Source organism: Rhopalosiphum maidis, chromosome 3 (genome assembly GCF_003676215.2).
Source record: "Rhopalosiphum maidis isolate BTI-1 chromosome 3, ASM367621v3, whole genome shotgun sequence".
Taxonomy (NCBI): domain Eukaryota; kingdom Metazoa; phylum Arthropoda; class Insecta; order Hemiptera; family Aphididae; genus Rhopalosiphum; species Rhopalosiphum maidis.
In genome coordinates, this window is record NC_040879.1 from 13,448,106 (window position 1) to 13,701,226 (window position 253,121).

The 253,121-nt window shown below is 24.8% G+C and overlaps 17 protein-coding genes and 1 long non-coding RNA gene across 26 annotated transcripts in view; 10 read left to right on the plus strand and 8 right to left on the minus strand.

Moving 5' to 3' along the window:
* The window catches only part of LOC113559644 (calcium load-activated calcium channel), a 22,513-nt gene extending 331 nt beyond the window's left edge, over positions 1-22,182 (plus strand). The window contains exons 2-5 of one of the 2 annotated variants that reach the window (XM_026965398.1): positions 2,813-2,890; positions 2,965-3,139; positions 3,203-3,347; positions 21,892-22,182. In XM_026965398.1, the coding sequence (XP_026821199.1) occupies positions 2,813-2,890; positions 2,965-3,139; positions 3,203-3,347; positions 21,892-21,945 (452 nt within the window). In that variant the 3' untranslated portion in view covers positions 21,946-22,182. Of the gene's footprint in view, positions 1-2,812; positions 2,891-2,964; positions 3,140-3,202; positions 3,348-3,845; positions 4,481-21,891 lie in introns of those variants that run through there. The other variant, XM_026965397.1, reaches the window with a different exon arrangement.
* Positions 7,647-22,636, minus strand: LOC113559643 (dihydropyrimidinase). Of its 2 annotated transcripts, XM_026965394.1 has the most exons (14): positions 22,366-22,636; positions 19,433-19,488; positions 16,960-17,054; positions 14,552-14,625; positions 11,483-11,593; positions 11,293-11,420; positions 10,929-11,108; positions 10,755-10,868; positions 9,851-10,101; positions 9,527-9,752; positions 8,792-8,902; positions 8,545-8,688; positions 7,929-8,112; positions 7,657-7,850 (listed from the first exon to the last, which is right to left on the minus strand). In XM_026965394.1, exons 2-14 carry the CDS (start codon positions 19,478-19,480, stop codon positions 7,771-7,773), a joined length of 1,746 nt encoding a protein of 581 aa, XP_026821195.1. In that variant the 5' UTR covers positions 19,481-19,488; positions 22,366-22,636; the 3' UTR covers positions 7,657-7,770. The 2 variants fall into 2 exon arrangements, with proteins under 2 accessions (XP_026821196.1, XP_026821195.1); XM_026965395.1 differs by lacking the exons at positions 14,552-14,625; positions 16,960-17,054; positions 19,433-19,488; positions 22,366-22,636 and adding an exon at positions 12,595-12,726 and having other exon boundaries at positions 7,647-7,850.
* A 12,483-nt stretch (positions 22,637-35,119) lies between these two features.
* LOC113559786 (probable lysine-specific demethylase 4B) lies at positions 35,120-38,987 on the minus strand. The gene is made up of 8 exons (XM_026965540.1): positions 38,743-38,987; positions 37,431-37,484; positions 37,235-37,374; positions 37,058-37,147; positions 36,049-36,267; positions 35,791-35,975; positions 35,579-35,732; positions 35,120-35,514 (listed from the first exon to the last, which is right to left on the minus strand). The coding sequence occupies exons 3-8, from the start codon at positions 37,370-37,372 to the stop codon at positions 35,227-35,229; spliced, it is 1,074 nt and encodes a 357-aa protein (XP_026821341.1). The 5' UTR covers positions 37,373-37,374; positions 37,431-37,484; positions 38,743-38,987; the 3' UTR covers positions 35,120-35,226.
* Positions 38,988-39,816: 829 nt separating this feature from the next.
* Positions 39,817-46,857, plus strand: LOC113559641 (protein phosphatase 1L). The gene is made up of 5 exons (XM_026965392.1): positions 39,817-39,876; positions 43,564-44,075; positions 45,258-45,678; positions 46,029-46,159; positions 46,236-46,857. The coding sequence occupies exons 2-5, from the start codon at positions 43,620-43,622 to the stop codon at positions 46,638-46,640; spliced, it is 1,413 nt and encodes a 470-aa protein (XP_026821193.1). The 5' UTR covers positions 39,817-39,876; positions 43,564-43,619; the 3' UTR covers positions 46,641-46,857.
* A 6,202-nt stretch (positions 46,858-53,059) lies between these two features.
* LOC113559865 (zinc finger protein 37) lies at positions 53,060-56,988 on the minus strand. The gene is made up of 4 exons (XM_026965646.1): positions 56,808-56,988; positions 55,053-55,748; positions 54,743-54,983; positions 53,060-53,824 (listed from the first exon to the last, which is right to left on the minus strand). The coding sequence occupies exons 2-4, from the start codon at positions 55,664-55,666 to the stop codon at positions 53,222-53,224; spliced, it is 1,458 nt and encodes a 485-aa protein (XP_026821447.1). The 5' UTR covers positions 55,667-55,748; positions 56,808-56,988; the 3' UTR covers positions 53,060-53,221.
* Positions 56,989-61,327: 4,339 nt separating this feature from the next.
* Positions 61,328-67,697, minus strand: LOC113559866 (protein tumorous imaginal discs, mitochondrial-like). 2 transcript variants are annotated; one of them, XM_026965648.1, is made up of 9 exons: positions 67,413-67,695; positions 67,120-67,340; positions 65,255-65,500; positions 65,019-65,187; positions 64,827-64,958; positions 64,119-64,312; positions 63,815-64,028; positions 61,687-61,811; positions 61,362-61,516 (listed from the first exon to the last, which is right to left on the minus strand). In XM_026965648.1, the coding sequence occupies exons 1-8, from the start codon at positions 67,555-67,557 to the stop codon at positions 61,729-61,731; spliced, it is 1,404 nt and encodes a 467-aa protein (XP_026821449.1). In that variant the 5' UTR covers positions 67,558-67,695; the 3' UTR covers positions 61,362-61,516; positions 61,687-61,728. The 2 variants fall into 2 exon arrangements, with proteins under 2 accessions (XP_026821448.1, XP_026821449.1); XM_026965647.1 differs by lacking the exon at positions 61,687-61,811 and having other exon boundaries at positions 61,328-61,516; positions 67,413-67,697.
* A 1,989-nt stretch (positions 67,698-69,686) lies between these two features.
* Positions 69,687-77,477, minus strand: LOC113559734. 2 transcript variants are annotated; one of them, XM_026965476.1, is made up of 17 exons: positions 77,152-77,477; positions 75,830-75,999; positions 75,027-75,075; positions 74,577-74,653; positions 74,384-74,460; positions 73,707-73,775; positions 73,287-73,388; positions 72,978-73,223; positions 72,815-72,898; positions 72,334-72,411; positions 72,133-72,270; positions 71,792-71,883; positions 71,451-71,515; positions 70,944-70,987; positions 70,395-70,834; positions 69,915-70,087; positions 69,687-69,851 (listed from the first exon to the last, which is right to left on the minus strand). In XM_026965476.1, exons 1-17 carry the CDS (start codon positions 77,307-77,309, stop codon positions 69,754-69,756), a joined length of 2,160 nt encoding a protein of 719 aa, XP_026821277.1. In that variant the 5' UTR covers positions 77,310-77,477; the 3' UTR covers positions 69,687-69,753. The 2 variants fall into 2 exon arrangements, with proteins under 2 accessions (XP_026821277.1, XP_026821278.1); XM_026965477.1 differs by lacking the exon at positions 73,287-73,388.
* Positions 77,478-84,824: 7,347 nt separating this feature from the next.
* On the plus strand, positions 84,825-92,053 carry LOC113559662 (ras-related protein Rab-5C). Of its 2 annotated transcripts, XM_026965415.1 has the most exons (6): positions 84,825-84,843; positions 85,772-85,830; positions 91,035-91,210; positions 91,299-91,450; positions 91,524-91,740; positions 91,803-92,053. In XM_026965415.1, exons 3-6 carry the CDS (start codon positions 91,048-91,050, stop codon positions 91,904-91,906), a joined length of 636 nt encoding a protein of 211 aa, XP_026821216.1. In that variant the 5' UTR covers positions 84,825-84,843; positions 85,772-85,830; positions 91,035-91,047; the 3' UTR covers positions 91,907-92,053. The 2 variants fall into 2 exon arrangements, with proteins under 2 accessions (XP_026821216.1, XP_026821215.1); XM_026965414.1 differs by lacking the exons at positions 84,825-84,843; positions 85,772-85,830 and adding an exon at positions 86,216-86,361.
* Positions 92,054-103,723: 11,670 nt separating this feature from the next.
* LOC113559781 (adapter molecule Crk) lies at positions 103,724-111,336 on the minus strand. Its single transcript, XM_026965533.1, has 7 exons — positions 110,857-111,336; positions 107,712-107,867; positions 107,521-107,643; positions 106,640-106,844; positions 106,439-106,567; positions 104,683-104,772; positions 103,724-104,050 (listed from the first exon to the last, which is right to left on the minus strand). The coding sequence occupies exons 2-7, from the start codon at positions 107,747-107,749 to the stop codon at positions 103,832-103,834; spliced, it is 804 nt and encodes a 267-aa protein (XP_026821334.1). The 5' UTR covers positions 107,750-107,867; positions 110,857-111,336; the 3' UTR covers positions 103,724-103,831.
* A 6,247-nt stretch (positions 111,337-117,583) lies between these two features.
* LOC113559861 (DEP domain-containing protein 1B-like) lies at positions 117,584-124,235 on the minus strand. The gene is made up of 9 exons (XM_026965637.1): positions 123,966-124,235; positions 123,624-123,892; positions 121,879-122,100; positions 121,310-121,467; positions 119,730-120,530; positions 119,234-119,367; positions 118,359-118,544; positions 117,817-117,966; positions 117,584-117,736 (listed from the first exon to the last, which is right to left on the minus strand). The coding sequence occupies exons 1-9, from the start codon at positions 124,026-124,028 to the stop codon at positions 117,626-117,628; spliced, it is 2,094 nt and encodes a 697-aa protein (XP_026821438.1). The 5' UTR covers positions 124,029-124,235; the 3' UTR covers positions 117,584-117,625.
* Positions 124,236-129,178: 4,943 nt separating this feature from the next.
* On the plus strand, positions 129,179-172,314 carry LOC113560189 (acetyl-CoA carboxylase). Of its 4 annotated transcripts, none has more exons than XM_026965947.1 (37): positions 129,179-129,528; positions 145,917-146,196; positions 159,696-159,810; positions 159,951-160,080; positions 160,258-160,376; positions 160,450-160,630; positions 161,166-161,368; positions 161,450-161,659; positions 161,729-162,062; positions 162,292-162,454; positions 162,523-162,619; positions 162,690-162,847; positions 163,241-163,407; positions 163,486-163,697; positions 163,777-164,130; positions 164,196-164,335; positions 164,418-164,587; positions 164,707-164,945; positions 165,085-165,288; positions 165,380-165,498; positions 165,569-165,875; positions 166,451-166,605; positions 167,119-167,299; positions 167,358-167,594; positions 167,660-167,863; positions 168,123-168,324; positions 168,401-168,498; positions 168,562-168,831; positions 168,939-169,059; positions 169,130-169,338; positions 169,424-169,688; positions 169,752-169,939; positions 170,012-170,145; positions 170,273-170,452; positions 171,206-171,635; positions 171,791-171,946; positions 172,041-172,314. In XM_026965947.1, the coding sequence occupies exons 2-37, from the start codon at positions 145,967-145,969 to the stop codon at positions 172,167-172,169; spliced, it is 7,011 nt and encodes a 2,336-aa protein (XP_026821748.1). In that variant the 5' UTR covers positions 129,179-129,528; positions 145,917-145,966; the 3' UTR covers positions 172,170-172,314. The 4 variants fall into 4 exon arrangements, with proteins under 4 accessions (XP_026821748.1, XP_026821747.1, XP_026821749.1 ...); XM_026965946.1 differs by lacking the exon at positions 129,179-129,528 and adding an exon at positions 135,632-135,771; XM_026965948.1 differs by lacking the exon at positions 129,179-129,528 and adding an exon at positions 143,389-143,407.
* A 10,220-nt stretch (positions 172,315-182,534) lies between these two features.
* On the plus strand, positions 182,535-183,125 carry LOC113559757 (leucine-rich repeat-containing protein 51-like). The gene has a single exon (XM_026965503.1). It carries the CDS (start codon positions 182,535-182,537, stop codon positions 183,123-183,125), a length of 591 nt encoding a protein of 196 aa, XP_026821304.1.
* Positions 183,126-188,931: 5,806 nt separating this feature from the next.
* LOC113559760 lies at positions 188,932-194,506 on the plus strand (the record flags this gene model as incomplete). The annotated part of the gene is made up of 4 exons (XM_026965510.1): positions 188,932-189,300; positions 193,174-193,299; positions 193,383-193,556; positions 194,427-194,506. Coding segments are annotated over exons 3-4 (216 nt in total), but the record flags the coding sequence as incomplete, so codon positions are not given.
* Positions 194,507-194,519: 13 nt separating this feature from the next.
* Positions 194,520-200,021, plus strand: LOC113559775. Its single transcript, XR_003406027.1, has 3 exons — positions 194,520-194,545; positions 194,756-194,865; positions 199,598-200,021. It is a non-coding gene; the product is annotated as an uncharacterized LOC113559775 (long non-coding RNA).
* A 5,390-nt stretch (positions 200,022-205,411) lies between these two features.
* On the plus strand, positions 205,412-208,985 carry LOC113559877 (histone deacetylase 8-like). Its single transcript, XM_026965659.1, is given in 10 exon segments — positions 205,412-205,793; positions 206,789-206,849; positions 206,852-206,971; positions 207,272-207,413; positions 207,516-207,622; positions 207,718-207,910; positions 207,997-208,169; positions 208,467-208,567; positions 208,682-208,787; positions 208,856-208,985. Coding segments are annotated over 10 exon segments (1,128 nt in total). The 5' UTR covers positions 205,412-205,715; the 3' UTR covers positions 208,903-208,985.
* A 3,154-nt stretch (positions 208,986-212,139) lies between these two features.
* LOC113559894 (receptor expression-enhancing protein 1-like) lies at positions 212,140-216,216 on the plus strand. Its single transcript, XM_026965677.1, has 6 exons — positions 212,140-212,593; positions 212,693-212,765; positions 214,136-214,215; positions 214,286-214,406; positions 214,464-214,574; positions 215,584-216,216. Exons 1-6 carry the CDS (start codon positions 212,562-212,564, stop codon positions 215,851-215,853), a joined length of 687 nt encoding a protein of 228 aa, XP_026821478.1. The 5' UTR covers positions 212,140-212,561; the 3' UTR covers positions 215,854-216,216.
* Positions 216,217-218,641: 2,425 nt separating this feature from the next.
* Positions 218,642-228,353, plus strand: LOC113559678 (carnitine O-palmitoyltransferase 2, mitochondrial). Its single transcript, XM_026965426.1, has 12 exons — positions 218,642-218,960; positions 220,452-220,501; positions 221,162-221,563; positions 223,665-223,806; positions 224,486-224,642; positions 224,731-225,001; positions 225,082-225,284; positions 226,654-226,823; positions 226,937-227,050; positions 227,130-227,241; positions 227,302-227,494; positions 227,800-228,353. The coding sequence occupies exons 1-12, from the start codon at positions 218,913-218,915 to the stop codon at positions 227,924-227,926; spliced, it is 1,989 nt and encodes a 662-aa protein (XP_026821227.1). The 5' UTR covers positions 218,642-218,912; the 3' UTR covers positions 227,927-228,353.
* A 3,348-nt stretch (positions 228,354-231,701) lies between these two features.
* On the minus strand, positions 231,702-243,384 carry LOC113559630 (cullin-3-like). The gene is made up of 14 exons (XM_026965379.1): positions 243,331-243,384; positions 238,829-239,026; positions 238,536-238,721; positions 237,998-238,201; positions 237,755-237,934; positions 237,117-237,311; positions 236,767-236,943; positions 235,447-235,617; positions 235,267-235,377; positions 233,868-233,989; positions 232,700-232,937; positions 232,457-232,626; positions 232,263-232,401; positions 231,702-232,192 (listed from the first exon to the last, which is right to left on the minus strand). Exons 1-14 carry the CDS (start codon positions 243,382-243,384, stop codon positions 232,040-232,042), a joined length of 2,298 nt encoding a protein of 765 aa, XP_026821180.1. The 3' UTR covers positions 231,702-232,039.
* Positions 243,385-253,121: the final 9,737 nt, after the last annotated feature.

Sequence of the window (253,121 nt, forward strand, 5' to 3'; positions counted from 1 at the left end):
TTTGTGTTTTGTTTTAAACTTGAACTAGATGCAAATGTGAGGCAGATAAATATGATTTTATACAATGACATTTTTGTACTCTTTTTATATTATGTTTGACATAGGGTAGGTGTGATTTAGTTTGTGACAAATTTCCTAATTAAAGTTTGCTGTGTATGTGTTAATGAAATTAAATATACAGTACATATAGCTAAACAATCAGTGTTAAGGATATCATTAGTCTTGTTATTAAAAATGCTTAAATGGTTTTGTAAAATAATGCATAGATATGTGCAATGCATGATAAAATACATTCTAATCATTTACAGTTTTAAAATATTATGTAAAGGTACATACATTATATTTTAGTATGAAATATTTATTTAATTACACCAACTATAGCTACCACCTGTACTGATATTAATATTTCAAATTATTAAATAGTAAGGTATTCAAATATATTTTCCTCGGCTCTAAGGAGTTAAACCATATTATTTGTAAATAATATAATTATTAGTTGGAATGATAAGGTCTTTTTAGATAATGTAGATTTCAGACCATCATTTTATCAAAATCCAACAGTTTATTTTACATTAAAACATTACATGCCACACCCGCATGTGTTGTCTCTGTCTTACTAACGTACATCATAACAAGTTTTCGTTCAGCAGAATACATTTTGTGATGTTAGCTTTAATATTATAGATTAAACTTACATATTCTTACCTTTAAATTTGATGATAGGTAAATTTACTCTAATATTAAAGCTAACATCACAAAATGTATTCTGCTGAACGAAAACTTGTATGATGTACGTTAGTAAGACAGAGACAACACAATTGAGTACTTATAAAAATAGCAGTGAAATAGTTTTTTTATTTTAAGTTGTTCATAACTGATTAATAATCTTCACTATGCAATAGATAATTATTTTGTATTTATAATATTTGTTAATGTATAATTTAGTATAATATTCGTACTAATGTACATATTTTAATATACTGCATTACTTTATTAATTGCATTATTTTCTAAATTTTTGAATTTTATGCAAAATTAATCATATATTTTAATATTAAAAATTAAATTAAAAAACTAAAGTAATTTAATTATACTTGAATTAAGTGTATTGCTTTTTAATATCTAAAACTGTAAATAATACACTTGCCATTTCTATAACTTTTTATTTATTTATTTAATCTTCAAAAAAATAATGGGCCCTATTTAAAATATTTGTGAAAACCCATTTGTTCACATTTAAAAAAAATGTATAGATAAATAGTGCAACTAATCAAAAAAAAATTACAATAAATTTTTCTAGTATAACTAAAACATTAAAATGATTAAATACATGTATTGTATTATTAATTTTTAATGTAATATTACATATACAATTGTATAGTAAAAGAATACAATATAAAACTATACTACTATTAATAATAATTAATTACTCAAATGATCATCTGCTATCAGTTGTAATGAGTAGGTGGATAATTAAGCTAGCATTAACATAAAATATTAATGAGAGAGATCCAAAAAATTAATCGATGTTTAATTTCTAATGGCAGTTTGTTGTAATAAGTTTGTGGATTGTGTTAATTGTTTGTACATTGTACATGGTTGTTATTTTGATGTTAGGTATTTCAATATTTCTCTAGTATTATGTCTGTGTTTAAAATTTAAAAGTAAAATTATTTTTAGTTATTTTAAGAACTGAAACTTTGTAAAATAATTTTCTTATTGATTGTCTATTAATATCATTGTATGTTATCTCGTAGTCTTTTTTTTAATGGATCTAGAATCACTTCGTACGTACCTCTTCACAGAGAAATATTATAATTAATTATTAATTTTTGTTAGATTTTAAAAAGCGTACATTTTTTTTCTTAATTTGTTGTGACAAGTTTTGTACGCAGTACAGTCATTCCATCAAAGATTAAATTAAAAATGTAGAACTATGGTTTTATTAATTAATGTGTATTTATTTTGAGCATTTTTATTGCTTTTATTATTTCTTCATTATTAATTTAATTAGATATATTAAATAAAATATACGTAATATTAATGATTGTTTGTTTACTATCTATATTGGCTTGCATATATTGATCGTTTTGTATGTTGTATTTGGTTATACATATTAAGTACTGCGTTTGTGAAGTATATATTACATTAGTAATTAAAATATCAAATTATATTTATATACAATAATAAAATTATTGTATATGTAATTTAAAATTGTAATTATAACGAACAAATTTGTAGTTTATTGTAAATGAAAATTATAAAACTCAAATTTTCGTGATAAAATGCATTAAATATATTCATGCAAAAGTGTATGCTGTAATTTTAAAGTTGTAATTTATGTAAAATATTACAACTTTAAAATGCTCATAATTCACTCAAAAATGTTTATATAAATAAAATCATTTTAAATGCCCTAGATAATACCTTTAAGTTTGATATTAGGTAAATTGACTCATATATTAAAGCTAACAGCATAAGATGTGTTTTTCTGAGTACAAATTTGCTATGATGTACATTGTACATTAGAAAGATAGAGACAACACATGCGGGTGTAACATGCTCTTATTGTGAATTATCCTATTCATACATGAACAAATTTAATTTTCAAGTAATATTAATTATTCATTAGGATTTTTGCTTTTATAAACTTTGATTAAATTGTCGTGTCTTAAATGTTTACACAAAGTTTGATAATTTTAAATTTGAATTCATTATATAAGAACTTTTAATTTCCTTTAATTATAGTTTAAATTGTTTAGTATTTTTATACTCTGAACTATTAAAGTGTTAATGAAATAAATGTTTTGCAGGCTTAACATGGTTATTAGTATATCGAACAGAAAAATATCAAAAGCTGAAAGTAGAAATTGAAAAATCTAGTAAAAAACGTAAGTTTTCAAACTTTAACAAAACATATTATATATCTTTATAATTTATTGGAAAACTATTAATTTTATTTTAGTTGAAAAACGTAAAGAAGCTCATGGAGATTCTGTCGACAAACAACAAAAGAAAAAGATTGAACGTGTTGAGGAAAAACTTAAAATTAACAATCGTGATTTATCAATGGTAAAAATGAAGTCTATGTTTGCCATTGGTTTTGCATTCACAGCATTATTGAGCATGTTCAATAGCATGTGAGTTTTGTTTGTTTATTTCTTAGACACACAAAAGATATTTAAAATATTTCATTTACATAGATTTGACGGACGTGTTGTAGCAAGATTACCTTTTACACCCATTTCCTGGGTTCAGGGATTATCACACAGAAATTTACCAGGTGATAATTACACAGAATGTTCATTTATTTTCCTGTATATATTGTGTACCATGTCAATTCGTCAAGTAAGTTTAAAAACATTGTTAAAATCATGTAATATTAATTTATTCACTGACAATTAAAACTAGATAGACAATTCGGTAATAAACAGTATATCAAAGTCATAGTGATAACAAAATTAGTGTAGTTCATACTAAACATGTATATCAAACATATTTTGTTATCAAAATAAAAGTAATGGTATTTTTCATCAAAGTTGCTCTATTATAATATAGTCAACTATATTTTTATTTAACTTTTATGAGCCATTTAGGCTCTGCTTCTAAAACCAACCAATTCATCTCATACTTCTTGTGCTTAAGCTAGCCTCTATTCCAAACGGGTTTTAACACATCAGGTCTTTTCTGATTTATTTGATTTACAATAGCCATTTAAATAATAAAACCATCTGTTCATCATATTAATGCTCAGATACTTAAAATAATTAACTTGTTGAAAGAAAGAGAGTCAGGTATCTAGTTCTATGACATAAAAATAATTTAACATGGTTTTTTTTACTATAGAATATTCAAAAACTATTAGGATTTGCTCCATCAAGAATGGCTAATAAACAAAGCGGCGGCTTATTTGGACCTCAACCTCAACAATTTAAATAAATTTATTTGAACATAAAAAATTAGTATTAATATAAAAGACTAATTTATGTTTTTTTTTTTGTAATACAAAAAAAAAATAATGAAATTATATTTGTACTTTTATAAGTTTTTGTAAGATGTTATAAAATATTATTAGTTAAATGCAACTAAATAATGTATAATTTCATATTTGATATTAAATATCAATAATTAAAATATGAATATGCAATATTTACCATACTTTATTCATTATCAAATTGCATGTAAATGTTATGATTCTATTGACTATTAAATGTCTGAAATGCCTTGTTCATGATGATAAATAGTGAAGTGTATGATAACAAAATATGATATTTGTATAACTACTTAATATTCCGTTTAAAGTTAATTGAGAATTTTTAAATATGCGAGAAGAAAAAAGTACAATCAGTGATTGAATACCTATTACATTAATTAACTATTACAGTGAATTTGTGATACATAAACATAATTACTAGTCAAGTTTACTATGGTTACTTCTCGATTGAAAATTGATTAGGAAATAAACAAAAATTGTGAATGTATTCTTTCTTCCTGCCTATATTAAGCATTATAAACTTATATAGTTATGAATTTTATAACCTTAATTTATAAAATAACATATTTTTTGTACTTTGTAAGTAATATGTTAATCATAACTTATATTTATACTGCAATATAATTAATTATGGTATTTCTTTATGTGGAGTTACTTATGAAATAATTATAGACCCATTAAAAATAAAACTATTGACCATGTATAGGAACAAACAAAATTCACATATTTATACATAGGTCCAAAAAAATTTTATTTATGTATGAACTATAAAAATTTTTAACACAAATATTATAGCAAGAACAAAATAAAGATATTGTATTACAAATTAATATCAGTAATTTGTTACTTAACCAATTAAAGGTTTTAATAATTTTAAAATACATAAAAATGATATTTTTTGTTACATAAAATACACGTTTGTATTTAATTAATAAACTTATAAAATATATTTTTTTTTTATTGAAATTATACTTACTTAAATTGTGAACACATAAGGCTCCACACATGTTCAGTGGAGTCTATTATCTTTTCAATAAAAATTTTAAAAAATATTACCAAAATCCAAGATGATGAAATATTTAAAAACCACATAGAAATAATCTGAAGTCAAAATTGACAACAACCTATGTGGTGATATCATAATAGATGCAGTTAATATTGATTATAATTAATCCATGTATCTCTTATACACAATGCACTAATATAATAAATAACTAGATAATATTATGTATGCATATTTATGGTATATGAATATACATATTCATCAATTAACCAGAACTACTAAGACCAAGCATAATAGTCAATTTATTTTATAATATTTTTTAAAATATTTATTATTTAAATCCAAATATTAAAAATCATATGTTGCATTTATAATCATAAATAATCAATAAGAAAATTTAGCAAGGACATTCTAAATGTCAACATTTGGATATATATTATTATATATGACATGAGAAATGTAATTACTATATAGTAGTTAACTTAATAATGTAATGTAATAAATAGGACTAAGGACTTCATGCCCTAAAAAACCTTTAAATATGCATGCATTTTTAACCTAAAGAACCACTAAATATACATTTAAAAAAAACTTAAATAGATAAATTTGATTAATTATTTGAGATAATTATTTTCTTTTTTTCAAATTTTTTTTCATCTTATACTGAGTTTTAGTCTAAAACAAAAAATTTTAAATTTAAAAGTAAAATAACTTAATTTGAATAAATTTGTAAAATTTTAATATAGTTCTAATTACCTTAAGCATTACATTGAACTATTAGATATTATAGTTGGGAATTAAAAACTTACTCATTTATATAAAATATGCACTATATGCAACTATAAATTTTAAATAAAAACTCGTATTGCTATGAAACAAATTTTTATATTACTTAGCTATGTTTTTAATGATTATTTAAAAACATGCAAACACCTAGAAGTCTCAAGCCCTAATAATAAATATAATATGATTAATATAAAAAATGTACTCAAGTAGATTATAACGAGGCTTAACTTTAATGCTATATTTATACACAGATATTTGTTTTTTTATATTCTCCCATTTTTTTGGTAGAAACAAATGTGTTATATCAATTTTTTTTTTTTTGTATACCTAGAAAAATTAGCAAAATGTTTGACACGTAATAGATATTTGATTTATTTTTACATTTATAAAATATTTTTTCCATATGATCCGTATCCCCAACAGCTCTAACCAATTAACTAAGGTAGCAATTAATATGTTTGTAATCTGCATTAAACCAGTTGCATACAATTTTGTTTTGTTTAAATTATATAAATAAACCAATTAATATCAAGAGGGGGATGGTAATTAACAATATTTACAATTAGTATACAGTTTAAAGTAACATTGATTAAATTATTCTTAGATAGTATAAAATCTAATGTACTTTTATTTGAATTTAAAATATTGTTAAATTGATATAAATTTGGAAATGATGCGTAACTATTTTTTATAACCATTTATATCAGGAGAAAGGGCAGAAGGTACATTAAATTCACCTAACAATATGATATCAAAATCAGGACACCCAAATTAAATATTAATTCATTGTACAAAACTAAAAAGACAGTAAATAGCCAGAACTTAAAATAATACTTTTCTTATTAAAATTAGAAACATTTCTATTAAAATTGATAATAGTTGAGCCTAATATTGAATATTAGCTTTCATACTTATTTTTTTTCAATATTCAGTCGATACCTAAAGTATTTATTGAAACCATGATTAAAACACGATGAATAAATTAAATTTGTTTTCTTATCAGAGTAACTTTTGTACCATAGAATTAATGAAATTTATATTATATTATTAATTTAATTTATTCTGTAGGTGTACCATAAAATTTGTATTTAATTATAATGTTGATGATAAGTTTTCCAATATCTAAAATATCTTTTATAGATTTTCAAGTGGCTTACCAATATTTTGGCGTTTCAGAATGTATAACAGTGTCGCTCAAAAATAATTACTCCCTATACTTGTTTTATTACTTACCAAATTTTATTCCATAACCAGCAATTATTTTACTATTTATTATTGAGTAGTGCGTTAATATTTGGACATCATATTTTTATTATTATTTTTTTTTTTTTTGGCCAATGTCGTACCTATACTCATTGAGTCTTACATAACGTATAATAACTAAACCTTAACCTTAAAATAATTCTTATAAGGTAAATATTATCGACAATTTTAAACAAAAAATATCCAACAATGTGTTATGAAATGTCTTTTAAATATGCTTAATTTTGTTATACATGATGCTTCAGTTGTAATTTGAAGATAATATATTAAAAAGTAAAAACAAATGTAAATCTTATATTAATTGAATATAATTAATAATAAATGTATGTAAGTCATATAAAATGCATATACTGATAACAAGCAAAACACAACATAATATTATTAATAATTTAAAAGTCATAGCTAAAGTAACAATCAATTTTAAACTTATATAGATTGTTATAAATTATTATTAATTGCATATCAATGGTTAAAAAAAAGTTTCTATGCAGTTTATTAATAAGTCATTATAAATAAAAATGTACAATTAAACTAAAAATTGTGATACAATAAACATGACTTTTTTTTTTCAAATAATGTACAGAATAATGTAGGTATTATTCATGAGTTATAATTTAAGCAGTTTCAATAAAATTGAGTGATTAATCTTAGAAATATTATAATGTTTAAAACAATTTTCTAAATGTTGGACTAGTAGTAGAATATTATTTAATATTATAAGTATATTACCAAAAACCCAAAGACTGTCCACCAGGAGGATTTCTTACACGAATACTAGACTTCTTAACGGGATCATTAAACTCAGCTGAAATCATCATTTTTCTCATTACCCACTTACTACATATGAAAAATAAATATATTTTTTATTGATAATTTTACTTACAACTGATTGAAAATGTGGAGCTCTGAAGATCTCGCTGTCCTTCCATACGCATTCCTTTTCCTGTATGAATCATAGGAGATTTAGTACATGTAGATACGTCACTTATGACACTTGATGGTGGAGATATTTGCAATTTCAATTCCTTGATTTCTTTGCTTTCGTCAATAACTTCTATTTCAGATATCTTAATATTGAATAAAAAAATAGTTGATATGAAACATTGTATATTGTAAATTAAAATATTTTTATAAATAAGTACAGTCTCCAGCAAAGTTAAATAATGATAAAATAATTTATTCTTATATAATTTAGCAATCTGTTAATGCAATTTGTTAATTGTGGTGAAATATTAAAATAACTGAATTCCAATTTTCAAAAAAAAAATCATATAATTAACAATTTTATAAAGTTTTGTTCTAAGATTTATATATGTAATTTAAAGATATATCAAGGTGAAAATACCAAAAAACTATATTTTTAAATATAAATTCATAACTAAAAATATTGTTACACCAACAAATAAATTATATAATATGCTAAGTTATAAATTATAGATTAATACATTAATCAAAATGATTAGGATTGATAAAATATCAATTTTAATAAAAGAACATACTTTTTCATTGTTGTACACAAATTCTGAATGTGTAGGCGTCGGAACATATTTTCCATGACCTTGAACAACTTTTAATTGTCCTTCATCAACACAAACACGTCCACCAACTAATACATACTCAGGAATACCATGACATTCCATTCCCTAAATTAAAAAATATTGGTAAAAATAAAAATATACATGACCGTCTATTTTTAATTGTATTTTTAAACTGGTATAAGTTTATATTTGTCACAAATATATGTACTTCAAAAATATTATAATCAACAGCTTGATGGTGAGTTTTTGCAGAAATAATGCGTTTTCCTTTTGGATTCCATATGACTATGTCAGCATCTGACCCAACATCTATACAACCCTAAAAATTAATATATACTTTAGAAAAAAATAATTTCAGTGATTAAAAATATAGTTATATAATTTGACCATAATATATATTCTATTCATATTTAAGTAAAGTATAATAAAAAAAATTCTACAGTCAAATATTATTTTATGACATTTTGTATAATAAACTCAGCCCAATTAACTTGTACTATTTTTACTGAATTAATAAAATTAAAAAATTTGAATCACTTTTTCTGAATTTTTAATTTTTATTTTAAACAGATATATATTTTTTTTTTTTTTAGGAGGAGGGTTTGTTTATCATAAATAATTTAAAATAGCTTCATCAGATGGTGGTTTTGGAAAACTAATACTAATGATAAAATTAATTGCTTTAATGACTTTCAAAAAACATACCATATTGTACTTAGTATTATTTTAATCCAAATTTAACATATCCATAATAATCACCCATTCGACACCCACTTACCTACCATTTTACAGTTAAATCTAATACATACAATGCTGTATAGAAGAGCTGATATTCATAAAGTATAAAATTAAAAATATAATAAGTTAATACTAATAATAATAATTTATTTTATCAACAGAACCTAATAAATAAATATATCATATAATAATATATAAAACTTACTTTTCTGGGAAAAATATTGAAAATTTTGGCTGCATTTGTACTGGTAATTGCAACAAAACGACATGGGTCAAAAAGTTCTGACACCACACCTTTTTCCCAAATAACAGACATACGATCCTCAACTCCATTAACGCCATTAGGTATTTTTGTAAAATCACCTTTACCCAAAGACTTTTGATCTTTATTAAATGTTGCATTATCACTTCCAGTTGTTTGTAATTTATCGCTAGAATATTAAAATACTTAAAATTTTAACATCAAGTAAGGTAAAAAACAAAAATAAAGATATGTTTCTACAATTTAATTTTAATAAGGTAAAATTACCTGGCTAACATATTTAGTAAAAAATTTGGAGTATTAGGATCAGCTCTTAATGGTGGACTTAGGACATGTGCTGCAGCATCATGCCAACATGTTAATTTATTTTCATCCCAATGAGTTCCAACTGCAGCTGCTAATGTCTCACCAAAAATTTTAGTATTTCCATTTTGTTTAATTTGTTCAGTACGGTGTTTTGCTAAAACTTCAGCAGCTGCCTTACTCATAACATGAACAACATACAACGGTGACCCTACCTAAAAATACATATATATTTTATTTAAAAAAGTTAAAGCTTATACATACTAATGCAAAAACATATATTTGAATTTATTCATATGCCGGTGATTGGTGAATCTTTACAATTAATACTAAATAGTTAAATTGAGAAATCATTAATTTTCTACAAAAAAAAAAAAATGATAAATAGGTATATGTGGATTATTAGATCAAATCAAGATTTTAATAAAAGGTAATTTAAAATGAAGCAGTTATTTGAACTTGATATTATTATCAGAAAATGTTCACATGACATAATAGTATTTTACTATTTGAAATATTAAAAATAATACCGACATATTTTTAGTTAGTATAAACAGTGGAAAGATTACTATAGTTTATAAGGGTGGCTTTCTGGTGCTATACAATTGATAAGGCTATCATATGATAATCTACATGCAATTATAAAGAATTTTAATTATAAAATTACCTAATATATAAATAAATAAATAATAATTCTTAATTTTGATCAATTTTTTTCATTTCTAGACTACTAGAATGCTAAATACTAAATATTTGAATATTTTATTGTGATTTTGATCATGGCTACTTTTTATCTCCATAGTCACCTAGGCATCTGCTATTTAGACACAGCAAAATTAATTATTTTTTTATCTAAGAATAATTATACCTGATTTGCTAAAGTACAAGCTCTATTAACGGCTTCTGCTTCGACTTCTTCGGGTCGCGATAATGCATGTCCGTCAGGTCCATTAATACCAGACTTTAACAATCGTTTTGTATTCTTAAACAGAAATGAGTTAAGAACTTTTTTTATAAATTAATAGCTGTAAATGCTGCTTACTTCAAATACTATATCTCCATTTTCAGCATGTACCATTGGAATTGCACCAAGCTCTTTGCATGCTTCAAAACTGTTATATAATTCGGAATCAGTTACCATAAAAACTCCTTTATATGCCATAAACATCTTAAAAGAATTTATTCCGTGCAATTTACAAAGCTCTTCCATTTCTTTTTTCACCTGAATATCATAATTAATGTTTAATAATAACAAATAAAATTAACTATAAGTTAAAACATTTTGGGTTGTATCATCGAATAGCAAATGCGTAACAATTGTATAACAATAAATAGTAGTAAAAATAAACAAAAGAAAATTGTAACATGAAATTTTATTTTATTTTAAAATTCTGGGTAAAATTTACCTCATCTGACCAAGAAGTAACACCTATATGTAGAGCATAGTCACAACAAACTTTATTTGTTGCCCGTGTTCTCCACTTATGATAAGCATCTAATAAAGACTCGCCCTTACTCGGTAGCACAAAATCAACTATAATAAACACAATGGTTATTTAAATTATTTTATTTTTTATAAATTAAAACATTCCATACTTATCATTGTGGTTCCACCAGCTATTGCAGCTTTAGTTCCTTGATAAAAATCATCCACTGACACTGCTCCCATAAATTCTAATTCCAAATGTGTGTGAGGATCTATACCACCTGTAATTTTACACTTGATATAAAAAATACTTTTTACAAATACAAATTATAAAAATACTGTCTTAAAAAAGAAAAATAACCAAAATATATTATATCGCTTACTTAAAATGTATTATAAATGTATAATGTACAATTAGAATTTTTGGTAAAAAATATAGTATTTTCCCTGTATAATCTATCATTTGAATACAAAAGATGATTATTAGACTACTTACAACTTCTAATACATTAGTATATAGTGATATATGACAAAATAAGACTATATCATAAATAATAAATTTAAATAAGAATATAAAATTGCATTAAAATTAAAACGCTGCAAATCAAAATAATTAAATTTTAATAAATATGTTTGGCAAAATATTTTGAAAACTGATAATAATATCAACAAAAATTGTTAATTATATAGTTGTCTATTGTTTTAAAATTATAATATTGCCTATCACTATTTTATTTTATTTACTCCAATTAAAAGATCCTACATGTTTTGTAAATAAATTAATAATGTAACTTATTTTTATTAAATTATTTTTAAAGATACACTTTCCAAAGTATGAAATGTTTGTGGCGTTTGTACCTAAAAATCATTTTAAGATTAAATTATAAGCTGAGTAACAAAACTTCACCAATTTTTAAAAATATAAAAGATTATTTTTAAATATTTTAGTAAATGTTTAATATGGGTAAAATGTTTTAAAATTTAAAAAAAATACATAGTGAGATTGTATTATTAATGATTCAACACTTTGGTAATAAGTACTATAATAACTGACTTAAAACTTATAAGATAAGTTTTTTTAATTATATAAAATGGATTTTTAATAACTATTTAGATTATGTTCTATAAATAACAAATATTATGTATTTATTATAACCGCTGAATACTTTCATACAATTATTTAAAATATGGTAAAATTAAGATTTTAGTATAATAAATGTTTCATTCTGCCATCTAATAGGTCTGTTAACTTATTCATGTTCATTTTAAACTAATCTTATACCTCAACTTGTCTGGATATCATTTCAAACAATTAACGCACGTCTCGATATTGTATTTTACTCAGTAGAGGAGTTGTGCTTGGCGCTCCGAGAGATGGTGATGACGTCAAAATAATTTACACAGTATATAAACATTGCTGTAATAAGATAATTCTTTGTCATTGGTAATATAAAACATTTAATTTGAAGCTAAAAGCAGAATTAATATATAAATATTATCTTTAAACGTGCAAAGCATGTTCCACCAGTATTATTGAAAAACTAGATAGATAATTGGTACTGTAATTATGTTTTGTTTAAAATTAAAAACTAATGATTAGTAATTACACTAATAAAAACAAATGGGTCATTGGAGTCATAATGCTGTATAATAGCAGTATTTGAATGCACTTTGCACTTTGTATACTTCATTACTGAGTTAGTCACTAATAAATGTATTAAAATTGAATTTAAAATTGAATGATTGCGTACAAAAAGCAATTCTGAATGTAGCTGGATTCCAAATCAGCCTTCAATTTTATGGGTATCTTAGAAATGTATTAATCATAGCCATAAACATCATATTTATCATATAATAATAATTATTATATTATTCTTCTTAACTTGTTTTGAATAGGTATATGGAATAAATATCTTAAAATTAATTAAAATTAAAATAGTTTCAACTAAGAAAGTTGGTTAAACTACCAAAATTCATTTAAAAAAATAAGCAAAATATAATAAGTGGTTGCCATAAAAAAAAAAAAGTTGTACTGCGCATGTGCATGCCTAATTAGGTTTAAAAAATTCATAGGCCATATAAACGTATATTTTGTCATAACAACCAACTAATAAACAGTATTCAAATTGCAGGGCTCTACGCAGAGATATTGAGTGTTTTTAAGTAGCATTTACACTCTATATTTAGTATTGAAAGATTTAAATTATTTGTACGATTGCCCAATAAATAGGGTTATTAAAATGTATTTACATTTTTATTTTTATTAAAATTTGACCTATAACTATTAATAATATTGATTAATTAATTTTACATATATTTAAATTATTTTTTTTCTATATAATAATAGTATTTTTAGCTTTACTGGTTAATTGATAATATAATAACTAAAAATTATTCATTATATTATGAACTTCAATAATCATATTATATATCTTATATCAGTGGTTTTCAAGCTGTGTGTAGCGGCTACCAGGGGCATTGTTGGTTATTATCTGCGGTTGAAACTAAAAATAAAATTGTTAAAAATTGTTTTTATTACTATCATTATTTGTATGAGAGCTGTATATTTAATTTTAAAATCAAAAGGAACCATGGACATGAATAAGTTGAAAACCACTATCTTATATTATATCTTTGCAAAAAATGTTAAAAATTATTTATTAAATTTAGTCAATAAAATCATAACAAAACTTAGATCTAAATAACAAAGTAACCAGAATACTAGATTTAAATTTAAAATTATTATCTGTCAATTAAAATTAGATTTCTTAATATCTTACCATAGAATAAGACTATGTATCTTACCATCGAGCAGTCTATCAATAACAATGAGATAAAAATATTCTATGAGACCTAATTAGTAATTCTAATACATTATCTATTATAAGAGTACTACTAACAATATTTATAAATAATTTTAACAGTTAATACATAATATGCTTGTTACATTATCTTCACTTAAGTATACAAAATTAATAGTATTATTAACCTTTTATAGACGTTAATAATTATATACTTAATAATATCTACTCGTATATTCAGTTGATAAATATATTCCCAAATAGTAAATTTAGTTTGAAGCTTTTAATATTTTTTTGATATTTATAAATCTGCGATTTAAAACTTTACCACCATGTCCAAAAGCGATGGTAAATTATGTACTAAGGTTATATACATATAGAGGCTATTAACAGCAAAGTGATAAGAATTAAATTTAAATAATTTCTTTAAAATTTTACCTGGCATAACCAACATTGATGTTGCATCAATAACTCGTGTACCTCCTGGTATAATGAGATTGCAACCAACCATTCTAATATAATAATAAAAAAATTAATTAATTAGTGCATTCATAATTAAATATGATTATTGTAGGATTTAAAGTATAAATTTAAATATGATATAAAAATTTTTCACAAGTAGTAAGACTAAGAAAAAAAATAGTACACATATTTTTTTAATTTATTGTTTATTTGAATTTTTTTTAATTTTAAGGACGTATATATTTTGGCAGTATTTTATAGTATTCTAAGACTTTATACATTCCATACATATAGTTTATCTTTAATCATCCCAATCGTAAACATTTACACAGCAGTGTTTTGCAACCGTACTATTTTTATTTTGTGTTCACTGATGCGATTTTTGTGTCAGTAAAACCTATCTACATATTCGCTTGTACAAGATGACCGCGATATGCAATAGGTACACGCTTTCTTTAAAACATAAAATAATTTTTTTCGATTTGTCAATTAGATTTGACACATCTATATTGGTCTATCTAGGTATATATTTTTTTAAATTTTACTCAAAATCATTACAATATTATGATTATTTTATTAATCATTTTACACGTTGTTTTTTTTTTGTATAAATAAATCATTAAATGTTAAATAATAGTTATAAATTATAATTAATAATAAGCTAGCGATTGTCATTTATTAAACCGCCATAATATATTCAATCAAATAAATAATTATTTCAGACATTTAGTAGGTCATCTTTTAATGAATCCAATACAAAAGCATAAAGGGAAAAATCGTTATTATTTTTTACTCCAGTAATAGCAATATAAGAATAATTTTTTTTAATACAAGATATAAAAATTAAATATGATATGCATTTTTAACTACAAAATTATTTAAAAATATTCGTGATTTTGATGAATGTCATCAATTATTTCATACATAAATAAAAAAAATATTATGACCGTATAATTTTGATATCTATATTTAAATTGTTATAAGAACAGCTATATATAAGAAATATAATACTAAATATTCTTGATTTTATTTACAAATAATAAATCAAAAATAAATAAAATATTTAAAAAAAATAATTTTTTTATTTTTAAACTACAATGAATAAACAGTCGTCAGTTTATTTAATCGAAAACTGGTTTTACGTAAATATTCTCGTTTTTCTTTTATTATTTTGGAAAGTATTTTTTACCTTCATTGTCTCTTAGACCTAGAGTTCTAAATATATAAAATTTTTTATCAGAAACTAATCTAAAAATAAAGATTTAATCATTTTTACTGATCCAAAAGGTGAGTGAAATACTAAAATAAAATATAATGTTATTTTACAGTAATTACATACGTATGCTATTATTTGGGTTAATAGTCAAATTATATCCAATTTAAAAAATAACGGATATCCTTTGAATATATTAGATAGGTCAATGCAGCTATTGCTACAGACTTATAACAGGGAAAGGGTTCTATCAAATTAAAGTATAATTATTATTACTAAAATAGTAGGGCTTGGATGTATATACGTGATATAAAATAGCAAAATATGCATTTAATTTTGTTAGAATATGCTAAAATATGTAATAAAAATATAATAAATTATACAACGAATTTACCAATCATAACTATATTATTAGGTATGTGAAATAAAATAGGAGTAAATAAAGTGAATAAAGTTACTTTTCAATTACTTAAGTTAAATAATTCATGTTGCATATTAGTCTTACTTAAAAATAAATTTATATTTTATATATTTTTCATTATTTCGTCAATGACAAAATCGCTGATTTTATGAAATTAAAAATATCCTATATTAGCGTAATATAACGCGGCATCTATAGCCTTGTATTGTAGATACACTAATTTTTATAAAATATACCATAAATCCACAAAACATACTTTTTTCGTGTTTATAGTTTTAGTATGCAAAATTATGCAATAATATGGATTACACTTAAGATATAAAAAAATATGCAAAAAAAAAATAGACCATTTATATGAGTCGATACATGAACAATAACATCGTAACCAAAACTGTAAAAATACGGTGCAAACAAATATGACATAAATCTTCGTCCAAATCCTTTGCATGCAAAACATCTTCCGAGCGTACATTTTAAACAGATAAACTAAGAAAAGGGATGCAATTTTAAAATAATTAAAAGTCTTAATAATCTTATTTTAGAACAGGATCCACGTAATACTGAGAAAAAAACTATGGGTCAACGAAACTCCCTATAACCCTTACTCTAATGGAAGAAAAATATTTTAAGTAAAGACCAGACATAAAATATGGCATTTCAGATTTCCCATTATTTTTTTTATAAAGTTAAACTTTAATTGGTAGTATTTTATACACTACCTTATAATATAATATAATAAATTATACATACTTAATAACGCCATCTTCAATATAAACATCGCTATCAACCATTTTGTCTGCATTAACAATCTTGCCATTTTTGATCAAAATACGATTTTGCGAGCTCTATAACAAAATTTAATGTTACTAAAATTTTATAGATTCAAATGAATCTTTCATTTCAATATCATCTGCTAGTTTTTCATATTGTAATTATATTTATTATAATAAACGTAAACCAATTTATTTTCATAAGATAATATTTTTAGTTTTTAACATAATTTGGAATGATAATTGAAGTCTTAACTTTCTTAATCTTATATACACACTTATAGATATAATTAGTTAATTGTTTGACATAATATAAAAATAAATATAAATTAGTATTTTTGTTTTAATTTTACCATCATTTTTAAGTAGGATACAAATCAAACAATGTGAGTATAACAAATATAACCGTAACTAAACTAACCAAAAAATATCAAAGATATCTTCCAAAATTATTTTCTTTTAACCGGGGATAATTCGCTCTGCTATAAGTATAATACCTTGTAATTGAGTAGGTAACTGCAATGAATGTGTCATATACGAATTCAATAATAAATCAATACATCATTGTTCACGAAAAAAGATTCAGAGGCCACAATTTCTTAGAATATTTTATAACTATTTAGTATTAAGTAATAAAAATAGTTTATTTTTCTTTAACATCAATATTATTACCTATTATGTAATAACTAAGGGACTAATTTATTTATATTTATTTAACCAAATTTCACCTTATAAAGTTATTAATAATAATTGGTTTTAGTTTGTATTATAAATATGTTTAATTATTTTCTGAGTAAAATGGCAATAATAAAATATTGCCTGTACATTATTAATGAATGTTTGTGAATAAACACATATTTTTAAAATATTTATAAAAATTATTGATTTTTTTGATGTTTATAAATTTATAGTAAATAAAATCAATACGATCCACTCAAAATCTAAAATGCTAATAATAAATTACCAATATAATTAAAATGTACTATTATTAAAAAAATCATTACTATTTTATATTCTGACCGGGCGATGAATATATTGATTTTATAACGATGTGTACTTGAAATTGAATTTAGTTTGTACTTTAGAGATTAAAATTAAAAATTATTTATTTTTATGATTGGAACAAAAAAATAAATAAATAAGAAAAACAGGAATTGTTATATACATCAAATTTTTGACAAAATAGATTGTTTACTTTTTGTGTAACTCGAGAACAAATAACCATAGGTATTTAAAATCAAATATTTAAATTATTATTTTCTATTTACGATCAAATTTTCGAAATATTTCGACTATTTTGATCTATTTTTAAGCATAAGATTTTCCATTTTTACAATAACTGTCATTAAAAAAGTTATTTGCTAGGTCAAAATTATTGAAAATTTAACACAAGATTTCTATAATTTTTTTTTGTATCTGTATTTAAATATTAAAAATGCATAGGCACAATTTTTTGTACCCTTTTAAAATAAGAACTTTAACAAAACTTGTTAAAATCACAAAAAATCACAAACTTTTTTGTATTCAGAAATTCATAAAAACTTTTCTTTTAATATCTAAGTTTGAAAATGATTCCTCATAAGTACTAAAACCATAAAATATATAAAAGAAATATAATAAATAATTTTTTATAGACATTTTAAGTTAAGATTTGGACGGAATTAACTACCTATTTAAAGATTAAACAACAATTACTTTTTAAAAACTTTCGTGAAAACTTAAAATTTACTATAAATTTTACTATACACAATGACATATTTGATTTGTTTTAAGATATTATCTAATTATACTATGAATTTATTAATACTGTTTACAGTCTTACAGAAATATGTTATTACATTTTGAGTTACATAAGTTAATATAATGTGGTATAAATTACAATAACTATTACAATAACTAAATACTAATTATATAATAAATTAATTAAATTACTATATCAAAAAACATATTGTGAAATATACTTAGTGATATAGGCTGACAGTGTCAGCCTGACACTCTGACAGACCATTTCATTATCATGTACAATAATATAACATCGAATTCAAATTTTATAAATGCATAATAATGACCCCCTCAACAGTTAATGTACTGTAGAGTAGTACTGACTTGCCTATTCTTTAAAAATTCAAATTGAAATTTTTAAGTACATAATTTTATTATAGATTATATTATTGTGAAGAATGAAGTCTGTATAAAATAATAATGTATTAATTATAATATTATAGTTGCTTGCAATGATGTATTTTTATTATCTCACACACAATATTGTGTTAGATTATTTAACATAATACGATATGGTCCAGTGAATAATTACTATGTAGTTATTACAAATACACATTTCTTCTCATAAAATTAATTAATTAATTTCATAACAATTATGTGTAACTAAATATTAAAATATTAAATACCACATAGACAATTCATACTTTGTACTAAAAATAACATATAATTACCTGTAAATGAATAGGAACTTTTTTCACAGGATTTGACTGGTTGGCCATATTTTAATCTGAAAATAATTTAAACAATATATGAATAATAACACTCTCAGTTTCACACACACAGGAAGTGCTGAAGTTAAATTTTATACATTTCAGAGGAATTATTTATACTTGTTATTAGAACAGAAGACATAGCAACATAGCACATACATATTATTAAATGCCTTTATGTTAATGTTAATTCGTTACAATTTTATTTTATTTTTACCAAAATGGAAAAAAATAACGTTTGATTATACCTATCAATTCTATCATGAAAATCAAAATATAAACAATACTGATTAAAAAAAAAAAGTATAAACAATACCAAATTTTGATATAAACTAAATAAAACAGAGTATATTCTCTGATTTTTTTATTAAATATTTATATCTTTAATTATAAATTATAATCAAAAAATTATTCTCACCACAATACCACTGTGTTTTGTGTTAATATTTTACACACATAAATTATTATTTTATTTTTATCAACACTGTATGGTTATATACTTATTTTTTAGTGTTTTTAAAGCACTAAATATTTATTTTATGAATAAATAAGTATTTTAAAAGCAATAAAAATCAATAAACTAATAAAATTTATTATGTTTACACAGCCAAGGCCAGATAAGGCATTAGGTACATTGAATAGCTACACTGTCAAAAATAACTAATATTCAAGCTTTTGACTAGATGCCTATTGTTGTATTACATAGGTTGGGTTATAGGTACAAGTGGAACTACCTATTGTACAAAGCTAATAATTTGAATACTACCTTTAAAATTCATTAACATATTATTATATTAATAAAAGAAACACAATAAATTGTATTTTGATCATTAAAAAAAAAAAAAAATAATGGTATAAAACTATTTCACTGACAAACTTTTTTCTACAAATATATTTTTGTATATTAAAAAACATAGCAATATCAAGATTACATGCAAATTTAAGTTTTAAAACTATAACTATTTGTTGTTTTTATGGTTTTACAAATTTACTAAGATAATTTTACATAATAAATATTGAAGGGTGCTTTAAATTTAAATTGTCTAAGCAAATACAGCGAAAGAGTAACTTAGTTGTATGTGCTGTTAAAAATATTGAATGGATGAGTACCAATACTATTTAATTCTGAGCTGAAAAGGCACTTTTATATTGATGGAACTTAAGAGTTAGGCACTCTAAACCAACTAGCTATTTCTCTTCATTTATTAAAATACTTAAGACACTACTCAATTATTTATATTTTGCAGTAACTAAACACCATTATTTAAGTTTCGAATACTGTCTATAATGCTATAATTAATGTAGACAGATAGATTCTTATGTATTATCCAGGCTATTGATGGATAATTTACTGGACAACTATAAATACAACTGCTATTTTTGCATATTTTTATTTATTACATAGTTAATACATAATATAAAACATCACAGTATATTATTGTTATGTTTTTTTGCATAACACGAATCAACTATGTATAAAATAAAATAAAATAAAATGATACACAATTAACATTATATAAAAACATTCTATGTCTTTAAAAATTTAATAAAATTGATTCATATTGTTGGGATTTTTTCACCAAATAAATTCTGTCATATATCAACCAATATAGTATCTCTTTTGGTCTCTACATGGACTGATCCTCATAAGTCATAGGTCATAATAAACAGATAATCTTTCTAAATTTTGCATGTGGTTTACAATATGGCTTCATGATTAATTAAACATACTCTAACAAGTGGCAAAACTTCTCTCTCTCAAAGTATTTGCACTGATTCTTGTTCATTATTTGGTAATAACCTCAAATTCATATTAAAAAGGAAATATCTAAAAGTTGCAGTTTGGAAAACAGACATTATGAAAATGATAATCAAACTATGTGTATTGCATACACAAAGTTCTTTTATTGACATATCAACAATTTATTAATATTATTCAATTAATTATATATTAATAAATTTATTTATTGCCTAATTTCAGATGGTAACCTTGTATACTTAATATCAAAATTATTTTATTAGTAAATATTATAGGTACACAAATATGTACAAATAGTAATAGTTAATGTAATAATACATAATATACATACATGAGTACATTTTAAATCGATCTAGGTAGTCTAATATGTAACTATGTAAGTACCTACTTACACAACTATTATAAAATAAATACATAATTATTAATTTGTTTAAACTATGTTACTATGTACGAATATATTATTTACAAATTATTTACAATCATTTACTGAAACTTATGATAGGAAATAATAATTATTGCTAATTAAGTTAGTTATATGTACTTATTGGCTATTATTACTATTCATTAAATTTATAATATGAAAAACTATTAAAACTAAAACATTATAAATTATAAAAAAAAGATTATATTTTATAATTATACTTTTCTATTTTTTTTTCAGAAACCTGAAATTACAGTAATAGAATATAACATCAATAATCAAGAATCAATATAACATGGGTTATCTCAAATGGTACACTGCACATCCACTTCATAGGCGTGTTCACGTTAAATTATTGGCAAGAAAACAAAAAATAAAAAAGTATAATTTATAGTGGGCATAAAATGATACAACCCTGACAAAATGTATTTTAAATTTGGTTTTAGGTTTTATTTATAGTCGATATTGTATTAATAATTCGCATGAAATCGAAATTCAGTTAAATACAATAATAAATGTCGATCTACTTGATCTTGAGAATTTATAGGGGGTAGGATGTCGATAGTCTACCCTGCCGCCCACAAAAACAATAGCAGACACGCCTACGTCGGACAACAGATTTGATCGACCCTTTTATTATTATTTATTAATTATGTATAGATTTAAGACAACTATAGTAAAATAATGATGATGGGTAATTTAAAAATAACTCACCGGAGACAAAACTCTACTCGCACGTAAGATTGATATGTAAATTGATTAAAATACTAAACAGTCGAACCGAAAAAATCAAGCCGAGGACGCAGAATGTGTTCTGAGAACGACCGATCGGTGGATACCTAATATAATTTTATAATATTATCAGTCAACAACAATAACAGCAATAGACACTATGAGACAAAATATTATCAAATGTTATTAATACTATATTATTAGTATTAACGTCGTCGTTTGTGCGGACTGCGGAGTGAACGAAACACGACTGGTCGGAAACGTACGCGATCAATTACTACTCGGGTAATTCGGTGTACGGTGTTAGTTGTAGTACACAACCGTATACGCCGCCGTTGATAAGCCACGGCGGATATCAGCGGAACATGCGCTACGCGAGTGCGCTTGCGCGCGTGTGTACGGGTAAGTGTGAACGTGTACGAGTGCGCGTGTGGTGTACATGCGTGTGTGCGAATAGTGTGGCGTGTGCGTGTCGCGCCGGCGCGTGAATGTTCGTGTGTGTGTGTGGCGGCGGCCTACTTGTTACAAATTAAAATCATCGATTTAAACGCGACGGCTACGCGTCCGAGCGGTGAGCCGCGAACGGCAGATGCAGCTCATAACGCGGCTGTTGCTCCGGTTGGAAATAATCTAATCGTCCATTCGTCCCCCTTTTGCGTATAGCACTACACAGTGTAAAGGTATACAATACGAAAAATAATGTTCCCCGCAAGTGTAAATATTGAGTTACGCCATTGTACTATTACCGGTGTATCGTATTATAATATATATTGTTATGTGTATTATACTGTGTGTGTGTGTGTGCCGCACAGGTATCATACAACAGTCAATAACCTGTTATAATATTATAATATATGACATAAATAAATAGGTCACTACAGTGACCTACTTATTATCGACGAGTGTACGGTACGGTACCTGCCCGCGGTGTTGCATACGCCGGACGTATAAAAAAAAATATATTTAATGCCGCAATAAATGTTGATAGGTACGGTAATTAATTCGAATAGACGTTCATCGCGCCGAACGTCGAATCTGGTGTGATTTAACCGATTGACCTCCGGAGTAAAATAATAAAGATTTTTTTCTCGGAGCTTGCAGGAAGGGCTTAATCGCTTGCGGAGAATTCACCCTCCAATGTTATATTTACGCGCCACCGCCCTAAAACATCTGCACTTTTGCGGTCGTGCATAATGATCTGCAGAGTAATACTAATACTTGAAATCAATAAATTAATTTTTACTATGATAATCAATCGTTGTTCATAGTTCAAATATGTAATTTTATGTAACTTAAAAATTTAAATGCATATATTATATATAATATTAAATTGTGACTATGTCGTATTTTAAATATTTTTATAAAACTATAAAAACAACATATTATATATTTATATGGGATCTTGTATTACATTTTTAAGCTTTTTGATCGAGCGTAAATATTTTTATCGTCAATAATTAAAAAAAAATTTCAAATATCAAATATCTACGAATTATTCAAAAAGTCGTAAAAACATTTTGTAAAAATCTATACCTATATAAAATATTAATTTGAACATTTTGTGATAATTTCAAGTATTAAAGACTGAAGTATCTATGGTTATTCGTTTTTGAATCGCAACAAAATATTGAAAATCGTTTAAAGAGAAATAGTTATTTTACGGGTGAATATCCGTGTTATAAAAAATTGAACTTCACTCATAAAAAATTAATGTAATTACCTATATTTATTAGAATTAGAAAAACTTATAATCAATCTTATAGAATACATAAAAAGAAAATTTTTAATGGATTTCTAACTACAAAATAATTTAAATGTTTTTGAAGTTTCAAAATTTTTATTAAAATTCTATATCTAATAAATTATTATAAAAATATTGTGACAATGTATATTTTAAACATTTGTTAATTGGTAAATTAACAAATTATGAAAAACACTTCGTATTAAAAGTATTTCTTCCTAGATGTTCATAACATTATATCAACATTTATAAAAAAAAACGAAATTTAATAGTTTAATATCATGTCTAGAAAACGCTAACATAAATATTTGGTGAAAATTTCAAGTACCTATAAGGACTGAGGTTATTCGTATTTATATTACTCCATATAAAAATCAAATACATTTTGTTTGATTTTGTCTTCTCCAAAGTTTAAATTAGATCTAGTTTGGAAGTTTGTTACCATAAATACAAGATACCATAGTCTATCATACTTTTTAAGTTGATGATTCAAGTTATTTTATCAACTTTTTAAGTTCATATTGTGTATACAAACACAAAAAATACACACACATCATTGTAAAATCAATACATTCATCACTCAGCTTAGAATTTAAAACGTTGTCTAAAACCTTAGTTTTTTGAGCATAATAATATCTTCGGCTAGATAGCTCGCATAATATGGGTCTACACTCCACACTACATCAACGTATATCCGGTCATTGTTTTCCCGTACACGAACCGTTAACTTATGACAATCAAGTATTCAAGCATTTATTTTAATGTTTCAGAAGTTGATGGCTTCCTGCAGAATACAAATATAATAGCCTTAATAGGTAAACGTGTCAAAACTCAAAAGACAAAAGTTAAGTTTATCACAATGGCATTCCGTTGCAGCTGACTTCTATGCGAGGTCTATGTCTATTATTTATGTAATAATTAATCTAAGTAAATACATACATTTATACTATAGATATTTCAATATTTGAATACCTTTTTTAAATATAATATATTACACACATATACATATGCACGATGTACGAATTAAGTCATTTAGACGAGCATTTCTTAACCTATTTGTCTCGCGAGTCGCGACCCCCCAAAAAAGATATAAAATATGCCATATGGTCAATCACTTCTTGACCCTCCCTCCTATCTATATTAAATTTGAAAAATAAAAGTATTATATCGTTGGGAAAGCCAAATTTTGAATGAAAAGGTTCATTTTGTAAATCGGTGTTTTATAATTTTTGACCTACACGGAAAAAAAAATTAGTTGGTATAGTAAATAGTTGGATATAGTTTCTAGTTGGTATAATAAATATTGTAGTTGTGTCAAACAATATGTTTAGTTAAAAATACTAAAATGAATTAGTTGAACAATTATAGTCAAACCAACTTACTTTATAGTTATTGCAACTATATAAACTAGTAATTCAAATATAACCATATGAAATGATCGATGTACAAATACTAAACAGTTATACTATATATTAGTTATACCAACCATAACCATAGCACAACTTTACCGCCTAATTCAAAAGTTAGAATTTTTTACTAAGTAAGTAAGTTATATGAATTATGAAATGTCAAATGATTAAAATTTGATTTAAATACAATTAAAAACGTATGAACACATCGAATAACTTTTGTCACATTACACGCGCGATAGCTAGTTCAAGGAGGATAGCCTGCAGCCTGCAGTAAGTACCACGATGTGTAGATACCTCGTAATTATACATTATATAGTATCTAAATGGCATATTTATCAACTTGCACTTATGACTTATATCAGTGGTGCCCAACCGCCGCCCGCGAAAGTATTCTGTGTGGCCCGTCACAAATTTAAAAATCAATTTTTTTTTCATATTATGTTGAATACCGATCATTGTACTTTTTTATTTGATGGCTCGTTCAAAGATGATTGTTTACCAAAGTGGTACGCTGAACAAAAAAGGTTGGGCATCACTGACTTATATAATACTTATATAGTTCCAATTAAACGATATTCGCGAAAAAGGGTAAATATTGTTTACACTTGTGAATTACGTGATCTCAATATATATATATAATATAATATTATAATGAATTTATTCCGTCATACATCTAAATATTTAATATTAAATCAACTACATAATACAGTAATACATAGAATTTATATTTTTATTATTTGTTAAATCTTAAACACAAAGAAAAATAGACAATCGTATGATATATATACGACCCCCAATCAAAGCAATCGCGACCGTTCCAGATAAAAACGCTGGCTTAGACTGGTTTAGAGGTCTGGAGATATTAAACATGAATATTTTTGAATATTACCTGTTGTTATACGTAATATTAGAACATTTTAAATATTTAAACTTTAGTAAAAATATAATTTTAAAAATTTTAAATATAATAAATAGTAAATAATATAAGAGCAATATAGCCAATATACAAGTACATTTAAATTGTTAATAAATTAAATAAAAATAAACATATAAAAAATAAATTAGAATTTTCAATTTTTAAATGGATAACGTAGGCACGCAGCAATATAATAAGAATGTAATAAGAAGTATATATTTTATTGAGTTTATTACTTTACTTAGGTTTCAAATTTTCAGTTATTATTTAAAATGATTTGAATAACGAATAACAATCAAAGTATTTTCATCATAAAGACAACACACTAAATGAGTTGACATTATAATTTCAAATAATTTGTTTTTTATAATTGATAATAAATAATAATAATAAAATAAATAGAGTAATCAGATGAAAAAAAAAACAATTTTTATAGAAGGAGATGATTTATGGAAATATGGGTTACGCATTGGGCAATTACGACAGAGAAGGAGCTAAGTTTTAAAATGTACTTTTTTTAAATTTTTATATTTGGTCGTCATATAAATAGGTAACTATATCTACACAGTGGATTTCCAATTCTTCCATATTCTATTGTATTATTTTTTCGGACTTAACATTTTATCTATTTATATTTTTTTAATGTTTGTATATCAAGCAATAATATTTATAAGTATAAAATAGTAATTATTATTGATTTTTAAGATAAAATTATATATTTTGTTCAGTGTAACGATTAGACACTCGAAGACATAGGTACGCACCAGTATTCACTAGTAGTTATTTTTAGTTGTATTCGTTCGTCAATAATAATTGTGAGACATTGACTCTCGGTTAGGCTATTTATATATACGTTTTAATGCTTAGGCCGGTTAGGGCGATTGATGCCACTATACTATGCTAGTTTTGTGTACGATCGCTTTGATCTTATGGAACCGTAGTAGGTACGTTAGGTTAGGACTTTGAGAATATAGGACCTCGTAACGAACACTGTCCACGTCTCGAGAAAAAACGTACTGATAAACTCGTTCGTCGCAGCACCATCACGGTATCGTGGCAAACAATAATATCGACAATATCGTTATTGATTAGCGATTACCTTCGGCGTTTATCCGACGAGCGGTCCTGTTTGGAAAACATTACGTATTTATGTTCACGGATTTTAATTTTAAATCGTTCTGCGTTCAACACCCGTCGGTACCGACCGTATACAAAACGAACGGGTTGTAGTTCGCGAAAAGTGTTGGGTGGTATTTACTATTTCCACGAAACGTTTTACCGACATCTTGTTTTGGCACCTGTCACAAACTTACGTCGTAACAGACAAATGTGAACGCATACCGGACGATCAAAGTCATATCGCAATGGATATATTTTCCTCTTTTTAGGAAGTGACTAGGATAGATAATTGTCTAGGACGCTTATTAGTTATTACTAAATAATATATATATATTTTTTTTTATGTTACGTACTTATATGTCTGATAATTTAGAAAATATTGTATAATATAATAAAAAGTACATACTGTACTTTATCACGTTGTATTTATTATTATACATTATTTTACAATATTCTATATATTATAAATAAAACACAATAAAAAATATGGATAACGATGTCCGTGGTTAGTCCCGGGAATATATTATATTGACAGTGGTTGCGATGTTGTTATTATTTATAATTAATAGGTACGTCGCTTATTTTCGGTGAAATAAAATTAAATTTATAAACATATAGGAAAATATTCTCTTGGTTACAAAAGCGATCGAGTTATTATTATCGAATATCAATAATGAATAATCGTTCACCATGTCCATGTGGCTAGTTAAATTTGACTTTTTAGCTATTCATTTATTTGGTACTCAACAAGCAAGAAAAAGATGTGTGATTTTGTTTTTAACATTTAAATAAACTTTATTAAATTTTTATAATAATACTATAATACATATTTGATATATAAATATTAATGTATTTTATACGTTTGTCATTATGTGAATATACAAGATATATTAAGCACTTTTTAAAGTAGGAAGTGAAATAAAAAGAAAAATATAGGTTTTTTAGATGTATTGTGATAAAATTATTTTTCGAAAAGTTTTAGTGTAGAATGTGTAGATAGTGATGAAAAATAGTAGTACCTAATTAAAAGGACCTTAAGAGGACGCCATATCCGCAGTGTTGTCTCTGTATTACTAACGTAACAATAATAACTCGTACATCATAAATTCATAAAAAATTAACAAATTTGCGTTTAGAAAAACACATTTTGTGATGTTAGCTTCAATATTAGAATAAATTTACTTATTGTCAAATTTATAGGTAAAAATATTATCTAGAAAATGACATATTATACTTTTATTGATATAATGATATTATCATTGTGAATTATGAAAATTTTAAAGTTTTTATATTTATAATACATGTTGGTAGGGAGATGTTCAAAAAACCACCGGCACCGAGCACATATCTTGGTACCTACCTACTTAGAATAATAGAATAATTACATAATATCATTAGTTCAGGTGTCATTAAGGTAGTATCTTTTTGTACATTCATATTTTAGGCTTAATATCAATAATTCAATATAACTACATAATTTGATGTTATTTATTATCAATTTAAGTTATGATTGTGAGCACAACTCGTATCTTGTTTGGTACATTCCTTAGGGGTACTGCACACGCTAATATGAATCATTAAATAATAAATTATTATTACTTATTATCCTCTTATATTTGACTAATGTTAGGATTAAGGTGCCTTTTGATATTAAACAGTATTTTATAACTATTACATTTTTTTACTACAGTTAGTTTTAATATTCTAATTATCTATCAATGTCGAATTCCTTTACCTACATTTTGTATTATTTTTATTTGATTAATAGTTCTATTAGTTCTTAACTTGTTTTTTTCTTTGGGACATCCATTCTAATGTATACTGTACTATATTAGGGTATTACTTGTTGTGCGGTTAATTAATTATTATTAATTATCAATCTGTATTGTAATCAGTTTATATTTTGTTTATCGATATTATATTGTTTTGTCTTTGGACAGTTTTATTAATTTATTCTATTATCATACTATTAGGTGATTAGTTGGTGATACATTAATTAATTATTATTATCTAATTTGACAATTTATTATCAGCTCAATAGTCAATTAATTTAATTGTTATGTTATGTTGGTTAATTATTTCTTAATGTTTATTGCACTTTATTTGGTTTGTTCTTTATTTTATTTTTTTTCAGTTAACTTTTAATTATTATTTTATATTAGCTTAATTATTTTTTAACCGCTCATTAAACTTTGTTTGGTTAGTCAGTATTTTATGTTTCAATAGCTTAGAATGCTTAGATTATAAGTAAACTATTTTATATTTGGTCAATTATTTATAAATTCTCATTGAACCTTATTCAATTAATTATTTGTTGTTGTTTTAAATTAGATAAACCCCTTGACTGCTTATGTTGGGACTCAGTTCGATACTTCCTGCCTATAGTTCGACTAAGTTCCTATTAGTTTACGTAGTAGGAAACCTGTAGGTGTTATCCTTGGAAGAATTTTCCGCTGTTTTATGTAGGATAAAATCAATTCAAAATTCTAGACCTCTTACCTCTTCTTTAAATGATCTGAATGATTTAAAGTGTATTACTCTTTGTTATTTTCTCGTCGGTAGACCGCTATGCGCAGTACTCGAGGCGGAAATCCTTAATAATTCGTTAGGCCATAGGAATTACTAGAAGTTCCTCCATAAAATATTTCAAACCTTTTGGCATAGTTGATCCTACTGTTCGTATGATATTCGGCTTATTTCACGCAATATTGTTATTTATTACCTATTATACTTATACATCAAGTTTATTGATGTGTTACATTCACCTTGTTCTATAGTATAGAACTATAGACTCTATACGGCACCTCATTAAGCGATCAAACCCGCTCGGCCTCGAAACCTCCATGGTTCACTCTTCAGCTGAACATTTCCAGTATCTTCCTTTTTTATTTACGCAATGAGCAGTTTACTCGTATTATATTATCCTGTATTTACTTTGATTATTTATGTATTACTCACATGGTAGGCTGATGTGAGTAATTATTATATTCTAGTAGCTAGTTCTAGTTCTAACTCTCTTTAGTAGATAAAGGAGAAGTCTCTATAATCACATGGTTGAGAACTGAGAAGTAGATTTAAATAACGTCTAGAAAAATTAATAATTTTACACTAAAATTACATTTAAATAATCTTATTTTAATTTTTAATAGTACCTATTATAATATCTGTGTATCAACTCCTATTGAATGAAAAAATTCACCCCTCGAATTTTAATTTCCTTCAAAATTGGATTGATTAATACAGTTATATTTGATATTTAATGAGTACTATTTTTTGTAAATAAAAAATTATTTCAATTTCAAAAATAAAACAAATGGAAAATTAGTTATGTCCTTAATATTTCTTAGCTGCGGAAATTGTTATTAAAATTGAATGTAAATGGCGTACAATTTTTGCTTCAGCAGTACAATCAAGACTACGTTAGTGTTTATATTCAAATATTACTCCAAGTTTTAATGGCATACAATACACTTAATTTCAAATTTGGAGCGAAATAGTTTTCTGATACAGAAGAGAAGTTGCCATAAGATACGTTAATAGTACCTAATAAAGTAATAAACTAAAATAATTAAGTTTACCATTTTGCACAGCAAACTGTATATCATAATTTAATAGGAGTTAATGTCTTAATATAATAATCTGTGATCACTGATCAAAATCACTCTTATAAAAACAGTAAAATCTTAGTAGTACCACTTGCTTAATATTATTATTTAATACAACTTTATGAATCAGCAAAAGTGACAAATGACCTTATTGTAGAACCCTCAAAGATATTATGTTAGCGATATTGGATTGAATATTTCTAATTCGTAATAAATTGTTTTCTATTAGTCAGGTAAAAAAAAAATGTATATACAATTAAAATAGTATTAAAATATTTATTGAGATTTAATATAGTAGCAAAAGAAAGTTAAGTGTATATATAACTTAAATATTATATCATTTATATCAAATATAATAAAAAAATATAAATAATTATAATTTTTTTAATAATAATATTGCTTAATTGTTATAAAACAAATTTAAAGTTTTCTAGATTTATATATTTTTGCTTAAATTATTTCAAGGTAATAACATTTATCGTTCATAAACTTATTTGTTTACTAAAGTATATAAAACATTTATTGTAGGTAGTTAATTGTAAATTTTCAAAAGATCAACATATAACTATCACTATTAATATTAATGTAAAAAGAAGTCAAACCATAGTCATGATAACTTGATAATCAACATTGCCCAATTAAATATAAAATATTATAGTTTATAATGCTTTAACCGTGAAAGGTATAGTTCAGTGGTTTTTAACCTTTTTTGGTTCAATGCCCCTTTATTGTAATAAAACTAATAACTAACTGCTAACACCTCCCCTCCTTCATGCAAAATCAAATTCTCTTCGTATATATTTATTTATTCATCAGTTATTCATTTACTATAATAAACAAGACGTTTCCCATTGACACATAAAATTCGATTAGATAACATGCCGTAGACGTTGTATGGCGTATTCAATTACAACTATTCTGATTTCACGTTCAATTACTCGTAGTGTTAGTAGGTATATGATATTGAAAATTTATATTATTTTTAATCTCCGAGTTTGAAAAAGCTCACCGCCCCCAGCGCCCCCTTCAAAATTATCGCCTCCCTCCCGGATAGACCGAAATGCCCCCAAGGGCGTGATAGCACCCTCGTTTAGAACTACTGGTGTGGTTGATAAATTAAATGCATAAATATAAGATTAATACTCCTATGGTTTACATGTAACATAATTAAATCATTTTTTAACAACTAACTTTTCTTAAAAAAAAAAAATGAACGAAACTATATCTGTAGTAGAGTAGTACAAATTAAGAGTTATATCTGTTAAAATATTTATATAAATATTTTGTGCATTGTTCATGTATTCTAAGGCTTAATATATTTTTGTTATAAAAAGTTTTTTAAGTAAAAAATTTATAATTTATTTGTTTAACTAAAAAATAAGATTTCATTGGATATACTTAGTATCTTACAAGAATAATGAATAACAGAACATTTAAATTCAGCAGAACCAATTCTGTATCGTTATTCATCTAAGGAACCTCAAGATTTTATTAATATTCATACATGTAACCATAACCAGTTATGATCATTTTAAGATTACGTGTTCTTGATAATATTCTTTCATTTAAGTTTGATAATAGGTTAACTAATTTTAATATTTAAACTAACATAAGATTGGTTCCACGATCACAAATTTGCCATGATGTACAAACTACATAGGTCAAAGAGAAAATAAATAGTATACTAACATTCTCTTTTTATATAGGTAATAAAATTTCAATCCATCAATGCTTTTAACATTATTGTCTAAAATTATGCAAAAAGTTATATAGCCCCCCACAAAGGATAGTTTTTTAAATTTTTAAACACTTATGTCTCAGAATAATTATTTGAATTTTTAAAACTAACTAAATAAAATAACAAAAATATAAGTATTAAATTTGAATCTGTCTGTAAGTTAATTTAAATGCACATATCAAATTGGCTTATTGTTATCATGTCATAAATAATGCATGTAACGAATTTAATAAATGATAAATCCTTTTAAAATTACAAATCATTCTAATATAATATATATTAATATCACATATGAACAAATTTTGTGCTAAAAATCTTAGATATGTTGATGTTAATACATACATAAACATCAATTACAAATTAAAATTACATACAAATAAATTATATGCATTAATAGTCTTTTGTGTCTACACCTCCAACACTGTTAAATATTAAAAAGAAAACATGTTGAATAAAAATAAATACATTTACATCAATACAACTAGTTGAAAAAAAAAAATAATAAATATTAAATCATGTTCATAAAAATTAAAACAAATAACAAGTCATATTAAGAACATATTAAATCATTAATTGCCTCCAATATTTAACAATGATATTAATTTCTTATATTTAGTGTAGTTAAATTTAATTAAAAACATAATCTTAAGTGAGCTATACTAATAGACAGAACGTCTTGGTGAGTAGAGTGGTTTGCTATAACTATGCTTTTTGTACACTTGGTTTGTCTTATACATTAATATAAATGTGGCATAACGTTTGTTAAAAACCGTGTGAACTACTGTAATGCTCTGTTATTAGTATAAAGCCTATTACAAAAAATATTGATATAAAACTCTAAAAATTAAGACAGTCTTGTTTTTTTATCAGAGATCAAAATTTTAATATTATAATTATAAAAACGCTAATTATGAGAATTTAAAAATAATTATAATAAAATGGTAGTTAGAATCACAGCCCATGACATGAAATAAAACATTTTATTTTTTATATTTATCCGTTTGAGGACACATAAAATAATTCCGAAAGTAAAGAAGTATAAATTTTTTCTAGTGTAAGTTATGGTAAAAATAAGTTTGATAAAAATACATGATATTTAAAATGAACAAACATTTAAAACTATTAATTACTTAAATTAATACTTTAAATGTTACACTTTTAGATTAAAAAGTATATTAAAACCTGTGGTACATGGTTTGAATAATAAACTTTTACTTTTTTGACATTTTCAATTGTATTTAAAAGGACCATTAATTGGAAAGTTAATATAAAATATTAAGAGTACTGCAGTTTGCTTTATTTTAAGCATATTTGATACCTTGTGAGAAACAGTATTAATTTTTTTTTTTTAATGTTCATTTAAATATCAATCAATATAAAGATTTTATGTCTAAGTATGAGTTTATTAATAAACTACTATGTACATATTCAAATGTGTAAGTTATATGACAATTTTGTTATAAAAATAAAAGTTATTGTAATTTTAAGAGCTTGACTATATTATTTCATTTTTATTCTTCGATTAGCTGTTAAGGGCAACAGAAAGTCAGAGACAACAACTAGTGAAATTAGGAAATGCCAATAACTGCATGCTTAGCGTGGAGGCTGTGTAGTATTTATTATAAAGTATAATGACTAAAAAAGATTCATAATTAAATACATTTGAGCATTCTAGCTAAGTTAATCAACTAAAATCTACTTGTTAATGAATAAAAATCTGTCTTCAACATTATATTCTGTCTAACCAAATGTATAACAAGTTATTAGATCTAAATACAGTATTATATGATTTGTAAGTGATATTAACTATAGAAAACAGAAGGAATTATTCTACATATATAAGAATAAAATATCCTATAATTGGTACATAAAAATAATTATCTGTATTACCTACTATTTTCTATAAGTATAATTTTATAAAATATAAAAAAAAAATTACATATTATATCACATAACTTAACTAATAATTAAAAATACCTTATACTAAAAATATAAAATCAAAGCTTGTAGCCATTCTTAAGATAATAAAAATAATAATAAATTAATAATTTTACAAAGGTTTTTTTTCAATTCACTTATTGAAGATATTGAATAAATATACATGTACATGATACTAATTTATTTAATGAAAAATAGAATTTAGTAACAATAAAAATCTGATTTTGATTAATATTGATAATTTGTACTATCATAAATATATATATAAAGCTTTTTGAGCAGAGAGCTCTCAATAACAATTATTTAATTATTTACATTTTAATACTGAAGTCCAAAATTAATTTTCTCTCAAAAAAATTAAGCTATAAAATAAGTTAATGCACACGTACTGCGAACTTACGAGAAGGGTCTTCTGGATGGCAACCAATATCTTTACCATTGAGCCAGTCTTCATATTTTTCAGGTTGTAATCTCCTTACAAATGTGTCCATATCAATTTTCACTGTGTCCTTACAACAATGACACAGTGTAGCCCTTTTTCCATACTCTACCCAACGGGGCGATGCAAAATTAGTGGATTCAGCCATATTAAACCCATGGTTAAATCCGGCATGATACCCATATGGAAATGTTATAATAAATTCTCCTTTCTCTTGTGTTATCTAAAAAAATTATAAAGAAACAATTAGAATATTTTAACAACATTTTGTATTTACAATCTTTTACCTTGTCAAATGGAACATTGTGAGTATTTAATAACTGTGGCGATATAATAGACATTTTATGTCTAAGATATGCAGGACATATGGAAAAGTCTGCGGAAAAAAACCCATTAGCAACTCTTTCAAATCGCCGTCCATATTCAGGTGGTATTGCATACCTTAAAAAATTTAATGCATATAATAAAAATCACTTAGGATAAAGCATATAAAAGTTACCATGACTTTGGGCTTCCTTCGTGAATATAATTTATACTGTATAAATCCATATCTTCAGTGTGCCATGAAAATGACGTTTTCCACATTCCGAAATATAGATAGGCTGTATTGACCCCATCAATTTTAATTCCGTAATCCTGATTGACATAATCTAATACTGTGCCCAGTTTATTAATATTCCATACCTTAAATTAAGAATACATGAATTTTTTTAATTAAATATAAATTTAGAAATATTCCTATATATTGAACACTCACTTCAACATCTTTATCAGTAATACTTCCTGACACATCTGCACCATATATTGGACATTTATAAACTATATTTTTCCAATATTTTCTTTCAAGATCTGCATAGTCAAAATAGTATGGTGCTTTATATTCATCTGACTCGGCCATTCGTTTATACTGTGCTACTGTCATAGCTTTCTTTTGAATGTTAAGTTGTTGAAATACCCCTGTTTTACCTCGGACATCCTAAAATAACATGATTAGTATAAATAAATAGATAAGCAGTTTGTCACTACCTTACTACCACTCTAAGTTTACAACACTATATAAATAAAAATTGTTTTTCTTTTTTAATTAACACATTTATTGCCACATGACCGCTGGCAGTCATTTTTATAACCACCGGGCTACCAAAATAATGTACATTTCTTATATAAATAGTGGAATTTGGCACTTGGTTTATTATCATGTGTGTGTAAGCATGGTGTAAAAGAAAAAAATATGTTTTAAATGATCTATTACCTTTATATGACATTTGTTCATATGTAAAACAAACTGTTAAATCCCCATAAAAATTTATAAAAATATCATATAACACATTTTCGGAATGATAATAAAAATTATGGATGGCTTATACGTTAACAGTTGTATAACCACCGGCAGTCAACGTGTTAAGGTTTATGTATGATTGGACTCAGAAATGATGTAAATTACATTTTTTGAAAAACAATTGACTGACTATGAATCAATTATGATACATTAGTAAATTTATATAATTATATTAGAGGTAGTTATATCAAAAAAAGATAGTAATTTATTGGACTATGTTTTGAAAAAGAAAATATAATGGAGGAAAAGTATGACCATTACGGGGAATATTTATAAACATTTGTTGCGAAACTAATGAGAAATTTACACCATACATAAATAGTCTGGTGGTAGTTGAACTAATGGAATTTTTAAGAGTTGGTCATCAAGCAAGTTAAGTTAACAAAAAGTAACACAAAATTTAAATTTAAAATCATAAATTAATTACTTGACAGATTGGTGCAGGGATAAGCATACTCATTATATCATCACTATAATAGCTCTCTTTCCTAGGGATCCATTCTGGTGGTGGAATAACCTATATAAAAACGTTTTTAAATATAAGTAATTTTGAAAATTTGAAAAAATAATAAGCTTTATAATAAATATTGGTAAAATAACATACTTTGGCGATACCAGCTCTATGAGCTCCCTGACTTTCCATGTAATCCACATATTGACTGAAATTTTGAAATTCAGACCAGTTTGGTCTGAATATCATAATTTTTCTTAATTCATTTTTATGAATACCTCTACTAGACATACCTAAAATATACAAATTACATAAATATTATTATAAAAAATTATAGAAGTTCACTTACTGAAAAAATTGAATACCAACTGGCTACTAGTTATTTTTTAAAATGGATATTGCTCTAAAAACATAGAAAATACATTTTATAATTGGTTAAAAAAAAACACTGGAGTTGGCATTTGAGAGTGATAAATAGCTGCAAGCATAGGCGTTTGGGGGGAGGGGGTGGCATAACGGGGCATTTCATTAATACTTTGATTTTGGTAAACATAATTTATACATTCAAGGTACTTTCCTGTAATACGAGACTACCTTGTTTTTTGACATCACAATCCTGTTATCTAAGACTACCAAAATGGTTCTTTCCTGTTATACGAGACTACGGTTTTATCGTGACTACCAAAATTTGCACACTCCTATTATCATAGACTAGCTATTTATTATTTTTACTTATTTTTATTTATAGGAAAGTTCAGCTTTTATTTAATATACTTTTTAGTGTTTGATTTCATTTTGCTTCTCCCAAATAAATTTCTTGCGGGCGCCCATGACTGCTAGCATAACAAATACTCAAGTAGAAATCATGACTTCAACATTGACAATATATACCTATGGTGTATTGGTACGGATACGTGGATATACTTATGTGGATACCTTATACTTGTCAGCAGATTTTAGATTTTTGACTTATACCTAATGTAAAATATAATTTTACGGGGATACCCTCCTCCTAAATTAACTCGATTATTATTGGCTAATACGAGTAACAGCACATACAATACATTAAATTGTATAGTAAGACATTACAGGTTAATAGTTATGAACATAATACAAGAGAAAAAGTTAATTTTTTCTAGTATTATGTCCAGCGAGAACTATTTATATTGAGTATACTTATTTCGTTAGTGCGTAAACCCATAAATATATTAATAAATATTTACCAATACACCACTGTATATACCTATCTATAAAAATAACAGACTTGAATACCTACTAACCTAATTATATCGTACAAAATACAAATATTAATAATAAAAGTGCAAAACACACATTCTTGGAAAAATCAAATACCTTACCTATTTTTTTGGCACAAGTAAAAAATTCAAAAATTGATCGAACAAAAAAACACGCGACTTGTGGTGAGGAAATGCAAAAAAAAAATGGCCGATAGCGTTACAAATTAATTCCAGGAGTCTAGTCCAATAAGTTACAAGTAGTGAAACGGTGTTAATAAAACCATACAACAATCCAAAAAGAAACGTTACACAACGTACTGTCGTTATTGTCCAATACGTTAAGATCATAAATGGCGGCCGACTACACGGATAGTGGGATGTACAGTAGTTCACGCTAATGGCGTACTGTGTTCGCATAGTTACCTTAGAGCTGCGATGGTAGTTGATAATTATAAAAACTGCGATGGATGGAGGCAGCCGCGATTTCAGTAGCTTATTCTCCGCCGATTAGGTAAGAAATTAAAAATGGTGGGCGAGTTACAAAAAATATGTATAACACAAAGTATGGTGTAAATGAAATAATAAAGGAGAACCGGCGGAGAACAACCGTCAATTGTTAAAACACAACTACACCGGACTGACCGATAGCACACCAAGTGCGTGACTGTTCAAAATCAGAACGCCGAGTCCCGCAGTGCGCGCTAACCTAACCGGTGACCGGTGTTATCAGTGTTCACACGCACGCGGCTGTCGAATCGTACGCCATTAAGAGAATTCTGTTTGGCGCGTACGCCATACAATATTGCCGCTAAACATGGTTATCACATAGAACGTGTTCTATCCGAACCGTTCACGACGCCTCGCACAATTATTGTTTATTCCATGATTTTATCTTGACCAAAGAAAAGTGCATGGCTAAATATTTAGCCATGGAATAGTGATATTCTGAGGCACTATTGCCACTATAATTCTGTAAAAGTATCACAGAGGATAGAAACATGGCTAACGAAACGTTTCATTTCGTCACAGTTCATCCGATCTGCAACGAGCTGAATACGGTAAACGGATAAAAATGTGATTAACAGTCAGTGGGACCGCGGTCCGATCATCTAGTTCCCCCGCTCCGAGAGCCTAATTTAGCGTAATTTATACATTTTTTAGTTAAATTAAATTTGTCCTTTACTCTCTAAACTCCACCTGGAGCCATTTATAAACGTTCACGTTATTTCGTTCCACGGACAGAGTATCTGAAGGCCGGTTTGGCAATTACGTTGCATAAAACCTAAGATAGTCCGATTATGATCCCGACAATATTGTGGGGAACAACGGGTACTGAGATCTACTGTCATCCAGTATCCACGATAACATCAGTATCGACTGCTATCATTACAGTATCATTATTATTGTGATCATAATATTATTAATTTAACTATTTATTATTGAAATGTATTAATATGTTATGTTTATATATTAAATACCCGTATTATTAAATATTCATGTTAAACAACGGCAAATTAAATAAAGTAATATAAACATAAAAACATTGTTCGTACTCGTGTAAGTATTTAATTTTATTTTGCGTACTTAAATAGGTTTTTATCATTTCTGAATTACAAAATTATAATGTAAAAATATATCAAAGAAACAGTCTACAATAAAATATCTTAATTCATTCTTGCCTTTGTAGTATTGTCAATACTTAATTGTAATTACATCAAACTATGTACATTAAATGACAATTATTCATACTTGGAATTGTGTTTATCTTATCGTGTGCCAATTGGCTACTGTATGATGAACAAAAACAAAGGACATTAAAATAATGACTATTAAAAATATATATAGGAAGAATGTAATGTTTATCTTCTCAAACCACTATAGCCAATGAAATTAATTTACTGAGTATATAAACAATGTATGTTCGTCTTTGATGAAATATTCTGGTTATCCAAATTCACTTATCAAATATCAAAATCGCTTCTCCTTTATTCTTTACTGTCATCAAAAACCTTCTTTTTTTCTGATTAAAACCATATTTATGAAATATTCAAGAATTGCAATTCATTTAAATACAGTGAATTAAAAAAAAATTGATAATTTATAATTGTGTATCTAGTGTATTTAGCTACTTACTATAAATATTTTTATGTCATTCTTCATTATTTACTTGATCACCTATTTAAACTAAAAAAAAAAAAAATAGAAAAATATCCTATTTATTAAGAAAGAAAATGTTGAAAAATTTAGATAGAAGTATTCTTTAGGATTATAATTCTTTCATGTATTTACATTATTGCTACTTTTATATAAACAGTTTATTTTTATATCACAAAACAAATATATCCAAATTGTCATAAAATTTCATTAAAAATATTAATCTATCTAAATTTTTCACAAAATAAATTACGCTGTGTCTAGATACCCGTATGCCCGTGTAAATAAAGTGTACACGGACTCATCCGTGTATATATTCGATACCCTAATTGTAAATGTGCATGCGCCTTAGACACCATAATATTATTTCATATTTATATGCTCATACATACTATATCAGTAACCATACATAAACTTAAAATTCTCTATAAATTTGTGTACCTTACAACCAATTCTGATTATAGTACCTACCGGGCTACCTAACTAAAAATTAAGGTACATATTATCATGAAATAATTAAAGATCCATAGGCTAGACAAACTAATTATCAATTATATTATTTGCGAAATTTATTTTTTATAAATGAACAAATTATATTACATACTTTCTCAAAGTATCTCAGAATATCTTATGAATTTAAATATTTTCCATTTAATTTATTTTTTAATTTTGAAGTTTGCATACTCAAGATTAAGTTAGGTGACAAATTTGTTGATTTCCAAGATTTTGAAAGAGTGCTTAAACTATTAAAGATTCAAACTTTGTAGATTTTTCAGTAACGTTAGAATCTCTAAAGGCAAAGCATCCAGCTAGAAAAGACACTAATGCCCCAGAATAATTAAAGTACTGCTATATATTGTATATGTATGTACACGGTGTATTTAAAAAAAAGAAAAACATGCCCTGACAAAAGGTTAACCTCATGATTTTAATTTTTATTACGTAAAAAAAAAATTTTAATCAAAAATATAATGTATAATAATTCATTTTTTTACTGTGAATCATAATTGACCAAAAATTCAAATTTTTCTTTGACAAAGAAAACATATAGAATATTTCTAAGTTCCACAAAATGATATGGTGTAAAATGATAAATAAAACATGAAAATAGGTTCTGTCAATACTTAATTTATAAGGTAAAAAAAATTATTTATAATAAATTTTAAATTCTTTGGAAGTATCTATACTTTTTTCTAAAGTATTTGTATTTATAGTCCAAATTCATTTTTTACTGAGTATTTAAATACTTTTTAAAATAAGTATAATATCTATCTGTACTTGTAACTTTTAAAAATAATCTTTTACAGTTTTATAAGACTGAAAATTTATGATATTGATTTCTATATTCTGAACACAATTGTTCAGATATTAGTGGAATTAAGTCAATATATTACAAAGTTGAAACATGTCAAATTTTGTCACCTACCTAAACTTACTTATATTTTTAGTTATTTATGACAAATTGTGCCCATCATCAATTGTTTATTCTGAATTGAGAGTGAAGTTCATCTTAGGGCCTTAGGCAGTGTGCGTAAAAAAAAGAAAACATTGCATACAATTCTTTATGATAAATATAATTATATTGAAATTTATGTGGTCAGTTAGTTTTTGATTTCAAATTAAATTATAATAACTTAAGCAGACCACGAATTCGATTTTTTCTTTTTGGGTGTTACATTAACACTTGTTTATGGTATAGCGTTAAACAGGAATTGTTAGGTATACAAATATATAGAGAATTTTAAGTTTGTGTATAGATAAGGTATTAATTAATATTATGGTGTCTAAGGTACATGCGCATTAATAATTCGGGTATCAAATATATACACGGATGGGTCCGTATACGCTTTATCTACACGGGCACCCAGGTATCTAGAAACAGCGAATAAGTTATAACTAGGAATACAAAGTAATAAAAGTTATAGTTGATAAAATGTGAATAAAAACAAATATAAATAATATAATAGCCAATAGGTGTATGAGAAAAGTTATTAAAAATAAATTAACTAATTTTCACTAAGTTGATATTAAAATATATAATTATTTTTTAAAATAACTATAATATAAATGAATTTTAGAAGAAAACTAATTGGAAAAAAAATAAAATTTGTTGTGGTACCTGCGATATGTCTATCTATAACAAAAACATGGCATTATCAAACAATGTTGCGGTAGACTAACTTATAGTGAATTGGCATTTTGCTTCTTTAAACACATTTTTAGGAAAAAAAATACATATGTTAATAATTTAAAATATATCTATATACATAAACAATTAAAGAGAAAACTCCTACTACTTTCAAAACTTAGTATAATTTATAAGTAGAGTTCAGATTTGAAAGTAAAAGCCTTTTTTAAATAATAATAATAATATAAAAATGATTTTTATACAAAAATGTGTTTCATTTATTATTTAAGTTAATGGGTGTGTTTTTATTGCCTTTTTTACTTATAAATGCCTTTTTTTCAATTGATCTGATACTTTTATAAAGAAAATATGTCTGCCATAGAACAGCAGTGGTTCCCAACCTCTTTAGTTGTGTGGACTACCTATTTTGTAAAAAAATCTTTGAGGCCCACTAATGAGTAATAGCATACCTATATATGTTTATAATATATGTAATATAATTTTAAATATATACGTTAGTAATATTAATATATGATCCATGACTCAGTTCTACGCTGCCCGCGGTTTGGGAACTGTTGCCCTAGAAATTTGAACCTTCTTCACTCTTGACTATTTACATAAGGTAATATGTAGTATAATTACACAACTATTTGAAAAAGTAATCTATATCTTATGGCCAAATAATAAAAAATACGACAATATTATGCTATAAACTGTCAATGTTTTACTGAAAACAGTTTATCTAAATACATGGTAGTTATTTTTTTTTAATATTTAAATATTTAATATAAACTAATTAAATCAACTGAGATCTATTTAAATTTTTAGTAAATTTTGAAATTGTCTTTTTATAAAATTATAAATGTTTTTTTGTATTAATTATATTACATTCAAACCTGAACTCTACTTATCAATAATATTGTTTTACACATCTTTTAAAGTTTTTTTACATTTTTTTACAGACTACTTTGAAATAAATTTAATTAATTCATGGTCAACAATTATTTTGTCGATTGTAATGGATGATAGTGTTGAAGACAAAATAATATACCAAATTTATTTGACACACATGAAGTTACTATCATCAAAACTAACATCAGCTAAGAATAAAGTTAATTCTTATAACAACATGTGGAAATATATGCAATTTTATTTTACTAAACCAGAAGTAATATTTTTTTTGGCATTAATACTCTGTTTACTGTTTTTCTCTGGAAATTTATTTCGAAGCACAAATGGATTTTTAAAAAAAATTAATCGAAGCCTGTCATTTATTGGTTTTAATGATTTTCAACAATTGATGGTTGATGAAAAAGATGCACTTAGTAAGAATTGGAAATTTAATGGTAAAAATATTGCTTTATATGCTATCAAAGGTAGACGATCACAAATGGAAGATAGATATGTTATTAAAACTAATATTATGAACACTGGTATATCATTATTTGCTATTTTTGATGGACATGGTGGTGAAGTAAGTAATAATATTATTTATATTACCTTTTTGAAATTAAAATAATTATATATTGAAATACATACACTAATTTAAAGTAATATTTTGATGTGTTTATTATTATATTATACTTAGTATAATATCTTAAGAGTATTCTCATTTATATAAAACAAAAATTAACTTTATTATTACTTACAGAAATATAATGCCATTTATCTTATTTAGATTATTTATTAAATACAGTAAATATTCTAGAATTCTTACCAACATATTATAATATGTAAAACACTTATAAATAATTTATACTAAATTATCATTATGTTACAATTTTGGACTCCATTTTAAGTTATTTTTCTTACCTAAAACAATTTTTATTTTGTAATTTATATAATTTAAATTTGGAAATAAGATACATTAGTATTTTAACTTATTACTTATTTGGTTTCAAAGTTTTAAAATTATTCATTATATACTTATATTTTATGCAATACTTTTATAAGAAACCATCCAATATGTTATTGTATACTTTAATTTATTAAAAGTAAAATAATTGTGTACTTTCTATTGGTTGAGCAGTATTTTTCACTTATGATCACGTGGGGTAAAAATGTTCCAAAACGTATGTATTCTTTTATTTATTTATAATTCGATACATATCTTTTGAAGTGTTTTTAGCATTTCCATGCAAAATTGTATTTTTTTGTTTTTTTTTTTTATATACAAAAATTACATTTATATGTATTATATATATATTAAGTTAGTACAATACAAGTTCTATTGGTCGTAAGGAGTAAATAATCTCCCAACTGAAATATAGACATCATTAAACATTTTCCAAAATAATGTACCTACCAAATATTTTGTATTGTTATTCATTTTACATAATAATCTAAATTTATTAGTCAATTAGAACTTGTTTTGTTAAACAAATAAACTTGAGCTGTTGGTTAAAGTTCATTGTATCAATAAAAGTAATAATAACAATATTTAATTGCACATGGTAAATATTTTCCACATTATTTACTCAGTATTAAAGTTTTGACTAAGTCATAAATTTAGATTAATGTGTAGTTATTAATTTAGTAAATACATAATCTTGAGAATGTTTTTATGATATTTATATTTTAAGTATGGAATTATTAAACTTTGCGACCAATATAAGGTTAATTAATATGCCTTGTAAAATAACCATAACATTTTCAGTTTGCCGCAGATTATGCTACGACACATTTAATGAAAAATCTTACAAATAAAATTATTGAAGTAAAAAAACTGCTTGATGAAAAAACTAATACAACTGAAGAACTAAAAACATTTAATTCAAATATACCTGATAATTTAACTCCAAAAATGAAAACTAAAATTACTAAAATTGAAGAACATAAAACGAAACCTTCAAGTTCTGCAGATGATAGCGTTATTAATCATAATAAACTTAAACAAGATTCTCTAAGTTTGATAAAGGATATAACTACATTAAAAAATGTTGATGACGAAATTATAAATCCTTCTTCATATTTACAAAGAGATGGAAATATCAATTTTTCAAAAATATTAATTGATGAAGTTCTAGCTGCTGACAAACTATTAATTGAAGCAGCAAAATTAACTTATGATATTGCCGGTAATGATTAATTTTATTAACATTTATATTATCTCGAATTTTCTATAAATAGATAACTGTGCAAGTATTAAAAAAATATTGAACCTACATAAAACTAAGTTATATTTTTGCTTAATATAATAGAATAATTCATATATTTGGGTGCATATTACACTTAAAAAAAAATTTATGTTAGCTGCCTCTTTTTTTTTTAACAATTAAATCTACTGGAAAAATTAAAGTAAAACTTAATAATTTTTGTTTATATGAATTACAATATAAAAATATAGTTTTCATTAAAATATATATATATATATTGTTATGAAATCTATAGTAAAATTAATTTTAAACTTAAAAACAAATGATTTTAGGTAGCACAGCACTTATTGTTTTAGTGGAGGGCACTACATTATTTGTTGCAAATGTTGGAGATTCAAGAGGTGTTATGTGTGATAAAAAAGGAAATGCTATACCATTGTCATTTGATCATAAACCTCAACAGGTAATTATTTTTATAACTAATACATTCGTTTAAATAAATAGATTGTGAATATAATTATTCATTTTTTATTATTTAGATGCGTGAAAAGAAACGTATTGCTGAAGCTGGTGGTTTTATATCATTTAATGGTGTTTGGAGAGTTGCCGGAGTATTAGCTACTTCTAGAGCACTTGGAGACTACCCATTAAAAGAGAAACAATTTGTTATTGCCAATCCAGATGTTTTAACATTTGATTTATCACATCATGATCCACAATTTATAATTCTAGCATCAGACGGTTTATGGGATACATTTACAAATGAAGAAGCTATCGAATGTATTAAAAAACATATAGATGATTCATTTCACGGAGCCCAATACTTAACAATACAATCATATAATAGAGGATCTCTAGACAACATTACTGTACTAGTCATTAAATTTCCACCTATATGGAGTAAAGAATCTCAAGTAGTTGATCATGGTGGTAGTAAATATTAATTGTTAAACATAGTAGGTAATTTAACATAATAGGAACCATTTTGTAAATTTTTACCTCTAAAGCTAATATAACCTTGTATTTAATTAATTACCCACCTATTTTAGTGACTTATATTAAGAAGTTAATTTTTGGTTTTATTTCGATATAACTGTTATGTTTGTGGTTATGTTAACTGTTTTGTATAATTTAAATTAATATATGATGTATTTCAATGAATAACAATAAAAAATTATTAGTTCTAATTGTGTCCTAAGGTTGCAGAGCTTAGGATATATGTTTGAATAAAAAATGAAATTTATATATCATTGCCAAACATTTGAAAATAAAACAAATTTAATTAAATAGTCTATAAGGTTAAATCGCACATCTGTAACATAATGTTTATTATACATAGAAAAAAAATATGAGTTGCAGAATTGTGAGAATTGGTACAATAATGATAGAAAATATTGCAATGAAATTCTTGTTTATATTTGTTATCTATTGTAAAAGAAGAATTAGACTATTTTTCTTTTAAAAAATTAAGAAAGCACCTAATCTAAAATAAATAATACTGTGAGTTCTGCTTAATGTGATCACTGGTTTATAGAATCAACCGTTTATTGGAATCAAAATTGAAAATCCCAAACCACATCTTATGTTACTAATGTTTACTCCTTTTATTAGAATCGCCAAGTACCGGATAATTGAATCATTGGTACTTGTCTAATATGCAACCTACCGTAGTTATTTTTTATTTTATTTCATTTTATTGCGGGAAAGTACATTTGAGTTGATGGGGTTTTAGAACAAAGATTTTTTAAAGTAGACAAAAGAGATAAGGAAACTTTTTTTTACCAATAATACAAAATGAAATAGAATTATTAGGATCAATAAATTATTTATTTAGTTCAGTGGCAAGCATATAACACCTTAAAAGATGTAGGTTATTATCATGAAACTGTCAATTATTACGAGTTTTTTTGTTGATCCTACAACGGGCGCACAAACACAAACAATCAAGTGTATGTGAAGACATGTCAAAACTAAACACGGAATTAAAACCAGAAGAGCAACAAATTTGTTAGACCAAAATAAACCCTAGAGCACACGCTTCACGGTCAAAAAGACCGGGCTTTTAGAATTTTGTTCATTGCTTCAAAAATATGAAGTATTAATCTAATCCAACCTAGGTATCATCAAATTAGATACACTCCCAATTGTCTACAATTTGATTCCTGTACTATAGAATGGTTCAAAGTTCATTATCTATTAAAAAAAAACTGTCTAAAAGACTGTGTGCGTGATATACTGTGATATAAACTTATATTTAATAAACTAATAACATTTATATGAAAGTTAAATTTGTTTATATGTATCAATTTATTAATAAGTATTTGACAATTTTATTTATTTAACAGCAATAAAATAATAATTATTTCAATTTGTGTGCATAGAATCTTGTAAATATTTTTAATGCATGTAATCTAGGGTTAAAAACATTCCTATCACTTTCATGGTATTTCAAACTTTCACTAAAAAGAAACCAGAACTGTTTTGAAAAAGTTAAAAGGAGCTATTCAAAAATATGTCGAAAATAATACTTTTCAGTTGTTCCAAAAGTTGTAGGTACAATGTACGAGTACATACATTTTTTGTATTTTAATTTTAAATAATTAAAAATCATGTATAATAGACTATTTTAACTGAACATGAATTTTAATTTCAGCTAATATGAAAATGAAATTAGTAGATTCTCAAGTACAATCAAAGATAGATAGTTTCTTTACATTATTTTTAATTTATTATATTTTTATTTAAATTTTAACATGCATATAAATATAAACTCATCAATAAAAAAAAAAAAATATTTTATGGAATCAACCGGTTAATAGAATCAAAATAATCTGAACCAAACTGATCACATTAAGCGGAACTCACTAGTTTACAAAAATATCAATTGGCTTTCTTAATCTAAATTAGTACCTAAACAATTTACCCATATACTGTACAGGAATATTTAAATGATATATTTTAAATTGTTTTATTTATGTTTGTATAATCTATAAACAAAATACTATTGATTTATATATAAATCATTAAAATTATTCTTTTCAATACATACCAAATGAAAGTTTTCAAAAGATAAGTATTATGTCAAAGAATAAAGATACATAGATATATTACAAATACATAAAGATATAAATCATGATAAATGGATTGCATACTTCTAGTTACTTGATTTGTGATGTTATCAAGACCGTGGTATTTAGTGCTCATTACTATTTGGTATCAAAAATTAACCAGTCATGACTGTATATATGATTTAAACAATATCACCACTGAATAAATTAATATTTATATTACTTATACATAATATGATACACTCAACATTAAGAAGTGGTTCCCAAACTTTTTTCCACAGTGCCCTCTTGTAAATATCATGGGAGACAGAATAAAAAAATACTCATTAATTTATTATGAGCCGTACAGGTGCCAGCAGTACTGGTGCTCTTAAAAAGTGTCCGAGATGTCTCTAATGCACAGTTTGGGAACCACTGTCGTAGAGTAAAATATTTCAATATTACAGTAAAAATAATTATTCAGAGATGAACAAATTTAGTATGATTTAGAACAAGTAAAATGTTCAATTATACTGTTATGCTGTTACTAGTGTGTAGACGTACAAGGATTTGCTTTCAAAACTTGAATTAGCTGACTTCGCAGCAAAATATGTCAAAACAAACAAACAATAAAGTGTTAATATAATATATTAAAAACACTTGCCATTTATTAATTATTAACTAACAATATTTAACATTATAACAGTTAAGAATGTATAAATAATTATAAATAGTCAAATTTAACATTTCATACTGATTGGACGGAATATGAATTTACAGTCACAATTTGAAAATCACATAATACAGGTTTAGTATTTCATAAAAACATAATTAATAATTTAAAAAAAAAACAGAATAAATAAAAGTATTTAATATTAATAAACATTAAAATAATACCATATTATGTTACATTTTTATTATCATAAAAATAATTGTTACATTTGAGATTTTATTTATCATTACAAGATGTAATACTCAACAGTTATTTATTTATCTTAAAAAATCCAATTAGGTTATATGCTTAATGATAAATAATTCTTGTAAATTTGTGTACATAATTTAAAACGTTTTGTCCAAGCATGAAAATGAAAATTTTTGTAAATATTTTTACAAAAACTGTACTAGCAATCAGAATTGTTTACAATAATTACAATATTAAATTATAGACTAATTTAGATATCAAAAACCCTGTATTCCGTTATTTTAGACTAAAAATAATGGCATTTAATACAATTAAATTAACATATGATTTAGGATGAAAATAAAACTGTGCAACAATAAAGAACAATAAATTAATATAAAAATAACTAAAACGTCTAGTCTAGACTAAATATGAAAATGAAAATTTTCGTAAAAATTATTTACAAAAATTGTACTAGCAATCAGAATTGTTCACAATAACTCAATATTAATACAAGGTGGGTGTCTAATTCTAAATTTATTGATACTTGCAAGTAACAAAATACTACAGTTTATATTTCTAATAAATCACTAAATAAAGTAAAATTTACAAAGATTAGGTAGGGGTATAAATAATTGTGTACATAGGAAATATTATGTTAAATAATATTATAGATAAAATAAAGGTATTATTATAATATTAAATGTAAAAATATGTATTTACAATGCGACTTATGAAACATAGTATCGCGGAGTTTAATCACAACTGCAATTGTGCTCTAAAAATTAATTTGTGGTTAGGCCCAGTATAAGGCGTAAACATTATAGTTTACAACTTACATAACTGAAACGGACCACAGATTTAGGGATATTAAATCAGCAACAATACATTTGTTTTGATAAAAATACAAATTACTTTTTATTAATTAATTTATTTTTTTGATTAAGTATGAGTTTATAGTAAATTTTTAACTAATAGATTAGTTAGTGAACATATTTAAAACCCTATAGTAGTCCTATTGTTGTTTAATTAAAATTGTTTATGTTATTTAGACAACACTGTGGTTTTAAATTTTTATAAAATATTTAGGTTTATTTTATGTTATGTTTATTGTTTTACTTTTAGTTCAAATTATAAATCTAATAAGTTATAAATATTATTTTATGACTAATTCAAATTTTAATAATGATGAGATTTTGTATATTGAAAAATGTAAAAGATTTTACAATTAACTATTAAACACAAATTAAATATTAAAATAAAATTTTCAAGTTGTAAATAGAGGCACAACATTTTTCAATTTTCCTGCGGGCTTTGGTCTTAATCCAGGTCTGTTAGTGGTAAAAAATGTATTACTTTAGTACTTATATTAAACATTATAGGATCATGAATTGATATATTTTGTGTTAAAAAATACCAACAATTTTTGTTCGTTCAATCGTAGTACTATACTAAATTTCACATAATAATGATAATAATAACGGTGTGAATATATACCAAGGATGAGTATCGTACACTATAGTAAGTAGCAGGTTAATATCTTTAATAGGACCAACCGCCTAAGAAAATATTGGTAAACTAAAAAGGTATAGCTCTGTCACTATTATAGTCACAAAAAAATTAATTTCCTCAATTCTGTATAATACAATATCATATGTAAAGTACCAAATAACAATAAGTATATCACAAGTGACAGGTAATTAGCCCAAAAAAACACAAACTAATTGTATCGTTGTACAGTACATTTTTCAATTGTTAGTATTTTGAACACAAAATGAGTGCTTACACTTTGCAAATAATTTGAATAGAAAAATTTACAATATAATATAATATCACAGAAAAATAGATAACTAAAAATAGGTAAATTATTTTATAATAAAATATACCTAATTTCATATTTCTTGTTTTTTTTTATGGAAGTTTAAGTTTATTTTAGTTAATAACATGTTGTCAGGTAAGTGATATATTTTACTGGTATAACTTCATACTAACCATACTAGTCAATTTATTCATTAATAGTCAATGGATATCTAACTAAAAATGAGTTACTTAATTAAATAGATGTTTGGAATGTATACTTATAAATAAAAATTCACTATTTTAATACAACTGAATTTGGAAGTAAAGTAAATAATTAGTAATCAAAATGTATAACACAACAAAAGTTTTGGTCAGTAAAAATATGTTTGATTACCTGCAAGCAATATTTGAATTAAGTGAATTAGCATTTTAATGCAGCCAAATGTTTTCTTATTTTTTCTTTCATACAAGTTATGATATTACTAATACAAAAGTTAATAACAAAACATTATGAGTACTTAATATTTTAAATAATAAATTAGTACAAACACTTTAAAACTATAAATTGTAATTATAATTTATAAAGAATATAATAATTTATTCCAGAGATGAAGAATGATTATTTACTCAAATCTGTTTTCAAATTCATGCAGACAAATCCTAAGTAAAAAAATTAGTACACAATTATTGTATATTTGTGTCACAAATAATGGGTAAATAATATGATTCACCTATTTTTAACAGTTTTTTACAATATATTTTTTAATTATTTTCTCAGAAATATATTATATAAATACAGTTTTAATTATTTTAATTTAAAATATAATCAACATACTGACAAGGCACTTGGACGGAAAATTTTAAAACTCAACAAAATAAAATAACTTTGTTTTGTACTTACAATTACTTACTTAGATAACACAAATAATTTATATTACATTATCTATACCAATCAATACAATGAATATTTCAAATAAAATATATACTTGTGCTCCTTTACAGTAACAGCATTTCAACAAAATAATTGAATAATGTAGACATTATTAAAAAAGGATAAATACCAAATATTTTTTTTAAACTTTTATGTACCTATAAATAAAACTTTTAAGTACAAAATCATTAAAACAAAATATTTTTAGCTCTGTTACTAATCCATTACATGATGAATATTTAAAATACTTAATTTAGTTATATAAAATAAAATATATTTTAAATATTTGTGCTTAGGAGAAAATTAAATAAATACATTTGTTTTAAAATAATTAACTCCCTAAAATTAATATAGTCGACCACTAACACGTTTTTTCATTATGATAACATGCCAATACATAATTTTATTTTATTTGGTTATTTTGATAGGTATATAATTAATACTGTAGTAAATTGTTGTTAAACAAATACAAGAAGTCACCATACAATTTTAAGTTGAATAAAGACTATCAGTCATACATTTATAATAAACAATCATAATTTATGTTATATTTAATTTAATTTAATATTATTAATTTGTATAACAAGTAGGTAGATAAATTTAAAAAAATGAATTTATAAATTTGTATTTTTTACTTTTATAACAAAAAATTATTATTTCCAATACTAAGTTGGCAAAATCAATCAATTAAAACATTTTAAGTGTTATAGCTAATATTGCAGCATATTTTAAGATATATTTTATTTTGGTTATCACTGATTAAATACATTATTAATTAAAGTACTAAGACATTACAATATAGATGATATGAATAAATTGTGTTTGGAAATAAATAATGTATGAAGATTATTGATGCGTTTTACTTAGTAAATGAGAATTAAACTCATATACATTACTACATTGTTCTCCACAAATATTGCATTTCCATGGGTTTGTTTCAGAATGACACCCCTTGTGAAGAAAGTAAAGTGTTTGGTCTGGAAATGTAATACCGCAAAAGGAACATTGTAATGTTTTTTGAAATGCTATATACCTCCAAATACCAGGATCTGTGTTATGAGGCTGAGATAATTCAGGGGTATTCATATTTATGTTACGTTTAAATTCATCACGCAACAATGATTTTAGAGGTGATACTTTGATTAATGATGATAAACTTGATGCTGGTTGAAAACGTCCAGACTCAGTTTCTCCATTTTGGACATTATTTATACTATTTTTTCTTAAATGCTCATCTCCTTGTTCTTGTTTTATAGGAATGAGAGAAACAGATGGTGTGATTGTACTTACTTCACCTTCTTGTCGACTATTTCCTGCTAATATTGGTAATGTAGACATATTGGAGTTTGAATCTGTTGATTGTGGAGAGTTTGGACATTCATTATCTTGTGAAACATCATCATTATTTAAATTTTGAATAGTTTCAGTTTTCATGGTATTATCATTAACCTAAACATAACAAAATAATAGTAAAATATAATACAGTCAAAAAGATATAAAGTCTTACAGCAATTAAAATATTTAAAAACTAAGAAAAAAAAAATTAATAGTTGTATCTTATAATTCAGTGTTACAATATTAATTTGAGTTTTACAAATTATTTACAAAAAACAAAATAATTTTTAGTAAAAATAAATATCAGAAATGATAAATGTGTACAATTTATTGTTTATTCTCAATAATTAATTAATAGTTCTTACAAAAAAAAAAAAAATATGTTTTTATAAAATAATAAAAATAATACAACTTTACAATCAACAAAATTATTGTTAATGATAAAAAGCAATGATTGGCATGAAAATAATATTTTTTGTTGTTGGTGATTTTTCATTTACATATTTAAGTTTGTGAAGTTTTATCCTTTACTAAATAATTAAACAGCAAACAAACACGTAGAATTTTCATACTAGTATACTATAAGTTTTATTTTTAGTTGATTAAATTAATTATTAGGTTAATGATTAATTATGACTGTACAGCACAAGTATTTTAAGACTTATAAAAATGATTAAACCATGCTTTAAAAAAATATATATATAAATTACTTATGTATAACAAATCATTAATACATTTTAAATTTGAGGACATTTTTTATATACTTAATTCCTTAAACTTTGCATTAAATATAGTTTTATAATTCAACTTATCTGATATTTTTAATTGGTTTATTTATAAATTTTTCCTATACATTGTGTTTGAAAGCATATGTTTTAGGTCAATTTAAGAAACTAAGATAAATTTCAAGTAGAATAATAAAATAAATATCCTAATGGAAATAAAGTAATATTTTATTCAATTATATTTCATGTTTACATTTAATAACCAGAATAAAATTTAATTTGTAACATAATTAACAGTTATACTTACTTGAGAAGAGGAAAAAGATGAGCATTCTGTAGGATTGGGTTCTGTCATTGATATTTCAACATGGGGTGTAAGAAAATGCATAGGTGGTGTTGCATTACTTTCTGAACGACTTCCTCCAATTGAATCTCCGCTATCACTACAAGCTCCACTAGTACTTACATTTCCGCTATTATATTCAATATGATTTGTTAAAGTAGAATTTATTACATTAACACCTGGGTTATCTAGGTCAATTCCATGTCTATAAATATAAAAATATTAGAAATGTAAAACAAATATTTCTATGATCAAATTTAGTAAATATTTTTACCGGTTAAAAAAATGGACTCTTAAACTTTTCATTGAACTAGCTCTAAAATTACATAATGGGCATGATTTAACCATATCGTGTTGACCAACATGTTCATTTTGAAAATGTGCTCTCATTGCAATTTGACGTTGAAATCCTCTATTACAAATTGGACAATGAAATGGTAATGATTTTGTATGTGTTGTAAAATGTTCAGCTAAATGATCTTTTCTAAAAAAACGCTTTTGACAAATTTTACATTCATAAGGTTTAACTCCTGTGTGTCTCATTTTATGTCTTCTCATATTAGCACCATTTGAAAATTTCATGTTGCATATATCACATTCAAATAATTTACGATTTGTTTGTAAATCATTCTCATTATTACTTTCCGTTCCTTGACATGTAGTTAAGTGTGATATTAGACTTGTTTCATTTAAAGTTTCATAGTTATCACATCTATCACATCTATGAACAGAAGTTCCACAGTCTGAGACTGTGTCATAATTAGAATTTGATTGATCATTTTCAATGTCCCCATTTTCTTCAAAATTATTGTTTGAATTATCATTATTATTTCCAGATGATACATCAAATTCCTTTTTTACAGGTGAATATGAAACTACTTCAGACATGGTATAATAAGATCTCTTTGTTTTAATAATTCAATTATAAATAGACCAATTAAGTATACCATAAGAATAAATAAGTTTGATTCTAAAACAAAATAAATTATAATTACATGCTGATATTTGACTATATTTGAGTGATATATTTACATTAAGGCATACAACATTAAATTCAATATTTTGATAACTTTTAATGTATAAAATCATTGAAGTGAAACTTTATTTAAGTACTAATTTTTAAAATTCATGATTATTATTGTATAAAAAATAGTTGATATACTATATTATCTAATTGAATAGTCAATAAAATACTGTATTATTTATATTTACATTCTACCTAAAGAAATTGAAGATTGTACATTAAAATATCATTAAAACATAAAACATAAAATCTATCAAATACACAGTGTATTTTCCATACACTGAATGAAATAATATTATATTTTTAATTAAAAAAAAAAAAACATCTATTGTTTATAAATATTAATTTGTAGGGAAGCTTACTAAGGACAAAACATTTTACAAAAACAATTAATTTGATAAAATATATAGAATAAGTAGACATATTCTATATGCAAGTTTTTAAAACAAGATATCATTTTTATTTAAAGGCACTATTATAAAATTAATTTTTTTTTTTTTTTTATTTGTATTAAAAACTTGTATAAGTCAAATGTATTATACACCTTAAAATAATCTGTATACCTATAAATAGTACATAGTCATAACAGATTTAAAAATTAAAATTTTAAACTATAAAATATCTAACATAAAAAATGTCTTTTATAATGAAATATTTAAATGCAAAAATTGTAAGAATGTTATTTAATAAAAATATAAAATAATTGATAGATTTTAAATAAAATATTAAATGTATTATTTGATTAATAAAAATATTTGATAATATTATATACCTACATATGAAAATTAATTTCACAACACTCATTAGAAAACTCAAATTTAAAAATAAAATAAAATAAAATTTGAATATAGAAAAGGATTTACATTGAGGTCATGTTAACTATGTAAGTTAGGTAAGAGTTATGTAGGTTAGTGCACTGATTATATTGGGCAAGAATGCAATATCAGAATACTTGTGAATACCTAGAAACTAGGTCAATTTTATGTAAAATAAAACAGAACATACCACATAATCACATAGAGTTTGAAGATCACAATAAAACGGAGTATATGAAAACTGTAACATTTGTATTATGTATAAGAGAAGAAATTATTGTACAAAAAATATCAAAATAAATGTTTAAATTAATCAAAAACATAAAAGAATGGAATGAGAACAAACATTCTAATGTGTTCAACAATGGTTAAATACAAAGGGAATACTAACTATTGACTTATAATGCATAATTAATTTAATATAAACAGATTATGAACACTAGTGATTTTCTAAATTTATTTTAAAACAGTAAAATTGCAAAAAAAAAAATTGTAAAAAAATAATTTTATTCACTTATGTATACCTAAAAACTACTAATTACTGATAAATGATAATCAAAATACTAGCAAGGTTCATCTATCAGGTGTTTTTTTTTTGTAGGCCAATGCCAGGTTTACTACTAGATAGCAGTATATATTCCTTGTAATTTCAACAACAAGCGAACTGATGATAAGAATAAAAGTAAATAATACCTATCAAAATTTCATGACAATTTTAATCTTACATTTTTAGTTCTTAGTTCTTACTCACTACTTTAACGTTACTACTTGGTACTTTATTAGTTACGCTTACGATGTATGAAAGAACAAATAAGGATTACAAGAATTGTACCTTCTTCTTTTACTGTTGTTAATTATTATTTATTGTTATTTCTTACTAATAATTATATGTGTCTAATATCTATATAATTATACAATTACTAAATATTAGAAATTTGTATTCTTTATTGTAAAAATGTACGTCTTACATAAAATTGATTTAATTTTAAATTTCATAGTCTACCCATTGACTTATTAACAAAAAATATATAAGTTAATGGTTATTCCATATAACAATTTTTTTTCTGATAATTCTTGAACAAATGATGAATAAAAAAATTACAAATTAATTATTAATATTTATAATGCCATTGATTAATATATAACACTTATAAAATAGTAATATGAACTAAAAAGGATTAGTTTTCTTTGTTCATGATTAATAGTCTTTTTTATAAAACCGGGATTTAGATGAGTTTTTATTTTTATTTTTATTTTTAAAAATTCAAGTAATTATATATATATATAATAATTATATAATATATATATATATATATTATTATATACAGAAGAAATAAATACTTTGAACTTTTTTTGCCCAAGTGAACTTTGTTCCAAAAAATTTAATATTATCCAAATAATACTTTTTGTATATTTACAAAAATTTCATCATCGGTTTGAGTAATTGTATTTGATCAGTCCAATGGGCCTAAAAACGCAAATTATTTTAATATTAAAAAACAAATTTTAATAAATTAAAATGTTTTTATTTGAAATTTAATGAAAATATATATTTCATCTTTTAGTTAGCAGTTAGAAGCAGCTATTACTTTATTCGTTAAGTATAAATGTTTTTATTATTAGTTATAACTACAATTTTAGATAAAATTTATACTTTTTAAATATTTATAAAATATAACAAAATATAACATTTTTTATTTTGTTTCTGCCACGTTATAAAGCTAGAAATAAAAACTATATGGTCAATCACTTTGTAACCCCCTCCCTATATATATATTAAGAATAATTTTGTATCATATCGTTGGGAAAGCCAAATTTTTAATGAAAAGGTTCATTTTGTAAATCAGTGTTTTATTATTTTTACCTACGCGACCCCCCCAGTTAAGAAACGCTCGTATAGACTACATCTTTACATCACTTTGTAGTCTGTATATTCAAACATGGTCCTATTATTAAATTTAAAAAATATAATGAATTAACAATATTAAGGTAGTAATGTAGTATCAACCCACTTATCAATATAATTTTACTAAAAAAAAAATCCTTTTAAAATACCTTTATTTCAATAGAAGTTATGAAAAGTTATAACCACTTATCTAATAAATTCTTCAGCCAAAAATAATCAAACATTCAAAACTTTAATACTATTTTTAATATTACCATAAAATGCATCAACTTTTCTAAACACATATTTTTTTTATAACAACACAGTTTTTAAATGTTTAATATTGTAAAATGGTTAAATGTAGATATTAAACCACTGTATTAAAGACAAGGAACACGTAAGCGATTTTCCTACCTTTTGTCAAAACTATATAATACATAATATAGCACATCTATGTTACACATATGATACATTTTGCTTTTATTTATTGCTTCATGAAGATAAAATAATGTATTTAAGCATTTCAGAACACTATAGTTCAGATTATCCATGAATTGTGATACCTACTAATATTTAAAAGAATTAAGTGTTTAAAAATGCACCAAGTGTTATTCTTTTTTTTGTTGGTCTGATGTCACAACACAATTTGTTAGTAAATTAATACTATAGGCATATGTTAATATAAAATATATTTTAAAACAATATTGTATTAAGTATTTTTATAAAATTATATTATTTTTAAGTAGTTTTATTTTTATATTTACATACTTACTCTTGTAAAATATATTCTACAAACCAACAAAGTCTTATTGCCAATTTGTTACTGTCAATAAGTTTAATCTAAATTAGATTATCTATCATAACCAATTAATAATTAATATTAATTTAATAACTAGTAATTACTAATAATAAATAAAATAATTTAGTTATAGTGAAAAATATGTTAGAAATAAAACCAATAAAGTATAAAAAGTATTTAGATACAAGATAAAAGTATCTGGTTATAAATATAAGATACAATAAATACTAATACTTCTATCAATGATACTGCAAATATACCACCAATAGCTTTTCCAGAGAGGTGCAATGTCCCCTTTTCATCAGCATATTTTTTTGCCATTAACATTATAACAGTATTTATGATAATATAATATGAAATTAATATATTAAGCTGTATTAAATACGTGGTCACAAATATACAGGGCTGGATAGGGCTATTTTATATTACCGGGAATTGAATTCAAGGGCCCAGAAAGAAAGAGCCCAAAAATCTTTTGCTTGCCTTGCTCGCAATACATTTACAAAACAAGTCTATATTCTTATTCTAATATTATTTTATTTTTCAGCCACATTATTAATAATATCATTAAGGTTAATTTTAGTTAATATTTCTTTTTAAATACTTATTAACATTAAACTTTTCTAAATGCTCTAGTGATATTGAATTTCTTAAATAATTTTTACAAACAGAAAAAAAAATCCAGTTATTTTATTGCACTTAAAAGCGCTTGTCATTAATAGATCATTCGTTCTTTTTTCTTTTCTGAACACCATTCAAAAAAATTTTACAGCCACTCATACATACAATACATTATAATAGGTAATAGTAATATATTTATTATTCATAATATATATAGAGAACGGGCATGGACCAATTGCGCCTAACACAAAATGTTCGTTTAGAGTCAGTAGTATACCAATTGTGCTTGTATAACACATATTAAAATACTTGTAAATTATAACTTATTTATTGATCAATTGATTACTGGTTAAAGTGACTGGGTATTTTATAACAATATCAGGAATTTTATGAAACAAATTATAATGTAATATAACTGATATTTAATTTTGAATAATAAACCATCAAAAAATAACTTGTAAAATGCGAAAAAAAAATTGTTTAATTATTTAAATTACATTATGTATTAATACTCACAAAAAATTGCAGTTTAGTGTTTTCATTTATTACATAATAATTATAACTAATACATTTTCCTTAGACCTTAGGTATTATAAAACATTTTGAGCGAAATTGGTCTATCGACTCTAAAGTGTATAGAGCGCAATTGATAAACTGCCTAGAAAACGTACTATATGTCTATACACAATGTCATGTATTATTAACGTAAACGCAAAAGTATTTATTTCATTTTTAATTATAAATATCAAATACCTACCAATAAAAAACACTGTTTCCAAATTTTATATAGTTTGATATTATTATTATATTATTAATAACATTTAAAGCATAAAATACCGTAGTGAGACTGGGGGCCCCATAATTTGGTATGGATAGGGGCCCACCAGGAAAATCCTGATTTCCAGAAAGGCCTACCCGCCCTGCAAATATATATTTATGTCCAAAATATGTTCTAGTACAAATTATTTGTGACAAATGACAAAAGAAATTGTATAGATTTTATTAGGTTTTTTTAATCCACTCTTCCTCTTAAAAATCCTAGCTATGCCACTGTATACCACTAATATAATACAAATACTAAAAAAAATTAAGATAAACTAATAAATGTATAGAATTATATTTTAAACTATACAGTTTGATCATATACTAATTTTAATATTACAGTATAGTATTTAATTAGATGTTTAATATAACAGTAGACATAATTTACAGACAGAATAAAGCAACAAACAAGAATTACTTAATGTTTAAAATATTTTACTAGTTTCATAATTTGATGAAAAAAATAAACAATCATTTTTAAAATGTTTTTGTATATTAACAAATAAAACTACTTATAAGTTTTACAAATAGTCAATAATGTAAACATTATAATGTACAAAAACTATGTGAACTATTTGAATTATAGAAGAACAAATAATGTATTTTATAATGGGTATAAGATAATTACACAATGACATTATAATATCTTATACAACACAAATAATAAATAAGTTTTAATGATAGCTTTATTTATCATTTTGATTTCTTAGTATAGAACGTAAATTATCTAACATTTCTTTTTCTGATGATTCTTGATCAAATGATTTACTACCTGTAAAAAAAAAAAATCACAAATTAATTATTAATATTTAAAATATATAATATACTTATTTATAAGTTAAAAAGATTAATCTCTCCTTTATCATAGACTGGGATTTCAGATAAGTTTTTATATTATTTATTTTTCAAAATACAAGTAGTTATATACAAAAAAGTAATTACTTTGAACCTTGATTAAGTGACTTTTGTTCCAATAAATGTAAATTATCCCAATAGTGCTTTTTTTATTTTTGTGAAAATCCCATCATCAGCTGTTTGGGTTGATTGTGTTTGTTCAGCTGATGGGCCTAAAAAAAGCGACTATTTTTGAATTATATTCATAATTTAAAAAAAAACTAAATTTAATTATTTACTTAATATTTAATGAAAATAAAGATTGATATATTATAATTAAGGTCCGGATTTATAATCTATCTCCAAAAATATGATGCTTATATTCTCTAAAGAAGTGCAACATTTTACTATGTATATTTATATTATTCATTAAATATTTAATTTATGACTAGTTTTTTATTTTGTTAATTTTAAAACCTCAAATGCAACATAATATCAAAGCAAAGTATTTGGATTTTAAACATTTGATAGGCAAATATTTTGTTTTTATCAGTATGGATCGAAATAAAAGTCGAAAATTGGTTAAATGTATCAGCGGTATCAGTGTAAAAAATTTATGTTTTACTACTTAAAGATTGTTAATAAATATTGCATAAATACTAGTAGTATTTTGTGGTAGTATTTATAATCAATGATATTATTAAACAATAAAATTATGTATAATATTTATTCTGACAATAAGTTGTAATTTTGTATTGATATTTGGGGCCATAGACATAATATTATAATATTATATCTATGGTTAGGGCATCGGAGAACATAAAAACATAAGAAACGATGTAATACTAGAAAAGTGAGCCTTCTGGTTTTTCTATGGTACTATTATTGTGTGTTTTTGTTTTTAATCAAAATGATACAAAAATAAATTATAGCAATTATTATTTCCATTTTAAATAATCCAAAAAATTTTTTCCCGGTATTTTTTTATTGAAATTATAAGAAATCAGCATTTTTTTACTCAAAATGGACCAAATATTCCAAAATTTCTATGACCAATGAAATATTGTCAAAGAAACAAAAAAAAAACTTTTTCCTGTGAATTCATTATACAATGAATCCACAATCCATAATTTTTATTCTCGCAAGACTGTATATATTCAGAGACATTATGTAAAAACATAAATTCGGACCCTACTTATAATATCATAAGCAGTAAAGTAGCAGTTATTAGTTTAAGTTCAAAAATTTTTTTATTATAAGTTGTAACTAAATTTATATTTTGTAAATATTCACAAAACTCAGCAAAATGTATTTAAATTAATAATCTGTTTCTGTCATGTTATAAAACTAAATAAGTGACAACTAGAAATCATTTTTTTAACATTTCTAAAATGAATATAATAATTTTAACAAATAAAAGTTAATTAAAAATAAACAAAAACTGTATATAGGTAGGAAATTAATTAAAAATAATGTTATTTATTTTTGTTGACGAATCAGAAGTATACTTGTTTAGTTTAATATTAAAAGATAGTTAGAAACCAACTGTTATATTATTAAATAAATTCCCAGACTATGAAAACTAAGAGAATAACATAATTATATTGAAAATATATTGATATGTCACAGTGACGCATACAAAAGTATTAATTTTATTCAAAGTATTCTTTTTAGTAATTTTAAGACATAAGTAAATCTTAAATTATTTATATCTTTGATATTTTCATAATTTTTTATATACATTAAACTTGTATCAATTTTTGATTTTTATACAACTTATAATTAATTAATCAGAAATTTAAAAAATTATTTTATTTTTGCAAATTAACATTACACATATTTTTTTTATTAATCCATTAAAAAATTAGATTTCTTCAAAAATATATATTTTTTGGAGGTCGTGTAAAAGTTTCTTAAAATTAAAAGCTAGTAGTCAAAACAAAATTTTATCTCGAGTTAATGGTAACCATAAACTATAATATTATGTACAATTGTTTACAGTTACCTCATTTATCAAACATTAACTACTGTGTTAAGTGTGAATTTAAACAGTAGTTTTACAGCATCTTAGATTAAATACAAATTTTAAAATTAGTTTAAAAAAAATGGTTGTATAAATTTTTAGTATTGGAAACAAGAGTAATTTAATCAATAGTAGTAAGTATCAAGTTTATGTATGCTATTTGTTAGTAAACTAGAAATATTTATATAAATAACATTTAAATAATTTATCTACCATCTTTTTTATAATGTAAGTCTTTTATTGTTCCAGGTGTAGATTCTTCAAGCTCTGCATAAGCTTTGACCAATGCTTCTTGCTTCTTTGTTAAATACTTAGGAACATCTATTTTAATATTAACATAATGGTCACCGAGAAGATTGGAATTCACTCTTTTCATTCCTTGTTTGATTAATCTAATTTTGGTGTGTGAACTAGTACCAGGAGAAATCTTTTAAGAAATTAAAACAGAGATACATTAAATATAATGAATATTTACTGTCATATTTTATATAATTAATAAAAACTTTACAAATATTACCTGTACTGTGTGGTCATCGTAAATGCCTTTAACTCTAATAGATCCTCCTAATAATGCTTGGGATATAGAAATTTTAGCATCTGTATGAATATCAGAACCATCTCTTCTAAAATAATCAGATTTTTCAACTTTGAAAGTAACAAAAACTTCATTTCTATTGACCAGGATTCTAATAGTTTGTCCATCTTCAATTCCTATTCAAAATAATGATAATACATTAAACTTAATCCATTCATACATTTTATTATACAATACAAAAATATGAACAGCTTTATTAAAAATATTTTTATGAAATTACATATCTCCTTTATGATATTTTAAAGGATATGATATATATACACCTAAATCACATTAATTGTTTGAATACATTTTATTTATCTTATACATTATTTACAAGTATTTAGAATTTATTTGTTAAATAAATAAACTTAAATAATAAGTATGTATACTATAAAATGTATAGCCTTTATAATAGTATTAAAAGGTTAATAGTTACATAGGTATTACAATTTGTATAATTTTAAAAGATTAGTTATAAAAAGTATTTAAATTAAAATAAATAATGATTTAATTGTTTATGATTTAATATCATAAAGCATACCACATTTTCAATTTAATATTCATGATGATTTATGAGTATTAAAATACAGCCTTGAATTTAATATCAATGCAGTAACATTATTGAATAAATTTAAATCAAACATGTACCTGCTGGAACTGGTACTGTTACTTTTTTGTGTTGTACAGTGCTTCCTTTCCCGTGACATTCTATACAGGGATTTTTTATTACAACTCTACTTCCTTGACACTGTCTACATGTTGACTTCATTAAAAAGGGACCTAAAATGATTTATACAATTAATTTAAAAAAAAAAAAATTATTACAAATTCTGTACCCACCTCGTGATACTGTTTCCATTCCAGTTCCATTACAATGTGTACATGTTGTTGCTTTATACCCTATTTCACAGCGAGAACCACGGCATTTTGGACAAATATCAACCACATTTAAATTTAAATCTTTATTCACACCTCGAGCAGCTTGCTCAAATGAAATTTTAACAACAATCTAATTTAAATTAATTTAAAAAAATAATTAATTCAAAACTTTTTTTCAACTTAAAAGCAATAATTACTTCTTCAGCAGCTCCAAATCCAAATTTTGAATCGGCAAAATCTTCTTCAAATGAACTATTTTGCCCAAACCCACTTTGATTGAATATTTTTCTGAATAATTCTTCAGCATCTACATTAGACTGGTAACTCCATGCATTTTGAAAATTATCATTTCCTGTACCTCCACCAGGTCCACCCATATGGTTTGGATTACCAGTAGATCCCCACGTATCATATGTGCTTCTTTTTTTTTCATCTCCCAACACCTGTAAATAATATAAAATAATTAAGGTGTGAAAATAAATTAGATAATAGAGCTAACAGTTGAACTTGTATCATTTGTATAATCATACTATTTTAACTCTCCCTTTCTTTAATAGGTGGGAGAAGAGTTGAGTGAATCATTAACTGTTTACTCTAATCCCTAGTAAATACTATAATTTACAAAGCATACTACATGGATAACAACACGGGCACAGAAATCTTAGCTTGAAATAATTTCCAACTTTATCATTCATTTTGTGGAAAACCTATTTTTCTTAACAAATCGAAAATATATAATTTTTTAATTAAGTTGATTTAATTTAGTTGATTTTTTTATCCATTAATTTTTAACTTAACAAAGTTATAAAAAATATATTGGTTAATACAGATTAACTTAATTTAATTTTTTTAAGTTTAAAAAAATCGCTGACTTTCCTAACTTTGGTATTATGTATCATTTATAAATATTTAAAATAATACCTATTATTTAATAATTGAACAAAAACTACAATAATTAAAAAAATATTAAATTAAAACAAATTATTTTAATAAATAATAAAAACAATTATAGTAAATTAAAAATGGAGGTGCTTTTCAATAAAACATTGAAACTTTATAAAATATTTGATAAATAACTGATACTTAGAAGTTAACACGTTATCTCAGTGTTTCTCAACCGGTGTGTCGCTGGGTAAGTCCAAACGTGTCACGGGAAGTACTAATATTAAATGCACTAACCTTGTTGACACTATATTTACAAAAATTAATAGGTATTATTCTTATTTTTTTTTTTTATTGTGTGTCACAAAGTATGAACATTTTTAATAATGTGTTACCATAATACAAAGGTTGAAAAATACTGCGTTAACTATACATCATATTTAAGTATACTTACCGTAACCATAAAAATAAGGGTTTAAAATAAAATCTTAAAAATGTATACATTAAAATATCAATGTACAACTTGCATGAACGCATGAAATAATAATTGTGTAATACATAAACAATAAATCAATCGATTTATCATAATTCTAACTAAATTGTAGTGTATTTAATGATGAGCTATGTAATTCAAATTAGCGTCATTTAGAATATGCGAATGATATTTATTGAAATAATTTGGAATCATTCACAAAAAAATGTATCGACATTTCTAGTGTAGCTATTTGAAATTTGACAAATTTGCATTTTTTAGATGTTTTTTATATGTACTTGTATCTTTTATGAATGCTATAAAGTATATTTTATAAATTAATACTATTTAGAGCCTGCCTTGTATTATTAGTTCTCTTGTGTAGTATTTGAATTAATACAACAAGTCTTTTCATCATTATAAAAACTATTATATAGATAAGAAATACTTTTCATGCTTCTATAAAAAGTTTGATTTTTATTTAAAGAGAAAAACAACTATACCAATGAAAGTATCAGATAATTTATTTAGATGAGTCAAAATAAGCAGGTACCTAAGTAAATAAAAAAAAATTGCTGACAATTATTATAGCTCAACTAACCAAACCAAGAATGATGCTAACAGGTAGAGGTATACTGTTTAAAATGTCAAAATCAGCCAATTATAAGATCTATATAAAATAATTAATAATAAATATACTATGCTTACTTCATAGGCTTCAGAAACTTCTTGAAATTTTTTACTTGCACTAGGATCTCCCTTGTTAGTATCTGGATGAAACTTCTTAGCAAGTTGGTAATAAGCTTTCTTTATTTCTTTTTGAGAAGCGTTTTTTGGAACTCCTAATATGTTATAAAAATCCTTTTTATTATTTAAATAGCTTGTGGTGTGTATACTTTTATAACTATAAGAATTCAGTGGTTTGACAACTGTAACACAAAACAATGATAATTATAATATTGTCATTATAATATAAAATACAATTGTAAATTAATACTTACAGTGTTGAAACAAATGTTTATTACATAATGTGGAATAACTGAGAGAAGATGAAAATATGTGATGGTTTAATTTTTGGAAATTACACAACAGAGATGGAGAGTAATATTTATAAGAAATCAATAGTTTTATTTTCATACTGTTCATTGTGATGAAATTTTAATTGTCTTGTTTCAGTATTTTAAAAATATAATCAAGATGCATTAATAACGTTGATTGCTTAAATATATGAAATAATGAAAAACTTAAGGTATTGAAAATGTACAAACCACGAAAAATGAACGCGTGATAGTAAATAGTGTGATACTGATGCCGGGCAGGAAATATGGATGGCAGTAATCTATCGATTTAATAAAAATATCGATATTTTAATATAATCACTTACATTGAAATATCGAATGTTCGAATTACTCCAATATGACATTTAAAAACGTATAATTTTTTTGGCTGTTGCTAAAAACAATCCATTTAGACTTCGAAATTTATGATATATGATTTACGAATTAAAGATAATATGTTTATGAAAATTAATCATAATCAAACCATTTTTAGTTACCGATATAATGTATACGATATATCGCTAATCATCTAATCTTTGCCATATCGAAGTTTCTATTATAGGTAATGGAATGAAGTTAGGAATATAATAAAATATAATATATAAATGTATACCTATCATAGAGTAATATTCTTAATAAGCGATAAGACAAACTTATCATTGTTACTTCATGTATCGGTATCACTAATAGTCTAGACTCTAGACCAGTTGTATAACCAAAGTCAATATATTGTTTTAGACATTAGATATAAAAAAAACTAGAATAATATCTCGGTCTTATAGGTACCTATACTATAATTACGTAGAGAGTATATTATAATTATAGAATATTAGAATCTTTGACGTTTAGAAAATATTTTGAGAAACAAATAGCAAATCAACTACATAATATGTAACGTAACAATAGTATAGTTATCTAAATTTGATGCGTAAGCAGTGTTGGATTAGTTATTAATACAGGTATATTTTTTTATTGCTAGTTGATATGAATTAACTAAAGTGTTAAAGAAACTTTCATTTTGTTCTTAGTCTAAAAAAAGATGGGTATGAAAACTATAATATATGGTATCTCAAATAAAAAGTTTTTATTTAGACTTACAACTATCATTAATTATAATTACTTACTTACGTACAAATAATGCATTGTAATATGATGAACTGATGAATAATACATTATTATTATAAATATAAATCTAATTGAAATCCAGATGTAATTTATACGTAATAAACATATGAAATTATATTTTAATATAAACAAATTTTATTTTTGTACTGAAATTCACTCTTTATGGCGTATATAATTATTAGAGTTAACTATAAACTAGAATCTAGTTACTAGATAGACATTTAAAATATACCACATCTTATAGATCACTAAAAATTTAACATTCAACCAACTATCTTCATTTTTAGTCATAATATTCATTATTCTGGTTAGCACTTTGACAGGGAAATAATAAATTAATCAGTTTTGTAAATTATGTTTAGGAATTGTAAAAAAAAAAAAAAAAAAAAGTACTGACAACATTTCTAATTCTGATGTTATTTGTAATCTAATCATTAAAACATTACTCTAATAGTTATATTATTTTATGTTTTCTCAAGTTTTAATTTTTTGTTAACTCTGTTATAGTTTAGCCAACTAATAACAGCCAATTTAAAGGTGCTTAACTAAAGTTGTTAAATAGTTTTAATAGTAGAACACTAGTAGTAGTAGTAGTTGTAGTAGGCAAAAACCTAGCCTTTTACAACAACTGCAGAAAAAACCATTTAAGTTATTTAAGATTAATATTAACATTAATCATTATCACAAAATTTAAATTATTGATTAAATGTTGCATTATCATTTGTCTGAATCTGATTAAATATTTATATGAAAAAAAAATATATGTACTGTTAAGCATGTACTTCTAACACATCTATTCTAACAGAAGACTTTTTATAGTGCATTTAATACATTTAAACTAATAAGAATCAGTTAAACTTCTTAGCAAGTTTGGAAATTATATTACTATTAAAAATATAATAGCCCAATGGTATAAAGAAAAATATATTTAAAAACAAACAAAAAATATATTAATAGTTATATTAAGAACAGTCAAATATATATAATATAGATAAAAGAGATCAAAATTAGAACTGGAACTAATATTTTACATTTTAACATATAAAAAAGTTAACTTTTGATTTTCATCAAAAAATAATTATTAAATTGTACAGTATAGAAAAATCATTGTATAAACATCAGTAAAAACAATATAAAACTAAAATTACAAAAAGGACATTCAAAAAAAATTGTAATTAATTATTTCAATTGAAATAGATGAGGGGTTTGTTGCTTTAGAAGGTTGATTTAATTTGAGGATTCCGTCTTTATGTAATCCTTGTAAATAAACGCACAAAATAATTATAAAAATTATTAATTTTAATTTGTACAAATACTAACCTAGAATCTCTACCAAAACTGAAATAGCATATCGTCTATTAGTTATGTGAATAGGACAAATATCAGTAAACATCAAACGTGAACAATTTTTTGGAAATTGTTTTAAAATATTAGATATTATTTTTTTTATGTCAATAGATTGTCGATGACATTCTTCAATTTGTTCAGCAATACTGTAAATAAAATAACATGATTTTGTTTTAGTATATATATTTATATTAAGGGGTTTTCACCCCTTAAATGCAAACATTTGTTTTTTCTCTTTTTTTCTATCTCCCATATAATATAGGAAAAAAGATAATCCTAATTTTCACGATTACAACTCTCTAATTTAGTTTGAGGCAAAGACACCTATTGTATATTTCATAAAGAAGTATATTTCTTGTGTATTGACCAGAAATACAGAATATTTTTTTTCTATATTATGTGGGAGTTAGAAAACAAATGTTAGTGTGACGACCCCTTAACCAAAATACTTACTTTTGAATATTCTGCAGTTTTTTCTGTTCAAATTGATTTATCGCATTATTTTCTTGGTCAATATTAATGTTTAATTCAACATGATTAATCAAAGACTTTTCGGGTGGTAACAATTGAGGTGATCCAGATTTTGTTATTAAAGACAAAGAAGGCATGGGACAAATATTTTCTGTATTAAATGGAGGTATCTCAGTTGAATTATGTGGTTCAATCATTGTTTTACCATTTAGAAGTTTATCAACTTCACTAAGAGATGGAAATGTCATAATAGGTTGTGGTATATCTATATGAGATAGTTCAGGGCCAACTAGTGTTTTATGGGCTACTAAACTTTGATTCACTTTATAATTTAATTTGTCTTTAAATTTCTTCCACTTGGTCTGATCAATTTTAGAGATGGGTGAAATTTCTCTTAAACTATCTTCCAACTTATTATTTATCTAAAATAGGAATAATCAATTTTTGAACCGAAAATTTTACAAATATTTAAAGACAATTTTTCAACTATATTTTAATTTTTTTTATGTCAATAGAAAAAATAATGTTTACCTCATTAATTGTATCTCGCCATACTAAACTATTATTGGTTAAACCTAGAATACATTAAAAATATATATATTAAGTTATTTTATTATCCTACAATTACTATATTAAACAATTATTATATTTATTATTTGTTCAATTAAATAGTTCTAAAAGAAAAAAATGAAAAATGAAAAATGATACACTTTTCAATAAGAGAACATACAGTGTCCAGAGAAAAATCAATTCTTCTGCACACCCTCAAGTAACATTCAGCCATAGTGGAACCAGCTCAATGGCAGTTTATTGAATGAGGATGCACAGAATTGATATATGTATGTGTTCACTCACTGGACAGAATAGATATAACAATTTGTTCTTAATATAAATTGTATGATATAAAAGAAGGTTCTTATTGTTATGTTAACCATACAAAAAAAGTATAATTTTAGTTAGTTTTTTATATTATAATAAACATTTTTAATGATAAACTGCACATTGTATGCCAAATATATATTAATAGTGATTACTTACATTCTTCAACTAAAGGAAGTAGAGTTAAATGAGGTAATGAATTGTTTTTGCAATGTTTATAAATACTGTAAAAATAAAATTATTAAATATTTTTATTATAAGAATAAATATTACTGTTATTCTTTAATTATTAAATATTTTTTGATAATTAGATTAAGATGATCATAACTTACAACTGTTATATTTACACCTAATTGGTGTAATTAAATAGATTAAAATAACAAAAATAAATATGTTGAGATATTGATTTTTTTTCATTGATTTTCAGAAATAAATATCATCTTAATTATATAACATATTTAATTTTAATATTAAATAAAATAAATAAATGTATTATATACCAAATGTTTGAAGTATTATAGTCGTTTAATTTTTCTTCATTGGTTTTGTAATTATCCATGGTAATTTCACTATTAAAAACATCATCTAAATTCTGATAAAAATATTTATAAAAATAATTTTAGAATTAATTATAACGATTAATAACTTTACTAAGAGACTAAGTATAAAGAACAATATAATTAAACTTGTTTTTTATTTACAATAATTTTTAAGAATGATAATAATAAAATTAATTACAGACTATTAAGAATGATTGAAAAATAGTTTGTTAATTCTAGATATAAGATGAGATTTAAAAACAGAAATTAGAATTTTTTTAATACATTAAAATATACAATACTTTGTTTTCTTCTAATTCCATATTTAATGTTAGAGCAGCAAATGGTATAACAAGTTTATAACGGTACATAGCATATCTTATTGGTAAATGATCTATAGATTGATTAGTACACTTCAACATCAAACATTCAAGTGGTCTCTAATGAAATAAACAATAGTTAAATGATGATGACTAATTGTATATAGCAGTTAAAAGTATTACATCAAACATTTCTCCTTGAAGTTTCTTCAACCTGTTTCTAAGTACTTTACTGTTTTGTTCAATCTGTTTTTTCTTAAACTATATAAAATTATAATAAATAAAAATGATAATATCTTAAGGGTATTTTGAATTTTGTGTTACAATTTTTAAAAAAATAGTTGCTAATTTTGTTATTTTTACACTGTTGAAAACATTTTTAGCAATTTTAGTGGTACATTTTTAACCTCCATAGAATATCCTCCATTATTGTATAGTCATTTTTGATTATTATACTATTATGAATTAATAATTAGTTATATTTGCAGTAGCTTAAATAAACTTAATCGAGTGTATTAATATACATGTAATTTACCAATGGGATAAATAAATAATATAATAATTCAAAATATTTTTGAATATACCAGTATCCACATTAAATAAGTAAAAATTTAATAAGTAATAATCATACATATTAGTTTACATTTACTAAAAAGAAACTTACTTTTTTTTTTAGAAGTAAATTAGATCTTTTTCTTTTTAGTGATTGATTTGTTAAATTTTCAGGAGTACAATTTTCATTAGTTTCCTAAAAACATTATTTTTATTTTATTATTTATTTTGATACAATTTTAAGATAACCTTTTTTCCTAATCATACAATTGTACCTTAACTTGTAATTGTTGTTCTTGTTGATATGTTGAATGCTGAGGTAGTTCTGTTCTAATTTGTTGATCTAGTAAATTTATTGCATATTGTGATTGTTCTATAAATTGTTGTGGTGCATTATTTTTAGGCTGTACATCAAAGTCCATTAATTGTAGTCTAAAATCATTTTTGGATAAAAGAGGATTCTCATCGGTGAGAACATCTTGATTAATAACTGGAAATTCTTCAGTTGTTTGAATGAATAACTAAAAAAAATAATATACTTATATAATAATAAATCAACAGTACCAAAATGTTGAATGAACAACTTGTAGTGGGTCTAAATCTGATATTTTATAAACATCACCAATATTTTCTTCAATGTTCACATTAAGCATATTTTGATTATGCAGTATTGGCATATTAAGAGCCTATATAAAATAAGCATTTAATAATTAAAAATTGTATACAATATCTAGAAACACAATAAAAGTTAAGCACTAGGCTTGCTCTGAAACTTGTATTAGTACATAACAGCAATAGTTATTTATTAATATTTTTAATTTAAAATAGATCTTAGTTTATTAATAAATATTAGCATAAAACAGTTTTTGTAAAAATATTTTCAAAATATATAAAATATAATTTAAATTGTACGAAATAATTTATTGATTTTGTAACATTTTAACTACAATTATTTTCTGAGAAACTAAAATATTATATTTTGTAAATTATTTAAATATACTAACTATTTGGTGTGGAACATTTGTCTCGAGTTGTTTCATTTCTATAGTATTTAAAGTGTGTCTTGGACGATTCTATACAAATTAATAACAAAACATAAAATTAATTTAGTAAATAATATACAAAATTAGTTAATTAACAATGTATTGTTTTATTATAATAACCTAGTATTTGTTCAATATACTTTTAACAAACTAAAATAAAACTACACAGTCTTAATATTTATTTTAACACTCATACAAATAAAATAATGCAGATAACTTTAATTTATATTTTTTTATTAATAATTTATTCTATGGATATATTACAATATATTATTTATTAAAATAAAAATAAATAACCTATTAACTATAAATCTATTAGTCACGCACATCATAGAAAATAAATCACTAACACAAGTAGTTTTCTTTGTATAATTACATATTACTTAGTAATTGATTGTTAAATTGTTACCTAAAACCTAAAAATTGTTATTGTAAAATATTTAACTATATAAAATGCCTGTAAATTGTTGTTATTGATATGTAAACAACTTGTTGTATCCTACTGCCTATCCTAATTGTTTAACATTCAAAATTCAAATACCAATGTTTTATTATAGACCAATTACCAATAATTTCATTATTAGAAACTATAATAGACAACAAAACTAAAATCCTATGTATATAATAACATGACTTACTATAAGAATATCTATCTCATTGCGGTTTGTTTCTAAACTAGATACTTGATGTTGATTTAATGATTGAACTTCCTGGCCTAAATGTGTTAATTAGATCAATTAACAACACAGCTTAACTTAATTTAAAAATATTAGTCTTCTAATAACTTAATTTTTATCTTTATTTGAAAAAATAATAAATAAATAAATTTACTTTGCATAGATTCTATGTTATGTGATTCATTAGTAGCTTCGGATTCCTTTTTTTGTTTCTTTTTAGGTATTTTGACTCTGAGTTAAAATCAATTTATACAAACATAAGTACATAAGTCAAAGACAAAGTATACAATTAGGCGTTTATAAAATTTATAATCATTCTGAAGTTACAGCTTATTGATTGCATCATTATTTTTATTGCATTAGGTACATAACTTTAAGTGGTAAATTTGAGAAATACCTGGACATTTTATAGAATATTAAAATGATCATAGTGAAAATCATTATCTTTAAATATATATAAATTCTATTTAATGTACTTTATATACATAATAATTGTAATAAACATTCTATAAAATAAATAAAAAATGTAATAAACACCAGATTAAATACTTTGAATAATAATGTAAATAATTCTTATAATAAAATAAATATATTTTATACTTACACTGCTATTTTGTTCTTATACAAGGTCTTTGTTGAATTAGTACAATAACCTAAACATTTTTTTTTAATCATAGGAAACTTAAATATTTACATGAAGTTATATATATATACATATATACATGAATAAAGAGAGGGATTCTCATTGGCTATAAATATTAATTGCCTAATAGGCTTTTGTTTTTTAAACAATTATTCAAATAAATAATTACGAAAAAATAATAGAATGATTTTGGTGAAGAGAGACCTTGAAGTTGAGTAAGGATAATAAATAAGATGAATCAACTTAATCATACAACAATCTGTTTAGAAACTTTTGTAGAGTATACACCTACATTTAGCTAAAGACTAGACCTAATTTAACTGAAACAAAGAAGTAAGTGTAAGAAGGATGTTCAACGCCTAACAATAAATCAGTAAACCAATATCAAAATAACCAGAGCTGAACTTTATCAAATTGCAGAGACTCACTAGCACTGTAGAGAGGCCATACAAGATACAACCACACCATTTTCTAATATTGATCAAACATAAATACAAAATAGTAATTTAAATTCTCAAGTAAGTTTATTGATAAATCTAAGAATTTTCTTTGTTATATTTATGACTAGCTGTGGGTATGCCTCGATTCCAGGCTTGTAGAAGTCGCCTTCGAGGTAATATGACAATGTAAATTGTTAAGTATGTTTATAACCTTTATTGAGACCATGTAATTGAATATAGCAAAAATACATTTTATACTACCTAGTTAAATTATCATAACTTGCTTCAAAGAACCACTCTCTATTATTATAAAAATAAACTTACTGTAATACACTTTTGTAGCATTTGTATGTATTAAAATTAAGCCAATATAAGCTTGACTTATCAAAACAAATGGATATTTAATACGTTGAAAGTCATTTTGTAAAAATGTTAAGGTTGAAGAAATAGCAACTACATTCTCAAAGTTGTGCAAAAGTATAATTAATTGATCACTGAAATAGAAAAATATATGAACATTATCAACAAAAACAACATTTATCAAAAAGTAAATTGTATTTATATTTAATTATTTAAATAGGGCATTTTATGAAGTTACTTTTGTTTTTTATCTAATTTCCAGTAAATTTACGACAGTTTGATTTTATATTATTTTTATTATTATAAACACATGTTGATCATATTAAATAAGAAGCCAAAGGAAAAAAATTTAAACTGTTTATACTTAACAATGCGCTAAAAAAAATATACTTACTATATAAATGTATATATTTTAATAAATATAGAAAATAGGAATAAAATTGATATAACTAGAAAACTAAAAATACAATAGACAACTGATAATAAGTGCAATGGAATTTTGAAATCATAACTATTATTTTATAACTGTATTATTATTATATAACTGTCAAACTAAAATAAGATAATTTATACAAATTAAACTTTATATGGCAGATTTTTTTAAACTTATAGTTAGGTATCTATTTATTACATAGTTAGGTTAGGTAAAGTTCATAACTTATAGTTTTATTAATATTTTAGTAATTTTAAATTTTTCAAGCAACTCATCAACAGTAGCGTGTCTAACACAAAATAACTGGGTAGGTCTGTTTCGTTCTGTAGAGTGTAGTGTGTTCATAATTATAACTATTAGGGAAGATTAATTATCACATGAAACATAGGTATGATAATAATATTAAATAATAAATATTAATAACATTTTTATTTGTGATAAAAAAAAAATAGTCACATTAAAATTGGGTAGGCCCAGGCCTAGTCAGCCTACCCTGTAACCATCCCATTGCTCATCAATCACATACTTCATTTATGTAGCTACAAATACTTTATTTTATTATTTCTAAAAAGTTCAAATTGCCAATGTTGATGTATAAGCATTATATAATCATTAGCGTTAAAAAAAGAATAAAATCTTTTGGGCTGGTATAGAATATTTATGAGAATAATAACTTGAGTTAATGTTAAAAGATACCTACAATAATCTTATAATTAAAAAATACATTTATGTTAATATACAGTTAATATAAACACTATTCTTGGGTATAAAGAAAACAGTAAGAGTAATTTAAAAGTTTGATACTAATGTACAATCATAATGATACACATTATAGTATATTCGTATTTTTTACCACATCCAGGGCACATCCAATTTCCGAAAATCGTTATTCGTCCTAAAATATCTATCGAGACATTTTCCATCAGTGAACACGTTAAGTGGCACATTCAACATGCCGTTTGGATCCACACTACTGATCAGCCGGTGGAAGTGTTTATTATAAAAATCCATGATTTATTGAAACGACGAACAGTGCACAATTACGAACCAGATTTGTAAATATCGACAATAATTGGCAAATTGGCAAACCGACGGGCGAGGGCGACTACCGAGTACCAGGTGTTTCAAACAACCGCGACTAATATAGCCACATATTATGCACATAGCAATAGAGAAATCAGAGAATGACCACAATAACACTCACAACTCAGTACTCGCAAATGAAAAGACGGAAATCCCGATTGTGGCGATTGCCAGTAGTGTGCCTCCGCCGCCACCACTTGCCACCCGACAGTCACGACGATGAGCTTGTCAATTATTATTGTGGACCGGGAACAAAAGAATCGCAAACTATGCAAACGTGCATTACTGCAGTGTAGACTTGTGTAGTAGTAAATAATTTTAATTATTTGGAAATATTGAATGCAAACAATAAGCTATGAACTTGGATCTTAACTCGAAATAAGTTATATTTTACTCTACGTATTATTTTGGCAATGTCACAATTTTGAATTTAATAATAAGTAATATTACTAATAGTTAAATAGTTAATGGTATAATATTCTAAATATTATTTTCTATGATATAGATATATGTTAATTACGTTTTAGCTTGTGAAGTTATTTCTTGTGTATTAAGTTCTTAAAGTTTTAAAAATGCGATGATGGGTTCCCAGATAAATTAGGTAGGTAGATACCTATAATAACGTTGGAGGACTCTAAAAGAGGGTGCCGGGTAGTGCCCATATTTATTATTGGTCTTCTAATGTCTGATCAACCATTTTATAACCCCCTTTTCTTACATAGTTTAATATAATTTTAAGTTTATTAATATATTATTTTAAATACTTTTATACGAAACAGGTAATAGTAAATTAAAATAAAGTATAATTATCTAACAAATATAATAATTATGAACAGTGCCGGCCCGGTGCAGAATTTTGCGGGGCCCCATACGGCCATATAATATATTAATTTATTAATTATTTATATATACATTATGCAATATACACATCTATATTTATTTTATTTTATAGGGAATTACATTAATTTTTTATAATTTTGTAAACTTTAAACCCTTTAAGGTATGTTAGAAACCTAAATTTTTATGTATAAACTATAATAAAATCCAATTTGCATTTTATTATATAAGACACAAAATGAATAGGTTTAGTATAATTAGGTATAATGTACAAACAATATTTTATTAATAAATATTTTTATTATATTGAATATAAATTATAACCATGATGCAATGAGTATACGTTTACTTAGAATAAAAAAAAATTAACATACCTAATATAATATTATTCAAATATTTTTTTCCGTGCTTTTTGTGATGCAAATAGATCAATTGTCTCATCGTAGATCAAAGAATCGGCAATACTATGTTTGATGCTGATAAGGGCCAGGCCCGATAACTTATGTTGTGATAGATTGTTACTTACTGTTTTGACTATTCTTTGTCGGAGAATTTTGAAACGACTGGGTAGAATTTAAAGATAATGTAACAAATTTTTTGAAAGATTCACGCAGTTTATTTAAACTTTTTTCCCTTATGTTTTTTATTGTCTTTTTTAATTTCCTGACGGATAACTACTAAACTTATCCCGATTTCTAGATGACATGATACAGAAGTATACGAACTACAAAATATTGTTTTTGTAAATGAATGCATGTGAAAAAATACTACCTATCAGTCTTGTTTTTAAAATTTAGATAGAATTATTTTAATAACTCTACATAGACTAAAAACAACACGGGTCGCAATTTCTGTATTACTGTCTATGGGGACAATATTATTATGTTAATTTATAAAGTGATATTCCTAATAGTATAATTTCTGGCCTGTGGGGCCCCGCACAAGCGCGAGGCCCAGTGCGGTCGCACCGTTTGCCCTCCCTAAGGGCCGGCACTAATTATGAATTACATAGCTAGAAAATAGAAATCATAAATGTATTTTATGTACTTATAGAAATGAGACATTTGTCTATTACCCATATTATTGAATTCATATACCGATATACCTATTACTGCATTTAAATCTACGTTCGATACCATTTCTTGTTCTGAGAAAAGCAGTAACAATGACTCCAAACGTTCATGACCCATTGTACTGCATAATTTGTTTTTTACTATGATTAATTTTGAAAAACCGCGTTCACGCGTACAGCTATAGTTACAGGTATGAATGTATGATAGTAAACATTTTTAAAGTTATAAAAACAAGTATAAACTGCGGAATTTACAATTTTGTTTCAACCTGCAATGAATCCATTCATAAATAAATTCATTAGTAGCACCATTAAATTGCATAACATTTTGATATTTTTTTTTAAAGTTTAAGTTCAGTAAATAAATCTTCCTCTGAAACCTTGGAAAATGTTAACAACATTTTTGTAATATTTTGAATTATATTCATATTCAGCATGCATGAATATGCCATAGCAACAACCAAGACAAATTTATTCTGCTTAAATTTGAAATTAATCATAATGAATTATTCAATTTTTTTTTAAATTCGCTTTAAAAAAATTAGCTAAAATTGAATGAATTTAATTACTTAGGTAAATTGAAGCATAGGGCGCTTCAGACCATGAAAAATAACAGAACGTGCCTGGGCACACTCGGCACGCCCCGTGCGCACGTCTTTGTACTAGTAATACTAGTTAAAAATAAATAAATTACAAATAACACAAAAAGATCAATAATATTTGGTAAATTATTTCATGTTTAATAAAATATGTTAGTTTATAAATATTCGATTAAAAATGCCAAGTCTCAAGTCATTAATTTTTGAGTTACAACAAGAAAAATCAAATCAACTATATCAAAAACTGGTTTTAAATTGTTGTTTTGAATATTGTTAACCCTCCTCCCAAGTACCAACTAGATTCTATTGTCTACCGAAACCATCCTCAAAGTTAAATTTTAATTATTTTTATTGATCCAAATAAGTCACAACAGTCACAGAAACAAAACAGTCATCGCATTATTATAAAATTAATACAAAAATGTATTCAATTAAGACCTAAAATTTATAAAATAATTAATTTTTATATGAATTTAAAAATAAATGTTCAGCTGCTTAACGTAAACATTAAGAGGACGTTATACCCACATTTGTTGTCTGTTGTATTACGTACCTACATCATAGCAAATGTGCGTTCAGCAGAACACATTTTGTGATATTAGCTTTAACATTAGAGTAACTTTACCTGTTATCAAATTTAAAGGTAAGAATATTATCCAGGAAATGCATATTCTTTTATTGATATTATGATTTTAAAGTAAGTTATAGCTATGTAAAATACTACAACTTTAAAATGTTCATAACTTACTTTATAACGATAATATCAATAAAAACATACCTATGACATTTCCTATGGATAATATTCTTATCTTTGAATTTGAAAAATCACAAATAAATCGTATTTTTTAAGTCATTTTTCTTGTGTTTTAGACTATTTAAATCCGTTAGTTATAAATAATCTAATACAATTCCCCGCGAGTAATGATGATAAAGAGTAAATTTGGAAAATTAAAAATAATAGACATGTGTTATGTTACCTATTGGCTTTTAGTTGATTATGAATATTGAATAATTATAACTTATGATAAGTAATCGAACATTTTTTGAAAAAAACCGAGTAAGTTATCAATGACCAATGTAAGACTAGTAAATTGCTTAACCATTTTAACGAGTATATAATTGAATAATTGATGGCACTTGCCGCATTTACAGAGATCATCAATACTTACCTTTCAATTTCCAAGTATTTATCTATTATCGTTATATAGGTAGGTACTGACGATACTGTAACATATCGATGAACACTAAATCAAAATTTGAACGAATACCTACCGAATTTTACATAGTTTCTAATTTTTTAAGAATGTTAAGATGTTTACAGTACCTATAGTTATAGTACAACTCGATAGATAATAAAATATGTAATATTTTCAGGTTCTGGCGGAGCCATTGCTGAACTTAAGGGTCACTGAGCCCCAAGGCAGCTACTAAAAAAGGGTTCTTTTAAAAAAATATTAATAAAAAATGCTTTAAATTTGTTTTTTAAAATGTATAAAATACAGTTTTAAATTTCTTATACACATTATCACTATATATACATTATATTCACAGTTATACTACCCTGTAGATACTTCATAATAATATTCTTATAAAGTTATAACCCTATTTCTATCGAAGGCTTAAAAAAATAATAATAATAAATAAATAATATTCTTTACACGAAATATTTCTCCATGTTGATCTATTTTGTGTGACTTTTTTTTTTTTGATACTTGCAATTTACATGGCCGGTATATAGGTATAGTGCCAGTAGTGAATATTAAGATTATTCAAAATTAATAAGTATATTTTTTATGTACATTGATTTACGAATTTATATTTACAAATATTATCATTTATTACTAAATATCCTCTAAAAAAATTGTAAAATGTAAAAATATATCCTTAAACCTAAAAAAATCACTAAATATGCACTACAAACTTATTTTTTATTTCTCGAGATCTTGAAACTAGCTTATACTTGGCAATAAATTTAAATCTAATAGCTTGCAACAAAAATCATGCTTGTGCAATAAATTTCAAGCACTATACTAATAAATAATAATATCATAAAAAATATAAATTATAATTGTATAGCATAGTACTATAGTCTCAAACTCTCAATTGTATTCTTTAATCCTTACACTGTGTCACTGTAGCCTGTAGGTGTAATTATATAGGTAGGTATTTGATAATAAGTGTTAATGCCATATTAATTTAAAATATTAATTGTAATATCATTATATAAATATAATTTAATGATTTCTAATATTAATATTTAGTACATTGTACATTATATACTTAACGTCTTAATACAGTAATACTTATTAGGTATATATACAATATTGTGAAAGTTATATAATCATTCCTGCTGGCTGCTTGAAATCTATTTGTTTTTATTTCTGATTAGAATAAATTGCGCAATAATTTTAAATACCTATATATAGATACTATTTGTTTTTACAATTATAATAACAATAACAATTAGGTCAACCTTTAGATTATAATTTATGAAATGTTATCGCAATAAAAACTTGGATATTAAAAATATACCTATTAATTATTATAATATAGGTCATTTCCATAAATAAATTAATAGTAATAAAATAAAATAATAGATAGGTGTACTAATAATGTTTCATATAGAATTATAGTTTGTGTTTTTTTTTTTTGTATACATATAATATACAGAATCGTCGGAATCTCGAATTAATTTTTTAAAGTTCAAATGAGTGGGTTACACACCAAGGTTGTTTTTCATTACTTCCACGTTCTAATCTTTATAAAGACTGTATATCGGTATTAACTCTGCTTGTGGTTAATTTAAATTAATCAAAAAACCATCGATTTAAATCAATTTCCAATTTTAAAACATCCACATTTAAAATAATTAATACATTAAAAAAAATTCAACTATACTATACCTATATAGAATACATTACTTTGTATACATATATAATATTGTATGGATTTTAAAATTTCTCTGTATTTTTTTCTACTTCATTGATATAGACATATAGTAATATGTTGTAGTTATTAGTCATTATTCTATTATTTACCTAGATAATTATTATATTATGTCTATAGTCTATACAGCTATACTCGTAGAGTATTATATAGCCATATAGGTATTTTCTAAGAACTATGGAACCAAGGGGAAACTCTTGCAGTCTTGCACTTCAATATTATAATTACCATTACTGCACTCCTCGACCCCATTTCTTTTTATTAAAAATCAGTTTTTACTAATTTTTCTCTGTTGACAATGCTTTGTCCTTGTATGAATACGAGCAAGGGGAAATTACATAATATATTTCTACGTTATACCGGCTTTATAAATGCGCAAGTGTGTTATTCTCTACGTTCCAGATACAATACACGACTGTCAGAATATCTGCATCTGGCATTCGTCAGAATAGTTTTTAATATTTAAAAAATTATTAGTTCGTAATAAATAGGTATATTTAAAATTGTAAAATAAAATTACTTATCAATTATTAATATTACAAAAACTAATTTTAAAGTTTTTAATTGATAATTTATGACCAAGAACAATATTACAAAATTAAATATTACGTATTTTTTTTATTAAGGGTGAACCAGTCTATTAAGGGGGAGTGCTATTTAAATTATGTTCTTATGAAAATAATTGATATACTGAGTTGTACTATTTAATATTTATGTTTCCTGTGATCGCTGAGTGAGAGAAATCCCCCTTGGACCCGCCACTGGATAAATAGGAGTACTATCTAAATAGTGATAACTGATTACTACTATCTAATGGTTATTTAATTTTGCATGGCATTACAGTACACCAGTTAATAATTAATATATATAATAAAATTCACCACTCGCTTTAATATATGTCTAAATGTCTAACTACTGAGTTCCAACGACCAATGTCCGATATATATGATATAATTATAATAATATAATATTTACGTATATAGTAATATTCTAAAACGACTAAAACACTGCCACACTGGTTAGCATTTTATACAATGTTTAGCTAATTTATGTTATACGCATGAATGCCCTCAATACCTTATAGTTTGTTAATATTTTTATAATATTAAATATTAATATAATTAAAATAAAACTATGAAGTATGAACTAAGGCTATAAATAAATATTGAAAATAATATTTCAATAAATTTAGAAGCAATATTAAAAACATTTTCAGAAACCGAAAGGATAAAATTATTATTTATAACAATTGTTTGAGTACCTTCCTGGCTACCTATTAAGTACCTAGGTTAGTTATATAAATATAATCTAGTATATTTTCTAGATAAACTAGTATAATATAATCGTACTGCGTGTTTCATATAGTTTCAATGTTTCAAGGATAAACATGGTATAATTGTACAATATAAAAAATAAATATGATTATAATATGAACGATCTATAATAGTATAACATATAGGTATAATTAAAATTTCTTGCTAAAAGAAAAATTGTAAATTTAGCATTACGGTGACACTAATCGGAGAGATCAGAATTTTTGTAGTTTTTTTAGACTTCAGACAGACGACTAACCGAGAGAATGCAATGGACTTAAAAAGTAAAACCCCCTCTTAACTCTTTCACGTCAAAATTGAAACGTCATTCATGCATTTTATGATATCGGAGTCATTCGTGCAAAACGCGTAGGTACAAAATACGTACCTACTGTGCACAAAGCACAACGTTAACGTACGCTGTTCGGCGGGCCGTTTTCATTATTATTTATTATCAATCACGGCGGCGTCGGCGCCTTATCATGAACGCGCGACGCCGACGCGCCGACGACACCATGAACTCGCGACTGCGCGAAACGACCTCCACGTCCGCGGCTGGACGGGCCAGCCACTAAGCCCACCGCCAAGCGAAAACGCCCCGTTCCGCCGCCGCGATTGAATGCAACGAAACTACGAAACGTTCTACGCTACAGTTCGCAGTGCGGAATTGGACGCCCATTACGGCGTGTTATCGAGTACGGCAATGTTTCGTTTTTTATTGAAACCATTATTATATTATATTATCCGATAATATATACATATATATATATATATGACACACGACGACGACGACGTGTGTATGTTCAACATAATATATTTTTATTTCGTTGTCCGCACAGCGCTACGGCTACCGTCAAGGCTGTCCCTTTCTCCCGCTCGTCATCCGCCACCACTGCGCGCCGCCCGGACTATAGTATCACAGTAATACGCGACGCCGCGCCGTATCATCGACATCGATGACACGCGACTTTTAAAAGTTTTATTTTTCTTCTTTATCATTACCGACGCGAGCGACAAGGAAAAAAAAATAAATAATAATAATAATACGTTTCTCCGCGGTAGGCACAAAACTACGGAACCGTCCGGTGGCCGGTGGGGAGACAACACTACAGTCGGTGCAAAACTACCAACTATACAGTGATATTATATATCATTGTTACGATTTACCGTTTAGGCGTTTACGACATTCACTCCGTCTCCCGTCCGAATCAGTTGTGGTGCGTCACCGCCGCCGCCGCCGCCGCCGCCGTTAATTATGTGATAATCAATCGACGACGTAAAACATTCGAAGAATTTCCCAAAGTTAAACACTGTATACCAGTGTTCCGCTTTTTGCGTATCACATACACACACACACACACACGTTCGCGATAAAATATAATAATATATAATATTCGGACTGTGATTAGAAAGGAAGTAGTCAGTGAGAGTTTAATAAACGACACATATATATATATATATACATACACATAAATATAATTTATTAATTTTTTTAGCAATTATTTCATTACAATTTTCGTTTATTTAAATATATATATTTTTTAATTTATTTTTTTTTAAACTTTATCGTTCCTATATTAATTCCGTAACTCACATAATAATTATTATATAATATTAATACAGTATTACGTTTTCAACGGACCCCGGGAGGAGAAACAGCTTGTAGAAAAATCCAAAATCACGTAAGTAAAACATTGTCTACTTAAATATTACAAAAAATACCTATGTGTGTTATAATTTTACTACCTACTGACCCACTTCTTACCACTATCTCCCAAATGATTTGGTTGATCGGCCGATTCATATGATGATCTCATTCGCAAATTTGATAAAGTATTTATTGGGTAGCTATGGGGGGCAAAGCGCATTTTGGCATATGTTAACATCGTGATTTTATAGTGCGTACTAGATTTACGCCTTTGTTAGGATTTTTCAGTATAGAATCGACTTTTTTCTAGTCTAAACTCAAATAGTTATTTTTTTTTGCAACTATCTTATCAGTTAAAATTGCGATGTTTTAACATAACATTTTTCTACTCTCACAGCATCTCTCTAGGGAGATATTTATATAATAATAAAAAATATAATTTTTACAATAGTGAAATTAACATAAAACAAGGTCAGTTCAACCATCTACACGGAGGTGTTTCAATCAGTTGATCGATAAAATATATTATACTCTATTAGTATTGCAGTATCTGAGAGTCATGCAAGCAAGTTTATTTAATTACATTACTTATTTATATAATACAAATATATTATTTCAAATATTTGTCCTGTTTAGTAAACAAACTAGGTACCTAATATTATTTCATATCAAAGTATTTGAGCAATTATGTGGATGATCATTGTTAATTGTTTAATATATAATATACTTATCAAAAGTAAATTAAAACAAAACTAAATATCTTAAAGAATTTAGTTAAGATAGTTATTATAATAAATTAACCACTCATCAGTAGTATAGCTAAGATTTTGCTTGTGGTATGGAAGGGGGGGCACAGAACATATTTTTAAATTTCTCCAAAATTTAGCCGAAGAAACTGGGTCAGTCAAAAAAATATATGTTGATTAGCGCTTTTAAGGATTGGTATAAATAACCTAATTGTATTTCAGGTATACTGAAGTGCTTAATAGTAGATTTTATAATGTTTGTTATATTTAGTATTTAAGTTTTAAATGTAGATAAATAGGTATGATTCTAAAAATATGTATTTATCGAGTTAAAATATGTATTGTTTTCAAAACTGTGGACTGAAAGACTTAAATAATATTTTAACATATAAGTGGATATATTATTACTTATTATAATTTAAGAATATAAAACATTTTGACTTTAGTTCAAACAATATATAAATATTTTGTGAAATAACATTAATTAATTATTTTGCATCTTAATTTCTTTTTTATATTTTTTTTTATCATTAGATTAGATATTAGTCTTAAGTACCTACATACCTACCAATAATTATTTTTATTATTAATTAATTGATTTTAAGTTAAATTTTTTTTTGCTCCACGTATATTTTGTTGCATCTAAGATATTCAAATGATAAAAAATAATAGGTGTTTATTTATAGATAATATTTATTTAATCATATTAAATGCTGATTTATTTTTATAGTTGGGAATCAATTGTACAAAAAAATATATATATTTATCATTCAGTTAATATAATTGATTACCTAAAATAATATAGGATAATAAGTACTTAATAACACATAGTTGTTTATTGAAAATAATTATCTTGGCAAATTGATAATCAGCTCTAATTAGTTTGGATAATTAATATTCAAATATACTTAGATTAAACTATTTGTATTAAAATACTATTATAATTATGATAAAAAAAAAATCAATAAAATAATCATTTTTTAGTGCCTCATAGTTACCTAAATATAAATTTAGTCAGGTTTAAAATCTTAAAATTAACATAGATAGATACATTGAATTAATATTTATTAAAATATTAAAGTTTTAATACTTAATATATATTTTTTGTACTTATATTGTAAATTTTTTTTAGCTATCCTAATCTATTATATCAATTCATAAATGATTTATTTTATTTAAATCAAAATTGAAGTTTATGAAATAAATAGATAATTTCTTAGATGTGGCCTATGTATATTATGTTTTTACTTAATAACATCTTCAAAAATATTACCTTTAAACATTTTTGTTTTTCATCGATTAAAATTGTATTTTAATCATTAAGATAACACTTTATTTGAAAATTTTACGAATTTTCTGTAATGTGAGATCTTTTGAGTCTTACACTAAAATAAATTTGAAAATTGTATAAGTATATTATTTTTATATTTTCTTTATAAAATGTTGAACAAAATACATATTGTCTTAATTATGTTAAACAATTTCTCGATTTATCCTGTATAATTATCAAATATATATGAGATTTTAAAAAAATTCATAGAGTTTTTTTGTATTAAAAATACTTTTTAACTATTAGGCACATGATGTTCTTACAAAATAAATTCTAAAATATTAATACATTTTTAAAATTTCAAACTGCATACAACTAAACAATTTCTTTTGTACATTTGTATAGGCTAATAAATACACATAATTTCATATTATTTTACTAGTTATTTTTAACTCATAAAAGTTAATACCACTGTCTTGAAGAGGTTTTTCTTATTAATACCATTAATCTATATATTTTGAAAATAGTATTGCGTAAAATAAATAACAATATAAGTAGTGGTAAAATGTTATAAAATAAATATATATTATGTATTTATAATGTTCTATTTATGTTATATTATAATTTTGAGATTTTAAGGTCATTAGAAAAATTATGTGGAGTTTTGAATTAAATTTTCAACCATAAGCTATTAAAACTTATACATTTTTAATTACCAAGTAATTTGAAAATTTTTATGATTTTGTCAAATTATGAATACCAAATAACAATTGTAACAATGTATTTTTTGATATTTTTAAATAAATAGAATTTATGGAATATCTCGTTTTTAAATGTTAAAGCCTTAGGTTTTAAAATAAAAATGTTTTTATATTTTTGACCATAAAATAAGTTACATATATTTGTATTTTTATAAATTTCATAAATATTTGAGCTTGAAATGCTGATAAAAAGCATTAGTGACTATACATTTTGATGTTTGAATTTCTATAATAAAATCTCCTAATGAACCATGTATAACATTTTAAACTTTTTATTTAAAAACAAAGTGTTTAACATAAATTGAAAAAAATAACTAAATAAAGTAGAACATTACAAATATCACAATATAACTCAAACAAAGCCAGATTTTTTTTTAAAATCAAATCACGTCAAGAATCAAGATAATGCTAATATAAATATTTGATGATATTTTTAGTCTATGTTTAGTTTTTTTTTATAAGTTATGAAATGTGCTACCTTTTAAAAACCTACCTACTATTTTGGTGTTACAATATTTTTTTTGCATCTAAGTATAATAAAAATACATATTACAATTTAAGAGAACTATTACGGTCCTTGATCCGCCCAGAACCTAAAATCTCAAAATATTATGCCTTCAACCTATGCATTATGATTTATGAAATATTTTTTAGTTATAAGTATACCAATTTTTAATTTCTATTAAACAATCCAAAATGCATTAAATTCTAAATTTAGTTTGTTATCAAAAAGTATTTTTTTTTTACTATACATTTAAAATGTAATATTTACATATTTAAATGTACATAAAATGTCAAATATAATATGTAAAACTAATGTTTTTCTTCAAAATGACGTAGTTGTTTGAAATTAGAATTATTGTTGAGTGATTTTTGAAACAGATATTAAATTATTATGTATTTGGTAAATAAAGTAAAGTAAATTTATATTATATATATATTTTTTATTTTTTATATTAATATTATTTTATTGGTGAAGTATAAATTAATATTAATTACATTAATACCTATTATTCATTTATTAATTAGTTAACTAAAATTAGTATTGTCCTTTTAGACACAAATAGCATTGTTATAATTATTCTATAAATTATTCTTACCTCTAAGTCCATATTTTTTTTTATTTAATAATGTTTATATTCATACTGTTAGAAGTTTGCTTATTATGTCTGACTATAAATTATTAGTAACAAAATTATTTTTTTGTATATTATACCTATTACCTATGTTTATTTTAATATTTATAAAGTAAAAACAACAAAATTTGGGATTCAATGAAAATTTATTTATTGTTTATCTTTCTACCACTCATTGGTATGAAACTTTTGGGTTTATTGTAAAAACTCTGTATTTGAATCAATTGAAAATGTTATTAAACTGACGAGTGGCTAATAGATAATCATTAAGTACCAATGCTAATTATAAATGTTCAGCAAAAATATAAATTGATAATCACTGATAATATATTCAGACTATTTAATTCAACTCAAGATAATTAATTTAATACGCTTAAGAAATTGTCCCTCATTATTTTTAGTTAAATTATTTAATGTGTATTATAATCTTGAATTTCAATTTTTATAATGAAGAACTTAACCAAGTGTAGAACTATCAGCTTTAAAAAATAACTAAAAAAATAATAATGCGCAGAGTATAGGTAATTAATTAAAATATAACTATATACCTATATTGTAATTTTTTATTTACGACTTTTTATTAAAAAGAAACCTGTTACATCCACATAGAGGTGTATCAATAAATACTGCATATATTTAATATAATAATCTATAATTTATTATAAGAATTTAAAACATCAAATTACATGTATGGGTAAGCTGTAATTTGTAATGCAATTGTAGTCTTGCATAGTATTGTACAATATTGTACTGCTATCTGTTAGAATTATACAATATTTTGTACATTTATTTTAACATGTGTATATGTAAAACTACGGTAGTACATAATGCATATTACATACACATGTATTCCAAGTTGTTTGTTAGGTTATAAAATGTTGTAACTAATCTTGCTGATTTGTGACATTAATATAGTAGTTTAGTAAATGATTTGATAACTTTTCACGATTTTATACAAAAATAATTTTGTTAGGCTTAGTTAAAACTACCAATTCTTTAAATTTTCATTATTTGTTATAGTTGTATTATGCTTATTTTAATTATTAAAAAAATCTAAACATATCCTACCTAGTTACTTCAACTACCAATTATGAGTAGACTTAATTGTCCATTAAATAACTACAGTCACTTGAAACTACTTAAAGCAATCCTCTTAATAAATATTACTTTTTATTTGGACCCGGTATTTTTATAATTATTTATTTATATAAATAAATAGGAAATTATTAATATCTCTTTGTTATATAAATTATTTGTCATTATTATTATAAAATAGAATTTAATTATTACCTGTAATAATTTTAAATATATTTTTCTCTTTGCAGTAATAAATATATAATGGCCAACAGAGCTGTACCACAGAGGCCTAATGGTCAAACACCAGGAAAAATATGTCAGTTCAAGTTAGTTCTTTTAGGTGAATCATCAGTTGGAAAATCTAGTTTAGTGCTTAGATTTGTAAAAGGCCAGTTTCATGAATATCAAGAGAGTACCATTGGTGGTATGTATTTTCAATCACTTCTATTTTAAATCTCTTTGTTATAATAAAAATAATTTAATGATTTTTATACTATGATATATTTATTCAGCTGCTTTCCTTACCCAAACAATTCATTTAAATGATGTAGCTGTTAAATTTGAAATTTGGGATACAGCTGGTCAAGAACGTTACCATAGTTTAGCACCAATGTATTATAGAGGGGCTCAAGCAGCTATTGTAGTTTATGATATTACTAATCAAGTAATAATTTATTTGTTCTTTTTAAAACTGTAGATATATTAAGGTATTAATGAATAAGAATTTTCTTTAAAAGGATACCTTTGAAAGAGCTAAAAATTGGGTGAAAGAACTTCAAAGACAAGCAACACCTGGCATTGTAATAGCCTTAGCTGGAAACAAGTTAGATTTAAATACTATGAGAAGTGTTCAGACTGATGAATCACAAACGTATGCCTATGAAAATGGACTGCTGTTTATGGAAACATCAGCAAAAACAAGTGCTAATGTGACAGAAATTTTTAAAGCAATTGGTTCGTAATTAAAAACTAAAATGTATTAGTCTTATTCTATTTTTACAATTAAATTGATTTAGCTGAAAAACTTCCTAAGAACGAAACAACTAATACAGCAGGGCAAGGCCGACGTCTAGTTGAATCTGAAGGAGCTAATAAGAGCCTTAGCAGCTGTTGTAAGTGATACAGTAAATCAAGTCAGTTTTCATATGGATTATTGACATTTAATCATCTAATAAACTTTATAGCTTTGTAAAATTATTAAGCGTCAGAATTATATTTATCAATTTGCATTTAATATATGTATCAATATATTATCTAATAATATATACAAAATGTTTTGTTTATTTCCATTATGCTTCTGTATGCATAATGTGAGTATATTGAGCCATCATTATGTCAAAACTGGCTGATGTTGGTCATGTTCAATAATAGTTAATACTTATTTTCATTCATTCGATATTTTTTTTAGCAGTAAAATTGTTTATATTTAAGGATTTTTTTTTACTCAATCAAGTTTTTACTATCAATTTTAAAATAAATAAAATATTTTACCATAGCAAGTCAGGTAGATTTTAATCTAATTAGTTATTACTTATAATAAACTTAAAACTGTGCATTTTAATTAAATATTATCCTAATTATTTATTGAAAATAAATTAGTTTAATACAAAAATTATTGTACCTACACTATCATAGATCACTGTCAAGGTGATGAGAAATTTAACTGTTTTTATTTTGTGATGTTTTTATCTGAACCGCGATTTGAATGGTGAAGTTCATATGTTGTTACATTGTATGGTTATTTCTAAACGTTTGCGATAATATTGTGATTAGAAAGTTTTTGATGAAATCGGCACTCAATACAATTTTATTTATAGAATATTATAACTGTGAACTCTGTGTTACTAAAATTTAATCACAAATTATATTATATTTTATTTTGAAACCATTAAAATATATACTATTGGATCTATTTACATATATACATATATATATATATGTGTGTGTGTGTGTGTGTGTATGTATGTATTATGTATGTAAAATATATATGTGTATATATATATATATATATATATATGTATGTATATGTGTATATGTGTATACATTTACCAGGTATTTGTTTAATGGTATAGAATTTTATTGTTATATATTTTATCCAGAAATAAATTAGAGTTATGTAATTTACTATGTATATTTCTTAATTTTAGTGGCAGTTTAGTAATTAGGTTTGTGTAAATGGTGGAAGAATATAAAACAAATATTGTATTTTATCATTACAAAATCATATTTATTTCATTTCAATTTATTGTTTTGTTCATTATTATTATTATTATTATTATTACTACAATTACTTTTTTTTTAAATTATTTTGTTGCTTTGATAAATTATTTTATTTAGAAAAATTGATGTATAAGAAAAATTCCATTAAATATATGATTGCAATATATAAATTTATATTAAAGTTAAAATGTTTGTGTATAAAGTATTAAAGTATAATAATAATAATAATAATAATAATAATAATACAAATAACAGATACAATTGAAACATATTGACCAATGAAATTAATGTATATTTTTTTAATCAAATCTACTACCCAATGAGTAGTTATATTTTATTTTATTTATCAAATGCACGAAATATTATTATTATTATTATTATTATTTCTATAATATATATATATATATGTATTATATAACTTAAATTAACAATCCGTGTTATCATCATAATCACATTAATTTCATTTTAGTTAATTTTTGTGCTGGACAAATAAAACTATAATAACTGTATTTATTTTAATAACTATGTTGATGTTCATCAATAATTATAATTATATTATAAATAAACAGTAGTATATAATATAACTAAAATGTAAATATGATACAAAATAATTAGTTATGTATTTTTAAATATTATATATATTTATCATATATTATAAATATAATATTATACATGAACATAGTAAAATAAATAAAGTTGAGTTACGCGTTTAAAATTAGTAGACAATAGTTTTGCATGTGAATTTTGTATTATAGGTGTGAACAGCAACGCAGAAGTCCAAAATTATATATATATATTAGTAACTATGGTTATGAACAATCAAGATCTATAAAAAAGTTATAACTTCTCACTTAGTCATAGGCGGACATTTGATTGACTTTTTAAGGGGCTATAATAATCCAATGTTAAGTAACCCCGCATCCCCTTTGTATACACAAATATAATATTACCTACAATTTTTGGAAGTCTATTGAAATACTTAGGTGGCTAAGCCCTTTTGAGTCCCCCCGATGTCCGCCTATGCATTTAGTATGGCATTGTCATTCACCTTTCAGACAAATATAATATATTTAATATGAACTTATGCGATACTGATTATAAACCTATTATAAGGACCACATTGATTTATATGAAATATGGTTATGGTTGTTGACATTTTTGGTAGATGTAATGAAACCAAAAACTATTCTCTATTTTATTCATGTATACAGTAATTGCACAATATAAACCATAGTGAAGTGCTTAGATTTTCAAAAGTATAAAGTAGGAAAGTAGTTAATTTTTTAGATCAAGTACTAATAATGATTCAAGTAAAAAATATAATGTTTTTTCTTAAACTTTAAACCATATAAATAAATACATGTAAGAAAATTTAAAATAATAATAATAATAATAATAATAATAACAATTAACATGTACCCCAATGTATTCTATTAAAATATTTTAATTTATTTATTTTGTATAAAACTAATTTAAAATTGTTAAAAATGTACAATAAAAATATTAGCAAAAAATATAATTTCAATTTGTTCATTTAATACTCCTTATGATATCCTTACTACTTATTACTTATCAATAATAATAATAGTAGTTTTATGTATAAAAATTATAATTATTGGTGTAAGTTTTGAAACCTTTACTTGAAATAAAATTTTACTGCAAGTTGTGTTTACAAAGTAAAAAATGAACATAAATTATATTTGGTCTGTGTTATTTATATTCTAAGACACTTTTTACAATGTTGAGTAATTTAAAAAAAAAAAAAACCAAATTTTAGACTTAAATAAAAAATATTTAAGTTTGTACATTTTTTTTTCATTTATGAATGAAATATTATATTTCATTACCTATACACTTCAGTAAACGGGTACATGTATTTAGATTCATTACACTACAGCGTATGGGACTAAATTTTAAAACTATTGCTAAAACAGTCTAAGTTAGTACATCTGTTGAGTGTTAAAATTAGTCAAATAATTGTTTTTTTAAACATAATATAAAGTTTAGGATTTTAAATATAATATGTCAACTATTATAATTAGAGCTTGGAAGTTAATGTACTAAAAACTATAAAAATATGCATGCAAAAAAGCACCTAAAATCATTAAAATATACGCTGAATATGCATATTATTTTATTTTTTATGGCAATTATATGCCCTACCAAGCATTAAGCAATGATTTTTAATTTTAATCAGGTTTTTATTTTATATTGGCAATGTTTTTATAAGGACATATTTTTCAACAAATAAATTTTGAAATATACTCAAAGTCCGACATTATCATAAAATATTAATAAAAAAAAACAATATATGATTAGGTACACAAATGCAGTAAAATATAATTTTATCTTAAAATATGCATATCTTTTTAAAACATCTCAAAATACGCACACTAAAATTTCATTTTTGAACTCGTTAGATTGTGATTCAAATTGTTATCTCATCCAACAACTTTTTGATGCACTCAGTAAAAACATATAAATGCATGAACATCCGGCCCTAGTTATAATTGTTCCTGTATGCATCCTGAAATTACCTTTTTTAATATTCCTACTTCCGATTGCGTCCAAGATATGGTATCACCGGAGTGCGTTCCAAGAAAAAAAGGTCATATTTTTGACATAGCCAAATTATTATCGAAGTTAAAATGAAATGCAATGAAAACCATTTCCAGTGTTTCTCAATCATAGCTGTAAAAATTAGGCACCTACAAATTATTATAGTTGTAAATTTGAATAGGCATGGACCAATTGCGCCTAAGAAAACAAATTGTTTCAACATAAACACTAAAATGTTTAAAAGGTAAAAACTTTTTTGTTGATATTACTGGTCTCAGTGATTGGTTATTAGTGATGAATGTGTTGATTTTACAATGATCTGTTATATTTTTATTTTTGTGTCTGTCATCACGTTTTGGATTAGTAATAGTGCTTTGATTTATGACTTCAGCCCTTCTTCGAAAAGCAAATTGAACCTAGTTGGTAAATTGGGGTCAAAAGTAAAAAATGTCCAGTAGTTTTCAAAAGCGTCAGGAAAACCATGAAAAAGTAACGGAAAAACGGGAATTTTCACGCATAACCACTTTTTTGGTTTTGCTTTAACTCAAAAACGAATCATTGTAAATACTTGACATATTCATCAAATGTTTATATTAGCGTTATATTTTTAAATTAAATTTTCAAAATATTTAGAATTTAAAGACCATTGAAATTTTTAATTTTTCTAAATTTTTTTTCTTGAAATTTTGATAAAAATAATTTGGCTTTCCAAAAAATCTTTAAAATTCAATACAAGGTAAGTTGTTCTTGTAGTAAAAAAAAAAAAAACAAAAACCGTCAGTCACAATTTTTGTTTATAAGCAATAAAAGTTCAAATGTTTACAAAATATGTCAAAACCGCGAAAATTTGCAAAGAATTTTGAAGTTGAAAATTCATAAAATGTTTGTGATTTATATCTCATGTTAAAAAACCAACACAAGGTTCTTCATTTCTTTTTCTTCAAATAACCGTAAAAAAAATTCCAGCGTCAATATAGAAAAAAATTTGTGAGTGTGAAATATTTTTTTTACGAAATTGAGTAAAATAAAATTTAATATTGGTAATAATATAATATATTATCCTAGATTGACAAATTATCTCTGTTTAGAATCGTTTTTCGTATACAATGATACCTGTCATTGCATTCAAATTTAACATATCCATTATAGTAATCTACTCATCTCCATCTTTACTATACAGCAGAGCGATATCCACTTTTCCACCTTTTTATTTTATTATGTTTTTTAACATTAAAATGTGTTGTTTTTATTGTTTACTTTATTACTCTCCGGCACGCTAGATTTTAAAATTCAAAAAATTTGTCTTTTAGTAACTATTTGAATTGCCGATCTCTGGATTTTATGATTTTAAAATAACATTACCATAGTAATAGGCTAATGAAATAACTAATAAGTATCTTGTAAGAGAGAAGGTATAACTATACATATTTATTTAGAGGTTTTTGGTAGTTATGCAATTTTATAGGTAATGCTCGTTAAATATTTTTTTGTTGTACTTGATGTATGAGACACTTAAATAACACATTTACAAAAAGAGTTTTTGTCTCAAGACCTAAAGTATATTTACCTTAGGCAGCTCTAGTCCTTAGTTTAGCTCTGATAAGAATGATGAAATAGTATTATGGTGAAATCAATTAGGTAGCTATAAAATATATCAATATTAAATTTAATTACCTAGAGTCAGTGAAACCAGTTCAATTAAAAAAAGGCAATTCAATTCTCTAACTAAAACCGGTGAGTATGCTTCAAAAACTGAACAACGCTAAAATTAATTAGTTTTTCTATAATGTTGCACTTGTTACTCTCGAAGCTGTATGCTATTCAAAAAATCATAATTGGATACTGGCATGGCATTTTATTATTATCGATTTAATAATGTAGACATGATAAAAACTCCGTCAAAAATGAAATGCAAAATTTTACATAAAATATATTTTCTCAAGAAAGTGATTACGTGACAAAAAAAAAGTTTAATGTAATAATTAAATAATACTAATTTCATACCTCGAATAACGAAATAGAAATATCTTCGGTTTTACAGCTATTTTAATTTTGTTGTCAAATTTTTAATACATTGTATGATTCATATGGTTGAATATTTATGTACAATTTAATATTTTAAATGACAGATATAAAAAACAATATTTTCTTGAAAATTTTCATTATTAATCTTGATCTGTTTTAAGCACAATATGCCCATTAAGTAGAAATGGATGCATTAATTGTGAATTAAATAATAATAAAAAAATCATTGTATAATTATTTGTATTACAAACTTTATAATATCCTATTTTTTTTTTAAGTGAGATTTTTGAGAATTTTTAAATTGTAATAATTAACATACCTACTTGTAACTTTTACCAATTTAAATATCTTAAAAACTCCAACGTACTGACTACAAACAGACAAAATGTTACGATATGCATAATAATTGATAAATTTCCAAAATACAATTCATAGAGTACATCAAATTGTACACATTTACTCATATACCGAATTCATAAGGTTTAATGTTTAAATTCAAATAATTTAATATATATTTTACATAACAGTTTTTTAAACGAGTTATTATGATTGTATTATATATATATATATTTATCTATTAATAGGACGTTATACCTGCATGACGTGTTGTCTCTGTCTTACATACAACATGGGAACATTTTCGTTCAGCAGAATTCATTTTGTTATGTTACCTTTAGGTAATAAACAGTGCCGCAACTAGCGGGGGGACCGGGGGTGCCTATCACCACCAAGAGGCCTCAGTTTATAATAAATTGGGGCCCCGAAATTTAAAGAAGATTTAAGTGTAAATTTGAGAGTAGGCAGTAAAGAATAACAGTTATAAGGAAAATAAAAATAATAAAAATTCTCATTTCCTGTACATATTATAGTATAATAATTAATAGTATGACACTATAACGATCTTACATTTATAGTGATTTAGTCACATTAGGTAATAATAATAATAATAATTTTCAGTATTTGTGTGTGTATAATTTATATTGTATGTTGTAATTTTAATTTTATATTTATAAAGGTTGTTTGGTAACCTTATTGCCTGCTGCAGTTAACAGTAGACGTGATGGTTGGTGGGAAGGAACTCGAATGATTTGATATTAATTTTGATTTATTTTTAGTAAACCCCATATAATTTCTATCGATAACAAAAATAACACTCATACACACAAAGTATATATTACATATACTATGCAGTATTATATTATATTAATATAATATTATTGATTATAATGTTTTATATTACATGATGACAAATGGGAATTTCCATTATTATTATGTGTTTACAGTCTCGACTTTTGAGTGTTAAATCTTGAAACCATTAGTATTTACTGATCAGTGATTTAGTTGTGCGGTTGTTCCTGTGGCCTGTCGCGCGTGTTAGTTGTAATTTATAATTTTATATAATATTAGTATAATATTACCTACTTGCTATTTACCAAAATCGTGAAGTATTTTTAAGTAGTCAGTATATTTTTTTTATAATTATTATGTCGACACGAAGCTAACATCACAAAATGAATTCTGCTAAACGCAAATTTGCTATGATGTACCTACGTTAGTAAAACAGAGACAATAAATGCGGGTTATATTGTATATGTTTATTGTATATCTAATATCTATTGAATTTTGTTTATTTTTTCTCAGTTATTTTGAAAAGTATGGGAAATTTTATACTCCAAATTTTTGAAATTTTAAGAAATAATTTATTATTCTCCGAGTTTTAACTCGAATTGGACCAAATTGTGTTTGAACTGTTTTCCCGTCATTCTTGATTTGATATTTTTCCTAACGCGTTATCACAAATGTCCGAAAATGTCTAGGCGGTACTCAAAATTACCAATTAGGTAGATAATTTAATTAGCTAGATACTGGAAAATGAGCAAGTACGCAAAAGTTGTTTCATGTTTCGTTTTAATGGGAACAAATTATCAATTGATACAGGCAAGTCACTGACATAACAAAATTGTGTGTTACATAATATAATGCGCGCAATATATTATCATTTATCTGGATGAATGGTACCTATGTCGCAAGAACAGAATACTAATATCAACATTAGAAATTGATTACCTATTAATGCTTTTTTATTTAATGGCTTATACCTATTATTCACCAATAAATGTTCTCGATTTGTCAATTTGGACTACTTATAATGAGTTACCTGCTAATGACTTGTTATTACTTTAACACCAAAAGCTAACATTTGTCAATTCCGGAATACATAATATACTAAGTGTAACAGAAAGACCCAAGTCTAAGTACGTACCTTTACTTTACTTTTGTTCTAATTAGTATTTTTTAATTTTAATTAATAGCTCCCCAAATTTAAAATTTAATTGCGCCTATGGGTGTATTGTAATCAGCAATGAAGACAAATAAATGTAAGTGTAGGGCTGCAGGTAAACTATATACATCTAAATGTCATGATAATTAGATATAGATGTATTATAAGTTGTAAAAATAAATAAAAAAATTTGTTAATATTCATAAAATAAATTATTGTAAATTATTAAGATAACAAAAATTGTTTTATACATTTTTAATTAATTAGTTATAATTGCCCACTGTGCTCTGGTCATTCTGTACAATGCCCGGGCAAAGTGTATAATAGTCCACATTGTACTACAACGCCCGATTAAACACTGACCGTAACACACACACATTTATATATATATATATATTATTGTAATGCCTATACTACTAAGTATATTGTATATGTTTTATAATAAAGCTATTAAAGTTATTTATTTTACTTTTAGTATTTTGGTTTTTGTTAAGTTGAAATAATTTTTTTTGAATTTCTGAACATTGACAAAATATTGCATTGACCAATAACCCTTATTGCACCAAGCAACAATATTGTATTATTAGTGTTTATAATTATTATAATATATATTTATTATTTATACCATATTATATCTATTATATCAACATAACTAAAATTTAAAATCAGTCTCTAAGTATATTAATTAAATACTATTATTATTACACTGTCAATAGATTTAATGACAACTACCAATCATATAATATTACTAGTTATAGTAATTTTTAGAAATATACTAGTTCAATCTATAAATTTTAGGTGGTTTCTTGTAGCTAATTGAATATAACTGATAGTACCAACAACAAAAATTCACAATACTTTTCAAATCAAAACAAAATTCCAATAAAGCAGTTTTAGCAACATTTATTTTTATTTTTGTTGTTATTAAAAGTTAATAAGTATAAAGACTTTAAATATCTACCAGTTGTATAAATAAGTTTTTTCTAGTTAATATTGTATAATTTTTAATATATTCCTATATCCTTGAATTAAGTTTCTCACTAGAAATTAGTGGAGAATGCAAAGCATTCAAGTGCTGTAAAACATAATTAGAACTTAAGATGATACATTATAAATTTGACAATTAGGATCAAATAAAAATATTAGTAATACTATTTATTAATATTTTCTTCAAGTTGATGAGGTGGGCCCTGTGTTTAATTTCTACATCATTATATCTAAAAAATTAGCACAAATTATTGCTTAGGGAACAAAATCAAATGACCGAATATAGATTAAATTTGAAAGTAAAACAAAGACAATAATTATTTATTTATTAAATTTGTTTTTATGATATTATGCGATAGGTATTATAAAGATTACAAACAGTAGAAGCTGTTTATGACGACATTAGTTATAGTGACATTAAAATACCTGATTAACTATCTAAAATATAAAGTCTCTGCAACACTCTGTTCTTAATTACTATAAAGACGTACAATATTAAGTTTTGGTAAATTTAGACAGCATAAGTTATATTATCAACAGCGTATGACAAGAATACATTTTAAGATAAAGCAGAATAGTAAACAAAATTATTCATACTATTTTATAGCTGCTAATCATATGAGATTAAAAGCAAAATTTGAAAAACAACACATTTTGTATTAAAAAAAAATAAGTCAATAAGTTACCAACAAAAATAACAGATTTTTTTTTATTATGTATATTACCTTCATGATACATTTTTTTTTAAACTTTGATTGTTGTTATAACTTATTTTCGCTTGTTCTTAGAAAGTTACTATAAATAAATTCCACTGCAATTATATAAATACTTATAGAACTATAGTTTATTTATTGGTTACTACTTAAATGTTATTATTCTTATTCTTACTACTGATGATAAATGTTCAGAAAAGTATACATTATAATACTAAAATATAATACATACTTAATATTTAGTATTATCTTTCTTTTTATCATTATTTGAGCTGATGAGAAAGTATAGATATTTAATTTATTCTTTAGTTGAATTCAGATAAGAAATAATAATATTTATTTTTATTTTTCTCATCAGTCAATCAACTATTACTGATTTATAAAAAAAATGACAGAATCTAGGTCATACAATACTTGACCTATCTAATATAGTCACATTATAGGATTAAACATTATTTTAAGTCAGACAAACCAAGTGATAGGTTATTAAATTTAAATACAATTTCTCTTTTAAACATGTCTTGAAAAAATTTAACAAAAACCTTAGGAATAAAGGAGAAACATAAGAATAAATATATTATTCTTATATAAAAAAAAATCTGGGTTACTTGTTTTCTATTTTTATTTACAACCATTAAAATAAAAGGTAAATTATTATTTATTCTATAATAATTACAATCATAGACAAAGAGAAAGGTTTTCAGTATTCTGTTGGAAGCCCACAGCCCAGACAACACACAACAGCTGATTATATTCTATAACAACTTGAAACTAGATAAATTATTGTAAACCATGTATATGTATATTGTATACATATAAAAATGTAATCTAATGTAAGTTAAAGTATATTTAATAAAAAAGCTAATAGCCAATTAAACCAAGGCTAATATATATATATATATATATATGAAAAAATATAATAATTACAATTGCCAAACATATAAATTCTAATATAATAGTAAATATTTAAAATATTGGTAGTCAATTGGTATAAAAACGTCGAGGCATATATTTATAAATATTTGTCAAAAAGAAAATCAAATTAGTAAGCTTAAATTCAGTTCTACTAATATGCATAAATTATACTAAAAACCTTTCTTGAATTGTGTAATTAAACATCATGTTATAAATAAAATAAAAACTTAATAAAGTGGACACTTATTACCAAATTTTGGAGTATAATTAAATTTTTAAATATATTGTTTTTAAATTGCATAAATCCTTCACAAACTGATCTAACAGAATCAGTAAATGAGAATTTTTGGTAATTTTTATAGCATTTGTATAATTCAAGAACACTTTTCCACAACACAGATTATTCTCACAAGCATGGGTAAAAAAAAAAAACTATAGGCATAAATATTTATTGCGGGAGATAGCAATAATTGGTAATTTCTCAAATCATAATGCTTAACAAACAACACTAATATAAACATTAAGAATTTGCAACAAATATTTAAGCAATATTTTATGTTTATGTTATTTTAAATTACCTGCAAAAATATTAGATGTTAAAAAAATAAACTTTTTAACAAATTAAAAAAAATAAAGCTTTTATATTAACAATTTATACTAAAATAATTAATATGTCATATTAGTTTCAGTATTATTGGTCAGAGGTTATGTTATCATATATGTCATATGATTAATATATAGTTGGTTTTATTTAATAATTTAACATTTGAAATTTATGGCATATAGACAAATGACTAATAAACAATAATGGTACTATTTTTGTACAAATGTTAAATAATTTTAATAATTAATATGGTCAACTGGTTTGAATAAATATAAAATATATTCACATTAGTAAATATCATAATAAATATAATTAAATTTATTTGTTGGTCATATAAATGTATATTGTCTATCAAATTATTTATTAATTATTTTTTTAAAGTCAATATTGTAAATTAGTCTGTTCTACCGAACCTAATTTATGTATAAATATATTTTTAATTTACATTAATAAAATTTGATTTTGATATGTTTCACTTACTATTGCTTTATTAAACAATCGATGCAATAAGGTATATTCTACATATTCGTTCAATATACTTTACATTATAAAGTTGTCTGATACATATTTACTTGTTTTCTTTCAATTAAGTAGATAAAACTCTATCTTAATGAATTAACATACAATGATTCGTTATAATAAAATATGTCTGTATTAACCTATCTAGTTAGTTGCCATTAGGGAAAATTATTTTAAAAATAACTAAGAAAACTGAGAAGCTATAAAAAAAAAATATTAAAATTAACTGTCACTTATACAATCATTCATTTCAGAGTCTACAAACTCCACATGAGTAAATGGAAAATGTCCGGTTTTACCATTGAGTTCTCCTTCCCATTGACCATTAATATTAGTTTTTGTTACTTTGATAATGTCTCCAATTTCAAGTTTTAATGCTGTCTTGTCGTAGGCATTTGGTACACGAACTTGTTTAACTCTAGCTAGAGCTGGTAATTTTTTCTATAAAAAAAATAAACAATTAATAAATATATAATTTACTTTTGTACAGCAACTTAATCAAAATAATAATCATCAATAGAGATTAGTAATTAAAATATATATATATAATTATTTATAATACTATAGTAGTATAGTCAGGGTCGGCGTGGGTACCTGAGGGCTCAGGCAGGAATTATTTTCTGGAGCCCAATAATAATTTTATACTGTATTTTGGGATAACACAGTACAAGGGCCCAGGCAGGAATCCCAGCCATCTTGCCCAGGCCAGGTCGACCTTGAGTATAGTACTATCTATATTATTTACAAACAACACTATTGTCAATGGAACTGAATAATAAAATATGTTAATTACATAACGTTATAAATGTTACAAAACATCAGTTAAATTTATATTAAAAGTGAATCTAACACCAAATTTTGCATGAATTTAAACTTTGTTAAATTTAATTAATCTACTAAATTCACAGTATTTGTGTTAAGGAGATCTATCCATAGAATTAAATTTGTTAACACGATAAACAATTGAATTTAAATATAAACAAGAATTGTACATAAATACTATTAGTTTAATTTTAAAGTAAATTAAAACAGAGTTGACAAATAATATTTTTCAAACAATTCAATTAACTTACTTGAAGACTAGACCGCCTTAATGTCGACTCATTATTAGATCCAGGAATTTGATTATTGTCTTTCATTGGTAATGGTGGATTTCCATCATACTAAAATAAAATTTAAAGTTAACACATAATTAAGAAACATTTTATTTACTTTTTGCATCACAAATGCTTATATATTATACAAATTTATATTTTATACATAATGCTTTAGTTAAATTATGTCATTAATATTAATAAATAATACTTTTAATATAATTTAACAATCAATTAATTGTTTTGAATCATGTTAGGGTAAAAAAAAATCCATTTTATTTATTTAATAGTTTCCATTAAAATTTTTTAAATGTATGCCAGTTTTTAATTTAAATATTGTTAATATCTGAAAACATATAAAAACAAATTAAATTTTAAAATTATAAAAGTTTTCAAGCTGAATAATTTGACTACATAGTAAAAAATTAATAAATATAAAATATGGCCGTAGATATCAGATTATCTCAATTCACAAAATCGAGTGCAATCGAGATGGACAATTTGCCTATAACAGTTACGATACAGCACTTGACATACTTTTATACATAGTTCAAGCTGTAATTTAAAGTATCTATTAACTACAAAAATAACTTTTCATATTTTTGTCAAAATTAGTTGAATAGTTTTTTTTCTATAAATTATATATATTAGAATAAGTAATAACTAGGGCCGGAAGTTCATGCATTTGCATGACTTTACTGAGTGTATCAAAAAGCTGCTTGATAAGAAAAAAATTTGAATCACAATCTAACATGTTCAAAAATGAAATTTTAATAAACATATTTTCACATATTTTGAGGTTTTTTTTTAAAAAATATATTCATACTTTAAAATAAAATTGCATTTTACTGCATTTTAGTGTTATTTTTTTTTTTCTATTAATATTTCATGATAATGTTGGACTGAGTATATTTTAAAATGTATTTGTTGAAAAATATGTGCTTATACGTTGTCAATATAAAATAAAAACCAGATTAACAATAAAGGTCATGCTGATAATTGCCGTTCATTTGTATTTGAAAACCTATCAAAATTAAAAATCCCAAGTTGTAAATTTTAATTCTTGAAGTAAATATAGCATATTATGTCATTAAAATTTTGCACATTTTTCCACATCTTTTAATTATTATTTTTAAAAACGAAAAAACAAAATAAATATTTAGAGCATATTTTGATAGTTTTTAGTGCATGAACTTACAGGCCTTAGTAATAACCAATGATAATAATATATTGTATAAACATAAAAATGCTTGCTTCTCATGAGTTATCCTATAGAACCTTTAGATGTTGAAAGACAAAGCTATAATCAGAGTCTGAAGAATCAAATGTGCAAAACTTAGTGCTGACTAGTTCATTAGCTTTCAAAATTACTGAGTAAATAGAGATAGGTTAGGTAAAATAGATTAGTGCACAAAAAATATAATATATATGCATATTCTATTTAGTAATTATACCCATAGCTATACATTAATCTTATTCATAAACTTGATACGACTTGTGTATTAGATAAATCTAAAACTATCTTGCATTTAAGTAATCAATTGGCAACTAACAATCATTAGATGTTTATATTCTGTGTACCAAATATCTATGACAGTAAAAATACTTTCTAGAGTACTATGCCACTAGAGACGTTTGAAATTGCACTTTGAAATAAATTTATTATAATTTATAATAATGTACTATTTAAAAATCTATTATTTAATAAAATAATTCAAAATCTAAAATAGCTAACTTTTTGTACATATGGAACTGGAATAGAACCCATTTGACCCATTATATTCTTAGCTGTCCACCATTGTTCTTCGTCTTTTACAAGAATTGTCAAAATATCTCCTTTTCTAAATGGTAGATCATCTTGATCCTAAAGAAAATTAAAAATATATTTTAATATTATATATTTAATGTACATTAAATAATTGAAATAAAATCTTACATTTCCAACAAAGTCATATTTGGCAACAACTTTTTCTATTGGTTTAACAGCAGGTTTCAAAAGAGGAGTTGTGTCGAGGTAATGTAATTTATAAAATGCTAATAAACTAGGTAAATCAGCAAACATCTGATCACCAATTCGATATTTTGTTTCATTATTTTCTTGTATTTTATTGATAATATAATGACTAACTTTGCTATCTTCCCTGTAACACCGATAAATAATGTATTTAATAAAATCATTGTATAGAAACAGTTGTCATCTTAATTTAATAAAAGAATAATTTTTTTATTTATATTAACTACATCTGATCATCACCTATATTATATAAATAAAATAAATAATTAGGTGATGCATATCATATAAAATTTAATTCATCTAAAAAAAACCAATTGATTATATAAAATAGTTTTAATATGTTGTATTAATCTATAATTTATATACCTTGATAACTAACTATTTATAAATGAAAAGAATAATAAATATTTTATTCTCGTGTTTATAATATTTGGTGGTGTTTAACAGCTTAGATATTTATAATAATAATAAAATTATTTTCACTTCACCAAAAAAATATAGCGTATATCAAAATTAGAAAAGTTAGATTATTTTTGTTTAAATTTAGTTTAAATTATGAATGTTGCCAAATTATATTTTTACATTAAATACATTTTTGTTAGGTTATAATTTAGATTATATTTTTCAGAAGGATACTGTAAAAAAATGATACCGGTTTTATACAAAACAATGAAAATTATAATTTTATAAATCTAAAATTCTAGGTTAGGTTAGGACTACATTGTTTCACTTTAAATTATATTTAAATTAAAAAATATTTTTATCAACTTAAAGCACATTTGAATAATTTATAAATTTCATACCTCACACATAACACATAGTCTCCTTGAATACTGAGACTATCTCTAATTAAAAATGTTCCACATTCTCGTTCACCCATTAATAGATCAGAAGCTTCAATTCGTGACATTTGTCCAAAATACCAACTATAAACAAAAATAAAATATAAATTGTGAGTAGAGTAAAAAAAAAATGTTCAAATTTTAAAACATACCTGGCTTTATTGTTAGGATCAAAACAATGTGCAGCCATTTTTAAATTATTTTTTATTGACTACTAAACAAATAAAGTTTGAAATAAAATAAAAAGTAAAATCATAGTATTATTTTCAGTCATTTATTTATATTTGCATGGCTGTTGAAATCCAAATCTGAAAAATAAATGCAATTAATTAAATTATTTTAAAAATCATTGTTTTGTGTGATAAGCGTAGTTATTTTGTTGTCATTATTACTTTTTTAAATTAATTATTTATTAACTTCAGTATTCAGTCATAAATACAATTAATTTATAATATATTTTTTAACATTTCAAATAAATACCCATATTCTTTATCTTATGGAACAAAACTAATTTAAAACATATTTAAATATCCAGGTCAACAACATATAAAACTTTATTATAGGTTAAATTATGTATGAAATGTCCTATAATAAATTTAAAATAATGTGTCATTTGTAATTTCTTATACAAAATCATAACATTTATTATAGATGTAGAATAATGTAAATATTCATTTATTAGAATTTAAAATTCTGTTTAATTTTATTTTGATAACAAATGTATTTAATTATTTAATTAGCTATTATCAATCTTATTATATAGTAAATATAAATGGCCAAATATTATTAAATGTCATTCATAAAATTTTTATTTATACTAAACATGTTGGTGTGAGAGCCTCCAATGAGTTCACCTTTGAATATAAATTCATGTTTAATATAAATTGATAAAATACCTATCTAATACAATTAAATAATTAAAATTTTCTGTTTTTTCAATATTTTTAAATAATTTAGTATAATGGGTACATAGAATTGTACAGTAACTAATACAATATAAAACTAAAATTATGAATAGTCAGTGACATCATTATCTAATTAATGTAACAAACAATTTCATACAGAAATTATAAATCATAAATTTGTTATATATTTAAATTTTGATCTTGTAGTAGCCTAAGTTTATTTTTGAGAATCTCGATAAAGTTAATATGTATTAATGTCTAATGATAATATATAGTACATATCTAGACCAATTTTCAGTACATGGATTGTATTAAGTTATAAAAGTAGGAGGTATTAATATGAATGCATAATAATAAAAACATTTTATTATAAGTGTAAAAAAATCACCAATTAATTTATTTACAATACTAGTATGTGATATGGATATTGTTTTGTTATTCAATATTGTAATATGATGTGATAAATTATATGAAACAATGTTGATACTAAAAATTATTATTTTAAACCAAAATTAAACCACATCACTTGTATCTATTAAAGTGAGTAAATTAAAAGTAATCTATTGGTACTTAATATTTATGCATAAAAAAATAAATGTTCATTTTGATGTATTTCAAAACAATACACAAAAATAAAAAGAAATTAAACCTTCTATATAAAAAGTTTTTATAAAATATTTAAAAAAAAAATTATTAATCACATTTACTTTTTATCCTTTTCAAAAAGAAATATGTTTATTTGTGTTCTTAATAAACATGAACATTTATCAGGTAAATCATTGTAATCAATATTTTATAAATCTTTTTAAGATAAAATATATTAATCTAAATATATATAAATTCAATATAATATAAAATAAACCTGATGAGTATAGATTAGTTCAAAATTTAATTTGTTAAGTTAAAATTTTCTTTTTTTTTTAATTGGTATTTACTACTTAGCTATACAGTAGATGTAAAATATACTTTATAATAGATTAAGTCAATGTAATAAATATGTGTAAATCACTGCATATAAAAAAATAATTCTAAGAAGAGGCAGTGTACTAGAATTACCAAGTATATTTTATGTTATATTTAAATTGCTTTAATATAATTATTGATTTTACTATTATTAAAACAGTATGATATATTTATTAATATTAATTTTTGAGTCAATACGGCCTTATTGTAGAATGGTATGAATAATGTTCTGGATATAAATAGACAATAGCTAAAAATTATTTTAAATATTTTAAAAATGTAATTGTGTTTAAAAAATATTATAATAAACTTACATTAAGGTCTAAAGTTTCAACGAATAAAATTTTTAGATTAGCTACTACAAAATATTACATAATATATAATTATGTCAAAAATTGCATCAAATGTCTAAAAAAAAAATTGTGGTTATACATTTTTAGATATTTTAATATTAGTATAAATTACTCATGAGAAACCTAGTATTCAATTTTTATTGCTAAAGCTTAAAAACTGAACATTTTAAAAATATATAACTACAAAATAATTTTTTTGGATATTAACAAACTTTGTAAAAATATAAAATTGGTACTTAAAAAAAATTATTTTTTTATATTTTTAATATTTTTAAATAGTAATAAAAAACTTTTTCAAATGTTTATTAATAACCTAAAATTAATATTAATATTTTAAAATTTCTATTGACTATCGAAAATTATAATTTAAGTTAAAGTGGAATGTTTTAAGTTCTTATAGTTAAAACTTTTAGTTACACCAAAAAAAAAAATTGTGTTGTGTAAAATGTTTCAGTTTTCCTTAAATTTGTTTTTTGATTTGGAATTGTTTACTTTTTATTCTTTAAAATGTTTACACCAATTATCAGAAACCACCCTCAAAATTGAAAATATTTTTGCTCAAAAACATAATATCAAACAAAAAAAAAAATATAAAACAGAAAACAATCTACTTTGATCAAAATCTAAAATATAATTAGTTTTCGCAACATAAAAAATCTTTTTAAATGCATAAAATAAATACAAAATAATTATTTCATTATGATTTATTAAAACATATTTTAATTTCTTTTGTTTTTATTGCACCTTATAATTTTTTTATTACCTGTCTACTTATATCAAATTATTTATTTATTTATTAAATTAAAAAATTTAATGAACAAATGTTATTTTTCGTAATGGATAATAAAATTGTTGTCTCTACTATTACCTAACCTAACCTATGTTAACACTAATTACTAACAAGACTAGAAAGAAATGTATTAGTTAACAAACAGTTAAGTCTTTAGTTATACGATATTAACATTTTAATTGATCACCAACTCGATTTGTATTGTTTGATACCTAATATCCCGTTCTAGTGACTTACTGAGTTAGGTTAGGTCTATGACTTATTGGTATTATAATGTTACGCTTACCGGTCAACGTGAATTTTTCCTAATCAACAGTATAATGTGCAGTCAGTCATGCCATTACAGGAAACTCTGGTATAGAAAGAGACTCTAGACCATGGTAGTCAAAAATCTTATTTCGTTCAGGGTATTGTAGCAGAGAAAAATCAAAAACCTCGAGTACCTATTTCCCGAAAACACACCTAACCAAACGGAGTAGTGGCGTGCGATCAGGATGAAGGGATTAAACAATGCCGATTTTTGGTTCAATATGATGATGATGATGATTCCAGAGACGACGAAGAGGTTTCGTCGATATAAATCGAAAAGTAATAATAAAAATAACTAATACGATATATGATATGCACGTATACCGTTTTTGTACACCATCGACGCTTGTCCTACGCGGTTTGAAAATTAAATAAAAGTAATAATACAATCACGAAAACGAAACGCACCAACACCGCGTTAGTTGTAGGTACCTACGATTCCAAAGTCCGCTGTACTATCATCGCGCAATGTAATAATAACAATCATCTGTCGGTGTTGTAGGAGGTACACAAGGTCCACTTCCTCCTCCACCAACACCAGGTCATCATCACGCTACTACTTCTCCACCGCCGTTGAATCTCGTTAAGATTATTTTATCGCGAAGATAACAGAGTGCGTGTTATCGTTGAACGTGCCGACGAGACCGGGAAAAAACCTAATAAAAAATAATGGCGTAACAGTAACATAGATACAAATACTGTAAATTTACAGAATTTTATAGATGTTAGATGTATACAATGTTTTTCACATCGTTTTTGTTTTGTTTTGTTTTTTTTTTTTTTCGTTTTTGTACGTTTTTAATAAATATAATGGCGTTCAGCACTGTTCAGTGACGCAGTCAGGAAATATTTTCGGGAGAGAAGATAAATTGTAACTTACAGTCGACTACTAATCGAGGCTTAATGACCGAATTATTTATTTGAATTTTTGGTTTCTGGTGCTGAATGCATAGATATATTAACCAGTTAATTTGTCTATGGATGAATGTATTAGGATTATCAAACATTGAAACATATCAAAATAAAATATATATACAAACGTTTGGGACGTTTGTGCGTTTGGCCCGTTTGGGTAATGGACTAATGGTAAAAAGATATTCATAACAGTTAATATGCGGGCGTTAGATAGCTTAAGAAAACTTTATAATGTAACTAATTTGTAGATTATAGCATTGATTATAATAAATACTATACAGTGGACACCACTTATAAGACTCACTTTGGGACCAGCATAAAGTGAGTCTTATAAAGTTATAACCGTAGAATCTTATTGGTGAAATGGGGAAAAAAATGTAATAATATTTATATGTATAATATAACATATTACATACTTATTATTGAATACATTTAAAAATTCTGATAAAAAAAATAAAATTATAATATATATTATAAAAATTTCTACGTATTTGATTTTTTCTTTGATTAAAATTATAAGTTAAAAACATTGTTATTTGTTCATTAGTTAAATACTGCATACCCCTCCATACATACCTCCTACTTCTGTTATATGTATATTTTGTACTCGTTTGCTCTAGTGGACGTTATTATTATAAATAAATAAATAAAAATTAAAAACATTGTATGAAGTATTTATAATTTATGAAAAAAAAATTGTAATTTTGGTTTGTTAGGTATGAGTTATAAACTTATATTCCGAAAATATATATCTCGTACTCTATTACAATAATGATAATTGCGAGAAATGTGAAATTGTGATAAAATTATTTGTTGTATATACACATATTATAAAGCATGAATCGAAACCAAAAATAACCCAAATTATATGTAATTATTTTAAAACCTGCAATTTATTTCTAAATTTTAACCATTGATGTTTATTTTTTACCATTTTTTTTTTCGAAATTTGAGTCTTATTAAGTTATAGCTGAATTTTAGATTCTGAGTGATCAATGATTAATGTATTGATTTTACAATGTGTGTGTGTTTTTTTTTTAATTATTTTTTTTTGTGTCTGTCATCAAGTTTTGGAGTAGTAAGACAATATAGTGCTTTGATTTTTGACTTCAGCTTCTCTTTGAAAATTAAATTGAATCTATTTGGTATTTTTTTTTTTGGGGGGGAGGAACAAAAGTCTTTCCAGCAGTTTTCAAAAACGTCAGGAAAAATCCTAAAAAAGTAAACGAAAAACGGGAATTTTTACGCATAACCACTTTTAGACAAAATCGATTTTTTAATTTTGTTACAACTCAAAAACAAATCATTGTAAATACTTAAAATTTTCACAAAATGTTTATATTAGCGTTATACATTTAAAATTAAATTTTCAAAATATTTAGAATTTTTTAAAACTATTTAGAAAATAAAACTATTATAGTCTTATTCATTTAGAGTAATAAACCAATGAAATTTTCGATTTTTCTAAATTTTTTTTCTTGAAATACCGATAAAAATAATTTGGGTTTCTAAAAAATCTTAAAATTTTAATGTAAGGTTTATTAAAAGTTGTTCTCATTGTAGCAAAAAACAAAAATTGTTAGTCACAATTTTTATTTATAAGCATTGAAAGTTCAAATTTTTATGAAATATGTCAAAATCGCGAAAATTTGCAAGGAATTTTGAAGTTGGAAATTCATAAAATTTTTGTTATTTAAATCTAAGGTTAAAAAACCCAACACAAGGTTCTCCATAACTTTTTCTTCAAATAACTGTAAAAAAACTCCAGCGTCAATATAAAAAAATTTTTATGAGCGTATGAAGTTTAATTTTTTTAAGAAATTGAGTAAAATAACTATATATATCAATTTAAATATAGGTAATCATTTAATACATCCTACTATAATTATCCTAGAGTGACAAATCATCTCCATTTAGAATCGTTTTTCGTTTACAACGATACCTGTTGGCTGTCATTGCATTCAAATTTAACACATTCATTATAAGTCACTACTCTCCATCTTTACTAGATATACAGGAAAGCGATACCCACTTGCCGACCTTTTTTATAATGTATTTTGATACGTCCAGACGATTTTAAGTCTAATATTAGCGACTGAACCTTATGTCTGTTAGTCTTATAAGCAGCGTCCACTGTAATTAAAGATTATATAGCCATTGTACAGGATATTTCGACTCGTAAAATATTACTGATATTCTAGCTCTAAAGTCTAGACGATATACTAAATACAGATTACAATATGGGTAAAATATACAAATCAGAAAATATTAAACTTGGTTGATAACAAGAAATATTTAATAATTATTATTTAACAATTAATTAACTAACTCCACAAACAGTATAAACAAATAACAATAATACACACAAACTGTATAATATCATTAATACCTATGTCGTACTTATTACATAAAATTCGTAAAATATCATTTTTTTTGGATGTAGAATTAACCAGAATATTTATTTGAGTTTAATTCAGATTAATAAAATCGTTTGAGTTTTTGGCCGAACCTTCGGGCATTGGATTCTTTTTTTTTTTAAATTTCTAGAAGTTATGGTTAATATGGATGTAATGCCATGCCTTATGTTTACAAGTTACAATAAATTTATAGTATTATTGTAATATATATTTTGTTATATAAATATTACAATATTACATCATGTTTATTCTGTGAAAATTAAATTATTTCTTTTAATAATAGGTAATTATAAGATAATAATCAATTTCATATCAAATATACATATTATATAGGTACATTATACACAAACAAAATAGCTTATCTACTGGCTTTTACCAAGGTCACACTTGAGCAGCATTCGCAGATCGCGGATCCATAAAAACGTTATAACGATATTATAAAAACGTATAAAAATATTACGATGTTACTACATTATTATTTTTAATTATTTTTATTATAGTACCTACCAATTACCTATAGTAACAATTCGACGACGAATGACGTGCAAATTGAATTATAATTTACCAAATTATATAGGTCCTGATTTTTCACTGAAGTAGTTGAAAAATTTAAATGAGTAATGTCAAAATTGATTATTGCTGTTGTTTAATTCTTATAAATAGAGAAACCAGCAAGTTTAATAAAAACTAAAACTAGTATGATAGATTAATAAAAACGTACCTACTGTTTATATAATTATGTTAATATTGTGTAACTTATAATAGACGTAACATTTTTGTATACTGTTGTCCGTTATTTTAGTTGCTTTGCCCATTGCCTATAATTAATAATTGTTATGTTGCAATCGGCAACTGGCAAGTCCATTTTAAGTAGATCAATATTGCCATATTGGTAACATACAGAAAGATCTATGAGAACGATTGTTTTATTTTGTATCTTAGTTAATATGGATTGGTTTGTTTATCGGACAAATTAAAAAAACAGATTTAAATTAGGTAATTAACAACTGTATTTTACATCGAATTTTTTCTTTTTTTTTATAATCATGTACCTACTTAGATTGCTGAAAATATATTTAATACTTTGTAGTTTTAAATAGGGAAATTTAAAAAACTTAAAAACTCGATATTTAGCTTTATATTGACTTATTAAAATTTGTTTTTAAAATTATCAAACAGACGCACTATAGAATAAAAAAAATATCAATCCTCATATACTCTGATAGTCAGATATAAAAAATTAATTTATATTATAATTTTAAATTTTTTGTTATTAATTGCAGTTCATAATATGTTATTGAAAAAGCTATAATGTTAAAGGTACCTGTCTAAAGTAGTAAGTACCTAAGGTAATCAAATTTAAAAAGTGAAGAAATTATAGGTAACTAGGTACTCTGATTTACAGACGTACTGTATGTGTCGTACGTGTATATTGTCATCGAGCAAGTCAGTGCAATATATTATATTAAATATTTTATTTTACAATTAGCAATATTGTAATTTATAATACTTACGGACGCATAAGAAAATGTGACTATAGATTTTAGATGGTATTAATACTTACATATTATTATATTAATATAATAATTAAATACTAATAAATGCAATATTTCGGAAAAAATGATATAACAACCTATCGCAATACTACTACTAATAAATAAATTACTTAAATAGATATATCAACAAAACATATCACAAAATATAGGCTAACAGACCGTTTCCGCTCCAAATCGATTTTCATGTACAATCATTTATCATTGAATTCAAATTTAACAAATCCATAATAGTGACTCACACAGGCGACACAAGTACTTGAATAATACACAGCAAAATAATACAATCTTGTAACGTAAAAAAATATTATTTGAAAATAGGGAATTTTTACGCTATACCGGTTGTTGGAAAAATTGATTTCTTTATTTTGTTAATTCGAAAACAAATAACCTTAGAAAATTGATATTTTAAACAAAATGCTTACATTATTATTTTCTATGTATGGTAAAATTTTCAAAATATTTTTACTTTTTTTATACTAATACATATTGTCAGGGTTCGGGACTTAAAGCATTTGCTTATTTTTATGGATTGACTTAAAATGTAGCAGAGTGCTATAGAAGTGTATGTCGTGTTAAAACACGTTCAATTATGAAATTTCAAAGTGCTTTTTTTTGGTTTTTTCAACGATCTTTTAAAAATATGTTTATTTCCAGTTTTTCTGATTATTTTTGTTTTTTTGGTCAGTTTTTTTACTTTTTATGATTTTTTTAGAAAATCTATAAACAATAAAGCAAAATGTCCCGAAAATTAAGTTTGATTTTTTTATAATATAAAAATGTATTTTTTTTTTTGATTTTTTTAGTTTTCCTAATCATTTTGTTTCAATATTTTTTGTAGTCTTTAATTATATTATTTTTAGCACAGTTACAACTTATGTCTATAATACTTACTTAATCATGTAAAAAGAAAGTTTTTTTTTTTTTTTGATTAAATATTTTTACTCAAATTTGAGATTTTAAGTGCTATAAGTCCCAAGCACTGCATATTATATGCCTTGCTTTATTCAGAATCTAAAATTGGTCATTGCCAATGTGTACAATGAATTGTCTATACTTTACCCCTAATTTATATTTTACCCAAGTATAGAAATTCAGTTTATACTAAATATTATTTGTACGGTTAAGTCTAGTTCCGTCCATGAATATGATGGAGGATGCGTACGTATCAGATTTTTTTTTATTTTACTAAACTTTTCTTTTTTTTAACCTATGTTACATGGCTGTCGTCAAAGATTCAAAGTTTTTGATATTCAAACATCAAATATACATGAAAAAAATGTAAGTATCTCAGTAATAAGTCCTAACTGTTAGATGATATGTATCTTAGGAGCTATATAAACTGTATAAGCAGTATCATATTCAACCTCTCTTCAAATTAATAATTGTGTTATGCCTAAATTTGATGAATGAATGATCATTAGGTTTTTTTTTTAATTAACACCAACCATGTGCAAAATGTATCTGTTATTGAACAAAACAAAATTATTAAAAACTAATGGATGATTTTAATGAAGCAGCAAAGGTTGTAGTTATAGAAAAAATAATCATATCATTTAATAAAAGAAAATAATACTTTATAATTAAATAATGTACACACTAATTAATAACCAGGATATGGTTAAAAACTTAAAATTATTTTACAAATATATAAGCACCGCTTTATTATAAAAGACACAAAAAAGTATATTAAGTAGGTCTACATCAAGCTTACATTTTTTCATAAAATAAAGTTTGAATTTTACTTTGGTATTATGTAACATCCATACTTAAAATACTATCAACAAAATAAAAATTAATTTTTAAGTATTAAAATAATTTTAATAATAATAAGTAATATTTAATTGATTTAATTTCTTAATTAAATTCGAAGATTTTTAATTTTAATTTCATTTAATACTGGATTCCGTTTTTTATGTTGCTGTAGGAGTATAGATCTTTTCTCATAAACATCAGGATACATTTTTTGAAACTAAAAAGTAATAACAATAAATAAGTACCATTTAAAATATAAACTAGCACAACATTTTAAAGATTTATATCATAACTTACTAATTTTATACGTTTGCTCTTTTCTTTATTAGACATTGTTGTACTATTTATAATTTGATCCAACAATTCAATAAGGGCATCTTTAGATTCAGTACTTCTTTGTTTTTCAAATTCTTTGTCTGATATTCTAAGACAATAGTGCATACTATCCTAAAATATTGTATAAGATTATTTTATAAATTATAGTATATTTAATATTATATTATTGTTATTGTGAATAATAAAGCTTTATTTAGTGATAAATTTGTATGTGCGTAAATTGAAACTTTATATAATTATATTTTTTGTTAGAAAAGTGTTAATAAAAATGATAATTTTTCCTAAAAGACATCATTATTACATGATTTTTATTTCATAATAAATGCAACTCAATAGTAAAATGTCTGATGTCGGTTTTTTTTTTAGATCACAAAGTCTTCAATTTAAGCTAGGAAATAAAGACCGTCAATTTTTTCAAATATGTAGATAACCAGGTTTGTTAAAATCAATTACCAAGTCAAATTTCTTGTGAAACAAACTATATATTGTTAATATATACTAACTTTGTACAATTTATCATCATTACTGAAAGAATTGAACTTTTCTGATAAAATTGAATCAGTTTTAATAGGTAAAAATATTAATTTTTGACTGTGAATTAAAAATTTGACAACATCAGTAGCTAAACAATCATATTCAAATTGATTAATATTTTGTCTCAATACTGCACAACATAATTGATCGGTAATCTGAAAATAACATAGGTAAAAATAATATTATTAACAGTTAACAAACATATACATATACATGTATATGTATATGTGTAATATTGTATAAAATATAGACATTTCTAAAAAAAAAAGTAAATTCACAGTGTATATTGGTATTAAAAATATAAACAGCATCAAGAGTAAAAATTAATCTTATATTAATTTAGATAAAACAATTTGAAATTTTAAACATGACAAATACAATTTGTTATAAAGATAATAAAAAAACTTCTAATATTAATTAACATGTTATTAAATTAAAAATTGAATAACATTTTGCTTATACTTCTACTAATTTGTTAAAAAAAAAAATATATTATTATACATTTAAATATTATTAAGATGATTTTAATGTATTAGTATTTTTTTTAGGTATTTAAAAATTATTATTATTATTAGATGGGTATTTGTATCAAATATTTTTAATTAACAACTTACTTTAATCACATTTATAAATATTAAAATTTTATACAGGGCTAAAATTAGGGTTTTTAGGCTCCAGGATATTGTAGATTAATATTATCAAATAAAAATAGCAAGCTTTAATAGTTACGCTTTTGAATAGTCATACAAAGCCTACTTTAAATACATTAAGCATTGTAAATAGTATACTGAAGTTTCATAATTAATTGTTATGTATAATATAAATAAAAACATAAATACAATACCTTGATGTAAGTTGAAGATAGATGAGAAACAAATTTTAAAAACACTTGTAATTTTGCTCTGTTCAGTGGTGGAAGACATAGACTTAATAATTGATACAAAAGAATTCCAAGATGTAACGATTTTTCATCTAAACCTATAAATAATTAATTAATATTAATTTATAACATACTCATATTTTCAAGATAAATCAAATTTGTATGTTACAAAACATTTTAATTTATTTTTTTAACTGAATATTGAATAAACATTTTTTAAGTAGACTAAGTGTTATAAGTTATAACTTAGTAACTTTAAAAGTGAATTATCAAATAATATTACTATAGTATAATAAATTAGGACAGACATTTTTTTTAAAATAAGCACAATATAAGTGATACCGTATATTGTTAGTTGGATTTTGAAATTACTCTCAAAACTGTTAAAAATTATGTCACCTTAGCATTAAAAGTTTTCTATGAATATAAATTAATATGCAATTTCAATATTTAATCATACCATTGAATGATTGGTGTTTAAGGGTTTGTGTATGGTCCATTTGTGTTATATCAATTAGTTTATGAAGAGTAGAAATTGCCATATCTAAATCAAAACCATTTGTATCATTGTTATTAATTTTTTCAGATTGAAAAAGTCCAAAATTGATATATCCAGAAGTAGATGGACAAACAAATTTATCATTTTCTAATGGTTTATTTTTAAAACCATACTCATCCGAATAAAAGCTCTCATTAAGATCATCTAAATTTTTTGGATTAATTGAGTTATTAGATGTGGTACGGCCCATTTTTCTTTTCCTTATTTTGTCCATATTTCTTTGATAATATGATTGTGATTTTACAGATATTTCTGGTGAACTGATTGTTCTAGTTAACTTCGGCTTTGAATATTTATGTGAAATATTTAATGGTTTATGTTCCATTTTACTTTGTTCTACTTCACATGATTCAAAAAATGATGTACTGCTACAACTACTGACAGAAGATCTGGAAAGTGATGATAGTTGATGTCCAGAAATATCAAAACACTTATTAACAATACATGTTTTTGAATGATCGGTGGAAAATTCAGATTCCCAGCACATGTTTGATGATAATTGAGTTGAATTATTATTTTCGGTTTGTTTTACAGTCTTATTACACATATGATCATATCTTTCAACTACAACTAAAATAGAAATAAATATTTCATAAAAAGATATTGGAATAAGTGGTTCCTCTGAATTTAAAAAATAATCCTTGATTACAGAATATACATCTGCTTTAAATCCAGGATAAGTGCATTCATTCATTTCCATATCTAAACAATAATAATCAAAAAATAAATTATAAGCCATAAAACAATTATGAATTTTTAGATAATAATTACTTTAAAAAAGTACTACAAATTCAAAATATATGTTTTTTATTGCTTGAATGTATAGAATATATTTTTTTAAATTTATACAATTTGTACACATAGGTAAATAAAATAAAATTTTAGAAAGCAAAATGAGCTTCAATCAATTTCTATATATTTATTTTTACAGTCATATTTAGACTTAGCAATAATTATAAAAATTATTGATTTTCAATTGAATATTATTATTAATAACTTACTTATACTATAACTTAAATTTTTACTAACTATTTACATACAGTACTATATTTTAGGATTGCAATTATTTGGCTAAAATTATATATACAATGTTAAAAGTAGTAATATTATATATTATACCTATAAAATAATTAATAATTCTAGTATTTATTAGAATATTTAATAAAATAGTACAGATAGCCACTAAAATAGCATATTCATTATTTTAGTCTTGGTAAAGTAATAAAAATATAAATAGGTATTATATCAATATTATTATATGTAGAACTTGCATTAAAAATTGTATATTACTTCCAGATTTGTAAAATATCTTATTTAAGTAAAGTACGTAAATATTATAATAAATTAATTATGATTTGTAAATAAATGTCAATTTTAAATTTACAAACGTTTTGATTAAATGAAAACAAAATATCAATTATTTTTATGTTAAAACATTATTGTAAGTAAAGAACTAATATTTAAGCACAAATTATAGTTACCAGATGTTAAGCTATCCATTGCAGACTTTACCCAATGTGGAAATAAGCCATCAACATTATAATCTTGATTATAAATATTCATGATTATCCACTGCTTATTTAAATTTTCAGTATTTAAAAAATCGTCCATATTAAAACTCTTTAGTATATTCCGTAAACTATAAATCAACAAACAATATATTAATTTTACGAATTAAATATAAAAATGTTTTTCAGAATTCTTATTTTTTTTCTCAAGACCTACATTATTCACAACACTTTTAAAATCTTATGAGATCCCATGCATTAATTATTTGCCTATCAATGATATAAATATATGGTCAATTACTTACATTATTAATAAAAACAAAATTTAATTTTTAAACTTTTATATTAATAGAAGATTTGGTTAAATAAGTGTAAGCTTTTTATTTATTGGTATAAGTTTGTATAGATCAATTGATAATTTAAATTATTAACCATCAATATGATAACCAATTTTTAACATGACTATATAAAAGAATGATTTATAGTATCCAATGGTATACCTAAACCTAAATATATTATAAGCATAACTAATAAATATTTACTTTTGTATGATGAAATTAGCAATTTTATGGTTTTCGTTTAAATATGTGTTCATTGCAACATTTTCCATTGAATAGGACTTCATTCTATGACTACTAATAACTTTTTCACTTTTTTTAGGTTGAGGAGATAACGATTGTGGTTTATTCGTGAGGAATACATTTAATGATGATAATACAGATCCTTTGCTAATTGTTTTATTCATATTCTTTGGTAATGCAAATCTGAAACAAAAGTATTTAATGTTATAAGTTTATAACCAATAGAAACCACAAAGTATAAGTATAATCAAGTACAATAGTTTTTATAACTAAGACAGTTTATGTTCAAAAGAAATTTAAGAACAAAACATTTAACTTTTGATTATTTTACATTCAAGAGGAAGCTTTTATTGTCTACGTCTTACAAACCTAAAATATTGCAAATTTGCTTACAGCAGTGGCATATTATTATCTAATATGGTCATTGCTTAGGTAGTATTTTTCCCATTTGTACCAGTATTTATATTTAAGATTAGTAGTCAATGTTTTATATTTGCAAGTTTAGGGCATAAATTTATTCATATTTTAAGGTTTTGAAGTCATAAAAAAAACTTTGCATAAAGTCTCTAGCTCTACTGATCACTGATTAGTGCAATTATTTGAAAATTTGTCCTAACACAAACATGAAGGTTGATAATTGACGAATATTTATAGAACTGTGAATGATCAAATTTATGCCTATATGGCTATCACTATATCAATACTTTTAAATCTTTTTCAAGTATAGCAATAGTAATATTAGTTGTGAATTAGCAGTACGTGGGGCGTATTCATTATCTTTCATTAACTTATATTTATTATATATTATATATTTATTTAAATTAAATATTGCTCTGTAACAAAAATAAATCTTTGTAAAGTAACAATATTTTAACGCATTGATATATATATATATATATATATATGTGTGTGTGTGTGTGTGTGTATAATTTTTTAATGTAAACCCCTTCCTCCATTGGAAATAGCGAAGTATGCCACTGACGTATAGCAGAATACATTTTATCTCGATAGCATAATTATATTAATCTAACTTAAAGGTAATATTATATAGATTCTAGGACATTTTATAGGATTTTATTGATATATTAATTTTTAAGTGAATTATAGTTATGTAATATATTAAAACTTTAAAATGCTGATAACTCACTTTAAAATTAAAATATCAATAAATGCCTATATTATGCCCTAAATAGGTACTATTTTTATTAAAAAAAGAGTTATAGTTTTTTTTAAATTTATAGTTAAATAGACTTTAATATTAAAATGAACAGCATAAAATTGATTCCACTGAACACAAATTTGCTATGTTTTACATTCATAAGTCAGAGACAAAACATGCAGGTATGACGTTCTCTTCAATAAAAAAATTGAATGATACAAAAATTTAAGAACAATGTAAAATTGTAACATATAACATTTAAAAACAAGTTGTCTCAAATCTCAAATTGTTTTCTTTTCATTGAAGTTGCATATAAAGTTAACTCGAGTCATACAACTCAAATACACATAAGCTGAATTTATTTTTATCCCTCTTTAGATTCAAATTATCGAAGAAGTGATAGCTATTCTAGTGTACGTAATATAATTTATTATAAATACTATAGTATTCATAATTATTAGTAATATTAAAAACTAAAAAAAAAATCTTTATAAATTTGATCTTTGCTTAGCTTAAAGTAAGACGATTTAGAAATTATAGTACTCACTCATATAATTCTGACTTATCCTTAAACTTTGTTGATGTTGTACTAACAGCTTTAAAAATTTCAGCTTCATAAAACTTATTCATTAATGCTACAATTTGTTGACGTGTAACTCCTTTATTAAATAAATATTGTAATTTCCCAGAAGACGCTTCATTATACATCCAATCAACTGCTTCAAATCCTGTGAAACAGTTGTCTCTAAACCAAAGCTGGTACCGATGCGATTTTAACGGCATACCACTTCTAAAATGGTCAACTAATATTTGCCACTTAACAAAAAAATTAAATTATTAGCAGTTAATTATTAAGTAATAATAAAAATTGTCAACATGTCAAACTTACAGTTTCCGTGGCTCGGAATTGAGAATACGTAGGCAAGTTTGGAATATTTGAATAATTTGACATTTTAAAATGTAAATCTCGGTATTTTAATTATTTTATATCATTTAAACTATACGCTTACACAATGTGTATTATTATCCTTAACGCAGCGTAATACCGAAACGACCGATAATAATGTCGCAAATCAAACGTATTAAAAAATCATATTTCAGTAAGATAACTATTATTATGAGAAAAAACTACAAACATTTAAAAAAAAAAACGTTACACTTGTCGTACACTCATACACCCGTTGTCTTGGTGTTGACAACAATAACAATGATAATGATAAGCGGGCGTATTGCGCATGTCCAAACTGAGCCCAAACAGGTGGGGACGTACTGACGACGAGTCAAATATTTTGAACCGCAGAAGAAAACCAATTGAACGTTCGTTTTGAAGAAATACAAAATTCTATAATATTTGTATTTAATTTAATAGACAGATAGCGCTCGAGATACCATATTAGCACCTTTGATTTTAAAACTAATGTGACGCAACTGTTATGCATTGATATTTTACTATTTGGTTCTCTGACCATTAAATATATGATATTTCCATCATCAATATTCATTATGTAAACGGTATTTTGTGTACTTAACAGTTGTAACAGTTTATTATCATTACCATAAAATGTATATTAATGTAACTTGTGAGTTGTGACAACTAGATAGGTATCTATCTAAACAACCTTCTTGTTAGTTGTTACTTGTAAAAATACATACCATGTGAAATAATTATAAACTTGCCTTTACAAAGTTAATATTTTATATGCATTGCATACATCATACATATTTGATAATTGATTCAGATTATCAGACATCAGTGGTATATTTACGAAACGGTCGATCGGATTCGGATATAATTTTCACTCCACAGAAAAAAAACTTTTGTCTTATTATACATTTTAAACCATGCTAATAAATAAACTATAATAATTAATAAGTATGTCATAAATGTATAATATATTGGTTTTTAAATTATGTAGGTTCATAATATATAATGACACTTTTATAGTAAAAAAAGAAGTACTTTAGGTAATAGGTTGTCAAAAGTAAAAATGCTCCATACTTTTCAAAATAATTTGGAAAACAACAATAAATAGATAACGGTAATATATTTTACGAAACACTAATTATCTATGGATAAAATTTATTTTGTTCTTTAATCTTTATTTTAATTAAAAAATGAATAACTTGAAACTTTCATAAAGTATTTTTATTAATATTTTCTAGAATTACCTAATAAACAAAATGTAATTTTAAAAATGTATCGAAATACACTTAAAATTTGAAATCTTAGTTTTTTTTATAAAAAAATATGCGCTTAGTTAAAAAGCTTAAACATATAAAATAATATTTCTCATATAAGTAAAAACTTTTTACATCTAAAATATTGAAAATACATAGGCAAAATATATAAGTTATTTTTTAGTTAAAAATGCATATATAGCTAAAGCTTGTAAATTGAATATAAAGGTGCTCATAAGTGTTTTTTTACTATAACTTAAAAATCTTAAAAATGTATATCGACAATGTTCAAGTTAATATGTTTACAAAATTGGATATTTAAACAAAAATAATAATTTTAGTTCTTATTTTGTAGTGATTCAAAGAATATTGTTCGTAAAGACTTGAAACTGTAGTAGTGTAGTATCATTAATACTCAATATAGGTACGTATATTATTATTTAAGATACTACATGTCTATATACACAATGTTTTAGTTAAATGTAATGATTATCTATAGTAATTTACGTTTAACAAACCTTAACATTTTTAACCGAAAACGAAACAATTATTATAGGTAGCCGGTAGGTAGTATAAACTAGATTAGCATACATTTGTAAAATATAAAATTAGGTAATATTTAAAAACCCATTTATATTATTATTTTTTAATTTAATTTGATGAAAAAATTGTCGAGATCTATTATCTATTATCCCAGTGAACTACTGTTTAAGATTATGTTCTAGAGGTCGATTGTATTGCTATTGTGACCTTATAATCTTATCCTATTTATAATAAAATACAAATTTTAAAAATCAACATTTTTAATTAATAACGCTAGCTAAAATAATTAATCATTACTGCAGTTGATATCAATTTATTAATACATTTATCATTCATAAATACTATTACAGAAACTAGAAAGTAATAATTAATAACAGTAAAAGTTGAACTTGGAAGTTGAAGAATAGGAGTGTAAATAATAAATATATTACTAATTCGTATGACCGTTTGTCCGTTTACTTACGTCAATGGTCAATGTATAAATTAAAAACGTAGTACACGCTTTTAATTGAACTTATTCGAACTATTACAAGTTACAACTATTAAATAACTATAGGTACTAAAACTAATTAGGTAATATTTTAATGTTAACTGTTGTTATTCTAAAGGTAGATTTCGCCTAAAATAGAACAAGTATCTACCTAAGTATGTTTATTATTATACCTAATTAGAATTTATGATTGATTTTAGATATTTCAGACTGTCAGTAGATACACTAAATGTCAAAAATTACAATTAGAGTAGTAAATGCTAAAAATGTGCATAATTATTAATAATTAATTAGCAACTAAATAGGTGGCATTACAGCTATATCATATATATTTTATTGTAATTTAATTTTTCTTATTCATTAATTCATTATATCTAGGTAGTATTATTATTATTGTTAAATACCGCCGCTACTGAACATCTACTGACAGTCGACTATTCAACTCTAATATTCTATAAGACATACCTATAAAATATAAATGTATGATGTATCTCTATTTGTATGAAAATTAGCCATCTCATCTTACGCTTTATCTATATAAAATGTTTCATATCGCTAATAATAGATGACGAAAGTATGATAACAATAGGAAAATCAATTATAAATTAGTTGTTTTATTGAACAAATTTATGCGTATTATCGAAAAAAAACAGCTATGAATATAATTTCTAATCTGGGACTAAACTGTGTAACTCTAATTGTTATAACTATTATAAGTCATAAGTGTACGGTGTTTGGTTGTATTATAAAAAGGCCTAAATCGATCTTCTGCGTCCACTCTATACCAAAATAGGTAGGTATTTATATTTACACGTACGATCATAATATAATCAGAATAATACGAATAAGTTCGACTAGATAGGATAGAATAGAGTAATACGACGGTAAGTTCATATTTGATGTAGTTGTACATTATTTGAATAATAATTATAATATGGTTATTAAATAAAAATTATAATTGTATTATACCTAGAAAAATAATTCTACATTATACTGCGATAATATGTATAATATACTCGTATTTATGTATTATTGTCATGGTGCAATGATCTGCCATCAATGAACGGTATCGGTAAATATAATCTATGGAGCGATACATCCATAATAGTATAATATTCTGTATTCTTGTTATAGTATTATTACTTTGAATTTAAATTTTAAAATTTTTTTTTATTTTTAATTAAATCGGTAGCATTGTTCTTAACTTTTATGTAAATATCAGATACAACTGTAAAATTTCACATTTTAACTGTTCATAAAAATTAAAAATTAAAATAAAATAATTATAATAGTTATTAATAGTTATTAAATAATTATAATAAATAAATATAACAGTATACATAAGTTAGTAAAAATGAATAAATGACCTGTTTTTGTATACCTTTGGGGATACGAAAAAAGAATTAAAGCTTTATGAGCTTTATACTTTATAGGTATTATACGATTATGTGCAAATATAAAATATAAGTTCAGCTAGGTTTCTGGGCTTAAACTTTTAAGAATTTAGAAGCCACATAAAAAAATGAAAATAAATAAACAAATTAAAGTAGTTATACAAATTATTACGAGTATAAAGTAATAAGAAAAACAATCAGATATTATAATTTAATATATAATACGTATATTATTATAAATGTAAATTATTTTTGTGATGACGAATGAATATTTTGCCTACCAATAAATAGTACGATTTATTATGTTTATCGTAAGATGTAGACACCGGTCAGCATACTAATTTTTACAATTTTAACTAGTTGACGTGGTCGTGAAGTACCAATTTTAAAGGATAGATATCGAATGTGTAAATACTAATAGATAATAAACAAACATTTTTTTTTCAGGTACCTACCGAAAAAAAGAATACGGTTATATTATGATATTTCTTTATTGGTTAAAAGTAAAACACTATAATTTTCATTGTAGTTTCCAATAATAATATTATTTTGTTAGATTAATTATTTTTAGTTATAAATAATTTAGTTGTCTAATATATTACCTATACAATATGAACATTTTTTTAAATACTTTTATATTATATGCCATTATTATATAGCAAAAAATAACTACAAATAAAATTTAGTTATGTGATAGAGGACAGAACAGATCAGACTGCAACCAGAGCGGAGTGAGACATTTTTATAAGTCCTTGTCATTTGTAAATGACAACCATTATCAAAATCGATCTGAACTCGAGCTCTCGTCTGCGCTAAGAACTTTGAAATTTCATTTGTGAATTGTGACTGAGTAAAGGAATAAATACATCAGTTTATAATAATATTATTATTTATAATGTGGCCATGTAGGTAGGTATATAGGTATTAACTATCAGCTTCTTACAGGCTTTTATCTATATCAACGCTATATAGAATATCGGGCATAACACAATCCAATTATAATGAAAACATTAATTATTACATTTAGTATAATGAAATGTTTCGAATCTGCGGCGTAGTTTGCTATATTATTATTGCACATTGCACACTTGAAGCAGTAATACGACTCGGCGTTAATAATAATAAAACGTAATCGTCGCAACTCGCAGTTGTCGAAAGACGTCATGATTCCAAGTAATTTTGCCCGTTTTGTGGGCCATTTATCGTGTCGACGTCCTTGCACGGCAGTTGCGCGCGCATTCCACCAGCCATCTTCGCCATCGCGGCGATCAGGATCGTCCGGCGACGATGAATTCCAGCCGCCGCCGCCGCCGCTTATTGGCGACCGTTGGACCCGGCCAACCACCGTTCGGCGGGCAGCTGACGGTCTCGCGTCTTATCATTCTTATTACTTATCACAATTGCTGCGTTGTAGCGGAGAGCCGCCGCCGCCGCCGCCGCCGCCACCGCCACTGATTGATTAGAGGTTATGAACTTTTCGTGTGTAGAGAATTATTATTCGACTTTTGTTGTATTATTATTACTGTATTTTAAACACATTATTATATTATTTTGTTGTTTAAATGTTTGACCGTTCGTATCTCCCGTAGGAATGTTGTCTAGTTAGTGTTATGGTTTTTTTTTTAATTTTCTTTTTTTTATTATGATTAAATCGTTGATTTTATTCCGTACCGTCGGTTAAGTAGACGCGTATTCTCACATCATCGTCGTTCGTTCATCAAATGTAGTTTGTTATCATCGCAGTAAACGACATGTAAAACGTTAGATTTTCCGTTTTCGTAGTACCCGCAAATATTGTAAACCGTCCAGCGTTTACACGAGTCAAGAGCAAGAACACGATCATACAGGTTGGTACCTATATAATACAGTTTCTACTTTCATTATAATTATTTACGTAATTTTACAATCAATTTTGTTTCGTGTTTTTACTTGGACTGGGTTTTTGAGTTTCTCAAAAAGTTTCTCTTCGAATCAGTTGCTATAAACATAATGTTAGCTTCAGTTTAATACTGTCCAAGATTATAAATTAAAGGTTTGTGCATATTTGTGTTGTTGGAATCGTGATGCATTAATTACCTAAGTTTAGTTTTGCATTTACAGTTAAAAATACGCCAATACCTATTATAAATAATGTACTTTTAAATTGGTTACTATCTGTATTTCAATATAATCTAATTATACTCTTTTTACCTATCAATATAATAATTTAGTATATGAATTTAATAGATTGATAACATAATAAGTGGCATTACAACAAAAACTTTAAATTTAATAAATAAATACAATTTTTATCTTTAATAATGAATCGACAAATATCAAAATATATAATTTTATTAATTGAAAAGAAGAAAGAACTTTAACTGATAGTTTTAAGTTAAATTATTTTTGGTGGAACTTTAAAGGGGTTATTAGAATATGTGATTATATTAGGAACTCTTAGTTGTATCATTCTGAATAATTCGAGGTGATTTATTGTACCATTCGTTAATTTGGAATTAAACAATTGTTTGATTTTAAACATGCTTAATTAGGTTTTTTTTACCAAGTTATTTTGAGTCTACACAGAGAAAATAATGAATAAAAAAAATCAGCATTAAAGTACCCAAAATATTTTTGGTTGTCCATTTATTTCCACTCCAGGGTTTGAATATTGATAACTGGCAAACTAGTAATCGGTCTTTGTTATAAGCTTAATTTTCTGAGACATCTATGATTGAATGGTTTTTCATTCATAATTAATTTAAATACCACAAAGGTTTTTCCTTTGTAATTTATCTAGTTGCTTTACAAGCTTCATTGATTATGGTTACAAATTATCAATCTAAACTCTAGTATATTACAGTACTTTAAGGTAAAAAATTTCAATTTGCTACAAACTTTAACTATCGTTATTAATATTTTTTTTAACAATTTCCATAAATATTATAAAAATGAGAATTAAATCAGAGATTTGAGGGAAAAACAACACTTTAATTATAAACTCAAGAAATACGTTTTATAAGTATGTTATTATATGATATCAACCGGATAATCAAAGGTTAATGGTTTTATTTTAGAGTTAAATATTAGGTATACAGGAGCGTTTAGATATAATTAAAATATGGTCATTTATTGTATACCATTTTACAAATTTCATAAAGTCAGTTTGTAATAAATTAGTATTGTTCAAATCTCACACTTTTATAAATAGTTTTAGATTATTGACAAACAGAAGAAATTTAGAAGATTTAAATACATTATTTAGGATTTTGATAAACATAAGGAATAGTAAAAGGGGCAATGGTTTGCCTTTCTGTACTTCTGAAGTTATTTTGAATTCTTGATATATAGAGCTACCATTTTGATATATTGGGATTATTTTGAGATATATGTAGATAACTAGGGTTAATTTATTCCAATTTTGTATAATTTGAATTTAAGAATACCATGGGTTACTGTATCAAAAGCTTTTTTTTTAAATTAATGTAGATCGGATTAACTTGGTACTCATTTGATATGGAATCTGTTATCTATGTGTAATATATTATAAGGCTAATGTTAATAAACATAGATAGTCTGAATCCTTGCTATGCTATTTTTGCATAATAACTCACTTAAAGCAACTAACTAGAGTTCAATAACAGTTAAAATTTAATAAGTTACTCCATTTTAAAAGTTTGTCATTTTTTTTTCATAGTAATTATTAATTGGTAATTATCAATAGAAAAAAAATATTTAACTATTTTCTTTTTTAATGTGTGTATTATATTGTATAATCACGGTTTATAGTTTTTATTATAGATACCTATAGTTAAAGTTGATAGCTGTAACTATAACTTATGTTTAATAAAATATACTAATACTGAACATAAAGCAAATATTTATATTGTATTTATATTTATTTTTCTAAGTTCCATTTGTTGCCATAAATTGTAAATTAGAATAAAAATTCCTTTATGAATAAGTCTGTTGGCAAATAAGTAAATAAAATAATTAAAAAAATCTATTACTGGTACATGTCTCCCAATAATCTTATATTTTAAATACACATAGGCCTATTACTCAATAATTTAGATGTGATTGACTTAAATGAGTTATCTTATCTATAATAATTTGATATCATCCCACTAATCATAAATGAAAAGGAATCATTGAACTCCTTTTGATTATTACTAATTATCCTAATAAATTAAACACTTATTTTAAACAATTTTGTAGAATTCTAAATTGTATTATGATATGAAAATATTTACTTATTTTATTATACCTAGATATAGATACACAGAATAGAAAAAAAACAACATTTACTTTCTATTGATAGAAAATCCAAAAATAAATAATTTAAATTAACTTAAATTAAATTTTAGTCTTAAATATTTCATTGCAAAAACCATGTGTTAATAAGTATAATTTTTTAGTCGCATTATTTTTATAAAACAACATAATGTGGATTTGTTTTATATGTATAATAATTTATTCTAGTATAAATAAATAAAATAATAGTTTTTTTTATTTTTAATGAATTAAAATTCGATATTACTGTATACTTAATATATGTTTTTATTCTATTAATATTATAGTTAAAGTAGAAAATCTGGGAATTTTAAAAAATGCGGCATCATTTTTTCACTATGAAATATTGATAATTTAAAACTGATAATTTTATATTTTATTCTTAGTTCTTACATAATGCTTGTCTTAACCCTAATCATGTATGATTGTGTCGTGTATTAATTATGTAATATGTTTTTGTTTTATATAAAATTACTTAGTTATGAAAATTTAATTTAACGTACAATAAATATATAGAGGTTTCAAGGTATGTATACTTATGACTTATGGTACTACCAAAACAAATTTTTTTGAATGATTTCCTTGGTTTTTAATTTTAAGTGCTAATATAAAAAAAAAACCCTTGACTAATGAATTATCTTAACCAATCTTGCCAATTAATTTATATTATTTATTATTTAGATATTTAGTAATCTAGTTAATAGATCTTAACAAAACATAAGAAAATGGGTTTTATTTAGAAAGATTAACACTAATTGAAATGTTAGAAAGAATCTGTTATCTTATTTTATAATAATAAATAGATACTTTTGATGCATTGAATTATATTCTATTTTTTAATCACAGATTAAACTTTCAGCAGCATATCTTTATCTTTAAAATAATCATGTAAATTATTATTATTTAAATATTAATAGATGCATTTTAATTCTCAACAATTAGGAGTTATGACTATTTATGACTTATATTAGTTATTATAAATATTATATTTTACAGTACATTGATATTGTTTTTATTTAAGTATAAAGTTTATTAAAGTTTATTTTAAGTATAAATAAAATTTTAATATTATTTTATAATAATACTTATTCCATTTGATTGCGTTAAATATGCATTGAGTCATAAAAACCATAAAAGTTTGGTTAGACAATGTTTATTTTTTTTAAAATTTATCTTTATTATTATTATTTAAATATTTATATTAATTTACAGGGATGTTATAAAATTAAATAATGAGTTCAGAATTTATATAATATTACAAGTTATACAATTATATTTATAGATTGTGTTTTTTGTTTGATTATCATTACCATCACATCACAGTTATATCTAAAGTTAAATTGAAATCTGTATCTTTTGTATCAGGTAATAGGAAACTAATTATGTTTTGGTTCCAAAATAAAGAAGTTATGAACTTTCAATTTATATACTCAACTTAATTGTTTAAATTTTAATATATATAAATTATAAATTAATTTAGATGACAAACTTGGAATAAGATGTGATGCAGCTATTTGTACCACATGTCTATTTACATAATTTTATGGTATATCGGTATCGAGTTATAATCTTTTAACAGCTAGTAATATTATAACAATTATTGTATAATAAATAAGAATTGTTTTTAGAAATAAATAGTTATACCTATTATATTACTAATAGAAATTTAATGTATTATAATAAAAAAAACTTCAGATATATAATATACAATATATAGGTTTCCAGACTTAAAATTATATATCTTATGCATTGATTTATTATTAAATTCAAATTTAACACATTTTTTACAGTGACCTATTTAATAATAAATGAAATTCTAACATAAAATATATGTGGTTTTCAGTTTTCAGTTTGTTTATTTTAGAAATATTCTGAAAAGATAACTGCAAATATTTTTTGTAAAATTAATTTTTATTTTACTTTATGACTTACATTAAAAATACTAATAAATGGTGTTCTTATTGATATGGTTTCAATATTGCAAATTTAAAATATACACATTAAAAATTGAAAATTCTAATACTAATTATAAATTATTTATAACAGGCATAAATTTCAAATCAAATCTTGTGTGTAGGTAGTATAATTTATTTTAGTATAGGTAGTAGGTATTATAACGTGTTTAAAAAATAATATTATTATATAATATAATATAATGTACAAACATAAAAATGTAATCTACAATTTTATGTATAGAATATTTTAAAAATGTGGTTTTATTTTCATAATCCATTCAAAGCTAAAAAAACACACTGCATTTGTATAAGTAATCTGGTGCAGTAATATTTGTTCCTAAATTAATAATTTTATTTATTTATCAATCTATTTTCATATTTAATATTTCGAAAATAAATAATAAATTACTATGTTAATAGTTATTTTTTAATTATCTAATAGTGTGGAGAAGACGCTAAACCGCATTTGTTGCTCCATCTAATAAGTGCGGAATACACCAAATTTACACCCAGGAGTTCATGTTTAGCGTCATTGGCTTTAATATTGGAATAAATTAACTTATTATAAAACTTGACGGTAAAAAGATGTTTTGTGTTCGTATGTCGGTTTTTTAAAATAATTCCGTTTTTAAGTAAATTATGAGTATTTTTAAACTGCATTACTTTATTTATACAAAACTCATTAAAAGTTGAATTATCATAAAAAAAACCTACGTATTAACATAGATAATGTTCTTACTATTAAGTTTCATATTTGGTTAATTCACTCTAATATAAAAACTTACAGAGTTAAACATGAAATTCTGAGTGTAATTTTTTTGTACTACGCACTCAAAAGATAGAAAGGAATGCGGGTGCGTCTTTTTAATTAAAAATAGTTTTAAATAAATAAAAAAAATTTCGTATTTTTTACCACGTTGGCTTATAATTTGGTTACTGGTAACTTGAAATATCAAGTCTCGATATTATGATACAAGTTTTCTCATGCATTCATATTCAATAAATTGTTTTGGAAATCTTTAACTAATTAATTTTATGAATAATGCAATGTTTTTAAATAGTTATTATTAATAGTATATTATACATTATAGCAAATATAGTAATACTACTAATACTGAATAATAATAATAATATAGTTATACTCAACATTATTATTTTCATTGAATTGAAATATTTATGTTTTTTTAATAATATAATTATACTGGATCAAATGATTCAAATGTTGGAAAATAATACGAGTTTCAGTCGAGTGTTGAACTCGGATTCTGTATAATACTTGACTTTTTTTACAAGTTTGAAAGTTATCATTATAAAACTTTTTATAAGAATATGTACCCAATTATGTATTTTAAAATAATAACTTATTCACAATATTCAATATCATACAAAATTTGTTAAAATGTTTAATTTTTTTCAAAATATCTACTATAATAAATTATGTTAGGCTTTATATATATTATGTGACAATTTTTTTTTAAACTGATGTATATTATACAAACAATAATTCGTATTATATCGTTTATTTTATATTTAAAAATAGATATAAAATAATGAATATTGTTATTGGTTATTAAACGCAACCAAAGGTTTTTATTTTAAGGTCATAAAAAACTAAAAACTTCATCCATTTGCTGTTCATAACTGATAAATCGGGTGACTTTGATCCCCTTCTTTACGACCTCTACGAGTTTCATGATAAAGCCAATGATTTATCATTTATTATTCTTCTGACCTTTCGTGTATAGAAACATAAGTTTGCTCCGAAGCTCGAAGGTATTTTTACCGATTTTTTTGTTATAAGTGATACTAGTTCAGAAATACAATAGTTAGTATATCGACAAGATTTTATTTCCATTAAAATGGGTAAGATACAAATTTACTATATACTAAATTATATTTTATTCATTTAATTTACATTTTCTGGTTGGTATTTTAAAATTTTAAAGTTTTTTGATATGTGATGAGTACCGTTAATTTTTTTAAACTAAAAAACAGCGTTGTAATTTATATTATATTAAAGTATACATATTACATAAAATATTAAAATAAAATTTATTATATAACTTAAATTATATCCGATATAATATGATATATTTTATTATAATTTTAAATTTTTGGTATTAGTATCAAATGCAAACAGATTGATTGAATTATAAGTTGTATAGTATTACTATATTTAAATATAAATTTAAGTATTTATTTAAAAGAAATACTTTACTTGTTTAAATATAAATTTAAAAAAATTGATTTTAATTTCATCTGTAAAAATTACGTTTTTGCTATTAATAATTCTCTTAGTCTAAATACAAATAACAATAACTTAATAATGTTTTCATTCTGATTTCGATGAAATTATTATTTTCCATTTATTCAACATAAACATTATAATATATAGTTATTATTAATTATACGTAATTAATTAAATTATTAAGTATTATAGTTACTATGAATAATAAATAAATTGATAATAAATTAATAACTTACCCAGTAAGTACCTATGTACTGAAGTATTATTATTATTGGCTTCTTTTTACTTTATTTTGTATAGTATATACTGTTTTAAATTAAACTACGTTTCTTTATAAAGTATAATTTTATATGTAAAGATTTCTTAAATAAAACATTGTGCTTGTTGCATTGTACTGTACATTTAATTATTCGTTTAAACTTTTAATTAATTGGAATTAAGCAAATTACATTATTTAATAACACGTAAATAATTTATAATATACGTGAAACAATAAATTTTGTTGTTAAAATCCATTAACTTAAATGACAAATTAATTTTTGTAAGATGTACTTAGTGATAAATTTTGAACTTTGCTCTAGCTAAGGTAAACTTGATAGTACATTGTTGATATTTTCGGAAATATAGATTATATTTAAATCAATATCTAAAATTTTAAATTACTTCAAATAGTATTGAAGAAAGATAAACATATTATATGTATTTAAATAAATCAACGTGTATTTGTGTATGACTCGTATGTTTTATGCATAATATATTTTGTATTAATTTAGAAGCATAATTTTACATGTATATATGTTATTTTAATAAGTAACTAAATATATAAATATGTTTTAAAATAAAACCATTTTTCATATTGATGTTCATTTGATAATATAAACTATTTCAATATTAAAATAGGGGGAAAGTAGATAACCGCTCTGCTATACCTCTTTATAGAGTAAGTCACTGTAATGTATGTGTTAAATTTTAATTAAATATTAAATCATTAAATACGAAAAACAATTCTAAGCGAAGACGGCCTGGCAGTTTATATTACCTAGTATTTCAGGATATGTTTTTTGATATTGTTTAAAGTAATTTATTTTAATTTTAATATTATATGGTAGGTCGATTTAATTTTTGTCATATAACATTTGTTATATTAGTAGGTATATATATAATATATACTTATTAATTATAAGTTATTATTCTAATTTAAATATGAAAATAGTTTATGGTCATTCGTTTTTGGATTTTAACAAAATAAAAAATTCGATTTTGTCTAAAACTGATTTTTTGTTAAAATTTCAGTTTTCCCTAATTTTTTTTTGTTTTTCTCCATTATTTAGAAAACTACTAAATTTGTTACTTTTAATACCCCCTCTTAATCATCAATTAAATTCACAATCCTACCAGAGCTACTGATGAAGTTGAAATTGTAAGTATTCTTACTACTCCTAAAGCTGACATTATACGAGTTGTCTCAAAAATTAAAAACAGAAATTACATTCGTTATTATTATAAAATCAATTATTTATCTCTCTACCCAAAAAGTCAGAATCTAGAATTTATTAAAGTATATATTAAAGTACTTGCATCGTCTTTACATAATTCTAAATACAATATAAATGCAGTTTCAATCTTAAAAATATGTTACTCATTATATATTTTTCGTGTATTAAAATATTTCCGTATTATTTTGTTTTATTTTGTTACATCTTTGACGTATTATAATAATGGTATTAAATAGATGTACATTTTTACTCAAAAATTTTTATAACTATTTTAAATTTGTGAAAAGGAATAATTTTGTTTTAGTTATAGACCAGTGGTGGGCAAACTTTTTTAATGGGAGGCCACAAAGTTTAAGAAATTCTAGAGGAGGGCCAGAATTATAGAAAAAATGTATTTTGTGTTAATGTTTTGAATCATATAATATTATAAAAACATGACACTTTAATACTATACAGGCCATATACTATCCATGTCGATGGACCTTCGGCGGGCCGGATTAAATACTATCGCGGGCCGTACTTTGCCCATCACTGTTGTAGACTGTCGAATCAAGTTTTCAAATTGTCTTTTATTTATACAAACAAATTTGAGATAAATTAATAAATTAATTTTGATAATATAATATAGGATAAAGAGAAACAACAGACTACTACGTCAATATATTGTTTTAGGTTTTGAATGAAATGATAAAGTTATTGTTACATTTTTAGCCATTCTTTCAGTATATTTACATTTGATTTATTAGAGCAAAACAATTCTCTAAATTATTTGTAGTTTCTACTAAATTGTGCGGTGTCGTCTTTGAAATTTAAAGATTATTAAAAAATAGATAAAATACTTAATTAATTAATAATAATTTTATATTTGCATAGTTTAATCATATGGATACTATTTATTTTTTTGAGTTAGTATATTTAAATTAATTTGTTACTTTAACAAATATTAATGTGAATAAATTAATTAAAATAAATTAAATATTAATATTTGTGTTGTAATGAATAATTATATCGACATTCTTGTAATGTAGTGATTAATGAGTAATGAGTAATATACCAATAACCAATAAAATTCTCTGCTACTTAAAAAGTACTTAAGAAATCTTAAATTGATTAAAATGTCATTAATTATTGATAAATGTATTTGTTAAGGGCTTATTTTTCACATAGTAATTATAAATTTAGTTTTAATTTAATTAGTACGAGTATATTATTTGGGATTATTACATTTTAGATAAAAATCTTTTCGAATTTTCTAATGAATAATTTATTAATCCGTATCAATTTTTTTGTAATTGATTTATACGTGGGTATTGATAAATTTAAAGAAAATTTCAATAAAAAATATCTTAACTATAATGTTAAATATGATTGAATAAAAATGTATGTTATTACTAGCGCTTATACTATACTGAATTATTATATACATAACATGTTTTTAGGTAGTAGGTTATAGTTTATCGTGATTAAAAAGAAAAAAAGTGTATGTAACTTTAACATATAAAATCTATTTTGTACCTTAAATTTACGTAATAGTTGTAGTTAATCAAACGTTTATCGATACCTCATATTGTTGATTAGTGAATACATGACGTAGAATGTTTTGATATTTGTGTAAAACTAAAATACATTATGAATACATAAATAAGTTAAGATATTTTATGTAAATTACATTCATTCTGATTTAAATTATTTTATATTCGTTTTTTTGACATTGTTTTCTAAATGTTATTCACTGAAGAAATGTATTGATATAAAGAAAGCAATGTATAACGAAAATATTTATATTTATTTTATCGATTTCAAAAGTTTATAGTTGTATTATATTATTGGTTTGGTATGTTTGGATATAACTTATTATTTCTTAATATGTAAGGTTGAAATATAGTGATATAGTATACTAAATTAGTTCAAAAAATGAATTTGATTCTAAGAATCAAAATTTTATTTTATATTTAAAAATACATTTGAAAATAAACGTATATTTTTTAAATTTTCTTCATTATTGATGACATCATAACTAATTTTTCAGGAAAACCTTAACTTAACCATATATCTGTGTAAATATACTGCTTTTTTATGCAAATACCTTCTTACGATATAATATATAGTTATATAAGTTTTTATTTATTTATTGTTACAACTGCTGTCATGTTTTTACCTTTATATTTATTTCAATTATACCATTGATTTGGTTATATTTTCAATATTTGTCATAGAGACAAATTTATTCATTGAGTTAAATTTTGAGTTATAGATTTCGGTTGGCGGAGATATGCATGAATACATTTTTCTTTCGTCGTTTTTAAAAACACTAATTAATTCCAATAGGTTAACTATAATCTTTATGCTTTAATTTTTACAATAAAACCTTATATTTTGTTTATTTTTATAAGATTGTCATTTACTTATCATAAGTATAATCATACCGGCTTTTAATTTATAAATAAAATAAAATATAATATTTTTAATTTTTTGAATAACAGCGCGTAACCTATATCTTGTTATTACAACATACATTTTTTTTTTATAAAACCTTTAATATACATATAATTATAGAGATTTTGCACAAAAATGAAGAAATACGTGCTTTTTTCTAAACTGAACAAAATATTTAAAGTATATAATATATGCATATTACATTTTTGATTTTTAAACAGTTCTAAGCTTTTTAGCTTGGTCTGTTATAAATCGAGAATATATTGAACAATATATATAATTAATACATAATTCTCACAACTAATAATTAATTTGTTTGAAATTTGATTTTTATTTATAAAAATATATTTATTCTTCGAAATATTAAATCTAAAATGTACTTATGCTGCCATAAAAAAAAATATATATAGTGATATTAATAAAAATTAAAAAAAATCATTTTTTAATGCTAAATTTGGTAAAAAATAATTTCAAAGATGTTAATTGTTTTCAAAATTATTAGCATTTTACATTAAAGATTCTACCTATACATATTGTTTTTTCTATTTACGACTATCCACAAAACCAAAGCGAGCATAACTATACAATTTGAATAAAAATAGATAATAATTCAAATAATTTTTATTAAAAATGTTGTTAAAAACTTAAAAACAATTTTTAATATTTTGTAAGTATATTAGTGTATTAAATCGTATTTTACTAAGACATTTTTCTTTTTTCTTTCGTAGCATTACTCATTGGCTTATTTATATTTTTGTATCTATTAAAAGTAAAAAATAACCAAAAGGACATTATAGACTCTATGAAATGTTTAAAATATTCAATTACATACGAGTCATACGACATTAGTGGTTTCACTCCTTGGTTCAGTTATATAGTGGCATAATAATTGTGCGTAAGTGCAAAAGGTCAAATAAACGTTTATTGTGTCTACCAACTTAAACCTACTAGAGTTTAGTTTTACATGTGTTTCTTATAACTAAAGAGCTCTCCAATGAATTCGTCGGACCGTAAATTTAACATTGAGCTATAGGTAACGTATGGAACATTGAATTATTGTTAACACGTGAAATATTTGTGAATTACTTTAACATTCAAAAATATAATTAATTTATTAAAACTGTAACATATTTATGTTGAAGTATTTATCTAGGAAATTAAAATAATAGCTTATACTTATTAATTTACAAATTATCGTAGGTTTATGAGTTTTGTAAATTAAAGTAGTACAATTTAATTAAAAAAAAAATAGTTTTGAAATGTTAACTGTTGAAAAATATTCCAAGTAAAAATATTAACTATGTGTGACTTTTATCATCATAATAAGACTTGCGAGTAATTTAATAATATTAAATAATAACTAGCGTGATCGTGTTTGTACACCACAAATTCATCTTCCTGTTGCCTCATACCTCTCATATTAAGCATACTAGATATGTTGATAATAATATTATATTATAATATTATGTTTGCTGTGCATGTTTAAAGAAAGCATTATAATGTTCGAAATTTCAATCACAGGATGTATCATATTACTATACAACGGTTTATCGGTAGTGATTATTATAATTTGTAGTTCTTACTTCTAACAAGACATTAATACTTAATAGTTATATTCAATATTATGCATAGGTTTGATAATTTCTCTACTTTATTTGCTCTTTCGCTGTCAACCGTATAATATGATCATCTAAAGTCAATTTTAGTTTTGAAATTCTTAGTATAATATAAATATATAAGTCTTTTTATAATATTACCATTTTTTTAACAAGTCTGAAATCATATTTCTTAGAACCATTATCAACCATTCATAATTAATTCTTTTATCATTTATTTATTGGTTCTACATTTGTTACCGAATTCTCAAGTTAACAGCATTATTATAATACTATTGATTTTTGATAAATATTTTATGAAAGTGTTTACATAGTAACTATATCGGTTTTATTGTTCCTAATATATTATTTACTGTGACGTGTTTGTATTCGTTTGTGAATTATTTTTTCAAGTCCCAGGTGCTGAATGTATTTGGCCATTTGGGTGTTCAAACTTCTGAATAATAAAAAATATAAACAAATATTTAGATTAATATGGTCATACGGGTGTTAAGAGAATGTCACGCTCGTATGTGTTCTTCTTGTCCGAGTGCGTACTTTGTGGCAAATTTGCGTTCAGTAGGGTCAGTTTTTTGTTGTTAAATATTAGAATGATTAATGAAATTTTTCGAATTTAAAAAAACAGAACATAATCTGTTTTTATATTATGATGATCTTTTACAATATTTTTATTTTTAAGCGAATATTAGTGTAAAATATTATAGTTAAAAAATGCTCATAATTCACATAAAAATTAAAATATTGAAAAAAAAAAAACAACGTACAAACATTTGTTATGTAGTTGTACATTATAACGTGTTAGACAGAGACAACACGCGTGGACGTCCTTAAATAATCGATAAAAAATGTAATTTGTAAATCGTAAAAGATTAATTTATTATTATTTTATAGGTATATATTTGTAAAAAGTCTTATAAAATAAGTAGAAATGTAAAAGGTTTAAACCGAACTATACAAATTTAGTTTATATTTATTTATTGTTATTTTACTGTGATAAAAAACACAAGTTAATTTATATTACAATCAACGAAATTACGATAATTAATTTAAATATTTTAAAATACTTCTATAATTAATATATAGGTACATTTAGGAATAATATAATATTTAGTTTTAAAGACAATGACGTAATAATATTTTGTATTTTAAAACAATATAATATTTAAAGTTATCTAAAATTATCTAAATTTTGTTTTTTAAAGTCAATGATGTTAAACTTATGTATTTTAATTTTATTCATCTTTTCTTTAGATTAATTTTAGGCCTGTTTTACTATTTTCCGATATCGTAAGTATCAAAAGTTTGCATTAACTAGTTTGATAAACTGGAAATCCTTTAGTTTAAAGTTAACCACCTCGAGTAGAACGAGTTGAACCTTTCCGTAGTGGACACCCATCAAGGTCAAATTGTACAGCAGGTTTTTCCCCTTGATAAGAATTAACTTGAAATTGTATGGTTAAACTATATCGAGTCCTAGTAGTAGAGTACTAAATGTAATAAGAGATCTAACCTCTTTATGTCTCAGTAGTTTACTTAAATTCACTAAACACTCATATGTAATTTACTTCTTATATGTTTAATAATAATAATTATTATTGAGAAAATAATTTTTTTTGTTTTGACCGTTGAACTTTTTGTTTTGTATTGTGCTTACTCATGTGAAAACGGTCGAACGCTCTCGATTGTACATCAGTGTGCCAAGGGTGAATATATTTGATTAAATCATTAGCTTAATTTTCAAAAACAAAATATTTTATTTATGTTACAAATATTCACGAACATATATTAAATATATTTGGTTCAATGAATTAAAAATGTTTCATTTTTTTTTCTTTATTACGCGTGAGTATTTACTAAAAATATATTACACTTTAAAAGTGTTGTTTACGGGTATTAATGTGCCAGAAGAACTTGTACTAGAAATTTCAGGTTAGTTTAGAATTAAAGTTTCGTATTCAATTAAAATGTTATCGAATAAAGTTCTGTCCAAATATTATATAATATATTATATCATACAATGAGGAATTATATTTTTATTTCTCTAAGAATAGAAATATTAGTATGTTATTAAAAGAAGTACCTACTTACAGACATGATGTAACGATTAGGTTTTGGACCTATAGGTTTTGAATGTTTGGTGTGGTAAGACACTACTTAAGCTGCTCGTTTTCATAATGATATTTATTATTTGTTATAGACCTTTATTTAATAAAACATTGCATCTTGAATTAAAGAAATTATTAAGCGGGCCCCGATTAACAATAATAAAATATTGAATGAACAGTAGGGTCACCAGCTGATCAAATATAATTAAACAGTTTTATGTAACATTATTATATTTATTATGTAATATATTGTAGAATATATTCTGTATATTATATTCCGAATACTATAAAAACCCTTAGTTATATTTTAAAAAATAAAATTATAATATACTCAATGTTTATGTAGGTATATGAGGGTACATTTTTGAAATTAATTGAATAATATTTAATCAATAAGAAATAAGTTAGTTTTTATTACAATTAACAGTCTTAATACCAAAACTACTTAATTTAAGAGTCTAAAAATAGTATATATTTGGAATTTTTAAATCTTCACAGTAATTATAACAAATTTTAAAAATAAGCCATTAAATATTATTAAATTTGTAAATATTTCTAAAATTAAAATAAACAAACTCAAAATGTTTATAATATAACATTATATTTATTTAATACTTAAATAACTTATTTCAAGTTTTTGAAACGGGGTTTTATCTTCCGATTAAATTTTTTGTATTAATTAATTTAACTTGCAGTTTTTTAGTTATAAAATCATTATAATATAAAAACACTGTTAACAAGGGTGCAATAAACTTGAACGAAGTACGCTTAATCGTGTATTTTATAATTAAATAAAAATCTTAAATCCTTATCAGCTAGTCAAAACTAATTAAATAATAAAAATATTATAGTTCACTAAATTTAAAGTTATAGTGTTTTATATAGAATATGTTAATGATACATTGGTATTAACTGTTATGTAAACTGTAAGTATTACATATAAGCTGTCTTAATACAATATTAAATGTGTTTAATATTATTATATAATATTAATATCAGTATTGTTACTAACTTTTTAAGTATAATGTAGTACCTACCTCGAAATCTTGATAAAATTTTCAAATAAAATTTTTTTTACTTCTGTAAAGTTGTATGACATTGACATAACTTTCTTTTTACGCACATCCGCGATTAACTATTAAGTTGTTTGATTTAAATCTCTCCTTCCAAGATACTAATTAATTTCATAGTATTTTTTGACCCTGACATGATTAGTTTAAAAAACCGACACGATGAATAAGGTGCTTATTTAAACATAAGAATGGGTAATGTCATATTACTTCTATTTTATAATCTAGATTTTACAATTCCTAATAGTTAAAAGCAATTAATTATTATTAATGATATCAGTAAAATATACAAATAAATAGTTATATTTAGTTTATAAACTAATGATTTAAATTCTGGATTTGTAGGTGATATACGATCATATATCTTAAGTGAATTTTTTGATTCTTATTAGAATACTTAAAATATTTTATGATAAAAAATGAAAATTACGACAATTGTAACTAATTATTTGTCATAATTTAAACCAACTGAACTTTAAATAGTTCTAATCCTAAATACAAGTATCTATTTTATAAAGTAATTATAATATTATTACGTATGAATTAATATAAATATATAAATGTTAATACATAACAAAAGTATTACTTTATTTATTAGTTATTAATTATTCAAATTATCATGTTGAAGTACATTTTAATTTTTTATGTAATAATATATATTATATAATATTATATTTTGTATGGAGTAAAGATGGTTATTTATTATATTAATACACAATTATATTTTAAATTGTATCATTGTATTGAAATATTTATTTTAATTGTTTTTTTACTTAATTTATTATGCATAATTTAGTAAATGAATACATAATTTTAAATTGTGTAATATGTATATTATTGTATATATAATATTTTTTCAATCATATTTCTATAAAATGTATGAACAATATTTTTAATTACTTTTTGTTTGATAAGAATGGTTAGGTATTAATTTTTTTCAGTAAAATTACTTTTTTAAATAGATAAATTGAAATAACTACTACTATTACTCTATGATGGTTGTAAATGACAATTCTATTCGTTTTTTTTTTTTGTAGAGAGCACAGATTGCAATAACTCTGAAGAAGCTGTTTTAATTGATGATAAGATGAGTTCCGAAACAAGTGGTGGTGTAAACTTTATTGTCGGCGACGAGGATGGCGTTGATCAAGCGCCTACCGAACTTGTCAATGGAGATTTAATGAGAGCTTTAGAAGAAGAGAAACACGAAAATACTGATTCTTTCCCTTTAGGCAAAGAAACACGTATGGGCGTAACATCAAATAGCAGCTCTTATAACAACATGTTTGGCTTAACAGAAAAGAGGAAACGATTAAGGTATCTAGTTTATTATGTTCTTTATAATATATTTATAATAGTTTGTTGTTAACATAAAAGAACTTTTAAGAATTATTTAAGAATGTGACTTATGTTTGTCATTCAATTTTTAAATAATTTTAACACTGGCGTGGTTAATTTATGGGCACATTTTGCATTATAATTTTAAAACTAACTTATTCGGTAAATAAAAATACAACATTTTATATTTATTATTGTTATAGATGTGAATAGCATTTTTAAGGATTTTGAACATTAAAATTAAATGTTTCTAAAATATTAAAGCGTGTATTTAAATCACTGGAGTGCTTTATGATTAGATTTTATAATAATATACCTAATTTGCAAATTTATGTAAAAAAATACATTCAATATCGATTTGAATTAAAAAATAATGTTGAATAACCTTATTATTATCTTTTTGAAACTGTTTGAATTAGTACATAAATTGTATTACGAAGTTTTAATCGAAAACAATGACGATCTGAGAATTAACGAGTAACTTATAATATATTATATATCTACATGTTAGATTATTATAAGACGCAAAGTCTCTATACATTTAATTAAATAATTGGTTAATTTAAATCAACTATGAACTTTCAAAATTCTCGAACTTATATTGTTGGTGGTTTTTAAAACTCATAGCAAATTAAAATGAATAAATTGTATACATATTATATTGTATATCATTGTTTTTAAAATTAATATTACATTTCTTATAGTTATCGTTTTTATAATGTGAAAAGATACAATTTTGTACACCTATTAATATTATAGTGGTTAAATTTTACATTAAATTTGATTAGAAAATTGGTTGTAAGATGTAAATTATACTATATGATATACAAAAGTAAAAATTATGTAATAATTAAAATTAGCTATGATAAAGTACCTATAATAAATATTATCATTATGAATTTACCTATATGCTTTATTATATTTTTATTAGCTTCAACTACGTGGGGTTATTTGATTTTAACTAACAATAATTACGTATTATAGATATTTTTAAAACGGAAATTTGCCGTTTTACGATTCATTTTAATACACACATCATACATCATTTGTTATTTACTTCATTTTCTAAGTATTATTTCAGTAAAGAATTTATGCAGACAACGTTGATGTTTATTTTTCTGTATTGACTAATTTTAAAGTTAGCATTTACTTTATAAACTAAGCTTTGAATTGTTTTTTGAGTTTGGTTTGATAAAAATGTTTTTCTATTAATATTATAAATTATAATATACCGTCCAAAAATCAGCTTACTTAAAAAGTTAAAATCAATTGCTTAACCAACGTGAAGAATTATTCTTTTTGATCATATATTTAAAGTTATGATTAATTTTACTTATTTATTAAGTATTCGTGTTTATCCAGGGCCAAATTTTATGAATTAATTAGAATATTAAAATATTTTTGATTACGTTCCTTTATAGAATTAACATTTTCGTAATTCTCCATGTATTGGGAAATCTTTTTTTTAAAGATACTAATGTGGTATGTTCAGCTTTTGTGAAAATCATTAAAATGTAATTAATACATTTTTTCACGTTAATTAAGGCGAAAATCTACTGACAGAACTCATCAACAATAATATTTAGACACTGGGTAATTTTTTTTTGTTTGTGCATTCGCTTATTAGTCCCTAATGAGAGTATATGCGTAACTGCAGCACAACATAATACGTTATTTGATCGCGAAGTGCGGTGTTACGTATTAGGCAAAATAAATATTAGCATCACTTGAAATAACGACACATTGCGTGTATAAAAAAAACCTTTAGAAAAAAACGTTCCGCGCTCAATCCCCTAATTGATATTATACCTATTCATATTCTGTACCGTGCCGAATTCATGTAAATAATATATTAAAATATGTGTTGTTTCTTATTGTAATTCTGAGTTGTGACCGTAAAATATGCGGTAAACGAGTGAGCTGTCACACTCCTGGTGAGCTATTGTCCAGGTGAAGTTATCTACCAAAGACAATTAGGTATATCATTGCATCATTTCTGCTGATGTTATAATCACAACACAGTATTTGAAAAAACAGAATATTTTTAGACTTTTAAATAATAAAATAAAAATTATACACAGTAGTTTTTAAAATAAAAGTAATTGGTTGTTCCTATATACGTAGGCGGTAAGGACTAAGGACTAAACAACATGTTTAGAAATTCTATTCCCTAAAATTGTTTGATTAGAAACAAAAGTCTTGATTTAACGATTACGTTATAGAGGTCTATTCTGTATCACTTTATCTTTGACAACTTATAGCGTTATATACATTATAATAGATATTTATATTGGGTAACATAGGACATAGGTTAAAGTATGCCAATAACTTACACGTATTGTTTCCGTCTTAAATTATCGAACATTTTCGTTCAACTGAACCTATTTTGTGTTATTAAAGTGAATTGGCCTGTTATTAAATTAAAGGTAAGAATATTATCAAGGGCATCTCGTAGACTTTATTGATATTTGCTATGTTGTATGTATATAAGACGGAGACAAATATGATAAGTCCTTGTCAAAAGATGTTATTAATACTTGATTTATAATATTTTAATTTGTACTATGACATATGTTTGCATTAAAAACAAGAGGAGCAAATAATATTACCTATTATATTATAGATACACGTGAACACGACAATAGTCTAAACACATTAAATAGTATATTTTTATAACGTATTGTTGTACTTTATCTCATGGAGCTATACCAATAAATTATATTGTATAATATATTATTATGTGTAGTAAAAATTTTAACAGACTTTTTACATATGATAGATTACCTGTAGCAAAACGCCTGGTTTGTTCTGTCTTTTCGGTCTTTGTAGCGCACCTAATTTCTATACTTGTCACTAGTAATTGCTTTATTAATGACTTATTTACTGTCGTCGATAATCAGCAGTGGTTCGGCGGCTTCGTTGTGCAGTTATAAAATGGACCGCGTGTAATGGTCTTGGGAAAGGTTGGGGGATGGGTTAAATAAGGTGTTGCGAATTCGAAATTTACATATTATACATAGTTTCCCTGTCGTATCTCGCCGATAACATCCGTCGAGTCGAGTATAGGTTTATAAACGATATTATTGCAATATTATGACTTCCGACTGTGTGCCATAAATCATCAATACTGCACTGCAATGTCGTGTATCTATTGGCTGGCTGCATACAATGTGTACTATACACTATTTTAACGTTATCGGCTGTATATAACTAAATCTTTTCTCGGTTGTACACCGCAGTTTTATTCGCGTTCGACTGTTGAACGTGCGCGCGCGTCCGTTTGCAGTCATCGGATTTTCAATTTTCGTTCCATTTTATGTCTTGTGTTCTCTGCGTCGCAGTCGTGTTAATTATTTACTGCCTGTGAAGTGTGAGTACCCGTGGGAGCGCTACCGTATAGTATACAATACAGGTATCCACGTCGTCGCAGGAAACTCATTAATATAGTTAATTACTTTTATATCAATCGCATCGGAAACCGTAAAACGATATTATTAATTGATGTGTTCACGCGCTGCACAACAACCGTATTATAGTAAGTGTACTTCGTGTCCCACACATTATCATCCGACCCGTCCGCATAATTTTGTCGGTTTCTCACGTGCCGTTACCTGTGTATCACAATAACAATAATATTATATATAGTTAACGTACGTTACATCGGTTCGCCGCCGCGAACAATCTTCTACGCAGACACGTGTACACGACACGTTTACCGCCACCGGTGGTCGCCGTCGGCCTTGGCGGCCGCGTGCAGCGGCGCTCTGTTCGCACGGTGACCGCGACGGGATCCCCTCGTGCCATAGCGATTGTATTATTATTATTATTATTATGTGTCGACGTAACGACCGCTGCGACGGTCAATCATCATCATTACGATCGTCGTAACGCCATTATTAACAACGCCTAACGATGTTATTAAATATATTATTATAAAAATAATAACAATTTATAACGCGGCGGAATGTATTTTTAAATAATAATACGAAAGCGCCTAATGATTATAATATTTGTTGTGCGGTGGTTGGGCGGCGATATTATGTTGTGATATTCGTATGTCGACAGTCCGACCGAGTTGTTGGTCGGTAGTTAGTGTGTAATTCGCACGTCGAAAAATTCCAAAAAATAAAAACAATAATATTTTGGTTCGATCCCGGTGTAGTCGTCGTGTCGTCCATGACATGTTGTTATAATAATATCAAATCGTATCACAATATATAAATCACACACGTAATAATACACGACCGTCTTCAGGCGTGTTCGGATACCTACGCGACCACTATCACCGCCGTCGCCGTCGCCGCCGCCGCCTTCGCCGCCGCTACCACTACCGCCGCCGCGGCCATCATCACAACACTGTCCGACGAGGCAGCTTAGCAGCGTGTCCTCTGCCGCCGACTACAACCGTTGGCGCCGCGGTCACGATATCATCGCCGACGCGCCGATCGCTTAACCGGACAGAAACACCCGCGTGTGTGTCCGCGAACGCGCGCCGTATACCCGTGTGCCAGACAGACACCGACCGACCGCGCGCGACTCACGGGGCCGAACGATGCTCCAGCAGCGCAGGAACTCCAGGCGGTTCGTCCTGTCCGAGCTGCGGACGTTCAGCGGCGGCACTGCCGCCGCCGCGTCTGCCGCCACGGCCGGCGAGGAAGCGGAACCCGCGGACGTCGACTACGACCCGTCGTCGACGGCCGCCGCCGATTCGGACGACGCGGACGACGGCTTTTGCATACAGTTGGAACCGATGGCGGCTCCGTCCCCGCGGCCGAAAATGACGCTGGCCGACCTGTCGTCGCTGCAGCGTCAGCACGACGACGGGCTGCCGCCGTCCAACCACGAAATCGCTCAATGGAAATCGATTAAAAACCTCAAGTCCGGCATCACGTAAGTGTCCTGCAAACACTGCTGAGGGTTAGCCCGCAATGCCGCCGCGCGTCTAACATAATATAACAACCACGTCTGCCGTCCATATAATATGATTATATCGTTTATATATATCACATAATATTATTGTCGTGTACAGATCGTAGTACAGTGGTGCACTGCATTTCGTTTGATCGGAAAGCCTGTCTAACTGTGTATGCTCGGCGAGTTTTTTTATACTAAAATGATATTTAACGATTTGACAACATTTTCCAAATATTTATGCGGGCACATCCGTGTTAAACAATTTAGAGAATTTTGTCATCATCACCTTTGAATGCCGCACATCGAGTACTATAGTGTATATATTATGCTTTTTATTCAAATTTTTATAAGCACATTATTATCAGTACGACTTTCCGCGATCAAACAAATTGCACTGCAGTATTGACACCTGTTCAAATAATATATTACCTAATTTATATTCTATTTTGATTAACGTACACCTTTACCTATATACGTACTATTGTTACGTATAATATACTTGCATACCGCACTTGTATAATAATAATACCCGATTTCAGGTCTATATCACGCCTCCTTACGCACTTTAATTACTTATACAGCAGTGTATACACACCAATGTACAATAAATATATTTATATTGCCTGTGGCTGCAATTAACACGCGTGGTGTGAGAGATTTCGGTGACTAAAAGATTTCAATTTTTATTACTTTTTTCAATCGTACATATCGTATGCACACATACACACACATTTCACGATTACATGATATACACACGGTGATGACTTTACACTTAGTTTTCTATTTTTTTCGTTCAATCCGTCGTATTATTATAATGTATATTGCACCATAATACTTCCCTCTGCCGTCTGCATTCGAATTCGAGCACTTTTTTAGGTTGGGTTTTGGTCTTATCGTTATTATTATTGCCGTACGAAAATTTCATGTGTTGCAAACTATAACTCAATTAGGTCTAATAAATTGGGAAAAGTGCATGAGTGATAACATGGTGATCTGTTGTATAGCTACACTGCCAACACTAATTTTTTAAATAAATTTTCATGTTAATGAAAAATTAATGTTTTACAATTTAATTTGAATTAGGTATTATAAGGCATTTATTGGTTATTTTTACAGGAATAGTATGTTTTATCAAAGTAGATTTTAAAAATACTATTGTCATTCAGTATTCTGTACTTTATATATCAACGTTTTTAAAAATGTATTATTAAAAAAATTGTGAAAAATTCTACTTTTGAGTAAAAAATGTAGTGTTGTTAACACTTCATACTTTAAAAAAAAAAAAAAATTTCCTGAAAAAGATTGTAGTCGTGTAAAATGGATCACCACAGCATACATACCTCTGATAATCAGGTTGCGATATTTCGTTGAGAAATTTTTCTGTGCCACGGCCTATAATATTTGCTGCGTAGGACGGGTTTTAATGCCAAAAACGTATATAAAACATGACGGGTCTTATTACGATGCCACGAGCCTGTTTTTGTTATTCCGTCATCTAAAACTTGCCTCCTATACATACATTCGTGCGTGCCTATCTTGCAGGTTGCAGTTGTATTCTGTATAAGTCCAAACAAAGTTTCAATACTTTAAAAATATTATATTTATAAATATCGTTATATTATTATGGTAGCCAACGTGCAATAACTGAGCTTTTCTATAAATATTATTATTATATAATATATTTCATTTGTTTATACTATTGCGGCGCTTGTTTAATAATTGTTGAGTTTTTACAATTTTTTTTAAATCGATTTGAAATGTTAGTTTGCTTTCAATATACTGTCTACGTATCCATAATTATTATGTATATTATTGTTTAATTTTAACGTGTTGACTTATTGCGTTAAAATCGTATTCGATCGTTGGTTTAGCACGTTTTTAGCGCATTAAGTTGTTAGCTTAAACAGCACAACTACCCTCTACAGTCCAAAGCACACCATTATATGACCTATGATATAATATATTATGATTACATTTATATTTATTATAATTCAAAATATAAACACAAATTATAACGTTTATCTAATAAAACCTTGCGGATACTTGCATACCTACAATTTTTGACATATATTTCTCATTTCAAAAACTATTTGGAATAATTTACTGTGGTTCGTAACATATTCGTAGGTGAGTGAGTGAGGTAAACCGGTTCTCGTTTAGCCATGGGTTTCAGATAACCAGATATTTTTCGATCATTTCAAAAAAAAAAAAATAAATTATTATTCATTACTTCATTAGTGTTTTTGCACGGTTGGTTGCGGTAATGTTGGGCAATACTCGCATCAAGTGTGTATATATATAATAATTATCAAGAAAATATAATTTAAAAAAATATACATATAATGGTATAATATTATAATTCAAGGGAAATAACAACTGCTAATAATGTTAGGTTGTTAGGAATAACATTACGTAACTTAAGTAAGTTATGTATCGTTCGACGTAGGTATATACTGCAGTTATTGACAGTCGACTAACAAAGCACAACAATATCGTAACATTAGAACGATACATTTGTTTGAAGTGTAAATCAATTGTACTAACAATTCAGTTGGGTGTCTATCTAAGCTGAGAATAAAAATAACAGTCATAATAATATTATTATTGCCGTATTATACTTATATCCAAAAGTATGATGTTACTTAGTAACAGACAATGTTTTTGAGTTACGACTTACTAATACATTCTAATTTTTCTTTTATTCTGATTTCTGTTTTGTTTGGACTAGTTTGCACGAATTGGTTCAAGGGGATTTCTTTGAATTTCATCTATGTTTTCTATTCACTATATGTGACGGAATCAGTATATATTCTTAATTACGAAATATATTATAATTCATAAAAATTAATTTAGTTATGCTCGAATGTGGATAATCAGTGAAGATTAACATTTTGATTCGCTATAAAAAAAAAGGTTTATAAGTGTTTGTTATGATTGTTTATAGAATAAAATATTTTTTAACATTACATGTTGTACTTCCTACTAGATGGATTTGACATTCCCTTGAATTATAATATTTAAGTTATCAATTATCAGTTAATGCTTGATTATTATTCAACATTGATTATAATATTCATTAAACTGTTTAAAAATAATTTCATAATTAATTATTTGATTAAATATTACATTCATAATAAATCTTTTTATTTATTTTAATTTTATAATAAATCTTTCCTAAATCAATATTGTAATTTACCTTGATATTTGCCTTGTGTGTGTGCGTGGGTGGGCATATTACTGAGTTTATCATTGTCATAGCACAAAATAAATATTAAAATATGGGTTAAAATTAAATTTTTATTCGCATATTTTAAGACGTATCTTTGAAATTTTCTTAGCTAAAAATTCTGATTGGGTTATATCATTTGTGCTACAATTGTTTTTATTTCAATGATTTCATAATGTCATCCCATCTATAATCATATTTACCGTATTAAGCCGTTTTTTTTAAAAATATTAGAAATTATTTATTTGTTGAATATTTTATTTCAAAATATAAGAAAACACATAAGAAATTCAGTTAGTAAACAAATGTATTTGTATATAATATGTATTTTATTATTTCACATTTTTATATTTGTCTTGTATAAATGGTACTTATTTTATTTCTAAAATAGAGAACAGGTTGATACCTATAGTAAGTAATAAACATATATTATTGGTACCCTGATTCAATGTAATTAATTCCAGTATTTATATCTATTTGATCTGTTTCCGTATCTTAATCAAGGACACCAAGTGATATATTTAGGTTATGCTTTAAAATTAAGAATAAATACATTTTTTCTAATGTAGGTCAACTTAACTTTTTCATAATTTTAGGCACATTACAGTTTTTTAAAATTGATATTTTGTATTATAGACTTATAGTTATATAAAATACTTGTTGGTAATTATTTTAAAGTCAAATTGTTGAATGTATAAGGTTGAAAATTGTTCTAAAAATAACTTATCTATTGCTGATTTTTGTTTATTATTTGCCCTTTATTGTAGAAACAAAAACTTCACAACAGTATCTATTATTTTTGTCCTTTTTTATTCCAAAAAACCAGATTTCTCAATAAATTACTTATATTAGTTTTTCAGGGCTATCTGTTACATTTTTTGTAATGGTCTTAATGGTGAAATACTCTTAAACATCTCAATTACTAGAAAACATCAGAAAATTAATTTCATGAACTACTATCTATCTTATTTATGTCTTATAAATTCCCACTTGTATCAATTCCAGCTTTAGAAGTAATTCCAATATCCCATTTAAGTTGATCTTATGAATTCATTAGTGAACATAATGAGTGTTTCATAGTTTTCTGTTTATTTTTATAACTTAATTACTATTAGATCAAAATTGTTTCAATTTAGATGATTTATTATTTTTATATTTATATTATTTATATTTTTTTTGTGTGTACTTAACTATTAACTAAAAAAAAAAAAAAAAATTTATGCATATGATAGCTAATCTATTGAAGTTCTGTTATTTATGTTATTTATTTTAATTAGGTACTTACAACTATGAAAAAAATACTTAAAAAAAAAATACCGTTTACAATATTATACATTTTATTTATTTAGCTTATAATTTTTTAGGATATTATAACCTTGAAATTTATAAATAACACAAGAAAAAAACTGTTTGAAAATTTAACTTGATGAAATAATTGTATATCAGTTAGTAATAATCTTTAAAACTAGTGAATGATTTTGTATTGCTGTTTAATTTAACATAAATTTTCATATATATTTAGGTACCTACTTAGTTTCCACCTAAAATACATCATAATTTATGGTTCAGAAAACTTTGGCCCAAAGTCTTAAATCTTAATTTTTTGCACTGACTTATTATGTGAAGAAATGTTAATTAAATTTTACTATCAAAAATGTTTAGTGAGGTAAATCTTGACATGAATTAATATTAGATAAATATAATTAAGTGAAATAAGGTCGGTGCATTAATCACTATTCATTATTTCAATCATCTCTGTCCACAGGTCTAATGCTATTGTTCTTTTAAAGAATTGCTACATTAAGCACACAAAGACGATGTAAAAATTATTTTTTAATATTGTCGTCACTACTTTTGGTTTATTATTTTATTGTACCATTACATAATAATATGATTAGTAATATACAGCATCATACCATTAATTTAATATAATATGTCAGACCACAATTTTTGGTAGACCACAATTTATGACACCTAGTTTGTTATCCTCTTATATTTTATACACAGTTATATTTTATATTATGTTGGGTTTCTTATGTACTGTCCTGAAACTTCATAGTTATTTATGATGAGTTGTCTCAAAAACTGCAATAGCAGTTAGGTATAAATATACAAAACTAATACCACTTTTAACTAATTTTATTTAAAATAAATTATTTTATTTTGTTGAGAATATTGCCAATATACAAAAATATAACAATAAGTCCTTCATTAGAAAGCCTATAATGAGTTTACTACTTACTTAATAATGTATTAGACATAAAAATAATTAATTTTAAGATTAATTTATATCTTGAATCCTTGACACAGGGCCAGTGCAAAAATTTGATAATATATAATTATGAGTAGGGCCCAGATTTATATGCAACAAAAATCTATAAAATATGCAGTTTCATATCATAAATATGCAAAAAGTATGAAAGATATTTTTTTACAAATTAACAAAGTTAAGGTTTTGAGTAAAAATGTACACAATCTAAATATATTATGTATAAAAATTTGCTAAAATTTATTAAAAAAACACATACATGTACACATATTGTAAACACTTACATTGTATAAGTATATAAAAATATTATAAATTAATTAAGTAAAGTATTATATAAAATTATTATTTTAAAACTCAAAATAACCAATAATATTATTTATTCCATGGTAAATTTTATGGTCTTTAATTTTTGTAATAAGTATTTTTATTGTAACTTGAAAGTCTGACTCTTTTAAGCGAAAACAATAAAAGGGGCACATCACACTTTAAAGATGGGTGGAGGGCTACATACAAGAAAAAATCCAGCTTTTGTGGAATTAGTTACGAACTTTGTTGATTTTTGGTCTAATTTGACTGGACTAGTAGATATTTTTACAGACGTAAAATCTACAAATTGTAGAATATGTAACATTTATGCAACTTAAAGAAATATGCTATAAATATGCATTTTTGTTCAAATATGCAAAAATATGCAAAAAAAAAAAAAATAACCATAGAATCTACTCATTACGAAACGTTGACATTTATAATCAAAATTATTCTAGGTGAATTATAGAAGAATATGCATTTGCATATAAATCCGGGCTCTAATTATGAGTATATTTTTCATATAATATTGTTTTGTTACAAACTTATAATATCTGTAAAATAAAATAGTTAGTTATAACAACATATTTTAAAATACAATATTTTAAATGTTAAATTTTAGAAAATTAATATAATTACTGAACATCAAATGGTTAGGCTAGTTTGAAGTCTTATAAGTAGAGCATGGATTTTTATGCACTTAAAAGTATCAAAATATGCTAAATAATATACAATAAAAATCATGAAAATATGCAAAAAAATATGCAGTTAAAATCATGAAAATATGTAAAAAATATGTAGTCAAAATTATGAAAATATGTAAAAATATGCAAGAATTTTTTTTTATTTAAAATTTACAATAAAACTTATAATAAATTATTATTTAAATACTTAATAAAAAAAAATTTAGGGAATTTTCTGAACTTAATTTATTTTTAAAATAGTGTTTATTATTAAAATGAATAATCTTATGTATTTCAAGTTTTTCTTCTGTGAAGCTGTGTCGTTTATCGATTAATATATTTTTAAAGACTGAGAACGAACATTTGACGTCAACCGAAGTTATTGGGGCATATTTGAAGTTTACGTCGTAATCGATTATTTATCTTATAACTAAATATATGTATAAACTATTATTTAGTGACTATGAAATTTAGTTTTAATTTTTCTACTTGACAAAATATTATATTATACACTTTTTTAAATTTTCGCTTCAGTAAGCAATAAATTTTGAATTTTGCCAAAATATGCAATAACCTTTAAATATGTAGAAATATGCAAAAAGAAATTTCACCATTAGCTTTAAATTATGATAATTCATGGAGATAACTGACAAAAATCCAAAAATATTAAAAGGAAAAAAATATGTAATTGCATAGAAATCCGCGCTCTACTTATAAGTTTGTAATTTTAAGTCATATAAAAAATAATGAGAGTTTACTTATAGATTATTGGACTAGTAATTTGTTTTAATGCAAATTTAAAGATTTTTGTATGTTTTTAAAGAATTAAGATTAAAATTATTTTATATTATATGCATAATTTATATAATTTAACAATTTTAAATACATTATATAATATTATTTTGAAATTCAAATTCTTAATTTTGAGGTAATGAGTGATTCAAAATATTTAATTAAAATTTAACAGTATGCACTGTATAGTAAAAAAATTTCCCATCTTTAAACTCATTTGTTAATATTACTTTTATATATTTTTGTGAGTAAAACTTAAACTTAAAGTTATTTATATAATAAACATGTTATATGAAATGTTACATAGGTAATTTTTCTTTGTCAAGTATGTCATGGACTTAGAACAATGCAGTTAGTCCAGGGATCTTCAATCTGTGATCCGCCTTGTCATAATATGTGACCTGCAATCACATTTGAAATTTAGCATCTATATATGTTTTAGTAATAATAATAGTTTGTAATTTAAAATTGTAATAATAAAACTGAATTTTTTGATAAAACTCATGTTTAACTACAAATGCAGCCCGCAAGATTTAAAAAAAATAAAACGTGACAAGCTGCATAACAAGGCTGAAGACCCCTGAGTTAGTAAATAACAATAAGCAAACTCAGGTTTATTATACATTTTTCTATAATTCATTTTTTTTGTTATCTTTTTGAAGACTAACATTGTAGGTTTTAATTTATCTTAGTTTTTTTTTTTTTTTTTTAAACTATTTGTTTTCTAAATTGTTTGCTTATTTAATCATTGAGTATTTGTATTGTTGTTTAATAACAGTATGAAAATGCTCTTATAATTATAAGTACCTAGTTCTAATAATTCTAATTAATACTTTTTCAACAACTTTATACGTTATGAATAATTTATTTTACAATACAATTAAACTATTTCTGTGATGAGGAGCTCTCATAAACTACATACTTATTTATATAAGTTTTGATTTTAATGCACTATTATTTTAAAGAATATATGATTTATTGATCAAATATTAATATGTTGTATATATAATTTGTGTTCATGTCTTACCTACAACACCAATAAATTTGTTTTAGATATTAATTAATAAAAGTACAAACAATAAATTATTTCTAAAATGCTATTCACACTTTAATAAGTAAAGGTTTTATTATATTAAGAATTAAAAAAATATATTATATGTAAATATATTTTACAATTGCTGCTTTACCTTTTCTATAAAATAAACACGTCTAATTTAATTTTAATATCAAATATTTATAATTACACAATTAATATTTTACACAAAATATGTTATTAAATAAATTATAGGCCTAGTATGTCACAAGGCAATGTGATCCATCAAAGACTAACTGAAAAAGACTTCAATGTTAGCACTCCTGAAGAATTTGTGAAACGTTTTAAAGGAACAAAAGTTATAAACAAGGTTAGTGTTCTTGAATTAATATATATTCTTTGGTTTTAACTTTTAATCACATTAATAATGTATAATCAATATTCTTAAAGTTAAAACTCAAACATTTCTACATTTTATAGTACAAGATAATTTTATTTTTCTTATTACAGGTTTTGATTGCTAACAATGGTATTGCTGCAGTCAAATGCATGAGATCTGTTCGTCGATGGTCTTATGAAATGTTTAGAAATGAAAGAGCTGTACGATTTGTAGTTATGGTTACACCAGAGGATCTTAAAGGTATTATTTTTAATATATATCTAATTTGGTTTATGAAGACTAACGTCAAAATTAGTTAATAATAATTACTCTGTATGTAAAGAAAAGATAACTATTTAATTTATTTTGAGTTATTTATTTATGTTGGGTATTATGTATGAATAAAATAGTATGATTAGTATATTATTATTATTTTAGCAAATGCTGAATATATTAAAATGGCTGATCACTATGTACCAGTACCTGGAGGTACAAATAACAACAATTATGCTAATGTTGAACTCATTGTCAATATAGCCATACGTTCACAAGTTCAGGTATATATTTATTTACAAAATTGAAAGGAAATATGTAATAAATTATATTTATATTTATGTCTGATTTATGTAGGCTGTGTGGGCTGGTTGGGGACATGCTTCTGAGAATCCAGAACTACCTAAGCTCTTGGACAAAAATAAAATTGCTTTTATTGGACCACCTGAAAAAGCTATGTTTGCTCTTGGTGATAAAATTGCTTCAAGTATAGTTGCACAAACAGCTGAAATTCCAACATTGCCCTGGTCTGGTTCAGGTAGAATATTAATAAATATTAATTAATGAGTTCATTACTACACATACTAGTATAGATTTCCATATCCATGTATAGAACCTTATATTGTATTGTGTGGAATTTTAATTGTTACAGAACAAAATAATATGAACTTCTATAAAAGGATATATTATAACACATGTTTCTTCATTTTGGACGACCCACTTTTTATGTCAATTTTAAACTTTTATAACATTACGAAACTATCTATTACAGTTTGAATCTGTTGAAATGAACCTAACCTAACCTTTAATTCTTTATTTCAAACAATTTACATAGATAATTTACTTAGCCAGCCACAATATGTTTACAAACGTTATTTTTAAAATTTAATTTTACTTTTAAGCCAAAATTGACACTTAACATTTTTTAATCAAATAAATATGTGTTTTTCATTTTATTAAATTTAATTATTCTCATTTTGAAACACACTACGTTTTATAGTATAAGATAAATCTGTAAACTAAATTAAAATGTATATATAATTGTCTTTTAAATTTATACATTTCCTATATAGGTGTAATTGGACATTACTCCGGTAAAAAAATTGAAATTGGACCAGATTTGTATAAAAAAGGTTGTGTTGCAACAATCGAAGAAGGCTTAGTGTCAGCTGAAAAAGTTGGATATCCAATTATGATTAAAGCTAGTGAAGGCGGTGGCGGTAAAGGTATAAGAAAAGTAGAAAATACTGAAGAATTTCCAAATGCATTCAAACAGGTAATTGAAAGTTATATACTTTACAATTGTCTGATTTGGGAATGATTGAATACTTTTTATTATAAACTTATTAATTTGTAGGTTCAATCTGAAGTTCCTGGATCACCAATATTTATTATGAAATTGGCTAAATGTGCTAGACATTTAGAAGTACAACTTTTAGCTGATCAATATGGTAATGCTATATCATTGTTTGGACGTGATTGTTCAATTCAAAGAAGACATCAAAAAATTATTGAAGAGGCACCAGCAGTGATTGCCGAACCTAGCGTTTTTGAAGAAATGGAGAAAGTAATAATTTTATTTTTTTATAATAATTAGTAATTTCTAACCTTTTTTGTTTTCATTATTTTATTTTAGGCTGCTGTTCGTATTGCTAAAATGGTTGGCTATGTTAGTGCTGGTACAGTTGAATATCTGTACGATACCGACGGAAATTATTACTTTTTGGAGTTAAATCCTAGACTGCAAGTCGAACATCCATGCACTGAAATGGTATCTGATGTGAATTTACCTGCTGCACAACTGCAAATTTCAATGGGATTACCTCTTAACTGTATTAAAGACATAAGATTACTTTATGGCGAATCTGCTTGGGGAGAAAGTTCTATTGATTTTGATGCACCAAGACATAAACCTCATCCATGGGGTCATGTTATTGCTGCTCGAATTACTAGTGAAAACCCTGATGAAGGTACATTAAAATTTTAATTACTTTTATTATTTTTAATATACCAAGTTATTAATTTGTCCATTAATATCTTTAGTTGCTGTATCTAAACATAATTTATAACTGTATTGAATTTCTATGTAAATTTACATTTTGTATTCATTATACTAACTAAAATAATTAAATTAAATTAATTGTTGCTTATGAAATTATATGTTATACAATTTCATGTTTAATTACATTTTTATTTTAGGTTTTAAGCCTAGTTCGGGAACAGTTCAAGAATTAAATTTCCGTTCTTCAAAGAATGTTTGGGGATACTTCAGTGTAGCAGCCTCAGGAGGATTACACGAATTTGCTGATTCTCAGTTTGGGCATTGTTTCTCATGGGGAGAAAACCGAGAACAAGCTAGAGAGTAAGATTTTAAAAAATAAAATGTATATTTTATAGTATTATTTATGTATTTATTTTGTCATCAATTAGAAATTTAGTTATTGCACTTAAAGAATTGTCAATTCGAGGAGATTTTAGAACTACAGTTGAATATTTAATTACACTTCTTGAAACTGAATCATTCCAGGTATATAATTCTTTGCTATTTTATACAAATACTTTAAATTTTATTAAATTTTTCTTATTGTATATTTCAGTCTAATACAATTGATACAGCTTGGTTGGATTTATTGATATCAGAGCGAGTACAATCTGAAAAGCCAGACATATTTCTTGGAGTCATTTGTGGAGGACTTCATATTGCTGATCGTACCATATCCGAATCATTCCAAAATTTTCAAACATCTTTAGAACGGTAATATGTGTTTCAATATTTACTTTAAAAGAGTAATACAATTATAGTTATGTTTGATAATTTATGTAATAATTATGCAGTTGTATCTTAAAAATGACTACCTGTATAAGATTTTTATTTAATTCTTTATATTGTTTTATTTACCTTTTTGAACTTCAGTATCTTTTATTAACAAGATACAATAAAGAAAAATGTGTTTAAACTGGTCCACATTCCTTTAAATTGAACGCATTTCTTTAAAATTTCAAGTACCTAGATAGTTGTTTGTCCTCAAACTTTAATTTTCAAAGTACTAAGTTAAATATTAAAATAATATTTATGTTTCAATATCAATAGTGTTTATTTTTATTGACTACATGTAATAATACTTATATTTTATATCTTTTTTTTTAGTGGTCAGGTACTGAGTGCTAGTACATTAGATCACCATGTATCTGTTGAACTTATAAATGGTGGATACAAATATAAAGTTCAAGTCACCAAATCTGGACTCAATTCATACTTCCTTATTATGAATGGCTCATTCAAGGAAATCGAAGTCCATCGTCTGTCTGACGGTGGTATGTAAATCATTATTTAGTATTTATATTATTATTTATAGTTGTAAAAAATTCTATTACATTTTAAATTATATTCAGGAATTTTGTTATCTTTGGATGGATCAAGTTTTACTACTTATATGCGAGAAGAAGTAGATCGGTATAGAATTGTAATTGGTAATCAGACATGTGTTTTTGAAAAAGAAAATGATCCATCTTTATTACGCTCGCCGTCTGCTGGTAAATTGATTAGTTTTCTTATAGAGGATGGTGGTCAAGTTAAAAAAGGTCAACCATATGCTGAAATAGAGGTAAATAAAAAGCTTGTAAAAATATTATTTTTAAGATAGTTTAAATGGTTGTGATTAATTTGTATTTTTTTTTAATCAGGTAATGAAAATGGTAATGACGTTAACAGCAACAGAAAATGGCCGTGTGTATTATAGCAAAAGACCTGGTGCCGTTCTTGATGCTGGATCATTAATTGCAACGCTTGAATTAGATGACCCATCTTTGGTTACAAAAGCTGTTGAATATAAAGGACAGTTCCTTGAACTTGATGGAACGTCACATATTTATGGAGAAAGTCTTAATAATATACATACATGCTATAGAGGTATGCTAGATAATATTCTGGCAGGGTATTGTTTGCCAGAACCATATCATCTTGTACGTTTGAGAGAAGTCATTGAAAAGTTTATGAATTCTTTACGGGATCCAAGTTTACCTTTACTGGAGTTGCAGGTTCGGTATTGTTACTTGCATCTTGAAATATTAATTATTGACCAATTTTTATTTACATTTTTTAGGAAGTAATATCTTCAATATCAGGCAGAATACCAAAAGCTGTTGATAAAAAAATTAAATCATTAATGAAGCTATATGAAAGGAACATCACATCTGTACTTGCTCAATTTCCTAGCCAACAAATAGCTGCAATTATTGATGGGTAAATTATTATTGAACAAACTACTTAATACATTTGATATTAATTATTTATTTTTATTTTTATGATTCATTTCAACCAAAAGTCATGCTGCAACTTTACAAAAAAGAACAGACCGTGATAGCTTTTTCCAGACAACACAAGGCATTGTTCAACTGGTACAGAGATATAGGAATGGAATTCGTGGTCGAATGAAGTCTGCTGTTCATGAGTTGCTGAAACAATACTATGAAGTGGAAAGTCAATTTCAACATGGTAAGGAAATGTTTATATATTATATTAAGTTAAAAATATTATATATTTTCTATAGTTCCTTGTATGATATTTAATTATATTTAATATATTTAATGAGCTGTAATTTAAATGTGTTTTAGGAAGTTACGATAAATGTGCTACTGCATTAAGGGATAGATACAAAGACGATATGGCTGCTGTTACATCAACAATATTTTCACATACACAAGTAGCAAAGAAGAATATGTTAGTTACTATGTTAATTGATCATTTGTGGTCCAATGAACCTGGTTTAACAGATGAGTTGGCAGCTACATTAAACGAGTTAACTTCACTCAATCGCAGTGAACATTCTAGAGTTGCTCTTCGGGCCCGACAAGTTAGTATTTTTAATTTTATTTTAAATATTTTTAGTTTTTAATCATTTTTACTTTTTAAGTATTATAGGTTTGATCAATAAAAAATCTTTATGTCAGATTTTATATTATGTAATATTTTTCATAAAACATGTTTTATAGGTACTCATTGCTGCACACCAACCAGCATATGAATTAAGACATAACCAAATGGAATCAATATTTTTATCTGCTGTTGATATGTATGGACATGATTTTCATCCTGAAAACTTACAAAAACTTATCCAATCTGAAACTTCTATATTTGATATTCTTCATGACTTCTTTTATCATTCAAACCGTGCAGTCTGCAATGCTGCATTAGAGGTAATATATATTATTGAAATAAACTATTTTAAATACTTGAGAATATTCAGTAATCTAATAATAATAAATTAATATCTTGATGTCTAATTAGGTTTATGTTAGACGTGTTTACATATCATATGATCTTACATGTTTGCAACATTTGGAACTGTCAGGAGAAATACCATTGGTACATTTCCAATTTCTTTTGCCTTCTTCTCACCCAAATCGGTAAGCTTATTGTATTTTAATAAAATTGTTACAATAAATATTATTTTATTTCTATTTTTATTGTGTATAGTCAACAAAATAAGATCAATTCTGGAGCCAATGGATCTGAAACCCTTGAATCACCAATCAAAACTCCATTGCCATATATCCCAACTTATCAAAGAACTGGTTGTATGGCAGCATTTGAATCATTTACTCAATTTGAACAATATTTTGATGAAATCTTGGATATTATGGAAGATCTATCTTCTCCTGTTTATGTTTCCCCAAAAATCATTGATGCACTTGAAAGTGGAAGTGAATCTAGATTAAGCTCATCTCTCAATGTGAGCTTGTCTCTTGGTGACCAACGGCCCCCAGACCAAGAGAATGTTGAGGTAATAAGATTTGTAATTGTATATAATGCAAAATATAGTAAAACTTGTTTAAGACACTTTCCCTGCTTAAAATGCTGTTTTCCATCGGTCACTAGATAATCCTTATACTAGTCAATGTAAAAACCACCTGTTAAGAAGTTTGATTTTCTCTAATCAGATAAGACATTCTTTTTTCAGTAAATAACAATAAATTTTAATATTTTTGAGAAAATTAAAATAAGATTATTAAGTAATATTGATTAATGTTAACAAAGTAGAAAACTTCCTTGCTAAAAATGCATCCTCACAATCTCAAGCAATCAAAAATATATACTTTTATTAGTATACATTAAAAAGATTAAAATGAAAAAATAATAATAATTATAAAATGTATGTATAAGTGTATTTATTTTTGAATTAAATTTAATAAAAAAATAAACATGGATATATTTTTAAATACTTAATTTTTTTTCAATTCCCATATAAGACTTCACCGCTTTCTTGCTTAAGATGCTCTAGAGAGTTAGTGTCTTGAAAAGTGTCTTAAGCAAGTTTTACTGCATAATTTTTATAAAAATTCTTTTTATTAATTTCAGATTGAACCGTGTCATATATTATGTATAGCTATGAAAGATACTGGAAATATGGAAGATGATAAACTTGGTAAGATGTATGAAGAATTTTGTCAACAACGTAGAGAAGAGTTGAAAAAAAGATCAATCCGAAGAATCACTTTCTTAGCTTTGAATAAGTAATTTATTATATTTATATATTATTACAATCACATTTTTGTTGTGAGATATATTATACACTACTTATTTGTATTTTGAGAAACATAAAATTGAATTATAAAAATGATAAAAATTTTTGTATAAAGAACTAATTAAAAATATTACTCTTATCTTACGTATTAAAAAGTAAAATTAATAAATAATGTAATTACTGTGAGATTTATAAATAATAGCAAATAATACCTACAACTATACCCTATATTTGAAACAATGATTATATGAACAGTAATTAAATTATTTTTGTTTTTGTATCATTACAACCATGTTAGTAGTCACCTAAGCATAACATGTCATGGGATACTTACCAATAATTAAAAACTCTAATAATCAAATTATGAATGATTATAATCAAGAAATCATTCATTATTTGACTATTAGAGTTTTTTATTATTGGGAATAATCGAATATGTCTACAAATTGTATTTATTTGTATTTCGTGTTTATTAAATGTATTTATTTGTATTGATTTGTAGAAGGCAATTCCCTAAATTATTCACCTACAGAAACTATGAAGATTTTGCTGAAGATAGAATTTACCGGCACTTAGAGCCAGGTATGGCTTTCCAATTGGAATTGAACAGAATGAGAACTTATGAATTAGAAGCTTTGCCTACATCAAACAGAAAAATGTACCTGTATTTAGGAAAAGCTAAAGTAAATTGAATTATATACTTTAATTTAAAATATTCTCATGTTTTATTTTTTCTTATAGGTTCCAAGAGGTCAAGTTGTAACTGATTATCGTTTCTTTATACGTTCCATTATAAGACATCAAGATTTAATAACAAAAGAAGCATCTTTTGAATACCTTCAAAATGAAGGAGAACGTGTATTGTTGGAAGCAATGGATGAATTAGAAGTTGCTTTTAGCCACCCACATGCACGTAGAACTGACTGTAATCATATATTTTTGAATTTCGTCCCTACTGTTATTATGGATCCTGCCAAAGTAAATTTAACAAAAAATTAGTTATATATTTTTACTCATCAAAATATACATTATTTTATGCTTAGATCAAAGAAAGTGTGACTAATATGGTAATGAGGTATGGTCCACGTCTTTGGAAATTGCGAGTTCTTCAAGCAGAGCTTAGAATGACAATACGGCCTTCGCCTACCAGTAAAACTTCAAATGTCCGATTAAGCCTTGCAAATGGTAGCGGTTATCATTTGGATATTTGCCTTTATAAAGAAATTACTGACTCTAAATTAGGAATGGTAAGTGCATTAAAAACATTTCATAATTTTAACATTGTTATACTAAGGGTGTAGTTTAACCAAGGTTTAGTCAAGCACAAGTAGGCAATATAATTTGTATTACATTATAAAAATCTAAAATATTTTTAGTTTTTGACTAAATGTTAAATAACTTAATCGAAACTCCTCAAATAAAAAAAAAATATTTTTTAAACATACATTAAACGAAGCTTCCTTCAATTATACGTCTAATTACTTTATAATTCTTATTATTTTACAGATTAAATTTGAATCATATGAATCAAAGCAAGGACCATTACACGGACTTCCAGTTTCTACTCCATATGTAACCAAAGACTTTTTGCAACAAAAAAGATTCCAAGCTCAAAGTGCCGGAACAACTTATGTTTATGATATTCCAGATATGTTTAGACAAATGATAGAAACTTTATGGCAAGAATACATTTTGGAACATCCAAATGGTAAGTTATTAGTTTACTGAAAAAAATTTGGATATATATCATTCTTTATAAAAAAAACATGTTTTTTTTTTTTTAGATGGAGTTTTAAAAAGTAGCTTAGTGTTTGACTATGTTGAACTTGTTGTTGAAGACAATCATTTAATTGAGCAGAAACGTTTTTCTGGTGAAAATACTGTACGTATTAATGTTTGGTCAATGTTTGTCTAAAATATATTAAATTGTGTTTTTATCATAAAGGCTGGTATGGTTGCTTGGAGATTTACAATGCATACTCCAGAATATCCTTCTGGTCGAGATATAATTGTAATTGCTAATGATCTAACTGTGAACATTGGTTCATTTGGTCCACAAGAAGATATTGTCTTTGATTTAGCTTCTAAAGAAGCACGAAGAAGAAAAATTCCACGTATTTATATATCAGCTAACAGTGGAGCTCGTATTGGTCTTGCAGAAGAAATAAAAAGTTTGTTCAATGTAGCCTGGGAAGATCCATCTGATCCGGAAAAAGTAAATATCATTACTTCTAAATTATTCTCACTTTGATAAATATTTATAATTTTAAAGATATTATTATTAATTATTATTGTTATTAATTTGAATTATTTTCATCTTAGGGATTCAAATATTTATATTTAACACCAGATGACTATGGAAAATTAGCTGGTCAAAATTCTGTAGAAGCAGAATTAATTGAAGATGAAGGAGAACCAAGATATAAACTAACTGACATTATTGGTAATAACAACACATTATTATTTATTACAATATTTAAGAAATATGTTAATGTACTGGTGTTTGAAAACAGGAAAAGATTTTGGTTATGGTGTTGAAAATTTAAAATTCGCCGGAATGATAGCTGGTGAAACTTCTCGTGCGTATCAAGATATTGTTACAATTTCAATGGTGACTTGTCGTGCTATTGGTATTGGGGCTTATCTTGTACGACTTGGTCAACGTGTTATTCAAATTGAGAATTCTCATATTATTCTAACAGGATACAGTGCTTTAAATAAGGTTTGGTTTTTTTTTTTTTTTTTTTTAAATTATTTATTTAGATTAAAGAAAAAAACATCAGTTAAATTCAAACTTATTTTTTTAGCTTCTTGGTCGTGAAGTGTATGCATCTAACAATCAGTTAGGTGGTATTCAAATTATGTATAATAATGGTGTGTCACACAAGACTGAGGCTAGAGACTTAGATGGTGTGTACAGAATTCTGAAGTGGCTTTCTTACATTCCAAAAACTAAAGAATCTCCATTGCCTGTGATTAAAAGTGTGGATCCCGTAGAAAGAGATATAGACTATGTGCCTACCAAAGTCCCATATGATCCTCGTTGGATGATTGCTGGAAAAGAAGATACCAGTTAGTGTTATATATTAAATTAATATATCCAAAATTTACTTATTTGAAAATGTATTTATTCAGATGGCCATTGGGAGTCAGGATTCTTTGATAAAGGATCATGGGATGAAATAATGCAACCCTGGGCACAAACTGTTGTTTGTGGAAGAGCTAGACTAGGAGGAATCCCAGTTGGTGTTATTGCTGTTGAAACAAGAACAGTAGAAGTTACTTTACCGGCAGATCCTGCCAATTTGGATTCGGAATCTAAGGTAATCATCATATTTATTTTATGTTATGTTAATTGTTATATCATGTATTAATATATATATTTATGTTACTAGACTGTGTCTCAAGCTGGACAAGTATGGTTCCCAGACTCTGCGTATAAAACATCTCAAGCCATTAAAGATTTTGCTCATGAAGATTTACCACTTTTCATCTTTGCTAACTGGAGAGGTTTTTCTGGTGGAATGAAGGTATTTCATTTATAATTATAAAATTAAAAAATTATTCAGTTTAAATGTATTTAATTTATTGCTGTGAATTTTTGTGATCATCATTTCAACATTTGAGTTTAATTCATTAAATTTTCTTAATTCATCAGACATGTACGAACAAATTATGAAATTTGGTGCATACATTGTTGATGAACTAAGACAATACAATCAGCCAATCATCACATATATCCCACCATTTGGTGAGTTGCGAGGAGGAGCATGGGCTGTTGTAGATACTACTATTAATCCAAGACATATTGAGATGTATGCAGATCCAGATAGCCGGTAATAATTTCAATTTCAATATTTTATTTATATAATGCTAAGAATTAAAAAAAACTAGAACCAAATTTATTTAGTGATGCACAAATCTCTGGCTTATAATAATTATTAACCTTATATTTTCTATGTATATTCTTAAAATGATTAAACCTATATCTGTAAATGATTATTATTAGAACATTTTAATTGCTTCATCATTAAAAATATAAACTAATTTAATTTATATTAATAGTATAAGTGATGCTATTTATTTTATACATTATTATGAACATGTGGATTTTCTCCAGAGATTAAGATAAAATGAACTGGCAACGAGAGCCATATTAAATTTAAAGAAAGTCTATAACTTCAGGGGGGGGGGGAAGAATTTATCAAATTTTACCTATATTTATTTTATAACTCTGCGCCCTCATCTTTTTGTTACCAGTCCATTCTATCTAAGATCCATAAAATCTATTTTATTAGTTTTAGTATACATAGTGTGTTAAAATATATGACTTATATTAATTCAATATAGTTTTTTGTAAAAGATGAATGTAATAAAATATAAAACAAAAATACTTTTAAGTACAATTAATTAATAACTTTTGTACTTTTGTATTAGTACCAATTATCATGTCTTCATATTATATTTATTATAATAATACTATAAAATATTAATTTCATATTTATAATCGTATATATAAATTGTTTAGTTGTGTAAGTTTTATTATAATGATAACCTAAATCTAAATATTAAATGTTTGTTGTTTACAGGGGTGGTGTTCTAGAACCTGAAGGAATTGTTGAAATTAAATTCCGTGAAAAAGACATCTTAAAATCTATTCACAGAATTGATACAAATATTTTGAGTCTCAAAGCTAATGGTACCCCAACTCCTGAAGAAGCAGTTGAAATAGAAAAGAACGTTGCAGATAGAGTATCAGTGTTGAAACCTATTTACCATCAAGTAGCAATTCATTTCGCTGACTTACATGATACACCTAAATGCATGCTTAGTAAAGGTGTTATCAAAGATATTGTTCAATGGAAAAAATCTCGTAATACATTATATTGGCGTCTTAAACGGCGTTTATTACAAAACCAAATCCAAAAAGTTATAACAAAATCCAATGATGCCATTCAAGATGATGTTGCCTATGAAATGCTAAGAAGATGGTTTGTTGAAGACAAAGGCACCACTGCTGTAAGTGTTATTTTGCTATACATTTTATTAGTTTTAATTTTTTAATAAGAAAAAATAAAAGATTACCTGTATAATATCAAACACAACACAAATGCCTCTAATAATTTTCCTATCAAAAAAGTTATTGATAATATTTTATGTAATTTTTTTTACAGTCTTATCTGTGGGATAACAATCAAGCCGTAGTACAATGGTTAACAAGTCAATTAGATGAATCTGATGGCACAATTGTAGCTGATTCATTAATTGGAAGCAACATCAAGAGCGTAAGGAAAGATGCAGTTATAAATCAAGTCACATCTACAGTAAATGTAAATATGATTGAACTAAACATAAATATTTATTTTAAAATTTAAAAGTTTATTTGTTCTAACATTAACGTGTATAATTTTTTGTTGTTAACAGGACACACCTGAAGTTACATCAGATGTAATAATGGGTATGTTCCAAAGTCTATCAGAAATGCAACGTCTAGACCTGATTCATAATTTAACTCAGGCCACAAGCATTGGAAATGTGAAATTAAATAGTTGATTACCCTTTACTATAAGCAGTTATTGTTGTTTATTATAAAACAAAAATATAAATAAATGTACGCTTATACACGCATACACACATAAATATGTATACTATACATAATAAATATGTGTGTATGTGTGTATGCGTGTGTTACTTTAAAATAAATATTTTAGTTATTTCTGTACTGTGCGATTGATGAAAAAAAAATTAATTCTGTTAATTTGATTTCAAACAATTGCTTATAATTGTAATTTTATTATGAACAAATAATTACTATCAATGGTTATATTATATAGCGTGTAGTTTATATCTACAATATATTGTATAGTGTTTACCAATCTTTTTTTTCCTTTTTGATGAAATATCATTGACCGTTTTTTTTAATCTTAATAAAATGTTTTATAGCTAAAGAAAATTATACAAATTTATTATATGGGTACATGATATTTTGATTTATTATTACATGCAGCATGCAGCTATTATGAAAATATAATGTAAATATTTATTGTTTAATGTTGAAAGATTTAAAGACAATTTTTTTAAAAATAATATATTATTCTTATGCTATTTATAATTCTAAAATAATTATACTTGAAGTTTAATTCTATAAAAAAAAGAAAAAGAAAATTACTATATTTCAATGAAAAATATACTCGTTTTGTATGCTTATGTTTGTTTAATATATGTATAAAGTATTTCCTATAAGATTCATTATATACTCTGTCCAGTGAGAGAACGCCAACCGACCAAAATCAAACTCTGCGCATTCCCCAATGATACCCAACCATAAGCAAACCAGTTTTGATAGTATGGCGACGCGAGGGGTTGCGCAGAATCGGCGCATTCTCTTGCTGGACAAACTATGGATATAGTACTTTTCCGACTAGGTACTTGGTACCTATTTTAAATATGCTACCATTATACATATATTATTTTATATATTATTATATATTTTATTTTCAAGTGAGTGATTGAGGTTACAAATAAAGTCTTAATGTAGGATAGTGATTAATTTCTAAAAAAAAATTAAAGAGTGTATACCCTTTAAAAGAACGCTACATCTGCATTTGTGATCTCCATCAAAGGTATAAATGTGGCACATAGTAAATTTACAATCAGCTGCAGCAGTTCAATTTCAGTAAAAACCAACATAATATGAACAATGTTACTTAATAAGATGTAACAATAATTTTGGCTAATGATTAGCCGGCGCTTCGGATAGGCATTTATGATGCATGGATGTGAGGTATGCTAAATAGTTATTTATATTTTTACCTATTCCAAGTTTAAAATTAGTGCGATATGAAAATACCATTAGAAAATATTGCCCATGGCTAGGTTAATAATACAGTATCTTACAGTGTTAATATACTGTTTTATTTTTAGCATTAGCTGTCCCCGTGTATATGTCCTCTTTAAACGTAAATTACATAGTATTTACTATATACGTATTATTGTATAAAACCAGCTAAAAATATGGCTTATACATTTTTTTTAATTTTTCACCTAACACCTTCAACGATTTTCCGTCTTCGACCCAAAATTAATCCTCTATTAATGCGATATTTGACCGCTTTTTTAAGAAGTGTGGAGATACCCAACAAATAATTTGTTGATAATTATTATCAAAAATGTTATTATAAATTATAATTAATATAATATTATGTGTAATCGCAACGAATTTAAAATGCGGAGGTAGAGAAAGAGGCATAAAATAATATCGCCAATGCAGTTTTTAATCACAATAGTCATGCGTTTATATAAGTATGATACAACTTTAGTATAACATAATATGTTGTATGAAAATCGTATGTATAATGTATACGTTGATTAATCATGTGTATATGATCAATGTATAAGTAAAAAAAAAGAATAAAAAATGAAAAATGAAAAAACATAAAAATATACCTAAGTATAGTAGGTAATAACCGTTGCAAAAGACCCCATTAACTGATTTTTTTTTTCATACGAAAATAATTTGTTTAACAAATATATATTTTATATCTATATTTGCTGCAAACTAAACACTATTTATTTTAGATGTTGACTACTATACCTATACAGTATACATGTATAGTATAATTTACATTCTTATCTTTCTCCGCAATAAGAATCGTAAATCACGGCCGGTCATCCCTATACGTAGTAATATATATGTATAATAAATTAATATCATATGTACACTGATATTCGATTCACATTTTCTACGATTCATCATATTTTTTATGATTTCGTTGTCTCGTAACGTTTTATTTTGATAATTGGAAAACCGTCGGAAGTTTGGATCACGAAAATATAATACATCATTCATACCTATTATGTCTATACAATACACTAACACACCCATTTAGTCTTACCGGTGTGATGTACATATGTATTTCAGACTTATCGAATGTCAGCATTCAATATACCCATCATCCATGTATAGTATAATTACAATATATACGAATTCTGATTCATATGTTTATAATCTACAATACGTTATTATACCTATATTGTTTTATTGTTATCAATTAATTAACTTACTTGGGCGTGTCACTCGTAAAGTGTAGTCACATTAATATAAACCCCGTGGTCCACGGTGAACAAGGGCAACGCCCTGCCGTAGCCCGCATTAATATAAAAAATTATAAATCATACTTAGTACTTACATACGCCTACGCCTACATATATATGTGTGTGTACTCGCGTTATGTATACGAGTAGCTTCAATTAAAACCCGTAATCTTAGTACTTCCGTGTTTTTATATCGTCATTTTTATTTTATATATAGCGGTAATGCGATCGCAGTTACACATATGTATAGGTAATAGATACATAAGTTTATAATAAACTGTTTATTGCTTATTATTTAGGTATATTCAAATTCCACACGGTCGATGGTTCGAAGTCTTGCAGGCTGGGTGTTGATATTCCATTTATGCGCAATCGATATTCGATAATATATCACCATATGAAATGCCTCACTAGTCATAATATACTAAGGTTGCGTCGAGTATATAGGTACAAAAATGATAAAATAGATATGTATAATATTAGAATAAGCAAAGATAATCGTATGCAGAATATTAAGTGATTACGAATACATAACTAGATTTAGTTATGTTTCATGTAACACATATTGAACATAAAATAATTAAAAACGCTATTCTTCGTTTAAAAATGTCGAATCTAAAATTGAAATATTGAAATAATGAAATACCTAAAAATAATAATTGTGTTTAATGTTAATATATTTTTTAGATTTTTTAGTTTCAGCACGAACTACGTATGAAAAACATCGTATTAAATGTATTTAAACTTATGTTATAAATATTGTACATTTGTCATTTTATATACATTTTTAACTTAAATTGCTTATTTTAATCTTATCTAAGTATTTTTAATACTTTTAAACAGCTATTTTATAATAACTTAAAGAAACCTATTATTAAATGATAAAGCTTTTGATCCAGCGAAAATTTTATATTAAAGTTCATAGAAAATAAGTAAAATACTGTTATAATTTCAAATGTCTTAAATAGCTCAAAAAGAGTCAATATATTTTAAAATTGTTATCATTTATAGAAAATTTTAATTTAAACATTTAAATATAGTTTCAAGCAAATATTATTCGAATAATATATAGGTATAACTGTATAAATATATTTTTTAGATTCTGAGTGGAGCAATAAATGTATTGATTTTACTATAATAAAGTGTTTTTTTATGTGTTTAATACATAATGTGTACCCTTGAGGGTGGTTTCAAATAATAAATTCAGTTTTTAACAAAATCGATTTTATTTTTTTGGTTTAATTCGAAAATAATAAATCGTAAATAACTAACGTAAAATTTCACCAGTTTTTATAAAATCGTTTTATACAGGTACATAATAAAAATTTTCATTTTTACATGTCGATAAGAATTATCAATTGGGTAAAAATACTTGAAAATTTAATACATAATCTCACATAAGTTCTTAATTTCTTATAGATATTAGAATATATAAATATTTTTATAGCTAAGATTTGAAAAATTTAATTCTAAGTTTCTTATAAATATTTCATACTGAAATCAAAAAATCTAAAGAATATAATATACTTATGCATAATTTTTATAGATTTATTAAATTTCAAATTTCAAATTTCAATTAAAATTACAATATTTTTATATTTAAACTACTAATAATAATATTCAATATTTTGTTATAGTTCAAAAAAATTATTCGTTACTACGTGGAGATATAAAAGTTTTACGTATTTCATACACACTAATACACAATGTAGATACATATTTTAAAATGCAATGTTTTCCGTAAAAAATAATTCAAACTAGGTACTATATTACTAATAGTAAAATAAATGTATTACTTTATCTAATATACAATATCTAAATATTACGAAATATACTTAGCGATATAGGCTGATAGATCATCTTCGCTCAGAATCGTTTTTCTTACACAATGATGTATCATTTAATTTAAATATAACATATGCTCACAGTGACTCACTCGATACCTACTATATAACAGAGCGGTACCCACTTGTACGCTTTTTTTCCCATAAATATTTAGCTTATAACAAAATCAATATAGCAAAACATTTAGGTTAACTATATATAAAATAACGATTTTAGTTATTTCGTTGTATTTAAAGAAACTTTTTTTCGTGGGAACTTTTTACAATTATGTATAGTATTATTTTTTAAACATAATAACATTTAAAAAATATTTAGGTACATTTTAAACAATTTATTTCACGAATCTATTCAAAATGGTTTTTCAGCATAATATAAGCATGTCTGTATTTTAACTTATAAGTTAATAACAACTTACGGCTAGCTTTTTTTGTAGGGAATTTTCTGTTTTAAATTTAAAGCGGGAATATTAATTTAACAATGATGTGTGTTTTTAATTTTTTTTTTTGTATGAATACATGACAAGTAGTATTTTATAGTTTGAAAATGCCACAAAATTTGTTCTCTTGAATATATTAAAAAGTTATTAATTAAAAATTATTGAAAGTATGAAGTAATAATATTTAAAATACATACTCATGATTATTATTTACAAGCATTTGACATCGAAATGTTGACAAAATTTGTTAAAATCACAAAAATTTGTAAATAATTATATTAAATGTATAAAATGTTCAACTAAACATTTAATTTAATAAATTTCTCATATAACTAGTTCATATTGTAACCTAAAAATCATAAACATTTATAAACAGTCTTGTATATATTTATTTTATTATTTTAAGTTTAAATTATTTAGACAAAAATAGATTTTTAAATAAAAAATAATGATTTTAGATAGGTATTTTGTAATAATCTAATTATAATATTATTAGTGAGCACTTGAAAGTTGATTTAAAATTTAACCGTTTTCCAATTGAATAGATTAATTTGTTTATATTTATAATTTGTGGTTGTCGAAACTAATTTGTTTGAGATTATTTAAAAATATATTCATATCCTTAATATAATAATATCGTGTTTTATTATGGTATTTACTTACTTATATATTATATAAACTATCTTAATAGAGAAAAAAAAATAATTTGAAACCTAACCTTTAAGTTTAAAATTTCATGGATACTGCACAGTCATATCATCAGTGGTTATTAATATTTATCTTTGTGTCTCGTAATGTATCATATTTTTATATACATGTATAATAATATACTCCCAAAACATGACTACCATGAAAAAAAGCACATCGTTATATATTTCAAAACTAATAATTTCTTATCAGCGTTTAGTTTGTTTGTAATATAAATAACGCTCATCATAATATGCATGGCCTTGTAAATAAGTTGTATTTTTTCGTAAATATCTCTGACGGTCACTTATAGTGGGAACCAAACTCAATAATGTAGGACAAATTAATTAAAATTAAAACACCTAGGCTATACTAATATAATGATTAATTTTTACTCGACATTAAAGATAAATTTGTAAATTGAACACCCCGCTTTATATAGATAATAACTATGTATAAGTGTTAATTATATATCTTAATAAAGTAACAATTTATATCATTTTACTATGACTAACCACACCAGGAGCCAGTTCACTTATTAGTTATTAGTTTATTACCTATAATATAATAATATATACATAATATGGGAAGACATATTATATAATGTTTTTGTGTATTCCTTCATATATGCGTTGACCTTTATCTACTATATTATGAATTTAGTACTCCTCCTAAATCACTACCAATTTCTCCTAAGTTTAAGGACAGATAAGTACTTTATTAATAAAATTAAATATTATTTAACTATTGATAACAATTATGACAAATAAGACAAACCTGTACGGTTGTACCCGGTTTCAGTTTAAATGATTGATAAGGTCACCAAAGAAGTTATCGTAAACATGCTCTCAACCCTCAAGGAGAATATGATATATTCTGTAAAGTAGTGTAAGTTGTGCGCTACTTTTTCGAAGACTGCAGAGGTGAATTAAACAAGTATTAGTAAGCTATATATTATATATATATATATATACATAATTATTAGTAATAAGTACTATAGTTTAATTTTTACATATTAATGAAATATTTACATTAAATATTAAACAAAATAATAATATACAAAAGTATACTAATTTACATCACCAAAGAAAAATAATCGATCTGTACACCACTGTCTATAATAGTTAATAATAACCACCACGTGTAGGATGTATTATGAATTGATTTTTTAAACCGAATATGCATATTTAATGTAATAATACCTAGTTATTATTTATGATTCATGTTTCACAATTATAGTCGATATAAACGCAAAATAGTTCAGACTTTTGTAATTTCTGGGAATGTATATGTATATAAATATTTTAAATATATATTTTGTAAACTCGTCACGTAATGTCATCATTTTTATTATTCATTAATTTTTTTCTTTACGACCACAATACTATTGGTATAAATTACGAAGTAAAACAATATTCAATGATAAATTCACAATCTTATTTAAACTGAACAGTAACTATCAATATTATAGTATTCTACCTATATTATATAATATAGTTAATAAATAATAATCCATATTTTTTACTTTCTTACTAACAACCTACACTAATTGTTGCATATCGGGTTTTGGGTTTGCTATTTTTATCAATATAACTACACTCATTTATTTTCCGTTAGCATTTTATAAATAATAGATATTATTATAAGTAAGTACCTATACAATGTATGACCTACATGTAACGTGTTGATTTCAAAATGTTTAAGGATTTAAGGACCTACTCTTATATAATACACCTATTTCTGCCCTTAACTATTGATTCTTATACATTAATAACTATGGCCTATATAAGGTGTAAGACTTTATATTATATTAATTTATTTATTATACAAATATATGGGCAGTATTTAGTGTATTGACCGACGGTTAGCCGAAAAATGTTGTTCTATAAATTATCGCGAGTTTGTAAAAATAAATTATTGATATTAAATATTAATATGTTTTTATCAAAATGGACAAAATGTTTATGTATAAATATTTATAGGTAGTATATGGCAGACATACGAACAAGACCAACGATAATAATTTATGAATTTTTCTTATTATTTTTTTTATAAAATGTAAGCGCTTTAAGTTTCGATTAAAGGTTTACGACACACCATAACATTTAAACTGTCTGCATGGAAGAACTTGAAGAAAAAATATTTTTTATATTACATTCTTAACAAATAAAAGCAGAAATTTCATTATTTTAATTTAACATTCGTTTGTCTGCGTGCTTCTTTAAATTATTTATTAATCGTCTTTTGAATAATAGTTGTTTGCACTCGGGTTTCATTTAAAAATCTTTAAACAACATACCTACGATAAACACAGTTGGAATAGTAGGATACTTTGAAATAATAAATAATAATAATGCACCACCAATATTTATTATTTATCACAAACTATAAATTATAATGGCATATTTATGTATAGCTACATAGTATACGTATATCTATAAACGTAATATGGGTAGATAGGTAGTACTGTAGTAGCATAGATTAATAACATTAGTGTTATTAATCTATGCTAGTAATTACTTATTACTCGCGTAAATGGAATTAAATTTCAAATATTGGTTATCCAAAACTATTGAACATTGTCATTTGTTAATCGTCTGTCGATCATAAAATATAAACTGTATCACCTATATATATATAACATATTTCACATTTTGTAATAAACTAATAAACGATGTATATATATATATGTATATTATGTTGTATAGTGTATATTGTAGGATAAACCTACGATATTTTTATATAGTATTACATGTACCAAAGTTATTAATTTATATTGTGCTAGACTTTTTTTTCATACACCTATTGCCTATAGTATTTGTAAAAACACTCTCAAAAATTAATTCAGGAAAATTATTAACAAAATTCACCCTTTACAATTTTCTCAATATGATTTCACACTGCCTAGTTCTAGGCCGTAGCTCGTGGGTACATTATACTTTATAGTTAAGGGGTCGCTACACCAGCATTTGTTTTCTCTGTCTATCTCACACATAATATAGGAACAAAGATACTCCGTATTACCACGATAATGACTTTCTGGTTCAGTTTAGGGCAAAAGCACCTATAATATTTTTTATAAAGAAGAGTATTTCCTGTGCATTGACCTGATAGATTTTTAATATTTACATTTTTTATAAATATAAACATATTTTAATTTAAAATAATTTCGATTATTTTTAACCATTAATAATTTATTAAAAATTGTTTATATTAAAAATCTATCCGGTCAATGCACAGGAAATACTCTTCTTTATAAAAAATATTATAGGTACTTTTGCCCTAAACTAAACCAGAGTCGTTATCGTGGTAATACGGAGTATCTTTGTTCCTATATTATGTGGTAGATAGACAAAAAACAAATGCTGGTGTAGCGGCCCCTTAGATATAATAATAAATTTATATTAGCTATTATAGGTGATAAATATAAAAAATAATAAATTATTAATATTTAATGATTAATATAGGTAAAGTTACTAGGTCACTAGGAAACCTATTCTTCTTACATTCACGGTAATAGATATGGTATGATTGGTATGAAATGCTACAAATATGGACTCGTGGAAACGCAATACGTAAATACGTAGGTAGATTATCACTAAAATAAACATTATTTATAACATAATGTCAACATTTTGTGAGTTTTTTTCCTCATTTCTTATTGAAAATGTATACGTTATTGATAAGTAATAACAAATATTTATGTTTATATTTCTTTTCAACTTGCAAATATTATTAATTAATCATAATAAAAATCTGTAATATCGTTGACTAATGACATCAGCTGCTTAAACCTGTAAATACATAATTAAAAAAATTGAAAAGTAATGGACAAAGTATACGTATACCACTTTAATAATGAATATAACCACATTTAAATGTTTCGCTGTCGATAAAAAAACGAACAAAAAAATAAAATAATAATAATAAGAAATAATTGTTAATTTAAAAAATAAATATTTTAATATGAACTCTCACTTGTTGTATTTCTGGTTGTATCCCAATTGACATATAAAAATACAAATAAATTAATAAATTAAAAATAAAAATAATTCATGCCAACAAATTATGGAAACTTATTTATTCAAGATTTTAAATTTCTTATTATAATATAATGTGATATTATTTTATAATTTATAATAAATTATAAAACTCAAACAAATGTCTATTTCTATGTTTAAGTTTTTAAATTTTAGTACCTACCTCGATGACTTGTCCAATTTATATTCCAGTACTCTATATTTTCACATTTTTTATAAGTATAAAGTAACATTAAGGATTCTTACCAACTATTTTGTCGACCATCATTAATAGGTATTTAAAAAAGTTATGGAATTTATTTTCTTAAAAAATCACATTTGAAATTTATAACTAAAAATATAAATCTATTTTTAAAATTAGTACCCCTTACTCATCATTAGCACGGCTTCATCAGACAGGTAAATAACATTTTTAATGAGTAGTTTTTAGTTCTACTTACTTGGCTACTTATATTGGTTTTATTACGAGTATACTCTCTAGTTAAACAAACATTTCATAAAATTATTATAAATTAGAATTCTTTATTCAATTTATTTAATTTGTCACGGGCAACGCAGTGTGAGATCAGCTAGTAAATAAATAAACTATATTAGGATGTATTTACAGATAATTGTTTAACAAGAAAACACACATACACGTAATATGGATTTTAAAATGTTTTTGTTTATTAAATTTACACACCACTACTATAGGTTGAGCCGTTGATATGAGAAATATTAACAATTTTTAACAAAATTTTACGAGTATAAGAAAAATCATATTCACACGCGAAATAATAATACACACAGTACTTGTGCTTATATAAACACAGCTGGATGGAGTCGACGAAAGTGCCATTCTCGTACAAGCGGGCCAAACCACTGGACTTGTCGTTCGAAGACCTGGAGTCGCTGGAGCCCAGCTCGATGCGCGTGCTCACCACGGGCTTCGTCAGCTCGTATCGGATGCTCGGCGTGCCGGCCAAGCGCGACGGCAAGTACAAGACGGCGTCGATGTTGCTCAGCCACAACCGGCTGACCGGCGGCCTGGACGACATCCGGCTGCTGGTCGACAAGCTGTTCCGGCAGCCGGACGCCCTCTGCTGGCTGGACCTGTCTCACAACCGGTTGACCGACGTGTCGGACGCGCTGTTCGGGTTTCCGAACCTGAGCACGCTGTACTTGCACCACAACCTGTTGGCCACCATGTGCGTCTTGACCCGGATCAACCAGGTGCCGCAGCTCAGATCGCTGACGCTGCAGAACAACCCGTTGGCCGAGTACCGCGGTTACCGGACCGTGGTGCTGGCCGTGTTGCAGAAGATCACCCGCCTAGATTTCGTCATCGTGACGGACAGCGAGAGGCGTCTGTTGCCGCCCATACCTTTGCAGAGTTTCATTAAGAACTATTTAACGCGCACTAATTGATCGAGATTGGCCGCCGAAAACGGATAGCGTGCCGAGAAAGGTCGGCTGCGGAGGTATAATGAAAAGCCTCCCGGAGACGACGCCGGCACAAATAATAATAATATATATTATAATCGTGCCGCCAACTGTTCTGCAGAGAGACCCGCAATGCTACAGGTCGCGGTTATCGTGGATAATATTATATTATTATATAAATTATAATGCACGCACACTGATGACACCGTGAAATAACACTTTATATTATTACTATATATACAACGATTCAATAAGTGTCGATGTTTGAGCCTTTGACGTTTGAAATTTAAATTGGTCGTTGTAATTAATACAGTAAACGCTTTAACATAATATAGGTATCTATCATGTAATAATACACATGTACGCATGGACGCCTTGGTGAATATCGGGGCTATGTGCGAGATGTTTTTGCGGGGCCTATTTAGGGAGGTTGGTATTTTACACCAATTTTATTTCTTGCTATTTGCGTAACCAGTAGGTAAATTTAAGTATACGTATGTATTTTGCGCCACATCTAAAAATTAATTTTGATAATTAGCACTACGTCAGAAAACGAAATGGAGTATTTAATCTGTACTTTACTCTTTCACTCATCTCTAACTTCAATTGTTGAAATTTACCAACTGATAAACTAACTGGTATCGCATCATCAGTTATACGATAATACCAACGTATGCCTAATCTAGTCTCATCTAATAAAAAAAAAAAAAAAATCGAATAATATTTACGGTAGTATCGTGATATTTACAGTTTGTCCGATATTATTATATTAATCGCGTGTGTGGTGTGTGTTCACATTTTCACGTTTAAAAATTATATAAAAGTTTAAATAATGAATAAAATATTGATGAAATTATTAAAAGTACTAGAAACAGAGATTTGTTATTATTTGTAAATTTTACATATCGTAAAGTTCACAAGTCTAAAATTGTTTAGTGTTATTATTATTTTAATTAATTATATATCAATAATTGTAATCATTTTCTAAAAATGTATCTATTTAAATTAACTTGATTGATCAATGACTAAAAGTATAACATATTATTAATCTGTAAAAAAAAAATTATTTAGTTAATTAAAAGTGATGCAAATTATCAAACTTAATTTTTAGATTTGGCGGGGCTTGACGGTTGTTTTGGCGCAAATTACATACGCCCCTATTTAGTGGTTGTTAGTCATTAATTATTTCATAAATATCTCGAAGATAATTCGATTTGAATCTGAATCATTAGTTGAATACATGCTCTATGGACCCATTTCGTTTAAGCCAAAAACCCTAAGATTAGGGTGTCAATTGCCTCTGCAGTTAACATTTTATTTATGATAAATAAAAGTGTTTTATGAACACAATAAAATTTAGTAACTGACCGTTTATTATTTACATATATTTCCCTTTGCGACGTATTACAAATGTTCAAAAATTTAATTTTGCAACAGGCTGCGGTCTGCGGGGCCCAATGCCACGGCACAGCTCGAACCGCCTTCAAGCCGGCCCAGTATTTACGCGAGGTAGTCTTACAGAGCGTATAATCGTAATTATACATAAAGGGATGGGATGTTTTTTTTTCGTGATGTTTAGATAAAGATTTCCCATCTTAGCATCTACAGAATACTAAAAATCACCTATATATATTGTGTGTATTGTCACTACTCTTTGTGTAAAACAACATTTTAAAGTGTGCACTGTACAGTGGTACGTTATACCCACCCACATTAAATTATGTAATTAAAAAAAAAAAATCATTGATAATATTTTATTATATTGTCCAATATATTAATTCAAACAATATAAATTGTGATTTTTCTTATTATTTTTATCAATATGTATCATAATAAGAAAAATAATCATAGAATACTGTCTGTGGTTTGCAATGTTATTCACATATACTATTACATATTATTATTTATTGGATATCATGTCCTTATTACAAATGTTTTAGAATTATCACAAGATAATAAATATCAATATACATAGTTTTAATATGCTGTTTCATACAAATTTTAACTTAAAATGTCTGAAAAAAATTATGTTAATATATTTTTAAAATTTTTGATTTCAGTATGAAATACTTACGAGTTACGATGAGAGACTTATTTCTATTCGACTTTCAAGCCTTAGCCATAATAATTTCAAAATTTATAAATTATCAGTATACAGACACAAAAACCCATATATATGTAAACATTTTTAAAAATACTTATCGATTCACTCAGAATTTAAACTTATCTCCTGTCCCCTTCATATATTTATAATAGATGTTAAACGAAAATGTCTATACCATTAGATGATTTTTCTAGAAAATTTAAAATTGGAATATCATATTATAATTATATAACTTATAAGTATATTTACATTATTGTTTGGTATTATAGCCGTTAGTCTATACTGAGTATAGGTGCATTGTTGTGTACCTATATAATATAAATGATACCTATCTATAATACTACAACTATGAACATAGTACATACAATATTCTCCATTAAGTTACCTTATAAATAATGTAAATTTTAATTTTCTCGACATCCACATAATATACGCCTATCTAATTTTACATTAAATTATTATCGTATAAATTTCTTTCTGATTCTTTAATTTTAATTTTTAGTCATCCTATCGAATTCTATATGTGTATACTGTACACTATATTAATTTATGGACAGGACCATTTTTATTTCAAACGAGATACCGTTTTCCTCCACATAAAAAAATAATAGTTTCCATTTGCTTCAAACATTTTTTTGGTTTCAAACAACATTTTCGTTAAAATAAAAAAATTAAAATGACCAATTTATTTTATAGTCAAAACCTGCAATGCTGTAGAAGTGTTGTGTACCATAATATTATAAAGCTAGAGTAAGGTGCTATAACAGTCGATAACTTCGTAACGTCGTAACACTCGTTACTCTAATTGAGCCTAATTGAGATAAGTACACGTGGGCATATACGTGGGTACATACGATTTGAAATATTATTTATCATCATCGGTTAACAGTTGAACGATATGATTAAAATATGATATTATTCGAATTTTTCATATTACTTTGTATTGATAATTAATTATCATTTCTGTAGATCAATAAGTGATATAAAAGCTATTGGTTATTAATTTATAATTTTTAAGTGGCACTAAATATCTTATGCTTGGTAATTGTTTTTACTTCACAATTAATTGGTAAAGTGTTCCTCTTTCTAAACATTTTAAACTCTCAACTTGGTTTTATTACGTTTAAGATATTTAAAATTAAAATAACGTATTCATTTTATAGATTTACAATTTTTAACCTGAACCTCTAAAAACAAAGTATAATACTATTAATTTTTTTTCTGAAGTTAAATTTTCTTCAGATGACTCTACAAAAATAAAATTATTCTTAGGTATGTATAATACTATATAATATACACGAGTAAGCTTATGACACGGATGACTCGATGTAAATTACAATTTAGTTTTTATAGTTTACTTTTAATGGTGCGTTTATTGAATAAATAATTTATAAAATATTAATACGTGTTTATTAATATTGAATCTAAATTAATTATTAATTACTTCCCAATAATATTAAATTTTCGTATCGACGATGTTACCATGTTTAATTTGATATTTAATATATTAAAATCATAATAATTATTTTATAATAATTGTATTTATTTCGAATTATAATTTAAATTAAAAAAATGTCTTTGACTTATCACATATTAAATTCCAGATGACGACATATTAATGTACAAATTATGACTTAATATTCTAAACGATTATTTATTATATTGGTCTTATAATGTTTTTAATTAAACAAAATAAAAATATACGTAGGTATAAGACGTATAAACTTATGAGGAACAATATTGACTTGAAAAGGAAAATATATTTTTAAACATTTAATACGTTAACAGAGAAAAACTAAAAAAAATATATAAATAAATCATGATATATTATAAATATTTCAAAAATTGAATTATTGTGAATAGAAATTAGTAGCATAATTCAAATTTCTAGTCTATTTAGAATTAGGATTAATATTAATCCTATTATAATATTTATTAATATTGTGTTATTTTTTTAATATTTATGTGAAATATATTCGACATTTGAGTGTCTTAGCGATTTGGAGTTTTGCAAGCTACTTACATATTTTTTAAATCATTTAATAATATTATAATTTTTAGTAACTATAATGTGTGTTCACCTATACAACTGTTTAAATCATAGCGCACAATTTTTTCAAAGTTATTATTAGGGCTCGGAAGTTGATTTGCCTTGGAACTTTTTAGACTATGCTCTCCTACCCACAAATGTGTATCATTAGCATATAAATCTGAACAACTAATTTTTATTTTGCATTTTTTTGTATTTTTTGGTGTTTATTATTTTTAAAGTCATTTTTTGAAATTTGTTTGTCATTTCCCCACATTTTTAGTCTTTTTACTGATTTCACATTAGTTTACTTCTTATATAGCATTATGTCGATAACTTACTTAGAACTTTGAAATTACCACGAACTAAGATAAGTACCTATCCGATTTTATCTCACCGATTACAGTCGTCGTTGTCGTCTTGTGGTGAATAATATTATAATATTATTATACTTAAATTGTATTATTATTTTTTAATATTTTTGAAATGCCGAAATATTTTTATTTAATTTTTAAGGACATTTTTTGAAATTTGTATGTCATATTTTGAGTAATTTGTAAGCTTTGATAAATGTATATAGAATTTTATAGCACAATTTAAAAAAATATACATTTTTATTATTTACAAATATTTGTATTTTTTTTTAGGTAATTTTTGTTATTTTTATGTCGTATTTGCATTTTTTTAGGTCATTTTTAAATTTTTTTAAGGTCATCAACTTCCGAGCCCTAGTTATTATATAATAAGTACAAAAATATTATTTAAAATATTATATTATTGAGCTGACAAAATAAGTGAAAAAATATAATTTTGTCATATAACTTATGTATTAGTTATGTTGTACTGCTCTTAAATTTAGGTTCATTATGGTTTATTTTAGGATATAATAAATATCTTATAATAGTTAATTAGTTTTGAATAATTAGATTTAAATATTGGTATTTACTGCTCCAACAAAAGTAATTAATTTCATAGGAATAAATTTTTTTTTTTTTGAAAGACCAATTTTTTTTGGTGTTTTTATATGTTTTGTCTTGGTCATTTTTTTTTTTTAAATAATTTAAAAAATATTTTTATATTATTTTATCTACCTACATAATAACTTGAAAAAATCGGTGCGTAATGGTTTAAAAAGTTTTATGTGTACTGCAATTATTATTTAACTGTAACAGTGTAGACAAAATCTTTACGCGAGGGTTGCCAAACTTTAAAATTCTTTAATTTATAACCGGCAGAAAACCGAGAGTTCATTTTTACACATTTATAATAATGTTGTAGGTATGTATGCAATTTTTGTATCATTTCGCCGATGTGTGTTCGGAAGGGATCGGATAGGGCTTTTAAAAATATTGGCCCTCTCGACGCGCGAATGGCGCCAAGATCACACCGTGCAACACAATATCCCTCCCTACGCAATATATTGGCATTATTATTCTTATTATTATTACATCATCGGTGGTTATCTCTTGGCCCCACGAAATAACGAGTCTAACAATTCGCGGATAGTATTAATATTTTAATATTACTCCCGGCGCGGTCCGCGACGCCATCTAGCGGTCGGATTTATGCCGATTGATTATTACACGGTTTCTCGGGCCGAGTAGCCGCCGCCGCCGCCGCCGCTTTGTTCACCACGCAATCATTCTACACGCAAGCGAGCACTCGGCGTCGCCCGGCCGCTTGTCGCGAGTGCCGCGCTGTGCAGTCGTCGCAGCACTCCGGTGGTCAAAGCCGACAGTCGTAGACGGCTAGTCCATACATGGTGTCGTCGGGCGGGCGGTTTCGGCGGCGTGCGGCAGCGAGACAACAACAACAATAATAATAATAATATCTCCTACAGATCGATAAAAGTTTTCGTTTTCTTTTCGTTCATATAATATGGTACTTTGACTCGGCGACGGCGGCGGAAACATTGTCTACACCGTCGTAACGCGTACAGAATATTATTATTATTATTACGTAGTACACTTGTATTTGTTGCGATTCGGTGTACGATATAATATTATATTATGATAAAATATACAGAAGTGAGTTGAATAGTTTTTTAATAATACCTAATTATACATACTTTTTTATTATTGTGCCGTTGTTAGTTATTTTACATATTATGGTGCATTGTTATTATTATTATTGTATATACGGTTGAAGTGTAGTTTTGAATACGCTTTCGTTTCCCGCCTAAGCCTAATTATATAATAACGAGTACGACGAGTGTATTTTTTAATATTACAGTTGTGTATAGGTATTATTATAGATACTTATATAGTTGCCGAGTATATGGTTATTGAATTCGGTGTCCTCATATATATATGCTTTTGCTATATGATTTTTACACGTTATATATAGATATTTTCGGACGCACCTACGTATTATTTTGTACAAGAACTGTGTAGGACGCGATCGAAAGATCGTAAATCACCATTTCGACTAGACAAATATTTTAGGTAATTTAAATTAGCAATAAAATAGAATATTATGTGTATAGGTTTGTAGTTTGTACAATACGATCCGTTTGGTATGTTTTATAATTATACGCGTTACGAATAATATATAATATTGGTTGAGATCAACTTATAATATTTAAAATTTTTAGTATTATTTATTAATTGGTGATTTTTAAGTAAATATATGATTCACAAGCACATTTATTATTTAATATATATATTTTTTAATGTTATTCATAATTAAACAACAAACACCCTATCTCTGAAATTTTTGTAATCTATATACTATGTGATTAAAAACTATTTTTTTAATATTTAACACTTTAATTTTTAAATTGGTACTATACGTACTTTTAGAAAGTAGTTATTTTGGTTTAGAAAGTACTTACCTAGTAGGATACCCATGTAAAATTATCAGTGCGTGACACAATAAAGTCTTATAGTAATTGATACGAAAACCGTGCAGGTGAAGGGCATTTTGTATTATTATTTTTTTTTGTATGCCTACCGTAATTAACGTTCTAAAATAAAACGTTGAAGTTGAATCTTTGACTGTAACAATTATTGTAAAGGTACTTTTTAATAAATGTATAATATGTAATTATATAAATGTGGAATATAAAAAATTTTAAGTGATGCCTAATATGTTACTTATATAATTTTATACTAATGGGTAGTAACCGTTTATTTTAAGAAAGTTGAGTATTGAGAATAGAAGATACCTATAATTATCTAACTCATTATATTCAGTTGAACTTTTTGATGGGTATACTTACCTATAAAACTAAAAACCAGAAGCTATTTAAGTAATTGTTACGAGGTACTTACTGTAAAATAATAAATAATAATGTTGACTCATAATTTATTCGCATTAATTGACAATAGATATCTAATATAATACTATAATAATATACATTATCGTTACATTGTATATTTATAAACTGATCAACTGTCAAGATCGGCTGTAAAGATAATTATTGTAACCTAGGCATAGACGACGAAAACGTTAAAAAAAAAAACAAAAATTAAACGAATCAATATCAGATTACAATCATCAGTGCTTTCGTTTTATTTTTGGCAATCCAAAGAAGGTGTTTTACGAAAAAGTAGGTGTGAATGCTTAGTGGGCCCCTCACCATCCACAAAAGACTTGATTTTGCTGCATTTATTAAATCGAGTACCTTGTTAAATCATCTATTAAATAAATTTAAATTGATAAAAGAAAAAACTTATAAGAGGTATATGAAAACCTAGAGTCTAGACCAAATGGATATTAATAACTTTAATTATATACATTATTGCATTAATAGTCACTATAACCATTAAGAGATATCTATAACGTTGTTTCAGACTTTTAATATATTGTACAGGCATTTTTTTTAAACATTTCTTGTTTATTGAAATTTATTTCACCATTAAAAAAAATAAATCATATATCTTAGGTAATCTTCACAATTATTTCATTTTTAAGTGTAATTTAGATTTAATTTCTGTAGCTTCTGTCATGTTCAATTAAATTATTTATACTTGCTATAAATATACGTTTTCATATTTGTTTGTATTACTTATATATAACAATTATATGTATAGGACTGTGAGTTTTGAGAAAAAAATTAAATTGTTTTTAGTATAATATAAAACATATATCACAATTACGTAACACAAAGCTTGAATTAAATGATATAATGATTTAATTTTGAAACTTTGATTTTTTTTTTTCTAGATCAATTTTTAATTTTTTAATAATTTTCATAAATTTAAACTTTTTAAACGCATTTCATGAGTTATTGTTTAATTTTTATGTTATTAATATATTTTACATGCTTTATACAAACTTATCACACTTGCTTAATAATATCTTTAATTTCAAATATTTTACATTTTATGAGCATTCTATGGGATGCAAATACACACCCTTCAACCCTTAATCCCCACAGAAAACACCCCTAATAGTGCTGCTCGCTAGATTGGTTTAAATATTCGTCGTATTATTTTTCACCAGATAATAAATGCTTTGAAAAAAATCTGTTCTATTATTATATATGTATACATCGGAAAAAATGGGTGTAGCTATGGGGTAAATATAATAATAAGAAAGGGGTATAAATGTCAAAATATGACTGGTGACTATAGGGGAGTAAATGTCCTTATTGTACTTATAATTAGACACCAGTTGTTCAACGGCCGCTTTTTTATCTAGAGCCCTACACTCAAAGGGCTCACAATATCGATTTATTTAACCCAATTTAAATCTGACGGCTTTAGTTCCTAGGCCATTCGAGAGTTATGGCCGATGATAAATACATAAAATATATAATATATATATATGAATATATAAAAAATCAGTTCCTGTCATTGTTTTAAACATTACATTCATTGCGACTGACATAAGTTCTTGTTTAATGAGAAACATTACTGACTTTTTTAAATTAATTTTAATAAAATAATTATATTTTGTTAAAAAATATTTATAACCATAATTATTAGTTATAAATTGTTATTTTTGATTTATAATTTTTAACTAGTTCAGACAAGAATTAGCGATAAAAATAATAGAGTAGTAAATTTAATATAATTAAGTTTAACTTAGTAAACTTTAGTATACTGCTTTGCTAAACTTCTATATGTAATATGTATGTACACTGTTCTATATGCAATATGCATATAATACACAAAAATTAAAATTTATTCCATTATTTGTAGGTATATATTACAATTTACATTATCACTTAACATTAGTTAATAGAGGTATATCTACGATTAATAATACATTTTAATATTATTTATTTTGTAAGAAAGCTCATAAAATGTATAGGAATCGTGAAAACCCGAACTTGACCAATATAAAATTTAAATAAGTAAATTATTAAAATGTTATGTTGTTATGTAACGTAGTTTAGGTAGGTAGTATAGTATTTTATAAAATCAATAATATTAGGTAGGTACATCTACCTATTTTTACAATTTTACGTTGGGAAACCAATTATTCAGATATTTTTACGACTACATAACTTTTTACTGAGAAGCAACCGTAAGGGTATATTATTTTAATCCAGAGACCATTCCATATTTAACTACCCAAAAAATGCTGGTTGAAAAATCTAGTATCTGACTAAGTTATTAAAATGATAACCACTGTGTTCAAATATAAACGCATTTAATTCATATTTTATTATTTTAAACAATTAGATAATATTTAGATACTTATTTACAAAATATGTATTTATAACAAAAAACATCGAGTGATCGAGTATCTATAATACGAGTAATATTAGTTTTTAAGCACCTATACCTAATACTTATCTATAATTATAAGCATATATACTTATTATGTAAGTATATCCATTATAAATTATAATTTTTATTGTTTCTAAAGTAAATTATACAGGGAAATGACAATATTATCAATTAATATAATATATATTATAATATCTAATAATAGTATTATTGTTACAGGAAACATTATAAACTATTATTATAGTACCATATACCGTTTATAAGAGGATATTTGAAAAGTTCTTATCAGTGTATCTTCAACTAAGTTATGTTTTTTATTTAATCTTCAGATTATTTTTATAAAATGTAAGTACATCATGAATATTTGATATCTTTACTTGAATAAAAATATATTAATAATACATTTTTACATACATATTTTTTTTCAGTATGACTAACGTGCAAGAACCCCCCGACTGATTGGCTTATGATCATTGCAATTTGTTTCATAACTAGTTGTGTATTAATTGGAGTACTGTGTGTTGTTTGTTGTTTTTGGTCTAAATGCTTACTATTCAATTGTTGTCGACCGAATTATAACAACACTTTTATAATATCTTATGGTAAATATATATACTCGAAAATGTTCTAATACATAAAACTTTTTCTTGCCCCTTAAAATATTTGTATATTATATACTTGTATTTGAGGTATTAACTGAAATTTGTTTTATTTCCCTTGACATTTAAGTTACCACGATATACGACTGTATTCTGAATATAAATAATTATATTCTTAGTTACACCATATCAATTTAAGAATGAGGATATTATGATGAATATTTTTATTAGATGATGGGTAAAAAATAACAATGAGATCAAATATTAAAATAATTACTATTTTTATTATGTATTATGTATGCTTAATATTCTAAAATTAATCAATATTATATAATAATATATAGCTACTACATTCGAAATTTTCATTGTTAGCCAAAACATTTGTATTGATTAATAAATTGGTTATTGATTCATCACTTCTTTATACTTATGATAAAATAAAAATCTTTTGCCAACATATTGAGTGTGTGATTGCGTGAGTGTGGCACAATGAATTCACTACTGTCCATCTGAGTTTATACTTTTGCGAATTATCAAAGTATAGTTATCGAAAATCATAAAGTAAATATAGTCATAAAGGTTAAGTTTAAACCAAAGAAAATAGATAGGTATAATAATAAGGCCGGGTAAAAATCAGCCGACCGCAGATAACAACGAATAGAATGCGTTTGACGGTAAATCGCATACTATAATACTCGTAATATGACTTTGACTTCCTTTCACTAAAACTAATGATTGGATCCTAATTAAAAAATTATTTTCCTATTCGGTCCGAGTAAGTTAATGAATAATTTTTTAGTTACCATTTCCAACATTTTTTTTTGATACAATCATTCAATGCAATCGACTTAATATTATAATAATTGTTCATAGACAAACCGGAAGAAGCATTGAATTTACCGCCAGAAGACACAAATAACACTACTTGTTATTCACCCGTACGAATGAAAAAAATAAAAACATATGATTATTAAATTTTAGTGAATTTTAAGGTAATAATATAGTTTTGATTTCAATATTCTAAATATACTTTAAGTGTATATACGGTATACAAGTACCTATTTACCTATATGTACATTGTATAATGTAAATGATAAAATAATTAATAACCCAATTTATTGTATAATACTTTATAAATTATTAAGTATTATTAGCAATAATATTATATTTTATCAAATTTGTTTTAAAATTTATATTTACAGCAGTAAGATAAATGCTTGTGTTGTTTACTCGTGACTACAAAAATTTATCAAAATGCAACGAATGTTCCTGATCTCAGTATTACATACAGCTACAAATAATAATAAGACAAGTGAGTTATTTTTTAATATAAGTATAAAATATATACATTTGTATCTAAGCTTTTAAACAAAAAAATTGCCCATAGATGAGTACAGACGAGTAACTTATTGGTAATATGTAGGGCTCGAAAATGATGCATTTTGCATTTTTTTTTTTTTTTGGAACTTTTTACACGATGCTCTCTTGGTCACAAATGTGTTACTCTAGCATGTGAATCTGAAAAACTAATTTTAATTTTGCATTTTTCTTGCATTATTTGGTATTTATTACTTTTTAAGTCATATTTTGACATTTTTTAGGTCATTTTCCTACATTTTTTTAGTGATTTTTACTGATCTTGCATTAATTCACTTCTTATTGTTTCTTGTCGACCATTATACCCATAACTTACTTAAGACTTTTAAATTACTAAAGATTAAGATTAGTACTTATCCAATTTTATCTTACTTATTACAGTCGTCGTTGTCGTGTTGTAATGAATATTATTGACATTTGTTGTACCTGCATTATTTTTTCGTAATATTTTCGAAATGCCGAAAATTAAAACGTCGGTTAGTCGTTAGTGCTTATCTACGTTTACTATATTTGTAATTTTTTTATTTAATTTTTAAGGACATATTTTGTCATTTTTACGTCATATTTAGAGTAATTTGTAAGCTTTGATAAATGTATATAGTATTTTATAGTGTACAATTTAAAAAAATATATATTTTTATCAATATAAAACAAATATTTGTAATTTTTTAGGTCATTTTTTAATGTTTTTAAAGTCATCGACTTCCGAACCCTAATAATAAGCGAAAGAAAAATGTACCCAGTAACAAAAGTCCGATATTAATTTTGAAAACATATTTGAATTCCTTATACTCAAATAAGGTGAATTTTGAAAAAATATATATATATATACATATAATTAATTTGTTTATTATAGTAATTAAACAATAATAAAAAAAAAATCGAAAATCCATTTCTTACATAACCTAGAAAAGAGAATAAGGAATTCAAATATGTTTTTTAAATTAAAATCGGACTTTTGGTACTGGGTGAATTTATCTTCCGCTTTTCGCGATTTTCATGTAAAAAAACTTTTTTGTCGCAAAATTTAGTGTCGTATGACTGCACGTTACTGATTTTCAAGAATCTTAGCGGTGGTTTATCTTTAATTACATAAAGCTTTCGGGAACTCACGCATACTAATAATCAGTCACAACACACACAGTTACACATAAATCACGAAGGAAATCGAATATTGCCTAAATACAACCCCTTAAAAATGGTTCCGCTTTCAACATTACATACTACACTGCAAGCGTTGTCGGTTGCTACCTATTCGAACGATTAACGCGCGCTCGTCTGCATGGGACCTTGGTAGCTACGACACACAATTTGGCTGATTGACTGATGCACAACGTTTTCGTGTCTTTTTCTCGTTTCCCAAAGTACAACACATAATTACAAATACATAAGTGTATGTTTTCAACGAAATTTAAAAATCGGATGTTTAATATTTGATAAAGAGTAAAGATAAAAGACTTAGACGTTCATCATTACTATTAAAAGAAATAGAAAAACATTTTATTATAATATTTATACGAATATTTCATATTATTATTAACTTGGTAACATTCAAATTTTACATAACAGTATAATATTCTGTATCTGTATCGATATTTTATTATTTTCTATTTAAATAGTTATTCGATAAAATGAGTAAAGAAAATTGAAAACGAGTAAATTTGTTTATAATTTATAAATTATAATATATAAAATGTATAACAAATATATTTTTACAAAATATAAAAATTAAAAATCTGACTAAAAGGTGTACTTATTTTTAATTTTTTTAATTATATGTTTTATTTATACTTGTACATTATCAACCCTGAAATAATTATACCGTTATGATGATAACGATGATTGTTGTGAATTATAAATATTAATAAGGTCTTATTAAAAGATATACCAATTGCCCTCACATATTATTATATAAACATGACTATATAAATCCGTAAAATAAAGGAGGTAAATATGTAAATAATAATCATAGTATATAAAAAATAAAAATTGTAATTTTAGACGCGTCTACGTATACTTATAAATTGTACCTATCATTTTATACTATTTTTATATAATTTGTATTTTTCATGTTACAAATTACAATAACTACACATTTTGATACATATAATTGCAAATATCAATTTTTTTTTATCATACGATACTATTTTATCTTTATGACAAATTACATTGTATTCTGCTTACTATTGTTTTTGTATTTTTTTTATTATAAATAATATTATTATTTACATATTTACCTACCATATTTTATGGATTAGTTTTATAATGATGTATATAATAATATGCGATAGTAACTGGACATTTGGTTGAGGGCAACTGGTGAATTTTGGTCTATGTAGTTTGGGGGGGGGGAATTGGTATAAAAAAGTAAAAACTAAAATGTATTTTTGAGTACAACTGGTACACGCCCCACGATTTACAGTATATACAATTCACCCGATTAATTATTTTATTTCGTTAAACTATCAAATACTATAGTTATACTTACTTTTTAAAACATGATATGGTTTTTTCCAAAACCTCATGTAGACATGTAGTTGGTAGACCTCCAATTGTCGGTTATTTCGAACACCAATTTCTTGGCTCCTTTGTCGCTAACGTTGTCCAGTTTCACAACTGTAGTAACCTCAGGCACTCGCACTACACTTGTAATTTTATTATTGTCTCTGTGAACGCTCGTCGGTCGTACGTCGAGTTGATGAGTGCAGGATTGTTGAAATGAATTGAACAACAGTGGTTAGATTAATAAGTTGAATGTTAATTGTTTAATAATAATATAAATATTTAATATAATAAATTTGTAAAAAAATTTGTAGACCGAGTGAAATAACTCTGCCCGAGAAATTAGCTAATTTAATACTTGGTATCTGACTCAGATAACAAGCGGTGATGTTAGGGCGCGGCCCAACGACTCAACTAAGTCCGGTGATTTGGGATGTAAAGACTAATTCTGATCGTACAGCGTGTAGAGAGACCTGTATTTATACTAATAAGTCTTCGCTAGACGAATGATCGCAGTGCCGTGTCTAACGTGGGGGAAAGGGGTCAGCGGCATCACAAATTGCATGTGTTAAGAACGACGTCAACTATTTTAAGTACCAATAATCTATTATTTGAAAAATGTATTTTTCCCCCGTCGTCTTTAACTCTTAATCCGGTGCTGAATGCACGGTAAAGAATCAGGTCTCTACACGCTGTACGACTAGAATTAGTCTACTATCCCAGATCGCCGGACTTAGCTTAATCGTTGGGCCGCGCCCTAATATCGCCGCTTGTATTCTGAGTCCAAGTCCAAAGTCTTAACTTAACTAATTTCTCGGGTAGAGTTATTTCACTCTGTCCACAAACTTATTAAGTATATTACAATTAAAACATTCATATTTTTGTCTTAATACAATAAACCATTATTTACTTACTGCTGTGGTTCAACTTATTCAACCAAACCCGAACTCCGTCCACTCACGTACGGCCGACGAGCGTTCACGGTGAAATATATATTATATAACGCGTGCAGTTTAATACTAATAAATAATACGAGTAACACGGTAATATACACAGTGTATCTACAGTGTAGACACGTAGATAACCGCGAGTAATAGTAAAGGGACTACGTCGGTTTACCACACGACCATTAAAGTCGGGGCCATGCTTTAGGCCAGTCCCACTGTGCATAGGATTTCTTCGGTCCTGTTAGTATGTCCCGCATAAATATACACACCTAGTATCAGTCACGGCGCTAGGCATTGCGGGGCCCCGGACAAGGTATTAGACATTAGGTACCCCAGAGTACCCCATTCTAATATTATGCATGTGTGATGTGTAGTATAGAATAATAAATTTATAGACTTATAATTTGTTAATTTAAATTGTAACTATGTAAAATGTCAATATCTCACGGTATTTAGATGATAATTAAAAATCGTGAGGCCCTTTAACAAGAGCGGGGCCCGGGACATTTGTCCTCCCCTAGCGCCGGCACTGCATAGTATTTAGTTTTATTTTTTCTGTAGAATCCCGTCCATTACTGTGATATAATATATTCGCGTGATAAAAATACCGTATTATACCGGGTATACTATAACTCATCATGAGTTGACTATAGTAAGACTGATATGTCTTTTTTTTTTTTTATCAAAGTTATATAGTATATTGGGCATTTGATGTGTTAACTATTAGTACACTTGCTCTGTTATTCGATTATTTAAGTTTAGGGTTTGCTTTTGATTCTCGTCGAGTTTTTTTTAGAATTATTCTTTTCTATTTTTTATCATTATTATGTTCCACAAATTATTTTTTGAAGGCCATACCTATTCAATTCCTTTGTAAATACCTACTTTCCTTTGTAGAATTTTCGTTTAATTATTTTTTGTTACCTATAGAATGGCATATTGTGTTATTAATTATTATAATTATGCTGTTTAATTTTTAAGCTTAATAAAGATTTCCTGTATACTGTAATGTACTCAATTAATAAGCTCTTACTGTACCTAATATGTCTGCATAAATTAAATATAGTATACCATTATATTATACACCTAGCTAAAAATTAAAGTTTTAAGACAAATTGTATATTTAGAAAAGTACTATTTTAATGAACATAATGTTTTCATAGATAATACTTATCTAGTTAGCTGAATATATTATTGATGGTTATATTTTTTTTTCAGGTTTCAAAAACCAACTAGGATATTTCATTTATTCAAAAACAAACAATATCATAACAATCGATTAATAATTAATGCCTTGATTGACTATGAAGATCTCAATAATATATAATATTGTGTTTGGTAGATACCGGTATGTTGCATTATATTAGATACCTATCTACTTATCAGGTATCATGTTAAATAGTTAATGGTCAATGGTTACATTATAAAGGTATGTTTTATAATGCGCCAACGCATGATAAAATGCCTTGAAGGTTAAAGGGTAGAAATCATCAGGAAAAGATGAAATGTAATATTTTAATCATGTAATACGATAATATTATATTATTATATTTTTAATAATATTATTTAATTACTATTATAAAACATTATACCTGTATGGCTGTATACCTACTAACTTAAAGGATGTCTTTATGGTCAATTAAATTAGTATTTGTCTATTTTTTTTTTTTTTTTTTGATAAATATTTATTAACATTCGTTAGTTAGGAACAGATTTACTTAAATTACATAAAGTAACAATTCAATTTTTTATTTTTAAATATCTATATTTAAAACAAAATCCATTCATGGTTATTAAATTGATATTTACTTATTAATTTAATACATTAAAAATAATATGTTACCATATATTTTTACTCATTAATCAATGCTATTTTTTAAAATTTATAATATAATTTATTTTATATAACTACCTAAATAATTATATTCAAATTTATACTGAATAATTGGCACACATCATAATTATTAATTAATAAATATATCTCATGACTTTTCTCAATGGGTACCAACAAGGCTACATATTTATATTACTTATTTCTATGTATAACCGTGCTTTACTTTTTACTCTTAATAATTTTGCTTGTATTCAAAAAAAAAATTCATATCTTAAATAATAAATTGTTTATACAAACTAAATGTTTTATAATAAATGCGTCATTTACTAAGATTCTTGCTTATTACTTATTAGTTATTTATAATATTATGTTAAGATTTTTAACTCGCATACAGCAAAATATACAAATATAATAACATATAAGTTATAAGTTATAAATTATAAATTATATTAATAAGTGACTCGAACATTTTATTCAATTACCTGTTACTATTTTAAATATAAATCTTAAATAATGAAATATTATGAATTATGACTTAATTTAACAGTTATTACCCGGCGGTCGCCGATCGGCATAGGTACTGTAGTAAACCGACGTAGTCGCTTTACTGTTTCTATTGTATTAGTATTAAATTATTAGATATAGTAAACCGTCGGAGCCGCTTTACTATTATATACATATTGACGTAGCCACTTTACTATTGCTGTTATGTTAATATTAATAAATTAATATTGCAAGATATCACGATTCGTGACTACGAAGTTTTAACTGTTTACACATAATGTTACGTACGTTATATTAATTGGATTTCAATTCTACGAAATAGAAGATTAACAACCTATGTAAAGTGGCACAATAATAGTTGTACTATTAAATCATAATTTTGGAAAAATCAATATATTTTCGGCTTCCTTTATCCACCATTTCTATTTTTTACCGTGCATTCGACCAGCGGAGACTTGGTATGTATACAGGTCTCTACACGCTGTACGATCAGAATTAGTCTACATCCCAAATCACCGGACTTAGTTGAGTCGTTGGGCCGCACCCTAACATTGCCGCTTGTATTCTGAGTCCAGATCCAAAGTCTTAACTTAACTAATTTCTCGGGCAGAGTTATTTCACTCTGACCACAAACTTATTAAGTATATTACAATTAAAACATTCATATTTTTGTCTTAATACAATAAATCATTATTTACTTACTCAAACTGCTGTTGTTCAACTTATTCAACCAAACCCGAGCTCCGTCCACTCACGTACGACCGACAAGCGTTCACAGAGAAATATATATGTAACGCATGCAGTGCAAGTACCTGAAGTCACTACGCGTTCACTACAGTACGCATTACGTATAATTGTAGTACCTAACTGAAATAGGTAACGATATTGTCGATATTACATTATTTTTACGCAACTACTTAATATGTGTGAGTAATAAGATAATTATTATCAGTCAAACAGTATAAGACTGTGATTTTATTTTAAATATATACCTACTTCAATCCTAAAATCAAAAATAACTTCAATTTGCATTAACTCATACAGCAATAGTCGAACTGCTTTAAAAATAAAGTGAGTCATTACAAATTGCTATTATTATGAGTTTATGGATACTATAATTGATAGACACTCGGCTCGTTTTAGTGAAAAATATTGTAGTACCGTGTTATTAAAACTTGTAGATTTGAAACCAAAAATAAATCGCTTCGTGTCAAAAAGACCCGGCGATCGGGCGATGAATGGATCTCAGTTAACCGGAAAACATATAAACATGAAATATGAATCTTGATTTCCGAAAGGAAGTTCTTTAAGTTACAAAAAATACTTATACCTACTTCTATGTATACTGGAATCAAATTTCCAATCTATATAAATCAGTTGAATATACTCGTATACCTATACTGAATATGCTGAAACACAATTTTGAAGCACTATAATTTAGAAAAATCATATTTAACGATGCAATGAAGACCCAACCAAATGTAAGAACACACGTCATCTTCAACAAATCGTTATGTTCAAATTAATTAAGGAAATATTTTTCAACTTATAAACTTAGGTCATATAACGTCCTTAAAAAAAGACTGAAACATAATATGATTAACCATTAGCAGACGATTAAAGTTCAAAAATATTATATTTATAATTTAAAATTGATTAACCTAAATTTAAATGAATATTAATTTAAATTGTCTAAACTTTAGGATTAAGATTTAAAGTTATGTTGTAAATATTGATGTTAAAAATAAATAAATAACATTTAACCAAGTAGATAGGTGCCTAGTGAAACTAATTTTACATCATGATAAATTTAGCATAAGTTTAATTTAATCTGTTATAAAATACATTGCATTGACCCTCATAGCCAAGGTATTGGTAAATGTCAAATTCGATTAATACTAAATATATAAATTAATTAATTAAATTTAATAATTTCGTGAATTTTAAATTTTAGTTATTATATGGATGATGGATACCTAGTAACTACCTACATGTATACATTTTAATATTATCGGCTATCTAATACTCGAGATTTACACAGCAGCAGTGGGCATATGCCATCATGTAAGAACAAAATAATACTTTTCAGTCATACATACACATAATATCTGATAATAAACTACTGCAATGAGTGCAATGCCACAGTAATAATTAATTGGACACATCACATATACAACGCGTATGTTGCAGTAAACCAAAGCAATAAACATACCTACTGTATGGTTTGTAGTAATATAATACGTATTATATACCTACTACTATAGAGTATTGAGTATTGACAAATACTACGATAAGCAATAGGTATCAGGTACACGCCTAGTATACTGTTACAACTTGCAAATCGATAAGGTATATACTTTTTTTACTCCATCTACTATATATATATAAGTATTTATATTTTTCAGTTAATTAAAAAAAATGGTATACCTAGTTCTCGTACTAGTGATAACTTAGGTCATCTTGACTTAATTACATAGACCATAAATAGGAAAACATAAACAATTTAATAAAATATTTACACATTGTGTTATTTTTTCTTTCTAAAAAGTGTTATTGTGGCTTTCACTGTATTATCCCGCCAAAAAAATGTATATTACATTTCTTGCATACCTTGGTGTCAACTTTCAAATATATACTTATTTTTCATCGAGTATGTCATTGTAATGTATATGTATGTACGTGTTAAATTTTAACTCAATGATAAATTTTCGCATACAAAAAATAATTCTGAATGAAGATGGAATTTATTAATTAACATATATATAGATTTATAAACTAGGATAACTATAAAAATAGAAAATATTTCCGAAAGCGACATGAAAGCTCTAGAAACGTTAATATTTGATTTAGACATGTTTTGATTTTTAGATTTTCGAATTTCGGTCGGTATTCGGAGTTTGGGAATGTCCATGTAAAATAATTAAATAATTTATTAATAAAAGTTGGTAGGTGTTTAGACTGATAATCAACTAAATATTTATAAATTACCTGATGATCCCGTGCATTTTGTTGCCTATTAAAAATGAATAATGCCTACTCTATATGAATAATAATATTTTTTATTTTATAATAAAACGGACACAACACATATACAATGCGTATGTTGCAGTAAACCAAAAGCAATAAACATATTTACTGTAGTTTGTAGTAATATAATACGTATGTATTCTTGTATTATATACCTACTACTATAGAGTATTGATTATTGACGTATTATACTACGATAAGCTTACAAATCGATTAGGTACTTTTATACTTTTTTTACTCCATCTACTACATATCTAAGTAATTTTATTTTTCAGTTAATTAAAAAAATGGTATAGTTCTCGTACCGATGATAACTTAGATCATCTTGACTAAATTACATACATAGACCAGCGGTTCTAAACCTTTTTATATTCGCGTACCACCTACACAGTTTGACAATTTTTACGTACCACCTGACCATTTGTTTTACTTATTATATAATAATGTATATGTTATATGCATAGAATTTCATTTTATTAGGAATTACAAAATGATGGGAATTAAGTATTTAATGTACAAAAACAAATTAAATTAAATTAAATATGTTCAATTATTATTATTATTATTATTATTATTATTACGAGTAAAAACGACCTCCACACTATCAAATAAACCAAATAATATTTAATGTTAATAATGATTCATTCCAATTTTTTTTATAAAGGGAGATTTTCTTCGTGTAACAACTATGAGCTTTCCGCGTACCACAGGTTGAGAAGCGCTGACATAGACCATAAATAGGAAAACATAAACAATTCAATAAAATATTTACACATTGTGTTATTTATCTTTTTTTCTAAAAAGTGTTATTTTGGCTTTCACTTGTATAAGCCCACCAAAAAAATGTATAGTGAATTCCTTGCATACCCTGGTGTCAACTGTCAAATATATAGGTACTTACTTTTCATCGAGACATCGAGTATGTCATCGTAATGTATATGTAAGTACGTGTTAGATTTTAACTCAATGGTAAATCTTTGCGTGTATGAAGATGGAATTTATTAATTAGCATACATACGTATATATATATATACACTAGGACTAGATCATTGTAAGTGGTTAAATCAACCTACTTATTACATTAGTTAATAGATATATTTAATTTTCAAACATCGGTAACTATAAAATAGATAATTATTCCGAAAGCGACAAGAAAGCGTTAATACTAAAATAAACGTTAATATTTGATTTAGACATGTCTTGGTTTTTAGAATTTCGGTCGATATTCGGAGTTTGGAAATGTCTGTGTAAAATAATTATAATGATTTATTAATAACTGATAAACAATTGGTAGGCGTTAAGACTGATAATCAACTAAATATTTATAAATTACCTGATGATCCCGTGCACTTCGTTGCCCATTAAAAAATTAACATTGCCCACTCTACATGAATAATGTGTTTTATTTTACTCGTATATATACTTTAATCTAAGGTTAAAATGTCCTATTGAGTAATAACGTTACAACAATATTACTCAATTGTAAATAATATTTGTTATTTATTACCATAGCAACCACATACAAGCAATAATTCCCAACGTAAACTAGTTCCCGATTAGTAACCGATGGTTGATATCACAATAACTGTGATTAGATAAACGCCGTTGCCCGTTAAGAGGAGCGTAGATAATAGATAATCATTGTCCGTTTTGGCGTTTAATAATTTTGTAATTATTGTAATTACTGTTATTCATATAATAGACGTATTAGGTAGTAGGTACAGTAATATTATAATAAAATACGTTTTTGTTGGATTCTAGTACCTTGAGTTTCGTCTAAAAAAAAAACAAACAACTAATGTACATTGTACTTTTTTATAGTTCGTTGTGTTTTTATTTTTGTAGTTCATAGAATGTTTGAATTTCGACAACTTTAAAGTTGTTCTTTTACTGTTACCCGACAAATGTAGATTTTTAAAATAATAATGTATGTATTTACCTAAAGTTTTTAATATTTAAAAGTTGCTAGTTATGGATCACAGTGTGTGTTATATTTCTGACCCACAACTAATCAAAGAATGCTGCAAAATTCCAAATATCTCAAAAAGAGTAAGACCGGACAAGTATAAATAATTATTTAATGTAAAAATGTTTACCATTTTATAGTGTTGTTTATATTAAATTAAATGTTAACTGTGTAGTATATTTATATGCTTATCAAAATCACTTAATTATTTCTGAGGGTCTTAATTATAAATGAGAAAATGGGATCAACATTTTTAAATTAAGGAGAATACATAATTTTATATATTTCAAAAATAATTAAAATTGATGAAGGCTATACTTAAAATAAAAATAATCATATTATTCGCATATCTTGAAAAAATTTTTCCTTTTAAAAAATTTAAGTTTTTAAAATAGCAACTGTATAAATCATTTTAGCTTGACTTTGGTATTATATCACTCTTTCAGGTGTAAATAGTCCTTTCTACTGTTGACAATAAATATAATTTTTCCTTTATCATCAATATGTTAATGACTAAAGAAAAAAAAATACCTTTGATTTTATACTTTAAGTATTTTATAAATTATTATAAAATGTTTAAATAAATATTATGGTTAAAAGTTTCTAAACATAAGTTTAAATAATTTTGTTGTTTTACAATAAAGATTATTTAAATGCCAAAGTTTAAGTACCTATATAATATAAATTGATATTAGCCAATATAAAAAAAAAAATAGCTTCCATTGTTTATCAAACATACTTTTTTTTCATATAGAACCTTAGATTATATTTTTAAATATAAGTAGAATCCAAAAGTTTACTATTTAACATGCTAATTTAACTTTCCTAACTTATTTTAGATTACTTATATTGATTTCTCAATTTTAACTTGTATACTAAATTTAAATCATTTTTTTTTTTTTTAAAGATTATAAGTTTAAATAAACTTAACAATTGTAAAGTCAATACTAAGAACTCATCTATGATATATTTACAATGTTTTATTTTCTTTAATTACTATATATAATATATTCATCCAAACTATGTGTTCTAAACTATTTTATGTTACAATTTAATTAAAATTTTTTTTGAATTTCAGGCTTATTTAGTTGATAGTCTTGTTAAAGCATATCAACTTTCTGATCATATGGATGTATTTAAGTGAATCCTTCGTCATATGAAGATCTCATAGGATTTCATTCTAGTGCATATGTCGATTTTCTAAAGAGATTAAATGATAACAACAGTTCTATCACAGATACTGAAGACGAATATGGAATAGGTTATTATTTTTATTGAATTATATTGGAAAAACAATAAAAATGATTAATATAAGTTTTTTACTCAATACTAATGTTATGTGATTACAGATTATTTGTCTACTGTTTTCTACTGAACTTTTTTTTAAATAAGTCATAATAAATCAATTCATAACTGTTCAAATATCAAATAATCAAATTACTAACTAATTACATGCATAAAAGTTAATTGTGAAATTAATTATATAAAATAAAATATGAACAGTTTTAATGCTATCTATTATATTAACCAAATAATAATTCAAATACATTTATTATTTTAGGTTATGATTGTCCAGCAGTAAAAGATATATGGACATTTATTACATATATCTCGGGAGCTTCATTAACTGCTGCAAAAGCATTAACAACTATGCAATACAGATTTTCTATAAACTGGTGTGGAGGTTGGCATCATGCACTAAGGTTTAACATTATATTTTTAAGTATTCATCATTATAAAGAACTTATCTAGTTACTTTATTTAATGAAATTAAATTCATATTTTTTTTTTTTAATTTTGATTAGAGATTCGGCTCAAGGTTTTTGTTATGTAAATGATATAGTTCTGGCCATTGAGATGTTAAGAAAAACATTTGGGAAGGTGTTGTATATTGATATTGATGTTCATCATGGTAATATTTTTGGTGTTTAATTTTATTTTCATGAATTATATCTTTTTTTTCGTGAATACATTTCTGTGTTAATATTTAATTTCTTATTTATTTAGGCAATGGTGTTGAGTATGCATATATGGCTACAGATAAAGTATTTACGCTTTCATTTCATCAATATGAACCTGGTTTTTATCCTACCAGTGGATCGTTAGATGATATCGGAATAGATAAAGGAAAATATTATACCGTAAATGTACCATTTAAAGAAGGAATAAATGATGATAAATACATAACTATGTTTCAAAAGTAATTATGAATAACATTTCAGTATAATATAGTAATGTGTTGAGGTTTTGACTAAAAAGTAAATTACGTTTATTTGTTTTATTTAGAATTAGTAATATGGTGAATAGTTCCTATAATCCAAAATGTATTGTTGTACAATGTGGAGCGGATAGTTTAGTTGGAGATCCGATTGGTGGATTTAACTTGACACCAAAAGCATTAGCTGAATGTGTAAAGAATGTAATGAAATGGGAAAAACCTACATTATTTCTTGGTGGAGGTAATAAATGTTTTAAAAATTTACTAAAAAGATTATATACTCGTATAATATGAGTGTCAAAAACATAAATTATCTATTCTATTATCCCAGTTAAATTTAAACTATTTTTTAGTTTGTTCGCATTGTACTGAATTTCTGACTTAAGGTTGTTAGTTTTGACTATTTATTATTTGACTTTAAATTTATGGAAATAATATTTTCTTAGCTCATAATATTTTAAAAACGCTGAATACTACAATTAAAAGTATTTATGGAAAATTTATTTTCTGTAACAATGCTTTTTAAACTTTGTATTAGGTGGATATAATGAAGCAAATGTTGCACGTTGTTGGACATATTTAACTGCAATTATTACTGGACAAGATGATTCACTATCTAGTGATATTCCAGATAATGAGGTAAATGTAAAAATACAATTACCATAATTGGTACAAAATAAATTAAAAAATCAAAATATGTTTAATCAGCTGTTAAAAAATTAATATTATTCAAAAACATTAATTCTGTTTCAGTATTTTTCGGCTTATGGTCCAGACTTTACTTTGGATATTAATCCAGGAAATCGAAAAGATTTTAATTCATTTAATAATTTGAATAACATTTTCAGTGTTATTGCAAGTAATAATATTTTTTTAATAATAATTTACAATAATTATGATTAATCATTAATTTTAATTATTTTTTAGAAAACATGAAAATAGTGAAAGAATTAGTACGCAAGCAAGAACAATAATTCATCAATAAAACTATGTATTCCTTAAAACATAATTGTATTTATAAATATTTAAAAATACAATTTTTATAGTTATAAACATATTACCAGCTTTTAATTCTTCTTAAAAACTTAAATTTAAATTTTGGTCTGAAACCTGAAAAAAGTTTACTGCCCATATAATACATAAATATTTAATTGTACATAGAACTATGAAGAGTTTATATCAATAACTTGGTTCAATAAAAACTGTTGTTGGTCATAAATAATAAATTTAGTTTTTAATATACATTCATATAGTTATAGACCAAAATCTTGTCAGATATCCCCACATCACTTCACTCTCCCAACTTAACATTAAACACATAATTTTTATGTATCTAAATATTCCCAAAACATTTCTTTATATTTTATATCCATAAAAAACAATGCAACAGAATGATGGACTCATCTTATAATTTTAAAAAAAGGTAATCAATTACATAAATATAAAAATACATAAGACTTAGTTATATTTAAGTATTAAATTTTTTCTCACAGAAATACAATTTGACTACGATTGAGTATTTAAAAATATTTTGTAATTATCAGTGTTTTAAAATATTATTTAATTAAATATTTATACTATCAGTCGTATATATTATATTAATTTATTCGCTATGTAATTGTTATATATATAAATTATTTTGTTGTTGACTTAATTGTAATTAATATTTTTAATTTTTATAATTTTTGACAAAAAAAAAAATAAAATATACTTATACATACATTTTATAGAGTTTAAATATAATAGTTTTAACATAATTCCAATAGAAATCTCTAACTGATTTTAATTATTTAAATATATTTAAGTTAGGATCAACAACTTTAGTCATTGTTTTCTAGTAGTATTCCTCATTACATGGTTTTTAAAATATTTACAATGTTGATTAATCATTCAGATAAATATTTTGGTAAAATATCTTTAATTATTTATTTTTTTTTCACAATTGCAATTAGTAATTGCTTTAATTATAAACTAATCATGACTGCTAAATTAATTGAAACTATAACTAATTAATTAATTGAGAAATTATTTTGTACAAGTTCCATATTAAAATTAAAGTTATTATTTTTTAATATTATTTCATTATCACAGGAAGCATTATATAATTTTATTAGAATACAAGTATTCATTTATGTTTAGTTGTTTCAACTATAGCTAATGATATGCTACTCAGTTCAACTTAGTTAAATTTTAACATAACAGTTTTTTAAACAAGTTAAAACTGATTTATTAAACTTTAAAATATATTTTATAAATATTTATACATAAGTTAGGTACATAGTTAGGTACAAAAACAAGAAGTCAAGAAACACATAGTAAATTAAAAAATGTAATTCATGACTTTTATACCATTATACATATATTATACTAGTATACATAATGTAATATTGAAAACTTTTTATTTGATAAATTTATTTCACAAAAATTAAAACTACACCCAAATCGACAATAGATTTATTGTATGACAAAATATGTTGGTATATTTGACATTTTATTTATAAAGGAGAATTAATATTTATCAAGATTTAAAAAGAAAGTAATATTATGGAGATGAATTCAGTTGTAGAAATTTTTTAAACTAATTTAATAAATTTTATATTAATTTCTATAAGACAATATCCATCATTGGTTACACACATATAGTTTTTAACTGCTACTCAAAAACACATAAAAAACAAAACTACTTTAAAAATATGGATTTAGATGAAATCTGAGAACAAGAAGCTATTACTGAATTACTCATACTCATATTTAAGGGTAATAACTAAAATATGATAACTATACAATAATATAATTAAAAATGTATTAGTAAATGGTAAGTATTAGTTACTGGGTAATAATTTAAACAAAGGAAGTATATAATATAAAAAAATGAACAAATAGATTAGACATAATATAATATTGATTAAATATTATATATTTTAAGATCAAGTTTTAATAGTTCAAAATTAAATTTATAATTAAGTATACCATTACATTTTCTGGTGCCAATCTTTTAAATTTTCTACACTTCAAAATATATATTTTATTTTACATTAGTTTACTGCCCGATATAAATTTGACATTGATACAGTGTATTATATTAACAAAAATGACTTCTCAAGAAAAGCTCTCAGGTTTTGAAGAATTTATCGATTTTGAAAACTGGTTTTTTTTATCTAAAGAAGAAGACATTCAGACATTCTATAGCTAGCATTGAAGTTTGAATTTTATTTTGTATTAAATAATAATATAAAACACTTTGCAAAAGCTTAGAATTATTAGACATATTATAATGTTTGGGTCAATATTGAAAAATGAATTCAATGCAGTCTGTAAAATATTTCCCTGTTAATTTAACAAAAATAATGAAACTTAATTGATTCTACAGGTCAGGGTATTTTTTTTAGGACAAAATTACATTAAAGCCAGGCCTTTATTCCTTTGTTGTAAAATATCTACAATATATATTGTAAGTGACAGAAGAAATAAAATAATATAATTTTACAATTAAGTATACAATGTTAATCAAGTAAATATAACTCACTTACATTGATATGTTAGTAACCAGTCATTGATATTTATAGCTCAATTAATCTTAGTATTAAATCATAATATAGTAATTGGTATAAATATATTGAATATCTGAGCAATTGTGATTAAAAAATTTGGAACTTAAGTTATGAACTAGCTTTGTTAGTCAAATATATATACTGCTTAAAATGACCTATTTGAGTTTCAAAAAATACAGAACAAATGATTTGTTACATTATTCAGTTAATTATCACCGTGGTAATTATTTTTAGAGATTGCAAGTTAGTGTTAAGTATTATACTTTAATTAAGTAATTATTTAAAAAAAATGTAAAAAGTAATAAAGGTGTTAGCTATTTTTATTATAATATTATAGTGAATTATTATTTATTTTATTTACAAATTACAATACACCATTAATTCAAAAACGTAGTAAGTAAAACCAGTATGATTTTCCAAAAACTGGTAGACAACCGGCATTGAAATTTGAAAAGAATTTTAACTTTTTAAATCAGTAACAGAAAAGAAAATTGAGTTGACGTCGATACTCTGTTAGTTTTTACTTAGTTCTTATCAACATTGGTGGTAGACTAATTTTTATCTATCATATGATATTATTCAACGATAAGAAAAAAATACTATCAAACGAGAAAAAAACACTAAACCATTAAAGACCTTACTCTGAGAGTTTAAGGTCTATGACCAAAACAATAGCAGCTTGTGATAGCTAATCATAGCCAATAAGAATATTATATTTTTTTTTTCGAGACAAATTAGATTTGTTAGTAGACCGTAATCGTTCATTATGTTTTGAAATCCGTTGCCTTATATAGTAATAGAAACATATAGAATGAAGGAATTATTATGTAATATGTAGTAGCATAAAATAATGTGTAACAATTTGATTTCTTGATCCTAAGCAACAATAAACTAATAATAAACTGTTTAAATGTAAAAAAAAAAAAAAAATGAATTCGAACAACTCGTAAAATTAGTTAGGTCCATTTTAAACATGAAATAGACGATGTTCCTCTCTAAAATAGTCAACAAATAATTAGCAAAAACAGTTAATAATCCATGTATAAATTTTCATATTAAAATATTCAATCAATTTGTACAATATGATTCCAGGAGCTGTGTGCAAAGCATTAACGTAAGTCAATTTTGTTACAAATTAGTTGTTATTAGTATATATTTTTTTTGTGTTCATAAATAATATATATCGTGTGAATATTATCATTTTTATATATAGACTTTTATTTGGTGTAATGTATCCAGCATATGCATCATACAAGACAGTGAAAAATAAAAATGTGAAAAATTATGTAAGTTAATGTTTAATATACACATAATTTATGAGTAGAGCTTGATAAATTTATTTAGACAGGCTCAAGCCCTGAATCTATATTTTTTTTTATCTTTATCTTCTTTAAATTAATAAAAACTAATTTTAATTAGTTATATCATAAAAATAAAAATTAATTAATGATTTGAATAAGTTTCATGTATTTAGTATTTATTATATTGTATGCCCTTATGTTAGTAAAACTGCTCAACTCCATTCTTTAATAAATTATTTTATTCAAGTTTTAAAAATTTCTAAGCATACCTACTGATGGAATAAAGATTATATTTTCAATTATTAATTTATTTTGTTTAAGTGTATACCATCTTTTATTATTGATATATAAATAAGTAAACTGTATACATTTTTTAACATATGAAGCAAAATTCAAATTAATTTTTTGTATATTATTTAACTTAGTAATTTTGAATAGTAATGGTAATAATCCATAATATTAATTTTAAAAAAATATAGTAAGTATTTTTTGGAATTTATTTTATATAATATGTAAAACCATTATTTAGGCCTGTTACTTTTATTAAATAATGTATTAAAAAATAACGTGTACAAATTTAGATTAAGATGTTTTAGATTTTGAAAACACAAATATCATCTGATTAAAAATTCACAGTAAAAGTGTAACAATTTTCTTTAAAAAATATATTAACATCGCCATAGAATATTCCTTAAATTAAATAACAGTTTTCTAAGTATTTAAAAATGTGGTGTTTATGTGTATTCTAAAGATCAGATTTTGATTTAATACAATATTAAAGAGATAAAAGGGAAATGTTGTAATATAGAATAGATTAATATATTTGAAGATCAATTATTAATTTATTAAAGTATTTATGATAAGTATTATGTACGTTTTGAATAGTTTAGTATTAGGAAATGTTAAACACCTTTTAGATTGGGCAATAAATTTTGTTCTTGTAAAATATGTATGATTGTACTTTATAATCATTAGTTATTGAAATTTCATGATTTTATTAACATTGTACAACTTAATTTGACTAAGACATCCTAATATCATATTATTCAATAAATCAGTATGCAAAAGCTTTTATTATAAAAAAAATACCGACTGAGACTATGAAATACTTTATAATTCAACCTTATAAAATTTCACAAAATAATTATAATTTAATTCACAAACAGAACATGTGTTCCTATTTAAATCAATCTAATTATTTTGAAAGATAATAAAAATCTTATTATTATAATTTTTGTACATTTATAATAATGACATAAGTTACTTAAAAATAAAAAACTTTACTATTATATGTTAGTAGTATTTTATTTTAAAACTGCTTAAAATAGTAAAAAAATACATATTTTTGCTTACAGGTTAAGTGGATGATGTATTGGATAGTTTTTGCAGCATTTATTTGTATCGAAAGCTTAACTGATATATTCCTTGAATTTTGGTAACATATTTATATTATCATTTATTGGATTAAAAATAAAAAAAATAATTCGTACAATATGTAATTATAGGTTTCCATTTTATTATGATATTAAATTGCTCGTGCTGTTGTGGATTTCATGTCCATTTACAAAAGGTTCAACAATTTTATACAAACAACTAGTACATCCAACTTTGTTGAAAAAAGAAACGGTAAAAACAATAATTATCATTATAAAATATATATAACTGTTATTTATTGTTTTACAGGATATTGATGAATTTTTAATCAATGTTAAATCGCGTACCTACAATGCTCTAGCTTCAACTGCTAAACAAACCTTTCAAATGACAGCTGCAATTGTAGCCCAACACACAGTAGTAAGTATGCTATATACATTATTAAAGATAGGATATTAAAGACATAAAAAACATCCAAAAGTGACCAAAAAAAAAAAAAAATAGATAAACTTAATATTATATAACATAAGTGAACAAATTTGAATTGCAAAATAACTTTTATTTATGGAACATTATCATTAATGAATATTGTTTAAATAAATAATTTCATAGAAAATTTAATTTAAACTTTTTTAAGTTCACTCCATAATCAATCATATTATTTTATGATTAACAGCTTAGTAGTAATCAAATGCAATAAGCTGTGATTTTGTATGCTTATTTAATTTAATTAGAAAATGGTCTCTTTATAATATAAATATTTTAAGTTATATCGTACTCATTAACAAAAAAACTTAAAAGTTGCATATTTTTGTTTATTCTTAAAATGTTTTAAAAAAGAAATAAATTTATTTCACATTTTTCTAATATCTTGCTCAAAATGTTTATACTAATTTTTTTATATTTTAAGTTTCGTAAAAACTTACAAAAATTTAAAAAATTAAGAATTTTATTATATTTAGGCATATTGTCATGTGTGAATGGAATTTATTACATTTCATTGTCATTTTTTTTTTAATTTGGTATGTTTTAAGTTAGATTTAAAATTGTTGGACATTTATAGAATAGAGTTGCCTATATATTTTAATGATTATTTAAAGTTATAATTACTTTTATTAATGAATGGTCAAATAGGTGTCAACAAACAGGAAATTTACTAAGAGCTAAAGTAGAAGTTGATTAAAAAAAAATTCAAATGTCTTTTTGACAATTTTATTTTGCCTATTTTTCAATTTTCAATTTTGTTTGAAGCTTATTTTTAGCTTTTATAATCTTGTTTTATTTTTCTATTTGGATTAACTATTTAACTTCAAGAATTTTTTGGCATTATGTAGATTCTAGTTGTGTACTAAAATATAATCTATGGTTCCATTAAAATATAAACAAATCATCTATAAATTTACCAATATTTTCTTTATTTTTTCTTTAGGTTGGGCGTATGCCAATGATTCTTCAACAAATGGTTAAATTGGATGATGATTGTTTACCTCAACAGCCAGCAGCTGTCATAAGAAAAGTGAAAAAAAAGAAGCCTACAACTATTATTATAGAAGATTCTATGTCAGATTCTTCCATTGACTTATTGCCAATAGAATCTCCCACTGTGGTCGAAGACGTGCCTATTCAAAGACCTAAACGTACAAAAGTGCAATATCAACAAAAATCTAGTAATATCAATAAATACAAGGCAGTAATTTAAAGTAACTATACTATGTTCCATTACAAAAGCATCTTGTCATTTCTCATTATAATAAAGTTAATTATGTATCAAAAATACATCATAAATAATAATCTATGACAACATTGCACTTTTTTTGTTTTATTTCCACTTCACAAGTTTTAAGTTTGTAATCACTATAATTTTTCTTTTAATTATTAGTTTAGTTAACACATTTACAATTTACATTTTTAATGTTGAATAAAATAATCTCTTAATAAAGTAGAAACCTATCCTTTTATAATTTACCATATTCTTGTTAATTGTTAAACATTTACTAATTTAGTTAAGTATACGATGTAATTTTTGACAAATAATTAATAATATAGAAAGACAAATATAAAAGACTAACAAATAAAAGGGTATATAAACAATAATCATATTATATTGCTCATACTACAGTTGTTTCCTTATATAACGGTGCTACTTATAAGTTAATTTATGTTTAAAAATAGTCTTTAATTTAGGTAATTTTATCTCATTTATGAATATTGAAAAATATTTAACTAATTAAATTGTTTTTCCATCAAGTATTATTTGAAATCTCCTTTATACCTAGTATTATTTTGAAAATTTGAAAACTATTATTTAAGAATACATTTTGTAAAAATTATTTTTATTTTTGAATGTATTATCTTACAAATAACATGTTTTTTTTTTGTTCTAGTCACAAACACAATCACAATTTAAATATTATATTTAATTTGTATTGAGACTTAAATTATATCATTTACATTAGATATTTAGTATTTATAGACAAAATCAAGCGTTATTGTTATTGTTACTGATTTGTATATTTTATTAATATATTCATATTTATTATGGTGATAAAATATTTTGTTAATACTTTATTTGTTATACCTATTAAAATTATAAATTATGATTTGTTGGTCCAATTCTACATCTGAATATAAAATGTAAAATTCATAATGAAATAGAAATTTCCAATTGTCTTGTAAAATAATTGGAATTTAAAAATGGTTTTTGTAATAAGTTATATAAATAAAATATAATTTATAATCAGGGAAATGTTTAAATAGCCTATGAAACTTTTTGCATACTGTTTGTTGAATAATAAATTCTAAACTTCTCCTTATTTTTAGAATATATTTTTTTAATATTTTTTATTATTTATGATTTTTTCTTTAATTACTTGGATTACTTGGATAGTAAGATTATATTACTATAATGTATAGCTAAAAGCATATTTGCAATATGCAAGAGAATGCATTTGTATCCTATGGATGGTCTATGTATTTTACAATTTTGATATTGAAATTGATAAATTTTTAATACAAATAAAAACATTTTAATGAGGTTTTAGAATTTTTGATGATAAAATTACAATTTTCAACTCTGATTAGCTTGAGACGTATTTACTGAAGAATTTAAGAGGACGTTATACCTGCACGTGTTGTCTCTGTCTTACTAACGTACATCATAGCAAATTTGTATTTAGCAGAACACATTTTGTGACGTTAGCTTTAATACTAGAGTAAATTTACCTATTATCAAATTTAAAGGTAAGAATATTATCTAGACAATGACATATGCTTTTAATGATGTTATTATTATAAAGTGAGTTATAGCTATGTAAAATATAACAACTTTAAAATGTTCATAACTCACTTTACAATGATAATATCATTAAAAGCATAAAGATAATATTCTTACCTTTAAATTTGATAATAGATAAATTTACTCTAACATTAAAGCTAACGTCACAAAATGTATTCTACTGAACGAAAATGTGTTATGATGTACGTTATAGTAAGACAGAAACAACAAATGCGGGTATGGCGTCCTCATAACTGAAAGATTAAATCAATTTTAGTTTAAAATAATAGAATATTTACTTCAACAATGGTTTTCATATTTCTTTTAATTAGTTCTGCTTTAATAACCTCAACAATTCGACTTTCAGTTGAATCATCAAGGTAATGTTTTTCTCTATCTGATTCTTCTATAATTCTAGATTTAACTTTTCTAATATAAATACATGCACTGTTTTCATTCAAAAACTAAATATGGCGTCCTCTTAGAAAAAGAATAAAAATCACAATTATTTTTCAACACAGTGATTGATCTACTGCTTTCTCGATAAAACATAAAAAAAAAAAACACTATCCAGCACAAAATTGAAAAAAGCCATTAATATAACCAATACAAATTTGTCAGGTATAACAAAAAAAAAGGAGATATAATTATATATATGTTAAAAGTATGAAATAAATTTGATGTTACTTTCCTAGTATCAAAAGAATATTTTTTCTAAAATTATTTCTTATCAAACTATTCGATACAATTATTTGGAAATTATATATTACAAAAAACTATAAAAGGTTAATTTCCTACATCGTGTATCGTTAAAAAATAAAATTTATCGGAATACGTGAGCACGGATTAATATATAATTTGTGAATGTGAGCATGATTAACTAACTAAGTTGGCTAATCATTAATGTGAGTACCACAGAATAACCACCAATAGAGGTATACTATTGCAATCGAGTTGTAGAGAGGATAACAAAGTTGAAAAATAGATCAAGTTTCAAAGAAAAATATTTTTGCGTATTACTGTAATAGTTTTGTTCGACGTGTTTGGTGCTAAATTAAGTTGTGCAACATCAAAAATCAAATCGATAGTATTTTCAACAGATTTTATAATAAAAAATTCGACGTAAATATTCGAGTTTATCATCAACACCACAAACGGCACAAATTATTCAATTGTTATCAATTCGAAAAAAATAACGTGTCAACAATTTTTTTCTTTCATTGATAACGAAACGCGATACGAATATACAGCAGTGACTGTCATTATTATCTAATAATTTATTCATTACTTAACTAGGTATTTTTTATATAACAAGTATTTTATACTATTTTGTCATAATGTTTATGGCAGACGTATTACTAGATCTCAACTTCCTCAGCCGCTCAATACTTGACTGAATTAACTCCAGACTTTGTGTTCGACTGTAAATACATTATTACGTTTAGGTAACAGTTGTTCGTCCACGAACAACACAATTAAACAGAATGCTTTCGAAGTACAAGCTGCGGGTTAACTCCCATTTAGTTGAAAAAGTGAGTGTCTTTGTATTTATTTAATAATTTAATTCTTAGAAAAATGAACAGAAAGCTATTAAATACATATTTAAGTACGTGTTTATAGACCATGGATAATTCAATTTAATGAAATGACAAATTATGTGTTAAATTTTAGCTTGAAAAAATTGTTATTGCATACTTATAATGTTAATTTGTTATCGGACAATAGATATTGCATGGTTTTTTGAACAATATGTTAACGTAGAACTAAAGACCTTAGTACTGAATCACGTTTATGATTGATAGTTTGTACAATTAATTAACTATAAATAAACAAATCAATTATTTTTTTATAGCTATTCATAAAGCTATGTATCTGTGTAAAAAACTGTCACAACTAAACAAATTTGATAAAATGGTTGATATTAGTTATTTAAAAATAATTTGAAATAGTTTTAAAAACCCCTAAAAAGTAGTCAATTAAAAATAAAATTAGGAAATGTTTTGGAAATTCATCCATCCATTTGTAATTACTTATCTAATCTAATATGAAAATGAATAACTATATACGAGTGGCATGTTTTATTTAGGTTTGGAATTTGTAATTAATAAATTACACCCATCTCTTTTAGATGTGCATTTATTTATAATTATAATTTTGCTTAATAAACATTTTTATTGAAAAATGTGAAGCATGATAAAAATTTGATTGATGGGACTTAGAATTTGTAAGAGTTAGCTAACCTAATTAGATATCCTTTTTTTTAAACTTAAATACGAGGAGTTTAAAAAATAAAACTTGAAACTTGAGTTATTTCCAATAACAATAATTTATTTAAAAAATGCAATAATTACCCATATCATTTTTTAATTTTTATATATTTTTTTCTCTGTAGATACCTATCATTTTTTTCTAAAAATGTGTGCAAACATTTGATGAGTATAATATAGTAAAAATAATTCTTAACACAAGACAAAGTTAACAGAATTCTGAAAGTTTTGTTGTAAAGTACTTAAGATTTAATACTGTATTTATTTAGATGCTTAGAAAAATTTTCTTTTAACAACCGAAGTACTTAATAAAGCTAATTTATCTATTATTATAAAACTGTTATTATGCATTTATGCTATTTTTTTTATGGCGTAAGACTTAAGATATACAACATAAAGACAAATAATACATTTTTCTCTAACTATTATTACAACCAGCCACTAGGTAATTAAAAAGGTATATACCTAATATATTATTATTTAACTAATACATAATAATTTATAAGTTATACATTTTTAAACTTTGAAAAATGTTTTCACATATCCTAACATATTTTATAGATTTTATCTTCTATAATTTCCAAGCATTACTGATCAATAACAATGCTACAATGGTTATATATATAAGACAAATATAATAATTTTAACCGGGTATATTTTAAGGGTACCTAAATATTATTCTAAAAAGCAATACAATAATAATTAAATATTTTTGTCTGTATATTAAATTGATAATAATTTATTTTATTTTTATAGGTAATATTACAAAATACAGATTCAGCAATTAAAATGTTGACACAAATAAGGTAAATAGTACAAATTTAAATTCTAAAAAATACTACTATTTAATTAGATTATAAATATATAACTACTATATTTGTTATAATTTATTTAGTAAATTCTATAGATTTCTATAAAAATATTATGTTGAAAATCTATTTAAATTACTAATATTTAAATATTTTAAATTGTTGGGACACATTATTGCATTGTTAATTCTTAAAAAACAAATAATTTATTTATAATATTTAAATATAACAATCCAGTGGCACTGAATTCATATTTCATGTGAAGCAATCATATGGGTGGATTGGTATTGATGAGTTCTAAGAGTTTATGATTTAATAAAGTTAAATAAGGTCTTATATATATTATAATTGATGCCTGATAGCGTGAAACTTAGAAGTTAAAGTCAAATAGACAAACACTTTAAATTCTGCTTCACAAAAAAAGTCTGAGTTCAGAGCAACTGTAACTATCATAGTAATACATTTGGATTTTCTACATAAATATTTTAAATAACAATTTATCCATAAACGTGTTTAAACAATTCTTAATTTAAACCTTTATGTTATGCTTATAGAATGTGATAGGTGTTTCTATGATAATTAATCACATTAAATTATTTAATTGAAAATAAATGTAGGCAATTGTATAAATTTAATTATTTATATTTAATTTTTCAGACATCGATCTAATGATTATCAGTATATTCAGAACAGTATTATACCTACAATGCATTTTCAACGATCTTTACCTAGACTTCCAGTTCCAGAATTAAAATTAACTTGTCAACGTTACCTTAAAGCACAAGAACCTTTACTTTCACAAACTGATTATTTGAAAACTAAAGATGTTGTAGAAAACTTTGAACAAAATGATGGACAACTATTACAAGATATGCTAAAAAAAAAGAATGATTTAAACAAAAATACCAGTTATATTACTAAGGATTGGTTTAATATGTATTTGACAGAAAGAACTCCACTACCAATCAATTATAATCCATTATTGGTGTTTAAACAATGTGATAATGCATATAATAACCAATTACTAAAATCTACTAATTTATTAATATCATCACTAAGGTGAGCATTAAATAATATAAATTATGTTTAAAATGGATAAGTAATTACAATATAATGCTTTTTAAAATTGAAATCTTAATAATGAACATATATTATATAAATTATATTTACACACAATATTTACTGAAAAAAGGTTGTTACAATTTTGTATGATAATGGATAGTAAAATTAAAACTAGGTATATATTATTTCTTATTTAATTTCAATATTATGCGTCTCATTTATAAATTGTATGTGGTGTAAACAGAAATTAAATTTACTTTTGTGAATATATTATATACCATTTATTGAATAAGGAAAGGGGGAAAGCAAGCTCTACCGTACAGTATATGTATAGTGGAGTTTTCCATCGAGTAAGTCGAATGTATGTGTTAAATTTGAATTCAATGATGTAAAATTATTATTGTATACAAAAAGCGATACTGAACAAAGACTGTCATCCTATAATATTGCTAAATGTATTTAATGATATATTTATACTGATATATAATATTTTATTTTACTATTAGTTGTGCATTAATACAATTAATAGCTAATAGTTTAAAATTAATCTAAATACTATGAAAATATCATGTTTTCAATTTTAACCTCCCAAAATTACCAACTAGATTCAATTTAGTTTCAGAAACCATCCTAAAAGTTAATTTTTTCTATGTATACAGATAAAATATATCATTGTTAAATCAATATGTTTATTGCTCAACTTGGTATCTGAAATCTAATAATAAATAAATACAATTTATTACAATAATTTTTTTATATTATGCTAGTAAATTTAATAGTTTGTAAAATTGTCAATTTTTTTAATTGATAACTAATGAATAGTTCCGTTATTATTATTTTTTTTTATCAAAATTAATATATTTTGTCTGTTTTTAGAACTCTAGAGAGAACTGCTGCTTTTAATGTGTTCATACTATGGAGATAGTCATTATTAGTTTTAAGAATTCTATAAAGTTTTACACTACTAAAATAGAGCTTTTTATCTTAAAATGTCTATTAAAAAAAGTATGGTACACTTTAAATAATATTTGCCTTGAAAAATGTGATCCTTAAACTAAAATTTAACTAATTTTTTATACATACATATAGTAAACCAAAAAGGTTCTAGAACAGTAACTTGAGGAACACCACATATAATTTAAAATAGAGAATTTAAAGAATTATTTATTTTAACTATTTGTATTCTATAATTTCTTAATTAAGTAGGATTTTAATGTAATGTATACAGTATTATAATAAAGCTTGTTTAATATTATCTCATGATTTATATGATCAAAGGCTTTATTTATATTAAAAAATAGACTTTGGAATTCTGATCTGCCATCATGGACAAAATAGTTAACTAGAAATAATACATCATTAGCAAAGTTCATATTTAAAAATCCAATTGATATGAAATGTAGATAAAAATAAAATTTTTGTGCAATTAATATATTTATAAATTTATAAATAATATAAATATACACTCATTTTAGATTTTCAATGATGATTTAACAAGAAAATTAAAATTAAAATGTTTAATATTATTTTTCTTTATTTTTTATATTATTTTCGTGAATATTATTTATTTTAAATTTCATTTCTAATACTTAAGTATAAGTTAATAATTTTTAATTTATCAAAGGTAAATAATATATTTATTTTTTAATCATTAATCATTTTTAATATAATTTATTGATATATTACTTATACTTGCTTAGATAAATTATGATAATAAATATAAAATAGTCATACAACGTTATATCATTGTATTATTTATACTGAACACTTGCAATATAAATTTATATTTACTTATATTAAGTTATAACTGTACCATTTAGTGTTCTATTTCTTTAATTTTTATTGATTTATAACCGTTAGATAGGTACTAGAAAATCATTAATATTTTTATATATTAAATGGTTATAAATAATAATTAATTGTCAGTATAAGACAAGTTCATAGATATAATTTATTTAACTGAATTATTGACTATTTTTATTAAAAAAATAAAGCAATATAAACAACCTTACTTACTTTACCTATATGTTTTAAATAAACTTATCATCAATTCATTGAAACACTCATAAGTATGTGTATATTTTCATTTAAAATTTAGATTTTACAAATCACTTAAAGCAAATATACTAGAGCCAGAAATTTTTCATATTAGTCCAAAGAAAAGCGATACTATCCAATTTAGAAAACTAATGAAATATCTTCCAGAATCAATTAGTTGGTATGGAGCTTATATGTATAATGTAAGTATAGTAAAGATTTAATACTGAATGATTTTGAAGAGTTCTATATAGGCATTTTTTTTAAATACATGCATGATCAATAGTGTGTGTTATTACTTTGCAAAATAAAATAAATTGTGGGATTTCCCACTTATCTACGCTCAAATAATATTATATAATATATAGTTTTTGTCTAAAGCTTTCAATCTTTACCAGTTGTCCTAGTTATTGAATACAAATTTTAAAACTGAATTTTAATTAATTGTGAAGTTTACTTACCTTCTTTTATTTTTATTTATGCTTTTTGAGTTAATTTTTATAAATGATTTGGAGTTTCCAAATTAAAAATTAAAAAAAGAAGTTTTCAAGAGGGATTTATGAAAAAATCAAGTAGAGTTTCAGAAGTTTTATTGAGATTTCAAAATTAATTTAATAATGTTTTTAATAAATAATTATTGGAATTATTTAGATGTTTTTAGTTTTATTTAATTTTGTTACTAGAATTGTATATACAAGAATTTAGATTATTTAAATATAGTATATTAATGAAGTTTACTACTTGAGATTCATATTATGTTTACTATGTATTTTATTTATTAAATATTTATGGTAAATAGTATATTGTTAATATCTGTATAATAATATATAAAACACATATTTATTTTTAATACTAAATACAATTATTTTAAACAAATTTCAGGCGTATCCTTTAGATATGTCTCAGTATAGTTCTTTATTTAATAATACTCGAATTCCAATGGCTAATCAAGATATTTTACACAATAATACATCTGGTAAACATATCGTAGTTATGAGGCGAGGACATTTTTATAAATTTGATGTTCTGGATAATCAAGGTACTTTTTCATAAATTCATTATTTAATTTAATTTATAGTTAATTATTATTAACTAATACCTATATTCTATATAATATGTACTTACAGGAAATATACTAAGCCCTCAGTTATTATTATCTAAAATACAATATGTTTTGAATGATGACATTGCCCCATCTAATCATCCGATCGGCGTGTTAACAACCACTGAACGTAATAATTGGGCAGATTTAAGAAATTATCTTATTAAGTTAGGAAATGAAGAGTCATTGCGTATAATAGACGATAGTCTTATGATGATTGCTCTTGATGATGAAAAACCGGGTTCTGATCCAATACCTTGTGTTAAGCAATATTTACATTCTGATGGGGTCAACAGGTTGCAACAATAAACAGTTTAATAATTATATGTATACAACAGTTTACATGTATATTTCTATTGAGAATATTTATGTACAGGTGGTTTGACAAGTCATTTACATTAATAGTATGTGCTGATGGAACATCAGGATTAAATTTTGAGCATTCGTGGGGCGATGGAGTTGCTGTGTTGAGATATTTTCAAGATATTTCTAAGGATTCTACTAACTTACCGAGATGTCATCCAGAAAATTTAAATCAAGAATTATTATCAGCAGATGCATTAGACGTGAAAAAATTGGGTAAATACTAAATAGTATATTAAGTATCTACTTTTATGAAATTAATAATTACTAACATGAATACACTCCATAGGTGTGTATTTACATTGGTTTTCATTGTATAATGTGCTGTAATTGATTTTCTTAGTAATTTTAATTATTATACACGTGTAATTTGGTAATTTTAAAAATAGAATCGGGTATCAGGTTGTAGACACAATAAGCTATTATTATATATTGGACATACAAATACAATATTAATTAAATTAATCCATATTATGAATATTGTTGAGTATAAAGTAGATCTATTTTACAGAAATATATTTCTGTATTTTTTATTATGTATTTATTCTTGTCTAGAAATAATGTGTCATGGTTTTAAACCTGACAAATACGAGTATTCTAAATCTGGAATACCTAAAAAAATGAATCAAAAGTGTTTGTCTATTAAATATAACTTTTTGGCTCATTAAATTAAATTTTATATTTAAAGAATTAAACTTGACATTATAATATTGTCGTTAGTACGTTATCTACTTCATTTTTTAAAATATATTTTTTATTAATTTATCTATAATTAAATATTTTATTTTACTTATCAATCACACATTGTATAAGTTTTTGTTTATTTTTGGGAATTAGAATGGTTGAAAATTTATTACAGAATCGAATTAGATGTTCCTCTGTAAATGGTTAAAGGTATTTTTCTCTTAGATTTTAGATCTACTTGAAATTAGTGAAATTAGTCTGTATGAAGTGACATCAATTAATGGGTTTCTCAATTTGAACAACATGATCATTTGTATCCATATAAGTTGTTCTGAACACATTATTAGAGTTAAATAGTAGGATATCACCTTGTTTGGAAGTTTTTAAAGTACTTTTGGATGGATTCATCATGGTATGTTGATTATTTTTGGTTTAAGTTGTCATCTATTTTCTTGAAAATGTCTATCTAGATAAATATTATATGATTAATTAACATTTTTTATTAAGCGATTGAGTTGTTGATATTTCAGTATTTAATAATGCTTAAGCTCAGTTTTGGGTATTAGGTTAAAAATATAATATGTATATGTTTAAAATCTTGAGTTTACATATATTTTGTACTTTTTTTTTTGTTCTCTACGTGCTCGGATTCGGTTGTTTTGGGAATGGGTGGTACTTTAACACAAAGTCTGTTTATGTGTTATAACTATATAACAAACAATCAATATTTCATATCCGTTACCAGAGATAATTTAAATATTTCTTTGATTTTGTCATGAAATAATAAGTTGTTGATTATTATTTTCCCATTATATTTATTTATTTATTAGAATGGTAAATATGATATTATATTATTTTTTATGTTAATAATTTATAACCTTGGATAAATTTTATTTTTTAGAATTCAATTTGGACGAAAAAATTAGATGCGATATAATGAAAGTCAAGAATGAATTTAAATCTAAATATGAATCTTTGGATATTAATTACTTTGAGTTTTTCGACGTTGGTAGAAAAATGTGTAAAAAATTTGGAATAAGTGCAGATTCATTGATGCAATTATGTTTCCAAGTAATTACATTACCATTGAATTTAGATAATATAAAAAATAAAATTTCTAAAAATGTTTAAAATCAACTATGTATTTATGATGTAATATATAAATTAATTTAAATATATTTTAGCTGGGCCATTATAAATTACATAAAAAGCATGTTGGTACTTATGAATCATGTAGTACAGCAGCATTCAAACAAGGACGAACAGAAACTGTAAGACCATGTACTATGAAAACTGCTGTAAGTATAATTAGTAAAATTTGTATTGAAATTAAAAATGAACGTTTACTGAATGAAATCCTTTTAAAATATATTTTAGGATTTTTGCCATGCTGTTTCTAGTAAAAATAAACCTTCTAACAATGACTTGGTGAATATGATAAAAGAATGTTCAGTCGAACACAGTAAACTTGTAAAGGAAGCTGCAATGGGTAATACTTAATTTAAAAAAAAACATTATTGTTTAATATAATATACCTTTTTGTTACCAGGACAAGGGTTTGATCGTCATTTATTTGCTTTACGATTATTAGCTAAAGAAAACAATTTAAAGATTCCAGACTTGTTCACTGATCCCGCTTATAGTCTGATTAATCATAATATTCTATCAACTTCTAGTCTAACGTCAGATTATGTATGGTTAGGAGGATTTGGACCTGTTGTAAAAGATGGTTATGGTATTGGGTAAGCACGTCAACAAATAATATTTTTCTCTTGATGAATTAGTTTAAATTAAATAAAAATATTGGAAAATCTTGCACTTTAAAAATTATCTAAAGTAACAATAGTTAAGATGATTTTGAAAAAAAAATATTTAGTTAAATTTATAAAAACATAACTACCAAATGTTTAAATACTACATTTTGTTTGTACTCCATAGCACTTAGTATATTTGTTAAGAATAACAATAAGAGTTGTAGAAATCTAGTTATCATTGTAATCAGTTAAAAAAAAAAATATTTCAGATATGAAAATTTCTTTGATTTCAGATACACAATTCGTGATGACTACTCAGGTGCTATTATTACTAACTACAAAGAACATTCTGATGGAGATACATTTAGAAGTGCATTAACTCAAAGCTTAAATCAGATTCTAGATATTTTAAAAGTCTAGTTAATTACATAGGTTGATATTTCTTAGTTTGTATTTATTATGTCATTACTCTTTAGTTAGTATAGAATATTTTTTTTTATTAAAAAGTAAACATTCTTTTATGTTATAAGTTAATTTAAAGTACATGCGTACATTTCTTCTTGAATAAATCAAGAAGGAACGTTCACATATTATAACCATTGCATTCTTTAACATGAGTTAGTAAAGGAAGCTTACTATAACAATAACAATAATTGAATCACTGGCTTATAAAATGTAAAGACATACATATTGATATTTGATATTTTTCAATGCAAAATACAAAACATTAATTATTATAACATTTAATTGGGTATTATGAAACATATGGTATTAAATTGCTTTATGCATACATATATGTATTGGATTCCATATTTATTAGTATTTTTATGTTTTTTTTGCTTATTATTGTGTACAAAATGTTAATTTGTATTTTTTTTTGTATGTTTATGATTAATGTTAAGCTTTTCAAAGTTTTTATAGTTGTATTTATATATGTTAGAATAATTTTTAATTTAATTTAATTGAAAAAATATAAATATAAAATAATGTTAAATATTTAAATTAATTCGTATTTATATTAAGATCCTGGTTGTCCCAATGAATGTTTCGATATACATAATTTGTTTGTCAGTTATAAATTTATCATGATTAAAAGTGGTAATTATAATTATAGTTTCAACATTGAGAGTGATTTCTAACAGAAAATTGAATCTATTTAGCGAATAGTTGATGGGGTAGGAGGAATTTTAAGTACCTACTTTGCCAAAAATTAATTCACAAATGAAAAAAAGTATATAAATTTTTTTTTTAATTTTTGTTAGTAACTTTTTATTTATTCAATAAAGCCAGGAGATCAACTAATAACATAAAAAAACTAAATTAAATAATTGAAAAAGAAGAAAAAAATAACTTACATTTTGTGGAACACTGCATACCTTTAATATCACATTAACCACTAATGTGGGACAAGCCTGTGAAAAATTATTATCATTAACGTCCTTGTATATATTTTTTATTTTTTTCTTAATTTTATTTACCAAAATGTTTTCATTAAATTTAATACATGAAATATATCTATTGCATAGATTTAATATATATGTCATTAATAGTAAACTTTTAATATTATTTTTATATTTTTCAAATCATGTTTCCAAAATGTAAATATGGTTATTGGCGGTTTTATGGTTGATTCACGAAAAATATTAATATTTTCGTTATAAAATCTATACATAATCATTATATATATAGATATCGTAATCTTATAAAATTGTATCATTTTATGTATACTTATAGCTTTTTTTAATTATTTATTTAAAGTAAAGGCCAACAACATGGGTTATTAAACTAAAATTAAACATAAAAAGTAATGGTTACAAAATACTAGAAAGAAATAATTATAGTTGTTTACAATTTTATACTTAAATGTTTGGTTCTGGAAAAATGTGTAGATTGGTTCGGTGTTATCTTCAAGTCTGTATACAGGAGGTATACAGCAGGGTTTAACGACTTCCTGCCAAACATTTTTAAAGCAGAAACAAAAACCAACTACAAATTTTTTGTAGAAATAAAAATAATTATTTTTCACTTAAATTTGATGAACCAATCTAAATTAAGGGGCTATTAGCTCAATATCAATTAATTAAATGTTTATGCGATTGTCTATGCAACCTAGAACCTGGCATAAATAATTACAGACATTACAGTATACTGATACTGAGGTATTTAATAAATAATATCATATAAAATATCAATCTCATCAACCCTGGAAATAAATATTCAACCAGAGACAGGGGTTAAGTGGAAACAGTGGGATTAGGACATCTAAAAATTATAAAGGTACATATATAATATGAAACAATATTATTTTATATTCAATACACATTTAATGAAGTTATAATATATCAGGCCGTATATGCACTTAACGTCATAACAGTATTTACATTATTATGAGGCATAATTTTCTTTTTATTTATGATATAGTTTTATTCCTAGTACTTCATTATTATCCATACCATTAACCAATTTATTTAATACTAACTGAACTCATATAACAATGAAAAGATTGTTAAAATGTTACAGTTTAATATTAGTGTTTAATGATATATTAAAAGTAACACGTCCAGAACAATTAGTTGAGGTATTAAAAACATTTTCTCAGATGACAAAACAGAGAAAAATTGAATATAATGATTGAGTCATAGCTAAATTTAAAATTTGTACAAACACGTTATAAATAAAAAAAAAAAAACAAATAATTAAACCTTAAGATTAAATAAAATAATTATAACAATACTGTAGGTATGTATTTTATATCAATAATTATTATAACGAAAAATAATAACACTAAAAACCAAACATATCAATTAGTTACAATTTTAAGCGTTGATAAGTAGGTAACTGAAAAAATTTACGGTGCGGTTTATTTTGAAAAGTATTTCAATTATTAAAACACTTATGTCAGATTGCATAAAAAATAAATTCATTAAAATTTAATGACCAATATGAAGGTTACTAAATCATTTTTAATGGACAATTAGTTCACTATTAATCAATTTAATGTTTAGTGATTGTTTATGCAACTCGGTGTTAAGGCTAATATTAGCTAGTTAATAGAAAAAAAAAAATAATAATATTTTTCTAAAACATTATGTATTATTTAAATTAAAGCACACAATTTATGGAAAACAAAAATTTTATGTTTTAGTCAGACACATAAATACACACTTATAATATGTTTTACTATATTGAAATACTCCAAAAATGGAATGTAGAAAACTGTTTGCTTAAATACCAAATTGGCTCATTAAAAACACATTAACTTAAAATTTAATTACATTAAATTATACTTTAACAAAAGTAAATCAAAAAACAAAATAAAAACATAAAAAATAATTTCAATATTACATAAATTATTAATACAATTTTAATTGTCAATTATAATTATTATACTATAGTATTTATTATTGGTTATATTTCAGTATGAAAAACACATTTTTTAAATTATATGTAATAAGATTGTCCTGAAATAAACAACAATTCAAGTTTGTTTGATAATATATTTAAAATGGAATAAACACATTTTAAACTTACAATACAAGAAGATCATAGATGAAAATTATCATTATCACAATAAACCTATGATTAGTAATTTATTTGGTTTTTGTAAACAGTGACTGGAAATTATCACAGGTTCAAGTTAAGATACCGTGTAGCACCTGTATATTTGTTACACAATAATAACATTGCTTGATATACATTCCCATTTGTATGAAAAACATTAAGGAATATTAAGTATTTGTTCATTTACTTCTATGATTTTATTTTATCAAATAGGAACAATGGGTCCCTAATTTAATATGTACATATTGTGTATTCATATTAAGAGGTACCACTATTTCAGTTGGATAATATTGGATTTTCGGGAGTACTAAATATACATTTTGAGAAAAGTTCAAATGTATGACTTGTTTTGAATGTGCATGATCAGTATCTTAATTTTGTTAAAATCACAATAACAATTTTTTCTACAAATTCAGATGGATAAATTATTTTTCAAGCGATTTTAGTACAAGTTTTGTTTAAATTACTTGTAGCAAGTAAACATTTATAAATAATTTCCGTTTTTAATAATGTTATATTATTATTATTTTTATACAAAGAATATGTAAGTTAATAATATTGTTTATTAAATAACAAAATCTAAATTAATAAGTTTGTAATTTATTTTTTCGTGTATTATAAATATAACTAAAATAAATTAGAGCTGAATTTGCTTTAACTTAGTCAATTTTATAATTTGTAAAAATATTTTATATACAAATTGTTCATCAAAATTTGCAGGAAAAGATTAGTTGCAACCTATAATATATTAAGTTGTAATATATATGCACATACCAAAGGAGTTAAACATATGAAATTTTCTACAAAAGTGTATTTTTAGTACACTTTTTACCTCCTAAAACATATTTCAATCAAAAATCATACAGCAGAAATAATTAGTGGTACCTCTTAATGTGAGAACACACTATATAATATTATTTAGTTGTCAATTTTTACATAGGAAGACTTAATATACAATATTAAATACACATTTTATGCAACATAAAGATAAGTTCGTCTATCTTCTGCCGACCTTGAAAGGTATTCTCTTTCAATCAGTCCTTCAATTCGTTTTTTAATAATAACTGGAGATGGTAGGAATCTGTCTCGGAGTTGTTCTACAACTTCCAACACAAGAGCATTATGCTAAAAAAAAAAAAAAATAATTAAAATAACATTTAACGTCAAGCTATGATAAAAGTTTTATTATAATTACAATCATTTTTTTCCGAGATTTCATAACGCGTACAATAGCTGCTTCGATTTCATGCTTACGGTCCTCATCTACTTTGCTTCTAGTTTCTTTTCTTTCTGGTTCAGTTTCACCTTTAGCTGCAACTGTTTGGATTTTCACTCTAAAATGAACAGATATTTAAGTAACATGAATTCAAATAAAAACATATAGCTTACCTATGCAATTTTGATGTAAATAATTCATTAACACAAAATTCATGAGTTAATTCGATTTCTTTACATTTAGGAGTTTTTAATAGTATACGCTGTGAGGGTTTTCCTAATGCTAAAGATTGTAATGCTCTTATTAAATCTTTATCAGGAATATCAGTTTCACTTCGAATATCCTAAAAAATTTTTTTATTACATACACAAATATAAATGTCATTAAATCAATAAATATTATATTTAATAGTTTACTTCAAATGATAATTTGTCATGAGTATTGAACAATAAGAGAATACACATTTGATATGTTGACACTTGAATTATGTGTTTTCGCTCAGTAGATGGATTGTGGGAATTGACTGAAGAAGATACACTTCCTGTTAAGTCATTTTCTGGTCGTCTTGAACCGTAGAATACAGCATTCAAATCAGCTGAACCAAGTTGTGGTTGTAATGTTAGTTGTCGTCCATTATGTTTACCCAGATAAAATCTGTAATAAAATTATATTTTTAAATTACTAAAAGCAAAAGTTATTTGTTGATAAATCTTTAATATGATTTATAATTTAAGGTAGTATTTCCATTAATATTTAAAATAACTTTATTATTTAGCTAAAAACCCACAAAAAATAGAAATGACAATTAATTTAGTAAAATTAACGTTTTTTTCAACAATTTATGCTTGATAGATTTTATATACTAATACCCGAAGTTGTATTGTTGTATGTATGTTTAAAGAGTGTTAACCAGAGAACAAATTAATTTTAATAAGTAAACTATTAAAGAGACTAATATACTATTTGTGATATGTATTAAAAAATGTTTCAAGTTAACACATAAATGAGTAATTTAATATGTATTGGTACAAATATTAAATGAAGTGAGTTATATTTTAAACACATAAATTATAGATGTTTCAATAATATTATGAAAATAATAAATTAATTTGTAAAAATTTTAATTCAATTATGGCCAACTTGTGTAAAAAGTATAAATCAATAAATATATCTAAAAACAAAAAAAATTGAGGATTGAAAACATGATTTCATAAGATATTAACTAGTTATATTATATGCTTCAAACATTTATGATTTATTATTAAAATGATAAAAATACGACAATTTTCATTCTATAAGTTCTATAGGTGTAAATGCAATAATATTATAACATTTGTGATTCATTGAATGAAATCTAAACAATTATATAGTACTTACTAGGATAAAAATTTACATATTTACATATTTTTGAAATAGCTTATAAAATAATTCTTGACATTTATGTTATTCTGAAGAAAAGATAGTATTTTACATAGGAATTGTGATGTTCAACAAAACCCATAACCATAACTAATTAATTTTATACTTTAACTGTAACTTAAAATAAATTCGGTATTCATATTGTCATTCTTACAGTATACTTACATTCGATATTCTGCAAAAGCACTTCTAGGAACTAATGGTACATTGCACTTTGATAATGCATGGGTAGGCCAGAATCCTGTCGTTAACACTCTCACAGTAAGATCCACAGCATGTAAATACCGCTAAAAACAAAATAAATTTTTTTTAAGAAAAAGTAGATTATTTATGTAAAAATAATAAATGGTACTAATAAGAACGGTAAGTAATACAAAGTAAATATATATTTCTTTCAACTTTTTTATGAGTAATTATCAATTTATATTATTTAATAAGTAATATTTATTGACAAAGAGTCAACTAAATTAAATATAGAAAAATTATAAATTCTATATTATACCATATTAATAATATAAATAACAGTAGATTCTAAATAATTTGAAATTATTGAAATAAAGCTAAAAATTTAGTTTATTGAAATGCTTGATTTGGAAAGTTTGAATTATTTAGGGAAAAACAGAAATATATTAAATTAAAGAGAGTTAAAAAATGTAATTACATATTAATTATTTAATTTGCTTTTCAAATATTTTTTTATTGCAAGTATATATTATTTTTCCTGAAAATTTGTTATGGATTGTTTTTAAAACATTTTCCCATGCCTTGGGCTCTGTTTTATGTATTGAAATGTGACGTGTTTCATTCCTTATGGAGTTTAAAACTAAACTAAACTTCTTTCCAATACAACAGTTTAACATTTTATGATTATTCCTTTGTCTAGAGGTAGGAGGGTAAATATATAATTAATATTATATTTTTCACAACAAATCCCTATACTTTAGGCCAGGGGACTCATATTCAGACTATGTTTTTACTTAATTACAATAACTATTCATCTTTTTCTCAGACTCGAGGACAATGCGAAATAATGAAAAAAACAAGTATAGTAGATTACAGCAATTTGAGAAATTACAAAAAAAACTACGATAATGATGATACACTATCAGTCAGTTGAACCACACTTTTAATTAAATAAAATTGAGTTTATAAATAATTAATAAATTCAAATTATTGAGGTTTTGGCCAAAAATATTCTAATTATAAAGCATTTTAAATTTATCGAGGGTATACGTTTATTTTGTTTTCTTCAAATAATAAAAATTTCCTTGATTTATGGAGTTTTTCTAATTACCGAGTCTAATGTAATACATTATTTTAGCATGCCTTAATTAAATTATAAAGTTTTGAATATAGGAATAACTAATAAGTCAGCCTGGTCTCTTTGTTCATCTCTACAAAGCAGGTACTTGAATATTTGCTTAAGCTAATTTAAGGAGAAAAATATATAAATATTACAATACTGTTCAAGAAAAAATATTATAGAACAAAATTATCTTAAAATATGTCCATTAACTTGTGCAACAAATACATCATATGATATTTTAATATCAATATTACTTACATTATTGGACTTGGCTGCATATTCTTTAAATTCTTCCATGATAGTGTTAGATATGGACATATCTTTAAACATGCCTTCCAGTTTTGAAGTAAATTGACAACCACACTCAGTCTACATATATATTATATAATGATTTATTATTTTGATTTAAAAGTTTACACCTTACAAAATAAAAATTACCTTGAGTTTTGAGATCATATTTTTTTCATTATCATTGCTGACAGATTTATTTAAAAGCAATCTCTTGGCTAAATGCTGTTTATAATACCTTTCAAATACATCTTTTTCTTGAAGGAAGCGGAAAATTACCATAGCTTTATCCAAGACTAACTCAACATCATTTTCAGTTAACTGTAAGAATATAGTATCACTTTTTAATTCAAGAATTAAAATTAAATTATAAATATAGTTAAGAATTATATGTCATCTCATCAACTTAACAATAGCATTTTATAGAAGAACTATAAAGTAACAAATAAACAAAAATTCAGTTATTTTATTTATTAATTCATAAAATAAACTAGTGACTTTTGTTTTTCAATTCATAGACAATGTTTTATTATACCAAATAATTAATTCATAGTTTTTTTTTTTTTTAATAAAAATGAATATTTGAGAGTAAAATTAAATTGAACAATACCAGATTTTAAGAAATCTTTAATATTTGTTTCTCTAGGCCAGTGTTTCTCAACCAATGTGTCGTGGGAAAAGTACAAAAGTGTCGCGGAAAGTACTAATATTAAATGCACAAAGCTAGTTAACACTATATTTACAAAAATTAATAGGTATTATTCTTATTTTTTTTTTTTTTTATTGTGTGTTACAAAGTATGAACATTTTGAATAATGTGTCGTCATAATACAAAGGTTGAGAAACACTGTTCTAGGCATTCATTTAATAAAAAACATATAATTCAAAAACTATTTATGTTTTTTAAAATATATTTTTAAATAATTTTAAGTCTTAACAAAATAAACACTTGAAAAAAATAATTATACATTTTACAATTTTTAAAGTTTTTTAGTTCTATGAATGATGACATCATACATTTTTAATTTCATATTCTTAAGCAGAATATTATTTTAAGTATGACGATATATAAAATTTTAGAGAGTAGTTAGTTAATTAAAACTAAAAATAATATCATTAACTACCCCTTCAAAATTTGATTTTAATTTACAAAGAACTCCAAATAATATTTTACTTTGCAATAAGGAATTAAAATTTTTGTTTCTATTAAAAAAAAGGAAAAACTTCATTTTAATGATATTGAATAGTAAAAATATACTTTTAAAAACGTTATTAAGTTTTGAATTGTGAGTATTTCTTGATAAAGAATCACATAATATATCAATGAAAATTATCAGACTAATCCAAATCAAAACCTTTTAATTTGTTTTAAAATTGTTGTAAGCTAATAAAATTTGTAATATATTAATAAATTTATTTTAAAAAAAATAATTAACTTATTAATAATTAAAAAAATGTTTATATCATTACCCCACGAACACCCTTTTTTAATTTTTCATCAATAAACAAAGATAGATATTCTGGTGACTTGGAATTTATGTTGAAAAAATATTCAAAATCAGCAGCAATCATTTGTTTAAACATCTTATCATTGTTGAAAGAATGAATCAAAAAAAAATTAAAACGATCTTTTAGATCCAGCAAACTCTGAAAAATAAAATTTAATTAATTAAAATAAATATTAATGTATCCAAAAAGTTGGTATCCTGATCTCCTAAAAGTCCTCATAACTAATTTCACCATGTTTCATAAATAATTCAAGAATAATTTTTTATCATTGTAATTTAAGACATAATAAATGCATTTTAATTTATAGTAACCTGAATATAGCTTATTGCATTAGTATTAATATTTTCTTCTTGCACAAGAGATTTTCCTATTTCCCGTAAATATTGACTAACACAATCAGACATGGTTTTTAAACCTTCTGAAACACGAGACAATAACTTGTACATGCATGCTAAATCATCAATTTTGTTGTTCTTTAACATGTGTACAACGCCAGAATTTTCCATCTAATAGAAAAAAATATAAATTATTAAAATTAAGTAAATGATTAAGAGGACGCCATACTTGTATGTGTTGTCTCTGTCTTACTAACGTACATCATAATAAATTTTTGTTCAGTATAATACATTTAGTGATGTTAGCTTTAATATTAGAGTAAATTTACCTATTATCAAAATTAAAGGTAAGAGAATATTATCTGGATAATGACATATGATTTTATTGATATTATCATTAAAAGATTATGCTATAGTATAGATAATATTCTTACCTTTAAATTTGATAATAGTTAAATTTACTCTAATATTAAAGCTAACGTCACAAAATGTATTCTACTGAACGAAAATGTGTTATGATGTACGTTAGTAAGACAGAAACAACAAATGCGAGTATGGCGTTCTCTCAACTGAAAAATTGAATCAATTTTAGTTTAAAATAATTGAATATTTACTTCAACAATGGTTTTCATATTTCTTTTAATTAGTTCTACTTCAATAACCTCAACAATTCGACTTTCAGTCGAATCATCAAGGTAATGTTTTGCTCTATCCGATTCTTCTATAATTCTAGATTCAACTTTTCTAATATAAATACATGCACTGTTTTCATCTAAAAACTTTTGACTTTCCATCTGTAAATATGTAATATTAAGGTATCAGTGTTATTATAGATCTATAAAACTTTAAGTACATACTTTATAAAATTCAGCAGATTGCTCCAAAAATGGTTTTTCAAAATCTTCTTCATAAACAATTCGCCCAGTAATTCCAAGAATCATTAACATTTGACATGCATTTTTAATAGCTATTCGATCAACAACTTCACCTTTTCTTTCAAGTTTGATCATATTTAACAGAGTCATTCGTAGGTGATCGCGAATATATCCATAGCGAACAATCTTATTGAAAAAGTAATATAGTTAAATATATAAATATTATGAATAAAAAATATTTTTGTCAACTTTAAGTACATAAGTAAAAAAATAAAAACATTTAGGTTCTCCACTTTACACTAAAAAGGAACTTTAGCTAACTATTTATTGCAAAGGAGTGAGACTAAGACAATTGTATAGAAATTTGATTCAATGGGGAAGATAAAAACTGGTCATTGCCTAAGTTCCTTCTTAATGTAAATAAAGTATAGAAAACTATTCCAATTATAAATAATATATTTTATTTTTTTTACTTTAAAAATTATTATTAAGTTAATATTTGTTTGAATTTGAAGCTTACTAAATCACGAAATAAAATGAGACCCAAATTATAAACATTATCAACTTCATTATGCTTAACATAAACTCGGTCCATGTACATCAATATGTCACGTATCATCACCATAGAAGTTTGATGATCATTCCAGGCAACATTTAAAACTTGTAAAAAATTGTTATTTAATGCTTTTAGAACATCTTCTCTGACCTAAAAATAATAATGTGTTTTTAATTTGATTATATTATCTATTTATATTTAATATATTATTATTATATATTCAAGATGGATGATAAATTATTTTTATGTGATTATACCTTATTTTCTAAATGGTATATTACAGCTTCCTTCATACCAGTATACAATCTTTCACCATGTTTTAATAACACCATGGTATAAGCATTTCGGTACAGTTCTTCAAAACTTAGACCAGAATTGTTTTTCTTTTGAATTTCTTGAATAGCATTTTTCAATAACAGCCAAATGCTGTCAATTAATTTTTCATCCATTGTCATCTGAAAAAATATTATTATGTTTAATTCTAAATAAATAATAAATAAAAACTTTCAAAAAACCAATTTACTTTCAATTAAAAAATAAAATGTTCATATATTATGGTATTCTATAAATTATTTTATATTTATATTTGAGGAATTATTAAGATTTGAGTTAATATTATGTGTTTTAATAAAATAATTAGTACAATTATATGGATTTTGCTTTTAATTTATTTAAAACAATTTTATATTAAAATACAAATATTAATTTATAGAATAAAAAAAATTTGTAAAAATATTATACTGAATATAGATATACAAAGGTTTGAACTGTGCAAAGAAAGAAAAAATAAGTTTTGTCATTGTGAGAGAAACAAGCTACAATATATTCTAGTCATGAATACAAAAATACAAAAAATAGTTAGTTTTTCCATGGTTAATTTATAATAAGGACTTATAAATTGTAAATTTATTAAATTTGTATGAATTAAAAAAATAATTTTTTTTATCAAATCATAAGCATTATAAGATATTATTTATCTAATGTCTATATGTAAAATGTGAATTATGATCCTTAACACTGCATGGAAAATCAAAGAATAATGTTTTATGATTGGAGTAAGTCTGTTATAGACAGTCTCTGCTTTCAATGTTCATATCACTAACCAGATTATGTGGAGTTATGAAGTCCATATTCTTATATATCTGTGGTTTAAACATCATTATTATATTTATATTTTTAACTGTGAATTATGTAATAAATCGCCATTTCCAATGACATACTGATAAGATTTAAAAGAAAACGAATAAGAGACACTAGTGGTGGGCATACCCGGATTTATTAAATTTGAATTATTCAACTCAATTTTGTTGATCAATGACTCTTTTATATATTCTAATAAATTTAATTTTATAACATATTTTTGAACATAGGTGTACCATATATAATAAATAATTGTATGACGCATAAAAAGCAAACCCATAAAACCGGATAATCCGAATAATTCAGATATTCAGATTTCATGCCCATCCCTAAGAGACACCTTTATATATAATATATAAAACGGTTCCCCCCTAAATCTATCTTAATTAGGAAGGTACTGTTGCTAAACAGTTCTTTTCCTCAGGTCATTCATGTCCACTTGTATTATATTCATTATTCATACCATTTACTTATTATGTTATATGTTGTATAGATTATAAATTAAGCTTTTTTTTTTAAAAAAAAAAAAACTTAATTATTTTATTTTGCCTAATACCAAGAACATGATTCATTGTAGTTCTAAAAAATCTGTTAGTACGATACTATACTGTCATTATATATTCATATTTCTATACATAAATTTAAATTTGTTGGTACTGGTTTGTTATAGCCCCACTGTGGCAAGTGAAAACTTTATATCCCCGCCACTCAGGTTCATTATTTCCCCACCATCCATAACAACAATAAATACATGGATTTCAACATAATCAAGTTAATCATAGATACAATTTTGTGGACTCTAATTCAGGAGCCCACACACAAAATGCTGAGAGAATGTGGGGTTTAGCTAAATGGGACAGTAAAAAGCGTAGAGAAACAGATATAATTTTTTTAGACCCGCATATGGCAGAAATTATGTGGCAATCAAAACTTATTAATAGTGATCCGTTTGAAATAATTTTAAAAGATGTAGCAGAATTTAGGGAATTAATTAACTCATTATTTTGTATTTATATGATGGTGGGGAGATAACAAACCTGAGTGGCAGGGCTATAACAAACCAGTATGAATTTGTTTTTATTCTATTACCTACTTAACACTAAGTATATGATTTACCAAAAAGTGTAAATTTATTTAAAGTTGGTATACAGTTAATTGGATATCATAAAAATATAAAAAAAGTCTTATCGTAATTTTATTGTAAGGAAGGTATTTATCATGGTATTTATTAGTATGTTTATATGTTGGCATTACAACAGTTTAATATCTAAGAAAACTTGCATTTGATATAGCAGTATAGTAAGGGAAACTATTGCAGTACTAATATATTTATGTAAAAAAAAAAAAAAAATCAAAAATAGGATATTAAATGCATAAGCATATAAGTACACAAACTTTGATAGTTTAAGTTAATGCCTTTCAAACTTTTTAGTCATGAGGCCCCTCTAAATTTAATGTGAAACTGTCAAGGCCCCCTTAATCAAAATCATTAATTATTTTATTGCCTACCAGTTATATAGCCACGGCCCCGTGTAATGAGCACCATTGGTTTAAGTTAAATAAGTTTAAGTGAAAAAATACAAGTATCCCCAGATCTTAAACTGTATTAATGCCATCATAAATGATAGTATAAATCTTAAAAAGTTGATGATGACATCTAGAATAGGTTAAAACTTTCATTGATATACCTGTTGTCATTGGTAAATTCTAAATATATTTCTACAAAACAGTGAGCTAAAAAAATATGAATATTAAATTGAGTAAAAATAAATAATACCAACATAATAGGCACCTAAAATATTTTTATTTATTTTTCAATTAACGATGATTGTATTATAAAAGTATTGCAAAAAAATGTTTGCAGTGTTGTTGGTTTTAAACAGAAAAATAAGATATGTGATATATATTTTAAGGATATAATATCACTATGGTGAAATAAAATACTATTTGTTATTTAATTTTTATATAGACCTTCCTAGTCAATATCAAAGTATAAGTATCATATGAGTGATTGTTAAGTGGTTCAAGTGAAGAAAAAAATTGGTATTTTAAACAACACATATACATGCATATATAAGAAACCTTTTATCTATCTATGTACCTATTATGTATTTAAATTAAATTTTACACAAAATTTAAATATAATAGCTTATCTATCTTTTTTTCTAATTAAATCACACCCAATAATAAAATACAATTAATATTTACATAAGTGGCAACTATAAAAATTGTGACAACTTACACAGTTCTATTAAATCGTGAAGTGCTTCAAAATTATCATTTATATTTTATAAATAAAAATCAGTATTTCATAAATTTTCAAAAAGCATATATTTAAATTGTAACACTTTTAATAAAATCATAAATCATAGATAAAATCATAAATCAACTAAAAACTCTACTTTAGTCAGTGTTATTTAATTTTAGTTGTATTAGGTAATAGTTAATATAAATATTATCTACATTTGTTTATATAGAAAATTAAAATGGTAAAAAAACTAGTAAAGATATACTTACCTACATGATTGTTATAAGACTATTTAAAAATGACTAATTCAATATAATTGTATGCTATTATTTACATTAATTTAAATAAAAATATACCTAGATTTTATTGTATCCTGGCAAGTAATTCTTATATTAAAATTTAAAATAAATTTAAATTAAATTTGAGATTGGTTATAAATTTATGAATTAACATTTTATATCATATTTATTGCAAAAATATAAATGAAGTTGTTATGGTATTATTTTTGTATAGTCATTACTCATTAGTACCTAGATATATATTATGTCCTATAATATAAATTAAAAATATTTTTTACATGGATGCAGCTAATTAGGTAATAATATATTTTTATTAGTATTGTAATTTGAATCACTTATTGTTATTCGATAACTAATATCTAATAGGTACAATTTTTAAACAAATTCGTTGAGTTATAATTGCATTTGAGTTACATTAAGTTATAATGAGAATTTTTATTAACATAAATGTTGATTGTTATATTACCACTTCGGTACATTTAATTATAGTTCTAAATATTCTATATATTATATTTTAAAAAAACCCAGTGTTTGTTTTCTAAATATCAGTTACTTGTTATATACATTGTATTTTTTTTTTAGTACAACTAAAAAGTTATTACAATGCATTATTAACTACCTACTTATTTGTAATAGGTACCTATTACCTACAAAGTATACATATCTTTTAGCAGGTTATAATTTTATTTTTTAAACTTTTATAGGAACCTACCTAGGTATAAAAATATTAAATGATAATTTTATTTTATATTCATATTATAAAAAAGAGTGGTGTAATTTGAGTAGGCAATCATATGAACTTACATAATCTTAGTTTCTACAGTATTTTGATCGAGTCTATGAACTTACTTAAGTTCAAAGGATACTTCATGTCAAAATAAGTAGGTATATAACAACGAATAGGTAATGAGAATGCTCAAAATACATTCATTTGTTAAGATGTAATTATTAGGAAAATTGGTGGATATGATAAAAATTAAAAGCAGGGCAACCAATTTACATATTATGTGGGAGGCATGACAACAGTACCCGAACAACACAGAAAACTCAAAACAAATATCGACGGACTTACCGGAAAAGCTTTGATGCGCAAGTTTGTGCGTTTCTTTGGTACGCCGTTCATCATTCTGCGTTTGATGTGATGATCATTGAAGTGGAGAAGCTAGTGTCTGCGATAGACTGTCAACACGGTTTGTCTGGCTGGCGTAGAGCTGATCGAGCTCACAGTTGTTCCCGAACGACAGTAGCGGTGACTGTCATGTCAACGGTTCAGCGGACGGATGGCGCACCCGAGAAACGAAATAAAAAAAACTCCGTCCGCGACTCGCACTGGCGCTGTCCGACGTGCCTCCGCAGCGGCAACGAGAGGGCGACGATCACGAGACTGGCGTAATGGCGCAAACGAAAAACAGACGGAACATAAAATGGAAACGATATCGGAACTAGGACGCTAAACGAACGCGTACGCACTCACACCAATACAGTTTCTCGCAATTATACACACTCGCACATACACTAACACACACACACACACACACACACACAACACCAGAGATTGTGTAGGACGTAGCTGCTCGCTGACGTCTGTGCGTAAGATTTAGGTACCTACGTCAGTACGTGTGCAGTGCGAATATATTTACGATTGCTTAGACTTTTATGTATTATTTATTATTAGTATTAATTATGGTAGTACGCGAATCGCGGCAATTGGCGAGCAATCGTCATCTCGCCCTCGGAAGACCGTCGTCCATCCGTCTCGAAGTGACGGCGATGATCGAGTTTCACGGTCCGTCGGTCTTCAACACTCCAGAGTCCGGCGAAAAACGCGAACTGCGAATCACTGGCGCTTGTTTCGGCCTTCGGCGACGACAACGATTGATGATTACAATTATTATTATTATTATTATTATTATTATTATTATTATTATTATTATTAATTTCGTTCAATAGACAACGACGGTAACTGTTGAGTAGTGTATCGATATCGGATAATAGGTTTAAATCTGATAAAGGAAAAAAAAAATAGTGAAAATCCGAGTCGAGTAGTTGTCGCGGCCGCGTTAACCAGTAGAGAAGAATAAACTAGCCATAATATCGTTCATAATAAGCTTCTTGGTCCTCCTCATTACCGTCGACGGCGGCGGCCCCGTTCCAATGGTGTATTTTATTCGTATATAGATAATATTATATTATATTATTACTATTACTATTACTATTATTATTATTATTGTCTACGCGTCGACTAGGACGAACCGCTACTGTGCGTTTGTCAGTGTTAGCGATACGCGGTGCGCGTGCGGTTTACCAAAACCTCAGTCGCTCTGCGCGGAATTTCGCATTCGTGTGCGCGTTATCAGCTGCTATCGGATGGTCCGCGAGAGGAGAGGACGTAACGTTGCGCACCGGCCGCTGCAGCGCGGCTGTCGTGCGGATTATAAAAAGGAATAATAAGATAAGTAAAAACTGAATACAGTAGTTTTGGGCCGTTTGGCCTTTCGGTTTTCGGGAAATTTATAAAAGAACCGTTCAAAATGTACAAAAGTGTAGATATAGTGTTCCAACGCAAAAGCTATCTCACTTCAGCTTATTTTCGGTCCATATTTTCATGTAATTATTCTCTCAGTCATTTTGATCACGCTCAAGGCCCAACTATTCCAACGGGCTATACCTATTTAAAATATAAAAATAACTTATATTCATAATACAATAATGTATTGATTTTGATTTATTTTTTAAATTTGTAATTAATGAAACTAATAGTTGTATACCGAGTTCACTAAATGGAAAAAATATAGATAACTATATAAGTAATGTTATCTAATATTTTATTTATGCCTTTAGAATTTAGATGGTCATCATTTAAACGTAAAGATTTAAATATTTTTAGATTATTACCTTTTACGGATGCTTTAATCTTTTTTATAAAACACAATTTGACTTTTCTTTTGTTGATATGACTTTTTAACTTAGATATTATTTTTAAACTAAATAGGTTTAACTAAGAGGTTTGATACCGACTATTTCTGTCTCTAATACAGACGGATCATAGAAATTTAGTTGTGTTCTTTGTTAAATGGACTGATTAATCAATTGAAGTGATAATAAATATGAAAATCTCTTGGACCATATGTCCATATAAACTAAGTTTAAATATAATTTGAATTTGTCGTAAAGCAAGGTGTATTGTATTGATATAATAATATCAATACACCTTGTTAAGTTTACTTGACATCGACTTTCCCACATTTCTTATTTTATCATTGTAAATCCAAAAAAAAAGTTATATTAATAAAGTAGGAATTAAAAATTGTTATATTGAAATTTTGAAGGAGTTATAGGTAAAAAAAAAGTTGGGAAAGTGGGTATCGCTCTGCTGTATAGTAGAGATGGAGAGTAGGTCACTGGTAATTATAATAGATGTGTTAAATTTGAATGCAATGACAGGTATTATTGTATACGAAAAACGATTCTGAACGGAGACGATTTGTTAGTCAATGGTAATTAGTAGGATATATTATATTATTACCTATATTATTTAAATTGTAATATATCGTTATTTTACGCGATTTCTTAAAAAATTAAATTTCATACGCTCATAACATTTTTTCTATATTGACGCTGGAATATTTTTTTACAGTTATTACTTGAAGGAAAACTTATGGATAACCCTGTATTGAGTTTTTTACCCCTAGGTATAAATCACAAAAATTTTATGAATTTTCAACTTCAAAATTCCTTGCAAATTTTCGCGATTTTGATATATTTCGTAAATATTTGAACTTTAAATGCTTATAAACAAAATTTTAACTAACGATTTTTGATTTTTTTTTACTACGATAAGTAAAGCCAATTTTTTTTATCGGCATTTCAAGAAAAATATTTTAGAAAAATCGAAAATTTCAATAGTATATAAATAGTTTAAAAAAATTCTAAATATTTTGAAAATTTAATCGTAAATAGATAAAACTAATATAAACATTTGGTGAAAATTTCAAGTATTTACAATGATTCGTTTTTGAGTTACAGCAAAATCAAAAAATCGATTTTGTCGAAAAGTGGTTATGTGTAAAAACTCCCGTTTTTCCGTTATTTTTTCAGGGTTTTCCTGACGCTTTTGAAAACTACTGGAAATTGTTTACTTTTGACCCCCTAAGTACCAACTAGATAAATTTTCCTTTTTAAAGAGGGGCTGAAGTCATAAATCAAAGCATTATTACTACTCCAAAACACACATCATTGTAGAATCAATATATTCATCACTACGTTCAGAATCTAAAAGAAATGTGGGAAAGCATAGGCGAATATTTGGTCATATCCGTTGGTCACATTTTTAGACGCTTCAACCTACTAACTAGTGGCTACTTATTCCTACTTTATTCTATCATTTCTGGCTGAGGTAACAAGTATAATAATATAATAAATAGGTAATAGGAACATAAACAAATAAAATATTGAATAGCTACTAATTTTTTTAAATTTTAATTGTATAAACCTATTACTTTATGTAAAAATATTAATAATCGTATCGGTATAAATAGATTTTGATAATGATTTTCAATATACAAAATTGAGGTGTAGTTGAATATTTCTTGCAGCATAGTCGCATAGAAGTCGAAGACAAGATTTTATTCGACGCATGGCCGAAATCGAGTTTAGTATGTGACCTACCTGTATTACCGGGTTTAGTATGTGATCTACCAAAACGATTATTTATACTATTATTATAGGTACGGACAATTGATGACGCCATGACGGACAACTTATGCTTGCTTATCTGTATAATTTTATTATAATATAACTATTTAAGTGGTTTTTATCAATAGATTTTTCATTTTATCAACAATATTATCAGTACATGTTCAGGCGTTAGTCTTAGAAAGTATAACCGAGGAAGACTGCTGTTAGGTGATCGGAGTCATGAACAAGTACAAGATAACTCAACAGACTCTAATTTTGACTGTGATCAAGAAAATCAAATAAATTTAGTTAATTCGCCTACATCAAGCAGAAATTATGGTCGCAGAGTAGAAGGACCTTGGGTATTTAGATTATATAGCAAAGTTGGAGATAATTTGGAACGAAGGTTTTTTGTTGTAGAAAAACGTGATAGAGAAACTTAAATTCCGATTATTGAAAAAGAAATATTACCGGGTTCTATTATTATATCAGACGAATGGAGAGCATATTCTTGTTTAAAAAATAGAGGCTATGATCATAGAACAGTGAACCATTAAAAAATGTATTAAAATACATAACTATTGGATACATATTGGAGCTCACACACAAGCAATGGAATGTTCATGGGGAATATTAAAAACCAAAATCCTACGAAAATTGCATGGAACATTAGAAAAAATGTTGCCACGTCATTTAATTGAAGCATGGTACCGATCTATTAACAGGCATAATACAATTTTATTAAAATTTTTAAGTGATGTACAAAAAGTCCTTTTAAAAAAAAATTAAAGACTAACACACCATACACTCCAATGACGTAATCTACACTATTGTTGTCTGCTGCGTCGGTCTGCAGCTTACTTATTTATACTTTATAGTTACCGACGTATCTTAAACAAGTTCTAGAATGACTATAGAATATTTGCTATTGTCAATATATACTTACAAAATATGGTTTTCTCCAATAACGAGAGACCATGAATATTCTAGACCATTCACGTATTCTAATAAAATAAAAAAAAATTATAAATATCAAGAATTGAAATACACAATTTTATTTTGACGTCTAGTGTGGTTTGATTACGTTACGTTCTGGAGAGGGCTTAAGCTCCCCCCAATATCCGTATATGTGGGAAAGTATACTTGATGTATTCTTAACAACAATTATCGTTTCACTAAATCAATCGGTAGTCGGTAGGTAGGTTTGGAAAAAAACACATTTAAATTTGTATGTTCCGTATGTGTTAGACAAAGATAGAGACGTTCGAATAGGTTTTATTTTAAACAATGTTCTTCATTCACGACTCACATGATGACTTGATTCTGTGACAAATATTGAAAAATGCTGTAAAAGTGAAAAAAAAAACCTTGAATGTCTGGTGTATGCTATAAAAAAAATATTCAAATGTCTAAAAATATGCTGTTTTTAAGTCACCATGTATATAACAAAGGTCGGGAACCTGTCATTACTTAGGATGTAATTTGCGGCTTTTTGGAACATGAATCAATATTGAGACCCGTAAAATATAAATTAAAATTCAATTCAATTATAATGAAATAAAGTTTTTCTAAATTTAAGATTTATCTGAGTTTTTTTATTCGATTCCAATTCAATTACCGATGAAATTATTTAGTGAAATAAATTAGTTATTTTTTTTTTACTATGGCATGTTTTTTTTTTTTTTGACCAATGCAACTCTTTGAAAATCATGATTTTGCAATTATTTTTAAAAATGACTCATTTATACAAAAAGATTTTTTTTTGTATACAATTTTTCTGACAGCCATTTAACTTATTGATTAGTTATTATTTTTATGTATAAAGATTAAAGATTCTGGACTTTTGGTCTAGAATAACATGCGTTATTTCTGATGGAAAATAATAAATATATTAAATAATGAAATATGTTTGATTCAATTTCATTTCTATCCCTTCCAGTATACGATTCATATAAAGTATACAGGGTGATTTTTTTATCAAACAACACTCATTATTTCAAAAAGTATTAATGTTTTTAAAAATATTTTTTTACATAGTTTCAAATTGTTAAAAAAACAACGTTTTTATTAAAATACCACGTACCACTCCACTCCGCGCAACTGAACTTTAAATACATATAACTCATAAACTACTCGCCCTAAATTCGATTTTTATGTATCAAAATACTCAAAAAATTATTCTGCTTTGGAATATGAAATTAAAAATCTATATTGTCATTCAAAAAAGTAAAAAGCTTAAAAAATTATAAGGATAAAAAATATTTAAAAATATAATTTTTTAAATTTTGTTTTTTTAACAAATTGAAACTATGTAAAAAAATATTTTCAAAAACATTAATGCTTTTTGAAATAATGAGTGTTGTTTGATAAAAGGATCATCCTGTATAACTTGACTTTTTATAAAATTGACTTTTTTCATATTATGTACGATAAAGTTCAATAATATTTAACCAAATCTGTTACTTATAAAATTAAGTTTGAAACCATAGTAAACGTTTGATGTTTCCCTCGTAATAATAGCTTAGATGGGTAAATTAAAAGTTTATATAAAATATATTTATATTTATTTAATTATTATAAAAATATAAGCTGCATGCTTGTTTCTATCATTCATTGACCAATTTTTTATTAATAATGATGATAGATCAGTAGGTAGTTACTTTAGTTGAACACGTTTTGTAACCTTTTTAAAACTTTCTTTGATTTTTTTCTCCATTTTCTGTAATATATTCCAAGATAATGTTTTTCTTTTTGTTCAGCCCTAGTTTTGTTACCTAGGTTGTTGGTTTTTATTGTGACCACTATTATGTTCTGGAATTGTGTGCTCTTCTACAGTTGTCCTACCAGTTCCAAAAGAATGTAAGCAGAGTTATTGTTTACAATGGTTGCATCATCAATTTCACTCTAAATATATTATAAACCAAAATAACATTCTTAACGTGACATTTTTTTTCTACTTAAATATTTGATATAGTTATATAAACTAAAACTTAATTTAATACATTAAAAAAATAAAAGAAAAACAATTTTTGAAGATCAACTAACTTTTTACAATTCTACTGTTGAAATTCATCATAATATTTTTCTAAATAATTTGAATACCGTTGAATATTTTAGTATAAGTTATATTTTTGAGTTAGATGGAATTATATATTGGATTATTTGGATTGGTATTTTTAGCATAATTATTACTTATAAAAACCAAAAAAATTATTTAAAGAACTAGTAAAGGTTATTAATATTTATTAAAAAAAATAATTAAGTTACCTACCTAATGTTTTATATTTAAAATTATTGCATAAAAACTTGTATACACAAATAAATATGAAAAACTTAGCTTAAAATATAAATATATAGAAAATGATGTTAGAATTTTTAAAAACCCTTATTGGCTCTTTTTAATGTATAAGTAATAGCAATGTAAGCAAGTTGTTTTTTTTTTGTAATTTACATTGCCGACAGGGTTTATTTTAGCAAATAGTTGGTAGTCGTATCTTCACAACATCTATTCTTTTATACTGTGTAAAATCTTTCTAAATAACTATTTTAATATTTGTCTAATCTAATTAGGTTTAATAAAACAATATAGACTATTGAATAGGGTTTGGAATAACAAATTTTAGTTTTTGAACTCAAGCATAAAAATCGCACAACTAGTTGCATATTACAAATTAAATAATACATTTTAAACTGTTATTCTCACTTATTAGTATTTAATTTCTTAAGTATTATATTAATTAAGTTTTTTTTTTTTTTTAAAGTACCTATCTAAGTATGAACATGGTTATTGATGTCTAATTGAAGTGAAGCTTCCATTGGACTATCATACATTTGAATTAAATCAATATTTTCTTATAATACAATTATAATTTTATTTCTACAATATACCTAATCATCATTATAGAATAAAGAAAAAACGACTGTGGGTACATATAATTATTTTTTATTAATTGAATTTTAATTTCAATCATTTTACAACTTTAGTTCATACATAACAACAATATTATACAATGTACATGTACCTATACATTTTTGTGTACCATGTATATGTATGTTTCAACTTGTAAGTACATACAATTTTATTTGATTTATTTATAAATCCTATATAACGTTAGTAATATAGTAAATAATAATAATAATTAGATGACAAAATATTTTTAACTACCTACTTAAGCATCAACATACATTTAACATTATAAGATACATAGATACCTACCAAATTAATAAAAATATATTTTTGTATATTTTGGAATTTTTCAGAGTATATTTTGCCTACTATTGATGTATAAATGCATAGGTACATATTTAACATTTTTTTAATGTATTAAATCTATAGCCCTGTTTATATGTACCTAATGTGAAAGACATATTACTAGGGCTTGGAAGTTGATGCATTTTGTATTTTTTTTTTGGAACTTTTTAGACGATGGTCTCCTGGCCACAAATGTATTTCATTAATATGTGGATCTGAACAACTAATTTTTATTTTGCATTTTTTCATATTTTTTGGTGTTTATTACTTTTTAAGTCATTTTTTGATATTTTTAGGTCATTTTCCCTCATTTTTACTAATTTCACATTAGTTCACTTCTTATTGTTTCTTGTCGACCATTATGCCGATAACTTACTTGAAACGTCTTCTATATATTTGTCATTTTTATGTCATATTTTGAGTAATTAAATATTACATACAAGTAAATCTGTGATGAAATTGACTTTTGATAGAAATTTAAAAATCAATTGAATAATTAAATTAAATTAAATTTTGTAAATATGAAAGTTATAACATTATATTTGCTTCGAAAAAATATAAGGAGATATAATTAATGATAACTTTATTGCGATTAACACTTCAAACATTTTAGGAATTATAGACATTTTTGAAATTAGTTTATAATTTATTACAGTTTTATGTAAGTACCAGCATAACAAACAATTTTTTCCAAAATTTCAAGAAAGTAGCCAATACTAATACTTGTTCTCCTATATTTAATTAATAAAGTAACTTATTTAAATCTATTGATGAGCAACTTACTGTGGTATCCTTCTTTCAATTTGATCATCAATTTCATTGAAATCAATATTGCAAATTGTTGCTAATCAGTGTTGAGATTTACCTAACTAATTATCCAAATAAATATGAGTATATCTAGATAATTAACCATCTACCTATATTTACATTGTAAAATGATAAGCTAATATTGATTTAACCCTCAATAATGAAATTTTTCAGGAGATATTAAAATATAGTTATTTTTATGATACTTGTTTTTCAGATACAAAAATAGTAGACTTATAAAGCAATGGCATGCTTACCAAATCAAATACAATATGTTATATCTTTATGCCACTTCAAGTGAAATACCTTGTTGTTTGTTTAATAGTATGAGCCATTGTGAGTTTATATTTTTAAATAGTTATGAATACTATAAATCAGGGGTGGCCAACATGACTATGTACGCGAGCCACATATATTAATGCAATTATATCAAGAGCCAAATTATCTAATTTGTACTTTTATACCACCAAAATAATAAAGATAGCTAACATCCGATAAACATATTAAATTACGAAATATGAAATTATAAAATAATAATAATAATAATAAAAACATTTTTTTTTTTTATAAATGTATGCAAAAAAAATTAAAATTTTGGTTTTTTATAAATAAGATCGCGAGCCGCATACGTCGATGAAGAGAGCCGCAATTTGGTCACCCCTGCTATAAATGATTTAAAATCATTCAATAATTTTAATTACTGTTACCCTTAATATATAGATACATACAAACAAACAAAATATTTTTTTAGATTTTTTTTGTTTTACTAAGTGTAAGGTTAGTAGAAGTTCAGCATTTTTTATAGTGAGAATATTAAAATGGAACGGTTTACTAAGCATGGTAATGCTTTTAAAAATTGATCAATTGGTTTTAGATCATTATAAGGTATCTTACTTGAAAGTTTATTTATACATACCATGTTCATATTTTTTAGCAGTTAACAATTCTAATTTATTTGATTTAGTACATTTTATGTAATTTTGTGTAATATTATGCTTCCTCAAAATAAATTGTTGACAATATTTTGTTAGAACACCATCAATTGACAGAAAATAAGAATTTGAATAACTATTTTTAACACTATTAAACTTGAGAATGTATTTTATTTTTACTGACTAGTAGCTAAT

Excerpts from the sequence above, each read along its gene's own strand:
- LOC113559861 (XM_026965637.1), bottom strand. The coding sequence starts at position 124,028 with ATGTCAAATTATTCAAATATTCCAAACTTGCCTACGTATTCTCAATTC. Across the intron at positions 119,368-119,729 it reads TAAACACCAATCATTCAATG|GTTTAGATGAAAAATCGTTA; the intron begins GTATGATTAAAT and ends AATTATTTATAG. Across the intron at positions 117,967-118,358 it reads ATGATGATAAATTGTACAAA|GATAGTATGCACTATTGTCT; the intron begins GTTAGTATATAT and ends ACAATATTTTAG.
- LOC113559866 (XM_026965647.1), bottom strand. The coding sequence starts at position 67,557 with ATGAACAGTATGAAAATAAAACTATTGATTTCTTATAAATATTACTCT. Across the intron at positions 65,501-67,119 it reads AAGTTTCTGAAGCCTATGAA|GTGTTGGGAGATGAAAAAAA; the intron begins GTAAGCATAGTA and ends TATTATTTACAG. Across the intron at positions 61,517-63,814 it reads CTTACATTATAAAAAAGATG|GTAGTAAATCATTTGATCAA; the intron begins GTAGATAAATTA and ends TTTTTTTTACAG.
- LOC113559678 (XM_026965426.1), top strand. The coding sequence starts at position 218,913 with ATGCTTTCGAAGTACAAGCTGCGGGTTAACTCCCATTTAGTTGAAAAA. Across the intron at positions 223,807-224,485 it reads ATGGAGCTTATATGTATAAT|GCGTATCCTTTAGATATGTC; the intron begins GTAAGTATAGTA and ends AACAAATTTCAG. Across the intron at positions 227,051-227,129 it reads CATGTACTATGAAAACTGCT|GATTTTTGCCATGCTGTTTC; the intron begins GTAAGTATAATT and ends AATATATTTTAG.
- LOC113559643 (XM_026965394.1), bottom strand. The coding sequence starts at position 19,480 with ATGGCCAACCAGTCAAATCCTGTGAAAAAAGTTCCTATTCATTTACAG. Across the intron at positions 14,626-16,959 it reads ATTGAAGATGGCGTTATTAA|AATGGTTGGTTGCAATCTCA; the intron begins GTATGTATAATT and ends TTATTATATTAG. Across the intron at positions 8,903-9,526 it reads TCAATATTTTTCCCAGAAAA|GGTTGTATAGATGTTGGGTC; the intron begins GTAAGTTTTATA and ends ATTAATTTTTAG.
- LOC113559641 (XM_026965392.1), top strand. The coding sequence starts at position 43,620 with ATGGATGATAGTGTTGAAGACAAAATAATATACCAAATTTATTTGACA. Across the intron at positions 44,076-45,257 it reads TTGATGGACATGGTGGTGAA|TTTGCCGCAGATTATGCTAC; the intron begins GTAAGTAATAAT and ends TAACATTTTCAG. Across the intron at positions 46,160-46,235 it reads TTGATCATAAACCTCAACAG|ATGCGTGAAAAGAAACGTAT; the intron begins GTAATTATTTTT and ends TTTATTATTTAG.
- LOC113559786 (XM_026965540.1), bottom strand. The coding sequence starts at position 37,372 with ATGTCTAGTAGAGGTATTCATAAAAATGAATTAAGAAAAATTATGATA. Across the intron at positions 36,268-37,057 it reads TCCCTGCACCAATCTGTCAA|GATGTCCGAGGTAAAACAGG; the intron begins GTAATTAATTTA and ends ATGTTATTTTAG. Across the intron at positions 35,733-35,790 it reads GAAGGAAGCCCAAAGTCATG|GTATGCAATACCACCTGAAT; the intron begins GTAACTTTTATA and ends AAATTTTTTAAG.
- LOC113559630 (XM_026965379.1), bottom strand. The coding sequence starts at position 243,384 with ATGATGAACGGCGTACCAAAGAAACGCACAAACTTGCGCATCAAAGCT. Across the intron at positions 236,944-237,116 it reads ATGCAATAAGCTATATTCAG|AGTTTGCTGGATCTAAAAGA; the intron begins GTTACTATAAAT and ends TTTATTTTTCAG. Across the intron at positions 235,618-236,766 it reads TAAAAAAGGGTGTTCGTGGG|TTAACTGAAAATGATGTTGA; the intron begins GTAATGATATAA and ends ATATTCTTACAG.
- LOC113560189 (XM_026965945.1), top strand. The coding sequence starts at position 150,770 with ATGCTCCAGCAGCGCAGGAACTCCAGGCGGTTCGTCCTGTCCGAGCTG. Across the intron at positions 160,081-160,257 it reads TACACCAGAGGATCTTAAAG|CAAATGCTGAATATATTAAA; the intron begins GTATTATTTTTA and ends TTATTATTTTAG. Across the intron at positions 162,620-162,689 it reads TTGAAACTGAATCATTCCAG|TCTAATACAATTGATACAGC; the intron begins GTATATAATTCT and ends TGTATATTTCAG.
- LOC113559662 (XM_026965415.1), top strand. The coding sequence starts at position 91,048 with ATGGCCAACAGAGCTGTACCACAGAGGCCTAATGGTCAAACACCAGGA. Across the intron at positions 91,211-91,298 it reads TCAAGAGAGTACCATTGGTG|CTGCTTTCCTTACCCAAACA; the intron begins GTATGTATTTTC and ends ATATTTATTCAG. Across the intron at positions 91,741-91,802 it reads AGAAATTTTTAAAGCAATTG|CTGAAAAACTTCCTAAGAAC; the intron begins GTTCGTAATTAA and ends AAATTGATTTAG.
- LOC113559757 (XM_026965503.1), top strand. The coding sequence starts at position 182,535 with ATGGAGTCGACGAAAGTGCCATTCTCGTACAAGCGGGCCAAACCACTG.
- LOC113559781 (XM_026965533.1), bottom strand. The coding sequence starts at position 107,749 with ATGGCTGCACATTGTTTTGATCCTAACAATAAAGCCAG. Across the intron at positions 106,845-107,520 it reads GACTATGTGTTATGTGTGAG|GGAAGATAGCAAAGTTAGTC; the intron begins GTATGAAATTTA and ends TCGGTGTTACAG. Across the intron at positions 104,051-104,682 it reads TAAGGCGGTCTAGTCTTCAA|AAAAAATTACCAGCTCTAGC; the intron begins GTAAGTTAATTG and ends TTTTTTTTATAG.
- LOC113559734 (XM_026965476.1), bottom strand. The coding sequence starts at position 77,309 with ATGGATTTTTATAATAAACACTTCCACCGGCTGATCAGTAGTGTGGAT. Across the intron at positions 72,412-72,814 it reads ATTTACTTCTAAAAAAAAAA|TTTAAGAAAAAACAGATTGA; the intron begins GTAAGTTTCTTT and ends AATTTTATATAG. Across the intron at positions 71,516-71,791 it reads TATAATACTTCAAACATTTG|TATTTATAAACATTGCAAAA; the intron begins GTATATAATACA and ends TTATTTTTACAG.
- LOC113559894 (XM_026965677.1), top strand. The coding sequence starts at position 212,562 with ATGATTCCAGGAGCTGTGTGCAAAGCATTAAC. Across the intron at positions 214,216-214,285 it reads GATATATTCCTTGAATTTTG|GTTTCCATTTTATTATGATA; the intron begins GTAACATATTTA and ends ATGTAATTATAG. Across the intron at positions 214,407-214,463 it reads CTTTGTTGAAAAAAGAAACG|GATATTGATGAATTTTTAAT; the intron begins GTAAAAACAATA and ends ATTGTTTTACAG.
- LOC113559865 (XM_026965646.1), bottom strand. The coding sequence starts at position 55,666 with ATGTCTGAAGTAGTTTCATATTCACCTGTAAAAAAGGAATTTGATGTA. Across the intron at positions 54,984-55,052 it reads AGAGTCCATTTTTTTAACCG|ACATGGAATTGACCTAGATA; the intron begins GTAAAAATATTT and ends TTATATTTATAG. Across the intron at positions 53,825-54,742 it reads CATCTTTTTCCTCTTCTCAA|GTTAATGATAATACCATGAA; the intron begins GTAAGTATAACT and ends TGTTATGTTTAG.